This window comes from Myotis daubentonii, chromosome 3, assembly GCF_963259705.1.
Source record: "Myotis daubentonii chromosome 3, mMyoDau2.1, whole genome shotgun sequence".
Taxonomy (NCBI): domain Eukaryota; kingdom Metazoa; phylum Chordata; class Mammalia; order Chiroptera; family Vespertilionidae; genus Myotis; species Myotis daubentonii.
In genome coordinates this window covers 85,025,090-85,313,447 of record NC_081842.1, presented here as the reverse complement: position 1 = coordinate 85,313,447, position 288,358 = coordinate 85,025,090, and the positions used below count along the sequence as shown (strand labels likewise).

At 38.5% G+C, this 288,358-nt stretch overlaps 1 protein-coding gene across 1 annotated transcript; it reads right to left on the bottom strand.

The window, feature by feature from the left end:
• Positions 1-256,367: 256,367 nt before the first annotated feature.
• LOC132229648 (protein FAM170A-like) lies at positions 256,368-268,702 on the bottom strand. Its single transcript, XM_059686192.1, has 5 exons — positions 268,633-268,702; positions 262,222-262,365; positions 261,168-261,269; positions 258,445-258,594; positions 256,368-256,975 (listed from the first exon to the last, which is right to left on the bottom strand). Exons 1-5 carry the CDS (start codon positions 268,700-268,702, stop codon positions 256,368-256,370), a joined length of 1,074 nt encoding a protein of 357 aa, XP_059542175.1.
• Between the last annotated feature and the right edge of the window lie 19,656 nt (positions 268,703-288,358).

The following is a 288,358-nucleotide window of genomic DNA, read 5'->3' as shown; positions in this document are numbered from 1 at the left end:
CTAAAAGGGACGATAAGTCAGGACAGTATACACATGGAGGTTACATGTGTGTGGCAGGATAGATACATTTATCTAATATAGCTTTGGTAATGGCATTCAGTAGCTCTACTCTTACATGTTCACTGTCAGTCAGGATGATGGCCCAGCATCCAATTAGTGGAGTCATGCACTCCTTGAGCATGAGACAAAATTATATGGAATAGCTATACCTAGTGTGGATTCTCCTCAGACTGACAGAGTGGTAAAAGATAAAGAAAGAGGAAACTTTTCCTCTTCTCTGTAATAGTATTGTGACTTTGGAAATTATATTTGGGGTTTTGTGTTCTATATCTTTAAAATGTGAAAAACACTCAATGGGGCTGTGAAGGAGGCAGAGGATCAATGATTCTCTCTCATCATTGATGTTTCCATATCTTTCTTTCTCTCTTTTCCTCTCTGAAATCAATAAAAATATTTTTTAAAGAATAAACTCTTTCCATTTGTGACAACATGGATGGACCTAGGGGGTTGTGGGAACCATGCCATAGTCCCCGGATAGTCAAGGCTAATTACAGTGTGGAGGCCTTATTGGTAGTATGCTGAATGGCCAAGGCCACTCTCAGTCAGGCTAAGATACCATGAGCAGGTGCAAGGGCACACGGTACACGGGGCCCTTCTGTAGCAAAAAATAGGATGTGACTATTGGCATGAGACCTTTTTTGTTTAAGGAGTATAATACATGTATTGACCATCCAGTGAGCTAGAGAGGAGAGGAAAAGATGGAGCTGAGAGCTCACTGCTACGATGTAAAGCTGAGAGCTCATGGAGAGCTCAGATATAGCTGCCATATTAACCAGCCAGTGTGCTGGGAGAGAAGCCTGAGGGTGGTTACTATGTGAGGCTACAGAGGCCAGCCAGTGTGCTGGGCAGGAGAGACAGGAGAAGCTGCAGAGCTGGAGAGCTCAGGTGCCTCTACTGTGTGAGGAGGTGTGTCTAGGGGGCAGGTGGCTGCTCAGATAATAACTGTGGGTACAGAGACAGCTACTACTGTCTGGGAAAGGTATGTATTTACCAGCCAGTGTACGGCTGCCTGTTGTGTGGACTTTGTTGTGAAGGACTGTTTTGTCTGTTGGCTATATGGCCACTGGCTTCTGCAATAAAGACTCATTCTTATACACCCACAACCTCTCATGGCTTCTCCGTCTAAGACCGCCATCCTAGGAGGTTCAGCCCCAGGCAGAGGGCTCGGATCCAACACCTGTTACTAGTGATCAAAAGATAAAGGAGGAACTTGGACTAAGTTCTCAACAGTTAGTGTTTGAGAAGGAACCTACTCTGGTGCAGTCGGAAAGAATTTAGAAGAATTCATGGACTCAGAACAACTCAGAGCAGCTGGCAACTTCTCTTCTCTGACAGGGGTATTATGCTAAGTGAAATAAGTCAGACAGAAAAAGACAAATGCTATAAAATTTTACTTATATGTGAAGTCTAAAGAACTAAATAAAGAACAAACAAAATAGAAACTGATTCATAGATGCAGACAACAACCCGATGGTTGTCAAATGGGAGGGGGTTCGGGAGCTGGGTGGAAAAGGTGGTGGGAATAAGAGATCGGTAGTTACAAAACAGTCACGGGGATGTAAGGTACAGCACAGGGAATATAGTCAGTGATATGGTAATGACTGTGTAGGCTGCTGCCGGGGTCCAGCCCCAGCAGGTCCAGGGGTCCCCAAAGGTGTGGACGGAGTCGGTGAAGAAGGAAGGACACGGAGACAGTGTTCAGTTGATCAGCAGCCTAGCCAGGATCTCCAGCCAAGTTCTGGTCTTGATCTCCAGAGAGGCTCTGCTTCGGATCTCCAGCGAGGTTCGGTAGCCATGTTCCCTCGCTAGGTTCTCCAGCCAGGTTCTGTCCAGGCTCTCCAGTCAAGTTCAGTGTCCAGGTTCCAGTCAGGTTCTCCTGCCAATCTCTGTAGTCAGGTTCAGTCCAGGATCCCTTGCCATGTTCTCCCGCTAGGCTCTGTCTCTAGGCTCCAAGGCCAGTCCCTCTCCAGGATCCTCCGGCATGCTCTCTCCAGCGAAGTTCTTCTGTCTCTAGGCTCCGTGTAGGCTCTGTCTTCTTGATTCTGTTCTAAGTTCTGAGTGTTTCTGTCTTGTTACAACTGTATTTATACCAGTTGATTCAATCCTATCAATCTCTATTACAAAGGTTAGGGCGTTTCTTATCTCCATTCTAGGGAGAAAAGATTATGTAGTTTAAGCATGATTGTTCGTAGTTAAAGGGATTAATTACCCGCCTGGCACTTAGTTGAGGGGTTTTATTCCCTCCCTAACTTCAGGGGAAAATCCCTACCTGGGGATTATTTGCTGGGAGCCGGTCCATCCTTGCTGTTTCAAGGGACCTGGCATATATGGCATACGGTTCTTAATATGTTTGCTCACCTTCTTGGCGCTGTGTTTTAACCAAGGTCACCTCTCCGAGAAAGGTTGAATCCCCAGGTAGGGATTTTCCCCTGAAGTTAGGGAGGGAATAAAACCCCTCAACTAAGTGCCAGGCGGGTAATTAATCCCTTTAACTACGAACAATCATGCTTAAACTACATAATCTTTTCTCCCTGGAATGGAGATAAGAAACGCCCTAACCTTTGTAATAGAAATTGACAGGATTAAAATCAACTGGTATAAATACGGATGTAACAAGACAATAAACAGCAGAACCTCTCTGGAGAGCCTGGACAGAACCTGGCTGGAGAACCTAGCGAGGGAACATGGCTACAGAACCTCGCTGGAGATCCGAAGCAGAACCTCTCTGGAGATCCGGGCTGGAGATCCTGGCTAGGCTGCTGATCAACTGAACGCTGTCTCCATGACATTCCTTCTTCGCCGACTCCGTCCACACCTTTGGGGACCCCTGGACCCGCTGGGGTTGGACCCCGGCAGGCTGCCAGGTGGGAACTTGAATTATCAGAGGGAATCACTTCATACCTGAAACTGATATAAACTAATACTGAATATAAACTATAATTCAAAAATAAAAAAGTTTCTTTAAATTTCTACTATAATTTTATAAGAGAAGAAAATGTTTTATTATAAGCCCAACACTTAACAGAAGGAAATGACATTAAAATAAATAACGATAAAGCAGTAGTTGAGCCCATGGCTCTGATTTCAGTACGACCAGTATTCCCTTTTATTTGCCCCAGCATATCTTTTTCACACTGGATATTATTTGTGGCTTCCTCAGTAATGAAGCCTTGTGAGAACAAATATACAGTTTATTTGCACAGATCAAATAGTTCAGCAAGATGTTTTCAGCAGAAAGGTTTTGGAAAATAGCTACTTAGGTCACTATCTTTAAAGTAAAACACAAGGAATCTAAAATCCGCAGAGATTTTAAAAAGATCCCCCCCCCCCAAATAGCCATCAGACTCTTAATCACAATGGTGATGCTTCTTTATCCTTACCCACCCTTTTGATTTGTTCACCTTAGTCTTTGCCTGTGGATCATTTCATATTCAATCTCTGTTTTGAATTTTCTTCTTGACCTAAATCAGTGATGGCGAACCTATGACACGCGTGTCAGAGGTGACACGCGAACTCATTTTTTTGGTTGATTTTTCTTTGTTAAATGGCATTTAAATATATAAAATAAATATCAAAAATATAAATCTTTGTTTTACTATGGTTGCAAATATCAAAAAATTTCTATATGTGACATGGCACCAGAGTTAAATTAGGGTTTTTCAAAATGCTGACACGCGGAGCTCAAAAGGTTCACCATCACTGACCTAAATTCTTTGCTAATTGAATATATCAGGGTTGACTAGAAATACTCAAAGGCAAATAGCCACTTTTTCTTGACTCAGAAATTACCAATTTTTCTGTTCTATTTACCAACAGCAACACGGGAAGTTTATTTCACCTGAGGGCAGATTTAGTAACAAAAGGAATCGGGAAACTTACCCCAAGGAAGTGTTTGAACCCCCAGCTTTTTTATGCCTTTTTGTCCCCTCCAGTGACAATATTTTGTAGCTCACCTGTTAGCTCTGAGGTGACCTCACAGTCTTTGAAAGTCAACTCTGAAATTTCAGTGAAAATGTAAATCATTCAATGTTCTAACACTTAGTTCGTTATGAGACTCAGCCTAGGTACACAGAGTTCTGAGGCTGCATAAGGAGGATTTGTGAGGATCTCAATGTTTTTGCTCACCTTGGAGTATTCTTCTGGAAATAAGTAGAATCACTGTCAGGAGTTCAAAGCACTATTAAAATCTAGCAAATTTCTTGAATTCCATGCCTCTCTTGATGTGTGTCTTTGCTAGAATGAGGACTTAAAGAGCTTTTTTCATCTCACCTCCCCACCAAAAAATGTTGCATTGCTCACAGAAACAGCTGTGACAGCAGGAAATTGAACACAGTACCCAGAAGTTCTAGGTAATTTTAAAGCAAAAGCTGTGTTAGACAAAATTAAACAGGCAAGGAAGACCTTATTCAAGGCTACTGGAATGGGGAGGCTGGACTGAATCTGAATTCAGTCAGCTCTGCTGAGTTAAAGGGCAGGTGAGGTTTTAAGTGCTGGTGAGAATACTGGAGGACTTTTGGGAGGATGTTAAGTTGATCAAAGGGATATTTCCAGCTCCTTGAGTATTCCTGATTTTGGACATTTTCTGTAATTAGACCATTTGTATTTGCTAATTGAAGTTAGGCTCCTACCCTCCCACAGAAACAGAGATACAGCATTATTTCCCTTCATGATTACATTTACCGTATGTTTATAAATATGTAATTTGATATGTATGCTCTTTTGTTGTATTGACAGCAAGCTTCAAAACTTCATATGTCAAATTTGCTGAAGGTGTTAACATCATAGATATTTTATACTTAAAAATGTCGAATTTCATGCCAAAAAAAGAGCATTTGCCAGAAGTTTTCATTCATTACATTTTTGAAGAAAAAGTTATCATATACTTCAGGAAGCTTATGGTGAACATGCTCCATCTCAAGATACTTGTGAACGCTGGTTTAAATGCTTTAAAAGTGATGATTTCTATGTGAAAGACAAAGAACGTCCAGGTCAACTGTAAAAGTTGAAGACCAACAATTACAAACATTATTGGATGAAGATATGTGCCAAACTCAAAAACAACTTGCAGAAAGATTAAACGTTTCTCAGCAAACAATTTCCAATCGTTTACAAGCAATGGGAAAGATTTTAAAGGAAGGAAAATGGGTGCCACATCAACTGAACCAAAGACAAATGGAAAACCAAAAAGTCATCAGTAAAATGTTACTTCAATGGCACAAAAGTCTTTTTTGCATTGAATTGTGACTGGCGATGAAAAGTGGATTTATTTTGAGAATCCCAAATGCACAAAATCATGGGTTGATCCAGGTCAACCATCAACAGCAACTGCAAGGACAACTCTCTTCGGAAAGGAAAGAAGACAATGCTCTGTGTTTGGTGGGATCAGGAAGGTGTGGTGTATTATGAGCTTCTAAAACCAGGTGAAACCGTTAATACTGATTGCTACTGATAACAAATAATCAATTTGAATCATGCTTTTATCTTGAAATGACCAGAATGTGCCAGAAGACACGGCAAAGTAATTTTGCTTCATGATAATGCACCAACTCCAAAACCAGTTAAAGACAGATTAAAAGATCTTGCCTGGGAAGTATTAACCAACCTGCCATATTCACCAGACCTTGCTCCTTCAGATTACCACTTGTTCTGATCGATGGCACATGCACTTTCTGAGCAGCACTTCAAAACCTACAAAGAAGTGGAAAATTGGGCCTCTGAATGGTTTGCCTCAAAACAAGAAAAGTTCTATTGGGACGGTATCCACAAATTACCTGAAAGATGGGGGAAATGTGTAGCTAGCGATGGACATTACTTTGAATAAAGCACTTTTGATGTTTCTCTTGAAATTATCATGTTTTCTTTGAGTACAAAATCCTCCATTATTAACCGATACACCTAGTAAAAAGATAGTCCCTAAGTCCGTGAGAAATGCATCCTGGGTTGTGACACTAGCAAGAAACTTAAAAAAAATATTTACATCTTTAAGGGATGGAGAAATAATTGACAATTTCAAATATTTTAAGTACATGCTCAAAGAAATGGAAGGTCAGGGACCTGGAGTCAAAAGAAAGCTTATCTAAAGTTTAGTCAAGCTGAGGGGAACATGAAACCATTTGGTAAATACATTGAAATGCAAAGGATCATGAAAAACCATTAAACAGGCTGTCCAATCTCAGCTGGAAGGAGAAGGTGGGTGGGTGGGAAGAGATTAACCAAATAATTTATATGCATATATGCATAACCCATGGACACAGGCAACAGCTTGGTGAAGGCCCGGGGTGTGGGACAGGTTCGGGCTAGAAGACGAATGGGAGAAAATAAGGGGGCATCTGTAATACTTTCAACAACAAAGATTGAAAATAAGAAACCATTAAGGTTTGATGACAATATTGCTCCCTTAGAGAACATGTGAAAAGGTAATGTCTTTTCATAAATTATTCTTTTTGACAATCATTGTAATAAAAACCTGGCTAGATCTGGCTCATTTGGACCAGCAATTCCTTTGTTAAACTGAAACTTTGTGGCTTTACATAGGACATATCTCAGCATTTCATTTTAGAATAGAGACCAGAGACACTTAGTTGTCAAAATATAGAAGTTATATGATTACAAGAGCAATCTCCTTGGATAAAATGTTATAAAATCTGGCAGGACAGTTAATTTCAACTGGAGGCAAGATAACCAGTGGCTTTTAAATCAACTAAAAATCACTTACATTTTTTGTTATTCTACTGTACATGTATACTATCTAATAAAAGAGAGACATGGTAATTAGCCATACATCCACTACCCTTCCCATTGGCTAATCAGGGTGATATGCAAATTAACTGCCAGCCAAGATGGCGGCTGGCAGCCAGGCTACTGACACGAACAGGAGGCTTGCTTCCTTCAGTGACGGAGGACTCCAACGTTCCCCGCCTGCCGCTGCTGGTCTCTGAGCTGCTAAAAAACATTGTTACAAATATAGAAGCTAAACAAAACCCAAGAAACCCGTTTTCAGTCAGCCGGGATCTCAGAGCTGGAGTCGCAACAAAGTTTCAAATACAGAAAGTAAACAAAGCCAGAAACCTGCTTTCAGCAGCGAGGTCTCACAGCTAAAGCCGGCTCTCAGCTCCCGTGACAGCCATAAATCCAAGAATAAAAAAAAAAAGGAAAAAAGGAGCGGTTGGGAGCTTCAGTCACCTGCCAGCCTGAAAACGGCCCTCAGCCCCTCACCCAGACTGGCCAGGCACCCCAGTGGGGACCCCCACCCAGAAGGGTGTGTGACCAGCTGCAAACAGCCATCATCCCCTCATCCAGGCTGGCCAGGCACCCAAGAGGGACCCCCACCCTGATCCAGGACACCCTTCATGGCAAACCAGCCAGCCCCCACCTGTGCACCAGGCCTCTATCCTATAAAGTAAAAGGGTAATATGCCTCCCAGCACCGGGATCAGCGGAACCGTGAGGCCTCCTGGCACCGGGATCAGCGTGACAGGGGGCAGCGCCCAAACCCCCTGATCGCCCTGTGGCTCTGTGTGTGACAGGGGGCGGGGCCACAACTTCCCTATCGGCCCTGCTCTGTTCGTGACAGGGGAAGGCGCCCCAACCCCCTGATAGGCCGGCTCTGTATGTGACAGGGGTCGCACCACAACCCCCTGATCCGCCCTGCTCTGTGCGTGACAGGGGGTGGCGCCGCAACCTCCCCATTGACCCTGCCTTGGGTGTGACAGGGAGCGGCGCCCCAACCCCCCAATCTGCCCTACCCTGAGTGTGACTGAGGGTGGCATCGCAACCTCCTGATCCGCCCTGCTCTGTGCATGACAGGGAGCGGCGTCCCAACTCCCCAATCGGCCCTGCTCTGAGCCCAACCAGGGACTGCAGGGCAGGCACCTAGGGATTGGGCTTGCCCTCTGCCACCTGGGAGTGGGCCTAAGCCAGCAGGTTGTTATCTCCGGAGGCGTCCCAGACTGTGAGAGAGCACAGGCCGGGCTGAGGGACACTCCCCACCCCAAGCCAGTGCACAAATTTTTGTGCACCAGGCCTGTAGTTTAAGTATAAAAAGCCATCTTATATTATCTTTTAAACAAAAGGAACTTTAATACATTTAAACATTTAAAAATTTTTTCACTATCAAGGGATTGCTAAAAGTTTCTCTTTAATGGAATTGGGAGGCAAATTTTATTTACTCTTCAGAAGTCTTATACATATTTAATTAGTTTCTAGGGGGGGGGGAAGCAAATTTTATGTTACTTTTGCTTAACTGATGAGGCTGTTGCCCCATTGGTTAAGTTATTGTCCTCATGTATGTAGACATAGCTTTAGAGGCAGTTTGGAGCAAGGATGGAGACATATTAATTACTAATTATTATTTTGATTTGAAATCTCTTAGAGCCAAATGAAATAGAATAATGCAATCACTTATTTACATTTCAACTGGAATATATTTATGTGCCCTGGCCAGGAATCAAACTGTGACCTCCTGGCTCATAAGTCCATGCTCAACCACTAGCCACACCAGCTGGGCAATATAATAAATTTAAATAAAAATTTCAAATCTCAGAGGGAAAGTAGATATATGAATTATGATATGATTTTTTAAACTTGTTCTTTAGGTTCTTTCCATTTAGCCATCTGGGAACATTCTAATCTCATAGTACTGCAAAACAGAATTTATATGATTACCAGAGTAAACTTCTTGGGTAAAATATTGTTAAAATTTGGTAGCTTTATGTCTTTCTAATTCTAAAATAGAGAAAACTCTCTTCTTAATCGTCTTTATAACTCACACAAATTTATTACAATATAGGCAAGGTTACTTATAGAAAAAGCCAGTAGTCTAATTAGAATTAAAAATGTAAACTCTAGTTTAGCTACAGGTAAAGGTCTTGGCCCATAGGTTTGTTCTCATGGCTATAATGTGAGCTAGGTGTCCAATTAGGGAAAGGCTGGTCCAATCGGTGTCGGTGTAAATCAATAGTTCAGCAATTTGTCTGACTGGCATGGAAAACTTTAGCTTCAGTACAGTTAGCTTTTGCTCAAGAAACACATAGGAAAAACAGTTGTTTCCATGAAACAATAGTACAACATAAATAGGCTTTTTTTTTTTTCTAGAGGCTTTAAGGCCTCTAGAAAGTTTATTTTTATTAATTTCCTATTCATGTTGCAAATAGAGTAGAACAAATGTAGGGGTTCAAAAGAACATACATTTATTATTTGACCATTTGGAGGTCAGAAGGTGTCAATAAGGCTGCATTCCTTTCTGGATAGCAATAGTCAGTTTATTCTTCCTCACCTCCCACACTCTGACACTCTTTCATATTTAAAGAATCCTTGAGATTATGGTACATTGGGCCTAGCTGGATAATCCAGGATAATCTATTTGAAGGTCATCTTATTAGCAACCATCTGAAGCCTAATTAATTCCCAATTCTTTATTTCCATGTATCCTAACATATGCACAGGTTCTGGGGCTTTAGGATAATGACATCTTTTTCTGTGGGGGTTTGAGGTGGTGGGTATTTTTCTTCCTTTGCTTCACAGCTCTTTTGCTAGTCATTTCCTTAGGTGGACACTTCTTATTTTTTAAAGGAATTTAAGAAGAACATAACAGTTCCACTTTTCCTCAGGAAACTAATCTTTTTCAACCAGAGGTTGGAGGTTCTTAGTGTTGTCCAAATTAGGAATACTCTTCCTCTTACAAGAAAGATCCTTTAGCCCTAACTGGTTTGGCTCAGTGGAAAGAGCGTTGGCCTGCAGACTGAAAGGTCCCAGGTTCAATTCCGGTCAAGGGCATGTACCTCCAATAGGAGGTGTGCAGGAGGCAGGTGATGGATGTTTCTCTCGCATTGATGTTTCTAACTCTCTATCCCTCTCCCTTCCTCTCTGTAAAAAATCAATAAAATATATTTAAAAAAGGGAAAGATCCTTTAGTTAGGTTATCTCCATTTTATACAGGTAAAGAATTGCCAGGACTGACCAGCAGACCCTGAGCGATGGATGAATGGATTACTTTGACACACATTTCTGTGAAAGAGAGGCTAAGGGACTGTTTGGCTATAGGAACCAAGCAGCCCCATTTGCCTACCTCCTTAGGCTTTTATTATAACAACAGCTTAAACTAAAATTAACATTTAGATACATTCAGCAGGGTAAGTATCCTTGAGAAAGCACATGTTTCTACAAGGTTGGGTTTAAAGACTAAATATAGATATTTCAGCAAAACACCTGGGGGCTCAGACTTGTTTGGAAAAGTCAAGGTAGTAGCTGCCGCCTTCGGTGAGGTTTTCCTAGAGGCCCCTGACCTTTCTAAGAATCCTCCTTACAGACCTTCCAACCAAGTACTGTGTTTTCCCACATCTCCCACACTTTTTGTTTTGCTGACTGCAGAATACAGAGGGAGGCAGTGAACTTTCTGCTTTGGAATGTTGGGGTCCACGAAGCTGTTCACTGCTTGAGTTCTGATTTTGTAGACTATAAGAAAAACAAAGAGAATTACAATGACATCAATGGTTAGTCCAATCAGGTACCAATTGATTCTAGGAAAGCATGTGGTGGGATCTATCCACTCCAACTGCTCCTTTACCATATTCCAAGCAGCAGTCTATTTTTCATGTTTACTGATAGCAAGTAAGAACTCTTATATATATACGAGAGGCCCAGTGCACGACATTCATGCATGAGGGGGTTCCTCAGACCGGCCTGTGCCTTCTCGCAGTCTGGGACCCCTCAGGGGATGTCTGCCTGCTGGCTTCGGTCCCGCAGTGCACAAATGTCGGGGAGCGGGCCTAAGCCGGCAGGCACATATCCCCTGATGGGTCTATAGCACTGCCGTGGAGACAGGAGAGGCTCCCGCCACTGCCGCTACACTCGCTACACTCGCCAGGTGTGAGTTGGCTTCTGGTTGCTCCTTAGCGCTGCCTCGAAGGCAGGACAGGCTCCTGCCACTGCCACTGCACTCACCAGCCGTGAGCCCAGCTTCTGGCTGAGAGGCACTCCACCTGTGGGAGCGCACTGTCCACCAGGGGTCAGCTCCTGTGTTAAGTGTCTGCCCCCTGGTGGTCAATGCGCATCATAGAGACTGGTCGTTCTGTTATTGGGTCTATTTGCATATTAGGGTTTTATTATATAGGATATTATTGATTTTTTTACAGAGAGGAAGGGAGAGGGATAGAGTTATAAACATCAATGAGAGAGAAACTCGATCAGCTGCCTCCTGCACACCTCCTACTGGGGATGTGCCTGCAACCAAGGTACATGCCCTTGACTGGAATTGAACCTGGGACCTTTCAGTCCTCAGGCTGATGCTCTATCCACTGAGCCAAACCGGTTCGGGCAAGTAAGGGCTCTTTAATTTGCCTTTGCAACATGTTTACTTCTTTAGTAAGGTTATCATGAAAGACTCCTCATAGATGCTTTTAAACATCGATCACTAATGGTGACTACTGTTCCATTTTAAAGGGGTGAGACATATGTACTTATGCTCCCAATTGCAATTAAGCTTGCCTGTATGCTATAGCGTCCTGTCTTTCCCTCAGATAGTCAATGGCTGTCTCTATTGCCTGTAGTCTAGCTATATATATATATATATATTTATCTATATGATGTTGTATAGTAAATTCCCTAGTTACATTATAGGCCATATTGTCTACAAAGGTGGCAGTCTGCATAGACTTAGAAAGGGCCACCACAGCAATGCTGGTAGTAGTAATAATAACAACAGCCAAGATAATGGCTACAATGAGCATTCCCAAAAATCTTTTAGGCCCTAATTGGCTCAACGCTCTTTCTAAGACTTCAATAGCTGATAAGCCTTGCCATTTCCTGGTGAGATAACAGGTATTAGGATTTCTTCTTGTCTCCTAAGTACCATAAAAATGCTGATGTTCAATGAAGTAATATTCTGGGTGGTAATATAGGATGCAAAATAAGCTCCTTCTCCAACATGTACTAGAAAAGATGAACTTATGGTTTATTAGTAGATTGGGGCCTATAACAAAGACATAGGGGTGAGTGGTGCAAATCAGGCTATTGTCAGTAAGATTCTCAGTAAAAGTTATACTATGGTGGCCAGAGGAGTTCTGGTAGTCACCGTGCCATGCCATGATAGGGTTTAACCCGGAGAGCTGGAATCCACACCAGCCCTGTGGGGGTAGAATTACACACATATCCTCTCCCCTATGTTAATAATTCATTTGGTCCTTGAGTCCCATATTCCCCCTATTTTGATTTACTAGCATGCTCTTTAATGTCAAAAGGGCATGCTCAACAATGGCCTGCCCCCTGTAAATTGTAAGGGATTCCTGTGGAATGCTGGATGGACCAAGTTCTGCAAAAGGTGTCAAAGGCATGGCTGCTATAAAAAGGCCTATTAGTTTTTATCTTGGTAAGATAGCTATAATTAAAAATAGGTCTTACTGAATTAATGCAAAGAAAGGTATTGCTACTTATTAAAAATTGCTAAATTTTGGAGGGACAGGTAGGGAGAGAAATATATAACTTACCAAATTGCTTTAAAATGCTTCATTATATCTGGAAAACAAAAAGTTTAAGAGTTAGAAATAGTTTTAACAAGAGTTATAAAAAATATATAATTATTTTTTATTTATTTAGCTCTATAATAAAATTGTTTCTTCTGATTTTTCCTGCTAGTATTTCTACAAATTCAGATACTTCAGAGAGTAATGCAAATGACATGGAATATTGTCCTTTCTGTAAAACATAATATTCCAGAATAACAATTAGAGCTATAAATGAAAGCAGAATATAGTTATTATTTGACAAAGCTTCCCATGTACCTTAAGTAGAAAATTTTTCTTTATGAGAGAGAAAGCAAACATTTGAGGTATTTCAGAGACTATTGGAATGAATTAAAGCCAATTCTAGGTCAAGGGAAAGTTTCTTAAAATTTAAACACTGAGAAGGTAGTCAAATACATTAGACTAAAAGATTATGTATTATTACTATTACTAGAGGCCCAGTGCACAGATTCATGAACACTGGAAGGAAATTCATTAGAAGGTGGTTGGTGGGGCAGGACTGTGTGAGACGGGCCAGACATGCCCTGGAGCCAACCTCCACGGTCCCTCCCCAGCTGGCTGTACCTGGGGCGGTGCCAGGGCTTGAAGGGTGTCTGTGGAGTGAGAGGAGTCATTCCGGCAGGTGGGGTTCATCAGCCTGGCCTGTGGCTATTGGACCAAAATCGGCAGTCCAATATCTCCTGAGGGTTCCCAGAGTATGAGAGGGCACTCTGGAAAGCTGCTGTCTCTCAGCAGTTCCTGTGTTGAGCATCTGGCCCCTAGTAGTCGGTGTGCATCACAGCTACCAGCCGGTCAGCTGGTTTCCCAGTTTCTTAGCCTTTTATACATATAGATTAAACAGTATTAAGTAATTTATTCATTTAAAGTAATAAAGTTTCTATATAATATAACACAATTATTTTAATAATATATATAAAACTTTTGCTTCTTAGGCAAATATAGAAAAACCCCTTTTTTCCCTTTACTTTTAGAAATAGGCTTATTTTTCTAGTGGAAAATATACTCATACTAGAGGTCCCTTGCACGAAGATTAGTGCAATAGGCCTTCCTTCTCCTGGCTGCCAGCACCAGTTTTCCTCCGGCACCCGGGACCCAGGCCTTTGCTCTGGCCATCAACTTCCATCCTCGCTCTGGCCGGAACCTTCAGTCTTCGCTCCTGTAGATCCCTCCACCTCCCCCTCATATCAGGTGTCTCACTCCACCGGGCCACTCCGTGCCTGTATGTGTGCTGCCCAGAGGCCCAGAGCATCTGGGGGGCATGGCCACCACCATCTTTGTTGGGTTAATTTGCATATTCACTCCTGATTGGCTGATGTGTGTCCTGGAAGTACTGTCAATTTACATCTTTCTCTTTTATTAGTGTAGATTCTTAAAAAGCATAATAGAGAGAATATGACCTTGACAACTCAGGAGGTTTGAGAAAGGGTAGTTGTGTATGTGGGGAGATAGCAGGTCCTGGAGTTTGTTCCCAGGACTGTAGTGATTCCTGGGCTTCTAACAGCTTTAGTGTAAAAGTATCATTTTTTTTTTCTGTACAAGGAGAATGCCTCCCTAACCCCACTGCTGCTGCTTTTGCATCCTATTCAACTGTACTTCTGTAGCTCTAACCCTCTAGGATAATTACTTGGGGGGTTTAAATAATTATTTCCTATGTTTCTTTTTTCTTCTTGAGCAGACTAATGATATGAAATCTTATATATAAGAGGAGATCTTAAAAACAGAAACAAACAAACAAAAATAATACCCTACAGTAAATGAATGAGTACTCACAAAAGGGTGGACTGGGACATTAGTCTTAGAATTTTATTTCATAATAACCTAGTACAGTAAATGGGTTCTGAGTGGCACAAAGTCCAAACAGCAGACACTGAGGATTCCCTATATTCATAAAATGGTGAATTGCAAACTAGGTACCCCAAAGATAAGAAAGCAATCAAAGAATATCAATCAGTAACTAAATTACATTACAGACAGATAAGAACTTCCACTAGCTAAGAGTTTCTAGTGGCTGACGTCTTGAGAGTGGGAGCAGGAAGGGTCCCCAAGATTAAGAATTCTTGGCAGCTGCTAGGAAGTTCCTGCAATCCCTGCCACATGTTTAGCCTGCTACAAGTAGCTGGGGCACCTAGTAACATAAAATATGCCCCATTTTTAAACAAATTAAACCAAACAACAAAGTCACAAAACAACAATTAACAGAGACACTCTACCTACAATATTTATAGGTGTGCACAACCTACAGACAAGAGTTAATGCACCAGAGTCTTTTCCATGGATCTCTCAGAATATGTCTTATAGTGTCTGGGAATTACAGCCAGAAGGTGGCATAGAAGGGTTCTAGGTGAGGTGACCAATGAACACCCACAAATAGCCTGTTGTTCACAGATCTCATCATATTCTGATCTCCATAATAGATATTAACTGGCATCTAGAGTTGTTTTGGCCAAAATCTACCAGCCCCAAGGAGTCATGTTATAATTTTCAGACAAAGCATTAAGGAGTCCCTTTGTAAATGGACTGTTAGCCCCATTTTCTCTAATACTTTTCCTTATTTCTGTAAAGGTATGAAAGGAGAGTGGCTCATGAATTCTATTATCTTGTTGATCTTGCACAATTGGGAAATCCAAAAGTTCTCCTTCTAACATGGCTTGCCTGACACAGGATCTCATAATCAAAGATATAATTGGTGGACTCTCCCACACCAGAGGTAGAGGATCAGGAAATATTTCCTCCAGCGGGGCTTTAGATATTACAGGCTCTACAGCAGCGGTTCTCAACCTGTGGGTCGCGACCCTTTGGGGTCGAATGACCCTTTCACAGGGGTCTCCTAAGACCATCGGAAAACACATATATAATTACATATTGTTTTTGTAATTAATCACTATGCTTGAATTATGTTCAATTTGTAACAATGAAATTGTGGGTTACCACAACATGAGGAACTGTATTAAAGGGTCACAGCATTAGGAAGGTTGAGAACCACTGCTCTACAGGCTCTGCTTCAGGAGGAGGAGTGGTAGTAAATCCTTTTGTTTCTCTGTAGGCTATTGATCTTCAATATGAAGTGGGCATGATGCAGCTCGAACAAGAGCCCACATAGTTAAGGATTATAAGGGCAGTCGTTTTCCCTGGACCTGATTTCTCTTTAAATTCCTGCCCACTTGTTCCCAGAGATAAAGTTCTAGTATTCCAGGATCAGGGAACCAAGGATTATCTATGCTTATAATAGGGTAATATGCAAACTGGTCAGGATGCCATCACATAATGACTAAACAGCAGGAGAGTGGGGCAGCTAACTACAAGCAGCACAGAGCTACAGGAGGGCAGGGCAGTGAGCTACGTGCGGTGACATGTTATGAGCCGTGATTGACAGGGTGGCCAGCTGAGGCAAGTGGCAGCAAGCTACTTGTACACAGATTTGTGCACAGGGCCAGTAGTAAATTGATAAGCTTGTAATACACTTTTTAGTTGTTCTTTTGTATTAGAGGCACCACCTGCTTTTAGTAACTGTTTCAGCACTGAGATATATTGCTGCTGTTCTGTGGACAACTGTTGTCCCATTATGAAACCTTAGCTGAGAAACAATACCCTTGAACTTGGAAATCCCAAGCAGGCTCCAATGACTTACTGCCCAGTTACTTTCGTTTTCTTCCTCTTTGTTTTTGAGGGTTCCATCTCATTCCATTGCATTCCTAGATCCTCACATGGGGAACCACTTGCAGGGACTGAGCAGCAGACATTGAGCCATAGAATAATGGATTACTCTGACACATGTTTCTGTGAAAGACAGGCTAAGGGACTTTTGGGCTATAGAAACCAAGCAGCCCTGTTTGCCTGCCTCCTTAGGCTTTTATTGTAGCAACAGCTTGAACTAAAATTAACCTCTAGATACAATCAGCAGGATAAGTATCCTTAAGAAAGCACACACTTCTACAAGGTTGGGTCTACAGCAGTGATGGCGAAACTATGACACGTGTGTCAGAGGTGACACGTGAACTCATTTTTTTGGTTGATTTTTCTTTGTTAAATGGCATTTAAATATATATAAAATAAATATCAAAAATATAAGTCTTTGTTTTACTATGGTTGCAAATATCAAAAAATTTCTATATGTGACACGGCACCAGAGTTAAGTTAGGGTTTTTCAAAATGCTGACACACTGAGCTCAAAAGGTTCGCCATCACTGGTCTAAAGACTAAACATAGAGATTCCAGCAAAACACCTGGGGGCTCAAACTTGTTGGGAAAAGTCCAGGCAGAGTCTGCTGCCTTTGGCAAGGTCCTCCTAGAGGCCCCCAATTTTTCAGAAAATCCTCCTCACAAACTTTCTAACCAAGTCCTGTGCTTCCCCACAAAGAATGACTATCTCCAGTGTAGGTGGTCTGGAATCATTACATAGGTTGGACAATGGTGGTGGTTATTGTGTGTAATGGGCAATTATTCACTTTCCAAGATAATAAGCTTCTATTCCTATGATTCTGTTCTGTGTTGATTTCCCTAGGAACTTCATTTCTGATAGTGTAAAAATTCAAACATCCTGATTGTTTTATTACTTATTTGTAGCCCTCCTATGTTTCATCTTACTTCACCTTAAAGATTTCATGCTATTTATATTGCATACATGCATATTTCTGATAGTTCTCCCATTTACTGTTTCTATTTTTGAAATAGTTGCTAAACAGAGTGAAAACAAACATGAATGTATAGTCTCAAACAATAACAACAATAGCAACAAAAAGGTCAGTGAAATGCTACAAGACATGAAAAACAAAAGATAACCTACCTAGTTAGAACATTATCTATTAAAGGATGCTATAAATATCTTTTTTCAATATCTATGTTTTCTAGATAAGAGAATTAAAGTCTTGATAAGGTAAATGTCATGCCCAAGTTCATATGACAAAGTAGGAGCCAAGTCAGAATTAAAACTCAATGTTCTTTATTATATTCAGAACTCATCTTGACAAAATATTTTTTTAAAAGTATAAAACAAAAAAAGGGCTTGAAGATAGAAGCAGCAAAAGCCTTTGTGGTTCATATGTTTCACAGCAGTCAGTGAAATTCCAGCACTACTGTTCCAAATCCAATGAACACCATCTAAATCTGTCTGCACTTGATAAATATTACCATTTTGAAATGATTCCTTTAATGGAATTTTCACAAGCTGTTAATGGTTGTGGTTGATAGAGCCTACCTCACATAGTCTGATGTGTCATAATTCATACCATAGTTGCTGTTTATTCTTCTGGGTTGATGGCCTCTTGTTGACTTTAAGTATAGCCTGCCTGCTTTTTCTAACCTTACTTTTAATAGATCACACTCCATGAAATGATTATACAATACTGAAAGCCTGCATTCGTAAATGCCACATCTGTAATTATATAACCTTCCAGCCTTCATAAATAGAAAAGTTGCAGAAACTCAGTCAAGCATTTATAAGACACATAGTACATGTTCCTTTTTAGCATTATTTATATGACATAAAAATTGGAATTTATGAAGCCAGAGTTGCAAAATCCAAATGGAAGGTGGAAGTATACTAAACTTGTAACTTTTATGAAAATGATGATTTACCTCGTAATAAGAAAGATAGTGGATTAAAGTAATTGCATTCTGGCCTGACAAGAACTTAACTTCAAAGTAAATCAATAAATGCATATTTGCTATTTGGCAGATAGGTTGAGTTAGTTATATAATAAAACATGATAACAATAATTTTAATTTTCACCCCTTACAATAGCACTACAATTTTATCAATTTTCATTGTCAAACCATATACTAATAATAGCACATATATTTTTTTTGTGTGCAGAATATTAGGACTATACCACCCTAGCAGGTTTAGCTCAGTGGATAAGAGCATCAGCCTGTGGACTGAAGAGTCCTGGGTTCAATTCTGGTCAAGGGCACATGCCTGGGTTGGAGGCTTGATCTCTATTATGGGGCAGCCAATCAATGATTCTCTCTCATCATTGATGTTTCTATCTCTCTTTCCCTCCCCCTTCATCTCTGAAATAAAAAAAAGCACTATTATTTTACCACCCTTACAAAATTACCCTTTTCATATACTAATTAGCATTTTCTCCCATGCACATATTGTCCCAGTTATCCTATATAATAAAAGAGAAACATACAAATTAACTGACCCTCTACTACACTTAAGCCACGCCCACAAGCCAATAAGGAGCAAGTATGCAAATTAACCCAACTAAGATGGCGGCGGCCACAGAGCTGGAGCAAGCAGGAGGCTTGGGTTGCCCCCGGCAATGGAGGAAGCCAAGCTTCTCGCCTTTTCTGACCAACCCTGGGCTACGCTCAAGGCTACAAAGTTTCAATTATAAAAGATAAATAAATCCCAGAAAAAAAAGAAAGAAAGAAAAAAAGGAGAGGCTGGGAGCTTGGGTTGCTGGGGTGCCTGGCCAGCCTGAAAACGGCCCTCAGTCCCTCACCCAGGCTGGCCACACCCCCATGGAGTGTGGGTTCCCCCTGGGAAGCTTGGCCAACCTGCAAACAGCCATCAGCCCCTCACCCAGGCTGGCCAGGCACCCCAGTGGGACCCCAACCCTGATCTGGGACACACTTCAGGCAAACCAGCTGGCCCCAACCCATGCACCAGGCCTCTATCCTATATAATAAAAGGGTAATATGCAAATTGACCATAACAGCAGAAACGACTGGGAATGACTGGTCACTATGCCACACCCTGACTACCAGGGGGCAGACTCTTAATGCAGGAGCTGCCCCCTGGTGGTCAGTGAGCTCCCACAGGGGGAGTTCTGCGGAGACACAAGCCAGGCTGATGGCTGCCAGCACACCGGTGGTGGCGGGAGCCTCTCCTGTCTCCTCAGCAGCACTAAGGATGTCTGACTGCACCTTAGGCCTGCTCTCCACTGGCAAATGGACATCCGCCAAGGGCTCCTGGGCTTCCAGAGGGATGTCTGACTGCCCGCTTAGGCCCAATCTCCTGGGAAATGGGCCCAAGCCAGCAGGTGGACATCCCCCGAGGGGTCCCAGACTGCGAGAGGGCACAGGCTGGGCTGAGGGACCCCCCTGAGTGCACAAATTTTTGTGCACCAGGCCTCTAGTTTAATAATATTAAACATAATGTATACTGTTTCCAAAAAGACTTTATATGCTCAAATTTCTCTCTGGTGTCTATTTCCTAATTTACTAAATCATTGAGTGCATATATAGTTAATCACTATTTGCTCTTATACATAATTCCATATTGAATTTTTACATTATTTATGACTTTAAAATAAATTATAGTGAATATTATTTAAAACATTTACATTTTTAATTATTTACATTATTAAAACTGTCCTTTTATGTAAATGAGCAAATTCCTATGGTGCCTTTCCAGAAAGTGGATTGCTAAATAAAAGAGCATGATATAGTCAGTGCCTTTTCTGTTAAGTGTTTGGGATACAAAATTTTAACCCACAACCTGTTTTTCATGATTAAACTTAGGGTAATATTAAATTTTATAAAAAATAAATATTTGCATTTTCTGTTCATCCTGTAAATTTGGAAAATATAATATTTATGAATTATAGGATTAGTTTTTAGACTAGGACATGGATAGAAATATTATGTATTCTGTATGTAATCAGGGTCAATTTACTTTTGATTTAGAGTATTTATGAGAAATATATTTTATATTACAGAAATCCCAATTGTAGGATATAATGAAAATATTATTATAAATATTATACAAAGAATATGTAGAATAAAATGACTTTGAGGCATGACAGAGACTTGTTAAATAGTATAAAATTATCAAGATCTTGAAAGCAAATGTTAATTTTTTTGAATTTATGAAATAAAAGCAGTGTGGTACCACTGTTAGAAAAAAAAAATGACAGAATAAGTCATCTTCTGCATGTCCTGGGGAAACTATGATATTTTATCATAGTGTCTTGCATGATTCTGGGATTAAAATGTGGAAACATTTTTTCATAGGGGTTAAAGATTGCTAAGGTGTCTTTTTTTTTTTTTTCTCCTTCTTATTCTTCTTTCTGATTTTAAGTCTTGATTATCACAGTGGGTCAATAGATACACATAAAAATCTCCATGGGAACTCTTAATACTGTGTGAATACATTTGTCTCTAATTTTATTTAGCTTTCCCACCCCCCCCCCACCCAACACCTACTTCCATATATTGAATAAATTACAAGTTTGCTTTGAAGACATGAGACAAGCCTTTGAAACAAATGATGGATTTTTACTTCTGCCCTTAGGAAGTTAGCCTGTGTAGATTTTTTTCTTTAAATAGATAACTGCTGAGCTAATTATCTATTTATGTGTCTGTATTCTGCCCATTTGAAAGAGGATTTGAATTGTCTGATATTTATTGACAATGCCAAGAAAAGTTTTCTAGCTTACTTTAATATTCATATTCTTCCAGGGGAAATAAAAATAACAAGTAATAAGATCCCCATGGTGAAAATGTGAGAATACCTTTCAAGTTCAACTCATTTCCTTTCCTTGTCCATCCCTTTTTCTCAGGCATTTATCAGTAGGAGGTTTTTGTATCAATTACACATCAATATTTTAGCCTAATTATTTAGGCTTCATCTAAATTATATCAATGTGAAAATATATCAGTTTTCCATAATAAAGGGAATGAGTGTTTTGAGTACCTTTTTTAATGGTTTTGTGTATGTACTGGGTTGGATTGTCTACTCCTTTGGCCAAACCTCTAAGTTCCTATGGCTTATAACTTTCAGCCTCTACCTTGTATCTTTCAGCTTTTCTCTATCCGTCTGTCATTCTCATAGCTTCCTCTACTCTTCCCTTCCCTCTGGAAAACTATTTTAAAGAATTTGAGCCTGAGAAGGATTTAAAGTTTGTATTCCAGAATTTTGGAGATTAAGGGAAAAGCTCATGTATGATTGACAATTTGGAATGGAAGACAGGGAATTGTTCTCAATATTTACTCCTGGAAAATTATATTCATTTAAAAAGAGCCTCTTTTCCCTTTTGGCAGGCGCTATTTATCATACATCTTGTTTTTCTATCTTCATGCATTTATGAATGTTATGCATGGCATTTACTGACCCATGTGCTTCGCTTTGTCTCTCTGCTATGATAAAAAAGCCAAAGCTCTGCTAAATGAATTTTACTAAAAACCCAAAGGATGCTTTAAGAAAGAATTGTGAGAAATCTTTGTATTTTCCATTTTAAATGATTGCGTATTTATTTGCTGTAAAAATTAAGTAACAATCAGAAAAATGAAAGAATGGTGTTAGAATCAGGATCAAAATAGTTTACATGTAATTCTCTTTCTAGGTATAAAGACAAAAGTGATTTTTTTAATTGTAAGTTATTTTGAACATATGTTTTACAAACTATATTTTGGCCGAAGCCAGTTTGGCTCAGTGGATAGAGCGTCGGCCTGCGGACTGAAAGGTCCCAGGTTCGATTCCGGTCAAGGGCATGTACCTGGGTTGCGGGCATATCCCCAGTAGGAGATGTGCAGGAGGCAGCTGATCGATGTTTCTCGCTCATTGATGTTTCTAACTCTCTATCTCTCTCCCTTCCTCTCTGTAAAAAATCAATAAAATATATTTAAAAAAACCAAAAACTATATTTTGAATAAGAATGTTTGCATTATCATGAATTAATTTATGTGTTAATAGTATTATTTCATGTATTACATAATTATACTTAATATTATTTCCAAAATATTAGTAGTAATACAGTGTAAAATATTCTTCAAATATTAATCTTTCTATTGAACTTATCACCATTAATATCATTATGTTCTTTGCTTTCTTTTAAAAAAATGTATCTTTATTGTTGAAAGTATTACAAATGTTCCCATTGTTTTTTTCCCCCATAGACTCCCTTCACTCTGGACTTCCACTTCCAGGCCTTCACCACACTATTGTATGTGTCCATGAGCTATGCCTATCTTATATGATAAAACCCTAATATGCAAATTGACCGAACGGCAAAACGACCAATCACTATGGCGCGAACTAACCACCAGGGGGCAGATGCTCAACACAGGAGCTTCCCCCTGGTGGTCAGTGTGCAGAGCGATGCTCCCAGAAGCCAGGCTCACAGCTGGTGAGCACAGCGGTGGTGACAGGAGCAGGCTTAAGCTGGCAGGTGGACATCCCCCAAGGCATCCCAGACTGCGAGAGGGTGCAGGCCGGGCTGAGGGATGCCTCCCCCTCAGTGCATGAATGTCGTGCACCAGGCCTCTAGTATATAAGTTCTCAGGTTAATCTCTCCCCTTTCTGAGACTTGACAATCTATTCCATGCTTCTATGTCTCTGGATCTATTTTGTTCATCAGTTTATTTTGTTTATTAGATTCCACATATGAGTGAGATCATGTGATACTTATCTTTCTCTGATTGGCTTATTCGCTTAGCAAAATACTCTTCAGGTCCATGCACTCCATGTTTTCTTATGTCCAGGTGCATCATGGGTGTAAATTGTATTCCTATGCTTCTTTTAGAGTTCAATGAAATTGTTGAGTATATAGTTCACAAATTCAATTGATTGGTTAATGGGTTTTCATATAAGCGTATTTGGTAAGAGTTCAAACAAAGAATGTGGATATTATTTGTGCTCTTGATCTATTTACCAAGGCCTGTGCATTATAGATTCAAACCTTTTTTAGTAATGTTCAGTATCTCTCCAGGTATTTATTTGCAATTACACACTGAAGAAAGTTTGTTATCAAGTATTCTGTTTAATTATATGAGGATATCACATTGACATAGAAGGGAAAAAATTTATTCTGAGACCAGGTAAATATGGATTAAAATCTCAGCTCCACCCAACTCATTGTGTGACTTCATATAAATTGTGTTATATCTTTTTAGTCTTCTATTCCTTAATTATGTAATAGTAATACATGAAGCAGGGGGTCCCTCGGGGGTGAGGACGACGGAGCCCTAACGCGCTAGGGCGTCTGCATGCACGACTCTGGGGACCAGGTTCATTGATGCAGATCCGTTTAATTGAGGAACTACAGGGGTATATATAGCATGAGGGGACCAATCAGAGGGAGACACGCTATAGGCGACCAATCAGAGGGAGACACGTTGCTATAGGCGACCAATCAGAGGGAGACACATTGCTATAGGCGACCAATGGCTGAAAGGCTGGGGTACTGTGCACATGGCTCTAGGAGTTAGTTCAGGCGGGCGTTGCTACTTCCTGGTGTGCCGAGGAAGCATGTCATGGTGGAGTGTGCTCACACCATTGCAACAGCCACAGCGCTGAGACATACTTCCTGAGCTCTACTACAAATACAAATAAACAGTTTGTGGTCTATTTAAAGGATTAAACAAGGTTATTCTGAATGATTATTTTTCCCCATGTTTAAATATAATGGTTATTATGTCATATACAATATACAATAAACCAGATTAAGTCAGATAGTATTTTTTAAATGGAGATTTTCTTTTTAAAGATAATTTTATTGATTTCAGAAAGGAAGGGAGAGGGAAAGAGAGATAGAAACATCAGTGATGAGAGAGAATCATTGATTGGCTGCCTCCTACACATCCCCTGCTGGGGATTGAGCCCACAACCCAGGCATGTATCCTGACCAGGAACTGAACCATGATCTCCTGGTTCATATGTCAATGCTCAGCCACTGAGCCACACTGGCTGGTGTAAGTGGAGATTTTCTAATCTGGAAGTATTGTGTAGACCTGGGTAGCATCTGGCTTTTATTGCCCATGAGTTTTATCCTGTTCTTTAATAAGGAGACTATGTTTCTCCAGTGAGTGAAAAAGTGCCTGCACATAATACACTTTGCTCAAGGTTTGTGTTTTCTAGAAATGCTACCATCAATTGATCCATCATCATTAGCTCTCCAATGACCTGCATTGATTACTTCACTTGATTTAGTTCTGCAAGAATTCAGGTGATGTCGGGCTTCCTTCTTAGTGAAAGGATTTGAGTTTCCCATATCCTTTACAAACAAAAAATAAAATACTTTCTATAACCCTTCATAAAATAATTCCAAGTGCTTTCACACAACTAATTAAAAATATGGTTGAAATACAAGGAGTTGGTTCTGTCTGTGGACTGTTTACTGTGTTACCAAATTTGAGTTAATTGATTCACCAAAAGAAAGGGACATAAATTATATATTTAAAATGGTGGTGGAAGTGCCAGTGAAGGATTTTGTTGAGCACAAGCAATGGACCGATTCTCATGGAAGATGCAGGTTTCTGACATTTCTAACTGAGTTTGAAGGCAGGTCCTGAAAGCCTATTCTATCTAATAAAGATGTAATATGCAAATTGAGCATCACTCCAACACACATTATGGCTGCCCCCACGTGGACACAGAATTGCCGACACAAGGTGGCCAGCAAGGGAAGGCAGTTGTGAGCAATCAGGCCAGCAGGGGAGGGCAGTTGAGAGGGACCAAGCCTGAAAGGGATGGCAGTTGGGGGTGATCAGGCCTGCAGGCTAGGTCAGTTAGGGGAGTCCCAGGCCAGCAGGGGAGGGCAGTTAGGGGTGACCAGGCTGGCAAAGGAGGGCAATTAGGGGTGATCAGGCCTTCAGGGGAAGGCAGTTAGGGGCAATAGGGCTGGCAGGGGAGCAGTTAGGCATCAATCAGGCTGACAGGGTAGTGGTTGGGGGTGATCGGGCTGGCAGACAGAAGCAGTTAGAGGCAATCAGGCAGGCAGGCAGGCGAGCATTTGGGATCCAGAAGTTCTGGAGTGTGAGAGGGATGTCCAACTGCCCATTTAGGCCCGATCCTGCTGGCAGTGGGACATCCCTTGAGGGGCCCCAGATTGGCGAGGGTGCGGGCTGGGTTGAGGGACAACACCTGCCATCCACGAATTTTGTATACCAGGCATCTAGTTTCAAATAAAGACTGTCCTAGAGGGCACCTTGATAGAAATTGTATGTGAAGCTTAGGATCACAATTGGAAAGCTTTGTATTTTTACAGGTAATATGATCCAACTAACACAAAGTCTTGACTCAGAGAGCATAGAGTATGCTTTTTAGTGTGTGTGCTGTCTGTTACAAATGAGTCTCATAAGAGAATTTGGGGAGACTGCATTGAAAACACATTTCAGTTTTGTTTTTTTTTTGTTTTTTTAAATATATTTTATTGATTTTTTACAGAGAGGAAGGGAGAGAGATAGAGAGTTAGAAACATCGATGATGAGAGAAACATCGATCAGCTGCCTCCTGCACATCTCCTACTGGGGATGTGCCCGCAACCCAGGTACATGCCCTTGACCGGAATCGAACCTGGGACCCTTCAGTCCGCAGGCCGACGCTCTATCCACTGAGCCAAACCGGTTTCGGCCACATTTCAGTTTTTTTAAACAATCTTTTCTCATATAATCTTTTGGAGATATAGTGTCTCAAAAATTTTTGCTTGCTGTCAGTTTTCCATACTGACACTCAACTATAACTCATATTATTTTTTCTTTCCTGCTACACATATTTAGGAAAACCTATAGCTCTAAATTAGCATGTATATATAATTCTTGAACTAAGGTAATTTTGAACTCCTACTAAATTATTAAAATTGTAATGAAGTGCACTGTTTTCCAAAACCTATTACTTAAGAGCTTTCAGAGTCAGAATTTAAGGGTTGTAGAGGAACTGTTTCATGTGGATTAAAAAGAACTAAAAGTTTCTTTGCTATGAAATTCCTCTCCTGCAAAGTTTAAAAAAGATAAAAGTTTTTGATTTTTACATACATGAATTTGTTAATCAGAATTATTTTCTTCAGACATCTACCTGAGATGAGTAACTCAGATGGGATATTTGCTGTGATTGGTGATGTGTGGTATGTGTGTAGAGCTCTGATGTAGTGGAAGAAATGAAGATGTTTAGTACCAGGTGTTGCAGATCTACCTGATAATAGAAGGCAGAGCCTTGTATGGTTCAGGAACTCTGAGACCATGATGATAGCCCACATTTCCCCTCCCTTAAAGCAACACCCATAGCATGTAGGAAATGTAAGAGAGAAGAGAACATTAGACGAAAAGTAACCAAATACTTTTGGGGAAAAATGTGAAACTATGTTCTAACTTTCAACTTTGATGGGGAAATTAATACAATTACTCTAAGAGTGATGTCACTAGTACCATCATTTACCTGATTAAATTCATTAAGAAACTGGGTCTCTATAAATTCGGAGGAAGCAGATGGTGTGATATTGTTAAATTGGATGAAAAATTAAAGATAGATTTTAAATATTTACATATAAATGCACTCTCTTGAACACAAAAATGTGCTCATCTGTTACTTTGATTCTTTTCTGCCTTATTTAAAATAAAATATTTACCTTGCCTTTCTCAAATTGTTCTCACTAGTATTACAAATCATCTTCTCTGAATTCAGTCTGAGAATTTATCTTCATTATATATTAGCAGTTTTCCTCTTCTTAAAGATAGCTGTATTTTCCAATACTGTAAGTATTCACTTTTTTGGTAATCTGTTGAATTTGTAAAGATAATTTATGCTGAAAAATAATCTCATAAAGAATTCTAATATTAATTTCTGACTCAAAGCATGTTTTTTTGCTTCAAATAATATTGATATTTTCTCTTTATTTATTTAGTGACTAATTCTACATGACTCCAAAATAAAATTTGTTTTGTTTTCTAATAAATTCATAAAATTTAAAAAGCATTTTTACTTTTATTATGGACATACTTTTTCATAACAAAAATCTGTTTTTCAAAACCTCTTTTATAGTATCTAATTATTAAATAGGTCAGATAAAACTGCAAAATGAATTTTGAACATAAAACTTCCTTTCAATGAGTCATATATTGGGACTTATCAAAAATGAAAACAACTCTTGGTGCCTCTGTGACATTAGACAAGCCATTTAACCTTCCCGAAGCTTGGATTAATATTGCATCCTATCTAATAAAGAAGGAATATGTAAATTGACTGCCACACCATCACAAAGGTGGCAGTGTCCACAGTGGAGGCAAGGTTTCCATAACACAAGATGGCTACACCCACAGTGGAGGCCGAGTTCCCATAACGAGCCTTAACAAGCAATCAGTACGGACCTGAGGCTGTGCGGTGCTGGACAGGGGCAGGGGACCTGAGGCTGTGCCCCCCACCTGGTGGGGCTTGACAGGGGACCAGAAGCTGCACCCTGCCCCAGTGCCAGGTTGGGGGACCTCAGTCCGGGCCTCCTGCCCCGGCACCAAGCTGGAGTAACCCAGGCCATGCCCCCCACCTGGCAGAGCTTGATGGGGGCCCTCACTGCACCCCCTGCCCCCGTGCTTGGCTGGGGGACCTCAGGCTGCTCCGCCTGCCCCAGGCTGGGGGACCTCAGGCTGTACCTCCACCCAGGGGGCTTTGATGGGGACCCTGAGGCTGTGCCCCCATCTGGCAGGGCTTGGTCGGGGACCTGAGCATGCTCTCCCGCTCCTGGCACTGGGCCAGAGGAACTGAGGCTGTGCCCCCTTTGCCCAGCAGGGCTTGACGGGGGATGTCAGGTTGCATACCCCACCTGGTGGGGCTCAATGGGGTACCTCAAGGCATACCCTCCTGCCCTGGCCTGGGCTGGGGGACCTCAGGCCATGCCCCCCACCCTGGTGCTAGGCCAAGGGATCTCAGGCTTCCCCCCTACCCCCACGCCAGGGTGTGCTGAGGGACCTGAAGCTGTGCCCCCCACATGGGGGGGTTTGATGGGGGCACTGAGGCTGAATGCCCCACCTGGTGGGGCTTGACAGGGGACCTGAGGCTGTGCCCCCCACCTGGCAGGGATTGACAATGGTGGGGCTGACAGAGTCTGGATCTCACCCAATGGGGGTGGGGTTGGCTGGGTCTGGGTCTCATGCTATTCTGAGGCACTGCAGCTGGGTGGGGACTTGACTCTGGGTCCCACAGAACACCCCAGACTCTGACAGGAGAAATATTTTCATATACAATTTACTAATTTTCTTTCATCTCTGACACTTCTATTATAGTGAAAGGGCAAATAGCAATATTAAAATGCTAGAGGCCCGGTGCATGAAAATTCATGCACTGGTGGGGGGGGGGTCCCTCAGCCTGGCTTGCCCCCTCTCATAGTCCAGGAGCCCTCAGGGGCGGGAGGTGACCCGGTGATCAGGGGAAGGTGACGCCCTCATCACAGCTCTGCTGCTGCCACTGCCAGCAGCACAAGCCTCGGTCGGCTCTGTTTACCTGAGCCTCGGGTGGTCCTGGGAAGCTGAGAAGCTGAGGGGACTGGAGTTCTCCAGAGGCAGGCATGCGGGGTGGCCAGGCCCACCTGGGCATCCACCATACGGTGGGGCTGAGGGGACTGGGAGCTGTGGGTGCTGCCATCTTTGAGGGCGGGGCAGTCAATTAGCATATTCTCTCCTTATTGGCTGTGGGTACCACCACTTTTGTGATGGGCATGTGGGTTAATTAGCATATTCCCTCTTTATTGGATAGGATTTCCTCTAATTAATCCCCTTTTTTTAAAAAATTAAATCTTTATTGTTCAGATTATTACATTTGTTCCTCTTTTTTTCCCCCCAATAACTCCCCTCCTCCCAGTTCCCGCCCCACCCTCCGCCCTCACTCCCCACCCACTGTCCTCATCCATAGGTGCACGATTTTTGTCCAGTCTCTTCCCACATCTCCCACACCCCTTTCCCCCCCAAGAATAGTCAGTCCATTCCCTTTCTATCTCCCTGATTCTATTATGATCACCAGATTAGTTATTCATTTGATTCTTAGATTCACTTGTTGATAGATGCATGTTTGTTGTTCATAATTTGTATCTTTACCTTTTTCTTCTTCTTCCTCTTCTTAAAGGATACCTTTCAGCATTTCATATAATACTGGTTTGGTGGTGATGAACTTCTTTAGCTTTTCCTTATCTGTGAAGCTCTTTATCTGACCTTCAGTTCTGAATGATAGCTTTGCTGGATAAAGTAATCTTGGTTGTAGGTTCTTGGTATTCATCACTTTGAATATTTATTGCCATTCCCTTCTGGCCTGCAAAGTTTCTGTTGAGAAATCAGCTGACAGTCGTATGGGTATTCCCTTGTAGGTAACTGAGTTTCTTTCTCTTGCTGCTTTTAGGATTTTCTCTTTGTCTTTTGCTCTTGGCATTTTAATTATGATGTGTCTTGGTGTGGTCCTCTTTGGATTCCTTTTGTTTGGGGTTCTCTGCGCTTCCTGGACCTGTAAGTCTATTTCTCTCACCAGGTGGGGGAAGTTTTCTGTCATTATTTCTTCCAATAGGTTTTCAATATCTTGCTCTCTCTCATCTTCTGGCACCCCTATAATTCTGATGTTGGTCCGCTTGAAGCTGTCCCAGAGGCTCCTTACACTATCTTCGTATTTTCAAATTCTTTTTTCATTTTGCTTTTCCAGTTGGGTGTTTTTTGCTTCTTCGCATTTCAAATCTTTGACTTGATTCTTGCGCTCCTCTGGTCTGCTGTTGGGTGTCTGTATAGTATTCGTTATTTCAGTCCGTGTATGCTTAATTTCTAGTTGGTTCTTTATCATATGCAGCCATCTTGATTTCTCTCGAATTCAATCCCCTTTTAATGTGCACGAATTTTGTGTACCGGACCAATAGTAAAATAATAAAGCAAAACCAAATAATGTCTAAGATCCCATTTAACTATAAGGCCTTGTTTTCTTTGTTTGAATTATATGTTTTAAAAAAAAGAGAATCTCATCTTTCCTCATGACTTCTCCTATTTCTCTTTTACAGTATGTGGTCATAAAATTTTCTCTCCATCTACATGTAATTGTTGCTAATTACCAAACATTAGTATAGATTACCCCAGTTTAGTAGGAAAGAGAGAGAGATAAGGTAGATGGGGAACAGTGGAGGGGGTAGAGGAAGGGAGAGGGAGAGATATTTTTACTTTTCCCCAAAGTTGAGCTGACCTTGGAATTAATTCTGAACAAGAGGTCAACGCAGGGTTTACTCTAATCCATGCTCTGCTTCCAAGAAAAATGAAAGTGAGTGTGAAATGTATTCAGAATGATTTGGCAGTAACAGCATGTTTGAAGCGACCCTATGGAAAGCTGCTGCCAGATAGCATGCAAGTCGTGCATTTTGAATAAAGCTGTGCTCTTGCTTCTAACATTTAGTGATCAGTGACACTCAGGGTACACCTCCAGTCCTGGGATATCCTGAGAGTTAATCAGCATAAAGAATTAGGGCCCCTGTTTCTCATAGCATCTCATTATTTGTGGATTCTCTTGTCACTCAAACTAAATTCACCTCTACCTAATAATAGTCTGGTGCTCTCTGTCAGTGCCGCAGTCTTCACTGTGCTTAAGTGACAAATTTTAAATGCCTTAGGTTTTGAACTATTATAATCTAAAAAGTTGGAACATAAAATTTAATTTACATGATTGAACAAACTAGTCATAGAACTCAAAACATTTTTAAAACTTGATGGAAACAAAGGGTTACATTTTAGAACAGATATTTAAACCATTACAACTTAAATAGGGAAGGAAAAAAAGGGAATATTAAGAAAGAAGATTAGGGGAAGTGAATATTGTCACAGGTAAAACCATATTCTGTTACAGTTATTGCTAAATATTCAATTTAAACATATGTATTTTTTAAAATTAAATTTATTGGGATGAAGTTGGTTAATAAAATGTACACTTCTATAATACATGATCTGTATATTGCATTGTGTGCCCACCACCCAAAGTCATAGCTCCTTTAGCCACCACATATTTGCCCCCCCCCCTTTACTCTTTATTATCCCAGTCCCCCTTCCCTCTGATAGCCATCATATTTTTGGCTGTGTCTATGAGTTTTTGTTTGATTTTTTTGTTTGTTCATTTGTTGCTTTCAATTTTACAATCCACATATAAGTGAAATCATATGGTTCTTTACATTTCCAGTCTGACTTATTTTACTTAGCATGATACTTTCAAGATCCATCCACATGGTAGCAAATGGCAGTATTTTATCTCTTCTTATGTCTGAATAGTATTCCATTGCATTCACGTATCACATCTTCTTTACCCAACCGTCTATCTATCAAAGGACACGGGTTGTTTTTATGTCTTGAATATCATGAACAATGATATAATGGTACAGCCACTATGGAAAACAGTACAAAACCTACTCAAAAACAAATAAGAAAAAAGAAGAGAATACCATATGAGCCAGCAACCCCTCTTCTGGGTATCTACCCAGAAAATTTATATATATATATATATATATATATATATATATATATATATATATTCATGCACCCTCTTGAAATATGGAACTCATTGGGGGCTGTCGGACTGCCAGTTTCAGCCTGATCCCCGCAAGCCAGGCCAAAGGACGCCACTGGTGCAACAATCCATGCACTTGGTCTCTAGTATGCATAGAAGATCTTTAGTTAATCTCTTCCTGCCCTCCTCCCTCCCCCACATTCCTCTGAGATTCATCAGACTGTTCCATGTTTCCATGCCTGTGCATTGAGAGTCTGCTCCCTGGTGGTCATTGTGCATAATAGCTACCAGTTGAACGGTCAGACAGTCAGATGGTCACTTAGGTTTTTATATATATAGATACTGTGAAGCATAAGAAAATATGGTTGCCCTACTTCCCAGGCATTTGTGACAGAAAACTTCTGCCACAAGCTGAGGGCGGGAAATTAAGCAATCCAGATATGTGGTTCTATTTCATTATCTTTCTAAGAATTTTCTATAGCAGTGAACTATGATGCTATGCTTAGGTACCAATCATTACTAACAATTTCATTCAAAATTGCTTTTTATATTATTGGATTGTAATAAATATTTGATAAACCATATATTTGGTTATTGTATTATTTATTTTATGAATTATGAATAGAATTTTTGTTTTCATTTATAATTATTCTAACATTGTATTTTTTATTTTAATAACATACATTTTCCTTCAGTAAAGAGTATTGAAAATGAACCTAAAATTAAATGTAAATCCTGTACTTCAGCAATAGAATTTATGGAACCTTTTTCCTTTGAATCCTCTCTTTTTACAAAAATATTTCAAATAATTATATGGTTTGAATGCTTGGCAAAAAAATGGATGCTTTATCATCATTATTACTCCTGCCCTGAATAATTTTGATTTATAGGTACTTTTAAACTTAAAGCCAATTAAATCATCTTAGAAACAACTGTATTTGCACATAGAACATTTGCTTTTGGACACCTGTAATTGGGAGAATGTCTTGCAGCATATTGATGCTATTACTGAACACATATTTTCATACGTTACATCCTCAATGCAGCCATAGTGCTATGGGTTTTAAATAACACCAGAATTCATTCACTTTCCATCTTATTTTTAGTTGGTTATCTTATTTCTTGACTTTTATAGACTTTTTTTGCATTGCAGTGTGTTCCAATTAGTTCCATTTATATTGTAATTTTTTTCCTTCTCTTCTGGCCTCATCACTCCTCACCAGGTGCTCTTCCGATAAAACATAAACTATTCTCATAACACTGAGTACTTCTGGGCAAGTTAAAGTAAGCAAAATTGGGGGAATTAATTCAAGCTGAAACTATTTTTGCCTGAAATGTCTGAAATATTTGTGCTTGAGCCTTTTCATTCAAGGGAGTCATATTTATACAGTATGACACATTGAGAAAATGTCAGCATCCCAAAGCATTTGTTGCTTATTAGATTCTGAAGCAGAAGGAATGAATGGCAAACAAATAAATTTAAAAAGATATGATGACCACAGCGGAAGTATAGGACATATACAAACCCATTTACATATGAATCGATCCAAAATTTAGGAAATTAGTGATACTCATTGTGAGGTTGATGAGAAGATCTGGAAAGGGAGATATTTGGACTGAATTTCTGACCCCATCAAAATCCATAATTTTGAAGCCCTAACTCTCAATTTGATGGTATTAGAAGGTAGCAACTTTGAGAGACAATTTATTTAGGTCAGGTCATAACAATGGAGCCCCCTGATAAGAAGAGTTAGGACCGGAAGATTATTCTTTTCATCTTGTGATGATACAGTAACAAGATAGTTTCTCTGCAAGCCAAGAAGATGGTCCTACCAAGACCGAATTCAGGCCACACAGCCTCCAACTGTGAGAAATACGTCTCTGTTGTTTAAGTGTTCTCATCTATGGTATTTGGTTATCACAGACAAAACTATCTAAAACAATAATGGTCATCTTTAATTTTCTGGAGGAGGTAATCTGAAAATGCAGTGAATCTTAAGGTATATTATACCTTAATATTAATTTTTTTAATAATATTTTTTTCTGTTACTAAGTTATGCTTTAAAAATATAATAAAGTATCTCTGAAATCCAGACACTTCAGTATCTGCAAGAAATTGCTTATGAAACAAAAAATCTGAGAAATTATAGTCATTTTTAAATTTAGAAGACACTCTAAAAAGTGGTGATCAAATTATTTAATTATTAAACTATAAATATTTTTAAATCCATGATTGTATTTTTTAGTTTGTTATATGAAAATGTTATACTGAGGTTGAGTTCCAACATATTTTTCCTTGTAAAATTCTTATTTTCAAGTTTAAAATATAATGCAAAGAGCTTTTGTCATTTATTCTTTCTATCTCCCTACTGTGTTGTCCCTAATACCCTGAAATCTACTCTGAATTTAATAGTACAGTTCATTGACATGAAAACTCTCATGCTAAAATAGATGTACCATAATCCTGTAGATTTGAAGAACACTATTCACTTATTACAAAATACATCATTCTCTCTTTCATTTTCTCTCTATTTTGGCTTTAAATTACTCCATAGGTGTTTTTGAAAAAAAAATAAATAAATATAGGCAGAAAGAAGAGAAAAATTTGAGAAAATATTTTATAATATATACTAGAGGCCTGATGCATGGAATTTGTGCAAGAGGCTTGGCCCTCGCGGCCCCCATGGTTTTTCTCGGCCCTGGCAGCCCTGGCTTCATCTGGAAGGTCATCCAGAAGAACATCTGGAATGATATCTAGATGGTCATTCAGCTGTCCAGACTAATTAGCATGTTACTATTTTATTAATAACATTTTATTATTATAAACTAGGGGCCCAGTGCATGAATTGATGCACCTTGAACATTACTGTGGGCCGCAAGGCTGCAGTAGGTACAGGGGTGGATCTCGATCCATCCTCCATGCTCCCGCCTGGCCCCTCCCACCATGGCCCTTGATCCCATCTGCCAGCAGCCCTGCTCCTGCTGCCACCGCTCCTATGTGCTGATGGTGCTAAACGATTAGGGCTGGTGTCAGCAGTGGGTGTGAGCGGGGCTGTCACTGTCAGCAGGTGCAAGTGGCAGCTACTACCGAGATCGCCCCTCAGGAGGAAGTAGAGGTGGAGAAGCCCTCAGGGGTGATCAGGGCCAGCAACCACCACTCGCATACATGATGGCACTGAGTGATCGGGACCAGCGCCAGGCACCGACTGCAGGTGCAAGCAGGGCCAGCACTGGCAGTGGGTGCGAGTGGCAACTCCAGTGCTGGCAGCGGGTGTGAGCACCAGGTGGGACTGCGGTGCATGGGAGCAAAGAATTTTCAGTAACCACCAGATACTTGCCCCGAGGACAGCAAGCGGAACCCCACCTTGGTCTGGCACCTCTGCTCACCTGCTCCACCATGGCCAACACCCGCCATGTTCTGCCCACACCACCTGGTGGTCAGCGCACACCATAGCGGCCTGTTGTTCAATTGTTCAGTTGTTATGGTTGTTCCACAGTTTGGTCTATTTGCATATTAGCCTTTTATTATATAGGATGGCTGTATTCAAATCTAAAATGTCTAGAAGCTAGAGGTTGTGTTTTTAATATTATTTTTGCAAATTTAAGATTAAGATTAATCCATTCTTTAAGAGCATATCTGGTTTTTTCGGAAGATTTATAATTACCTAATGCCAAATGTACCAAGAAGAATATTGTATATGCATCATATATTTGATCTCACATACTTAATATAAGTACAAAATACACAAATATTTTTTCCTGAGGGTCATTATCCAGTATATTCTACTTTCAAAAGAAGTTGAGGATCAACAATTTTTGGTTAATTTGAGCAAATAAAAGTAACTAATCTCCATTTTTCAATACTTGATGTGAAAAATGTTTCTTGGTTTTTAGTCATCCATTATTATTGCTTTCTGTCATTATTTTCTAAGGAGATGTGCATTTTGGATCAATATTTGTTAAATATCATACATTAAACTGGCCAAGTTTTGTTGACTTGAAGACAATTTGCTAAGAGAAAATAATGTATTATTTTATATGTGAATTTCAGCCAGGAGGCTGTTGTTGGCAACTATGTTTAACCATCATTGCTGTGAGCCTAATTTAAACTGTTCTAATAAGTAAACCTCACAAGTCAGCATGAACACAACAGTTCTCTAGCATACATTTTTTTTTTATTTTTACTGTCTTATTCTTCTGAAAATTAAAAGTGCAAAGCTCTCCCTTCCCTCACTCCTTTGCTTTCTCTCCCTCCCCCCCATCAACTTTTCTATCACAGCATATAACACAGATGTAAATATTTTGTATATGCCTTAATAGAATAATTTTAATACCCTATATAATAAAAAGCTAATATGTAAATTGGCCCCTCGGGAGTTCCACTCACTGGGAGTTTGACTGCTTGCTATGACATGTGTTGACCACCAGGGGGCAGCGCAGAATGAAGGAGGGCCTCAGCCAGCAGCGGGCAGTTGGAGGAAGGAGGGCCCCAATTGGCCGCGATTGCCGGCCAGGGCTAAGGACCCTACCCATGCATGAATTTTGTACACCAGGACTCTAGTATTTTTATAAAAAAATAGCATGCCAATATACAAATGTATATATAAATATAAAATTAGTTGTTTATTTACCTAGACTAATTAAACTTAGTATAAATTTTATAGGATGCTTTAAGTTAAGGTTTACCTTAGAGAAGAGATAGTCATTAAACAAAAAAATTACAGGTGTAATAGGTGCTACAGAGTAAATGTGAAGAATATCAAATTCAAAGGATTTATAGTCTGGGGAGAGAGGATGGAGAAAGCTGAGACCTGAAGCACAAATACTAGCTCATTGGCTTAAACAGAAGTGAGGTAGAAGTCAAGAAAATACATTTCTTGCACACAGAACACATGAATGATAGCCTTGAGGTGGGGAAATCATATAACAAAATAATTGAAAGAAATTTATGATAGTTGGAGTGTAGGGAGCTTTCATAGGAGTGATATCAAATAAGGTTGAAGAGAGGGAGGCAGTAACAAATAAGAGAGAGTTTTATTTTTTTATTTTTTATTTTTTTAAAAATATATTTTATTGATTTTTTACAGAGAGGAAGGGAGAGAGATAGAGAGTTAGAAACATGGATGAGAGAGAAACATCGATCAGCTGCCTCCTGCACATCTCCCACTGGGGATATGCCCGCAACCCAGGTACATGCCCTTGACTGGAATCGAACCCGGGACCCTTCAGTCCGTAGGCCGACGCTCTATCCACTGAACCAAACCAGCTTCAGCAAGAGAGAGTTTCAAGTCCAAGGAAGGAATGTGATCTTTGAGTGCAGGGAAGAACCCTCACAAGGAGTTTACTTGGTGATTGACATGGCCTAGAGATACACTATAAATTATCACAGAATCAAAAGTGGATGGGGAAATAAAATGAGGAGGTGAAATGATATTTAGCCAGCTATTTTATAAGAGTCTGTGATTGATATGATAAATAAGAATATTTATACAAACTAGTATATGCTCTTCAAGTATCTTAAATATAAATTTCTGATTTTCAAAATAAGTAGCATTTAAAGATATTATATGTAAATGTATAATGTAATGTAGAACCATATACATTATTAGCATAACTATGACTTTTATGTATGTATTACATGTATTGTTGTTGATTTTTTAAAGTAACAAATAGAGAGATACATGAATCTTTTGTGAATGCCAGTTCTCCTTAAACTGCTCAAACATTACCTCTCCGTATAACACCCCCTGTAGCCATCCTCTTGATGGAATAAATCACTCTGCCCTCATACCCACTGTAGCTTGGGCAAAGTGAGTATAAATTTTTACATTTCAGATTATCATGCCTATTGCTAGGTCCTATGCCTCAGGTTTTATTCCTCTGTGTAACCAGTGCCTAGTCTACAGATTGGTACATAGTAACAGATCAAATAATGTTTATAACCTCCTGAAACAATTTTCTTGGAGAATGTAGATTACAGAAGTAGGGGTGATTTTAGGTACTTTTAGTTTAATTTCTTCATTTTCTTGTTGACAATACTGATAGCCTAAGGTATTAAATATATTGCTCAGAAAATCATCTCTTATCAAAGAATGGCTTTAATCATCACATTTTACCTGGAAATACATTCACAAAAATATAAACACCAGTAAAATTGCTGTATTTTATTTCAGAAGGCAAAAATTGGCCAACAGCATTTTCAAATGATAGGGTAAGAGAGAATGCCAGCATAGGGAAAGAAATGCATCCCAGATCAGGAGGCCCATCTCCTCCCAACTTTGATTTTAGTCAGGAATGGGGAATTTGACATCATAGAAATCACTGAACACGACAAATAAGTATTTTGATTTTTTGTTTATTTGTTTTACTTGACTTTTTTTTTTTTTTTACTTTGGAGAGCTGATTGTTAAAAATATATAGGCAAACCAATGTTTTGTGTTGTTTTTTGTTTTGTTTTTTTAGTTTTTTTTAATTGGAGTTTCTCCTTCCCCCATTTGTGGAATCCAGACCCTAAGTTTTTGCTAAAAGATTTTGCCCTATGACCATACTTGATTAGGCTAATGGAAAACATAAAGAGGGACATTAAAGATAAATGAAAATAATGTTTATTCTATGTTATTAAATTATAACATTTATTTATTTATTTATTTATTTATTCATTTATTATTGTTTAAGGTATAACAAATAGAAGAACATATGTACCTTTTTTCCCCCCCACTTATCTCCACCAGCCTTCCCCACCCACCAGCACATGTCCTCACCCCCTAGGATCTGTGTCCGTTGGTTATGCTTATATGCATGCATGCAAGTCCTTTGATCTTTTACCACCCCGCCCTCCCAAACCTCCCCTGAATTCCTGCTGAATTTTGACAGTCTGTTCGAAGCTTCTTTGTCTCTATATCTATTTTGGTTCATCAGTTTATGTTGTTCTTTATATTCCAAAAATGAGTGAGACCATGTGCTATTTATATTTCTCTGACTGGCTTATTTCACTTAGCATAATGCTCTCCAGTTCCACCCATGCTTTGCAAATGGTAAGAATTCCTCTTTTTCACAGCAGCATAGTATTCCATTGTGTAGATGTACCACAGTTTTCTAATCCACTCATCTGCTGATGGACACTTAGACTGTTTCCAAATCTTAGCTATTGTCAATTGTGCTACTATGAACATAGGGGTGCATATATCCTTTCTGATTGGTGTTTCTGTTTTCTTAGGATAAATTCCTAGAAGTGGGATTACTGGGTCAAATGGGAGTTCCATTTTTAATTTTTTGAGGAAATGCCATACTGTTTTCCACAGTGGCTGCACCAGTCTGCATTCCCGCCAACAATGCAAGAGGGTTCTTTTTTTTTCCACATCCTCTCCAGCACTTGTCGTTTGTTGATTTGTTGATGATAGCCATTCTGACAGGTATGAGATGGTACCTTATTCTTTTAATTTGCATCTCTCAGATGATTATGGACTTTGAACATGTTTTCCTACATCTCTCAGCCTTCTGTATGTCCACTTTTGAAAGTGTCCATTTAGGTTCTTTGACCATTTTTTTATTGAATTGTTTATCTTCATTTGTTAAGTTATATGAGTTCCCTATAAATTTTGGAGATTAAACCCTTATCAGTATAACATTGGCAAATATGTTCTCCCATGCAGTGGGCTTTCTTATTGGTTTGTTGATGGTTTCTTTTACTGTGAAGAAGCTTTTTATTTTGATGTAGTCCCATTTGTTTATTTCCTCCTTGGTTTACATTGCCCTCGGAGCTGTATCAGCAAAGATATTGCTATGACAAATGTCTGATATTTTGCTGCCTATGGCTTCTTCTAAGATTTTTATGGTTCCCCATCTTATGTTTAAGTCTTTTATCCATTTTGAGTTTATTTTTGTGTATGGTGTAAATTGTGGGCCTAGTTTCACTTTTTTTCTTTTTGCAAGTATCTATCCAATTTTAACAACACCATTTATTGAACAGACTGTCTTGACTCCATTGTATGCTTTTGCCTCCTTTGTCAAATATCAATTGAGCATAATGCCTTGGGTCGATTTCTGGGTTCTCTGTTCTGTTCCACTGCTCTATATGTCTGTTCATGTGCCCGTACCAGTCAGTTTTGAGAACAGTGGCTTTATAGTATACCTTGATATCTGGTACTGTGATCCCTCCAAAATTGTTTTTCTTTCTCATGATTGCTTCAGCTATTCGGGGTCTTTTTTTATTCCAAACTAGAGGCCTGGTGCTCAAACTTCATGCATGGGTAAGGTTTGTAGGCCTGGAAGGCGAACAGGGCCAATAGGTACCTTCTTGCTGCTGGCCAGAGACTTCCTAACCCTAGCTTCCAGCTGCTGGCTGGGGCCATCCTTCATTCCATGCTGCCCACTGGTGGTCATAGGGAGCGGTTGAAGTCCTGGTCTGTCGAACTCCCTGTCAGTTGAACTGAGAAAACAGTTTGCATATTAGCCTTTTATTATATAGGATTAATTTTTGCAGAGTTTGTTCTAGGTTTTTGAAGTATGCTGTTGGTATTTTAATGGGGATTGCATTGAATTTATAGATTGCTTTGGGTAGTATGAACATTTTATGATGTTGATTCTACCATCATATGTTCTTCCACTTGTTTATGTCTTCCTCTATCTCTTTTTTCAGCATCCTGTAATTATCTGAGTACTGGTCCTTTACCTTCTTGGTTAAATTTATTCCTAGGTATCTTAATTTTTTTGGTGCAATGGTACATGGGATTTTTTATTTTTTTTTACTTTCTCTTTCTGTGAATTAATTGTGGGTATATAAAAAAGCCGTAGATTACTGGGTATTAATTTTGTATCCTGCTACATTGCCTAATTCATTTATTAATTCCAGTAGTGGTTTTTTTTACAGAGTCTTTAGGGTTTTCTATGTACAATATCAGATCATCTTCAAATAATGACAATTTACTTCTTCTTTTCCAATTTGGATGCCTTTTATTTCTTCTTGTCTGTTCACCATGGTTAGTATTTCCCATACTATGTCAAATAAGAAAGTGATCACCCCTTTCTTGTTCCTGTTCTTAGAGGAAGTGATTTTAGTTTTTGCTCATTGAGTATGATGTTGGCTGTAGGTTTGTCATATAGGGCTTTAATTATGTTTAGGTATGATCCTTATATTCCCACCTTGCTGAGAGTTTTTATCAAGAAAGGGTGTTGGAGTTTGTCAAATGCTTTTTCTTCATTGATTGATATGATTATGTGATTTTTGTCTCTCAATTTGTTTATATGTTGTATCATGTTTATTGATTTGTGAATATTCTACCATTCCTGCATCCCCGAAATAAATGCTACTTGCTCATGGTTTATGATCTTTCCAATGTAATGCTGGATCTGATTTGCTATAATTTTGTTGAAGATCTTAGCATCTATGTTTATGAGTGATATTGACCTGTAATTCTATTTTTTTGTATTGTATTTATCTGGTTTTTGGATTAGGGTAATGCTGTCTTTGTATAAAGAGCTTGGAAGTGTTTCTTCCTCTTGAGATTTTTGGAATAGGCTGAGGAGAATAGGTTTTAGTTCTTATTTGAATGTTTGATAACACTACCCTGTGAAGCCTTCTGGTCCAGGGCTTTTGTTTGTTGGAAAATTTTTTGAGTACTGCTTCAATTTCCTCCATAGTTAACAGACTATTTAGCGTTTTAGATTCTTCTTGATTGAGTTTTGGAATGTCATATTTTTCTTAAAATATGTTTATTTCTTCTAGGATGACCAATTTGTTGGCGTAGACTTGCTCATATTATTTTTTTATGTTTCTTCATATTTCTGTGGAGTCTTGTTATTTTACCTCTTTCATTTCTGATTTTGTTTACATGGGTCCTCTCTCTTTGCTTCTTGATGAGCCTGGCTAGAGGTTCATCTATCTTGTTTATTTTTTCAAAGAACCAGCTCTTGGTTTCATTGATCTTTTGTATTTTTTTTTTTTTGGTCTCTATGTCATTTATTTCTGCTCTGATATTTATTATTTCCTTCCTTCTGCTCACTCTTGGCTTTTCTTCTTGCCCTCTTTCTAATTCTTCAAGTTTCAGAGTTAGATGCTTTATTAAAAGTTTTTCTTGTTTTTTGAGGTAGGCCTGTAATGCTGTGAACTTCCCTCTCAGGACTGCTTTCACTGTGTCCAATAGATTTTTGGATTGCTGTGTTTTCATTGTCATTTGTTACCAGGATGCTTTTTATTTATTCTTTGATCTTTTTGGTAACCCAATCATTGTTTAATAGCATGCTATTTGGCCTCCAAGCATTTGAATTTTTGTGATTGTTTTTACTGTAGTTTATTTCTAATATTAGGCTATTGGGACCTGAGTAGATGCTTGGTATGATTTCAATCTTCTTGAATTTGGAAAGACTTTGCCTATGTCTCGATATATGGTGTATCTTTGAAAGTGTTTCATGTGCACTTGAGAAATATTCTGTAGCTTTTGGGTGGAAAGTTCTGAAGATGTCAATAAGTCCATCTGATCTAGTGAGTTCTTTAGGATTACTGTTTGTTTTACTGATTTTTTGTCTAGAGGATTTAACAAGTGTTGTCATTAGGGTACTAAAATCTCCTACTATTATCATATTACTGTCAATCTCTCCTTTGATATCATCCAGAATTTTTTGTTTTTTTTTTTATGTATTTGGGTGCTCCTGCATTGGGCACATAAATGTTTACCAGAGTTATATCCTATTGTTGTATAGATACCTTTAGCATTATGAAGTGGCCTTCCTTGTCTCTTGTTATGGCCTTCACTTTGAGGTCTAATTGGTCAGATATAAGTATTGCTACCCCAGCTTTTTTTTTTTTTTTATTTCCATTTGCCTGAATTATATTTTTCCATCCCTTAACTTTTAGTCTGTGTGAGTCCCTTGCTTTGAGGTAGGTCTCTTGTAGACAGCATATATATGGGTCATGTTTTCTTATCCATTCAGTCACTCAATGTCTTTTGATTAGAGCATTTAGTCCATTTAAGTTTAATGTTATTATTGATAGGCACTTGTTTGTAGCCATTTCTATACTTTATGCCTGTGTTTCTTCATCCCTTTCTATTTCTACTTTTTACAACAGTCCCTTTGGTGTTTCATTTATTGCTGGCTTGGTAGTGATGAACACACTTAGCCTTTTTTTTTCTGCAAAGCTCCTGATTTTCCCTTCAATTTTGATTGATAGCCTTGCTGGATAGAGTATTCTTGGATTCAGTCCTTTGTTTTGCATCACTTTGTATACTTCATTCCATTCCCTTTTGGTCTCATGTGTTTCTGTCGAGAAATCATTTGATAATCTGAAGGGAGATCCCTTGTAGGCAACTTTCTGTCTCTATGTTGCAACCTTTAAGAGCCTCTCTTTGTCATTAACGTTTGCCATTGTAATTACAATGTTTCTTGGTGTGGGTCTTTTGATTCATCTTGTTTGGGACTCTCTGTGCTTGTGTTACCTTTTTCTTCCCCATACCATGGAAATTTTCTGGCATTATTTCTTCAAATAAGTTTTCTATCCTTGCTGCTCTAATTGTCCTTCTGACACCGCTATTATTCATATGTTGCTTCATTTCACGTTGTCCCAAAGTTCCCTTAGGCTCTCCTCCTGCTTTTTGATTTTTGTCTCCAATTGCTGTTCAGATTGGGCTTGTTTCTCTACATTATCTTCTAACTCACTAATTTAGTCTTCTGCTTCTTCTACTGTACTGTTGAAACCTTCCATAGTGCTTTTTACTGTAACTATATCACTTTTGATTTCCTCCCAATTCTTGCATAGGTTGTTGATTTTCTCATCCATCCAGTTTACGAACTACATGACCATTACTCTGACTTCTCTTACTCACATATTGCATGGCTCTGTTTCATTTAGTTCCTTTCTTGGAAAGTCCTTTTCTTTCCTTTGGGGATTGTTTTATTGTCTTCCCATTTTTTGCTATCACCAAAAAGTCCAAGTGCTGAGTTACAGGGACTTTGCTGTGTGCGGCAGGAGCGTCAAGCAAACTGAGCATCACTGAAGAGCTCAGGCACCAAGTTGCGTGGCTTCTGTGGGATGGCAGGAGCCACGTATGCTGAGAGTCAGAGTACCTGTGCACGTGTGCTGAGAATCTGAGTCCCCGCATGCATGCACTGTGAATCTGAGGAATAGGCCTGCTAGAGGACTGGGTTGCACAGCTTCCCGGTGTCAGCAGGAGGCCAGCTCATGCATCAAAGGTTGCACAGGCCCTATACTGCTGTAGCAGACCAGTGGGAGGGGCATGTGCTCTGTGACTCACAGGAATCTGCCACTGGATGGCTGGAGTCTCACTGTCTGTGGGTCTGCTGCTGTGGTAGCAGATCTTTGTCCAGAGTGGCTTCAGGGTCTAGGTTTATGTCTGAGGCCAGTCTGGGTGGTGTTGAAGGTGGGTTCCCAGTCACAGAAGTTCTTCCCTTCTAGATGGCACAGTTTCTGTGCCAGCTACAGTCACCCGGGAGTGTTTGTAGTGGCAGAGGGGTATTGCAGTCTAAGGCCACCTAGTCCATCAGCCCCCGAAAGTCCTGTGGGATCTAATCTCTCTCTCTCTCTCTCTCTCTCTCTCTCTCTCTCTCTCTCTCTCACACACACACACACACACACACACACACACACACACATGTCCACACACTCGTCTTTTGTTCCCTCACTCTTCACACTCTCTCTCTCTCACTGCCATCCTGCCGGTCGCATCTTCCAAGATCTATAACATTTCTTTAAATCTTTTTAACTATATCATGTGGACTCTCTATACATTTATTTATTTATTGATCATTTTAAGTTCAGTTCTTTCACCTAATAACAATGACACCAATGTATGAGTCTGTATAAGTCAGACTGTAGGTGCTTCATTGCCTTCTTCAAACATAAGCTCCTGAATGGGTTGACTACTTCTCATATGGGGGATACTTGCCACTCTTCTTTTAAATGCTGCTTTCAATTTATACGATCTTTATTTTAGTTACCATATACAGTCTAAAGCCAACATTATTACTATAACCCCTAACAGTAAAATCATGCAAATATCTTCAAGAGAACTCTCTTGCCTGGTTGAGGATGGCATTGCTTTAATATATACTGTATATTATGTAGACAACTGTGATTACAGGAATTCAGTGAAAGAGTCACTGCTCTGTAAGAAGACATTCAAAATTTTAATTGAGATTATTTAACTTTAACTATAGTAGATTGAAGACATCAACATTCTTATGCCTTCAACAAATATTCCAGTAATTTAGAAAATACCACAAAATAGGAAAAAAGTAGTCCACTGAAAATCCTGATACTAAAATTGGATCTCAGCAAATCTAAAGACCACTAGCCAGATGCTCCATAAAAAATATGTTATGAAGAATATCAGCAGAGCTTACTGAACTAATGCAAGTGACACCCAATTATATCTGCAAACAAAATAAAGGAGAAAAATAGCTGAGTAAATGCAAAGCATTTTCCATAAACACTGAGATACAGAAAATGCATCTAAAATTGCTCTGGAGATGGTGTTGCCTGCTTTTGCTCTGTTTTACTTCCTAAAAATTTTTAAGACAAATTATGATCCACCTGTATTGTCTGGTAGACCAGACCTTGAACTGAATTTATTATGGTAGCTAATCATTATTTGCAAAAATTGCCAAGAAAAGGGAATGTATTGAAAGTGACCTTATGATTTTATGAACTACAAGCTTTGCTATTTCAGAAAGTGTACAGAGAATGTATAAAGATAGAGATATAGAATTTAAAAATCTCTTGTGGAATGACCTGTGGATTTTTTGGGAAGAAAGGTCCACATTGGAATGAAGGTAAAAAGCAAAAAACAAAAATTCATGAGCCACATAGTCAAAATTTTCTCCAATGCCCAACCCTTGAATAGAAAAATGCACAATCAATGAGGCAGTTTGGGAGCTTTAAAAAAATAGGTGTGCTCCATTATTTTCATTATTAGCACCAAAGCAGATTGGTACTTATGTATTTAACATATAGTCATGTTATCTGAGGCTATGGTTCACTATCCCAGAGCTGGAGTCTTTGATTTCCTAAAAGTCTGCCAAGGTTTTACCACATCTTGCCCCTATATATTTTTTCAGGGTCAAGTGACTCTATTGTAAACTAATGTAAATGTGCAGAATTTCTTCTCTTTCATTTATTAGTAGAATGAGACTTCTTTAAGTTTAGATATATAATCTATTTTCCCTTAGAGGCTATTTATGGCTTTCTCCTTACTACTAATGCTGGATGATTGACTTAAGTGATGTAATGCCTCAGAATCTACTCTACAAATAATCACAAAACATCATATGTTTTTTTCCTCTGTTGTCCACTTTTGTTCTCCACATCTCATAAATTTATATTTATTCAAAATATCAATCCAGTTAAGATAATGTTAAATTATACTAAGTACCACTCAAATTTTTTATAGCATTTCCACATAGTAACATGGAAAATATGCATCTCATTAAAGAAATATGCATTTGTACCAGACATTGTGATCAACTCACTTTCTTTTCCCATTGAAACTACTCACTTATATGTTTTTATGAAATCCATGTCCACTAAAGAGTAGCATGATATATTACCTTATTTTCTATATAAATCAATCAACCTTTGTGGTCCATTTCAATGTTTTTGTTTTATTGATATCAATTTCCCCAGAGAAATGCATGGGTTGCCTTTATCCACTAGTGGGAGTGGAGTTCTTGGGGTACTTCTGGAATAAGTATTTCTGGAGGCCTCCACAGGAGGATGAAATGTGGTAGAAAATTTTATTTGCATGGAATTATATCCCTGGGTTTGCAAAGTCCCATTTCCCTCAATCCAGTCCTGGAAATTGTGCAGGCTGGGGTTCAGTAGAACTAGAAGCAAAGCCAGTGTCCAGAGTTTCAGTTTCATGATGGAGCTGGGTCCGGTTTAGCATTAGGCTACTCACAGTCCATTAGTCTATTGTGTGTGGGTCCACATGGCTGAAAGCCACGGGCAAATGCAGAGGAACCAAGACAGCATGCCCCCTGCAACAAGAGTCCCCAAAACACAAGAGCACATGACAGCGAGGGGCAACAAAGAGAACTCCTTTGTTTAGATTAAATATCTCAAATATGCCTGTGCTTGCAGTGGCCATGCCTACTCTAGGCAGTGATCTGTTCCTAGGTGTGACTGACAGACAGGTACCTTTCCTATGTCATCCAGACTTTACTGGACATGCATCTATTCTTTTCCTTTCCCAGCCACCTTTGGGAAATAGACAAGTGGCTTCCTGGGGAGTGTGGAACTATAGCTCTCTGGCAAAGCTGCACAAATGGCATGTATTTGCTCCGTTTCTGTTATTCATAATGAGGTTAAATTATGATGGTATCAGTATCTTAGATTAGAATTCCTTAAGGTGATTCATATAATGTTCTGAGAATTGAGAAAATAGTTTCCTGGAGATTACATCTTTTTTTTTTTTTTTTTTTTTTTTAGCATATTAGGGACTTTATACTAACCTCCTCATCAATATTTGCATTAAAAGGGAATATATAATTTTTTTTTCATTTTTAGCCCACAGGGACCACAGTCTTCTAAAGAGTTACAACCATTATGCCTGTCTTCTTTCACAGTGAGATTTATCCTCAAAATCACCAGATTAAGTACAATTTCATGAATTCTGACCTTCTTGGGCATGATTGGCTATTGTCAACAATAGATAGTGAGAAAGGCATCAAATGTTACTCTCCTATTACACTTAATTCAGGTTTACATCCAAATCCTTAGCCACAAATAGCAGTAGAAGCACCTTTACCCTTAAATAAGTCATTTTCAGAGTTATAGGATTTTGAGCCCTTGATTAAAATACATTTTTACCAGAAATTTTCTTGGAGAAGTTGCTTTAGGAATATGCATGTAAATTAATGAGGACACCACTATTCAGTTGCCCATTTAAATTCACTTTACATTAAAAGGCAAAGCGTTTGCCCATTTTTTTTATATTTAACTAGGGGCCCAGAGCATTAATTTCTGCACCTTGAAAGGAACTGTGGGCTGTGAGGCTGTGGTGGACACAGTGGCAAGTCTTGGCCCATGCTCCACACCCCGGCCCGGCCCCTCCTGCCATGGCCCCCAGTCCCCTGTCTGCCAGCAGCCTCCATCCCACCACCACAGCTCCCACATACTTATGGAACCAGCCCTGCTAGCACCCCCTGATGGTGCAGAGTGATTGGGGACAGTGCCAGCAGTGGGTGCGAGCAGAGCCAGCACCATCAGTGGTTGTGAGCAGCAGCTACTGCCCTGATTGCCCCTCAGGAGCAGAGCGGTGTGGAGAAGCCCTGAGGGGCGATCAGGGCCAGCAGCCACCGCTCACACCTGCTGATGGTGCCAACTGATTGGGGCTAACACTGGGAGCCAGCTGTGGTTGCGAGTGGGGCTAGTGCCAGTACTGGCAGAAGGTGCAAGTGCCAGGCGGGACCACAACATTCAGGAGCAAAGAATTTTCAGTAAGCACCAGAGGCTCTCCCCGATCAGGCACCCCCACTCACGTGCTCCACCATCCCGTCACAGCCAATGCCTACTGTGTTCCATGCTCAGCCGCCTTCTGCTGATATCCACCGTGTTCCACACATGCCCCCTGGTGGTCACTGCATATTAAAGCAACCAGTTGTTCAGTTGTTCGATTATTCCACTGTTTGATCTATTTGCATTTTAAGGTTTTATATATATAGACTTGAGGCCCGGTGCACAAAAATTTGTGCACTTGGTGGGGAGGGTGGGTCCCGCAGCCCGGCCTGTGCCCTCTCACAGTCTGGGACCCCTTGGGAGATAACGACCTGCTGGCTTAGGCCTGCTCCGGGCGGCAGAGGGCATGCCCAATCCCTAGGTGCAGCCCTTGGTTGGGCTCAGAGCAGGGACAATTGGGAGGTTGCGATGCCACCCTCAGTCACATTCAGGGTAGGGCCGATTGGGGGGTTGGGGCACCGCCCCCCGTCACACTCAAGGCAGGGTCGATGGGGAGGTTGTGGCGCCACTCCCTGTCACGCACAGAGCAAGGCCAATCAGGGGTTTGGGGCGCTGTCCACTGTCATGCACAGAGCAGGGCCTATCAGGGGTTTGGGCTCCGTACCCTGTCACGCACAGAGCAGGGCCAATCAGGGGGTTGGGGCACCCCCCATCATACACAGAGCAGGGCCCATCAGGGGGTTGGGGTGCCGCCACTGTCACACTCAAGGCAGGGCCGATGGGGAGGTTATGGCTCTACCCCATCACACACAGAGCAGGGCTAATCAGGGGGTTGGGGCGCTGCCACTCTCACACTAAGGGCAGGGCTGATGGGGAGGTTATGGCTCTACCCTGTCACACACAGAGCAGGACCCGGGGCGGGGGGTTAGGGCGCCGCACCCTGTCACACACAGAGCAGGACCGATCAGGGGGTTGGGGTGCCGCACCCTGTCACACACAGAGCCTCAGGGCAATCAAGGGGTTGGGGAGCTCCCTCCTATCAGGAACAGAGCAGGGCAGATAGAGAGGTCGTGGCCCTGCCCCCTGTCACACACAGAGCCGCAGGGCGATCAGGGGTTTTGGGCACTGCCCCCTGTCATGCTGATCCGGTGCCAGGAGGCCTCGCGGTTCTGCTGATCCCGGGGCTGGGAGGCATATTACCCTTTTACTATATAGGATAGAGGCCTGGTGCATGGGTGGGGGCCGGCTGGTTTGCCCTGAAGGGTGTCCTGGATCAGGGTGGGGGTCTCGCTTGGGTGCTTGGCCAGCCTGGGTGAGGGGATGATTGCTGTTTGCAGCTGGTCACACACCCTTCAGGGTGGAGGTCCTCACTGGGGTGCCTGGCCAGTCTGGGTGAGGGGCTGAGGGCTGTTTTCAGGCTGGCGGGTGACTAAAGCTCCCAACTGCTCCTTTTTTTCTTTTTGGTTTTATTCTGGGCCAGCTTTAGCTCTGGCTCCAGCTCTGAGGCCTCGGCTGCTGAAAGCAGGTATCTGGTTTGTTTGGGTTCTATAATCGAAACACTGTATCAACTCCAGCTCTGAGATCCAGGCTGGCTGAAAGCAGGTTTCTGGGGTTTTATTTAGCTTCTATATTTATAACAATGTTTCAAACCGCAAGCTCAGAGGCTGGCAAGGCAGGCGGGAAACGTTGGTTTCCTCCGTCACTGAAGCAAGCAACCTCATGTTAGCTTCAAGCTGCCTGGCTGCCGGCCGCCATCCTGGCTGGCAGTTAATTTGCATATCTGCCTGATTAGCCAATGGGAAGGGTAGCAGACGTACGGCTAATGACCACGTTTCTCTTTTATTAGATAGGATGTCCAACTGTGTGATGGTAGAGGTTTCCTTCTCTTTGTTCTTAGAGTCATCTCTCTGGGGCTGTATCTCTCTCCCCATACTGCATGATACATCTCTTAAAGTTCAAAACACATTCCCTCTTTATGGCACAGATAGCAACATTATAGAGTGAATATTGCTTTTTTTGTTGGCCATGTTCCGCAAACTTGTCTCATATTGAATTCTGACTAAATACTTTCAAACCATACACACAGAAAACACCTCCTGATTTTTTCTATTTATTGCCTCTGACAAAATTTCAACCAAATGAATATTTCTGATTTTCAATTTTTTCTCTTTCATAATTGGGTCCTGTCATCAATTTTTTTTCTTTTCTCTTTCTTTTTTTTTTTTTTCTAGAAAGCTTTCCTCACAACCTATTGTTGTTTTTACCAATATAGGAAATAAGAAATATTCCTTTACCTCCTAGCTGAACTTATGGCCCTCCTTAGGGCTTCATATCCTTGCCGTTTTAAAAACCTGTCTATATTTATATTCATATTTGCTGTACATTTGTTATATTTTGGTCAAAGAAAACTGGAAACAATAAATTTCTCATCTACAAAGGTCCTCAAATGGCTCTCAAATGGTCCTTATAGTCCAATTCTTTCAGATGTCTTGTAACTACCTCCTGCTATGAAAGATGCTATGATGATGTTACACATGGAAATGATCTTGGTGATTCAAGAAGAAGTCATTTCATTTATGAGTCCATTCTCTTGTTTAAGCAATGCCCTCTAATAACTCATTATGTTGCCAAGTATTTCACTTACCCAGAGCCTTGATAATGTGACCGTAGCTCCTCTCCTCAAAATATGAAGTCTATATGTCCTTTTTTTGAATCTGGTCTTTCCTTGTGACTTGATTTATCAATAAAAATATCACAGAAATAACAGTATGCTAAATCTGAACATAGGCCTTGTGAACTTCCACTCGGTCTCTTGAAGGCCTGTCTCCTTATAAGCCAGCCACAGTTATCCTGCTGCAAGATGAGATATCATAGGAAACAAAGTAGAGTCAACCCTGCTGTCCAACTCCAGGTTCCACAGATGTGAAAGAGTTCAACCAAAATTAGAAAAGCCACATAAGGAACCCACAGATGACAACCAGCACATGAGAAAGCCCAGCCAAGGCCAGAATATTTTTCCCTGCTGGGGCCAGCATAAATTGCCAATTCTAAATTGCTGTTATATAGAAATATAGGTACCTAATTTTTATCCTAACCTTGAGTCCAGCAATATGCTAAATTCCATTTTTAATTCTAACAGTTTGAAAACTACTTTGGATTTTTTACATGATGCATACATGATAATGTCAACTACAGACAGTAAGTTCTTATCCTTTTAAATCATTTGTTTGCCAGAAATTATTTGGTAGTGATGGGGAATATAAGACATCTTTGGGGGGCTAGCAATCTGAATCTGTGCCAGTAACCTAATGTACATTTTTGATAACCTATAACTAAGTCACTGCCCCTATCTACACAATCTGGTCTAGCAAGACATGTTTTCCTAATTACTCCCAATTTACAAAGGGGCCGCAAACAAAGAATGTAACAGCTTAGGTACAGGGGAGGTCACTGACACCACCCAGAACAGGCATTAAGATACACTATAACTTCCCCATTCTAACTGACTCATAAAAGCCTGGTAGTTAGGAAACAGATAGAAAACAAAGAAACCAACAAGATTCCTCCATATTCACTCAGGATTTGGAGAACTGACCCCCTGAGTTACTGTACCAGGACATCTGAAACATCTGAAAATAAACGGGTTTATCCTGGATCTCTGAGTACTCCCTATGTATTTTTCAGTCGCCTGGTAAATTCTGTAACAGTAGGACCACCACTATAATGTTGAATATAGGTAATAAAATCAGATGTCCTTGTTATATTTACTTCTGATCTCAAAAATAAAACTTTAAATAATTAAAAAATTTATCATGGAATAAATCAATAGAAAATATAGAACATCAAAATTTTGCATCATGCTCCTGGAAATTTCCATCTAAGTGGGCATCTTACCTAAAAATAGACAAACATGTAAGTTGACCATACCTTCGCTACACTAACCAGCCAATCAGGAGATTATGCAAATTAACCCAACAAAGATGGCGGTTAATTTGCATAGTAGGTAGGTTCTAAGCGGCGGAGCGAAGCCTGACAGCCCTGGGGCCAGAGCAGCGAAGCCTGATGGCTCCGGGGCTGGCTCCGACTGGAGCCCGGCCAGAGCAAAGGCCTGGGTCCCGGGTGCCAGAGGCAAACCGGTGCCGGCAGCCAAGGGAAGGGAAGGCCTATTGCACGAATCTCTTCGTACAACAGGCCTCTACTTGTTCTATAATGACCCTCCTTGAGGGGTTTAGCTAGTTATGATTCTGCAATATATCTGTCTATAGTTATTGGTCTTATTTAAAAGATTATCATCAATTTTTTTGTCAAAAACTTTACCAAAGTACCAATATTCAGTGTCCACCACATATTCCTGATATACCCATTTAGCTACTCTTTGGAGAAAACAATATAGTTAGTTTGATATTTTTTGTTATCGATATTTTTTATTATTAGCAAATGTATGTCAATCTTCACAATAAAGACCTTTTAAAAAATGTAAACAAAATATATTCTTCTATTAATGTCATTGATATAATTACAAAACAGGATATTTATATGATTGCAAATTATAAAATTGCCACAGAAAAGTATTAAATAAAATGTGATAATTTTTCCCATCTTCACAACCAAGTCACATTATCTAGATGGAAATACTATTAATTCATCTTAATGTTCTTCATAATAATTTCTATATATATTGGAGGTTTTCCTAAATAAAGATTTAATGACATATCTCATTTATCTCATAGAATCTTTATCAAATTATCTCACAATTAGTGAAATATAACTCAAACCTAGTATAATTTTTTACTTATTAGACCATTTAAAAAATTAATGTTGGGTAAAAACAGACCAGCACACGCCTTGTTTAATTAGTACAACATTTTGGGGAATAAATCAACAACATCTATTAAAGTAACAAACCTCATATCACTAAAATATAATATAAATATAATATAAAATAAAATATAAATATATTGTGAAATGATTACCACAATAAATTCAGTTAACATCTATCACCTCAGATAGTGATAATTTTTTTCTTGAAATGAGAGTTTTAGAATCTACTTTCTTAGCAACTTTCAAGCATACAATACAGTATTTTTAACTAGAGGCATTACATTGTGCCTTACATCCCAGAACTTATTTCTCTTAGAACTGAAAGTTTGTGCCTTTTGACCACCTTTACCCATTTTCCACACTGCCTATCTTCTATCTCTGACAACCACCAATCTGTTGTCTGCAATTTGGTTTTTAGATTCCACATACAAGTAAAATCATACAGTATTAAACTTTCTCTGCCTCACTTATCTCAGCACAATGCCCTGAAATTCCATCCACGCTTTGCAAATGGCAGTATTTTATTTTTTTTTATGGCTGAATACTATTCAATTGTATGCATATACCATATTTTCTTTATCCATTTATTTGTTGACACATTTTTCCCCATGTCTTAGCTATTATAAATAATGCTGCAATGAACATAAGGGTACAGGTATCTTTTCAAGATAATGATTTTGTTTTCTTTGGATAAATACCCAGAGGTAGAATTGCTGGATTATACAGTAGTTCTATGTTTTATGTTTTGGGGAAAGCCATATTGTTTTCTATAGTAACTGTATCAATTTACATTCTCACCAAAGTTCACAGGGTTCACTTTTCTCCACATCCTGTCCAGTACTTGTCATTTCTTGTCATTTTGATAATAGCCACTCAAAAATCTATGAAGTAATACCTCATTGTGGTTTTGCTTTGCATTTCCCTGATGAATAGTTATTTTGAACATCTCTATGTGTACCTTTTGGCCATCTTTGTATCTTCTTTGGAAAAAGGTTTATTCTGATACTCCATTAAAAAAAATTAGATTGGGTTTTCTTTGTTTTTGCTATTGAGTTCTATGAGTTATTTATATATTTTGGTTATTAGCCCCTTACTAGATGCATAATTTGCAAATATTTTTTTTCATATTCTATACATTGTCTTTTCATTTTGTTGACTATTTCGTTTGTTGTGCTGAAGCTTTTTAGTTTGATGTAGTTTCACTTGTATATTTCTGTTTTAGCTGCCTGTGCTTTTGGTGTCATATCCCCAAAAATGTTAAAGCCAAAATTGGAAGTACAGAGCCAATGGAAAGTCTATTTTATAGATGTTCTAATTAGTTAGAAGACATTTGACCAAATTGTAAAAAATTGAAGGAATGAGACATGAAATTATTGAGAAAAATATTCCAAGCAGAGGAAACCTCAGATGCTCAGACCGCAGCTGAAATGTGCATGACAAGTTTAAAACGGAGTTTACTATAAAGGAAAAGACGGAGCAAAGAGCAGAGGTATAGGAGCTAGCGTCAGATATACAACTGGGGGCTAGATCACAGGCTTCCGTAAGGAATTTACTTTTCACTCTGAGTGAAATTTTAATCCATAGAAGAATATCATAATTTGTTCTATATTTTAAAAGAATTTGCAGTGACTGCTCTATTGATAATAGTCTTTAGGTAAGCATTGGGAGAAGCAAAGATACCAGTAAGAAGACTATTTCAATAATATGGAAGGGTGATAGCAGTGGATTGTTTTTATTTTAAGAAGTTTTTTAAAAAATAATTTTTTATTTATTTCAGAGAAGAAAAGAGAGGGATAGAGAGATAGAAACACCAATGCTGAGAATCATGGATCAGCTGCCTCCTGAATGCCCCACATCAGGAATCCCACAATCCGGACATGAGCTCTGATTGGGACTTGAACCTTGACCTCCTGGTTCATAGGTCCACATGACACTCAACCACCTAGCCACACCCCTGGACAGAGTTTTTTTGTGTGTGTTTGTTTGTTTGTTTTTTTAAATAGAGAAAAAAAGGGGGGAGGGAGGGGATGAAAGAGAGGGAAGAGATTCATTTTCCTGGGCATTCAATTACTGTAATTGCTGTTTCAGTGCTTGATATGAGACTGATAGTTTGCTCTTCAACTTAGTATATTGTCTCCATGTTCCTCTTTTTGAAAATTGAAACTGCGCTTAACCATGAAAAACATTCTAGTAGTTTCACCTTTTTTTCTTAATAATGCTAATCTGTAACTAAAACTAGGAGAAAAGAGGAAAGTATAATTGTCTTAAGTTTCTCTCAGTATGGAAGTAATAATAACAAAAATTTAGATTCAATTATTTGAATTCTGGTTTCTTATCAGCTGTATGTCATCAAGAAGTTTATTTAATGTAGCTTCTGGATTTGTGTAGTAGTAGTTATAGTGTGATAACACTTGTCTCATTAGGTTGAATTTTTTAAAAAATGAAATTGCTTTGTTTACTGATAAGTTCTCATTACACAAATATTATAAATACTGGTGTGGGAGAAAGTAGAATATGCAAGACAGAGTTTATTCTCATATTATCAGAGAGTCAAATATCAGTTCTTGAAAGTTTCCCATATCTAACAATTTGGTTTGCGACCTAGTTGTTCACGGGAAAAATGTTTCAGTTGTCAAATGGAACTTAAGTTCTTAGTTCTCTATCAGACAACCTTTTCATGCTGATATCTACAATGTCAGTCATGCATCTCTCAGGCGGCAAAAGAGAGAATGCACGAGTATGAATCAGTTTACTGCTAAATCTCATGTTAACATCTCAGGAAAGTGCTGTGAATACTTTTGTGGGGTTTCTTTTGTTGTTGTTTTCACTTTTAAGGTAAGTTCTAGGTGTATGTAAATTTTCATTTTTTACTGTACATTTCATGCCCTTTTTGTTTTTAAATTGCTTATTTATAGATTAAACAGTATTAGACATGCACTGTATATAAGAAAGGTTAAAGGAGGGGTCTGGAATGGATTAATTCAATTTAAATTATTTCTAAGGGGAGAAAATAATTCAGTTTTTGAAAAAAAATCACTTTTGAACTGAGGTTCCATATTAATTATTATATAATGTATATTAATTATTATATTATGTATTTATATTACAGCTATAAACCTGTAACAGAGAATGAAAAACATATAATCTTTATACAATATTATACTAACCAGAATTAAATGTACTAACAAACTAGTAAGTCTGGTAGAACAAAAACATGAACCAGTTTTTTGCTAACAACCTCTATTTAGCCTCTATTTTAGTAAATTGCAGGGACCAGCAGTTCCATTCCAGTCCAGAAAGGAGCTGATGGACTGTAGGAATAAGGCTGGTGCAAAAGGATTCAACATTCTCACACCAGTATCTTTGTCGGAACCAGCAAGAACACCACCTGCAGGTCTACACTTTCCTTCCTTTTCTTGTAAATGCCACCAGATTGACCAGGGATGTTAAGATGATATTAAGGACAGGAGTCCATCATCTTCTCATGTCACTGGCATCTGAATAAACCTTTTGTATTTTCATCAGCATCTGTTTTTGGCTTTCACTGTGCAGGTAGCCAAACTGGCATTGGGTAACAAACCTACTTTTTCCCACCCTTGTATTTTAACTGTATATCGAAAACAGCTTTTTCAGAACACAGAAAATCTATATCTCTCTGGTGAGCTATTTTTATTATGTCTCTCCCTCTGTTGTTTCCAATTATGCACTATTAGCTACAATTTTCACAAGGACCCTAATCTCTCCTTTAAAAAAGTCTGGAAAAATTAAGAGCATAAAATGTTTTTGTTTCAAAATTGACAACCTTTCAACCAATATCCTTGTTAGGCAAAATGGTTTCTAGTGCTTGACATGACCTAAGCCATATTAAGAAACAAGTTGCTCTCAGTAATCCCCAGTTCACCAAGGAAGGTCGGGTCCATAACACCTGAAAAAAAATTTTCTTACATAGATAAGTAGGCCCACTAAGTCATTTACTATCTTGAAATACACATCACTGACAAGCACATGACACTAGGATACAAGCCACCTGTGTTCTTGGAGGCTGCATACTAGTATATAGAGTCCCCATCTCCTTCCTGGTGCAGGAATCCAGTGTCATGCTATAGCCAAAGACTCTGCTTCTGTCTCTAAGTTCCCCTAATAAACTATTTGTTTAATTCTGGTATTGTCAGCCTCTTTCTTAAATCTCTTAGCCATCATCCTTTGGATGATGGTTTCAGTAAACCTTGGGAAATTTTCCCAACAATCTTATTAATATAAATTTATTTACTCAAGGTTTTCTGTTAATATATTACTACTGAAATAAAGTGTGTTGAATGTTATCATCTATACCCAGAATCCCTTAGATAATTCAAGACACTGATTTTTTTCATATTGAAAGGTTATATAAAGAAATATAAACATATTTAAATTAGTTATTTTTTTAATCTCAAAATTTACTTATATGTATGTATAAAGGCAGGGATTGATTAAATCATTTTTATTCATTCATAATGTGAATATATCAAATTTGGTTTTGTAAAATTAATGACAGAAAGATAATTTAGATTACAGTAATATTTTTAGATTATAAAAATTGTATGTATCCAGAGACAAAGAAACTCTGAACAGATCATCCAACCTCAGAGGGAAGACAGGGGAGGGTGAGGTGGGGGGGTAAGAGATCAACCAAAGGATTTGTATGCATACATATGAGCATAACCAATGGACAGGGACATTGGGGTGGTGGGGGCTTGCCCTGGGGAGTGGGAGTGGCCAGGGAGGGGTTGATGGGGAAAAGGAGACATATGCAATACTTTAAACAATAAAAAAGAAAAAAAACAGTATGTAGATTCTAACATGTATAAGTGAGAAAAAAATCTTGGAAGTGCACATATTAAATTGTTAACCGTGAGTGTAAAATCACAGATGATTCTGATTTTTGTCATTTTTATTTTTGGTATATCTTAAAATATATGTATATTGCTTTTGCTGTAAGAAAAATACAACAAAGACATTTTAAATTACGGAAAGAATCTTGTTGATTGAATAACAGAATGTGCACATTAATAACTCTGAGTTAGGACACATTGTTAGTTTAGTCAGAATTCCCTGATGTTTGGTTCATTTAAATTGATCAGCAATTTGGCTGGTATCAGGATGCACTCTGAGAAGTGCTTTTGGAAAAAAACTCTGTATTACTGAGCATAGTTTAGTTTATTTTACAAAGTAAATTATCAGAATTCTTTAATTACTATAGTTGCAGCCTTATAGATTTCACATGTCCTTTGGATATTCAAGTGGTTAATAGACTAAATATCTCTAATATACAGATGATATTTACAGGAAATATACAGGAAATCAAGATGTGTTCACACTGTTATTTTGGGGGAGTGACAGCCCTGGGTGCCTCCTGCATTCTGACATTCTAAGTACACATTAATATAAAAATTCTCTGTAAAAATAATTACTCTGTAAATGACTGACAGCAGAAAAGTGTTGCATATATATTTTGTCAGATTTGTTTAATTGGCTGTGACATTCATTCCCACACCCTCATCCCTCCAGATTTAAAGCCCAAAGAGTTAGCAACAGAATAATGCGTTAAATCTGACTAAGATCCTCTCCTCTCAAAATTAGTATGAAGCTGCAAAAAGGCATAAAGCTGGGAACCAGGGGCCTGTGTTCTGGCTTTGGTTCTGATATGTGACCTTGTCAGTGTAACTTTGAATAAAATAAAATTCACTTCCTAATCAGACAACTAAATTTTCTCCAAGGTTCATTTGAATCTCAATTCTCTCTCTCTCTCTCTCTCTCTCTCTCTCTCTCTCTCTCTCTCTCTCTCTCTCTCTTTCTCTCTCTCTCTCTCTCTCAGAATTTGTTTTTGGATTTAGAAGGGACTTAATTTACTAAACTTGCAGGACATTTCCATTTCTTTTAATCAGCAACTGTGGTCATTTTCAAGGTTAGTTTTGATGACAGATTTTCTTTCTTAATTACCAAGTTTTATTTTAGCCATCATCAGCAGAAACAGTTTTTATCACAAAAGACTTTGAACATTTTATAAGTATTAGTTTAGAAACATTTTGCCATAATTTAATAAGCTTGGCTACTTAGGTTTGTATATGTACCGTATATTTATAATACCTTATATTTGTAATACCTGACTATCAACACACACACACACCTGTATGAACCTGAATTTACAAAGCTCTGTTGACTCATGTTTCCACAACTTATGTCTGATGTGTTAAAAACTGCATTTTCTTACTAGTGATTACATTTCTTGCTTTATCAATCAAATTTAGGATATTTTAGGAAATGTATTTCTATGTACTTCTCAGATTACCAATTCATTCAATGTAATTTTAAGGAATTAAGAACATTACCACTAATTTATCTAAAATAAAGTGTGCTGAAATACTTATGTAGAGCTTTGTTTTTTAATGACACACATATGGTCTACTTACTGTAAATAAAATAAATTTCTTGGAAATTTGTGAAAATCCTGTAATATAATTTGTATGTAAGGTAGCATTTCATGATTTTTTATCAACAATATTTGTTTAAGCCTAAAGTAAGTGGTTGATTTCCATAACACTTTTAAAACTGGAAAATATAATATTTACTATTTTATTTTCTAAGAAATCATGAATAAGTGCAATGTATTTGAATTTATTAAATTAATAATCCATAAAAATTAGAACTCATTCAGTACATCTATAAGCATCCAAGTAAAACCCACTTAATGACTTCAATTAAATCGTGGCTAAAGTAATTTCTTAAAAGGTTTTCTCATGGTAATCACTGTTTATCAAAGTTAAAATATGAAAATTTGAGAAATGTGTTTTAGTCAGTTACTTTAAGTATAAAATTAGCCAAATTCAAGTCACTTGTCTAAAGTATAATTAAATTCCCTTGTCCTAAATTTATATATTATGGCTTCTAACTCATATTTTTCAAGTAAAAAAATAATCTCATTTATTTTCCTCTATGGTATAAATATATTTTTACTAGTTAGTTTTTACTTTTCTTGTTACACTTTAGCTTATGTTGCTTGAGCTATTTTATTCTTTTCCTTTATCTTGTTTTTTGTATGCCATCATACTTTTACTCACCATAAACAAGAGGCACATCTATTACTAACTAGAGGCCTGGTGCACAAAATTAGTGCACAGGTAGGGTCTCTAGGCCTGGCCGGTGATCAGGGCCGAACGGGGCCTTCTGGCTGCCGGCTAGGGCCTTCCTTCCCTGGGTGCCAGCCAGGGCTTCCCTCCCCCGGCTGCTGGCTGCTCGCCGGGGCCTTCCTTCCTTCATTCTGCATGGCCCCCTGATGGTCAACACACATTATAGCAAGCGATAGAACTCCCAGTCTCCAAGTCAAACTGCCACAACACTTTGCATATTAGCCTTGTATTTATATATATGAGAGAGGCCTGGTGCACAAAATTCATGCACTCAAGGGTGGGGGTGGTCCCTCAGCCTGGCATGTGCCCTCTCACAGTCTGGGAGCCCTGTGATCAATCGCCCCAAAGAGGTAGGCTGAGCCCACCTGGCTGGGTCTCTGAGATGGATTGCCCTGCAGAAGGAAGCCCAGGCTACGCACCATAGCACCGCCAGCCAGGTAGCCTGGGCATCCCTCTGCAGGGTGATCATTGGGCGATGGCTAGGCCACCGACCAATTGCACTGCACTTTCTTGCCTGGCCTGGCAACAGTGGGTGTCATAGTGTGGTCGTCAGGAAGGTAGTCTGGATGGTCATTCTGTTGTTTGGTCAATTTGCATATTACACGTTTATTATTATAGAGTGTCAGAATTACAGCCACAATGACAGTGATACCACCAGCTACCATAACTTGTGTAGAAAGCTGTATTTTTTCATGAACATAATACATGTTTGAATTGTTTGTGAACCCCTTAATGTTGTAATGTTTGTTTATTTGTTTTTCAAAATGGAACCCTCCCCTTAAATATGTAGTAGATTTCAGCATTGGACCCAAGTCTCCACTAAGTCCTCTATCCTTGAATTTTGCTTTGTTATTTTGTCTAGCTCTTCTTTTGTGGGTGTACATAATTTCTTGTTTCCTAGTTCAGCCATGCAATGGACAATAGGGTGTGAACAGATCTGATGCAAGAAGAGTGTGCAAGGGTTTGTGTGATTGTTTTTTTTTCTGTCATGTTCTTTTACCATCATAGTGAAAAACACATGCTCAAGTTGCTGTTGATCTCAGAAAAAAGATGAAAGTCACATAAAGTAGAAATGTCCTAGGGAGAGTGAGTCAGTTGGTCCACTTCCTAGGAATAAGCCTGGCTGAGATCAGCCAATTTTCAGCTGATAACCCACACTTTGAAAGAGATAAACATTGTATTATGCCATTAAGGTTTTGTTGTTGTTTGTTATACACTAGTTTTGTGATGATTGTAAAATCATATAAGATCTTTTCAAAATCATCAGCCATCTCAGTAATAGTTATAGAAAGACTAGTGACCCAGTGCACAGATTCGTGCACATTGAAAGGAAATTAATTAGAAGGTGGCCAGTGGGGCAGGACTGGGTGAGACGGGCTGGACACACCCTGGAGCCAACCTCCCATGGTCCCTCCCTGGCTGGCCACACCTGGGATGTCTGTGAAGTGAGCAGGGTCTCTCTGGAAGGTGGGGTCCCTTGGCCTGGCCTGCGGGGATCAGACCAAAACTGGCTCTCTGACATCCCTGTGAGGGGTCCCAGAGTGCAAGAGGACACTCTGCAAAGTTTGGGCATTGAGCATCTGCTCCCTGGTGGTCAGTGTGCATCATACCTATGGGCTGGTCGCTTAGCCTTTTATATATATAGATTGATTGTCTCAAATATGTTTTTATTAGATAAATCAATATTAGTTGGAAAGTATTATTCACATATATAAATCTTGTGATGGACTTCTGATTTAGTCCATAGTACTAGATTTTAGATCTATGCTGTACAACGTGTTAATGTTGTTATTTTTATTATCTTTTGTTTCCTACTTCTGTTGCTGCTTTAAAATATATTTCAAAATTAAATAAGAAATTTTGAAAACCTTATTTTTTATTATTACTGTTTGAATTAAATCACTTTTAATTTTTATTAACAGGTATTTGGAATATATTTTTAATAATTGAGTAAGAAAATGCTGTAATCAAATGTACATTTAATGAAGACTTTCTCAACATTCCACAGAAATGCCTCCCCCTTTCCCCGTGTTTGAATTCCACATTCCTCTAGCAGATTGCTTAACATATAATTTTAGATAGATAGGTACATAGATAGATTTTTTAAATGTGCCAATCTTCTTTGAGGGTGTCAATTATATCTTTCTCCTTCACAGAGACTAGCAAAGGTGTCAACAAATGTTTAGTTTTGAAATTCATCAAATAAGTCTGAGGAGTGTGATGCTTAATTTTATGTCTCAATTTGACTGAGTAACGCAGTACTCAAATATTAGGCCAAACACTATTTGGATGAGTCTATGAGTGGTTTTAGATGAGATTAACATTTAAATAGGTAGATTGAATGACGCAGATTGTCCTTTCCTATATTTATATCAGTATCCTCAGATCTTACAAAGGTCATGCCAACCTTCAAACAAATTATATATTCATTTTATTATCAATCATATGTGTCATTTAAAATATATTATTATAAAATATTTCATCCTTCCCTCTCTTTTCTTTGCACTTATAATATCTCAACTCTTTTGTTTGAAGATTTATTTTCATAATCTCAAGGTGGATAAAGTTTGCATTGTGTTCTATAACTGTGTTTATTTCTCATCATTGAGCAATAACCTCAGTTAAGTTCTGGTGGATTCTCTTTTTACTCAGAACTTGCTTATCATTACAATATTTTAATTTTCTTCACATATACTACCATATTATATATAAACTTTTGATTTTTTTTCCTCCAAAGAATTCTGTCCAACCTTCTTTTGAAGACTCTGTCATCTTGCTTTACTTTTGTATAATTGTTTTATAGATCTACTGATCTTTGATACTGGAATTTTTGAAAATTGCTGTCCTTAGTTAGATCTACACTTTCTTTGATATTATAACTTTTCCTTCAATTATTTTGACAAAATAACTCTTCAAATAATTTCTAAGAAAATGTGCAGCAGAAATCATATTTCTTGATTCTTAAAACTTGTTTGTTCCTGATATGTTTTTATCCTTCACTTGCAATTGAATAATATTTTAGCTGGATATAAAATTCTACATTAAAAAATGTATTTTTGGAGAAATCAGGAGATACTGTTTCTTTTTATTTTTCCCATAGAATTTTATTGATGTAAATCAAGATGCTAGAAAGATTGTGAATACGCATCTCTGCTAATCCTTTTTTTACACTCACACTAAAAGTTTTAGAATTTAATGTAATTTATGGTGACAGAGCAAGGTGCTTATATGATAGACAGTGGACAATTTTATTGTCATTATGCACCTAAAATGTGGCTAGTGTACCTAAGAAAAATATTTTTAATTTTAGGTAACTTAAATAACTGATACTCTATCCAGTTATTGAAAAATTTTAAGTATGTTTAGAAAAACTTGGTTATTTCTGTTTTTTTTTTCTGCCACAGAACAAATATATGTCTCTTATGTTCTTTTCTTCTCATACATATCATCTCGATCTATTTTGTTGTATATTTTAGAAAATATTCTTATTTTTCCTTTCAACTCTTTTATTTAATATTTTAATTCTTATTTTTAATATATTTTTATTGATTTTTTACAGAGAAGAAAGGAGACAGAGAGTTAGAAACATGGATAAGAGAGAAACATCAATCAGCTGCCTTCTGCACACTTCCTACTGGAGATGTACCCGCAACCAAGGTACATGCCCTTGACGGGAATTGAACCTGGGACCTTTCAGTCCGCAGGCCAACGCTCTATTCACTGAACCAAACTGGTCAGGGCATTAGTTCTTATTCTTGTAATTTTTTCTTTTAGTGTTTTTGATAATGCTCTTTAGAACTCATACTTTATTTATCTGTTAAAGTTCTTTACTCTTTATTTTATTTCAATTTATGAGTTTGTATTAGTGATTTTGATTTTTCTCCTTGATACTGCAATCTCATAAAATATTTGGGGCCATTTGGTGCACTTTTCTTTAATTAATTAGACAACACTGAATCTGAGATTAATTATTGTGTATGGAGGAATGCTTTGTGAACTGGCAAGATTGCTTTAAGAATGAAGTAATATAGATACTGATAAAATGTTCAGGAAACACCTAAATTACAGATTAAATTATTGCTCTATGACATTAACATCAGCATTACTGTTCTAGTTCACTTTCTGCAGTTTATGCAATTTTTTTAGAGAACACTCTAAATTGATTGATTGATTATTGCTTGATAATATAATGCAAGCTATATGGCTGGAGTGGTGGTGGAGAAAGAAGCATGCAATTACTCAACATACAGACTTTCTTTTCTTTTTAATAAATTTTATTTTTGATATATAATTTTCATGTAACATTGAGTAAGTTTAAGGTGTAAAATATAATGATTCGATATGTTTATATGTTGTAATATGAGTATCACTATAGCATTACTAGCATTTGTCACCTCAATTATTATTTCTTTTCCTTTTATATCTTTTTAAAATTGAGGTAACATTGGTTATTAGCATCTTATAAATTTCAAGTGTATAACATTACAATTTGATGTCTGTATACTCTATTGAATGCTCACCAACAAAAGTCGAGTTTATATATTTCACATCTTTTACCAATTTTGCCCCATCTCCATTCCCCTTCCCTTGTGATAATCACCAATCTGTTGTCTATATCTCTGAGTTTGTTTTTGGATATATTTTTTTTATTGATTTCAGAGAGGAAGGGAAGAGGGAGAGAGAGATAGAAACATCAATGATGAGAGAGAGTCATTGATCGGCTGCCTCCCGCATGACCCCTAGTGGGAATCGAACCCACAACCCAGGCATGTGCCCTGACTGGGAATCAAACCATAATCTCTTGGTCCATAGGTCGGCACTCATCCACTGAGCCACACCAGCTGGGCTCTGAGTTTGTTTTTATTGTTGTTGTTGTTTTATTTGTTTTTTTTAATTATATATTCCACAACTGTGAAATCATATGGTTTATGTTCTCTCCATCTGACTTATTTTATTTAGCATAATATCCTAAAAAAACCATGTTTCCACAAATGGCAACTTTCATCTTTTTTTATGGCTGAGTAGTATTTCATTATATATATATATATATATATATATATATATATATATATATATATATATATAATTTTCTTTATCCATTTATCTATTGATGGACACTTAGATTGTTTTCATATGTTGCTATTGATTTCAGAGAGGAAGGGAGAGGGAGGGATGGAGAAATAGTAACATCAATGATGAGAGAGAATCATTGACCAGCTGCCTCCTGCACCCCCCTACTAGGTATTGAGCCCACAACTCAGGCATGTGCCCTTGACTGGAATTGAACCTGGACCCTTCAGTCCACAGGTGGACGCTCTATCCACTGAGCCAAACCAGATGGGTCTGGGCTCTCAATTTTGTTCCATTTTTCAGTGTCTTTTTTTCCTGCTAAAACCATGCTGTTTTGCTTACTATAGCTTTGAAATATACTTTGAAATTGGGGATTGTGATATCTCCAGCTATGTTCTTTTTCTCTTAATTGCTTTGAATTTGGGGGGTATTTTGTAGTTCTCTATAAATTTTCAGGATTTTTTGTTTTATATCTGTGAAAAAAAATGCCATTGGGATTTTGATAAGGATTTCACTGAATCTGTGAGTGCTTTAGGTAATATGAACATTTTAACAATGTTAACTCTTTCAATTTATAAACAAAAAATATATTTCCATGTTTTTGTGTCTTCTTTCATTTCTTTCAATAATGTCTTATAGTTTCACTGTGCAGGTCTTTACCTCCTCTATTAACTTTATTCCTGTGTATTTTATTCTTTTTGTTGTGATTGTAAATGGGATTGTTTTCTTCATTTCTATTTTTAATATTTTGTTGTCAGGATATAAAAGCACAACATATTTTTTGTGTAGGGAGCTGGATTCTTATGAGCCAACATTGCTGCTGTCCCTCTTACCCTGCTTTGAGTTATGGTATGGGTGCCACATTCTGAATCCTTCATCTCCACCAAGTTCACTGGGGTTGTGGGCTCAGGTGTAGCATACAGGAAACCAGATCTATGGGGACCCTCCTTGTCCTTCTCCCTGTTTTGCCTCCCCATTCCAAGATTCCAAGTTCAGACATGTGAATAAATGGATCTTTCAAGCAACTGAGTGTGTTGAGTTGAGGAACCTTTGTTGGGTTATAGGTGACCCATTCGTTATAGATTTAAGAGGAAATACAAAGGTGTTGTCTCACTTTGCCATGACATTGATGTCACTACCATTTCTTTTTTGTTTTTTCCTTGTTGGAACAATTAAGTTCTAGTGTCTTAGCAAATTTGAAGTTTATGGTAGAGTATTGCTGTCTATAATTATTACGTTGTTCTTTAGATCTCCATGAATTATTGATATATTAGTTCTAAGATTATACCCTTAAACAACATATACCAAATTTTCTATTCCCCAGCCTCTGGTAATCCCCATTCTACTCCCTGTTTTTATGAGCGTGGCTTTTTTAGATTCCATATGTAAGTAATTTCATACATTATTTTTTTTTTCTCTGCAGACATGCCGGAGCTGACCAGCAGACCCTGAAAGACATAGGAATGATTACTCTGACCCATGTTTCTGTGAAAGAGAGGCTAAGGGACTACTTGGCTATAGCCACTAAGTAGCCTCATTCGCCTTCCTCCTTAGGCTTTTTTTGTAACAACAGCCTGAACTAAAATTAACCTCTAGATACAATCAACAGGGTAAGTATCCTTGAGAAAGCACGTGCTTCTACAAAGTCAGGTTTGAAGACTAAACATAGAGATTCCAGTAAAACACCCAGGGGCTTGGACTTGCTCAGAAAAGTCAAGGCAGGGGCTGCCACCTTCAGCAAGGTCCCCCTAAAAGGCCCCCAACCTTTTAGAGAATCCTCCTTACAGGCTTTCCAACCAAGTCCTGTGCTTCCCCACACACAGACAGACTTTCAATTGATTTTGTATTTAAACCACACTTAGGACTTGAACTTGCCTTCTTTGGGTATCTTGCCTTCTCCAGGGTTCTTCAAGTCAAAATAACTTTCTTAATGTTTTATTTGATTTTACCACTTCCTTTTCTCAGATTCATCAGGATCCACTCCTCCTCTTGATTTATAGATCATTTAAAAAAATTTCCTTTTTATTGTAAGTTATCTTTTTACTTAACTTCTATCATTTTATTATAATATCAAAGGAGAAGAGATACATAAATGTGCTCAACTCACAAAACTGAAATTGGTTTTCATTAGAAAATGGATGGTCTCTACTTTATTATCATCTCATTAAAAAAACGAGTTTTGTCCAGTGCACTTTAGTACAGAATAAACTAGGCATGAAGTTCATTTGTTCTAGTTCTGATGGCCGGGCAAATTATACTGAAATGCAATAATTCACTCTTATTACATTTCAGTTGTTTTCTGATTGTTCTTTGTGTATTCAAATTTTCAATGTGATGCTATTTTTTATTATGTCTTAGATAATATAGCCAAATTGCCCACTTGAATATATCTTTACTTAATGACATGTTTTCCATTCTATCAAGCAATAGCATAACATAACACTATGCATGACACAAACTATGGTAAAACACTTCTAAATATATTCCTTGTGATTAAAATATCCATTCATCTATTAGTTTTAATGTAGTATTTTATAAAAGTATTAACTGTGTCACTGAAAAATTAGATCAAATTAGAAGATTTACAATAATAATGAAAAGATAAGTTATCAGGAATAATGAAATTCTTATCCTTTGTATCTTGATGGAGCCACTTAAAAAATGAAATCTGAAATCTGTTTAACTTTAATTATTTTAAGATATCAAAGTGTTAGTACCCAGAAAATGTGATCATATTTCTATTGAGAACTTTGGATTATGCAAAGTAAAGCATTTGTTATTTATGGAGTGTAGCAGCGGTTATAAAACTACAATTCTATCAAAGGCAGGAGGGACGGGGGTCAATAACCTTCCTGAAGAGTGAAGTTTTTTTCTCTCTTTGCTATTCATTAGTCAAAGCAAAGTAAAATAAAATTTAAATGCATGTTATCCTTTGCTGAAACAATAAAATTACCTGATCATGCAGTCCTTAGCAGCTTTGAGTAGTTTGCTCTGAATTAATTCTGCTCTGTTTTGGAGATAATTACAAAAGTTTCGCATGTTGAAGGTATGCTGAGAAAGAAAATTTTATAAGCAATACTAGTTTAAATTGGACTGTGGTCAGCACAAACTAATGGAACACAGAGGTTATACTTTCTTTCAAGTATTAGTCCACTTTGTCTTGAATTATAAACAGTTGGTTTATATTTAATACCAAAACCCAGCCCTAATGCATTGGGAACCCGGGTTGTTTCACTTCAAAAATTTATTTTGGTGGAGCTAATGAGTTCATTAATAAAGAATTTTGAGGGTGAAGTACTGTGATTCCAACCTCAGGTTCATTTGTTCTTTTTATCAATAAATTTTGTAATACTTTTTGATTAAAATATTACTCTAATGTATTTATTTACATTTTTTAATATGTAGACATTTTTGCTATCAGGAGAAATGAAGTTGCATAAGATTTGCACATTTTTATTTATGACATGGATTCTCTTCTGACTTTATTTTTGTGAATAAGAGTTTACTTTTATATTATTTTGCCTTTACTACTTTATTGTTGCTTTATATATATTTGCTTAAAATATATTTTTATTGATTTCAGAGAGGAAGGGAGAGGGAAGAGAGATAGAAACTTCAAATAATAAGAGAAAATCATTGATTGGCTGCCTCCTTCACCCACCACACTGAGGATCAAGCCCATAACCTGGGCATGTGCCTCGACCAGGAATCAAACCTTGACCTCCTGGTTCATAGGTTGACCACTGAGCAACTCCGGCCTCAATCACTGAGCCGCACTGGCCAGGTGTTGCTTTATATTTTAAGTATAAGTTCAGAACAGTTTAGCGATAGTTTACTACAGGCGTAGTGAACTGATAACATATAAACTTTCATACTTATTAACAGAATGTAACTTTTGCTAGAGGTGGCATTGTATCTGCTGAATGACTGGACACAATTATAAAAGTTGATATCTGAGCCTTTTTGAAAGTTTCAGAAGACAAATTCAGATGGCTGGTGCTTTTGGTTTTTAACATTAAAACTTCTTCCTGACTAAAATATGAACATCATAACTGAAGTTATAGCTACCATCTTAAAACAGACCATGAGGGAAAGGACATAGATTCACAGTGACCATCAGCCCAGAGATCCTTGTGCTACTACTTTAGATTGAGACTATTTTCATTCTTCTAGTTACTTGAGAAGTAAATAAGCCTTAATCTTAAGTCACTATCATTTGAATTTCTCTTGCATGCAGCTGGATTTAATCCTTAACTGTAATGCCTCATTTTAACAAGATTGGGATCCCTTGGGAAGTATTTAAATAGACCAGTGCCCAGAGTCCACCCACACCCAGGTAAATTTAACAAATAATTTCTGGGTGAGACAAATGTGCATTGCTATTTTTGAAAAGTTCCCCAGGAAGCCTAAAGCCCAGCTCAGGTTGGGAAATGATTCTTCCAAGTGTTCCACTATTGGGATGGTATGTTGACTGAAAAAAAAAAAAAATCAGTTCTGATTCAGACATTAACTTTGAAAGTATTTTGATTTTCTTTTATTTCTCAGATTTTGAAAATGAGCTACCACTTTTTAGAGTTTTCCGTATGATGTTTTCAATAGTTAGACATTATTATAATTTCAAAAGACAAATAATGAGCAATGGTTTTATAAAACAACAACACAACTTTATATTAAACATGATCTGATTTTATGTTGCTTGCTTCTTCTATTGATAGAAGATTTCTGATTTTTAGGTCGTCAATGTTATCAATTTTCATGATATGGAGTTGTAGGTAATATATTTTAATGCTTCTGCACAGTTCTGATAAAAATCTTACTGATGCTTGGGACCTAATTACCATTTGCAACAGCATGGATGGAACTGGAGAGCATTATGCTAAGTGAAATAAGCCAGTCAGAGAAAGATAAATATCACATGATCTCACTCATTTATGGAATAAAATGAACAACATAAACTGATGAACAAAAACAGATCCACAGGCAGAGAAGCATCGATCAGACCATCAAACCTCAGAGGGAAGGCAGGGGAGGGTGGGAGTAAGGGGGAGGGACCAACCAAAGGACTTGTATGCATGCATATAAGCCTAACCAATGGACACAGACACCAGGGGGTGAGGGCATGAGTGGGGAGGGGGGTGGAGGGTAATAGGGAGATAAGGACACAAATGTAATACCTTAATCAATAAAGAAAATAAATAAATAAATAAAATAAAATAAAATAGCAAGTCTTAGAAGTTAATTTACAATTCCGAGAAGCCAGGAGAAATTTACCTAATTTTTGAAGATGTATTTACTTTGCAAAGAGTGCTGAGACCTGGGGACAGGGAGATATCCCTGGTTTGCAAAGCTGAAGACAGTATCTCCCCAGGAAAGGCGTATTTACATTCCAAAAGATAATGATAAGAAATGAGAATCTTCCCAAGGAACTAAGTCTTTTCTCCCTCTCTAAAGGAGGGTGGGGGATTGTGTGCATAAATACCAAGATTCATTTATTTGGTCTTTCTCACTTACAGTATAGAACCATTACAGATAGGTGACATCTGATTCTCATCACATTGTCCCAGGGGCAAGAATTAGGGAAAAAGAGAATCAGTACAACTATGATGTGAATAATAATAATAATAATAATAATAATAATAATAATCTGTTTCTGCTCCAGAAACCTCCTGTGTGTGTCTAGATTATTGATTATTATGAAAATTGCAAATATAACTCATGCCTTTTGATTTAAAAATGGCTTTCCTTCTTCAAACTTACTATATTTGCCCATGTTTTCATAGGTTTTAAAACTTGAAATTTAGTATGTACTTTTATATATGGCTAGCCCAACACAATTTGTAAGTATCTATCTATATTGCTCTGTTTTGTTTGTTTTGTTTTTTACTGTTTTACATGGATGAGGAGGTATCTGGCACTGAGGAATCGAAACACATCTGTGACTACCCATTGCTTATACCAAATTTTAAGTTTGTAGAGCTAGAATCCCCAAGCCAAGTCAGCCTCCCCATTCTTTACTTCCTTTCTTGTTGCCTCTCATTCTTGCCAACTCACTCTTTTTATCTCCTTTTCTTCTTTTCACCCTTCATTTTTCTGCATTTTCCTTTTTATTTCTTTTCTTTTACAATTTTATTGCATTCCACAAATTTTGATATATTTTCAGTGCCATTAGCTTCCAAATATTTGAATTTCATTTATGATTTTGTCTTTGACCCATTGACTATTTAACGTATGTTGCATGATACTAAAATATTTTGAGTTTTCTTATATATATATTGCTATTGGTTTTTCTTTAATTGCATTATTGTCAGAGGAGATACTATGCATAATTTTAGCCCTTTTAAATTTATTAATAGTGTTTTATGGCCAAGAATATGAGCTTTCTTCATAAAGGTACACTTGAAAGTAATTTGGATATAGAGATGTTGGGTATAGTGTTCTATATAAATGTCCGCCCATTAGACCAAGATTTTTTATAATATTTTATGTCTTCTGTATCTGCACTAATTTATCAACTATATGCTGTTAACAAAAAAGATATTAAAATCTATGATTTTGGAATTGTTTTTTTATATTTTCCTGATGAATTATTCTTATTATCATTTGAAATGCCACCTTTTTTTTTTTTTTTTTTTTTTTTTTTAACCTCTGGGAGTACTCTTTGTCTTAAAGTTTATTATATTTGATGCTAAAAAAGCAACTTCAGCTTTTTCAGTCAACAACTTGCAAAATCTATCATTTTCTGTTCATTGACTTTCAACCTATCTGTGTTTGTCTTTAAAATGTGTGTTTCATAGGTAGCACTGCTTATTTATTTTAATTTCTGTCTTTTAATTAGAGTGTTTAGAGCACTAGCATGCAATGCTAGCTACTGATATTATTGAGTTTATATCTACCATTTTATCATTTTTTTCTTTTTTTTAATATTTTTACCAGAGGCCCGGTGCATGAAATTCATGCATGGGGGGAGGTGGGGAATCCATCAGCCCGACCTGCACCCTCTCCAATCTGGGACCCCTCGGGGGATGTCCAACTGCCCCTCACAATCCAGGACCGCTGGCTCCTAACCACTTGCCTGCCTGCCTGCCTGATCACCCCTAACCACCTCTGCCTCTCCCAGCACCGGGCACCTGCGCTTCCCTTCCTCTGGCTGGCCCCAAGCACCCAGGACCTGGGATGGCTTTGCGGGGCCAGCCGCAGCTGCAGGGGACTATGGGCAGGTGGCTTTGCTCAGGCTGCAGCCACAGGCACCCGGGATCATGGGGTGGACAGCTTGTCCCTCTCTTGGGCCGCAGCCACAGGTGCAGCTGCTGGTGCCCAGGACCATGAGGAAGGAGGCTTGCCCTTCTCCCAGCATGCAGACTCAGCCGCTGGTGCCTGGGGCCAGGGGGCATGTGGCTTGTTCCTCTCTCGGGCCACAGCCTGGCTGGTCCCCATTCCTCTCTCACAAGCTCATTTGTGCCTGGCTGGTCCCCATTCCTCTCTCCCCAGTGTTGAGTGTCTGAGCCCTTACAGTGTGATGGTGTGATGGTGTAACAATCATTTGCATATTAGCTGTTTATTATATAGGATTGATTTTAGAGGGGAAGGGTGAGGGAGAGAGAGATAGAAGCATAAATGATGAGAGAGAATCATTGATTGGCTGCCTTCTGCATGCCCTCTAATGGGGATTGAGCCCGCAACCTGGTCATGTGCCCTTGACCAGAATCGAACCTGGGATTCTTTAGTCCACAGGCCGACACTCTATCTACTGAGCCAAACTGACAAGGGCCATTTTTTCTATTTTTTATTTCTCTGTTCTTTCATGCCCTCTTATATAATTTGTTGTTTATTAATATTCCATTTTAAAGTATCTGTTAACATTTTAGCTATACCTATTGGTATTATTGTTTGTATCCTTAAATTTTAAGTCAGCTTAGAGGCATTACTTAAGCATTTCAAGTTACAGCTAAGAACCATGAAATTATATAGCCTCTTTCCTTTCTACATTTATGTTAATTCATCATATGTATTTCACTACAAACATTTTTAAAAGTCATAGGTATTTTAACTGACTTAAATAAAAATAATGTTGTTTTTTTCCCCTGTAATTTCTTATTCCTGATGTATTTCCTTCATTCCTCAAGATGCAGGCTTTCATCTCACACTCTTTTCTTTAACCTAAATATTTTGCACATATATATGTACATACATATGCTAGAGACCAGATGCACAAAATTCGTGCAAGAGTAGGCCTTCCTTTCCCCTGCTGCCAACAGGCACCTGGGACCCGGGCTTCCTTCATAGCCCCTGCTTTGTCCAGAAGTTCATCCAGAAGGACGTCCAGTTTAATTAGCATATTAAGCTTTTATTATTATAGATATATAGATATATAATTTAAAAATATCTTAATTTGCCTTAATTCTTAAACTATATTTTCATTAATTATAGAATTACAGATGGACAGATTTTTCCCTTAACAGATAGTTAAGGTTTTTGATTTCCTACACAGTTTCTGCTGAAGCTCTTTTCTCATTGTTACTTCTTTAAAAGTAATGCATGTTTTCTTTCTGACTCAATTAAGATTTCTCTTTTTCCTTTGTTTATAAAAGTCTTTTTTATAATATGTTTATATATGGCTTGGAAATATTTAGACATTAGTTTCCCTGCATTTCATAGAGCTTTCTGAATATTTGACTTGGTGAATTTTATCTATTATCTCTCTTTTCTGTTTATGAAAATTTAATTTCCATATTATATCTGTATGTCTTTTACATTCTTTTTTAATTTCCTTTTGCTATCTGTGCTTCAATTGGGATATTTTTTCTAAACTAATGTCCAGCTTATTGCTCCTTCTTTATTGTGATGGCTACTGTATTACTAGAGCATTTTAATCATATTTCAGGTCTTTTTCTCAATTCTAGAATTTCTACTTAACTATTTTATAAATTGCAGTTGATTGTGATATTATCATTTACTTTTGAATTAATTATGATTACATAAATTCCCTGTAATATCTCCAGTACCTAGATCACTGAGGGAGCTTCTTAGCAATATATATGTGTGTGTGTGTGTGTGAGTGTGTGAGTGTATATATCCTATCTAATAATGGAGAAACAGAGAAACATGGTAATTGGCCATACCTCCGCTACCCTTCCCATTGGTTAATCAGGGCGATATGCAAATTAACTGCCAACCAAGATGGCGGTTAACCGCCAACAAAGATGGCAGTTAATTTGCATACTTAGGCCCAATACTGGGAGGCAAACAGGGAAGGACAGAAGAAGTTGCCTGCTGCTGACTGTGATTGAAACCCAGGTGGCAGGCAAGAACGGAGAAGCGGGGGCCTTTGCCAGGCCCCCAGGTGTGACTGGAGAAGCGGGTCCTCAGCCCCCCAGGCATGATCAAAGTGGGGGCCTTTGCCCGGCCCCCCAGCTAGTGATCGGAGAAGCCGGGCGGAGCAGGGAAGAGGCAGCACAGACACCTAAGTAGATCGCAAGCACCTTTCAAACTGCGGGGGTAAAACCCCATGAGACCAGGTCCTGGCCGCCAGGAAGATCGCAAGCACCTTTCAAACTGCAAACCCCCTGAGACCGGATCCTGGCCGCCACATAGATCGCGAGCACCTTTCAAATGCAAACCCCATGAGACTGGGTCCTGACTTCCAGGTAGATCGCCTGCACCTTTCAAACTGCAAACCCCCTGAGACAGGGTCCTGGCTGCCACATAGATTGTGAGCACCTTTCAAATGCAAACCCCATGAGACTGGGTCCTGGCCACGATGTAGATCGCGAGCACCTTGAATACTTCGCGGGTAAAACCCCATGAGACCAGGTCCTGACCACCCACGTAGATTGAACTGCAAACCCCCTGAGACCGAGTCCTAGCCACTATGGAGATCGTGAGCACCTTTCAAACTGCAAACCCCATGAGACCCGATTCTGGCCGCCTCTTTCCTGCCCCCCCCCCACCCGCTGGTGATCAGAGAAGTACCTGTATTTTTATTCAAAGTACCTGTATTTTTAATAATTTCTTGACAATGTAAAAGAATTTTACATTATGATCCAAAGGTGATGGGGTGAGGAGAAGGAGCAACAGAAAAATCCAACAAACAAAAAGGGAAACAGAAATGCATGGTGGAAGGGATTTGAAGGGTGGGTAGGGGCATTGCCCAACTAAAATGCAATTGGTTTGTTACTGAGTACTATTCATGGGAAGACAGCATCCTGATTCCTTCTCTATACAGCATATTGGGAGTAAATATGATGCATCCAGGTAGAAATATGATTAGGGGTTGGAAGACAGACAGGGAAAGAAGAAGTCAGAAATAGACACTGAGAGAGTTACTGGCTTGCTGGCTGCAAATACTGAGTCTCCAATAGTGATAGAATAAAAAAGTGGGGGATATCTCTGGAAGATTCAAGAGATAGGGGGCAACTCTTCTATGGTTTTGACTTGCCCAGCAGATTTCCACATACACACGTGTACACGCCTATGTTTGCATGCACACCCATATACACATAACTGACTGCCCTCCCTGGAAGCACAGAAGAAGAAGAAGCTGCCAGAAGAAGAAGCCGCCCACCTTTGATCCTGGAGCCAGCACCTGCAGCTGGCTGCAGCCCAGGAGACGGACAAGCCACCTGCCTGAGGTCCCAGGCTGCAGCACCCGGAGAAGCTGCCAGCCCTGTGGTCCAGAGCGCTAGCGTCTGTGGCCAGGGAAATAGGTTCCCTCTTCTCCTACTGTAGTCATTACTTCAAAAATTCAGAAATTCCCCTTCTGAATTTCTCTCCTGTGCTGCAACCCAACTCCACTTTTCATCGGAAGGATACGGAACAGAGAGAGCAGTGTTAAAAGCTTACATTTATAAGCCGGTAAGGTTGGTACTTAAACATAAATGGAAAACTAGAGTCCTTAAGGTAACAAAGGCTACAAAGGACAGGAACAGCGCATGACCTATTATATCCAGCAATCCATATGGGGACTGAAAACTTTGCAATGATGACAATTACTGAAGATATGAATCAACTAAAATAGTTGACAGGGACAATTCTTCCATCTTTGAAAATATCTACATCAAATCTGTTTAAATAGATTTTCATCTGCATAATATAACACATTCTGACAAGACCGCCACCACCACCAATGTGGTCAGTGTTGTGCCGATAAATGTTTAATAACTGAGAGACACCCCCCCTCCCCGAGTGCACAAATTTTTGTGCACCAGGCTACTAGTATATATATAAAATTTTAAATAGAAAATTTGTTTATAAGCACTTTTATTTTATTTTTCAAAGTTTTATTGATTTTAGAGAGAGAGAGGAAAGAAGAGGGAGAGAGAGAAACATCAATTGGTTGCTTTCCCTACATGTCCCAAGTAGGGACTGAACCCTCATCCCAGGTATGTGCCCTGATTAGGAATAAAACCTACAACCTTTCCATGCACAAAATGACACTCCACCAACTGAGCCACTCTGGCCAAGCAAAACACTTTTAAATTTACAGAAAAAAAATTGTAAAGATAGTACAGAGAGTTCTCATATACCCTGCACACCCAATTTCTATAATTAACATTTTACATGAATATGATTGAATGTATTAAACTTAGTGAATCAATATTGATGCATCATTATTAACTAAAATCTATGCTTTATTCAGACTTCCTTAGTTCTTACCTAACGTCGCTTTTATGCTACCCTGTAATTATATTCTAGCCCTGTTGGTGCTGTGATGAGGTGTAAGGGAGGAGAAGCACTCTATAATCTTATGAATAAATCTTAGTCTCTTACTGGGCCTGTGTCTCTGGAATCTAACTTTCATAATTATCTCTCCAGTGGTATAATGTTTCCTCTCAGATCCAAAGCTGAGGTGGCTAGAATTTGGCACTCTCACCACCTTGGCTCAGTTTCGAATCCCGGTCAGGGAGCCATCATGTTGCCTGCTGCCGGTGGAAATATGATTCTTCCATGGAGTCACACGGAAAGCATTTTGGGGGCTCATGCATGGGAGGATGTGAGCAATAGTGACAAGGTTGATTGGGGCGAAAACAAAGGACTGCCCCCAGGTGCTGGGTGTCTTACCCACGACCAGGCGGCTCGCTGTGGAGGAGGTTCAGCCTCTGGGTCCGCACTTGTCCTCTCGCACCCAGGGAGCAGGACCCAGAGAAGCAGAACTCCTGCGCCTCAGTTCCCCATCTGCATATGCTGCCCAGGCTGCTCTGGGATCCCTGCAGCTGCTAAGGGGAGAGCACGCCAGCAAACCTCGGGTTTGGGAGGAGTGAGCCCTCTTTCAAACCAATCTTTTTTCTCGTCCTTCGGGGCTTGTTCTAGGGCCCTCCCGCTATCCAGCCCCTTTGCTGGATCACCCAGGATTCTGTGCCCTTCTCCTTCCAGTATTTTTCCCATATTTTCCCAGGCTACATTCCTCCTCTTTATGGTCGTCACCTGGCTTTTACTGTGCATGCCCCAGCAGGGGAACTTCCCCCTCACAGTTTACTCCTCCCCACAGTAAACTCTGGGAAGGAGTTGGCTGTTCCCTGGGGAGATTGGAAAGGGGGTCTTTCCTGCCCACTCTGTGATTAGTGCTCCTTTGGCGGAGGATGTGGCTTTCCCTGGAGTGTCTGGAAGTTGTAGCTTCCAGACTTATTCAGGCTTAACCAGCTTTTGTGAATACCTAACTAGCTACCTACACTAAGAAGGAGAAACAGTAAGACTAGAAGAGGCTTGACTATGAGGAATACCCTTCCTCCTCTGGTTAGAATAAGACTGATAAAGGTTTTTTTGTCTGTTTGCTTGTTGTTGTTTTTTTTTTTGTTGTTGTTGTTTTTCCCCTTCAGGGTAGGCTTTTTTTATAAAGTATGCTTCCTGTGTATTCCACAAGGACTAATCCAACCTTCCTACAGCCAGTCATGAAGGGCTCTTTCCTGGATCTTGACCTTGAGAACCTGATGTTTTTCCTTGAGGTAAAACCCATTGAAGTGTGAGTGGCCCCCTAAGACTGCAGTCCCACGAATTTCTCCATTCTCAAGCTAATTTGTACTTAGTTAAAATTATCATTTAAGTATTTCTACCAATGTTTATGGCCCCAGTGGCTTCTGCTCCAGGTAAACACTCCGGTTAAGGAGTGTTTATAAAGATTAACACTCTCACCAAGAACAATGATAACGTTTAGAAAAATACACAGGACAGACAACATTCAAGGAATGAAAATTCTTGGAAATGTGGAGTATACCAAGCAAACAAATAGCATCTTTATGGACATACATGAAACAGAATTTTAGTCTCATTATGTGATTCTCTCTTCCCCCTTATGTCTCAGTCTATTTGACAGTTTCAAGGTATAACTTCATTATTGTTAACTCAGTGAAACTGCACCAAGAGCTGTGATGTAAGTTTCCCTAACCCTCTACTTTTCTTGCTATGATTTGGAAAGTCATTCAAGGGAAAAAGCTGAAATGACGAGGGGGCTCAGCTTGGTATGACTCCACATTTCCAAGAATTTTCATTCTTTGAATGTTGTCTGTCCTGTGTATTTTTCTAGATTTTGATCATTGTTCTTGGTGAGACTGCTAATCTTTATAAACACTCCTTTTGAAGGAGTTGAAATCTCCTTTCAGTTGTCTCAGGATTGAATTTTATAGTGAAAGTTTATAAAATCAAGGCATCAGAGACGATCAGGCATGATGTGCTTTGTACAGAGTGAAAGTGGAGTTTTGGGTGCTCAGAGTTTTTCTCCTGCAAAAGTACTCGTTTTTCCCGTTCTCATCGAATGTGCACATACCCACTTCTGAGTTGCCACTGAATTTTCCAAGTTAAAATTTTATTTATTCCATCTGCTTCAGAATCTTTTATTGCATAAATAAGTTCAGACTGATCCCAAGAGTGCTGAAGATTTGTCTCTATCTCTATCACAAGATATAGATCTGTAATGAGAGGTGTACACTAGTCTATTTGGTTCACTGATTTAAATATTTACTTCAGTTAAAAGAACATTTAAGCAAGATAACCTTTTACAGTATCTTTAAAAAGTCCACTATTTCATGGTAAATACCAATACATTGTTAGCTTTTATTCTCTTATTTGATTTATGTTATACACTCACCTGAGAATTGTAAACTACACTTATACAAGATATAACCATATGTTTTCATCATATCCTTCTTACCATCAACAACTTTAAATATGATGAATATTATTTAAAATCAGAACATTATTGATACTTTGTTGAACTTACTATTTATGTTTTGCTTACCCAAACACAATTTACAGCTGATAGAAGAAAAAATGAAAGTGTATTATTGAGAACTTGAAATTTCAAATTTTACTTTTCTTTAAAGTTCAGGCTATCTAGATAGTTTCTATATTTGGGGCCACATTCTAACAGACCTGAGTTTTAAATCTACACAACTGACCCAGAATAATTATATTCATAACAACAACTTCATGCTCTATGGAGCTTGTGTGCGTGTGTGTGTGTGTGTGTGTGTGTGTGTGTGTGTGTGGCGGGGGGCGGGTGGGCGAAGCACAATCAATTCTCTTTCATGAGATGTTGAGATCTGCCGGCTCCCTTCAAAGGAGTGCTTTGTGCTCCCATGGAAAGTGTTAAGGAAAGAAAGAAGGGGGGCAAGTCCATTCGCTTCCAATACAGGGTCTGTGAGCGTGGCTCAGTGAGGCAGAACGTCTCATAGCCAGTCTTGATACAGGTCCTGTGATAGGCAATAAAGAGAAAGTAAACTTCAAAGGTCTTTTCAAAAGAGTAGCTTTAAAAAATAACAACAACTGTGAAGGGCCAGGTCAAACCAAGGGTTGTACCCATAAAAAAATAACAAATATGGATATGTGAAAAAACCTCCTGTATTAATAAATAAGTTTTATTAAATAGACTATCTACCATTGCTGACTTCCTTTTGTAGTAACACTATCCAAAATATTATATATATATAATATATACAAATTTACAAATATTATATTTACAAATATTATATTCTAAAGCATGAAAGGCTAATGTTCCGCTTTGACAAAAGTAATCATTTTTTGTTTTAAACTAGAGTCCCATGGTCCAAATATACCCCACAGTTTTGTGTATATGTGTGCAGGTATGTGTACATGTATGTGTGTATAAATGTTTGTGTATATATATTCATGCTTTTGTGTGTTTCATTATGTGTCTACATATCAGGCACATTATATATACATGCACACATATATATTTGGCCTGCAGTATTTGAGCCTGTATTAACTTTAACAACATTAAAATCAACTTATAAAATTCATGGGAACTCACATTTAAAAATAAATATTTTCAGATTCTCTAGGAAGACAAAACATGAAAATGCCATAATATGAAAATAATTTGTTGAAACTAAGCTCTTTTTAGACTGAGTATGAATTCTCTTCTGCCATATTTCTTACTTCTCTTATTATCTCCCAAATGTGAGATGTCAGCTACCTTTTGTGACGGAGTTTGGATTACTTAACTGTAAAATTAAGAAGAAGTTTTTAACTCATGTCTCTATTAAAAGTAAAAGAAAAAATTAAAAGATCAGTGGTTCATGTGTTTCAGATAAACAATGTCAGTAATCATTGTTCTAGTAAAGGTTAAGAATATTTATACATTTAATGTGCAAGGAACGTTATTATATGAAAAGTAAAAACACTGTTAAAAAAATAAACGACACTAAGATACATGCCAGAATTCAGAAATATCAAATGACTAAACACAACAGCAACAAAATAACTTTAAAAAAATGGCATTGCCACGTTTTGTTTCTGATGCTTTGGTGTGCATTAGCCTGGGTGAGAGAAACAATATCTAAACAATCTTTTCAGTTTTGAAATTTGAAATATGATAACTATCACATAGATTTTATTACTGTAAATAGTTTCATATCATTTGGGTTGAAATTTATGGAAGTGAATATTTTAGAAAAACTTACTGACTAAAAAGAAAAGGAGATTTTACTTAGAGAATGGAAATTTTAATTTGCAGTATTGATAAATCTCAAATTCTCACCTTCTGATCTTTGTTCTATTGATGTCAAACATTTTAATTGTACATATGTTATAATCCCATATGAAATTATTATTATTTTTATTTAAAGTCTTTTAACATTTATTTAAACAATATTTGAAAAATATTTAAGTATTAAAACGAACAGTCATGCATTTACTACTGCAGTTACTTCTGCCCCATTTTATTCCTTTGTGGGGATCCATTTATCTAGCTGGCATAAATTTTCATCTTCCTGAAGGATTTTGATAATTTTGGTAATGTGAGTCAACTGCATTGCTTCAGCTTTTTCAACTCGAAATTCAAATGAGTTGTTTCAGCTTTTGCATGTCTGAAATTAATTTTGCTTTTGCATTTGAAAGATAGTTTATTTTTTTCAGTTGTGTCGTATGAGCAACGTGCTGTCATCTTTATCTGTATACAGTGTGTCTTTTTTCCCCTTGGGCTACTTTTAAGCCCTTTTCTTTAAGGTTGGTTTTAAGCAATTTAATTAAGATTTTTTAATGTTTCTGTGCTTGACTTTGAGTATTTTGGATCTGTGACGTTATTTGTTTGACGTTAATTGTTTCTCTCTTAAAATTGTTAAGGTATTGCTATCATTGCTTATCAACATAACCAAGTAATTTTAAAGTGTTCTTAAATTATTGTTTTTCAAATTTATTATAAGATAGGACTTTCTTCTGTTTTTCAAAAGCAATCATTTCCTTAACTTATACTTTTGAATTTTTCATATTTCCATGTCTGTCTGTTTAATTTAATTTAAATTTTTTACTTTTTTTCACATTTTATGCAGGCTTTCATGCTGGAATCATCCTGGGTCCTCCCCCTATCCACAAGGTAAACATTAGCTTTTTACTTTTTAACATCAGTATAATCCTCAGTTCATAGCCAACTTATCTTGTTTGGCAGTTATTTATGCAAACTGGCTCTGCTTTATTAAAAAGTTATTTTATTGTATTCTTAGGTCAGGCTAAATGGAAGATTATTTACTTTTGGAGAACTGGAAGTTCCACATAGACAGACAAAATGTATAAGACAATACCGCACCCACAGTTTATTGTTCCTGTGGTCCTTTCTAATGTTCTCTACTTGTGCTCTCAAAATGTAGTAACACCATTCTTGTCTGATACTATTTTTATAACATTATAAGGATTGTAGCTTTAAAACAGATATGAAAAAAGAAGTCCTAATGAGAATGCTGGCAGTAGGAATATGATTCAGAAACTGATCTTTAGTAAGAGCTCCTTTCTTTCTCTGTAATCAGTTAAGAACCTATGCCCCTAAAGATAATCTATAGATGTGACAAAGGATTATAGTCATCTCCTATACATTCTCAGCCTCCACTAACATTCCACCAGATCTCTTCTCTGCTTAAATTAATAAAACAAATTCTTCTGAAGGCTTTTATATCTTTGAGTAAGATGTCTAGTTTTCAATGTTAATGAAAATGTACATTTCTTTGTTGGCATATTTTTAGTGTGAAAGCAGGCACTATGGTAAACCAAAACCTAACAGAATAAAACTTTCGTCCTTCAGGAATATTTCATATCCTACCTAATTTAATTGAATGGTGAGACTGAAATTTTCTTGAATAATTTGCAGCAAAAAATATTGCTGTTGCCTTAAAAAAAAATCTGGTGATGAAAATCAACTCCTAGGGGGGAAAAATCTGTATCTTGAAAGCCAGAAATATGTTTGAATTCCACCCATAAAATTTTAAAATATTATTCCTTTAGACTGTTAAATAATAATGAAAAATATGAGTGTTGGTTTCTTTATGGTAATATCAGCAGCTTTGATAAAATATAAAATGACTAGCTCCACCCCAAAAGACAGGCAAGAGAAATACCTGCTGTTTCTCCTGGCACAGTTAATGTGAAGTACCTGCCAGTAAAAGCTTCACAGAATCTTTAAATTCTGAGAATTTTACCAAATGCCTTTCTCATATACTTTTGTTATGCTTTGGCTTAAACAAATTTATAGGAAATATTATTTTTTTTGGTGATAAAGAACTTTTTTTTTAAATAAATGAATTTGGTTAATAAAAGATTTGTCTGAAGTATCCCAGTGTAATTGATAAAAATGTGATCTGCATGAAGTCGGGGCAAACGCAAATGTATGCTCCTCTCCTCCTGCTCAGACAGGACTGGTTTCCCTTTTCTGATGCTCAGATCTACCCGCAAAACCAACACATATGTATTTCCTTAGGAAGATGCGGTTATGCTGTAACGGCAATCGCATTTTGTTGAATTATACATCATATCGTCAGTTCATCTCATCAGTCATGGACAACGGTGCCATGTGTGGGTTGTTCCTAAGGATTTTAATGGGCTTGTTCCGTTTGCTTATATCATTCCTGCATTACTGACCAGCTTGCATTAAGCCACTTAGTCTATTCTATGTTCTGTTTTGAGGGGAGATATACACAAGGGAAAATGAAACGGTTCAGGGAGGCTCCCTTTCTAAACAATTTGTGAAATGTACTAAAAAGCACTTATTCATTTTTAAGTCAAAGTAGAGATATTGGCTACTAAGAATTTATTCTCAGTCTTTCATTGAAATAGAAAGACTCTATAAAGTCTTTTTTCTATATATGAGCCCTACAATTACCTGGAATGCTGTCTCTGCCTCTCAGACCCCACTGGGAACCTCAAGTCTCTCTCTCTCTCTCTCTCTCTCTCTCTCTCTCTCTCTCTCTCTCTCTCTCTCTCTCTTCTTTTAATTCTTGGTAAAGTTCTTCTGCTTTGATGAAGACTTCTTCAACTTAAAAAAATGATAATAATAGTTCCAAACTCTTCAGGACCTATTAATAGAATGTAAACGCTGTGATATTGAAAGGTTGAAGTTGGTGATGCAAGGGCAGGCTAAATAGCCATCTCAGACAGCGAATAAAGAAAAATTGAATTTATTTAAGGAAAAGGTCAGGGGAGATGGGGATAATTGAAGGGAAGGGCTACACAGCACTAAACCAAAGGGTATTGATGGAAGCAAAGATATACTTAGGACATGAAACAAGGAAGGACATAGAAGAAGCAATAAGAACGCCTAGGCTGGGCTGCTTTGGCTCACTGAGAAGTCAGAGAAAAGGGGGCCTTTGAGACAGGTGCAGAGAGTTAGCCCTGAGCCAGCTGCCATTGCCTATGGCTCCCCTGGCTGCAAGTCCCTTAGAGGTGACGGGAAGAAGAGGGGGGAGAGAATGGCACAGGCGTGCTCCTTGGAGGGAGAGCACACTGAGCCCTTTGTCCTGAGCATATTTCTCTCTCTCTTGCTGGTGGAAATCGTAGGAGAAGTCTCAGTGGAGTGTCTCAATAGTTTTCCAGGTGTGCTCTTTCAGGGCAGTGGTCTCCACTGACTGGTTGGTGCCAGGGCAGGGGGTCATTAGTCAGTGTTGCTGGTCCTGAGGCAGCACGACATCACTTGTCTGGTTTTGCTGCTTTTCAGGGCCTGGAGCTGAAACGCAACTGAGGCCTAGAAGTTATCTTTAGGGAGGAAAAGGTCTATGGGTCTAAACCACCTGAGCAGTGGTATGCTAGGGGAGGACAGGTTATCCTGGGGATAAGGTCCTTGTTTTCCCAGTTTTGTCCCTTGCTAGGCAACTGGGGCTTTCTGTCCTGGTAAATTTCTGTACCTGGCCCATCGCCTTTGCTCTGTTCACGTCTAACAGATATATTGTCTGTAATCTCATAAACAATTCTCCTATTTTAGTATTTTTATTTCCACTTTTCAAATGAGAAAAAGTTTTTTAAAAATATGTCTTTATTGATTTTAGAGAGAGAAGAAGGGAAATGATAGAGATATAGAAACATAGATATGCTGCTTCCTGCAGGCCCCTTAGTGGGGAACAAGCCCGCAACCAGGGCGAGTACCCTAACCAGGAATCGAACCAGCTCCCTCTTGGTTTATGGATCAATGCTCAACCACTGAGCCACACCAGCTGGGGTGGGTAAGAAAATTAAGTTTTAAAGTAATTAAATATTTTACCAAAATTAATATACCATAATTTATATTAATTTCTCTTCTGTCTCCTAGAACACTTTGATTAGATGTTCTAATTCACTTAATAAGCTCTGCACTCCCTTGAATATGTAAAATATGCTTATTCATAGTTCTATCATTATCATGCCTTGTTTAGAGCCTGAAAATCATTAAATGTTTAACATGTTGACTATAAATACATACTATAAAATAGTTTAATAAATATGAGATTATTTAAAGTCTTTGTTACTGTAAATATTAGAGTACATGGTTAGTTATTAACAAGGGAAGGGAGTGCCCTAGCTGATTTGGCTCAGTGGATAGCTCCTTGGCCTGTGGACTGAAGGGTCCTTGTTTCAATTCTGGTCAAGGGCATGTACCTGGGTTGCAGGCTCCTCCCCAGCGCTGGTGGAGTGTGTGCCTGAGGCAATCAATTGATGGGTCTCCCTCACATTGAAGTTTTTCTCTCTCTGTCTCTTCCCCTCCTTTCCACTCTTTCTAAAAATCAACGGTAAAATATCCCCCACTGAGGATTAACAACAAACACACACACAACAAAAACAACAACAACAAACAAAGACAGGAAGCAAATGGAGTCTGACATTAAGCCTGTTGAACTAAGAAGCTGTAGCTTCACACACTCCCCAGGAGACAGCCTCATCATCCCATCCTCAGACATGGAGCTTAATCCCTAGGCAGGCAGGAAGGACAGGATTTCCAATCTCTCTGGGGACAATGGGCTCATTCACAGGCACCAGTGGAAGGAGAGATAAAATAGTAAGGCAGGATTCCTTTGCTGAGCCATGCACAGTAGAAGCCAAGATGGTGCAGGGGGAGGTAAGTGCATGTGCAGTAAGAGCCAAAGTGGGGATGGTACGGGGAGGAGTCCAGCTGGGAAAATCTGGGGAAAGGATTGGATAGGATAAGGGGAGGGAACCTCTGGAAGATCCAGATAAGGGATTCGTTAAGGGGAGGGCCTAGCACAGCCCTGGGAAGACCCAGGGAAGGGCTTGGATAGTTTGAAAGACATCCTGCTTGTTCCCCAAACCAAGAAAATATATGGAGGATTAACAAGGAACACTCAGGATATTATTATTATTATTTTTTTACCCCAGTAAATCTTGCCACTGTGCTTAAACTTCTCCTATGCTTAAATTTCTTGTTGAAATATTTTTCTCTAGACTACCCAAGGACCCATTTTCTCCAGCAACATAAAGATAAGCTAAAATATTTCATACACATAGTGTTAATAGATATTACTTTATTAATTATAAATATAGTTCCTATTTAGCAGAGTGAATATTAGCTTTCTGAATTTTTGCGTCAGCTAGAAGAAACAAACACTCACTGTTATATCAGATTGAATTAAACCTCAAAGCATCAAGGTCCATGCATCCAGCTGGAAGGTCAGTTCAAAATTGACTCTTTGGAGGAACTTGAGACAAACTTATTGCACAACTCAGTGAGTATATTTTAGTTGCTGTAAAAACTGTTTGAAGAATAAAAATGTTAAAGCTTTTTGAAAAACAAACAATACTGAGTTGGGTAATCCATATTTCTTATGTTCTACTGAAAAAATAAAACTATACCTTAGGGAAAATTTTAGATTAACACACTCTTACTCTTTCAGATAACTAGGGTCTTACTTTTCTGTTATCTCTGGGTCCATGTTCAGTTCTGCTTGAATATAACTCCAATGTCCTCAAGCCACTGCAAATGTACTTTTCCAATTTTCAAATAATGGTGTAAGAAAATATTAGAATATGAAATGACGCCTGATGTAAATCAGTTTATTTCTAAACACACTATCCTAAGCCAATTAAATGAACAAATTCTAACTGAACATTTCATGACCTGTATATTATATTTTGCTATTTAAGAGTAAAAATTATTTTGCCCTTGAATTATTTTGCTACTGGCTGGGGTATTTTCTAATTCCCTCATTTCACTATAGGTAATGGGAATTATAAAATATATTCAATCCCTGGTTGTAAGAAATAGGCACATTTGAGAAGAAAAGCACACATATGAAATAATTAATACCAATGTCAGTTGGTATATATTGTAATGATTATTATAGTGTGTCATACTGTTAACAATATGAAACAAACAAAAGAAAAAAAACATTCAGAAGTATTCAGGATCTTTTTGCTTTGTTTTGTAAGTAATTGGGGTTTATCAAGTGCTGAGAAATATTTATAATTTTGAACGTTTGTGTGGGGAAGCATGGGATTTGGCTGGAAAGTCTGTAAGGAGGATTCTCCGAAAGGTCAGGGGCCTCAAGGGGGACCTTCCCAAAGGCAGAAGCCCCTGCCTTGATTTTTCCAAACAAGTCTGAGACCCTGGGTGTTTTACTGGAATCTCTATTTTTAGTCTTTAGATCTGACCTTGTAGAATCATTTGTTTTCCCAAGGATACTTAACCTGCTGATTGTATCTAGAGGTTAATTTTAGTTCAAGCTGTTGTTACAATAAAAGCTCAAGGGGGCAGGCAAAGGGGGCTGTTGGGTACCTCCTGCCAAGCAGCCCCTTAGCCCTCTCTTTCACAGAAACGGGTGTCAAACTAATCTATCCATCTGTTGCTCAGGATCTGCAGGTCAGTCCTGGCATATTTGTGCTGCTTGTAAGAAGATATGTTTCTTTTTATAGCACAGATTATTTGAATGTGATTCTCATGGAATCTTGTAATTGCTGAAATGGTGAATCATACATTCTATAGCCTAGTTGCTATGGCACAGTGAAACTCAATTTGAAATTTCTCTCTGGTTGACTTAATTACATTTGGACTCTAATCTCTGATAAACCAGAGATTCTCAGACTTCTTGTGTGTATGATAACCAGTCTAGGAAATTCTTAGAAACGTACAGATACCTAGGTTTTATCCCTATAGAGTCTATATTTTTGGCTTTGAGTTTGCCTAGAAATCTGCATTTCAATTAGTTTTCTGTCCACCCAAGGGATCTAGATATAGGTGGCTACAAGAGAATTTCTTGAGAAGCACTACCCTGTGCTGCCGGGTGAAAGCAGGGTTCTGGTTATCTTATTTGCTGCTGAATCCTTCAGTACCTACCACTTTTTTTTTTTTTTTTTTGGTGGTTGTTTTTCTTTTTCTGTTTTGATTTTTTAATGAAAAAAAAATGTGATTGTCTTAGGTAGCTTGCTTTTTTGATTAAACAGGTGTTTATTTCATAATTTAGAACTTTCTATTGTTTATGTTTATTTTGGCAATAGGGATGAGATCTTAGGAGTGCAGCAGTAAATAAGACAAGAAAGTGCTTCATGAGAAAAATGTTACTAGAGTTGGGTAAATGTATCATTAAAGATAGATATGGGGTGAGGGAGCAGGGGAAAGGTAATCATTTTTCCTACTGGGGTCAGAGAGAAAGCTTCCTGAATTTGGTGATGCTTTTATTAAATATTCCAGGGGGAAGTTGGAATCATTGTGTCAGGGAAAACTGGTTGAAGGTGCTTCTATCAGAGAAAGGATCAAAGACAAAGGTAAGGAGACAGGTAACATTGCTGGTGGGGAAGAACCTCAAGTAGGCAGAAGCTAGGGGGTTTGGTATGAAGAAGGATGCAGTATAAAGAGGAATGTGACAGGGAATACAACCGGTATTTGTGGCATTGATACCTTTGTAATAATCTGGTTATTATTAACAGGAAAGGAGTAAAGGGGAGACTAGATAATATAGGCATGACATTTATACAGTTTTGCTAGAATGCTGCAATTTAACATTATCCAAGTCTGTTCCCTGCAGATACCTAGAGGAAGGGACTGATCAGTAGACAGATGCCCAATAAGGTCTGGGTGATATGGGAAGTTCCTTACCTGTCAGTCACACCTGGGAACAAGTCAGTGGCCACTGCAAGGACTCTAAATCTGAATGTTTAAATTCCTGGACAAAGGAATTTCTCTCTCTCTCTCTCTCTCTCTCTCTCTCTCTCTCTCTCTCTCTCTCTCACACACACACACACACACACATAAACCTGGCTTGCAGGATTCAAAGGCCTTGCCCTGCATTTGCCCACATAGCTCACAGCCACGTGGACTCCACAAAATGGACGAATGGACTGAATCTAGCCTGATGCTGCACCAGACTCAATTTCACCATGGAACGAAAACTCCGGGCACTGGTTTTGTTTTCAATTCTACGAAAGCCCCAGCTGTACATTTTTCAGGGTTGGGTTAAGAGGCCTGGGACTTTACAACCTGAGAAATCTAATGCCAGGAAAATGAAGCCTTTACTACATCTCATCCTCTTGTGCAGGGCTCTGGAAGGGCTCATTCCAGCGGAGCCTTAAGAAATATCACAAGATCTCACTCATTTGTGGAATATAATGAACAACATGAACTGATGAACAAAAATAGAGCCAGAGGAAAAACATTTTAGAATATAATAGAAGTAATCATGTTATTTGCAGATTTTTAACAATTCCTCCAACTTTTGTGATATTATACTATGCTAGTACAATTTTGGTAATATTATTACATTTAAAATATTTTTTCTTGAAATATTAATGTTTATTGCATGTAACATATTTAAAATCATTTTTCTCTAAATATTAATGTTTACTGCATGTAAATAGGTAATTAATTTGTATCTACAATGTGGTAATAGATTTATTTTATATATTGTAAAAATATAAAAATATATTTGGACAGAAAAACATATATATTTTAAAATACATAAAAATAAAAAGAAGAGGTGAGAAGTTAAAGAAAGATGTTATACAATAGGTAGTTAAAATAAGGGGGGAAAAAAGAACCTCATTCCCACTGGCAATGGGGGATCCCGCTTACGTAATCTTCCAACAACAGTATCTCCTATAAAAGTGGTCAGATATCCTATATAATAAAGAGCTAATATGCAAATGGTCATCACATCCTCATGCCCTCACAACCTCACATCCTCATGCTGGGGCTGGGGGACCTGAGGCCTTGCTCCCTGCCTCAACCCCGGGGCTAGGGGACCTGAAGCCAGGCCGGGGAACCTGAAGCTGCACCCCTCTGCCCCAGCCCTGGGGCTGGAGGCTCTGAGGCTGGGCCGGGGGACCTGAGGCCATGCTCCCCGCCTGGTGCCAGGCCGGGGGACCTAAGGCTGCACCCCTGCCTGGCAGGGCTTAACGGTGACCTGAGGCTGTGCCCCCCACCCGACGGCGCTTGACAGGAGTGAGGCCAGCCAGGTCTGGGTCTTGCACAATTTCGAGGCTTACGTGGGTGGGCAGGGACTTCACTCTGGATCCCATGGCGTGCCCCAGACTCTGATAGGAGGGAGATTTTCATATACATTTTACTAATTTTACTAATTTTCTTTCATCTTTATTATAGAGAAAGGGCAAATAGCAATATTAAAACATATTTCCTCTAATTAATTCCCTTGTAATGTGCATGAATTTTGTGCACTGGGCCACTAGTTGTAAATAAACTACATGGTTTATCCATCATGCTCAACCTGTTCAATGTGATGGTGATTGTTTCATAGGAAGAATCACAGAACTGGGATGAAATTGAGTCCATTCTGCTGGTAGTAACTTCTGGGAACTCCCTTGTATGCCTGGTAATTGTGGTAGCCTGCTTCACCGGTTGCTTTCCTTGAACCTTACTGTTTCTAAAGGGGATAGGGTGTGTCTAAAGCAAGTAAACAAAATATGGATTGTTTGGCTTATTTTAAAAATGTAATTAAAGAAGAAAATGTAATACCATTTGTGTCTGTGGTTTGAGGTCTTGTCCTGCCAAAGGAAATACAGCATAAAGTAAATAAAAACTTTTCAGGGGTAAATTGTGAAATTGTTCTGATTAGAAAGAAAAAAAAAGTAAAAAAATAAAAAATAGGACTGAGTGGTGGTGTGTAAATCTGGAGAATTAACATCAAAATCTTAAAAATCAATTATCTGCTTTATTGGGACCTAGTGAAATACCCCAAATGCAGAGGTATGTGGTGGAAAGTCCCTCTTTTAGCAATTCTGCTGTGCGTACAAATAGATCCTAGGAAAAGGAAAACTGTGGGTCAGTAAATAAAATGAAATAAAAAAAATATAGGGCTAAGGGGAAAACCTAATTTCCCAATCACTTCAGGCTTTTCCTCTAGACACATGACAACAAAAGTATAACATATAGTCTAAAGATATGGTGCAATAAAATCAAATAAAAGGTAAGACCATTAAAGTTCACCACCAATACTTTGTACTGATAGAGGCAGGTAATGGGGCTCCTTTTGTACAAAATATGTCAATGTCTACACTGACATTTTGTGTTATGTGTATTCTATACTGAGACATCAATTTATGAAATAAATGAATCAAGCAAAGAGCTTTCCAATATTACATGCAGCTGGGTGACAATTTGATTTAAAAACTCTTCTCATTTTATCTATTTGCCACAGAATTTATTTCTCTAAGGAGACAGAATTTTCTTTTTGTAAGATGAACCTAGATTTTAAACAAAGTGAAAGTTTTTGTCTAATCATTGGTTTTATTTTATTTTCTAATTTTTTAAAAAAGTTACCTTTATTGTTGAAAGTATAACAGATGTTCCCCTTTTTTCCCATTGAACCCGTTCACCCTGCACCTGCCCCTCCCTGGCCTTCCCTATACTATTGTCTGTGACCAAAGGCTATGCATTTATGCATATAAGTTCCCCACCTCCACCCCCATTCCTGCCTTCCCTCTGAGATTCCTCTGTCAATTCCATGCTTCTATGTTTCTGGATCTATTTTGTTCATCAGTTTATTTTGTTCACTAGATTCCACATTTGAGTGAGATCATGTGATGCTTGTCTTTCTCTATATATAAATGGACAAATACTATCATATTGCATTTTTAAAAGAAATGAATATGCTGGTATCCTATCTAATAAAAGAGAAACATGGTAATTGGCATATGACCGCTACCTTTCCCATTGACTAATCAGGGCGATATGCAAATTAACTGCCAGCGAAGACGGTGGCCGGCAGCCAGGCAGCTTGAAACTAACATGAGGCTTGCTTGCTTCAGTGACGGAGGACTCCAACGTTCCCCGCCTGCCTGGCCGGCCTCTGAGCCTGCAGTTTAAGAAACATTGTAACAACTATAGAAGCTAAACAAAACCCCAGAAACCAGCTTTCAGCAAGCCGGGATCTCAGAGCTGGAGTTGATACAGAGTTTCAATTATAGAACCAAAACAAACCAGATACCTGCTTTCAGGAGCGGAGGCCTAAGAGCTGGAGCCTCAGAGCTAAAGCTGGCCCAGAATAAAAGAAAAAAGAAAAAAAGGAGTGGTTGGGAGCTTCCGTCAGCCGCCAGCCTGAAAACAGCCCTGAGCCCCTCACCCAGACTGGCCAGGCACCACAGTGGGGACCCCCACCCTGAAAGGGGTGTGACCAGCTGCAAAAAGCCATCATCCCCTCACCCAGGCTGGCCAGGCACCCCAGTGGGGACCCACACCCTGATCCAGGACACCCTTCAGGGCAAACCAGCCGGCCCCCACACATGCACCAGGCCTCTATCCTATATAGTAAAAGGGTAATATGCCTCCCAGCACCGGGATCAGTGGAGCCGCGAGGCCTCCCGGCACCAGGATCAGCGTGACAGGGGGCAGCGCCCAAACCCCCTGATCGCCCTGTGGCTCTGTGTGTGACAGGGTGTGGGGCCACAACCTCCCTATCGGCCCTGCTCTATTCATGACAGGGGAAGGTGCCCCAACCTCCTAAGCAGCCCTGCTCTGTGCCTGATACGGGGGAGCTCCCCAACACCCTGATTGCCCTGCGTCTCTGTGTGTGACAGGGTAGAGCCATAACCTCCCCATCAGCCCTGCCTTGAGTGTGACAGTGGCAGTGCCCCAACCCCCTGATCCGCCCTCCTCTGTGTGTGACAAGGGGCAGTGCCCCAACTCCCCTATCACCCCTACTCTATGAGTGACAGGGGGGAGCTTCCCAACCCCCTTATGGGCCTTGCTCTGTCCATAACGGGGGGTGGCGCCACAACCTCCCTATGGACCCTGCCTTGAGTGTGACAGGGGGCGGTGCTCCAACCCTCCAATCGGCCCTACCCTGAGCATGACTGAGGGTGGCATCGCACCACCCAATCCGCCCTGCTCTGTGCATGACAGGGGGCGGCACCCCAACTCCCCAATCGGCCCTGCTCTGAGCCCGACCAGGGGCTGCACCTAGGGATTGGGTCTGCCCTCTGCCACCCGGGTGCAGGCCTAATCCATCAGGTCGTTATCTCCCGAGGGGTCCCAGACTGTGAGAGGGCACAGGCCGGGCTGAGGGACCCCCCTTCCCCCCCCCGAGTGCACAAATTTTTGTGCACTGGGCCTCTAGTCTATATATATAAAAGGCTAATATGGTAAATGTCCGACTGACCAGTCGCTATGACGCGCACTGACCCCCAGGGCGTAGATGCTCAATGCAGGAGCTGCCAAGCTTCAGTGACTTGGCAGTATTGGTTCTTGGGTGACACACCCGATTCCTGACGGGGCCATGCGATTCCACCTTTGGCTGTGGGTTATGTTGTTGCCGGGGCACTGTCTGCCTTGATTCTGGTTTACTGAACACTTGCATTTGTGGTCCACACTCTGTATGACAGAAATTTTGCAGAGTGCCCTTTCATACTCCAGGACCCTCGAGGGATGTCAGAGAGCCATGTGGAGTCCACATGGCTTTGAATCCTGCAGGCTAGGCCGAGGGACCCCACCTGTCATAGGGACCCTTCTCACTCCACAGACTCCAGGGAGGGACTGAGGAAGGTTGGCTCCAGGGCCTGTCTGGCCCATCTTACCCAGTCCCACCCCACTGGCCACCTGCTAATTAATTTCCTTTCAATGTGCAGGAATCCATGCAGCGGTCACTAGTTAGTTTAGAAAATTAATTATAAAAAATACTTTTTTTTCTAGGTATTCCTGTTTTGTTTTGTTATTGTTGTTGTTGTGTTGTTGTTTTTTTTTCACCTTAAGGTAATATGACTCCTATTTTCTCCCTCCTTTTCTTCCTTCTTATTCCTTCCTTCCTACCCCTTCTTCTCTTTCTCTCCCCTCTTTCCCTCTTTTTATTTCTTAAACAACAACATCATCACCAGTCTTGATTACTATGAAACATCGATATTTAGTTCAGTATTATTTACTGCTGATTGTAAGATCTGATCAAATAATGTGACTGGACAGCCCTTCTCCTGGGTACTGACCTTTAGGCCACTTCAAAGAAACATTCCCTTTAGCTTAGACCACATTCCACTTGCTAAGACCATTATCTTTCTCCTCCGAACCACCCAGAGAATTCTCCACCCAGAAAAAGCCCGCCTAGAGTCCTTTAAAATCTCTGACTCCCAGTCCCTGGGTGCTGGCTGGTTTTCCAGATGACCTAATAAGTTCATAATTCTTTACCCCTTTTGGCCTCATGCATTCCTCCTTCAGCAACCCTAACACTGATAAAATAAGATTTAAAGATATAAAATAATGTTTTTTTAATGTTAGCACAGTAAAGAAATATTGGGGTCAAGTATAACTGATTTTTTTATAGAAACTAGAAGGGTTATTATTTATATATTTTTCTGGAAAGGCATTTCTTTTCATTACAGTCTTCAAGGGGGGTGGGGGGAGGGAAGTGAGCCAATGCTTCATAATTATAGTCACATCTGTGAACTCTGAGAAAGAAGACACCTAGTAAGAAGGGCTCCTGGTGGCTAACTGGGCTCTGATTTTAAATAACAGCCTACCAAGCATTCCTCCATAGGGCCCCTCATGCCAACTGCACTTCGGGAGGAAGCCTACACTGAAGAGCCTGCCTATGCATTGAGCTGCCTGCCTGCGCTGTTTCTGACAGCTGAGCAAGACCTTATAAAGGAGTTCCTAGAATCCTATTTCTTTTTTTTTTTAATCTTTATTGTTGAAAGTATTACATATGTCCCCCTTTTTCCCCCCACATGACCCCTTCTGGCCCACCTCCATCCTCCTCCCTAGGTCTTTACTACCCTATTGTCTGGGCCAATGGTTTATCCATATATGCATACAGGTTCTTTGGTTGATCTCTTTCTCACCCACCTACCCAAACCCATCTTCCCTCTGAGATTCTGGAATCCTATTTTAAGCAATAGGACTGAGGCTTTCCCATCCAATTGGAGCTGTGAAGCGTGGACCAACCAGAGCAGCTTTATTCTGACCAATCAGGACAGTGCCTTTTGGACCAATCAAACTGTGAGATTTTGGAGTCCTCATTTGCATGAGGAAGGACCAATTAAGCACCATAGGTGGGCCTTCTGTCTATACAAGCCAACTCCCCTCTGAGTCTTAGAGTACACTTGCCCTTTCCATTGAAGACTGAAGGCTGAAGTTTCCTGGCTCAGCTTAACACAGGTGTTGTCTTTCTGGAGCAGAGCAGACAAGTGCAGGCCATAGCAGACTGCTGCAGAGTAGACAAGCACAGTGCAAAGCAGACTGGCATGGAGCAGGAAAGAGTCGGCCATCAAGGAGCAGAGCAAAGCTGTCTAGATGGAGACAGAGATGGGAAAGAGATGGACCTGTCCCAGGGTTGCCTCTCAGCATGCAGCTTTCAGTCTTGTTTTATCACAATTGAGCTGTTTTGCACTGAATTAAGGTCTTTGTTTTGTTTCACCAAATTGGGGATTTTTGTTGGTGTTGAATTGGCATCAACAGCCATTTATTGACTCATCTCATTTCAGCCCCCATATAATATTACTCATGGTTTTACCCTGTTGATTATTGTTTTCCACTCCTTATTTCTTTCATTGGAAAGTATTAATATGATATTTATTACTTAGGGAATTTATTTGGAAGACACCTTAATATTACATACTTACTAAATAAAGAAAACAGCTTGAAATATATTGAAGATGTGTATATCTTAACGTTACTAAATGTGTGGTCAATTTAAAAATAAAAGCTCTATAGAATACTACCAATGACATATGGGTTCTCCATTTGACCAAATTAAATGTTTCTAGAGGGTATTTTTAGTAGTATGTTTGTCTAACAAATATTTTAAGATACAGTTTTCTGCAATTTGATCAATGGACTTTTCTGAATTACATAAACTAAATATTAGTGAGGGTACAAACTGAGTCTAGCTGTAACTGAGTGAAAGCTCATACTGCTCACCACACAAGAGTCAATAAGTTGAGGGACAAGGATTTGGGGCAACAAAAGCAACTTTATTCAGAAGGTCAACAAATGAGAAGATGGCAGACTAGTGTTTTAAAGAACCATCTAGAGAAAGTACAGAATTCAGGCTTCTTTTATGTCAGGGGAAGGGAAAATTGGGAGGGGTTTGAGGTCAGGAGGGAACTGATGACCACAAACATCTGGACACCAGCACAGGTCCAAGGGGCATGGTGAAACTTCTTTGCCTTTAGTCAACAAACTCTGGTTGCAGTAGTCTCAGTCACGACGATCCTTAAATCTTGTGATAAACAATAATTATTTCTGTCTTATCTCCTTGGGGAAATGGTTTCAAGCAGTGAGGTTGTGTCAGTAATTCCTAGGCTGCAGGTTAGATCCCTTTAATGACTACCATATCTACCTGCAAGACTAAGCAGAAGTTGCTAACTGACGTATTACTGGAACTGAGCAGGCTGGAGCAAGATGGAGACAGAAAGACTGGTTATTTTATTCTATTACACTCTCACTATTTCAGTATATCAATACCCTCTGCTTTTTAATACCATTTATTTTGTAAAAATAATTTTTATTTTTATACATAATAATTTTATTATTTTGATTATATTTGGGTAACTTCAATTCTTCAACTCTATTTTATTCTTCTAAAAACTGTCACTGAAAACTTAACTTTCAATTCTATATATCTTAATTTATCAAATGCAATCAATATTCTTGCTCTGGTATAATAGTTTCTAAAATGTGGAAAATTAAAAAAAAATAAGCAGCCCCATGAAATTGTGACTCTAGAGCTGAAATCATAAGGTAAAGTAGCAAGTTTTAATTGTTTTTATGTACAATTAGTTCTTATTAACCCATTAAAATGTCAAAAGAATGAATCACATGATTTTATATATCCTTACCATGAAATTAATTGATTCATTCTCTTTTGTATCTATCTCTCTATATCTATCTCTATCTCTATCTCTATCTTTATCTATCATCTCTATCTCTATCTATCTATCTATCAGCTATCTATCTATCATCTCTCTATCTCTATCTCTATCTCTATCTCTATCTATATCTCTACCATTGGCTGGAGACTTAGATATTAGCTTTTAAGAATTCAAATCTGAGGAGATTGGTCTTTACTGTTAACAACATGGATAAAACCCTCTCTACCACAGTTGATGTATCTTCCACAATTAGAGCTCCTGCATATAGCATGTATCTAACAAAATGGAGAGAAGGTTAGGACTTGTGGAGAATGCTTAAGCCAAGCTCTTAAGAAGTAGCTTTTGAACCGTGCCATCATGAAGGGGAGAGCAGCTGTGACTGGGAGCTCAGCCTCACCTCCCCCCGGGGAGACCTCGGACACCACCCAGGATCCTACAGCTACACCATTCAGGGAACTACTGCCTTGGCTGCGAACCCATGAACACTGAGACTCCAGCCTCCCCAAACACAGGCTCCTAAAAAATTTGTCCAGGGGGAGACAAAATGACAGCTGAATAGGCGGACGTGTCCTGCACCTTCTCACAGAGCAGATAGAAAAACCAGCTGAATTGAATAACATCCACCCGGAATTGGTGGATTAAATACAGCTGGTGAGACAATCCATGGCCAGAAATGACAGGGGACACCTGGAGAACAGTAGGAGAGGGGATCTAGGCTGGAGAGAGACACATGCGCAACTGGGACTAGAGGGTCAGAAGGAAACTGAGCTGCACCAAGTCCCTTGGGGACCCCCGTAAGACATGTCTGTGTAAGGGGGTCCTCAGGGCTGCTGGCAGCTGGGGAATCTAGATTTAAGTGCACAACCATGGGAGGCTGATCCCAGAAAGGCAGCCTGAAGTTCTGCACCAGCCACGAAGTGCCAGGGGGAGAGAGATGCACAGCGGCACAGTTGCTCTGTCTTTATAATGTCCTTGCTTTTACTCGCTAAACCCAGTACATAGGATCTTTCAATTACAAATACTCACCAAGGCTGTGGTGCAGGGGAGAGTGGTTTTGTGGAAGCTGGGGAACAAAATAGGTAGAGGCGACCAGGAAGCCAGCTCTGGGACACTCCGATCCCTCCAACTCTGAACAGCCATTTTTCTCCTGAAAAGCTAGCTAGCCCCTCCTAGCAGCGCAGGTGCACCCAGTGGTGAGCTTGGTAGGGAAACAAGGATTCTGTATACCCGCAGGGAGACCTCAGGGAGTGGCTTGAGGGGCCATTTGGTACCAGAAACTAATACAGCAACACCACCACCTAGAACCATTTCAGAAATAGATGCTTGTGTAAACACAACTGAAAGCAGTCAGAAAAACAAAGCAGGCAGATTGACCCCACCTACCTGAAACCAAGGCTGTGGAGTCTGACACAGAGGAGCAGGGGTTCGCTGGGAACTTTAACGTGGTGCTGACTACCTAACAGGAAACTGAGACATGGCAGACTAAACAGTAGAGAGCAGTCTTACACCAGCCCCCGATGGGATATTAAAACTTAGCTGAAGTGAACGACACTTCACTACTTCACTGTTTTATTTTTTATCTTTTACTTAATAAATCAATTTTTTTCTTTTTTCTTGATTTTATTATTTTTATTTATTATTATTTTTAACCTTTTATTTTTTGGATTAGTGTTCTAAATTCTATTTTTATATCATTGCTTTACTTTATCTCATTTTTTTCCTTTTTGCCAACCTTTTCTTCCTCACTTCTCCCCTTTCATCCTGTTTCTCTTCTCATGTTCCTGCTATAGTTTTTCTCTCTCCTTTCTTTTTACTTCTTGTTAAAAATTGATCATATTTATCTGCTGTATTGACACATTACTATTATAGTAGTCTCTGTTGGCATACTCATATATCTAATTTCCTCTCCCCTGCTCCAAGTCCATGCACCCTTATTATTCCTCTTTCTTTGCTAGCCAATTTTTTTCTTGTTGTTTGTCTGATTATTTATTTGTTTTTTTTTTATTTTATGCTTTTGTTTTTCCTCTCCTCACTTGCTCTATTCTTCTATTAATAGAAAATTAGTTACAGTCACCAAACTCAGGCCTATGTGCTCTCTATTCTCCTTTTCCAAAAATAGATGCATAGATAGATAGATAGATTAAAGAAAGGGAATATATATATATATATATATATATATATATAATTTTTAATTATTTTTTGTTTTATTGAGTATTTTGTTTTTTACTTTTCTTCTTATGCACTTATTCTTTTTCTACCTCCTCTATACAGATTCATGGCCATTCCCCCATTCATTCAATTCCTTTACCTTACTTTCTGGAAATATGCTCTGCCTCTTCAAATTTAGTCTCCACCCCGCCCCCACCCCTGCGCCCCTTATTTCTGGGTGTTTGTTTGCATTTTTTTGGTTTATTTGTTGGTTTTGTAGGGTTTTTCCTCCCCATATATGTATATTTTCCCCTTCTTTTTGTTTTCTTTCTTAACTTTTTTTTCCTTTTCTCAATATCATTTTCATGCTCTTTTCTCTCACCTAATTCTCTTTTCTCTGGTGGCCACCTTTATTTGGGGTTATTGGTGTCATGAATACATTTGTGTTTCGTTCCCACTGTGTTGTGTCTTGTTGATTATATTTTGTGCCTTTTGGTCAATGTGGTAGAGAGTGAGCTACATAACCAGACAGCCTGAGAAAAGTAAAAATGGGGATACAAAGAAAGAGCCCCATATGAAAGTAAAGGAAGTAAACAAAATGGAGGCAAGCAATTGGTCAGAGAAAGATTTCAGAGCAATGGTCATAAGGACACTGAAAAGGATGGAAGACAAACTCAACAACATGTGTAAGAATCAAAAGCAAATGAAGAAGAACCAAGAAGAAATAAAGAATGACATGGCTCCAATAAAGAACACAATAGAAAGCATCAACAGTAGACTAGAAGAAGCTGAGGACTGCATCAGCAAGCTAGAACAAGATAGGAAAAACAACCAAGCAGAGCAGCAATTGGAAAAAAATAAAAATAAAAAAACTTAAAAAGCAGGAGGAGATGCAAAGGGAGTTTGGGACAACATGAAATGAAACAGCATCCACATAATAGGGGTGCCAGAGAGAGAGAAAACTGAGCAATGAAAAGAAACCTATTTGAAGAAATAAGGACAGAAAACTTCCCTGATATTGAAAAGAAAAAACTCACACAAGTCCAAGAAGCTCACAGAGTCCCAACAAGATAAACCCCCAAAGACCAACACCAAGACACATCATAATTAAATTGGCAAACACCAATGACAAAGTAAGACCTTAAAGGCTGCCAGAGAGAGCCAGAAAGTTACCTATAACAAATTAGATCTCAAAGTGAAGGCCATAACAAGAGATTTCCCATTACACTATCAATTGATTTCTCAACAGAAACACATCAGGCTAGATTGGAATGGAATGAAATATACAAAGCTATGCAAAGCAAGGGACTTATTCCAAGAATAATATACCCAGCAAGGCTATTATGCAAAATTGATGATGAAATTAGGAGCTTCACAGACAAAAAAAAGAGCTAAGGAAGTTTATTATCACCAAGCCAGCAACACAAGAAATGCTAAAGGGAGTGCTATACAAAGAAGAAATAGAAAGGGAAGAAGGAACACAGGCATAAAGAATAAAAATGGCTACAAACAAGTACCTATTCACAATAATATTAAACGAAAATAGATTAAATGCTCCAATCAAAAGACATAGGGTAGCTGAATGGATAAGAAGTCATGCTGTCTATGAGAGAACCACCTCAAAACAAAGGACTCACACAGATTGATAGTGAAGGTATGGGAAAAAAAAATTCAGGCTAATGGAAATGAAAAAAAAAATGCGGGGGTAGCAATACTTATATCTGATAAATTAGACCTCAAGGTGAAGGCGATAACAAGAGATAAAGAAGGCCACTTTATAATGCTAAAGAGAGCAATTCAACAAGAAGATGTAACTCTGGTAAACATATGCACCCAATACAGGAACACCCATATATATATATATATATATATATATATATATATATATACACATATATATATATATATATATATATATATTTCTGGAAGATATCAAGGGAGAGATTGACAGCAATACAGTCATAGAAGGGGACTTTAATACCCCACTAAAACCACTGGATAAATCCTCTAAACAAAAAATAAGCAAAGAAACAGCAATTCTAAATGACTCACTGGATCAGATGGAATTAATTGACATCTTCAGAACATTTCACCCTAAAGCCACAGAATATACATTCTTCTCAAGTGCACATTGGGCATTTTCAAAGATAGACCACATATTGGAACACAGGCAAAGTCTCTTCAAATTCAAGAAGTTAGAAATCATACTAAGCATCTTCTCAGATCACAATGGAATATAATTAGAAAGCAGCTATAATGAAAACAATGAAAAAAATCAAACACTTGGAGGCTAAATATCATTCTATTAAATAATGATTTGATTACTAAAGTTATCAAAGAAAAAATGAAAAGCATCCTGGTAACAAATGACAATGCAAACACAACAATCCAAAATCTATGGGACAGAGTGAAAGCAGTCCTGAGAGGGAAGTTCATAGCTCTACAGGCCTAACTCAAAAAAAAAAAAAACCCATAAGAAAAAATGGTAATAAATTATCTAAATCTACAACTCAAAGAATTAGAAAGAGGGAAACAAGAAAAACCCAGACTGAGTGAAGGAGAAATAATAAAGATCAGAGTGGAAATGAATGACATAGAGACCCCCCAAAAACAACACAATATAAAATATCATTAAAACCAAGAACTAGTTCTTTGAAAAGATAAACATGATTGATGAACCTCTAGCCAGACTCATCAAGAAGCAAAGAGAGAGAACCCTAATAAACAAAATCAGAAATGAGAGAGGTGAAATAACAACCAATCCCACAGAAACACAAAGGATTATGAAAAAATATTATGAACAACTCTATTCCAACAACCTGGACAAGCTGGATGAAATGGACATGTCCTTAGAAAAATACAAGCTTCTAAAACTCAATCAGGAAGAATAAAAAAAACCTGAATAGGCCAATAATTATCTATGAAATTAAAGCAGTAACCAAAAATCTTCCAGCAAACAAAAGCCCTTCTCTGGATGGCTTTGTAGGGGAGTTATACAAAACATTCAATAACTAAAACCTTTCCTCCTCAGACTATTTCAAGAAATTCAAGAGGTAGGGCCACTTCTAAGCTCTTCCTATGAAGCCAGCATTACCTTAATTCCAAAACCAGATAAAGTCACCACAAAGAAAGAGAATTACAGACCAGTATCCTTGATGACCATAGATGCTAAAATCCTCAACAAAATCCTAGCAAATCAAAATCAGCATTAGATTAGAAACATCGTACATCATGACTAAGTGGAATTTATTCTAGGGATGCAAGGATGACACAATATCCACAAATCAATAAATGTGATACATCACATAAATAAATTGAGAGACAAAAATCACATAATCATAACAATCGATACAGAAAGAGCATTTGACAAAATCCAACACCCATTCTTGATAAAAACTCTCAGAAAAGTGGGAATAGAGGGATCATTCCTCAACATAATAAAAGCCTTATATGACAGACATACAGACAACATCATACTCAATGGGCAAAACCTAAAACCATTTCCGCTAAGAACAGGAACAAGACAGGGATGCCCACTTTCACCACTCCTGTTCAACATAGTACTGGAAGTGCTATCCAAAGTGATCAGACAAGAAGAAACAAAAGGCATCCAAATTGGAAAAGAAGAAGTAAAACTGTCCTTATTGTACATGATATTGTACATAGAAAACCCCAAAGACTCCATCAAAAATTTTCTGGACTTGATAAATTAATTTGGCAATGTAGCAGGATACAAAATTAACACCCAGAAATCTATGGCTTTTCTATACATCAATAATGAACTCACAGAAAGAGAAAGTAAAAATCAATCAATTTACCAATGATCCAAAAAAAGTAAGATACCTAGGAATAAATTTAACTAAGGAGGTCAAAGATCTGAACTCAGAAAACAATAGGACATTGAAAAAAGTGATAGAGGAGGACATAAACAAATGGAAGAACATACCATGTTCATGGATTGGTAGAATCAACATCATTAAAGTGTCCTGACTACCGAAAGCAATTTATAGATTCAGTGCAATCCCCATTAAAAACCAAGGGCATATTTCAGAGACCTAGAACAAACTCTCTAAAAATTCATCTGGAATTAAAAAAAAAAAGACCCTGAATAGCCACAGCAATCCTGAGAAAGAAGAACAAATTTGGAGGGATCACAATACCAGATCTCAAGCTATATTATAAAGTCACTGTTCTCAAAACTGCCTGGTACTGGCAGAAGAACAGACATATAGACCAATGGAACAGAACAGAGAACCCAGAAATTGAGCCAAGCCATTATGCTCAATTAATATTTGACAAAGGAGGCAACAGCATACAATGGAGTCAAGACAGTCTCTTCAGTAAATGGTGCTGGGAAAAGGGAAAATTGGTCAGATACATGCAAAAAATGAAACTAGACCACCACCTTACACCATACACAAAAACAAACTCAAAATTTTAAAGGACTTAAATGTAAGATAGGAAACCATATAAATCTTAGAAGACTCCATAGGCAACAAAATATCAGATATATATTGTAGCAATATCTTTACTGATATAGCTCCTAGAACAGTGGAAACTAAGGAGAAAATAAACAAATGGGACTACATCAAAATAAAAAGCTCCTGCACAGCAAAAGAAACCATCAACAAAATCATAAGAAAGCCCAAGGCATGGGAGAACATATTTGCCAATGCTACCTCAGATAAGGGTTTACTGGTAATCTCCAAAATTTATAGAGGACTCATACAACATAACAATGTAAACAATCCAATTAAGAAATGGGCAATGGACCTAAATAGACACTTTTTGAAAGAAGACATACAGAAGATCAAGAGACATATGAAAACGTGTTCAAAGTCACTAATCATCTGAGAGATGCAAATCAAAACAACAATACAGTGCCATCTCACACCTGTCAGAATGGCTATCATCAACAAATCAACAAATGAGAACTTCTGGCAAGTATGTGGAAAAAAGGAACTCTCATGCACTGCTGTTGGGAATGCAGACTGATGCAGCCACTGTGGAGAACAGTATGGAGTTTCCTGAAAAAGTTAAAAATGGAACTCGCATTTGACCCAGTGATCCCACTTTTAGGACTATATCCCAAGAAACTAGAAACACCAATCAGAAAGGATATGTGCACCCCTATGTTCCTAGCTGCACAATTTATAATAGCTGAGATTTGGAAACAGCCTACGTGCCCATCAGTAGATGAGTGGATTAAGAAACTGTGGTACATCTACACAATGGAATACTGCGCCGCTATAAAAAAGAAGGAACTCTTACCATTTGCAACAGCATGGATGGACCTGAAGAGCATTATGCTAAGCAAAATAAGCCAGTCAGGGAAAGATAAATATCACATGATCTCATATGTGGGATATAATGAACAACATAAACTGATGAACAAACATAGATACAGAGACAAGGTAATACTGAACAGACTGTCCAACCTCAGAGAGAAGACAGGGGAGGGGGGTTTTAGAGACCAACCAAAGGACTTTTATGCATGCATATTATCATAACCAATGTACACAGACACTGGGATAGTGGGGTCTTGTCCTGGGGGGTGGGAGTGGCCGACAGGGTCAATCAGGAAAAAAGGAGACATACGTAATATTTAACAATAAAAAAAGAAGTAGCTTTTGATGTTAATATCTGGTGTTGAAAGAATTGATTCTATTATGTCAACCCATAAATTACATGTAAATATAGATATTTAATATTTTATAGTTTCAGAATGCTTAGATATTCATTGACTTTGCCACAAATAGTTGGTAGTAGTCTTGCTATAATTATTATTATATAATAATTATGAATAAGTTCCTTTTAAAAGAACTAACTAGAACATTTAATTTAATACACACAGAACAATAAAAATATTTCCTATTGATTCTTGAGTTTATGGCTCAAAATTTTATACTGTGACTCTTTTATCTGAATAACTGCATTCACAAAAGAAATCACCTAAGCATTTCTGCTGTGATTTCTAAAATTACATTTTTAAAAATGCAAATGTGATCTTGAAGTGAAGACATATGCACTGACATGGACATTCTATGCAAATGTTATACATTTGATTGATTGCACAAAGTTGAGGGAGTAGCAACAAACTTAACTCCATAAAATTACAGAATTCTACTAATATTTTTCTTCTAGATTTTGTTCCCACAGTGCTTCAATTATTTTGTTGTCCATAGTTTGTTTGTTTTGGATTATATAGAACATCATGATTGTTCAATCTTTTCAGTGAAAAATTACTTTTTATTGATTTGTTTAAATATGACCTTTTATCTTTCTGAACAACATGAGAAAATAATTCTTATATCTCCTCCTTTTGCAGTAGCCCAAAGCAGAATTCAGGATCAAATAGTTTGCTAACTCTGTTTATCTGAAATCTAATTACAATACCAGGAAGATTTTTAATCCCTTAAAGGTTGTTTTATCTTAGGCAGTAGTTAACATATAGAACATTTGGTACTCTCAGACATGGAAAGGAAAGAGTCTCTGGCTTGAGGATGTCTTTTGTATGTATAGCAAAGTGAGTTATCAATTAAGATTATAAGATGGGACCATTCAAAATAGCAATCTGGAAATTCTAATATTTATGAGAAAATCATGCATTTTCATATGACCTATGGATAAGGCAGCATTTTCATGTCAAAGATAATTTAGCAATATCTCATGTAATTTAAGAAGAAAATGCAGATGTGTTCGGCACCTAGTTGTAGAAGGACTCAATATTTGGAGGGAAACACAATTAGTAATCACTAAGAATTATTTCCCTAGCCAGTGGTCGGCAAACTCATTAGTCAACAGAGCCAAATATCAACTGTACTTCTTCAAAATAGACTCGCCCAGGCTGAAAACCGACTTCTGTGCATGGGCCACGAAGTTTCAATCGCACTGTACGCGCGCCTACACATGGTATTTTATGGAAGAGCCACACTCAAAGGGTCAAAGATGTGGCTCGCGAGCCGCAGTTTGCCGACCACGGCCCTAGACTGAACCTACCTACATTCTATCTTTGCCTGTTATAATTTCAATCTTTCTATAATTAGCACTCAGATTCATACATTGAAACACACGCATAGTGCTTGGAATAATATATAACAATCTATACCATTTTAAAATGAGTTTAAACATAGGATAAAAGCTTATTTTATTTTATAGTTCCTACAATATGCTATCACATATTCATAAACTGATATTTATGTTTAGGGGTTAGGACCTGAAATAAATTTGGAGAAAGAAAGGAAATAAATACTGAACAGATTTTTAACTTGGAAAATGGTGATATGTTAGTAAATTCTATTGTTAAAGACACTTTTTGGAGTGTTCTTTTTTTTCCCCCCACAAATGTAAAATTGTGGATAATAAGCATGTAACACTATCACTATGATAAACATAAAATATTTTAGCATATGTATTATAACAATATTTTTCTAAAGTAGTTAATATGTTAGGCATCTTTATTTGCATTTTTCCGGTGTCTCCTTGTCAGAGCACAGCCAGAGGCCTGCAGGAGCTCTGGTGCTCTGAGTGGCTTTGAGTTCATATACTCTTCTCGGTTTCTCTCAAACTATGCCAGGGCAGGTCCCTCTCGAACCCTGCCCACTGTACTAACTGTTGGGTACTTAGTCCAAGTTCCTCCTTTACCCTCTGCTCACAAAGACACAGGTCAATTCTAGGTGGTGGGGCAGACGGAGAAGCCATGAGAGGTTGTGGGTGTATAAGAATGAGTCTGTATGGCAGAAGCCAGTGGCCACATAGCCATCAGACAAGAATAGTCCTCACAGCAAATTCCATACAGGCCGGCAGCCAGACACTGGCTGGTGAATGCGTATCTTTCTCATAAAGCAGCATCCATCTCTGTACCCACAGCTATTATCTGAGCAGCCACAAGCTGCCTCCTAGACTCACCACCTCACATAGTAGCGGTACCTGAGCTCTCCGGGCTCAGCAACTTCTCCTGTCTCCCCTGCCCAGCACACTGGCTGGTTAACATGGTAGCTATCTCTGAGCTCTCCATGAACTCTTAGGCTTTCATCGCGATGGTATCAGCTCTCAGCTCTGTCTGAGCTATCTTGCCTCTCTTGCACACATAGGACCTACATCATCTGTGCCTGCTGCCTCTGCTTCTCTGAACTCTCTCTGCTCTGCCACAGCTGCTGCTCTCTAGCAGACTTCTTCACACACTGCAGCCAACTAACTGGTCAGTAATGTACTTTTACACCATTTAGACAAAGAAGTAGTGCCAATAGTTACATCAATCACATTGGCTACTGTAGGGCACAGTGTACCGTGAGCGTGCTGTGGCCTTGCCGCTGTTCATGGTTTCTTGGCCTGATTAGGATTCCCAGGTTCAGAGTTCTTGAAGATGCCATTTAGGCACATGCCCAGAGCGGCCTTTGGCCATTCTGGTGTATTGATAACAAGGCCTCTGTGCTCCTATTGGCCTTGACTATCCAGGGACCTGGCGTGGTTCCCACACTCCTCTATAGAGAATTTCCCTCCCAGGTATCCCAAGCATAGTTCCTATGAGACTATCATCTTTTCACCTGTTCATACTCTGTCCCCATGTGTCACCTCTCCTCTCACCTTGATTCATCGAGCAGTCTGCAGTGTTGCTGAAGAATTGAATTTAGTGTAAGATAATTTTGGCGAACTACAATTATAAACAAAATCTTCCATCCCAGAAGTCCTCTGTACTATGGTAGTAGAGAAAGAGAGCACCTATATTGTTGAATAAGCATTAAACGAGAATACAATTCCCATTACAGGCAGTCTGTTAAGATTGAAAAAAGAGAAAAGCATTTACTCCTTATATAGCTAATCAGGTGCAATCCATTACACATCTGTTCTCAAAATAAACAATAGTCCTCAAGTAAGAGAACTTGTTAGCAGTGTTTGTCACCTGTTGTTCATACTAACTACCTGGTCATTGGGGTCATCATCTATGTTAACTGGCTTTATCTACCACAAAAGTGAACTTCTCATGTCTTTATGACAGCAAGAAGTTTTGCAACTTGAAGCAAGTAGAACCACTGGAATTAGGCTCTGACCCTCCCACAGAGACGGGAGACAGGGGCTCTAGCTCTCTTAGAGTTTGCACTTTGAAGAAATGTATGCAGGTCCGTAGGAAAGACATTCCTGGGTCATGAAGCTGACAAAACGCCAGTCTAGTCTTCACAGTTTAAATACATTTCAAACACTGGAGAAAGTACTTACAACTTTTCCAAAGTATATGCTCAAAGAAAAAGGAGGGCAGGGAAATATTTTTACTTATTTTCAGCAATGATGATTAAACCTCTATTTTAAATTTGTATTTGTTCTTACAATAGAAGCAAAGGATCATCATGTTGAGTTTTCTTAAGAACATTTTTGAGTGATGATTCACTATTATTTCCTTTAAAAAGTTTCTCCTGAATTGTTATGCTGTGCTTCCCTCTCACTTGCCTTTTTGCAAGGCAAAGAGAAATAAAGTACTTTAATATGTTAAAAGTAAATTGACATAAATATAATTCTGATTCAAAATTTACCCTTTGACTTACATTTTATTTCCATTTTAATCAGTTAATGTTTAATTTTAGGCATGCTGAGAAAGTAAACTAATTTAAAAATTCAAATGGAAATCTCAGTTTTACACAGTATTTGATCAGAGTCACATTAATCACAGTTCATGTTAAATCTCTAGATGCTGTAGTGTACCTTTTGAATAATGGCCGCCCTCCAGGGTTATCAATTATTAAAGCAGAAGCCTTTCTTAGAGAAACAATCTATAGCATTTCTAGGTTCATTGATTGCATAGTATGCATTTTTAGTAAGCAAGATGGAGATGTTAACATTTTTGGATACTTTTAAAAATATTCTCATTGAATATACATGTAGGTTGAAATTATCATTTCCACAAGATCTATGAGACTTGAGAAGTGTCTTCTATTCAGAGCTTGTTTTTTCTAACTATTATTAGAGTTACTGATGCTTGCAATATTCATATAGTGAATGAAGATTAGAACTAAGAGCTGTAGAAAATTTACAATTTCCTTACATAGAGATTAAAAGAAATGAACATAAAATATATCATATACATTAATACAAACTGTTATGCCACAGGACTAAAGTAGATAATCCTTATATGAAGCTCATTGCCAAAAGCATTTGATGAGACATTTTCAGTTAGATATAAATATTCAAAACGAAACCACAAAGTATTTTTTAGAATTATGCATAATGCCATAGTTTAAATATTCTGTCACTTGTTTTACTTTTAGATTATTTGAAAAAAATAAAATAGCTAATTTAACAATATAATAGAAACATTTTTTAATTTAGTCAATTATTTTATTTTAAATTGTGGAATTTTTTTTTCTCTATGTCAGTTGACTAAATCTATTTTTTTCAGTGGCAATCACTAATGAACAATTCCATTAATAATTATATTCAAAGCACACAGGCATCCAGTTCTTCAAAACAATAAACTGCTGAGTCTCCTTTTTAAAATTACATTTACCCTCATTTCACCAGAGGACCTTTCCTCCTTATTATTATTATATGCATTTTTATTCTTCCTAGGAATTCAGCGAATGAGGCTCTGATGATGGAATTTTAGTTACAATGTTGAATGGATTTGGAAAAGCAATTCTTCAATTAGTCTTTTAAGTTATACCACAATGGCTGTTTACTCCATTCATCTTTAGAGTTGACCCTGCTTAAAAGTCATATTCTAGCTCTGCTATTATATCACATAATGTGACTACTGTCTGTTCACTTAAGTTATGGAGAGGAAGGCAAAGGAGATATGGTAAGTGACTGTTAATATCTAAAATGTGTTTTAGTGATTTCCAACTTAAATAATGTGTTCAAGTAGAAAAAATTAATTTTCCTAAATTTCATGACAGTGTTACATTTATGTGTGTGTGTGTGTACATTAATTAGTGTGAACTTTTCTTTTTGAAAGTTCTATGAACTTGCTTTTATTTTTTTTTTTTGGAGGTTTCAGAAATTTATGATTCTGATTCCAATTACCAGCCTACTTATAACTATCATTTTGACAGATGAGAACAGTGTTGAATTTTTTTTTCTATTTAGCTTTGGAATTAATTCAATACCTATTGATCATTTCTATGCATACACTTGCTTGGTTATGATTCCTCTATAGTTCAGGTAGCTCTTGCCCTTGGAACACATGCTCTGTCAGGTGTTCTTAGATACAAACCAGAGGTCCTGGCCTTCCAATGAGGGTGGAGGAGGGATTATGGAGGAAAGAGCCTTTGCAGAACTTTCCTCTTGACTTTTCATTTCCTCAGACTTTGCTCACAAAGATTTTAATTGCTAAGAGTACATTTGCTTGTTTTCAACTCACTAGTTTAAATTTGTTTCTCAGCATTAATTCTCCATGATCAGAGCAAGATGTAGATTCCAGATATATTCTTTCACAGTTCCTCCTATTGAATCCTTTTTACCAACTTCAAGTCAGTCACAATGATAATATGTGTCTGTGGCAAGCAGTGGACAAGGACATATTTGCATTTCTCACAAAAGCATTAATTTTATATATTTTTGATATATGATCTGTATCTCTATTATCAAACATATTAAAGTAAAAGTGCTCTGACTGAAACAATAATGGGTTGGGTTGAAGTTCACACATTTTTCCCCTGCACTCATTCTAACTTCCAGTATCTTGAGACATCTACATGAAATTAGATAGGTTTCTGTAGAAAACACATTATTAAAACTTATATGTAAAAGATGTCAATACTAGGATTTTCATTGAGTATGAACACAAACTGGTTCTAAGGCACAGTATGAAGATAAAACTGAAGTTCTTTAGCATGATAAATCTAACTTTAATATATATTAAGTTAAAATGAGAGGGTCTAATTACAGCATATTTTTTTCATTTACTCTTAAGAACACTAGATGGACAGTATAAAATCAACTTTAAAGAGAATAAACTCTATGTTAAAGAAGCAGTCACATTTTTAATTGTGTCATATGATCTAAAAACAAAACAATAATAAAAATGTTATTATTTTTCTATTTGTACTTTTAATGAGCCACGTTCTAGCATATCTAGTCTATTATTTATTTATTTTAAATTTATCTGCAAATTAAATTGTTCAAGCTACCTACATTGCTCCTTGGATCCAGTGTTCTCCTATTTGCTCAACAAAAATATTACTGTTTTGCCCACATCCCTTGGACAGTAACAGAATTATCATTTATCCTTCAGTTTTCAGTTTTACAATTCAAGGTATCAAAATGTGGGGGCTTCCAAATAAATAAAAGCCTTTACAATTCTCCAATCAGTTTAAGTATACATTCCTGGCTCTAGAATTCACAGTGGCCCTTTTTGTTTAGGCTGCAGGAGTTCCAAGATAAACATTTCATGGATTTCATTTAGGGCTGTTATTGCATTCTCTTGCTATATAACAAAGCACCATATAATTTAATGATTTCAAATGGCAAGTCCTTATGATTACTCCAAGTCTACCAGTCAGTTAGTCAGTTCATTTCCCCTGGACTTGTTAATAATGGCATTTGTAGCTATATGGCAGAATACTGGTGTTGTGTGGCTTCCCTCATGTTAGGGACTAGCTGGCATTCAGATGGAGTGACAGGGACGACTGAGCCATGTGTATTCATCCAGCAGGCTCTTTCAAGCTTGTTCACATAGTAGCAACACTTTTCTGAGCAAGAAAATTGAACTTCATAGCACTTCTTGAGGCCTAAACTCAAGATTGGTACATCTTCATTTCTGCTGTATTCCAATGGGCAAAGCAAGTCCCAAGCCCAGTCCTCATGTCAGGCATGAAATAATATAAACTCCCACTCGATAAAAACTGTAAAGTCAAATTGCAAAAGAAAGGAATGATGGCAGGCAATGTCTAAGTAATATCTATGACAAGAACTGAGATATTTTCCAATAATTCTTATAGTTTTACAAATCAATAAACATCAATAGAAGATCCAAATTTAATAGAAAAATTGTGAGGAGAATGTTAACTTTGAATCAATGCCAAATTATCATAGTAAATAAAACTATTTTGAGCAAATATTTTGAGACCTCGGGGGTTTGAAAAATATAAATTCCTTTAAATAAACCTGTTTTGTTTCCATTTTAAAGCAGAAAATCAGAATAATGTTGATATTTTTTTCATATGTTCATTAAAAATATATCCTTTATTACTTGATCACAATTCACTTATGATCTTCAGAAATATAAGTGCTTTCTCACTTTCTAAGAAAGGAACTTAAATGTTATGTGGTCATGTAGAGAACAAATTATTGTTATTGTAAAAGGAAGCCATAACAATGAATTTTCTAATTTCTATACAAGTAAATAATATAAAAATGCACTTATTATCATGTGCCATTATTTGGATACTGCTCAAATAAAATACTAAATAATAATGTATATAATAGATAAGGAATACTTAACTAGTAAGACATTTATATATTGTTAGCCTGATTTAATATTTTCTTTATAATAGAGACTTTTCTTAAGGTTTTGTCACTGAACAAGAATCTTCTAAAATAATTTTTAACCATCATTTCTTACAAATTTCTGCAATACTAAAACATTTTATAAGTATACTAGGGGCCCGGTGCACGAAATTCGTGCACTGGGTGTGTGTGTGGGTGGGGGAGTGTCCCTCAGCCCAGCCTGCCCTCTCTCACATACTGGGAGCCCTCAGGCGTAGACCCCCATCACCCTCCAATCGCAGGATCGGCCCCTTGCCCAGGCCTGATGCCTCCGCCAGAGGTGTCAGGCTTGGACAGGGGACCCCCATCTCCCCCTGATCACTGGCTCTGGCCCCCGCCCAGGCCTGAGGCCTCTGGCCCAGGAATCATTCCTGGGCAGGGGACCCCCATCTCCCTCTGATCGCTTGCTCCACCCCCCGCCCAAGCCTGACGCCTCTGACCCAGGCTTCAGGCCTGGGCAAGGGGACCATCATATCCCCCCAATCCCCGGCTCCGCCCCCCGCCCAGGCCTGATGCCTCCGCCAGAGGAGTTGACCCTCATCACCCTCCGATCACCAATCACCGGATCGGCCCCTTGACCAGGCCTGAGGCCTCTGGCAGAGGCGTCAGGCCTGGGCAGGGGACCCCCAGCTGCAGCGGCCCCGCGATCGTGGGCTACGCTTTCGGCCCAGGCAAGGGACCCCTAGCTCCCAGGACTGCCAGCTTCGACCGTGCCCAGCTCCCATCGCTGGCTCCACCCCTACTTCCTGCTATCACTGGCCAGGGCGGCAAAGGCGCCTGATTCTCCGATCATGGCTGGGGGGCAGGGCAAAGGCGGCCCCAGGGCCGCCTTTGCCCTGCCCCGCAGCTCTTAGCTCCCCCCTGGGTTTCCGATCACTGTCAGTGACAGGGGGCTTCTTCCTGCTTTCCCTTTCGCCTCCCTGCATTGTGCCTACATATGCAAATTAACCGCCATCTTGTTGGCAGTTAACTGCCAATCTTAGTTGGCAGTTAACTGCCAATCATAGTTGGCAGTTAATTTGCATATAGCCCTGATTAGCCAATGAAAAGGGTATCGTTGTACGCCAATTACCATTTTTCTCTTTTATTAGATAGGATTAGAACCTTAGCACCATATATATCTGCTAATTATAATACAACTACTTTGAATTTCATGGTGAGAAAAAATATATACAGAACTTGTCTATGAAGTTATTTATCTATTTAGCAAATAGTTGGTTTTAAGATTCTTATTCATACTTTGAATAACAATTGGAACAATGGAAAATAGGTAAAAGGGACCTAATTAAAACAGTTTATCCTATAGGTGCTTCATGTATAAAATAGAAACATGATATAATTGTTTTGAATTTTACATTCAGTATTTATATGCAGCTTTTACCTCCTATAAATCACTTACTGTAGTGAGTAAACTCTGAATATTTATCCGTAGAGGAAGAGAAGTGCTTGATTAGAGCACAGATAACAGCTTCATGCTGCAGTCCTGCTGTTTCTATGAGTATTTTTAAGAGTCATCAGGCTCATCATTAAATGATGATAATAATAAGACATTATTAATATGATTGCTGCATTGTACTTTCCAGATCACTGGAAAAAAATATTCCAGGCATATGGGAGTAAGGTGAAGGAGCATGGGCACAGCAGAGGGAAATGCTAATAAGTAATCTTATCTAATAAAAGAGTAATATGCAAATTGACCATCACTCCAACATTCAAAATGGCTGCCCCAATGTGGATACAAGATGGCTGGTAGGGGAGGGCAGTTGGGGGGACCAGCCCTGCAGGGGAGGGCAGTTGGGGGTGACCAGGCCAGCAGGGGAGGGCAGTTGGGTGTTACCAGGCCAGCAGTGAAGGGAAGTTGGGCATCAATCAGGCTAGCAAGGGAGTGGTTAGGGGGTGATCAGGCTGGCAGGCAGAAGCAGTTAGGGGCTATCAGGTAGGCAGGCATGTGAGCGGTTAGGAGCCAGCAGTCCTGGATTATGAGAGGGATGTCCGACTCCCAACCAAGATTGGGCCTAACAGGCAGTTGGACATCCTTTGAGGGGTTCCAGATTGGAGAGGGTGCAGGCTGGGCTGAGGGACAACCCCCCTCCCCATGCACAAATTTCATGCACTGGGCCTCTAGTAGAAAATAATGATAATAACTTGCAAGACACAATATTTAAATTAAATATTGGATGGTTACTTATCTATTACTGATCCTGGTAAAGAGGAATAAAATATCAGCAGGTACTACCATTTATGAAATTCCCTTGTATAAAAGATATTTATGAAACTTATTCTATAAACATCTTTTAATTAAAACAAACAATAAACTCTATAAGTTTTGAAATAGTTTTTATTGGTGTCAACAATTGCCTTTTCATTTAGCTACTTTATTCACATAAGAAGGAAAATATACATACCTTTAGTTTTTAATACGTATGGAATGAATCATAAGTATTTAAATGCAACTTTAACTGTTATTCTTTATTGCCATGCAATAATGTAAAGGGTGTATACATGCACATATTGTCAGATTAATTTTCATGGATTAATCAAGGACTACATTTTCTATACATGGATTCTTTAGGTTCATATTTAGTGCTTATTACTGACTTTATTTGGAAATGGAAAATCATTTATTAAAGTTCAAAGTAACATACTTAACATAATAAAAATGAACAGCATTCCATTTTTAAAAGATGATTGAAATAGATATATATTATCCATAAATAGTATTAATTAGACATTAGAATTTAATTAGATATTGAAATGAAAGAGATTTATTTCTGTGTGCTTTGATAGAATTATTATCTAAAATATGTTATTAATTTTTAAAATCTAGGTGCAGAAAAGTTGGTAAACTAGACATAATATGTCACGTTACTATTGTAGGCACTGGAAATACAATGGTGAATGAAAGAGAAAAAAATCTTGCTCTCATGGAGTCTAAAGTCTAATCCATTTTGTGAAAATTAAGATTATAAATTGGAATGTTATATGACACTTATATGGGTGTATTTTTTAAGATTTTTAAAAATTTACTATATTTTTATTGATTTTAGAGAAGAAAAGAGAGATAGAAATATCAATGATGAGAGAGAATTATTGATCAGTTGCCTCCTGCACACCCCACATTTGGGAATTAAACCATAACCTCCTGGTTCATAAGTCAATGCTCAACCAGTGAATCACCCTGGCTGGAAAATATATGGGTGTATTTTGAAATTAATTTATTGTCATTATAATGCATGCACATTTTAAAAATGTGAATGTTACCTAAATACTACCTATAAAAAACCAAGACTTGTGTTTCAACCCAATTTCTACTTTCAAAGTCAACACTTTAAATTGCAAGTTGTCTCTAATGGTGTTTCTCTCCATATTTCTAAATAATAAATTTATATATTTCTTTGACATTTTATAGAAAAACTTGTTAAAATAGTTGCCTGTATATTTTTTTTCCACTTTCACCTCCCAGTCATTTTTTATTTCATTCATGTCAGGTTTTCCTTCTGGCAGTACACCAAAACAATGTTTGCTAACTCACTTATAATCTTCACTTTGTTACCCAGATGTTTAATTCTCAGTCTTTTACTACCTCATCTACCAATAGAATTTGTCAAAGTTCCTCCCTTCCTTCCCTTTCAAACACTTCAGCTCCTCTTTTTTAGTCCACCCCCTACATTATTGACTTTTGTTCCTCCAACTTCTTTGTTGGTCCTTTCTAATCTCCCTAACTACTTGCAGTACTCCAGGGTTCAACCCTCAAGCCACTTTTTTTTTCTATTTTCACTAACTTATTTACATAGCTTTAGATCTTTCTATATTCTTATGACTTCCAAGTTCATATATTTAGCCCTGATATTCCCCTAATCTTGCGTATAAAACTGCCTAGTTGACTTTCCAGTTGGGTAGCCAACAGCACCTAAGACTTAGTATATTCAAAAGTGAACCTGTAATTTCCAATGCTAATTTGGTCTTCTAACATCATCTCCATCTCAGTAAATGAAACTCCTACAATCTAATTACCTGGCCCTCCATAATACGGATTTATACTTGACTGGACTCTTTTTCTCCTACAGTAGTGTTCTCTTATCCACAGTTTTCTTTCGTACAATTATCTGCAATCATATTCAGGAAATAGTAAATGGAGATTAAGCAAAGAACTTACATGCATAACCCATGGACACAGACAATGTGGTGAAGGCCTGGGGCAGGGGGCAAATGTGGGTTAGAAGGAGTCAATAGAAAAGAAAAAGAGGATATCTGTAATACTTTCAATAATAAAGATTTTTTTAAAAAAATTACAGAAATTAACAATTGATTAATTTTTAAACTGTGACCCTTCCAAGTAGCATGGTAAAATATTTCACCATCCTACTCTGTTTCTCTTGGGATATGAATTCAAGTTTTGTCCAGTGTATCCACACTGTATAGATACTGGGCCATTAGTCACGTAGGAGCTATCTGTTATCAGATCAACTGTTTGGAATCAGAGTGCTTGTGTTCAACTAAATCCTATTATAGTGCTTCAATGTGGATATACCAAAGAAAAGCTATAAAGTGCTTCCTTTAAGTGAAAAGGTATGTGTACACAGAAAAAAAAATATGGTACACACACACACACACACATACATACATATAATTTTTGGTATAATCTATGGTTTTAGGAGTTCACTGGAACATCCTGGAACATATTCCCTGTGGATAATGGGAGAATACTGTATTACCTGTTATTGAGTTTGCTTTACTTTTAATATGTATATAAATCAGACTCATTCTTACCACCATTTCAAACCTGGCCTAAGATGCCACCATCTCCTATTTGGATATTTGCAATAGTTCTCTAATGTATTCCCCTCTTTCTGCCCTTGCTCTCCTATAAATATCCTTCATGAAGTAGTCAATCTGATTTAAATCTTATTGTATCACCCTCTGCCCAAAACTCTTTAGTAGATTCTCCATTTCACTCAGAGAAAATCAGATGTCTTATGAGGCTATATCACCCAATTCCCCAGTGAAAACAGATGTTGCCTTCAAACTGGGTAATTGACTGTTTCCAGAGTGTAGTTAGGGTTTATGGAAACCAACAATAGAGTGTGGATTATGCCGGGTTTTGTAGGTGGGATTTTCCTGGGAAGCAGATTTTGAGGCTGAGCTTAGCATGCAAAATGTTTACTAAGAAGAGCCCTGGAGACCAGAATTAATACATGTGAAAAAAAGAGGAAGAACACAGCATTGGATAGAGGTAAAAAGTCTAGCTGCACTGTAGGCTCAGGGACAACCTCAACTGATGACATGAGGAGGGAGCTTAGAAGCTAGGTTAGGCTTTCACAGTTATCCTCCATTTTAGTGCCCCTGCAGTGGGGGCAACGTGTTCTTTGTTGATGGGGATGTGGGTGTCCACCTGAGACTAGATATTTACCAACACCAGGCCTGCAAGAACAGGAAAGAATTAGTGGTACCTGGGATGCACACCTGTTTAGAAAGGTCTACTCTATAGAAGCTAAATCTTCGGGAAATAGATGCAGTCATCCAAAATCAACTGATGAGACTGAGCCAGGGAAATAAATTAACTTACTGCCCCTTCCTTCCATCTTCTGACTTCCAAGAGGTGCCCTTCCCCTGGCTCCTATTTGTCAGACTAGGAACCCAAACAACCTTCTGATGTAGTACACACACGGGTTTGATGCCTAGGTTGTAAGGCACGGGGTGAAGGTTATGAGTGAATTTTGAGGGTCAATATGAAGAAATGCAGCAAAATTGGGGTTTCAGCTGGCCCAAATAGAGTCCCCATCAATCTGTCAGATTTTAGCCCTGCATCTCCTGGTGCCACCAGGCTCAGAGCCTCTCAGGGGTTCTGAGAGGCAAATTGGGTACCTTCTGGATTCCCTCTCAGTTGTCACTATAGTAATTTTTTTCCAGTTTGCTTGGTTAAGTAAAGGTAGCACTCCAGCAATAACTTTCCAACCTCTAAAATTATTGAAATTTCTTTTTCTTAATAACATCTTCTCTCCTGTTGTGTATATATCACCTTGTATTCCTAACATAAAGTTAGTGCAGTCTGGGAGAGAGAGAGATTTATAAATTCTTGTGGTCTATCATCTGTTTTACCAGACATCTGTAATTTTATTAAACAAACAAACATAAACAAGAAAATATTAGTGGCTGTTAACTGAGATCTGAAGAGAAATTGCAGGACTCTGAGGAAGCAGGAGATTTTTATTTCTTATTTCATTTCTATACTATTGATGTTTATTAATTTATGCATCCATTAATTCCTATTTTAATGACAAAGCTTATTGGAGTAGATTAGTGGACAGTTGTTATAGGAGGATAACCTTTTATATTTTAAATAAAATAAAATATAAAGGAAGGTTTGTTATCATTTCTAGGTCAGTATTTTTTACTTTTTTATTTCATCAATTTTATTTTAATTTTTACTCCACTAGCTTGCCTTTTGTAGTCAATCTGTTTCTAGTCAGGAAAACAAAGCCCCCATTAGGTATTTCATTAGAGCAAATACAGGCAACTGGGTACAGCAGGAAAAAAAAAAAAAAGAACAAATTTGGAAAGTAAAGCAACGGAGGAATAGTAACCAGAGCAAGCCGAAACCTACGACAGGAACACACATATTTGAGAGACACTGCCGAAGGGCAAAGGGGTCATAAGTAAACACTGTCTTCCCTTCTAGTTCCCATTTGCTGAATGAACTCAGGTGGACAGGTTAGATTGTAAGCGATCACATGGACATTATTTCTATGGGGATCCAGGTAACAAATTTCCCTACTGTGATGGAACTGGTTTATGTTTTAATTTTGATGCTTCTTGTAAATTTGTCTCCCCTTTGGCTAATTTCACCCTTACTGGAGAAAACAAAAATAGCAATACTATATTTATGTTTTTATTAATATCCCAGGGAGGGATAAATCTGGCCAGCTAACTTCACAATATCTTGATAGGTTTTGTTGATGTTGTTTTTAATAGAACACTCTTGTTTAAAAAGCATACATTTTATGTGAAAACTCAAATAATGTTGATTCAGCAAAATATTGTAAAGAAAATAGATCTAACACATATGTCTGCTGAACTGGTGCAACTTTTTTTCTTCCTTGCATTTCCTCTTGTAGTTTGATATATATATCAAACTTAAACTTTAAAATTGTATTGTTAAAAATTAGTTTTTGTAGTTTATTAAAAACTGGAAAAGCTTATACTAAAAATGGGATATTTTAAAAAGTAAATATTTGTAATCTGAAGATGAAACTATTTTATGCTCAATCAAATACAGGTTTAAATATGAGTATGTGTTCCTCTCTGATGTATTAAAAGCAAAACAAGTATATTTACATTATTAGTAGTAATATTATCCCAATTTAAAGTTGAGAGAAAGAGCTTGCTTTTATAAGGCTAATAAGAACTTTTGCTATTTCTATTTAACTACCTGTCTTGATTTACATTTTAAAATTACTCAGACTAGGAAACATAAGATGTGACTTATTAAATAGTATCTTAAGGTGTTACCAAAAATGGTGTCACTATAACTTATTTAGATACTGCCACCACATCTACTTATTATTAATCTTTATTTTTATTTATTTTTATTACCATTCCTTCAAGTTTCCATGGTTCTATGGGAACTTTTAGTAGGAAAAAAGTAATGAGCCCTGGCCAGTGTTTCTCATTAAATAAACAAACATAAACAAGAACATATTAGTGGTTGTTAACTGAGATCTGAAGAGAAATGGCAGGACTCTAAGGAGGCAGGAGATTTGATTCCTGGTCAAGAGCACATACCTAGCTTTCAGGTTCATCCCACCCCAGTCGCAGTGTGGTCAGAGAAAATGAGGGAGGGAACCAATCAATGGGTGTCTCTCACATCGATGTTTCTCCCTCTCTCTCTTCCACTCTCTCTAAAAATCAATGAATAAATATCCTTGGGTGAAGATTAACAATGATGAAAAAAAAAGTAATGATAAATTTCCTAAGTGTACCAGCTTAAAACAATATTTTTTCCTCAGTGTATGTCTTCTTTTATAATTTTTTAAAATTTATCTTTTTTGTATTACAGATGTCCTCCATTTTCCTCCCCCATTATTCTCCTCTATTCCTCTTCCACCTCCCTTTCCAGGCCTTCACGTCATTACTGTTTGTCCATGGGTTAAGCATGTATGCATACAAGTTCTTTGGTTAATCTTTTCCAACTCCACCCCACCCCCAACCAATTTCCTCTGGAATTCATCAGTCTGTTACAAAATATGCCAGTCAGAGAAAAACAAATACCACATGATCTCACTTATCCTATATAATAAAAGGCTAATATGTAAATAGACCGAACAGCGGAACAACTGGAACAAACTGAACCACCAAAAACCAGTCGCTATGACGTGTGCAGGACACAAGGGGGCATGCGGGGAACATGGTGGGTGTTGGCCGCAGTGAGATGGTGGAGCAGGTGAGTAGGGATGCCAGACCAAGGCGGGCGCCAGTCACTGTCATCTGGATGAGCCTCTGGTGGTAACTGAAAATTCTTTGCTCCCACGCAACGCGGTCCCACCCAGCACTTGCACCTGCTGCTGGTGCCGGCCCCATTCATACCTGCTGCCAGTGCTGGAGCCATCGCTTGCACCCACTGCCAGTGCCGGAGCTGCTGCTCACACCCACTGCTGGTGCTCGGCGCCGGTCCTGATTGCTTGGCACCATCAGCGGTGTGAGCGGTGGCTGCCAGCCCTGATAGTCCCTGAGGGTTTCTCCACCTCCCCCTGCTCCTGAGGGGTGATTAGGGCAGCAGCCACCACTCACACCTGCTGCTGGCACCAGCCCCAGTTGCTCTGCGTTGTCAGCAGGTGTGAGTGGGGCCAGCACCTTCAGCATGTGGGAGCAGCGGCAGCGGCGGGAGCAGGGCTGCCAGCAGACAGAGGACCAGACGCCATGGCGGGAGGGGCTGCGTGGGGGCCCAGAGGATGGGCCGAGACCCGCCCTTGTGCCTACCGCAGCCTCGTGGCCCACAGTTCCTTTTAAGATGCATGAATTCATGTACTGGGCCACTAGTATGTGGAATAAATGAACAAAATAAACTGACAAACAAAATAGATCCAGATACTTTGAAACATGAAACAGACTAAATCGTATTTTTTCATGCTAGGAGAGTTTTTACCTCATCATAGAAATGGGTGTGTCTCCTTTAAAAGAAGTAGATAACATTTTTCATATGAGATTTTTAAATTCTTTTCTTTTTTATGCAACTGAATTATTTGATCTAGCTTTTACGCAAAACTATTTGAATGTAACCATTTATACTTTTTTGAAACATGATATATATCCTCATTGATCTCAAAAATTTTTAGATGTTGTTTAGATGTTTCTCTAATGTTAAGAATTAGAAAATCTTTGATTGAATGCAAAAAAAAAAAAGAATTGAGAAAAACCCTGGGAATTAATTTTCTTGTGATGAAGCAGTAGTTAGGTGGCAGGAACAGTCAGAAGCTACTAGTTTTAGGGGGGAAAGTCTTCTAACAGTTCCATTCTAATAAGCAAATATTCATAACTACAAAGAAAAACTACAGAAGAAATCAAAACAGTCTGGCAGTGTGCTCAGTGGTTGAGCATCGACCCATAAACCAGGAGGTCATGGTTTGATTCCTGGTCAGGCAACATGCCTGTAGGCTTGATCCCCAGTAGGGGCTGTGCAAGAGGCAGCTGCCAGCCCTGATAGTCCCTGAGGGTTGATTCTCTCTCGTTATTGATGTTTCCATCTCTCTCCCTCTCCCTTCCTCTCTCTGAAATCAATAAAAACATATTTAAAAAACAAAAAGGGAACCTACAGAATGGGAAAAATATAAAAAAGAAGAAATTAAAAGAATAATATTGGGGGGCAGGAGCGGGCTGGAAGAGGTTAATGGGGGAGAAAGGAGGACTTATGTAAAACTTTCAACAATAAAGTTTAAAATCCTATATAATAAAAGCCTAATATACAAATTGTCCCCTCCGGAGTTCGATCAGGAGTTCAACTGCTGACTATGATGTGCACTGACCACCAGGGGGCAGTGGAGAACATGGCGGGTGTTAGCGATACGGTACTGGCAGCGGGAGGCAGTGGAGGCGCTGCCAGCCTGATGGGCCCCGACAAGATCTGGACCGGGGCGGGATGATGGAGCAGATGAGCGGGCAGCTCTGGGCCAAGGCAAGTGCAAGTGGGGGGGTGATCAGTGGAGTGATCACTCTGCCAATCACCCCACAGATGGTAGCCAGTGGTGGCGGCAAGGGGCAGGGCTGCCACCTGGCTCCCAGGCACTGAGGAAGCCAGGCAGGGGGCCCAACCCCGATGGATTGCCCCACAGGTAGGATAGTGGAGCAAGTGAGGGGGCAGCACCAGGTCATGGAAGGGTGCTAGGCTTGGCTGCAGGGCTGATAGGCTGGGGGTGTGAACTAGGGCCATGAGCCTGGAGGTGTGAGCTGAGGCCTGATCTCCACAGGCCACCCCAAGGGACCCCACCTGTGCAAAAATTCATGCACCAGGCCTCTAGTAAATAAATAAGATAAAAAATTTTAAAAATAAGATTGCACTATGAGTCCATGGTATGATGCTCCTTTAAAAACAATAACAACAAATGATTGCTCCCATTTTCCCCCTCTACTTATACACCAAATGGAAAAACTGGCTATTATTCTTAATATGAAAGACATGTAAAATCATTTTCATAAGTTTAAGTTCCCATGAAAAACAAAAATAAAGAAAACAAAGCAGTATGAAAAAGGAATTAAAAAATCATCATTTAATTAAATATCTTAGAGAAATTAGCCAAACCGGTTTGGCTCGGTGGATAGAGCATTGGCCTGCGGACTGGGGGGTCCCGGGTTCGATTCCGGTCGGGGGCGTGTGCCTGGGTTGCGGGCACATCCCTACTGGGGGGTGTGCAGGAGGCAGCTGATCGATGTTTCTCTCTCATCGATGTTTCTAACTCTCTATCCCTCTCTTTCTTCTCTGTGAAAAATCAATAAGATATATTTTTAAAAAATCATCATTTAATTAAATATCTTAGAGAAATTAAAAAATACTTATTTTATGTTAATAATATCAGGACATCTATTTTTCCATGTCTTTACTTGTATGAAGTTTCCTTTTCACTTTTTTAAAATATATTTTATTGGTTTTTTACAGAGAGGAAGGGAGAGGGATAGAGAGTTAGAAACATCGATGAAAGAGACACATCGATCAGCTGCTTCCTGCACACCCCCTACTGGGGATGTGCCCAGAACCAAGGTACATGCCCTTGACTGGAATTGAACCTGGGACCCTTCAGTCCGCAGGCTGACGCTCTATCCACTGAGCCAAACCCATCACGGCTCCTTTTCATTTTTGACATTAAAAATCCATTTACATATTCCATTCCTTATTTTGTTTTAAAAAGCGAGCAAGTGTCTTATAAAACTTTGCAGAAACGGAGTCCATTTGAATCTTCAGTTAAACAACAGAAGAACCCAATTGCTTTTGAAGTGAGCCTGGCCATTTTCCAGTTGAAATATATCAAAGGAGATTTTACCTGTATCTGCCACCTCCAATTGAAGAACAGAAACAGTACAGGTTAATTAGTTTCTCTGCGGAGGTCCTCTCAAAGGAGGGTTAAAGTCTAGACAGCAATTTCCTAGAGTGTGTTCCATAAATCCCAATTTCTGAGACTTTAAAATGTGTTACAGCATTATAAAGTATTATGTGTTTAAGATTATAAAACATTGACTTACACACAACTAAATTATCATCTTTTTACTCCAAGATTTTGCTATGTTGGTGGTCATACAGAATAAAAAAATAATTTATTATATAGTAATTACTAAATTAATTTAATGAGTATTTTTTAATGGCTATTGCTACTACCCCCCCCCCCAATACACACACATTTCAGCACATTTTAAAAAAATAACTTTCAGCTAATATATGTTTTTCAGGTCTAATATGCATACTATTTATTTTATAGAGAAAAACTTACTTATCTTGGGTTTCCCTATCAATAGAATGACAAAGTATCTAAGAATGGTTAGCAGCTTCCAAGGGCATCTCAAGTAGAGATGCTGTTTAGGGCAGTTTAGAATCATGAACACCATTTGTGCCTATGGCATGAATTTGGGACCCATTCGCTTGTTAGTGGTTTGGTGGTTATTAAACTATACAGGAAATTACCAGCTACTGGGTCTGTGGGACAGGATTATAAAAAAAAGAAGCAAGATCTGAGTCTAGATTGCTGAAGAACATTGATGTTAAAGAAACATTAAAAGGAGTGTCAAAAGGAAATATGGAAAAGGCATGAGTCCCACTGTTAGAAGAGAATAATAAAAAGTTATGAGTCAGACAGTAAGAGGAGAATAATAAATATTAGGAAAATTATTTCTAATAATATTGTATTATAGGTAACAGCTTCATATATGTTGACACAGAAGAAGTTGATTAATAAAATGAAAACAGTAAATATTTTAAGTATCACTGAAGTATAAGAAGAAAATTTACATTTCTTATTTTTCTACTTTATTAATTTATCAGAGAAAATCAAAGTTAAACATGTTTTCTCTTCTAAACCACTTGTATAAATGTTTGTGTGTATAAATATGCTTGTGAATGCATTAAACTAGTTTTACTAATCAATTTATATAGAAGTCATATTCTATTATAATCAGAGTCAATTATTATTGTATGGTAATTAGCAATAGCAAAGAATGTACTTGAAAAATTTTAAAACAGCTTTCAAAAATTTACACTTTTTTCATTAATTTTTTAAACATAAGTTTGAAAAAGTTTCCATATTTCTAAAATATAGAGAATAGTGTAATAAACCACCATGGACTCATATCATTTCAGTAATTAGTGTCTATATATATTTATGATAAAATGATTCTATTTTTTAAATGAGCTGTCATAACATTATTGCTGATAAAAAATAGATGTTTTTAGAACAATTCAGTCCTAATTGGATATTTAAAATGCAATCTCAGACATTCCAGAATTTGTGACCTATAGTTCGAGTTAATATCATCAAACACCTAGTCAGTGCTCAAATTCACTAAATTGATTTTTTAAAAAAATGTGTGCATGTGTGCTTTTCATTTGACATTTGAATTTACTTAGTTATGGTTAATGATTATTTCATTCAGGATCTCATAAACTTTAAAAGTGGTGATTGGTTGAAATATCTCTGGAATTTCTTTTATCTATAGATTATTTCCTAATATTCTTTGTACCCCTTGGATACTATGTTGAGTAGTTGGGTAACATTTTCCATAGAGTCCTCACAATCTGAATTTTGTTTTTATTACATCCTCATGCTATAATTTGTCATATAATAGCTTCTATATTTTATATATATTTATGTTTTCATAAATATTTTACACAGAAAGATGTATTTCAAATGTTTTTTCTTAAAAATTGACTAGAGGCCCAATGCACAAAATTTGTGCAAGGGGCTCTGCCCTCACAGCCCTGGCTTCATCTGGAAGATTGTTCAGCCATCAGGTCTAGTTAGCATATTACACTTTTATTATTATAGACTAGAGGCCCAGTGCACGAAATTCATGCATAGGGGGGCGGTCCTCAGCCTGGCCTGCACCCTCTCCAATCCAGGACCCTTCAGGGGATGTCTGACTGCCTCTCAATTCGGGACCCCTGGCTCCTAACCACTCACCTGACTGCCTGCCTGATTGCCCCTATCCACCTCTACTTGCCTACCTGATCGCCCCTATCCATTTCTACTTGCCTGCCTGATTTCCCCTTACTGCTCCCCTACTGGCCTGATCACCCCTAACTGCTCCCCTGTTTGTCTGATGGCCTCTAACCGCCTCTGCCTCGCCCCACACCTGGGACCCAGGATTCTCTCCTCTGGCCGGTTGCAGGCACCCAGGACCCGGACTTCCCTCCCTCTGGCTGGCCGCAGGCACCTAGGACCTAGACTGGCTTTGCCTGGGCCAGCTGCAGCCGCAGGGTACCATGGGCAGGTAGCTTTGCCCAGGCCACAGTTACAGGCGCCCGGGACTGTGGTGTGGGTGGCTTGTCCCTCTCCCGGGCCACAGCCTGGCTGGTCCCCATTCCTCTCTTGTGAGCTCATTTGTGTCTGGCTGGTCCCCTCTCCTCTCTCCCCAGTGTTGAGTGTCTGAGCCATTATGGTGTGGCAGCGTGAGGGCGTGATGGCCCTTTGCATATTAGCTCTTTATTATATAGGATACTTAAATCTTCTATATTGCCTGTAAATTGCTACTGAGACATTGGATTTTTTTCCCAATAATTAGTCAAGAATAACCATGTGTTGGTGATTCCATCATGGGCTACATAGTAATTGATTTGGTCTCTTTTTGATACAGTAACAGACACTAATTATAATTAAATCTATTGCTTCATTAAGTGTTACAAAATGGTGACATTCTAATTTCATATTTCTTACTTAATTGAAAAAACTAGAATCATTCTTTAAGGAGAATTTTCTCCTTATCAAAAATGTGGTTACTCTAAAGCACATGTTATAGAGGAAGAGTGGGATAAAGACTGGATTTTCAGGTTTTTAACATAAACTTTTAAAGAAACAGTTTTAGATTTACAGAAAACTTGTGATGATAGCACAGAGACTTTCTACTAAATCCAGACCCAGTTTCCTGTTTTATTAACATCTAACATTAATATAGTACCTTAGTTAAAATCACCTACCTAATACTGATATATTATTACTACCTCGATTGTATACTTTCTTGAGATTGTTTTTAGTTTTTACTCTCTATCCGTTCTTCTGTTTCAAGACCCCATCTAGGATACCATATCGCATTTAATCATCATGTCACCTTACGTTTAACTTGGTTGTAACAATTTCTCAGTTTGAATTGACTGGGAGACTATGGAGGCAGGCATACGGCAAGGCCTTGCTTCACACCTGCCACCCCAGTGTGGCTGAGGGGACTGTGCGCCACCATCCTGTGGCTGTGGGAGCTGCCATCTTTGAGGGTGGGGCAGTCAATTAGCATATTCCCTCCTTATTGGCTGTGGGAGCTGCCATCTTTGAGGGCAGGGCAGTCAATTAGCATATTCCCTCCTTATTGGCTGTGGGTGCCGCCATCTTTGCAATGGCGTGGGGGTCAATTAGCATACTCCCTCTTTATTAGATAGGATTGATTCTTTTACAAACATGCTGTTTTGATTGTTGTAGCTTTTTAGTAAATCTTAAAATGCAGCCAAAACCGGTTTGGCTCAGTGGATAGAGCATCAGCCTGCGGACTGAAGGTTCCCGGGTTCGATTCCGGTCAAGAGCATGTACCTGGGTTGTGGGCACATCCCCAGTAGGAGATGTGCAAGAGGCAGCTGATCGATGTTTCTCTCTCATCGATGTTTCTAGCTCTCTATCTCTCTCCCTTCCTCTCTGTAAAAAATCAATAAAATATATTTAAAAATAAAATTAAATTAAATTAAAAAACAAATCTTAAAATGCAGAAGTGAGTCCTCCAATTCTTCTTCAGTATCTGGTTAGCTTTTCTAGGTCTTCTTAGAAAAGGTCCAGTGGCAGGCTGAGAGCGGCACTGGGGCTCCATAGAATCAGCAAAGAATGCGAAGTGACCTAAGTGAATAATCCACACGTGCTCTACACTTGCAGATAGGATTCTGAGAGTACTTAGGTCTCATGGTAATTGGATACATCGATTACATATACATGCAATTTAAGTAATTTGAACATTACTCTTATGGTCTCATTGCAATTAAGAAAAGAATACCCTTATACTTCTGATGGTAAATAAGAAAAGCTGGAAATCATGAAGCTATTACTTTAAACTTTAAATGCAAGAAAATCCTATATATTCTCATATAATAACAAGATAATATTCCACCTACTTTAATAACAAATACACTTTATTTGGAGTTTTCCCTAGGGAGTGGTAATATAAAATATATATATATTTTAAATTAGTCCAGCCCTGGCTGGTGTGGCTCAGTGGGTTCAGCATCATTCACGCACTGAAAGGTTGCCAGCACAATCCCTTATCAGGGCACATACCTAGTTTGCAGGACTGATCCCTGGTGGGGAGTGGGCAGGAGGCAGCCAAATGATGTTTCACTCTCAAATCAATGTTTCTCTCTCTTCCTCTCCCTTCCTCTCTCTCCAAAAATCAGTTAAAAGATAAACTTTAAAAAATTAGTCCAGCATAGACACTGACCTAAAACAAGATACAACTAAATACTTGGATTGTTCCTATCAGGTCGTATTTTCTGTAGCTCTCTCTTCTGTTACAAATCGTGAGACTGGAAATTCTAATCCCCTTTCAACTATTCAAAGAAGCGATGTTACTGAAAACTCAATTGCCTTTCAGTGCCAAACCAAACAGAGATTCTCTTGAAATCTGATCTTACATCCCTGATCTTTAAAAAGATTTTTCTAAGTACCTTAGGTTTAGTTTTTCAGAAGGCCAAACATAGATGTAGTTTGTGTTCACTGAGTTTCTTTTTTACTAGATAAGAACTTAAAAGGAATTTCTGTCAAAAATAAAAAACGATTAACTTCATTTGATGTGACTGATTCATCCATCATAAAATTAGCCCACAGTAATTTAGCTCCTGAAAGCGTCTTTTAAAATAATCCTGGGAAGTTGACAAGACTTACTGTTACAATTTTGTTTCTTTAAGAATTTCAATGACTTGTTAGTTTGTCTCTGCAAGCTCAGGCAGCTTTTAAAAAGCACTATATGGCCTGGCCAGTGTGGCTCAGTTGGTTGGAGTGTCATCCCACACACCGAAAGGTTGCAGGCGGTTTTGATTCCAGGTAGAGTACATACCTAAGTTTCAGGTTTGATCCAAGGTTGGGGCACATAAGGAAGATAACCTATTGACGTTTCTCTCTCACATCTCTCTCTTTCTCTCTCTCTCTCCCCCTTCCTCTCTCTAGAACAATTTTTTTTTTTAAAAAAGAGCAAATTTCATAATCTTAAATTCAACTTGTATGGGAATAAATAATACCCTAAACCCCAATGGATAAAAGTGCTCCCAGGGTTGTTAAATTTTTAGCTGATTCAACTATAAATCTAAATTAAATCTAAATTTATGATACTATTATCTCAGGGACAGTATGGCATTGTCAAAGGGGCATTTTTAGGCAGGTCAGAAATATACCCCATTAAATAAACAAATCAGAATTTATTAAAGATTTACAACATGCAAATTATTATGATGTATTTGATACATGCTATGGAGATAACACAACATATAATGACCACAGAAATCCCACAATCACAATCAAATCTATATAGTCATGAAAACTTATCTTCTAATAAATGACTATGTAACTTATTTAAAAATTAAAAACAAATTTTGAAGTTTTGCTACCATTACAAACAAACCTAAATTAAGAAAATCTAAACCTATAAAAACAATACATGTCTGTAAGTCTGAGTTTGCCACTTTCTATAGATGTTTTGAGGTACTGCATAATATATTTAACAGTAACAGAGAGAAACCAAGATGAAATTATCCATTTAAATATTTCAAACAATGAAAAACAACTATGTGGGGGGAAAAAGAAACTTTTTCTTGAGGCACAAAGTTGACTGCAAGATGGCTAGAGGATGCCTCCTTAGAATGGAGTTCTTTAGTTTAACTGTATAAACTTTCTATTTATCTATTAAAACCTCAAAATAAATCTAACATTAGTTTTGTCACTGAAAAGGAAAAAAAAGCTATGAAAAGACTACCTATCCAACAAAGACACCCACGTAGAAATTTGAATCGTTTCACAATCAATTCCCCAAATATGTCAAGTCAGTCAATTTAGTGCAATATTTTTACAGTTCAATGAATTAAGGAATTTATCTGATTATTTGTTTTCATGTAGAATTTCCCTGGTGGTCCTTGCTTCAAAAAAATCAATTTAGCTATTTGTTTTTTTTTTTGTTTTTTGTTTTTTGGTTTTTTTTTACCTGATTAATGTGGCATCTCATACATGGGAATGACATACCCTTTTTCCTTCTTGGAATGCCTCTTTGCGGTGAACCCGATGGGAGAAAAACAGAAAATAGAATATGAGTTAATTAGTTCTTTATGGAATTAAAGTAAAACAATATAGAGGCTGAATATAAGGAAAGACACTACTATTTTTACTGATTACAGTAAACGACCTTTTTTCTTTTGAGTAGAACTTTATAATTCACATATGGAAATTGTAAGTAACCATAGATTCTATTATGGTAACGTTCATTGCTTACTGAATACATTTCATCACTGACATTTTATGTAAGAGCATTAAACATACTTAAATTTGCCAGAATAAGAAAACATATTTATTCCATTGTATTTTTATATACCTTAAGGAATATAACATATTATCCCATTTTTTAATATAATGGTGTTTGATATTTGACATTTTTTTATGCTTAACAGTTATGTAGTGAATAGGGGACAATTTTTAATAATTACTAGGATCAAGATATTGAGCATAAAATTTCAATAGGTACTAAAATTTCTGATGACGTAGGTGGAATAGGTTTGTGATTTTTATGCCTGTTTTATTATCTTTCTAAATCTACTGTATTATATTATTCTCTAATATTTGAAACATATGTATTTCCTTGGTGATTGTTATGACAACTAACATTTATTGGAAACTTATTCTATTCAAGAAATTTACAAGTTTATGTAACACTCACCAGTATTCCATATACTATACATACATGCTCCAGAAAAGAAGTCACTGGACCTTGGACTTTATAATTGAATTTTAGAAAATAGGAAGTTTGAGCTCCCTAAAGTCAATCACAATCAATGGATATTACTTGGATTAATACAGTGGGAAACAGAAGAATAGATATCTTGCCCTCAACAAACTTAAGAGTTAAATAGTACAGTTAGGCAATGTTGGGTTATATGCTATAGAATGAGGAGTTCAGCTCCAGTAAAAATGTCATGTGTGATATTTCAAGCTTGAACACAGGCGATTGGCAATCCTTTATCTGGCAGCCTCATGGGGGGAAAGCTGGCCTCTCCACACCAGACTTGGTGCATAGTCAGTGCCTTGCAGTCTCTGAAGGGAGTTGCAGGCAAGGGCCCAGGTCTTCCTGGTAGTCATGCTCTTATGTGCCGCTGCATTCTTAGCCTAGGTGTCTTTATCTGGAGATGTCTTTATGGGACATTTCTCAGATGCTTCTGCGAAGGCCTCCTTATGTTTGGGGGTGGGGAGGGTTGTTATGACTAGTAACACTTATTGGAAATATATTCCATTCAAGGTATTTGTAAGTTTGTTTATGTAACACTGGAGGAAACTTAAGAATACTTTTTTCTCCACTTTCATGCTCAGTTCTTTTCCTCTTCTAGCCCTTTATGCTCTCCCTACCCTAAGTTCCCTGGGTACATAAAACTGCAGTATCTATTTGTTTTTGAGCTCCCTCTACAGCAGTGGTTCTCAACCTTCCTAATGCCACGACCCTTTAATACAATTCCTCATGTTGTGGTGACCCCCAACCATAAAATTATTTTCGTTGCTACTTCATAACTGTAATTTTGTTACTGTTATGAATTGTAATGTAAATATCTGATATGCAGGATGTATTTTCATTGTTACAAATTGAACATAATTAAAGCATAGTGGTTAATCACAAAACAATATGTAATTATATATGTGTTTTCTGATGGTTTTAGGCGACCGCTGTGACAGGGTCGTTCGACCCCGAAACGGGTTGCAACCCACAGGTTGAGAACCACTGCTCTACAGTGAGACCATAACCACTGCCATCGCATAGAGAAAAAAGGATCAGGGGAATCAGCACTTTCTCTGGTTTAGCCTGTAACAGTACGTGCTGAAAGGCTTGACTGTTACTTTCATTTTGAATTATTGTCTTAATCAGCTACTCTGACACTTGGCAGCTCTGCTTTCTTGAACTCAGCTGAGCTCCTGAGACAGGGAAGAGTATACATGAAAAAATATCTCAGTGTAGACTCTATAAGAGTAGGGAGAAATTCAGGAAGTGGAAAGGTAAGTGACCTATTAAGGATGCCTATATGTAGGTCATGAGAAAAAGTTATAAACTAAAGCTTGGAGATCCTGAAAGACATTAAGAAGGCAGCAAGGATATAAATCTGGTTCAACTGAAGGCTTTCACTTGGTTATAGCAATAAGTTTGGCAAGAAAAACCTAGTGGCAGCATTTTATATTTAAACTAGAGGCCTGGTGCACAAAATCATGCACCGGTGGGGTCCCTCGGCCTGGCCTGTGGGAATTGGGCCAAAACTGGCTCTCCAATATCCCCTGAGGGGTCCTGGATTACGAGAGGGCAGTTCTTAGGTGACTCACTCCAGAATCGGGCTCCCTCTTCTCTAGTTCCCGGTGCGTCACCTGAGAACCACAGCTGTCAAGTCACTGCAGCTTGGCAGCTCCTGCATTGAGCATCTGCCCCCTGGTGTCAGAACGCATCATAGCTACTGGTTGGAATATCTGCCCTCTGGTGGTCATTGTGTGTCATAGCCACCAGCCAGTCAGCCAGTCAGCTGGTTGGCTCATTGCTTAAAGGCCCAATGCACAAAATTCATGCGAGGGTGGGGTTCCTCAGCCCGGCCTGCTCCCTCTCATAATCCTGGACCCCTCGCTCCTAACCACCCTCCTGCTTGCTTCTTACAACTTGGCTCGTCACTCCTTTGCACTGCCACAGAGGAAGGAGAGGCTCCCACCACCACCACTGCACTTGCCAGCCATGAGCCCAGCTTCTGGCTAAGTGGTGCTGCTGCTGTGGGAATGCACTGACCACCAGGGGTCAGCTCCTGCATTGAGATTCTGCCCCCTGGTGGTCAGTGCACATCATAGCGATTGGTTGTTCTGGTCGTTCCGGTCGTTCTGCCATAACAGTCACTGAGCTTTTATATATATAGAGAGAGATAGACTATAATTCAAGAAATTGTAATTGTGTTTGTTTTGTTTTGTTTTTTATCCTGTATGGATAGTAATAAAGTTATTATGTGTTTGAGCAGAAGTGTAATGTAATAAAAACTTGTATTTTAGAAATAGATTTAAAAGTGTTTTATCTAACACTTGAACCAGCCTAGCCAAACATTTATTGTCAATATGCTCTTGGAACATATTGTACATGATAAGAATGCCTTTGAATAGTTCATGACCTATGGGGTGATCTGGGTTTCAACAAAGACTAAGAAGTTATCCTATCATGCAATTTAAGAGACCCTTTGGCAATATTATGGGAGATATAGAGGTATAATTGACTAACTCAGAAGTCATTGGAGAAGATCTCAGACAGTGGGTGCTTCATCAGTTAAAATTTAAAAGTGTGTAGGATCACAGAAGCAGAGTGAGTACTTATGAAAAGATCCCATAATCCAAAATCTTATGTTTTACTTCAGCCATTCTCTGAACTTTATTTCATCTTCCAGAAAATGGGAATGATTTATATTTGTCCCGCAAAACTACATATATAGATAGGCTTTTTTGACAACCTATGAAAGTGTCTGCAAATTTACAAAAAATACTTTATAAATTTGTATTTATAAAGTATTTTCAGAAAAGCATGAACAATACTCATAATTTGACATAGTTTATATCCCAGATTAATTTTCCATCAATTTTCAATAGGCACATATCAATTTGACCAAACTAGGTTGCAATTAAAGTTATCCCATCCTAAACAATTTAGAATAGTAGTGTTTAATTAAAAATATCTACTAAAGCAAGAACTAATTTTAAAATTATATATAGCCATTGTAAACATTGCATTTTAACATAAACCATATGCATAGAGATTCATTTGCCAAATGTTTGCTATAGGATTGTCTTTTCATTTGTTTGTGAAATTGCTAATTGCAGTTTGAAATTGCCTTACTTAGAAATTTTCATCATAATTGAGATATTTCAGTTTTGGTTTCTCTAAAGAATAACAAAATCTTTGAAGACAGCTTTCCAATTTTATTTTAGATGTTTATAATTAACTTTCCAACATGTGACTATTATTTTTTCACACCCAATTTGACAGTAAATTTTTAAATGAGACACCTTTGTCAAGTATGTACAAATTATTCAATTTAGCATAAGAATGAACCATTTTTTGAACTCATTTGGTTGATTTCAGTATATTTTAAATTAATCACATAATTACCATAATAATTGCAAGTGGCATAAACAGAATTAGAAAACCAACACCTTTCAATGATACACTTAAAATGCATAACAAGTATGTGTATATACTAGAGTGTGGTTTTCCTAGGTCGGAGCATTTATAGTGCTAGGAACACTGCTCAGTATTTTTCCATAAAGAGATGGTTATCAGTTAATTTGGGTAAATGGCTTAGATGGCTTTCCTTATAATATTTTTTTTTTACTATCATTCCTATCATTTTTCCAAACTCTCATTTATTTACCTTTGAACATGTTGCCTCCTCTGCTGAAATACCTGCCCATAGATCATCTTAGGAAATTATGACTTATTTTTTAAGACTCCACAAGAAGCAACAATTTCTGTGGATATTATTTTCAAATTATTTCTCACTAAGGAAATTTAGGTAGCCCTAAATATGTGCCAAATATTTCCATCTATAAATCCCTATTGTTAATATTTTTGCATATACATCAAAAATAGCTATTAATTATTTAGCAACTTACATGCTAGGCCTTGCTTTCAGGAATATTAATTTATTTAATCCCTTAACACACTATGAATAGGTACTATTATTCTCCTCCACTTTATAAATGCAACGGAAGCATATAGAGTTTGAGTTACTAGTATTTGTATAAAGCAACATAGTAGGTAAAAGTGTCAGGATTCATAGAGGTTATGTTTTAAGGGTCACGCTTATTGTCTCTCAAAGGCAGAATATTATATTTTAGTTGTTGGTACTCACAATAACTGATTAGTTTTTACTGTCAGAATTATATTTTCCTATTTTTTCTTAATATAGATATTATGTTATAGTATGTTATATAATATATAATATAGTATCTGGCACACAGTATTATTTATCACACTGTTTTGAATAAATAAATGATATTTCAAATGGAAATACTTTTTAGTTATTTGAAATTTAAAGGGTTGTCAAAATATATAAAACATCTTTTCAAAGTAGGTACATAGAGTGAAAAGTAGAGGAAATGCTGCATGTTTGTCATATTCTAGGTCATCTGCTGCTTTGAAGATCCACAGAGCTCAGTTTTTAAAATATGTTTTTATTTATTTTAGAGAGAGAGGAAGGGAGAGAGATAAAGTGTGTGAGAGAGAAACAGCATCTGAGAGAGGAACCTTGAGGGGCTACCTTCCGCATGCTCCCTGAGCAGGAAATGAGACTGCAACCTGGGCATGAGCTCTGACTGGGAATTGAACCTGTGACCTTTCAGTGCATGGGACAACATTCAACCAACTGAGCCACACCGGTCAGGGCCAGAGCAATTTTTTTTCACCTCAGAATGCTATCAATAGTATTTGGTTTTGATTGACCATGCTTTTTATGTAAATAAATCATGGAAACCAAAAATTGATATATCACTGAATGAATCCAAAAATATTATTATTTTCTTTTCTGCCATTCTCTCCATAAAGCTCAAAACATTGGTTGTCTGAGTTCATAAAATTTCCACTAGATAGATAGTTTAGAGCCACTCCATAGAATCAATGTCACACAAACCATGTTGGTTGATGGATTTTTTCATATCAAACTGTCATCTTGTCTCTACTGTTACATTATATTTGTTACCTCAACAGTGACTCAATTTTTTATTTTATTTTTTATGGATGGTGTCCTACCACAAACTAACCCAGTATATTTTTGACCACCCATTTAACTGTTCATTGATATCTAAAGGCTTTGGTTTTATAGCCTAAATTTGAGTTAAAAAAATGTCTAAATTTTTTTTTTTTTATCGTAACACACATTTAAAAACAGCTGTCTATATACATATGAATCTCACTGTGTCTGGGAATTATTTTAGAAGTCAGGGTGGAATTATGGATGTAACATTTTGCTTTTCTTCCATTTACTTCTTTCTTCTTTATACCAGTTACCACTCAGCTTAACTTGATGACATTTTATGATGACTGACCAGTTTCCATAGGTAATTTCTGAGGACTGTTTTTGTAAGAAAAACAGTTTTCGGTAAGAAAAACATGGTCTCTCAAGGATTAAGGCATTTACCTGGAAAGAGAGTGTATAGCACATTTTAGACAGTGGTAACTACAATGTAAATTACAGAGAGAAAACAAAGAAAAATATGACCTGGAAATTGATTAGGTGTTGCATGTATGCATATGTTGTATGCTTGTGTATGTGAGTCATATGCACGTGTGTATATGTGTGTCTATGTCTGTGTTCACATTTGTATTTTGGGAATGATGTTGAGAAATGTGAAAAAAAAAAGACAAGAAGATTAAATTAACAAAGATGTAAAAAATTAGGAAAGTGGAGTTTATATTTTATATCAAATCTACTAAAGAATTTTAAATGGGACACTGAATGAATCAGACGTGTATTTTAAACTTTGTAGCTGTTTATAGAAAGTATCAAAGCAGGAAAGAACAGAGGCAGAAGGACCAATTATGCTATTTTTATAACAATTGAGATGGAAGATAACTGAATTCTGTACTGAGGTGGTAACTGTGAGGGTACGGAAAAGGGATGGATTTGAAAGGATTTAGAGAGAATTAATACTATTTGGTAAATTACTGAACTGGGCTGGGGAAAGAGTCCAGGATGGTTCTTCAGCATTTGGCCTGTTCTTAGGGATTGATGAAGACAAGTGTTTAACTGCATGGGTAAGATAAAGGAGCCAGAGACTGGGGTAGAGTATTGTTTGGGGGATGAAGAATTTAGTGTGCTTATGAGAGACTCAGGTGCAGAGGTCAGAGACAGCTGGAGCTCCTGGGGAGAGCTGGACGGACAGTGTACACTTGTAAATCATCACTGTTTTAGTCAGTGAAGTCACAGGTGCCAGGCTGATCATAAAGAAAAGTCTCAGAGTTGTAAATGACCAACCAAGTAGGTAAAAAACACACCAGAATAAAACCCACACTCTGTGCACTCTGGACTTCACTGCTCTTTTAACACTTTCACTCTTTCATGCCTCCTCACTTTTGAGGATGCTATTCCTCATATCCAGGACACTGTACTTCCTCTCTTTCTCTCTGACATAATCCCCACCAGCTTTCACCAATTGAACCTGGGAGGTAAGTTAGGCACAAGGAATATGAAAGTAGGAGAAACGGAGGTGGCATGATATTCTTTGCTTGTCCTTTTTAAAACAAATGCATATATTGAAAGATGAATAGTGATGGAGAGGTAACTTTATTTTAGAAGGACCTTGGTTTTACTAGCATTACATACTCACTAATTGAGTTTACTTGTCAGATTAATTATATAATTGGAATTTATATCCCAACTAGAGGCCCAGTGCATGAAAATTCATGCACTGGAGGGGGGTTCCCTCAGCCTGGCCTGCCCCCTCTCACAGTCCAGGAGCCCTCAGGGGCAGGAGGTGACTCAGTGATCGGGGAAGGCAACACCCCATCACACCTCTGATGCTGCCACTGCCGGCAGCGGAAGCCTTGGCCGGCCCTGGTTACCTGAGCCTCAGGTGGCCCTGGGCGGCTGGGCAACCACCATCTGAGGCTTGCCTGTGCCACGGGGTGGCCCTTGGCAGCTGGGGGGCTGAGGGGACCGGGGGACTCTGGAGGCAGGCTTACGACAAGGCCTTCCTGTATGCCTGCCGCTCCAGCATGGCTGAGGGAGCCGCCATATTTGAGTGTGGGCTACTCAATTAGCATATTCCCTCCTTATTGGTTGTGGGTGTTGCTATCTTTGAAAGTGGAGCAGTGAATTAGCATATTCTCTCCTTTTGGCTGTGCGACAGTGTGAGGGTCAATTAGCATATTCCCCCTTTATTAGATAGGATAACCAGTAAGTGTATGTTAGTATGACCACATGTTGATTCCTCATACAGGTTTAATTAAGAGGCTATGGTTACTCTCTGCTATGTCAGGTCAAATAATGAAACCTGTCTTTTGTTGGTGTAATTTATTTCTATGCTATGTGTGTGGCAGAAATATTAACCAGAATATAACACTATTATCATAACATTAATGCCAAATGCATTGCTTTCATAAGAATTAATATTTGAAGCAACAAGAAAAAACACCTTAATTGTTTTAAAGAACTTTTCTAATTGATGGATTTTTAAATATTCTGTTGTTGCTCATTGAAATGATGGAATACATTTAAAATGTCAAAGTAAGTTAAACTTGACTAAATTTTAAAAAATGTGAAATTTATTTTCACTCAATGATTTAAATTTTATTTAAGTATTGCCCTTAATTATTAAATAGATCAATTACATATTTTATATGTATAAATCTTATAAAACACTATTCTTCCTAATAACTTCAGCTATAGTTAGGCTTTTTTGTGTGTGTATATAAGAAATGTGATTTGGATTTTAATTTTCTATATTCCTAAATGTGAGATGATTTGAACACATATAAATATGAGGTATTTTATCAGAATGAAATTGTGACTATTATATATTAGAAACTGTATTTTTCCCTTGCATATTGACCAAACACTGTATATTTGATACATTATGCTTAAACTAATATTTAACCTGAAGTTCAAACTTAGATTCCTTTAAATGAGCTTTTTTAAAGAAGCAGGTGTGGCAACAATTTATATTAAATAGGCATATTCATTTACTAGGCTGCCATAACAATTACAACAAACTGGGTAACTTAAGCAACAGAAATGTATTATTTTATAGTTTTGAAGAATAGAAATTCATAGTCAAGTTATCGGCAGGGCCAACCCCTCCCTGAAGGCTCTAGGGCCGAAGTCTATTTCTAGCTTCTGGGGGTTGCTGGCCATTCACTACCTAGTAGATGTATGACACCAATTTCTGCCTCTGTCTTCACATTGCTTTTTTCTAGTGTCTATCTCTGTGTCTCTTCTCTTATTATAGAGACACCAGTCATACTGGATTTAGGGCCCAACCTACTCCAGTATGAATTTACCTTAACCTAACTAAATACACCTACAAAAATGCTATTTTCAAATAAGATCACATTCTGAGGTTACACTAAAGCCTTGATTTTCTTTGGTGGTGGTGGGGGAATGGGGGGAGAGGGAACAGATACTATGAAACTCAATATAGAATACTAAATAAGTAATTTTAACATATATTTTGTATTTTTTATGCCAGGCTCAAAGTGTTTAGACGGTTTATCTAATGCTTTTGGAGAAAATTATATTTTTAGTCTAAAGAAAACTAACAAAATTAATCCTTATTGGCCATAACTGAAAATAATATGCACATACCCACTTGTCTAACTGAACCATCAATACAGAGAGATCAACCAACTTAAGTCTTTGGGGTTTGGGATAGCTCCCCCAAACTGTATCTTTTTTTAAATGAGTTGTGCTAATATTTATAATTTTGAAAGAATGTTAAAAGGTAAAATAATGTAGCTAAAATATATTGGTTGAAATAATATAATATGGCACACTTGTTTGAAATTCTTCAGTTTATTCTAACTTATATGGGAGGTAAGATTTACCTAAAATATGTGTCAAAGCCTAAGTGGCCACGTAGGGCTTGTACTACAGAGCACGAGCCACCAAGAGCGTCAGTCTCACACCTGGGGGGAAACAGAAAGGAAGCTACAAGTGAGTCAACTGCAGAGAGTTCTAAAAAGGAATTACTGACAAAGATATACGCAGGCAGAGGGTACTGGGAAGGTACAGTGCAGTGCCCCAGAGCAGTAACAGTAGTGGCGAGGTTCTCCTCCCTCCCTAGGCCCAGAGAGGGAGAGGAGGGAGTTACCAGAACCAGGGACAGAGGCTAAGGGAAGAGGGCCACCTTATCGAAGCTGGGGTGCTAGGTCATGCATTCAATCAAGTGAAGCCAGCCTTGCAGGGAGAAAGCTAAGGTGGTGATTAACCTGGCTACTCTCTATTTCCTCCTTTCACATTCCTGCCAAGTCTTCCCATTGTCCCTCCCCCAGCCAGAAGCCAGAAGTAAGAAAGCTTATTTATATATGTCGCTACAGATAAGCCTCTCAAGAGCATGGATCCGGGAAGACAAGGATGTAGTGGATTTGAAAGTCCATCTCAGTTTTATGTATACCCATCCCAGATCATCGTTTACACTGTCTGTTAAAAGACGAGAGTAATACTATTTAAACTTTCATTTTTAATGTGATTCCGTGCTAATGTCAAGCTCTCTTTTTATTTTCCAACTGAAAGCAGAGTTTATCTGGACCCAACAACCAAAAGGGTGATAGCAGGTAGAGAATCACAGCGTCACTGGTTTTCTGTTGCTTGGAGAAGCAAGCACACTGCACTTGACAGTGACATTCCACGGCGTTTGTGAAGCGGGAAGTAGATTCATTCTAGCATGCTTCGCAGAAATTTGCTGCCATTTGATAAGTAACTCCATTTGAACTGGGCCTGAAGCTCTAAATCATTGTGTCTCCTTCATGCCAAGCACTGATTCATTACAGTGTCTTACCTTACAACTACTAGATTTTAGAAAATATACTTGTTTTCTCCAAACACAGTGATATCTTCAATTTATTCTTTCTCTGGCTGAATTTGACCATGTTGACATTTTAGTATCACCATGTGTATGCTAAATTATTTTCTATCAGACATCTTACTTACTTATAACATGGTTTGAAGCGACCTTAAGGTCACATAATCTCACTTCTTAACACATACACACCATTCCTAAATGATAGTCATATATCTGGCTTCTGCTCGAATAATTCCAATGACAGAGAACTGACTACTTGAGATGCAGCCTTTGCTATGCTTGGGTACCTTTCATTGCTAAGACTTCCTTATGTTGAGTGGAAATTTATTAACTCTATTTTTCCAGTCTTGAATGTATTGTTCTGTTCTCTAGAACAATAAATTTAACTTATGTCTTTTGTTAACCCTTAAATATACACTACTGCAAGACTTTTAGCAAAGTACACACTATTTAATTAAGGTATATATCCCATAATAACCATACAGAGCAAATTTATTCTAACCCTTGTTGGCAGAAGCAGTGAGTCCTATTACATTCTAATTCTAAATAGACATTCAAGTTAAATTTCAAATTAGACTCTATAAAGTGTAGATCTCAAAGGGCTATTCAAACCTCTACACTGATGTCCTGATTCTACTTCAGAGTTCATAGCAGAAGCAGGTAACAGGTAGGAATTTCAGGAAAAAAAAATCTTAATTTGCATATAAATGACATTGCTCAGGCAGAGTTCTGAATCTCAAAGTCCAAACTTAAACTTAATATAAAGAAATAACTGAATTTTGAATGAAATTTCTAATAGTTTTGTTTATGTTCCAGGTAAATTTAAAGAGAGAAAAGAAAAAGTGACTACACTCATAAGGATGCCAACAAAACATAATCATTTACTAAAGTTTGACCATTAACTAAACTTTACTGAACAAATGTACAAGAAGTGATCTCTCTAGCTCCAGCCCAGCACTTTCTTACAACTGGATTCTCCCGTGCTCTCTCGCCCTTTAGGATAAGGAGTCTTACTCCACGTATTCCCCTGCATCTTGTTTATTTTACCTTCCAAGCTGTCCTCAGCTGTAACCACAGTGAACTAAATACCTGCTGAATTGGTCTTACCCTGGTTTTACTTATTGAGAATTGAACCTTCACTCTGTCAGGCACAGAAGAAAACAGCAACAGGAGTCAGTCTAAACTATGGACATAATACCAACTTTTTTTCCCAAGGTTTAGTTCTGCACATCACTATATGCCTACATTCCTTTCCTAAGCAGTGATATATTGTGAATATACTTTTTTATTTTTTTAATATATTTTATTGATTTTTTACAGAGAGGAAAGGAGAGGGATAGAGAGTTAGAAACATTGATGAGAGAGAAACATCATTCAGCTGCCTCCTGCACACTCCCCACTGGGTATGTGCCCACAACTAAGGTACATGCCCTTGACTGGAATCGAACCTGGGACCTTTCAGTCCACAGGCCGATGCTCTATCCACTGAGCCAAACCGGTCAGGGCGTGAATATACTTTTTGATCCTCTTGTAATATTATCGATCTTATTAGAAACTAGAGGGCCAGTGCACAAAATTTGTGCATGGGTGGGGAGAGTCCCCTCAGCCCAGCCTGCACCCTCTCCAATTTGGGACTCCTCGGGGGATGTAACCGGAAGTCGGACATCCCTCGCAAAATCCTAATCACTGCCTGCCTGCCTGATCACCCCCAACTGCCCTCCCTGCCAGCCTGGTTGCCCCCAACTGCACCCCACCCCGCCAGCTTGATCGCCCCCAACTGGCCCACCTGCCAACCTGGTCATCTCTCATGGCTCTCTCTACAGGCCTGGTCGCCCCATGCAGCCTGCTGTTCAGTCGTTTGTTCGTTCCTCACTAACCCCCCAGCCAACCTAGTCATAGGCAGCCATATTGTGAGGGCATGAGGGTTAATTTGCATATTACCTCTTTATTATATAGGATTCATACCATTAGAACTGGCTGCAGGTATGCAGATTTTGCAAATGGCTCTGAGGTTTGCACTTCAATACAACTGTGGACCTAATTTTGCTCTTAAGATAGCTGACCCTCCCATAACAAAAATTATGTGCAAGTTTCTTTTTCATTTTCTCAGTAAGGCAGAATCTTAAAAAAATAAATGCACTGATAAAAAATTAGATGACTCTTTTTATTCATGTAGATAGTACAATAGATAAGGATATTAATAATCTGACACTTAATTAAATGTAAACAATAAAATTCTCAACTCATCTAGAATATTTAATATTTCCTTTCATATATCATGTGTGCTCTATTCCTCAAGACACCCTGAGATACTTTATTTTTTAATGAATATTTCCAAAAAAAATCAATCAAAATAACAAACCAATTCATGTACAGCCATAAGAAAAACATTGAGTATTTATTATTACAAAGTTGCTTACATTTAAATGGACTTACAATCCAGGAAAATTCATATACTATTAAATGAATAATTAGATAAAATATAATGAGTTTGAAAATAATAAAATTTATTATATCACCATTACTTATATTCATAACAACTCTTTTATGCCATTTTCACTAATTGCCTCTGTAATGAGGTGTTGTTAATAAAGTATAACACCATCAGAAAGCACAGGGCAAACATTTGCAAAGGTAAAATAATGTAATTGCTTTCTTGGGATAAGATCTTAATATATGTATAGTATTTAGAAATTAATTTAAATGAAGACTGTTGTTTAAGTCAAATCTTTGTTACCTATACTTAATTATAAAATGTCAAAAGCAAAACAATTTCTCACAAAGCCCTTGCGCAATTAGTTTTCAATAAAGCTTTGAATAATGGGTGAGTATTTTTTCCTTTGAACAGAACAGCTGTGCACTTTAGGCGATGTCAACATATTTATGGAACTGCTACGTTATTTGTTTAATGCCTTGGAAAGCTGCATTACACAAATGAGGTGAGAACAGCGGGATCTTATTTATGTTGCACTGTGGCGTTGAAGGTGACTCCACATCTTTCCAAAGGTTATTTATTTAGCAACACAAATGCAGATCTCTTCCTACTTTTTTGATAATAACAATATCTAATTTCTTTATAAAAAAGGAAAAAATGCACTTGGCATGTCTTAAATTTTATTTTCATTATTATTATTATTATTATTATTATTATTTTACATTTTAGTAGCAGGTAAACATAATGAAGAAGGAAGAGCATAAGAAAACCCTCAACTAGTCTTCAAAGTGCAGGTTATTTGATCAACATGTTTTGAATCATTTTAAAGACACGTGTGAACTCAAAATCATTTCTACCCCAAACCGAATTGCACTGGAATATTGGTGGGGTTGGAAATTGAGCAAGGTTTCCTGAGCTTGGTTAGTGATTTATTAATAACTGATAACCTTTGGGAATCATTCATAAAAGAAAGGCTTCCTTTGTGAGCGCTGCTACTTAAATTTTAATATAGTGAAATGTTTTTATTTTTCCCATGTTTACAAACCGTGGGCTTCAGCTTCCAACTTCCTGGTTTGACAGCACTGCCCCGGAGCCCAAATGAGCAGCCCAAATGCGATTACCCAGCATCTGATGTCAGGTGCTTCCTCCCTCACACATGAGAAGCAATGATGTAGCTGCCTCCTGTCCCAATGGATTCTCCCTCGGATTGAGGTTCTTGGGAGTTGCAGAGTGATGATGAAGATGAGTAAGTCAGGGAGGGAAGTTAGTCATATTTATTGCACAGCTAATTAGGCATAGTGCTACTTCTTATTCAATTTCCTTTCTGCTTTAATGACTCTTTACATCTCTCTACCAATGTATTCAGTTTCCTGATGAGACCTTCCAGTGAACTGTGCAATCTTGATCCCTGATTCCTGGCTAGTCTTTTCCCCACAGTCTATATTTGCTTTCTTATTCTGCAGAGCAAAGAAACTGTACTTTATTTTATTTTTAACTCATCTTCCTGAAAGTCTAAAAGGCCAGTTCAAATTAATGCCCCTTTTCCTGGGTCTTACCCCACTATTCTTTCAAAACAGAAGGTACCTCTCAAGCAATTTAGCACATTACTTAAGTCTTTTGTTTTTTATTTTCTTTCTTTTTTTTTTAATTTTGCAGAAACAAATACATAAGAGGACTTTGAGCATGACTCCTCTCTTTTTTTCTAAGTCACAAATGAAGGAGACTTGACTTATGTGTCCTACATACACGGTTGTTTATATGGAAACTAATACAATAATTCATAAATAATACCACAAAAATAAACTCTATTTTACATACTCACAACTGTAAACCTACGTTTGCCCCATCCTGTCTAATCATTTAATCTATATTCTATCTCAAAAAAATAAGTGAGCACTGGCCGGTGTGCTCAATGGCAGAGTCAGCCTACACATGGAAGAGTCAATGGTTTGCTTCCCTGTCAATGGCATGGACCTGAGTTTAACTTTCGATTCCAGGCTGGTTGGGGTGCATGCAGGAGGCAACGATAGAGGTGTCTCTCTCACCATCGATGTCTCTCTCTCCCCCTTCCTCTCTTCTTTCCTCTCTCTCCAAAAATCAATGGAAATTAATATCCTCAAGTGTGGATTAATAATAATAATATTGAATTTTAAAGGTTGACATTTTTCACAAGTTCAGGTCATTGGAAGAGAAAGGGTAGTTTTGTTCTGATGGGTCCTGATTTATGGACTTGATTTCCTGCAATGTGAACTGATAAAGTCCAGGACTCGCCAATCTCAGAAATCTGCAGTGAACAGATAAGAGTAAGAGATAACCTTCATACTCAAAACAACCGTGCAGGGTGAGCTGTATTATTCAAATTCCATGCTTGAAAAACTAAGACTCCTGCCATTTTAGTTTGTTTGTTCAGTCAGAAACAGGGCAAGATCTGAAACTGGGACTCATTTAACCCAAAGATAAGGACTTTATATACTAAATGTCTCCATAGCAGAATAGCTCCATAGAAGAAGCCTGTTACAAACTGGCATTAAATAAGGGTTACAACCAAGGAACTTTATATTTTGTACTTCTCTAACATTATAGGTGATATATGATAATTAGTTAACATAAATTTGATTCACCTTTTTTGAAAAATATTTATTTTTATAATTTTTAAGTTTGATTTTTTTAAATTTTAATGTTGAAAGTATTACATATGTCTCATTTTTCCTCCCATTGACCTCTTCTAGTCTGCCACCACTACCCACCCCAGGCTTTCGCCACCCTATTGTCTGTGTCCATGGGTTATGCATATATGCATACAAGTTACTTGGTTGATCTCTTCCCCCCACCCACTCTCCCCTGCCTTCCCTCTGAGATTTTTCAGTCTATTCCATGCTTCTATGTCTCTAGATCTATTTTGTTCATTGGTTTATTTTGTTCATTAGATTCCACATATGAGTGAGATCCTGTGATACTTATCTATCTCTGACTGGCTTATATCACTTAGAGTAATACACTCCAGGTTCATTCATGCCGTTGCAAATGGTAAGAGATACTTCTTTTTTACAGCTGCATAGTATTCCATGGTGTAAATGTACCACAGCTTTTTTATCCACTCATCTACTGATGGGCACTTGGGCTGTTTCCAGATCTTAGCTATTGTAAATAACACTGCTATGAACATAGGGGTGCATACATTGTTTCTGATTGGTAAGATGTTTCTTTTGTTCAATAAAAACATTTAACTGCTACTAACATACAAGAAAATATAGCATCACATGAGCATATCATATTTTTTGACTCACTGAGCTGTGTTCTCATTGAAATTAAAATGGGAAATTAAACCATTTCATAATAAAAGAGGTCATAGAGGGGGTTTCTAAACGTACAGCCAACATCATACTTAATGGGGAAAAACTAAGACCATTTCCCCTAAGAACAGAACAAGACAGGGTTGTCCCCTTCCATCACTCTTATTCAACACTAGAGGCCTGATGCACACATTCACGCACCTGGTGGGGTCCCTAAGCCTGGCCTGCATCCTCTCTCAATCTGGGACCCCTCAGGGGATGTCGGACTGCTGGTTTTGGCCTGATCCCTGCAGGCCCCGAGGGATGTAACAGTGTGCAAAGCAACAGGTGGCCAGGGAGAAGCCCAAGCTAGGGCCAGGTGCCGGTGCTGCTCATCCCAGCCCCACTGCGCCTGCCACCGCTGCTGCTCAGCTTCTGGCTGAGCTACGCTCCAGCTCTGGGTGCCCTGACCACCAGGGGGCAGATCCTGGGTTGAGCATCTTCCCCCTGGTGGTCAGTGCTTGTCATAGTGATCAGTCGACCAGTCAACCGGTCGTAATGGTCTCTTAGGTTTTTATATATATAGACTAGAGGCCCGGTGCACGAAATTCATGCATGGGGGGGTCCCCTCAGCCCAGCCTGCACTCTCTCCAATCCAGGACTCCCCAGGGGGTTGTCGACTGCCAGTTTAGGCCTGATCCTGGTTCAGGCCTAAACCAGCAGTTGGAATCACTCTCACAACCTGGGATCACTGGCTCCTAACTGCTCACCTGCCTGTCTGCCTGATCACCCCTAACTGCCCCCCCTGCTGGACTGGTCACACCAATTGCCCCCTCTGCTGGCCTAGTTTCCCCCAACTGCCCCTCCCCCCCACCAGCCTGGTTGCCCCACACAGCCTGTTTGGTCGTCCGTTCAGTTGCAATGGTCACTTAGGCTTTTATATAGATAGATAGATAGATAGATAGATAGATAGTACTGGAAGTCCCAGCCACAGGGATCAGACAAGAAGAAAACATAAAAGGTAAATCTGCCCTTTAAACAGTATTCTTTAGAAATGCTAGATGGGAACCAGTGAGATTGCCTGAGCCCACACAATATAGATTAAAAACTGGAGTGTTGATAGAGACCAGTCCTGTCTACATTAGCCTATGTGGAGCCTAGATTGTGTTTATGACAAGAGCCTGTGTAAACCATATAACAATGACTACTGGGACTTTGGATTAAAGAATTTCCATTTGAGGAGCATTTTGTACCCTGCCATCTGACATTATTAATTAAAGCTATTCCTATGACTGAAGGACATAACATGATCTTGAAACCTCAACTACCCATGACTTGGGTATTGTCAGAAGAATGCTCTATGGGAATGGCAGTACACAGAAGAGTTCTGTAATAAAATGAAAATGGGTTGTATAGGGTCATGCTGTAAGGAAGAAATAATAGGAGATAAGGAACTTCTTCCCTAGGACTGACTCTGAAACTGCATGAGGAGATTCTGGATTCTACTGTCTCTTGGACAATGTCCTGTAAACAACTCCCAACCAACTGACAAAGAGCTCTTTGGTTTGTGGATGTCAGATCCAAGATAGATGGAAAGATTGACTAAAGAAAGTAAAAACAGATCAGCCCTTTTAGGCTGAATTGCATGCACTTTTCCTAGCAGTTTGTGTTTTTACTGACTCATGGGCAGTGGCCAATGGCCTGGCTATAGAGTGTCACGGGAGTTCAATAGAAACCTGGCCTGCTAAAGAGATAACCCATATGGGCATGACCCTATTAAAAATTGAGGAATGCATTAAAATGGGACATATTGATGCCCATCAGAATGACTTCATTCCAGGTTTTTGCAAGGTGATTGGAATAGACAAGCAGATATTCCCATATACTCCCTTAAGATGGCAACCTCAGTCCATGAGATGATTGGACATGGGCGTCTGCAGAAATGTAAAGATGATCTAAAATCTAGATATATTCCTCTTGCACCCTCTGAAGCAAAAATGCCAATAAAAAGTGTTCTATCTGACAACCAAAGAGTCGGAGACTGCAGATGGCTACATGGCAGATTCCCTGGCGTGAAGGCCCTGAGCATAGCAGGCAAGCCAGACTTGATGCCGGTAGCTCTGGGGGACTAGACATGGTCTTGACAAAAACAGACACTGACTCTGGGCTGGGCTTTACTTTCCTGATGTAGATACAAATATCAGAATATTCGGAATGAACCTTAACAGAAGATAATTGCATCAATTGGATGGCTGAGTATAATTTTTTTCAGACCAAGCAACCCACATACAGCCCAAAATGTCCAAAAATGGGGAGAGAGTTATCCTCAAAATAATCGTTTTAAGGGAGAACTAAAATGGGCAATTGAAACAGTTACTATAAAAAATGGGGGGAAATAAAGGCATGAAGGGCTGGCTTATATGACTTCATGACTGTGTGCTCAAACTCAGCATGAATACGAAGCGGGGGGAGTCTCCCCACAGGATAGAATTCTCAGTTGTTTTTTCTGGTAGATCTGGTGAAGAGGGATGGGGAAGCATGTTGGTGTTTTTTCTTTCCCACAACATCACCTCAATTCCTTTTCCCCTACTTGGTGCGTTTGTCACAGTACCAGGGCTGCAACTGCAGGGGCTGCAAACGGATGATTCCTAAGCAAGAAACCGTAACTATGTTTTTAACCATTTTTATCAGAAGTCCTAAGGACCTCATGGGTCCAGAGGTACATTCATCTCATCCGGCTAAATTGGGGCTAAGAGTGAAGGCTGGTGTATTCTTAGCGGTAAGGTTAACACCCCAATGTTGTTCCTGTGTGAATGGGAATGAACTGGTGGTGTTGAAGCTCGGGGGGCACTTGTTGAACTACTATTGTTGCCAATAATCTAGATCAGCACAGTGGTAAAACCTAATGTTCTTCCAAAAAGAGAGAAAAAAAAAGGCGGGGGGAGGTATAAAGCAAAAGTAGTAATATGGTTAAAGGAATGAATAAATGGGTTATTTAATGAGAAAATTCTGACATTGCAATAACATCTTGAAAGAGGCTCAGAGCAAAAGATGATATTGTCTCAGCATGATTCTACGAGCTGTCTTGAAAGGGGGAAGCCTTGTATTACTGAGGCCACTCCTGCCTCTGGGCCCTGACAAGCTCCAATGGAAGCCTGCACCTCTTCCTATGAGAACTTTTCCTATGCTACGATGATGGACTGGATGATCACTGAATGGTATTCTAGTGAATGAGGCATTGCCTTTTGGCTTTTTTATGAATTTTGTTTTTTCTAGAATGTGTCTGCGTTTGAAGACCAGGAAATGGACTGTGATATTGTGACTTATAAGAAGCATATATATGGTTGTTCAAATGACCAAAATATATTTCCCGTGTATACTTGGTCTTCATCCACAATTCCTGACTCATAGCTGCTTTTAAGGCCATATTTAGTAATTACATTGTGTCCATCATTCCTGTTCTCTCCTATTTGCTGACTTTTGTGTGTGAGCATAGATGATCTTCCCCTACCTCATAACATTTTCTTAAATGCTGGGCAATGTAAATTTTATGATTGAATATTTGAATCTTGTTGTTTTCTTTTAAGAGTGTTTAGTTTTGTTCTAGTCAGCAGTAAATGTGGCTCAGCTTGATTTTTTTCAAATATTATTTATAAATTTTAGTAGTGTAAATCTAGACTACATTTCAGGGCCAGTTTAATTATACACCTGAAACATCACGACATGGATCTCCACTGAAAGCTGAGGCTTGATGTGGTCTAGTATTTCTTTCTTTTTTTTCTTAAGATTTTTTTTTTTTCTAGAGAGAGGGAGTGAAACATCCACGAGAGAGAAACATCAATGTGCTGCCTCCTGCATACCCCCTACTGGGGCTCCAGCCCACAACTCAGGCATGTGCCCTCACCTGGAATTGAAACAGTGACCTCTGGGTGCATCTACAGTGCCCAGCCAACAGAGGCATACCACACCAAGGCATGGCCTATTATTTCTGACTAGAGGCCTGGTACACGAAAATTCATGCACTTGGGGGGGGGTCCCTCATCCTTGCCTGCCCCCTCTCGCAGACAGGAAGCCCTCAGGGGATGTCCAACTGACAGCTTAAGTCTGCTGCCCATGGCCTCCTTCTGCAGGAGGCGAGAAGTGGGCTGATTGGGGGATGGCATCGCCCCACTGCCACTGCCGATAGCCTCCGGTTGCAGGTCAATCAGGAGATGGCGCAGACTGGCAAGCGGCTGGCCCCACCCCTCCATCGCCCCTCCACCACCGCCAGCCACCGCCCCCAGATCACTGTCTCCTCCCTCTGCCTGCTGGCCCCCACCTTGGCTGGCCTGGCACTGCCCACTTGCTGGCCCTGCCCCCCACCACCAGGTTGTTCCACTGTTTGGTCTATTTGCATATTAGGCTTTTATTATGTAGGATTCTTTCAAACTTGACCATTTCCCAACTTCTACAAGTTCCAGGAGCTTTTCAGCTTATAGCTCTTTGGTATTTACTCTTTCTTAAAAATCTTACTTGAGCTTTACCATGTGACAGACACCTTATTATTAAGCCCAAATCAGTGTTACACATAAATGGATTTTTAGATCTCTTTCTCTGTATAGCTTCCTACTATGATATTCTGTAATGACAAATTCCAGCTGCCTCATACTGAATTTTGATCCCTGTCTTCCAAACTCAGCAAAGTCACTTCTCTTTATTTCAATTTCTGATAAATGTCTCAGGACAGAAAGCTGCTGTGAGCCAAGGGTTCACTTGATTAGTTTCCCTAATGTAATTAAAGTAATACCAATAATATTCCCAATAAAAGGAAAAGTAGCAGTAATAATAATAATAATAAAGATAGGTTCATGTTTTCACTGTCTCTGTTTAGGTAACTTTGTGAGTGAATAAAATTGCATACCTGTTCACATCAGCTTTTATACCTTGCTATCTACAGACCTAACTTAGTAGCATATAAGTAGGCACATCTGCTCTTTCCATATGGCTCTTTCCAGATCACTCTAAATTAGCATATGTAACTGCATAATGGCAACAGAAAACCTTTTCCAAAATGAAAATTTGTAAATAAAAGTTCCCAAAATGAACTTTTATGAAAGAAATGATACAGTTATTCTATTCATTTTATAAATAAAAACGTACAGAAAAATCACTGTATATTTGTTCCTAACAGTTGTAAGCATTCACCCTCAGGCACAGTTTGAGAATCAAAATGAGTTTTTATAGAATTTAATGAAAGAGTTATCTGGAAACCTTTTAAAAAATTAACAAATATTTACTTGCTTTTCTTCTTCTTCTTTTTCTTTTTTAATTTTAGAATTAGGAAACGGATATGTATTCACTGATGACAAACAATGTACCAGGCAATGTTCTGGTGACTTTATATACTTCATTTAAATCTTCACAACAACCCTGTGAGTTATATATTATTATTCCTTTTTTCCCCACATGAGTAAAAATAAGATAGATGTTAATGATTTTCCAAGATATAACAGCTACCAGAGGCCGTTCTGGAATTTCAACCTAATTATTTAAAACAACACCTATTTTCTTTCCTCTGAAAATGATGTTCTTTTTATTTTTACCTAATTCTGTTTTATAACTTTACACCACATGTTGTAATTATACATCCACTGTTTGTACAAGGGCAGAGGTTCATATGTATCAGCAAATGTTAGCTGTTTTTCTCCTTTGCTCTAAGTTCCTTCTCACACTTGCGTACTAGTGAGAAATATAACATTTTCTACAGGTGAAATAAAGGCAACAAGAAAGGCCTTAAATCCCACACATAACAGAAAAACAAACAAAAACCTCAAAAACACACCCCCCAAAAACAAAAAAACCCACACATTTTGATATTTCTGTTCTCTAATCTACCTGTTTTTCACACTGCCTTCTCAGAACATCGTTGTCTTTAACTTTTACTCCACCATTTTCTCCTCTCAAAGCCCTACCTCTTTTCTTGCTATCCTGTTACCTCCATCCCTGCTACTATGTTCCTCTCTTCGTTCAATGTTTACTAAGGGTTTTCTCATTTTTCCTTCCCTTTAGTAGTTACCTTTATTTATATTTAACATAAGAACATGTCCTAAAAGGTTTATCAAAAGTAATATCCCAATTAATTCAAGTAAAAATGATAGAAACTGTTAAGAGGACATACACTTCTCTATGTAATATATATACTTCTCTATGTAATTTATATATATATATACATATATATATATATTCACTAATTTATATATATATATATTCACTAAAATTTAAAATTTCACAGTGCAAATTATTATAAATAAGAAAAAAAAATATAACTCGAATGCTTTTCAAGGCATTATTGCAAATAAATATTCAAAATATACCTAAAAATTTGCACTTCATAGGTGCTATTACAAGTAGTTGTTAACAATGAAAAGTTTATACTAGAGAAAATAAGTTCTAAATAACCAGTTTTTAATATTTATATGATATCATAAATTATCAATTATATTCATTAATAACTTTTATATATACATTTACACTGAGTCACCTGCTATAATATAATTGAGTGTAAAATAGAGATAATTTAAAATGATAGGTGTACTAGAGGCCTGGTGCACAAAATTTATGAACTCAGGGGGGTGGTCCCTCATCCCAGCCTGCTCCCTCTCATAGTCTTGGAGCCCTCGGGGGATGTCTGACATCCTTAGTGCTGCCATGGAGGCAGGAGATGCTCCCACCACCGCTGCTGCTCTCACCAGCCATAAGCCTGGCTTCTGGCTGAGTAGCACTCCCCCTGTGGGAGTGTACTGACCACCAGGGGGAAGCTTCTGCATTGGGCGCCTGCCCCCTAGTGGTCAGTGAGCATCATAGTGACCGGTCGTTCCTTTATTGGGCTGAAACCAGCTTTTTGACATCCCCCAAGGGGTCCCGGATTGTGAGAAGGCACAGGCCAGGCCAGGCCAAGGGACCCCATGGGTGCACAATAGGGGCCAGGGAGAGACATGGAAGGTTGGCCAGCCAGGGAGGAACCGTGGGAGGGCTCCAGGGCATGTCCGGCCCATCTTGCTCAGTCTCGATCGGCCGAACCCCAGCAGTAAGCTAACCTACCAGTCAGAGCATCTGCCCCCTGGTGATCAGTGCACGTCATATTGAATGGTTGAGTGGCCTTAGTATATCATTAGCATATTACTCTTTGATTGGTTGAATGGATGACTGGACGACCAGACACTTAATATATAAGGCTTTTATTATATAGGATAATATGAAAGAATGATAAAAATAAATGATCAATTTTTTAAAGGATTTTCTTAAAACACTTGACTGTTGTACATTCACACAAATAACAATGACAAATTTGAAGGAAGGATATCAAAGTGCCAGGTAGCAGTTTTGCTAATCATCACAGTATTTTATTTTATACTTAACTTAATTTTGTGCATAGAGGCCCAATGCACAAAATTCATGCAAGAGTAGGCCTTCGCAGCCACAGTGGCTGCCTCAATCCTTTGGCTGCAGCCCTGGCTTCATCTAGAAGGTCATCTGGAAGGACATCAGGATGGCCAGTTGGTCGATTTGCATATTATGCTTTTATTATTATAGACCAGAGGCCCTGTACACAAATTTTGTGCACAGAGAGGGGGTTCCCTCAGCCTGGCCTGCACCCTCTCTCATACAAGGACCCTTCGGGATCCCTCTCACAATCTGGGACCGCCGGCTCCTTACCGCTTGCCTGCCTGCCTGCCTGATTGCCCCAACCCCTCTGCCTGCCTGTCTGATCGCTCCTAACCACTTTGCCTGCCTGCCTAATCTCCCCTAACCACTCTACTCGACTGCCTGATTGCCCCTAATGGCCTCTGCCTCAGCCCCCACCACTGGAGCTTCGTCCGGAAGGACATCCAGAATGATGTCCGGAAGGTCCTTTGGCTGTCCGGTCTAATTAGCATATTATACTTTTAGTATTATAGATGATAATGAGAAAGTAGAGCGATATTGTATTTCACAATTGCAAGTGCTTTGCAATTATGCTAGAGTATTGCTCTCCACAGCTGTGTATTTGCCTGTGTGCATGTGTGTGTGTTTGTGTGTGTGTGTGTAAATGGACTTATGGGAGCATACCTTTATTATTTTAAAAATACATAAATTTGATTTTAAGAAAATATAAAAGCAAATTTCCCAAGCAATTTGACCCCAAGAATTTGAAAACTGACTTATTTAAAACTAGGGGCCCGGTGCACGAAATTCGTGCACTGGGTGTGGGGAGGGGGGGAGTGTCCCTCAGCCCAGCCTGCCCCCTCTCACATACTGGAAGCCCTCAGGCGTTGACCCCCATCACCCTCCAATCGCAGGATCAGCCCCTTGCCCAGGCCTGATGCCTCGGCCAGAGGAGTTGACCCTCATCACCCTCCAATCACCAATCACCGGATCGGCCCCTTGACCAGGCCTGAGGCCTCCGGCAGAGGTGTCAGGCATGGGCAGGGGACCCCCAGCTCCCTGCGGTTGCAGGCTCCACCCCTGCCCAGGCCTAACGCCTCTGGCTGAGGCATCCGGCCCGGGCAGCGGGGACCTGCAGTGGCAGCGGGGGGCGCCGCGATCCTGGGCTCCGCTTTAGGCCCAGGCAAGGGACCCCTAGCTCCCGGGACTGCCAGCTTCGACCTTGCCCAGCTCCCATCGCTGGCTCCACCCCTACTTCCTGCTATCACTGGCCAGGGTGGCAAAGGCGCCTGATTCTCTGATCATGGCTGGGGGGCAGGGCAAAGGCGGCCCTGGGGCCGCCTTTGCCCTGCCCCCCAGCTCTTAGCTCCCCCCTGGGTTTCCGATCACTGTCAGTGGCAGGGGGCTTCTTTCTGCTTTCCCTTTCGCCTCCCTGCATTGTGCCTACATATGCAAATTAACCGCCATCTTGTTGGCAGTTAACTGCCAATCTTAGTTGGCAGTTAACTGCCAATCATAGTTGGCAGTTAATTTGCATATAGCCCTGATTAGCCAATGAAAAGGGTATCGTCGTACGCCAATTACTATTTTTCTCTTTTATTAGATAGGATATATACATAACATTTTCCTTGGGTTATGAAGTGACAGATGGAGCATTTTAGAATTATTCCCTGAATTATGATAACTTTTTAAGTGAATGAAGATATGTAACATCCAGACAGTTGTGTCCAAATAATTTTTTGGGGGGAATTGAGAAATCTAAAACTTATTTTAAGGAGAGTATAATAATAATTTTAAAAAAACAAACAAACAAGAAAAGCAGGTATTGTAATCTGGAAAAATACTTGGGAGACCTTTGAATTTGTTATGGTAACTTAGAAAAAAGCACAGTTATAAGAAAAGCCCTTATAAAATACATTGTTAAGAAGTTATTGAAGAAATTAAAGTGGTTAGCATTTGGAATCATTGAATTAGCTCACTATATTCCAAAATTTCTGGGACAGTAAGCTTAATACAGCCCAAGGGCCAACTCTAATATTTTATGAAAAATACTGCACTTATAATAATTAGTAATGTTTTACCTAAAAATATTGTTTAAAACTAAAACAGACATAATTCAGCAAAAATTAGGCCATTTAGCTTGTATGGCATTGTATACCTTTTGATCTTAGGGAATATAGTTATATAATAATTCTCTTAGTTAAGACTAAAATGCCATTAACCAAGATTAATAATAAAGATAAAAGCATTATGTTCTAATATACAGGAGACCTATGAGACCTTCAATATACAGATAGCTAATGCCAGTTTGCCTTAATAACTTTTTAATTGTGTGTTAATTATTTATTCATTAAATTGTTTACTCTGCTACTTCATCTAGAGTCTCTAGTGGCTCTGGATGAAGGAATTCAAACCCCCAGTTGCTTGTAAACAACCAAGCAGATATTTTTATTGCCTTAAAATTTGTTGTGATGGGAAAACATGCGAGAATAGGCATTCAGACTCCATGAGCATGCACTTACCTCCTGAATCAGAAATCTCAACACTTAGACATTAGTTCTAAAGTAATTAAATTATTTTTACTACTTTTTGACTCAAAACTGAAATATATGAATTTATGGTAAATGAATATCAGGGAAGAGTGGGGAATATTTATATTCAGCATTTTCTATGAATTGGGTCATAAGTCAACAACAATACACAACTTTTTATTACAATTTCTAATTATGGACAATGATATGGAATAACATGATATTGTCTCTGTTCTTGATGAGAGCATGATCTAGTAGAAGACACAGTTATGAAAACAAAGTATAAAATATTATGGGATAAGTACAAAACACTGTGGAGTTACAAAGGAGGAGGCATAGATTTGAGGTTAATGTTTAAACTGGTCTTTTAAGGATGACTAGGACTTAGCCTGGCTGAGCAAGGTACTCCCAGGGAGCTGTGCAGAGGCATTAGAAGATGTCTGAGGAACAGCAAGAGGAAAGACAAGACAGTAGAGAAATGCATAGACATGGAAGAAGGTGACACTGACTGTGTGTATGAAGGTGACTAGTAAGTAAAATTGTATATTATATTTTGAACATAGCAAAGTGAGAGTCAACATATATGTTTTTGCAGAAAGTATATATATATATATACTTTCTAATACCAGGAAAATAACTCTGGTATTAGAGTAAAATGTGGATGGAGTATTCATTTCCTGTGAGTAGGGGAACAAAGTGAAAGTAAGTAAACACTATAGATGAAGAAAATAGTAAAAGGTCTAAAGCAAATAAATTGCAGAGGGTTTGCAAAAGGTTAGGGCAATTTTAAGAAACTCTGCTAAGGTAAAATAAATCTTAATTGATTGGAGGGGGTGAAATGGAAATAAATAGTTAAATGTAAGTCTAAAGTTTTTAGTTTGATGTTATGATGAAGCTATTAACTAACAGAAGAGATGGAAGAGAAGTGGAACAAATTTGAATCATGATGGTAGTTTTAAATTATATATGTCCTTACATACCCGGGGATCAGATGTAACTTGTTCTTTTTTTTATTAAATTAAATCTTTATTGTTCAGATTATTACAGTTGTTCCTCTTTTTTCCCCTCATAGCTCCCCTCTACCCAGTTCCCACCCCACCTCTTCCCTTACCCTGGCCACTGTCCTCATCCATAGGTGTATGATTTTTGTCCAGTCTCTTCCCGCACTCCCCAAACCACTTTCCGCCTGAGAACTGTCAGTCCACTCCCTTTCTGTGTCCCTGATTCTATTATATTCACCAGTTTATTCTGTTCATCAAATTATTTATCTTCTTAAAGGACACCTTTCAGCATTTCATATAATACTGGTTTGGTGGTGATGAACTTCTTTAGCTTTTTCTTATCTGTGAAGCTCTTTATCTGACCTTCAATTATGAATGATAGCTTTGCTAGATAAAGTAATCTTGGTTGTAGGTTCTTGCTATTTTTCATTTTGAATATTTCTTGCCACTCCCTTCTGGCCTGCATAGTTTCTGTTGAGAAATCAGCTGACAGTCTTATGGGTACTCCCTTGTAGGTAACTAACTGTTTTTCTCTTGCTGCTTTTAAGATTCTCTCTTTGTCTTTTGCTCTTGGCATTTTAATTATGATGTGTCTTGGTGTGGTCCTCTTTGGATTCCTTTTGTTTGGGGTTCTCTGCACATCCTGGACTTTTTGTGTATGGTGTGAGGTGGTGATCTAGTTTCATTATTTTGCATGTATCTGACTGACTTTCCCAGCACCATTTATTGAAGAGACTCTCTTGACTTCATTGTATGCTCTTGCCTCCTTTGTCAAATATTAATTGAGCATAATGGCTTTAGTCTATTTCTGGGTTCTCTGTTCTGTTCCATTGGTCTATATGTCTGTTATTTTGCCAGTACCAGGCAGTTTTGAGAACCATGGCTGGGTAACATAGCTTGATATCTGGTATTGTGATCCCTCCAACTTTGTTCTTCTTTCTCAAGATTTCTGTGGCTATTCGGGATCTTTTTTTATTCCAGATGAATTTTTGGACAGTTTGTTCTAGATCTTTGAAAGATGCTGCTAGTATTTTAATATGGATTGCATTGAATTTGTAGATTGCTTTGGGTAGTACGTACATTTTAATGATGTTGATCCTATCAATCCATGAACATGGTATATTCTTCCTTTTTTATGTCTTTCTCTATCTCATTTTTCAATGTCCTGTAGTTTTCTGGGTACAGGTCTTTTATCTCCTAAGTTAAATTTATTCCTAGGTACCTTATTTTTTTTTGGTGCAGTGGTAAATGGGATTTTTTTTAGTTTTTCTTTTTGTGAGTTCATTATCAGTGTATAAAAGGCCATAGATTTCTGGGTGTTAATTTTGTATCCTGCTCCATTGCCAAATTCATTTATTAGGTCTAGTAGTTTTTTGACAGAGTCTTTGGGGTTTTCTACGTACAATATCATGTCATCTGCAAATAAGGACAGTTTTACTTTTTCTTTACTATTTGGATGTTTTTTAATCACTTCTTCTTTTTAATGGATCCTGCTACACTGGATCCCTGGTTGGGCAGAACTGGAATTGTAACAGGACATTCATGAATTTTCTCAGTGGGGTAAGTCCATTAGGACATATGCAATCTAAAGAAAGGGTAGTGGCAGTACAAAAATATTTGAGGTTCAGTTCTTAACAAACTTGTGATAATACTTGATATCAAGTTTCATGGGAAAGTTAATATTTCAATATCTCAGTGAACATATAAGTAGGTAGAAAGTTGATTTCAAAGAACTTAGTCATAAAGAAATATCAGGAACCATTCAGTGTAAGTCTATACATAATAAAGGGTCCAGAGACAACGAGATCAAAAGAGGCAAGAAGAAAAAGTCTCTATCTTTAAGGTGAATTCAATTATATAGTCTGTCTGAGCTTCGTCTTGTTTGGTGCTGTATTTGGCACCTTGCAGAGGTTATTATGCACTTTACAGTGTTTTTATCCTTATCTATATCCACTGTCTAGTAATTAAAATAGCTAGAAAATGTGAAAGAACCTTTTTGGAGAAAAAAGTGTTTTTTCAATCATCAGAGAATAGAATACAATTATTTATAATATCCTAAACTTTAGAGAAAGTATTACAAATTTACACCAACTAGATGAGATTAATCTACATAGCTGGTGAATTGTTGGATGAAGTGACTTTTGAGAACATACTATGTGGAATAATTATTTTAAATAATTGCTGCTGAAACTTAATTACATTTCAAAATAATTCTCATTAAAATACTTTCTGTTTTTATTTTTTGTATTGTCAATTATTTTATATTATCCAAGAGAGAGTGAAACTTGTATTTTAAAAAGGACTCTGACAAAAAATGTTACTAGATATTGTAAAAATAGATTAGATGTTAACCATAAGCTTTTGTAGGTCCAAGGCACAAAATTATGAATTACCTAGGTTATTATTTAGAATATATATTTTTTAAATTTACTGCATCCTCCCTTTTTCCCACTGTATTATAAGTTAAACACACATACATATACACACTTGCAGGTATATAAACACAGTCCAAATTAAAATATATAAAATTTTAAGGAGCCAGCTAATATTAGTTCTGGAAGATCCCTAAATCTATGAACTGAGGCTTCATGCAAATTATTTGACATAAGAGAATTAATATTTCAAAGCAAGACAAATTATTTGGCAAAAGTAGCTATTTTGGATTATTAAGAAAATGATAATGTAGTTAACTACATTGTGTGTGTGTGTGTGTGTGTGTGTGTGTGTGTGTGTGTGTGTTTTGAAGCACATTTATAGGCTAATCTCTTGGGGATTAATGATTACGTCTTCCTTTAAGCTGAAGAATAAAGATAAAAAAGAAAATTCCAATTTGAATGCTAAGAAATATTCACACTGAAGAACTCTAGGAAAAGAATATGTTCTTAATAAAATCTTGATTATGAATTTGATAACTTTTCTTGCAAACAAAGTTTGAACTTATGGAATAATATCACTGTGACAAAATCCTATATAATAAAAGCCCTAGGGGCATAACGACCATAACGACCACCAGGGTCCAGATGCTCATCCCAGGAGGAGGGGGAAGGAGGCGCAGTGAGGCCTGGAGGAGCATGCTATGTATAGCTCAGGGATCCCAGGAACCACAAGCCCAGAGCTTGTTTTCCAATAAAAAAAAAAAAGTAAATTAAAACAACAACAAAAACAGCCAATGCTGCACCCTGGGAAGAACAGCTCCAGGAGGGAAAGGGCTCCCTAGGCCCCACCTGGCCTGGATGACATGCTGCGGGCTCGTAGGGACTCAGGCAAGTGGTGGATGGCGGCCGCTGCTGCTACTGTGAGGGCTGGGCCGAGGCTCAGGCAGTCGTGGTGGTTGTGAGGACTGAGGCTCAGGCAGACGTAGCTGCTGGCAGTAGCAGCAGCAGTGGCGTGATGGGACTGTTACCTTCCCCTGATCGGCCAGTTGCCTCCTACAGAGGGAGGCCATGGGGAGCGGGCCTAAGCCGTCAGTAGGACATCCCCTGAGGGCTCCCAGACTGTGAGAGGGGGCAGGCTGGGCTGAAGGAACCCCCCCCATGCACAAATTTTCATGCACCAGGCCTCTAGTTGATCATAAGGATCTAAGATTCCCGTCTTAAACAATTTAAACATAGGAAAACTGATTCTGTAGCTTTTTACTTATGTATTCTATTTGGCCTATATGGAAGGAAACTAACATCTACAAGTAAAATATACATTTAAATTTTGATCACAGACAGTGAGATTTTTTTAATAACTTCTAGTCATCTTTTATTAAAAGATTCATATTTTTTATTTGTCATATTATTTTAAGCTACATTGAGCTAAATGGTTTTCTAGATCTTCATATGCACATAAAATACCCTAGATAAATGGTTAGAAATATATTATCCCATGAGTCATTTATGTATTCACTAGAGGCCCGGTGCACGAATTCATGCACCAGTGGGGTCCCTTGGCATGGCCTGCGGGATGGGTCCGAAACAGGCTTCCCAACATCCCCTGAGGAGTCCCAGATTGCTAGAGGGTGCAGGCCAGACTGAAGGACCCCACCAGTGCACAATCGGGGCCGGGGTGGGACTGCAGGAGGGCTCCAGGGCATGTCTGGCCTATTTCGCTCAATCCCAATCCACTGGACCGCAGCAGCAAGCTAACCTACTAGTCAGAGCATCTGCCCCCTGGTGGTCAGTGCACATCATAATGAGTGGTTGAGCAGACTCAGCATATTATGCTTTGATTGGTTGAATGGCTGACATGTCGACCAGACACTTAGCATATTAGGCTTTTATTATATAGGATTTTAAGTGTTATTTTAATCAATATATACATTTAGTAAATAAAACATAAATAATATGTACTTACTAATATATACATTATAAATAAAGATAATATATTCTAACAATGAGCACAATGTATTTATTATCTTTGTGGTTGCACCATCATCAACTGGTATTGCTATTATTACAATTGCTATAACTAATATTAGGTAATATATATTGTGAACTTGGCTTAGATATTAAGCATTTTATATGCACTGTGTCCTTGATGTTCATGCTAGGTCTATGCATCAGTTCTAATACAATACTACACTTAATTATTTTCCAAGAAGAAATTAAGACTCAAAGAGTTTTTTCACATGTTCCAGATCACTCAGTGAAAGTGTGAAAGTAAATTCTTATCGATGTGGTACAACATTGCTTACAATCATTACATTGTGCTGCTTTCCCTAACTACAGAAATAGAATTTTCTGAAAACTGAGGCAGATTGAGAAGTAATCATTTTTAGTACATTTTATCAGAAAAATTAGTAAATGGAGTATATAAGACAACATTTTTTCTACCCCACAGCCTCCTTGTCTCTGGTAACCATCATACTCTTGCCTATAAGACAATATTTTTTATTGATGCTATCAAAATCCATCTGTTATATACTTCCTGAGTAATGGAAGCTGATGGGGATTCTTATTAGATTATCTGTGATCTAGAATGCATACAGTAAGCTGAAATTATCAACTTGGACTACAGCATATAATTATTTCCACATTTCATTAAATTTTCCATCCTGTTTACCATTAGCATTTTGAAAGGGCTTAACCTGAAGAGTGAAAATTGTTTTCAGAAGTATTTTGATAAATGATCATGGCTTAATGCATCTCATGTAAATATATATATCAATTTTTCTTTGAGAAATTTATCTGAGAACACACACACAAACACACACACACACACACACCTGGAACCTTAGAGGAAATACACTTGTTAATGTGCTTTCTTAATTTACTAAAACAAAATCTTTCTTGAAAAATATTGATATGTATATTTGCAAATATACATGCTTTCAATTCTCTTTCTTTTGTTTCACAAAATAATCAACAAATAACATCAGTGAGTATATGACCATTAAATATGAAATATGTAATCATTTGTAGGACATCCTATCAGAACTTGTATTTGAGCATATTAATGAACTTATATGAGATTGTATTTGTGCATATTAATAATACTAATCCTTTTTTTCTATCTTACTCTGCTTCATGGTGACCACCATCACTTCAGATGCCAGGAAAATATTTTCCACATCATTTCCCTTATATTTTTTTGAAGAAAAGTTTAATTGTATCTAAAAGTCTTTAAATGTTGCAGGCGGTAGTGCCATTAATGTGAGAGAGAGAGACAATGTCAGAGACAGGCAGAAGAAATATTCCGCCCCCTCCTCCCCCCCCCCCCCGAAAGGAGTATGAGCTGTTACATTTTATCTTTTTCTAACTTTATTCAGGAGTGATTGACAAATAAAAATTCTTTATATTTAGCACAATTTTAAAGTTACAAAATAATAAATTTATTGATTTTTTTTTTCTTTCAGAGAGCTGAAAGCCCTCTATAACCCAGCAGCATTTCTCCATTGTGTGAGGTGTTCATTTTCTTATTTATTGTATGTTCCAAGTAGTGGTTATGGAGGTAATATCCATTAAAATACACCAACATTTTACCTGTCAACTGCAGAGTACATTGCAATATTACTTCATGTTACTCCTAAATTTGTCTATTTATAGGGTCAGTGTAACTAACCTAAAATATATTAATAATTCTTTACAGTAACAATCAAATGGACTTTAAATGCTAAAATTTTTCTTTTGTTTGTATAAAATTATTAAAAATATTTAGCTATATTTTTAAAAACTTAAAATGTCAGTTTCATTTACATAAACTTTTAAAAATAGAAATATATGTCAACTAAAATTATATATTCTAAATTTGTATAATTTCAAGTGTGCAACAAGGAAAATAATTCTTTCAATATACACATAGAAATTATTTTAGTTGATATAATTGAATTTATTTTTAATTGAAATGAATTATAAATTTGTCTACTCAAATACAAATATAATTTATTTTAAAATATTTAAATTTTAATTAAATGAACTCAATATAAAAAACGATAACTACATATCATTACACATTTCATTCTCTTATAATGTATTTTTCTGTTCTTGAAAAACTTTCATTCTTTCAGTACCTTTGGACTGAGCTTTTGGATAGCAAATTTTCTTTTTTTAAAAAAATTTCTTCATTGATTAATGTATTACATATGTGTCCTTATACCCCCATTGCCCACCACCCCTCCCCACTCATGCCCTCACTCCCTTGTTGTCTGTGTCCATTGGTTAGGCTTATATGCGTGCATACGAGTCCTTTGGTTGATCTCTCCCCCTTGCCCCCACCCTCCCCTTCCTTCCCTCTGGATTTCACCATCTGATAGATGCTTCTCTGCCTCTGGATCTGTTTTCATTTTATTCCATAAATGAGTGAGATCATGTGATATTTATCTTTCTCTGACTGGCTTATTTCGCTTAGCATAATGGTCTCCAGTTCCATCCATGCTGTTGCAAATGATAAGAATTCCTTCTTTTCTACAGCAGCATAATATTCCATTGTGTAGATGTACCACAATTTTTTAATCCACTCATCTGCTGATGGGCACTTAGGCTGTTTCCAAATCTTAGCTATTGTAAATTGTGCTGCCATGAACATAGGGGTGCATATATTCTTTCTGATTGGTGTTTCTAGTTTCTTGAGATATATTCCTAGAAGTGGGATAACTGGGTCAAATGGAAGTTCCATTTTTAGTTTTTTTGAGGAAACTCCATACTGTTCTCCACTGCACCAGTCTGCATTCCCACCAGTAGTGCACGAGGGTTCCTTTATCTCCGCATCCTCACCAGCACTTGTTGTTTATTGATTTGTTGATGATAGCCATTCTGACAGGTGTGAGATGGTACATCATTGTTGTTTTGATTTGCATCTCTCAGATAATTAGTGACTTTGAGCATGTTTTCATATGTCTCTTGGCCTACCTTCTGTCTTGTTTAGAAAAATACCTATTTAGGTTCATTGCCCATTTTTTGATTGGGTTATTTATCTTTCGTTTGTTAAGTTGTATGAGTTCGCTGTTAATGTTGGAGATTAAACCCTTATCAGTGATAACATTGCCAAGTATGTCCTCCCAAGCAGTAGGTTTTCTTGTTGCTTTTTTGATGGTATCTTTTGCTGTGCAAAAGATTTTTATTTTGATACTAGGGGCCCGGTGCACAAAATCCGTGCACTGAGGGGGTAGTCCCTCAGCCCAGCCTGCCATCTCTCACATACTGGGAGCCCTCAGGGGATGTCCTAGTGATGACTTAGGCCCGCTCCCTGCTCCCCTTGGGGAGTGGGCCTAAGCCGCAGTCTGGCCTCCCTTTGTGGGAGGCGACCGGGCTGATCAGGAGAAGGCACCAGCTCCATCACCCCACTGCTGCAGCCACTGCCAGTCACCGCAACCAGCAAGGTTTTTTCATCAACACAGACTCCAGTCCCTTCACCATGAAAAAATGCCAACTTTCTTTAGGCATTTTCAAGATGTATCTTTCATAGGATATGACATTTCTTTATTATTTTTTTATCCTCACCTGAGGATATGTTTCCATTGATTTTCAGTGAATGTGGAAGAGAAAGGGAAAGAGAGAAACATCAAAGTGAGAGGAACACTTTGATTGGTTGCCTCCTGCATGAGCCCTGACCTAGAGCCCGGCCAGGGAAGAGCCTGCAACCTAGGTAAATGCTCTTGGTCAGAATTGAACCCAGACACTGTGGTAGGCAGGCCAAGGCATTATCCACTGAGCCAAACTTGCTAGGGCAGGATATGACATTTCTTAGCCCTCCAGCAGCGGACCTTTGTTTTTTTCTCCAGGACTGAGGTGGAAAAACCCTACATCACCTTCTTGGATTCTTATTACCCAAGGTACTAAGAATATTACCAGTGGCATACAGGGAGCTTAGCCAATGAGCGGTCAGAAAAGGTGTTTCCTCTGTAGTTCACACTGATCCCTGGCTCGGCCTCTGCTCATGCCTAAGGTCTCTGGCCTGGTGGTAGGCCTGGGCAGGGGACCCCCAGCCCTGAGTGATCACAGGGTCCGCCCCTGCCCAGGCCTCAGGCCTCTGGCTGGGCGTTAGGCCAGGGCAGGGGCCCCCTCAGCTCTGATTGCAGGCTCAGGCCCTGCCCAGGAGTCCCCTGGCGAAGGCCCTTCCTAGGCTGCTCAGGGCCCACACTGGGGCCTACCTCGGAGTAATCTGGGTGCCCTATGATGTTTCCCAGACTCAGGCCACTTGTGCCTAGTATGCAAATTAACCACCATCTTAGTTGGGTTAATTTGAATATTTGCTCCTGATTGGCTGGTGGGTGTGGCTGGTGGGTGTGGCTGGTGGGCGTGGCTGGTGGATGTAGCAGAGGTATGGTCAATTTGCATGATTCGCTTTTATTAGATTAGAGTCCCGGTGCACGAAATTCATGCACTGGGGTGGGGTTCCCTCAGCCCAGCCTGCCCTTCTCACAGTCTGGGAGCCCTCAGGGGATGTCCTACTGATGGCCACAGTCTGGCAGCAGAGGCTCGGAGCAGGCATCTCGTGTATGTGTGTGTGTCTGTGTCCACTGGGGGCCTGCCACCAGCCACACCATGGAGGCTTGGAGCAGGTGTCCCTCTGTGTTGATCTCTCAGGCTCCTGGCCTCCACTGGGTGTTTCTCTCTCCCTTGACCTGTGGCCAGGGTGGGTGCTGCCTGCAAGCTGCGTTTTCCTGCTCATGGATCACCGGATCACTTCAGAGACCAGGACCAGGCCCTGCTGGGTGCTGCCTGTGGTGAACTTTCCTGCTCTGGGATCGCCATGGCATCCCAGGAGCAGGCCCACCTTGGGGCTTGCTGACCTCCGCACTTGCCTGCTCTGTGATCACCATGGCATCCCAGCAGCAGGCCAACCTGGGGGCCCATGACCCTGTGTACTTGCCTGCTCTGGGATTGCAATAGGGTCCCAGCTGGCAGTGGGGCTTAGGCGGCACATGGTGCCCTGGCTGGGGTGGGGCTTAGGTGATGCAATCGTGCTGCCTAAGCCTGGGTTCCCAGGGCCGCACCCAGCCCAGATGGCATCTGGCATCAGCCAGCCCTGCCTGAGGTATGCATATGGTGCTGATTAGCCAATGGGAAGCTTAGCGGAGGTATGGTTAATTACCCTTTTTGTCTTTTATTAGATAGGACTAGAGGCCCGGTGCACAAAAATTTGTGCACTGGCGGGGGGGGGGGTGTCCCTCAGCCCCACTTGTGCCCTCTCACAGTCTGGGACCCCTCGGGAGATAACGACCTGCTGGCTTAGGCCCGCTCCCGGGTGGCAGAGGGCAGGCCCAAGCCCTAAGTGCAGCCCCTGGTCGGGCTTAGAGCAGGGCCAATTGGGGAGTTGGGACGCCGCCCCATTTCATGCACAGAGCAGGGCGGATCGGGAGGTTGCGATGCCACCCCCAGTCACGCTCAGGGTAGGGCCGATTGAGGGTTTGGGGCACCACCCCGTCACACTCAAGGCAGGGTCGATGGGGAGGTTGCAGCACCACCCCCTGTCACGCACAGAGCAGGGCCCATCAGGGGGTTCGGTCTCCTTACCTTGTCATACACAGAGCAGGGCCGATCAGGGGGTTGGGGAGCTCCCCCCTGTCACGCACAGAGCAGGGCTGATCAGGGTGTTGGTGAGCTCCCCCATGTCATGCACAGAGTAGGTCCGATATGGGAGTTGGGGTACCGCCCCCTGTCACGCACAGAGGAGGGCCTATCAGGGGGTTGGGGCACTCCCTCCTTTCACACTCAGGGCAGGGCCGATGGGGAGTTTGAGGCTCCATCCCGTCACACACATAGCAGGGCCCACTGGGGGGTTGGGGCTCCGCACCCTGTCACACACAGAGCAGAGCCAATCAAGGGGTTGGGGTGCTTTACCCTTACAGGAACAGAGCAGGGTGGATAGGGAGGTTGTGGCCCTGCCCCCTGTCACACGCAGAGCCGTACGGGCCAGGGGGCCTCGCGTCTCTGCTGATCCCAGTGCTGGGAGGCCTCGCGGCTCTGCTTGACACCAGGGCAGTGAGGCCTCGCTGCTCAGCTGATCCCGGTGCTAGGAGGCCTCACTGCTCTGCTGATCCCGGTGCTGGGAGGCCTAGCTGCTCCACTGATCCTGGTGCTGGGGGGCCTCACGGCTCCGCTTGACACCGGGGCAGTGAGGCCTCGCTGCTGCACTGATCCCGGTGCTGGGAGGCCTCACTACTCCGCTGATCCCGGTGCTGGGAGGCATATTACCCTTTTACTATATAGGATAGAGGCCTGGTGCACAGGTGGGGGCCGGCTGGTTTGTCCTGAAGGGTGTCCCTGATCAGGGTGGGGGTCCCGCTTGGGTGCCTGGCCAGCCTGGAAGACTGGCTGAAGGCTGTTTGCAGCTGGTCACACCCCCTTCAGGGTGGAGGTCCCCACTGGGGTGCCTGGCCAGTCTGGGTGAGGGGCTGAGGGCCGTTTTCAGGCTGGCAGGTGACTGAAGCTCCCAACCTCTCCTTTTTTTCTTTTTCTTTTTTTATTCTGGGATTTATTTACCTTCTATGGCTGTCACTGGAGCTGAGAGCCAGCTTAAGCTCTGAGGCTCGGCTCCAGCTCTGAGGCCTCAGCTGCTGAAAGCAGGAATCTGGGCTTTGTTTAGCTTCTATAATTGAAACACTGTTGCAACTCCAGCTCAGCTGGCTGGCTGAAAGCATTTGTTTTGTTTAGCTTCTTTAATTGCAACATAGTTGCTTAGAGTGCAAGCTCAGAGGCCAGCAGCGACAGGCGGGGAACGTTGGCTTCCTCCTTCACTGGAGCAAGCAAGCCTCCTGTTCACTTCAGCTGCCTGGCTGCCGGCCGCCATCTTGGTTGGCAGTTAATTTGCATATCACCCTGATTAGCCAATGGGAAGGGTGACAGAGGTATGGTTAATTACCATGTTTGTCTTATTAGATAGGATAGTCTAATTCAGCTGTTCTCAACCTGTGGGTCATGACCCCTTTGGGGGTCAAATGACCCTTTCACAGGGGTCGCCTAAATACATCCTGCATATCAGATATTTATATTATGATTCATAACAGTTGCAAAATTACAGTTATGAAGTAGCAATGAAAATAATTTTATGGTTGGGGGTCACCACAATATGAGGAACTGTATTAAATGGTCGCGGCATTAGGAAGGTTGAGACCCAATGGTCTAATTGGTATATTTTCTCTTTAGTTTTCATTGCCCTAGGAGTGGTATCTGTCTGTGAAGAAATTGCTTCGGCATATGTCTGAGATTTTTCTGCCTATGGATTCCTCTAGTATTTTTATGGTTTCCCGTTTTATGTTTAATTCTTTTACCCATTTTAAGTTTGTTTTTGTGTTTGGTGTAAGTTGGTAGTCTTGTTTCATTTTTTTTTTTTTTTGCATGTATCTGTCCAATTTTCCCAACACCATTTATTGAAGAGGTTGTCTTGACTCCATTGTACGTTCTTGCCTCTTTTGTCAAATATTAATTGAGCATATTGGTTTGGGTCGATTTCTGGGTTCTCTATTCTATTCCATTTATCACGTTCACCATCTAGAGCAGGGGTCCTCAAACTTTTTAAACATGGGGCCAGTTCACTGTCCCTCAGACCGTTGGAGGGCCGGACTAGAGTTTAAAAAAAAAAAAACAACTATGAACAAATTCCTATGCACACTGCACATATCTTATTTTGAAGTAAAAAAACAAAACTGGAAAAAATGCAATATTGGTATTTGCATGTGGCCTGCGGGCTGTAGTTTGAGGACCCTTGATCTAGAGGGAGGGTTAGGTTAAGTGCAACCCACTGCCTGTTTTGCTAATGACTGCACTCTAAAAATTAACTACTAAATCGTTGATTAATCAAAGATATAACTATCCTCCCAAGAAGAAATTAGGTCACCGGGACATGAGATTCCCTAAGATATATTCTTTTTAAATTTTCTTTGAATCAATCAGAGGGAATATTACCTTATCAGTCATAGAATAAAAAATTTGGAATATATTTAGTTTCTTTTACTCATTTGGTTTACAACGTAATTGCAAATAATGTGTGTTTCTTCTCTCATTTTAGGTCTTAGTGCATTTACACTCAATTGGAACCAATATAAATATTCTGTTGACTAACATAATATATTTCATTATATATATTTTTTTTTCTCGAAAAAACAGTTGTTTCTTAAATTTATTTATTTTTTTAATTAAATCTTTATTGTTCAGATTATTACATTTGTTCCTCTTTTTTCCCCCCATAACTCCCCTCCACCCAGTTCCCGCCCCACCCTCGACCCTCACTCCCCACCCACTGTCCTCATCCATAGGTGCACGATTTTTGTCCAGTCTCTTCCCACATCTCCCACACCCCTTTCCCCCCAAGAATAGTCCATTCCCTTTCTATGTCCCTGATTCTATTATAATCACCAGTTCATTCTGTTCATCAGATTATTTATTCACTTGCTTCTTAGATTCACTTGTTGATAGATGCATGTTTGTTGTTATAATTTGTATCTTTACCTTTTTCTTCTTCTTCCTCTTCTTAAAGGATACCTTACAGCATTTCATATAACACTGGTTTGGTGGTGATGAACTCCTTTAGCTTTTCCTTATCTGTGAAGCTCTTTATCTGACCTTCAGTTCTGAATGATAGCTTTGCTGGATAAAGTATCTTGGTTGTAGGTTCTTGGTATTCATCACTTTGAATATTTCTTGCCATTCCCTTCTGGCCTGCAAAGTTTCTGTTGAGAAATCAGCTGACACTCCTATAGGTACTCCCTGGTAGATAACTGAGTTTCTTTCTCTTCCTGCTTTTAAGATTCTCTCTTTGTCTTTTGCTCTTGGCATTTTAATTATGATGTGTCTTGGTGAGGTCCTCTTTGGATTCCTTTTGTTTGGGGTTCTCTGCGCTTCCTGGACCTGTGAGTCTATTTCTTTCACCAGGTGGGGGAAGTTTTCTGTCATTATTTCTTCAAATAGGTTTTCAATATCTTGCTCTCTCTCTTCTTCTGGCACCCCTATAATTCTGATGTTGGTGCTCTTGAAGCTGTCCCAGAGGCTCCTTACACTATCTTCGTATTTTTGGATTCTTTTTTCATTTTGCTTTTCAGGTTGGGTGTTTTTTGCTTCTTCGCATTTCAAATCTTTGCCTTGACTCTTGCGCTCCTCTGGTCTGCTGTTGGGAGTCTGTATAGTATTCATTATTTCAGTCCGTGTATGCTTAATTTCTAGTTGGTTCTTTATCACAACATCGAGGGTCTCATTAGATTTCTTGTAGATCTCATTAAGTTTATCGGCATCTTCTAGACAGTTCTTGAGAGACCTTAAAAGTGTGGTTCTGAACTCTACATCTTCCATTGACAATTTTGTCCTTTTTCTTTGTCTCTGCATTTTTTTTTATGCTTTCTTGGTGCACCCCCTAGTGGTCTTTGTGCGCAGTCTTGTTGTAGTTAAGCCTTGATTGTTGTAGTTGATACTGGGGGGATTTGACTTCCAGGCCAACTGGCTATGAGAGTCAGCTGTGTCTGCAGTGGGAAAACTTCTGTCCTCTGGGGAGGTGCTAATCTAGCCTTTGCCTGAGGCTATCTGTGCAGGGCTTGGGAGGGGCGGGTTACACTGGATCAAACAGGGCGGGCAGGAGCGAGCAGTTACGGCTGCTCTCAGTTCCTTCCCTAGGTGCTCTGCCTCACAGAGTCCCAGCAACTGCTGCAAACCTCGGAGAGAAAGCTGCCTTCGAGTTCCGACCAAAACCAGACAATCCCGTGTCTCCCGTTTGAGTCTGGGTCCCTAGAGACTCACCCGGATCTGGAGCTCAGAGTCTGAAACTCCCTCCTGATTGAAAACAACAACCGCGCCCTCCGCTGTCAGCCTGCTCTGCGAGCGCACTCCGCACCTGAGTATTTCACTTCAGCACTGCGCCTCCTCTGAGTCTGGGTGTGATATTCTCTTTCCTCCTAGTTGTAGAATTTCCACTCAGCCAGCCTTCCTGAGGTTCTGGATGATGTTTGTTCTGTCTTTTAGGTGTACCCTTGAATTGGTTGTTCGAGGCAGCAATCTCCGGTGTTAACTTATGCCGCCCTATTTTTGTTTTGTTTTAAAGCATTTATAGAACTCTTAATGTAGTCTAGAAATTGTTCTATGTATTGATATGAACACTACCAGCTTTTTATTTTCAGGTCAATATTTTCTTACAATAAATTTACCATGTTTCTTTATTCACCCTTTTACTAACAAAGTATTGCTTTAGTTGATGTGACATATAAGACAGATATGGGAGAACCAATAAGGTCCTAAAAGTAAGAAGTTCCTCTCAATTTAGCTACCATCACAACATGAAACCCATCTTTACAGCATAAGATTAAAAAGATCATGAAGCTAATCAGTCTTTTTTTTTTCTTTATTGATTAAGGTATTACATATGTGTTCTTATCCTCCCATTGCCCTCTCTCACCCTCCCCACTCATGCCTTCACCCCCTGGTGTCTGTGTCCATTGGTTAGGCTTATATGCATGCATACAAGTCAGTCTTAAATATACTTTAGTTTCCCTCAGACACAAAGAAAATAAATCAACACAAATGAAAAGTCGTGGTTACTTTCTCTATGTCACTACCTCCTAACTTAGTTTTTTTTTTTTGCCTGATAGTATAAATAAAGTAATTATATTTACTATAGTTTTAAATTTTAATTTTGATAAAAATATTCCCTAGGGTATTATATGGCTATGAAGAGGTAAGCCAGTATTTTTAAAAATAGTCAATAATATTGTGATAATCTTAGACAATGATAGCTGATTACTAGAATTAGTAGGGTAATCACATTGTAAGGTAAAAAATGTTGACTTACTATATTGTACACCTGAAATTAATATAACCAATATAAGGTTGTATACAAGCTATGCATTAAAATAAATAAATAATACATTAACAATGAATAATTACTGTTGCACTCTATTTAATGCTTTACATGTTAAACATGTAGCATATTAAATTTTCAGAATTCTATCTCATGAATACTATTTAAAATTTTTACTGAGACATCATCACAGTTAATACAACAACATATGTGTATTAATAGAATTTTAATAAATCAATCTATTTAGGAGATATGTTAACTTTCCCATGGTAAACAAACTGTATTCACAACAAAGGACCAATAGCAATTCTCTCTTAAAGTTTTGAATAGATTTTAAAGAAATTACTTTAGTTTTTAACAGAATCCAGAGTTTCTCTAAGTTTTTGAGCCAATATTTGGGTTCCAAACTCTTACATTTTGATTTAATTGGTCTATCCCTGGAATCTGAACATTTAATGAACATCATAGTCAGTCACGATTCTGTTCCAGGTGTTTTTTGGATCAAACTTGATCGTTGTTTCCTTCCCACACAAATATTTTGATAGAAAATCATTGATCTAGACATGGGGAAGAGAAGGATTTGCTTTTAAATAATGGTTTATGAAGAGTTGCTTTTCAAGGGTTCTTTACCCTTCTCAACATTTACCTAATTTTTAAAAAATATATTTTTATTAGTTTCAGAGAGGAAGGTAGAGGGAGAGAGAGTTAGAAACATCAATAATGAGAGAGAATCATTGATGGGCTGCCTCCTGCACCCTCCACACTGGGTATGGAGCCTGTAACCCAGGCATGTGCCCTGACTGGGAATCAAATTGTGACCTCCTGGTTCATAGTTTGATGCTAAGCCAACCACTGAGCCACGCCAGCCAGGCAACTTTCACCTAAATTTACAAAGAACTTTTGTAAGCTTGTCAAAAATTGTTTGCTTGCAGATTACAAATCATTTAACTGATAATGAACCTACCCGAGATTAACTCTTCAGAAAGACCTATGTTACTCTTTTAAAGCCTTACCACCTGAGAAAATAATGTATTCTTGGAATAAATGCTGATTTATGTTACATAATATGTATATTGAAAGGAAGTAGGTACAGATGAAAGGAAAAATATGGGATGATCTGTCTGAGATAAAACAAAATATTATTCAAATATTTACCCTTCAATAAAAGCCCTTAAGCCTATTAGGGAAAATATGTTTTAGTTGTGTTCACATTTATGAAATCTAGTAACAGGATAGTTATTACTGATCACTTATCCTGATTCACATTTATATGTGTCAATGTGGAAGTTCAAATTCTCAGCATTCACTATAAATTCATTAAATGTTATTCTCATGAAGCCCTGTAACATTACAGTTCCACTTTTGTTTATATTGACAAATGCTCCCACCTGAATCTATAAATATACTAAATGATCTATATAATTACAATAAATCCCAGACTCTTACAGAAACTAAATAATAGTTTTAAAAGGTGCTCACCTATAAAGGGTTCTATTTATAAATATATTAACTATTGATTTGAAAATCAATATATGAAAGCTCAAATAGATATAAATTATAAATATACATAAATTATGGTTATTTAATTTACCAAAAATTAAGAGTAGGATTATGTAAAATAATACATTCTCCTAACATAGTAGTTCCCACATGTAGCTTGTATCTGAATCACCTGTAGCACTTGTTAAAACACAGATCTTGTGTTCCATTTTCAGAGTTTCTGATTCCTTAGCTCTTGTGTGGGAGCCAAGAACTTGCACTTCTCAAAATCTCTCAGAAAATGCTGATGCTAATAATTCAGTAACTTTATTTTGAGAAACACTGTTTTAAAATATTTAAATTGTGATTCCCTTGTCTATACTTGCATTACATACTTTACACAGAATATTAGCAATAAAGGAACTTCACAGATAACCTAGCCTGGTATTCAATACTTTACCCTCTACTTTAGAAATAAGAAAGCCTAGGGTATTAAGTTACCCTTTGAGTGCATAACTTAAGGCACTTCACACTGAAAATGAGTTTAAGATGTATGAGAAAATTCATGGCTTTATGTGTTTGGGAAAGGGGCAAGATTTGGTGGAAAAGATAAGAGATATTTTGTGAGAATCAAAAAAAATAAGATGCAATGGACTTAAAGTGACCTCAGAATATAAAGAAGTGCATTGCATATTAACAACTAAAAGAAATATCATTTGAAGCAGACTTCAATTCCAGCTTCTATATGTCAGGAGATTAGAAGCAGTCGCTTAGTCGCTTTTATCCTTTTAACAAGATAAAAGCTGAACACACTGAAAATTAATGACCTGTCTTGATCCATTAGAGATCTGAAGTCACAGTGAAAACCACTCAGGAATCTGGAGAGACAGGCTAATACATAAAATCACAGCCAAGGTCAGCTGTGATTGGACCAAAAGCCACAGGAGTCATGTACTCATAGGAACACTTCAGTGATGAAGATTGTGGACTAGCATGAATGTAAGAAACTTCTCAAAGCCTGAGTCTTAGGAGGCCCCTACACTTTCATGGGTTTATTTACAGGAACCCCACCAGGTTCTCAGGTAAACAGCCAAGAAAAAACAGAGGCAGAAGTATGAAAATAGTTAATATCAGGAAATAGTCTAGATATGTTTTCTATAACAAAGACCTCGTTTCCACTGTAAAAAATTTTCTAAGAGCTTTATCTCACATAAACTAAAGGGCACTTATTCTATCATAATGACAATGCAATCCTTGGGAAACATGCAGAGCTAGAGAAGCTTTCAGAGCTGGTGGGTATGCAAATAGCCCAGCCACTTTGGAAAACAGTTTGGTGATTTCTTACAAAAACAAACAAAGTCTAACCGAACAGTCTTATAATCATGTTCCTTGGTATTCACTAAATCATTTGAAAATGTATGTCCAAACAAAACTTGCACAAGAATGTTTGTAGAAGCTTTAGTTTTTAAGCACCAATGATTAAAAGCAACCAGGATTCCTTGGATAAGAGAATTAAAAAACAGTGCAGTACATCAATCAGTGATGTAAAATATGGCCTGTCAAGCCATGAAAAGGCATAGAAGTACCTAAATACAAATTTTAAAGTTTAAAAGCCAGTCTAAAATGTCTACATGTTACAGGCACCTCACACAGACAATAGAGAGGTGTTACTGGATGGTCTCCTGAGTCAGGGGGAGAGGGCTGTCACCACTTCCATTTTTGTCATCCTCCTATGAATGAATTCAAATGAGTGACACCAGATGATTGTGTTGTGATAAAGCCAATTTATTAAGATAGTAATTTGTTAAAAAAGTAAACCATACAAATGTATAAAAGGAGCAGGTCAAGCAAATCTACACATCTGGCTTAGGAAGCACAGATGGGCTCTCAGCAAATCTGAAGAGCAAGCGGGGTTGGGAGTTCTGCCTTATATACTTTGCTGTCTATAGATTTTCCAAATTCATTTGCCAAATATTTTGGTATCGATTCATGTTCAATGTTCTCCTTTTACTTTCTTGTGGCTTCTCCAGAATTTGTGAGAAGCACCTGATCAGATTATCTTGCCAACCCCCGAGACTGCTAGGTTTTCTGTTTAGAGCAGTGGTTCTCAACCTTCTGGCCCTTTAAATATAGTTCCTCATGTTGTGACCCAACCATAAAATTATTTTCATTGCTACTTCATAACTATAATGTTGCTACTGTTATGAATTGTAATGTAAATATATGATATGCAGGATGGTCTTAGGCGACCCCTGTGAAAGGGTCGTTCGACCACCAAAGGGGTCGCGACCCACAGTTTGAGAACCACTGGTTTAGAGGGTGGGATGAGATAAGACTGCACTCTTCCTTCCCCTTCCTTTCTCCTCTCTCTCTCTGCCGACTTTGAAGAAACATTAACCATTTGCTCTCAAGTATCATTGGTTTGGGGAGGATAATGGCTATAAGCTGTTCAAACTGCTTGATTTTGTTTAATTTTCTTGTCTCAGTTTCCCTATTCCACCTGCCTTGAAATTTTTCTAGCTTCCCACTATCCTGAACATACATATTATATGATTCCATTTAAATGACATGTCAAAAAGGCAAACTATCCTATATAATAAAGAGGTAATAAGCAAATTGACCTACATGCCCTCACATCATAAGATGGCTGCCCCCATGTTGTCACAACATGGCTGCCCCCACATTGTCATAAGATGGCTGGCAGGGGAGGACAGTAGGGGGGGCCAGGCCTACAATCAGAGCAATTATATGCAGGGGAGGGAAGTTGGGAGCAATTGGGCTGGCAGGGGTGCAGTCAGGTGTTAATCAGGCCAGCAGGGGAGTGGTAGTGGGAAATCAGGGAGGAAGGCAGGTGAGTGGTTAGTAGTCAGAAGTCCCAGATTGTAGGAGGGATGTCCGACAGCCAGTTTAGGTCCAATTGCTGTGGGATCGGGTCTAAACTGGTTGTCGGACATCCCCCGAGGGGTCCCAGATTGGAGAGGGTGCAGGCTAGGCTGAGGGACACCGCCTCCAGTGCACAAATTTCATGCACTGGGCTTCTAGTCTAATCTAATAAAAGAGAAACATGCAAATTGACCTCACCTCACCTATGCCCCAAGCCACACCCACCAGCCAATCAGAGCAATTATATGTAAATTAGCTCAACCAAGATGGCGGCCAGCAGCCATGGAGCTGGAGCAAGCAGGAGGCTTGATAGCCCCGGTGATAGAGGAAACCAAGCTTCCCGCCTGCCCTGGCTGGCTGTGGACGCCTCTCAAGGCAACAAAGTTTCAATTATAGAAGATAAATAAATCCCAGATACCTGCTTCCAGCCAGCCTCCACTGGGAGCTTGGGTGGCTGGGGCCATGGCCAGCCTGAAAACAGCCATCAGCCCCTCACCCAGGCTGGCCACACCTTCATGGAGTGATGGTCCCCGCTGTGAGCCTTGGCCAGCTCATAAACAGCCATCAGCCTCTCATCCAAACTGGCCAGGTACCCCAGCAGGGCCCCCTCCCTAAAGTGGGTGTGGCCAGCCTGAAAATGGCCCTCAGGCCCTCACCCAGGCTGGCCAGGCACTCCAGCGGGAACCCCACCCTGATCCAGGACACCCTTCAGGGCAAACCAGCCTGCCCCCACCTATACACCAGGCCTCTATCCTATATAATAAAAGGGTAATATGCAAATTGACCCCACCAGAAGAATGACTGGGAATGACTGGTTACTACGACACACACTGACCACCAGGGGGCAGACGCTCAATGCAGGAGCTGCCCTCTGGTGGTCAGTGCGCTCTCAGTGGGGGGACCTCTGCTCAGCCACAAGCCAGGCTGATGGCTGCCAGTATAGCGGTGGTGGTGGGAGCCTCTCCTGCCTCCTCAGCAGCACTATGGATGTCTGCCTTCAGTTTAGGCTTGCTCCCCGCTGGCAAGTGGACATCCCCTGAGGGCTCCCAGGCTGCCAGAGGGATGTCTGAATGCCATCTTAGGCCCAATCCTCCGGGGAGCGGGCCTAAGTCAGCAGGTGGTCATCCCCCGAGGTATCCCAGACTGCGAGAGGGCACAGGCCGGGCTGAGGGACCCCCCCAAGTGCACAAATTTTTGTGCACTGGGCCTCTAGTCTATAATAATAAAAGGATAATATGCTAATTAAACCAGACATCCTTCCAGATGTCCCTCCAGACCACCTTCCTGGACGAAACGGGCTGTGAGGGAAGCCTGGGTCCTGGGTGATTGCTGGTGGCTGTACGGAAGTCCAGGTCCTGGGTGCCAGAGTGAAGCCGGTGCCGGCAGCCAGGGTAAGGAAGGCCTACTCTTGCATGAATTTTGAGCATTAGGCATCTAGTAAAGTCAATAAAAATTTATGATTATTGGAGGCTCTGGAGAAGGTCGGTTGGATGAATAGGTGAAGCACAGAGGATTTTTAGGTGGTGAAGCTCTTCTGTATACTATATAATAGATAATGACAATACACATTTACCCAAATCCACAAAATATTACATGATATGCCTTAAGGTATGAAAATTTAAAAAAAAAATCTTTTAGGAGGTAAGAGGTCACAGGATGAAATGCAAATGTGACAAAACTGTCTAACTGTATTAGAATTCATGAAGCAATCTCACCAAAGAGATTGAGAGAAAAGATACAGCCCTAGAGTAACTCTGAAAATGAATGTAATCTGTAGCACTAAAAGCAAAGGATCTTCAGGTAAGCATTATCCAGTAGTTTGAAAAGGCTGTTTTGAAAAGAAAAAACATAGAGAGAACTCATGGTCATGAACAACAATGTAGTGATTGTGGGAGTGAGTGATTGGAAGAGGGCATAGATGGAATAAATGGTGATGGAAAAAAGAAGAAAAGAAAAGGCTGTCCTGTGGGGTATATAGGTGAGCAATCCTGACATTGCTATAATATAGATTGGAAATAAACAGCTAAGTAAAGCGATGGCAGATGGCGGGAGCCAGGTTTCTCACAGTTTGATTGAGGGTTTGCAGATAAGCAAGAGAGGAGCCTGGAAGGGATTAGAGTTGAAAACAGTATGATTTAACAGTTAGCTTAATATAGCTATAGATATTTACATATAAAATATTTATAGACACATGCACAGTATGTTCTCACTTAATGTTGGTAGGTTCTGTGACTTTATGTGAAATGATGTATAACAAATCCAATTTTACCATAGGCTAATTGGTATAACAAGAGTTTAAGTTTCTGGCATCTCATCATCATTATAATAAAAGTACATGAACAAAAGAATGTTACTCAAGTACTTTCTACATATATATGCAGATTAGTATAAGTAGGTACATTTCCTTGCTGCGGCAGCTACTGGAAATAAGAATATTCCAGGAGCAGTGTGCACACCAATGCACATCTCTTGGTTTCTAATGCTACTGTCCAATAAAAGGAACCAGAGCTTCTTGGAGAAATGCCTAGAACTGAGGCATGAACAACTAAAGATGAGCCTGGAGATCTTGAATTGCCAGAAATGAAGGAAATGCTCAAGAGAAAAGAAATAGTTATACTTGTGGAAAGGAAAATAAAAGCCAATTGGAGCTCCCAGTGGCCAAAACTAGAATGGCTTAATCAATAAAATAAAGTAATATTGGATTATAACCCAAAGTATTAGATAAGTGCCTATAAATTTATAATGATATAAATTAAAACTTTTATGAATAAATAACTGGATGAGAAGAGACAGAATGATTCCATAGAATTTATGTAGATAGTTCATTCTCAATAAGGGGGTGGACATATCCCCACTCTTTAAGTGTGAGCTATGCATGGTGACTTCCTTTCAAAGAGTACAGTATAAAAAACATAAATGGGAGGGGTGGATAATTTTGCAGTGAAGAAACCTGAAAAACAGTATCTCAACCACATGATCAAGGGCAATATCATCACTAATAAATCATGTTGATAGAATATACTCTTGATGTGATGTGATAAAAATGACACCTTACCACTGTGGTCTTCCTCTCAGTAAGTGAAAATATCAGACAAACTCCAATCGAAGGCATCCTGCAAAATCCTATAAAATCACATGAAGAAATGGGAAAGTCTGCAAAACTGTCACAGCCAAGAAAGGTCTAAGAAGACATGACAAGTAAATATAATGTGGTAGTTTGGAACAAAAAAAGACCTTACATGAAAACTAAGGAAATCGAAATATGTAGTAGGAGCATATAAATGTCGGTGCATTAATTATAACATACCAGACAAATTTAAAGTGTTAATATGGGCAACTCAGCGAGGGTGTATATATGAGAGTTCTTCTGGCTGTCTTCTCATTTTTTCCCCTGTCATTTTGAAAATCTTATAAAAACAAAAGTCATTTAAGATTTTTAAAGGCTTTATTAAATTGTTACACTTCATATATATGTGTGTGTGTGATATATATATATACACACATATATATAATATTTTTATTTGTAAAGTCTTAGCATTCATGCCAAGGTAAAATCAAAATCAAAATCTTGCTATTTCGCTGAAACCGGTTTGGCTCAGTGGATAGAGCGTCGGCCTGCAGACTGAAAGGTCCCAGGTTTGATTCCAGTCAAGGGCATGTACCTGGGTTGCGGGCACATCCCCGGTGGGAGATGTGCAGGAGGCAGCTGATCGATGTTTCTCTCTCATCGATGTTTCTGGCTCTCTGTCTCTCTCCCTTCCTCTCTGTAAAAGATCAATAAAAATATATTTAAAAAAAAACCAAAAAACAAAAACCCCCCAAAATCTTGCTATTTCCCTAAATACCTGCCATAAATGTTAGCAAAACCTATACTCATATTCTTTAATGCATCTTTACATTCTCCTGTGCTCAGGAATGAATGGTTAATAGCTTTGCATTGTGTGTCTGTGTTTTGAATTTTTTTTCTTTCATACCCAAGTCCTCTATACCTTTTAGAAACTAAATTTTTCCATTTTAATATGATAGATATTTTTATATGCTGCTCTACTCAATATCCAACAGTATTGCCTTGGGGAAAGAAAGTGATAAGTGTCCTATTCAGTTTAAATAGATTTGTTTTGCAGATCATCCAAATTACATTATATTTTTAAAATATACTGTAAAATGAATCTGAATCTGTTTCAATTGTTTCATTTTACTGATAGCGAGACTTTTGAATAAGATTATTTTTTGTCCTACATGAAAAATCTGAGAAAAAACAACAACACCTCTTAGTGTCAACTATACAGATGTTGTCTCTGATGTTACTAGAAATTTTTTTTTTTCACGAGGCAGCTCTGCAATTATTTCCTAGGAACAAAGTGTGGTACCCACAAGAAAAACTATTGTATAAAGACCTGTAGTCCATCCTTTTATAAAGAAGTAAAACTACACCTTTTAAGAGTAAGTATATGTGCTGCAGCCATTTAAATGATTGGATGATTGTATAATGTAGTATCTTAATTATACCAATAGTATAGATATATTTTATCAGACCTAGTAGTTAAAAATTGTATGAACAGAGACAAGAAATAAATAGAATATCTTCATTTTCTTTTAAGTTGGTTAAGATTTTTTGGGGAAAAAATCCTAATCCAAAGGCTTTCAAATTTAATTCAAGGACATATTCATCTAATAAAATTGTTAAAATGCCTAAATAGAGGGACTGTTCCAATTGAAAAGGAGTAGAGGAGATGAAGAAAGAATGTCCTTTGTCGGTGTAGCTACACCCTCTATCTCTCCCATCATGGCATCTTTGGGAATCTCAGATCATGAACTGAAAATTAACAACACAGATCCAGTGACTTTATCTATATGCTTTAAAGTGATCTTTTGAAGAAAAGGGAAAGTCTGGAGGGAAGGAGAAATTATAAGATGTTGGGTGACTTATTGAAGGTCTTAACATGAATGATAAATACTAAGGAATATTCAGAGAGAATAGAGACCTTGGTTTCATAATTGCTTCTTTATTCCACTACACCACACATCTTCAATCATAATCATGATTAAGAGAGGAAAAACTGAAATTGTATCTAAAATATATGACTCAAGCCCTAGCTGATTTTGCTCAGTGGATAGAGCGTCAGCCTGGGGACTGAAGAGTCCCAGGTTTGATTCCAGTCAAGGGCACATGCCTGTGTTGCAGGCTCGGTCCCCAGTGGGGGGAGTGCAGGGGGCAGCCAATTGGTGATTCTTTCTCATCATCGATGTTTCGGTCTCTCTCTTCCTGTCCCTTCTCTGAAATCGATAAAAATAGATTTAAAAATAATAAAAAAATAAAATCTATATATATAAAAGCCTAAGTGACCGTCCGACCATTCAACTGTCCAGCTAGTAGCTATGACATGCAATGGCCACCAGGGGGCAGACACTCAGACCTGTAGCTATGATGCACACTGACCACCAGGGGGTAGATGCTCAATACAAGAGCTGCAGAGTTGTGGTGACAAGGCAGCTGTGGTTCTCGGGTGATGCACCCCGGAACCAGAGAGGAGGGAGCCTGATTTCAGGGTTCATCACCAAGAACTGCCCTCTCACAATCCGGGACCCCTCAGGGGATGTGGAAGAGCTGGTTTCGGCCCGATACCCACAGGCTAGGCCGAGGGACCCCACCTGCCAGAGGGGCCCTGCTCACTCTGCAGATGCCTTTTGAGCACAGGCTCTGCCCCAGGTGTGGCACAGGGGAGAGACCACGGGATGTTGGCTCCAGGGTGTGTCCAGCCTGTCTCGCCTAGTCCCACCCCATTGGCCACCTTCTAATTAATTTCCTTTTAATGTGCACAAATCCGTGCACCAGGCCTCTAGTAAAATATACGACTCAATTTAAAGAAATTGAATTGTATACATAAATTTGGTAAAACAGTTTTCTAATCAAAACCTGAAATTGTTCAATTACATATTTTTAAACTTTCTAAACCTCGGCTAATATCACACACAATTCCTTTGCTATTTTGGCAAAACTCATTGCTCTAAGTTAACATTGTTCTTAAATCAACGACTTTTACATTTCAGTAAATTTATTTTAAAAGAAATGTACTCAATACCAATTACCATTAACAGAATTGTTAAAATAAAATTATTGGAATCAAGAAAATTCTCTAGAAACTGTTATATGCTAAAAGCTCTTGCTTTGTTAAATATATTTTTAGAAATAGATATATTTTTAATATGTTTTTATTGACTTCAGAGAGAGAGGAAGGGGGAGGGAGAGAGAGAAACATCTATATGAGAGAAAAACATTGATTGGTTTCCTCAACCTAGATATGTGCCTTGACCTGGAATCAAGCCTCTGACCTTTCAGTGCACCAGATGACACTCAAAAAACAGAGCCCCAGTGTCTAGACCTGAATTAAAAGTATTTTAATGTACCTTAGAACCAAACTCAGATTTCTTTTTGGAAGATGGGGGCGGAGGCAGGGGGGAGGGATTAGAGAGTGATCTTTCTAAAGCCTACTCATTAATTTCTTTCCCAAACTTCCATTTCTCCACTTCATCCAACACATATATCACTCCAGTCACATTCCATTCCCTGCAAACATGTAACTTCACTTTGACTTCTTCCAGGAAGAATGACAATATTTCCTTCTGTCTGAAGCTTTTTCTCCACTCCTGACAGAGGGTCACCTACTTCTAAGAATGCTTTTTGTATGCTCTATTTGGCTGCATTAAAAAGGTGTCATCTTGTATGATTTTCTATTCTCTCTCTCTCTAGTTAAAATATATTAGATACAATGGTATCACTGTATCTTACTTTTTAAAAATATTAAAAGAACAAAGTAGTATCAGATTATGGCATCAACTTAGTTTTATAAAATTTATTTATCCTCAATTTTTAAAGAAATCTAATAGTATGATTTTCAAAATTATCTCTATCCTATGTAAATATTGTTTTTAGTTTTGAAAACAGCATCTTAATATATGTATAAAAATCCGCATACATCATTTATATAATGTGACTATATGTATATCAGCATTTACCTCAAAAAATGCAGTAAACATTTTTCTTTATCATTAATTTTGTATTTATTTATATTTTGACGAATGAATCCTTGGAGATAGGATGGGGGTAAGCCTGGGTTGAGCTGCCGCTGCCCACTGCTCCCCTGGTTGCAAGTATCGCGGGGACACTTAGAGTTTAGGAAGCAATTAAAAGCTCATGCCTGAGAAGGGACATGGGCATGATCTAGAGCAGGGGTGGAGAATATCCAGCCTGTGAGATGTATGAGGCCTTGGAATCATTCACTCTGAACTTCCAAGGCATTAGGGTGAGTTAATTAAATTTTTGACCAAACATAGCGGGCTAATTTTTAAGTTGATGATATTGTATGGCCCACAAGCGATGTTATCAATACCCAAATGGCCCTGGCAGAAAAGGTTCCCCGCCGCTGCTCTAGAGTGAGCCACACTCTTTGTCCTGAGGACATTTTATCGTTTGTTTTCTCTGCAGGCAGAAATCTTAGGGGAGTGTTGCAATAGAATATTCAGCAGCTTTACCGGAGTTTTTAATGTGCTGATGCATCAAACTGAACATATAGGGGAGTTTTGGGTTATTCTTTGTGTGCCTTACTGTTTTACTTTTGTCTTAGGTCTGTCTGGCTTTAATGGGGTATTTGTTATTTGTTCCCCTGACTTCATCTGTCCATGGGTTTAGCTGAAACAAAGGGCATTAACTGGGCCTTTGTTCTCTATTTCCCAGCCCAGGGTGATTTAAGCTATGCTTTCTCTGGTCAGCGAGGGGAGGTATAAACCATTTGCTTTCAAAAGTCCTGATTTGGGAAAGATAAGATCCTGTTTGGCTTTGTTTCATTTTCTCATCTCAGTTTCCCTATTCCACTTGCCCAAGAATTTTCCTAGGTTTTTACTATCCTGCCACACTGCCACTGTGCATTATCTTTATTTTGACAGTATCTGTATCTTCGCTCAACAGAATTTTATGTCCTGAGAGAGAACATGTGATTGGCCAAGCTTGAGAAACAAAGGGTAGTATATTCATCTACTGGAATACAATGCAGCCATAATAATGATACTAAAAATAATAGTAAAGTGTGAAAAAAATGAATAAATACTAATATACAAGAAGCATAGATGAAACTCAAAAATATTATTTAGGTAAAAAAAAAGTCAGACAGAGGATTATACATACCATATAATTTCTTTTCTATGAAATTTAAAAACAGGTAAAATATTCTCATAGTATGAGGATTCAAAGCAATGGTTGCCTATGAGAGGTGGATATTGACTGGAAGGTCATGAAGAAACCTTGGCATAATGATCTATTCTATATTTAATTGTGGTGGTGGTAGTTATACATACTAGTAGTTTCTAGGAACAACAATAATAATGAGAAAAAACTGAGGTGTGTTCAGTTTTTATCTTTTTTTACTCTTTATTATTATACTAGTGGCCTGGTGCACAAAATTCGTGCACTGGGGGGCGGGTGTCCTTCAACCCGGCCTGCACCCTCTCCAATCTGGAACCCCTGAGGGGATGTCCGACTGCTGGTTTAGGCCAGATCAGGCCTAAACCAGCAGTCAGACATCCCTCTCGCAATGCGGGACTGCTGACTCCTAACTGCTCACCTGCCTGCCTGATTGCCCCTAACCACTCTGCCTGCCAGCCTGATTGCCCCCCCTCCCCCTTTGCTGGCCGACTTGCCTCCAACTGGCCCCCACTGCTGGCCTGATCGCCCCCAACTGCCCTCCCCTCCTGGCCCGATCACCCCTAACCACCTCTGCCTTGGCCCTGCCACCATGACTTTGTCCAGAAAGACATCCGGAAGGTCTCCTGGTCTAATTAGCTTATTACCCTTTTATTAGTATAGATCTTGAGAGGGTATATTTGTAATACCAAGTGTTGAACCAGAGACTTATTGTAAAACATTGCTTAATTTCTTTAATTTTCAAAACCTTGACACCGTTCTGTTGCTCTCATTTTTTTAAAATGAATTTATTGGGCTGACATTGGTTAATAAAATTATACAGGTTTCAGATATATAATCCTACAATACATCATCTGTATATTGTATTGTGCTTACCACACCAAGTCAAGTGTCCTTCCATCACCATTAAGCATAGAAAAAAAGAAGAATGAAAACAACATGGCGATAGCCAGAGGGAAGGGGATGGGGGGGAGATACAAGAAGGGAAAAGAAGGATAAATGTCAATGGACCATTGCCATTTAAATTATCATTCACAATTATTCATCTCTATGATAAAGGAGAATTTAGGGATGTAGGCTTGGCTTCTGGTTATCTAAGATTGAACCCCAGCTCTGCTACTGACCAACTGTGTAACCTTCACAGAATAACTTAACATCTCTTTAGCTCAGTTTTGTAAAATGGCAATAGTAATAATACCTATTGATGCCTTTGTAATAACCTGGTTATTAAATAATAGGAAAGGAATAACAGGAAGGCCAGATAATATTCTATTTATGCCAGGAAGCTGTAGTTTAACATTATGCCCTAGCTGGTTTGGCTCAGTGGATAGAGTATCAGCTCCTTAAATCTAGATGCTACCCATTAAATCTTCTTTGATATCCTCCTATGAAATATAAACATTTGTAGGAGTTTTTAATAATAATATTTATTACTGCATGTACAAATAATGCTGATTATAATGACAATGGCTAGACACTTTTATAGTATTTACCTTGTGCTGGGCACTGTTCTTAGCACTTTACAGGTATGACTTCATTGATTTTTATATAGAGAGTGAAAGGGCCTGGGAGAGATAGAGAGAGAGAGAAACATCAATGAGAAAGAAACACATCAATTTGTTGCCTCCCACATGCATCCTGACTAGGGCCAGGGATCAAGCCTGCAACCGAGGTACATGCCCTTGACCTGAATCAAACCCAATGATGCTGGCACCCTGGTCTCAGGCTTACAGCCTCCTAACTGTGGGAAATATATTTCTATGTTTTATAAACAATTCAAACTGTCGTATTTTGTATTAGCAGCCTGAACAATCTAAGAATATGATAACTTTTTAATCTCAGCTGTGTACATTATTTTTACATTCAAGCAGGTTACAGGTAGAGTTATAAGCATAGACAGTAAAAAAAAGTATATATGTAAATATTTGGTAATTCTTTCCAAAAGCTTAGGGCCTCCATATAATTAAAGGGCCATAACATGAAGGGGGGATTGTCATAGAGTCTAAGACAATACAATTTTCCCCAATAAAAGGGGAGAATAATACTGCCCTGTCTAGAGTGGCAAAAAATGCCTTGCCATACTTACCAGAGCAGAACATTATGAGTCTAGCAATATGGAATCACAGGCCTCCTAAAATCTTACTAGGAACTCACCAAGAAAAAGAAATACAGAAAAATTTTGAGCCATGAGCAGAGTGGATTTAGTAACATCGAGTTTTAGCTTGGGATGGGGAGTAATACTCTGTCTACAGTAGTATTCAAAGTAATGTAAACTATCTTATTCGATAAAAAACAATAACTTCTCACCCAAGGATATGTTTAAAGTGAGGAAGGGGAGAGAGAGAGAGAGAGAGAGAGAGAGAGAGAGAGAGAGAGAGAGAGAGAGAGAGAGAGAGAGAGACATCATTGTGAGGGAGACATGAATTGGTTGCCTACCATAGGCACCCTGACCGGGGATCAAACCTGCTACCTTTTGGTGCATAGGACAATGCTTCAAGCAACTGAGCCACCAGCCAGGGCCTAGATTATATGTTTTTATTTTTAAACATTAGTTTTTCTCTTTATCAGTTGCTTCTTTCCTTTTCTCTCTCTCTTTCTGCTTTCTCCCCTCCTCCACTTCCCTCTCTTTCTGTAAAGATTTCTGCAATTGCTTTGAAATAAGTACCTTTAAGGACATTATTTTGGGAAATTCTTATGTAAAATAAAAGCCTTTCTTATTCATTTGTTATAACTATAGTTATTTTATGCATATTAAATTTCTATTAAATAATATTTTGTATTAACTTATCACAGTGAAAATTTCATTTGAATACAATTGGTGTTTGAAAATAGTGTTTGATATAATTTCTGAGTCATAGTTTCTTGCCACTAGCATTGAATCCTTCTTTTTCTGCTTTATAAATCAATAATCTCATTTTCACTTCTGACAAAATTGAAAGCCAGTTTTTACTTTCTGTTCTTAATAAAACCGCCCTTGCTTGTTCAGAAATCTGAAAGAATGCTTAGTGCCAAATACTGAAAGCTGTATTTCAGCCTAGATAATGATCTTTTTTGCAGCCTTCAGAAGTGAAACTACACAAAAACACAGTGGGCTAGCCCTTCTTTGCATACACAGTGTGCTACAGTCTTAGTGGACTTCTATTTACAGCCACTGATGGAGGACTGGAAAGAGGTTCCTGCGGAGATCAACTCTTTCTGTGCTTATCTGATTGATTAACAAAGTATGTGTTTGGCTTAATTGCCCCAAAGTAAAGCAAAATAGATGTCATTGTACAGATCATATTTTCCAATTAGTAATTTTCACTAAAAATCAGAAAATAAAGTTTTCTTTTTCTAAGACTTTGTCAATATGCTCCAAGTAAATGAAATCTCAACAATAAGAAGCATTTAATCTGAAGTCAGATCAAATTTACTTTTTATATGTATCATATTATAATATATACTAGAGGCCCAGTGCACAAAATTTGTGCACAGGTGGGGACCCTAGGCCTGTCCAGTGATCAGGGCCAATCAGGTTCCCCACCTCCCTGCCTCCTCCTTCCCTCACCACATCTGTCACCACCCACCCCCAGTTCCCCATCTCAGCCTGGGGGGAGGGATCCAGGAGGTGGGCTGTCAGACCCAAGGAGGGAACCGGCCCTAGCTCCCCTGGAAAAGGGGCCGTGTCCACCACCACCCATTTCTGGTTCCCCATCCCAGGCGATCCAGGCCTGCCGCCCTGGGGGGGGGGGGGGAGGGCCAGGAGGTTGGCGAGCAGGCCTCATCGGTGATTGGGGCCTGTGGGCTGAGGCAGCTCCTGCATTTAACATCTGCCCCCTGGTGGTCAGTGTGCATCCTAGTGACTGGTCATTCTGGTCACTTAGGTTTTTATATATATAGACTAGTGGCCCAGTGCATGAAATTCATGCATGGGAGCGGCCCTCAGCCCAGCCTGCACCCTCTCCAATCCACGATCCCTCTTGCAATCCAGAACCACTGGCTTCTAACTACCCACCTGCCTGCCTGCCTGATGCCCCTAACTGCTCCCTTGCCTGACTGATGGCCCAAACTGTTCTTCCCTCCTGGCCTGATCACCCTAACTGCCTAACTGCTCTCTGCTGCCAGCCTGATCCCCCTAACTGCCTATCTGCAATCCCTTCCTCTCCACGCCCTTCTTGAACTCTGCTGTGGCCCCACCCCCGTCTTCATTGGTCGTTATGTGAAGGCGTCCTGGCCAATTTGCATATTCCTCTATTATTACTATAGATATATCTTTCTTCTACTGACCATTTTGGGTCTTGAATACTTGTTTCATGCTGGTTTATCTTTTCTCTTGAATGTAAGGTTCATAATGGCAGAGACTAAAATTTGCTCTTTTAATGTGTTTGTAAATGGAATTAGCATAATAGACCTGGATCAGTCACTATTTCCACAAATAATTTCTGTCTCCCTGCCTCCACCCCTCCAGATCCCAAGTTCACTGTGACATTTTCCTCCATCCAAGAAAAGACTATAAAGAGTCCTTTTGCCTTTGGTCTAATAACACAAGGGACACTGATTCCCTTCTCTAGGGGACTGGAAGGACCATGTGACCAAGTGAGAGTTGATACCTCTCCTTCTATCAGAGAGCTGCCTGGAGGAATTCTGTGGGGAGGCAGAGCCTGAAATGGCACTTACATGTAGTTTTCAAACTCAGAACACTTCTCTGGAATTCTATTCAGGACTGCCACAGCATCTGGGGTTTTCTACAACCCGAATTTAAACCACTTTTGTCTGAACAGGTAAAAGTTTATGACTTCTTATTTATATGCAATTCCATTATTACTCTTTTCAAATCCAATGACAGATTATTTCCTTAGTGAAGGAGATAGAAATTTATTTGGAGGAAACCAGTTCTAGTGATATAAAATCAATCATGCTTTCTGTTACTGTTACTGGCATTTTTTTTTTTTTAAAAATATGATGCTTTTTATTTTATTTTTTCCACCACTATTTATCCCTCTATGCTTGTTTCCACCTCCACTGCTGTGCCCACCATCAGCACACGTTGTCCATATCCATCAGTTCCCACTTTTTTTTTTCTCAATGATAAATTATCTTCTAAATATCTTTTCTTTTCTTTACCTTTTTGTTTTCCTTTGTTACACATTTCTATAAAACTATTAGCTTTTTTAAAAAAGAACATTATAGTTTTAAATGTATTCTTCCATCTTTTCATACATTTGTACGTAATCCTCTATTTTATTAAAAAAATATATCACAGGGAGGATCCACAATGGCGGCCCATGGGTCAGCAGTCAGCAAGACAGTGTGTGAGTGGGAGAGTGAAAGGGGGTGCATGGAAATGCGATGTGTGTGTATTTTTGAGTGAGGGACAGTTATATTCCACAGGATGGTCGGGGACTGGCAGACCAGGCTCCCCTAGCTGGGAAGCCTCTACTACAACTGAAATCTCTCCCAGTGTGGCCAGTTCTGCCATAGAGACCATGCCATCTTGAAGGGGAGAGCGGCTGTGATTGGAAGCCCAGGCTTACCTTCACCCAGAGAGACCTCGGATACCTCCCAGGACCCTACAGCCACATTGCCCAGGGACCAGCTGCCTCAGCTGCAAACACACAAAAACCAAGACTCCAGCTTCCCCGGCCACGGGCGCCTAAAAAGGGGGAGCCAAGGTGGGGGCCGAATACGTGGAAGGGTCCTGCACCTTCTCACAGAGTATATAGAAGGAACAGCTGAATTGAATAACAACAATCCAGAATTGGTGAATTAAACACAGCTGGTGAGGCAATCCATGGATGGAAAGGTCAGAGATCACCTGGACAGAGGTGAGATCTGGGATCCAGGCTGGAGGGAGAAACACGTGTAGCAGAAACTGGAGTGTCAGAGGAAGACTGCGGTCCACCAAATCCTCAGCTATTGGGTTCAGTGTAGCCCTCTGAATATGGAAGGGGGTCCACAGGGCTCCTGGCAAAGGGGGACTCTAGATCTAAACCCACAGCTATTGGAGATTGTGCCAAAAAGGCAGCCTGAAGTTCTATACCAGCTGTGCAGTGCCAGGGGGAGAAAGACAACGCAAGGCATTGAGGTTGCTTTGTCTTTTTGATTTCCTTGCTTTTCCTTGATAAGCCTAGTACATAGAATCTTCCAATTTAAAACACTCACCGAGATTGCAGGGGAAGGTAGCTTTTTGTGGAAAATGGGGAGAGAATAGGGAGCAACAAGCAGAAAACTAACTCTGGGACAGTGCGTCCCTCCAGCCCAGTCTTGAGCTCAGCAGGGAGAGGAAGAGTCTAAACACCCTCAGGGAGTCCTGGGGGACTGGGTGGAGGGGCCATTTGGTCCCAGAAACGAATACAGAAACACCGACACCCAGGGGCTGTGTCAGAAATAGATGCTTGTGTAAATACAAGTGAAGGCAGGCAGAGAAACAGTGAGCAGAGTGACCCTGCTGGCTTGAAACCAAGGTTGTGGCTTCTGACACAGGAGTGGTGGATCTCTGGGAACATCAACACTGTGATGACTAGATGACAGGAAACAGAGTGCCAGGCAGAACAGTAGAGAGGGGTCTTAAACCAGCTCCCTCCCATGGGTCATTGAAGCTCCGCTGTAGGAAACGGACTTCACTACTTCACTTTTTAATTTTTTATCTCTCACTTAAGAAAATAAAATGTTTTCCTCACTTTATTTTACTTTTTTATTATTATATTTTAATTTTTATTATTATTACTACTAGGGGCCCGGTGCACAAAATTCATGCACTGCGTGTGTGTGTGTGTGGGGGGGAGTGCCCCTCAGCCCAGCCTGCCCCCTCTCACATACTGGGAGCCCTCAGGCGTTGACCCCCATCACCCTCCAATCACAGGATCGGCCCCTTGCACAGGCCTGATGCCTCTGACAGAGGCGTAGACCCCCATCGCTGGCTCCACCCCTACTTCCTGCTATCACTGTTCAGGGCGGAAAAGGCACCTGATCCTCCGATCATGGCTGGGGAGTGGGGCAAAGGCGGCCCCAGGGCCGCCTTTGCCCTGCCCCCCAGCTCTTAGCTCCCCCCTGGGTTTCCGATCACTGTCAGTGGCAGGGGGCTTCTTCCTGCTTTCCCTTTCGCCTCCCTGCATTGTGCCTACATATGCAAATTAACCGCCATCTTGTTGGTAGTTAACTGCCAATCTTAGTTGGCAGTTAATTTGCATATAGCCCTGATTAGCCAATGAAAAGGGTAGCGTCGTACGCCAATTACCATTTTTCTCTTTTATTAGTGTAGATTGTTTTACTATTTTTTAAAGTTTTATTTTATTTTGGGGGGGGATTAGTGCTCTACATTCTATTTTTATTTTTTTATCATTATTTTACTCTATTTCAATTTTTCCTTTATGCCAAAACTTTCTTCATTTTTCATCCTGTTTCTCTTACCCTGTTCCTACTTTAGTTTTTCTCTATCCTTTCTTTTTACTCCCTGTTAAAAATTGATCTTACTGAAATATCTAATTTCCTCTCCCCTACTCCAGGTTTATGCACACTTCTCTTTTCTCTTTCTTCACTAGCCAAAGTTTATTTCCCTTTTTTCCTCTTCTGTCTTGGGGTTGTTGTTTGATTGATTGTTTGTTTGTTTTTTAATTAAAAAAATTATGCTTCTGTTTTTCCTCTTTTTGCTTGTTCTCTTCTTCTATTAATAGCTTAAATAGTTTCAGTCACCAACTCAGGCCTTTTTACTCTCTATTCTCCATTACAAAAATAGATGAATACATAGATAGAGAGATTATATATATAAATTTTCTTTAATATATATTTTAATATATATATTTTCAATTTTTTTGTCTTTTTTTACTTTTCTTCTTATAGATTCATTTTCTTTCTACCTCCTCTATACTGAATCATGGCCATTTTCCCATTAATTCAATTCCTTAACATTACCTTCTGGAAATAAGCTTTGCCTCTTCAGATTCAGCATCTCTCCTTTTCTGGGTGTTTGTTGTTTGCATTTTTTGGATTAGTTGTTGTTATTTTTTTGAAATTTTCTTACCATATACATATATTTTCCCCCTTCTTTTTTCTTTTCTTTCCTTTTTCTCTTACCTTTTTCCTTTTATCAATATCATGTTAGTACTCTTTTCCTCCCCTAATTCTCTTTTCTCTGATGGTCACTTTTACTTGGGGTTATTGGTATTGTGAATACATTTGTGTTTGGTGCCCTCTGTGTTGTGTCTTGCTGTGTTGTATTTTGTGCCTTTAAGACAATGTGGTAGAGAGAGCTACATAACCAGACACACTGAGAGGAGAAAAATGGAGAGACAAAGAAAGAGCCCTGATACGAAAGAAAAGCAAGAATCACTGGGAAAGGAAGTAAATGAAATGGAGGCAAGAAATTTGGCAGAGAAAGAATTCAGAGCAATGGACATAAGGATACTGAAAGATTGGAAGACTAATTCAACAACATGTATAAGATCAAGAGGAAATGAAGAAAAACCAAAAAGAAATGAAGAATGACATTGCTGTAATAAAGAACACAATAGAAAGCATCACCAATAGGCTAGAAGAAACAGAGGAATGCATCAGTGAACTAGAAGATGAGGTAGAAAAAATACCCAAGCGGAGCAGAAACTGGAAAAAAAAAAAACAACCTTAAAAAACAGAAGGAAAACCTAGGAGAACTTTGGGACAACATGAAACAAAACAATATCCACATAATAGGGGTACCAAGTGTAGAGGAAACTTAGCAATGATTAGAAAACCTGTTTGAAGAAATAATGACAGAAAACTTTCCTGATATTGGGAAGAAGAAACTCACACAAGTCAAAGAAGCTCACAGAGTCCCAAAAAAGATGAACCCCAAAAGACTGAAACCAAGACATATTATAATTAAATTTCTAAACACCAACAACAAAGTAAGAATCTTAAAGGCTGCCAGAGGAATATAGAAAGTTACCTACAAGGGATTTCCCATCAGACTATCAACTGATTTCTTAACAGAAACACATCAGGCCAGAAGGGAATGGAATGAAATATACAAAATCATGCAAAGCAAGGGTCTGAATCCAAGAATACTATACCCAGCAAGGCTGTCAATCAAAATTAAAGGTGAAATCAAAAGCTTCACAGATAAAAAAAGGACTAAGGGAGTTTATTACCACCAAACCAGCAATGCAAGAAATGCTAACAGGTCTGTTGTAAAAAGAAGAAACAGGAAGGGAAGATGGAACACAGGCATAAAGAATAAAAATGGCTACAAACAAGGACCTATACATAATAACTTTAAATGTAAATGGATTAAATGCCCCAATAGAAAGACATAGGGTTGCTTAATGGGTAAGATAACACGACCCATATCTGCTATCTACAGGAGACCCACCTCAGAACAAAGGACTCACACAGACTGATAGTGAAGGTATGGAAAAAAAAAATGTTTAGGCAAATGGAAATGAAAAAAAAAAAAAAGCTGGGATTATAATACTTATACCTGACAAATTAGACTTCAAAGTGAAGGCCATAACAAGATATAAGGAAGGCCACTTCATAATACTAAAGGGAGAAATCCAACAAGAAGATATAACTCTAGTAAACATACATGCACCCAATACAGGAGCACCAAATACATAAAAAAAAAAAAAACCTCTGGAGGATATTAAGAGAGAGATTGACAGAAATACAGTCATAGTAGGGGACTTTAATACCCCACTATCACCATTGTACAAATCTTCAAAACAAAAAACCAGCAAAGAAACATCAGGCCTAAATGACTCACTAGATCAGATGGAGTTAATTGACATCTTGAGATCATTTCACCACAAAGCCACAGAATATACTTTCTTCTCAAGTGCACATCGTCATGTTCAAAGATAGACCACATATTGGCACATGGGCAAAGTCTCTTTAAATTCAAGAAGATAGAAATCATATCATGCATCTTCTCAGATCACAATGGCATAAAATTACAAATCATCTACACTAATAAAAGAGAAACATGGTAATTGGCATACGACCGCTACCCTTTTCATTGGCTAATCAGTGAGATATGCAAATTAACTGTCAGCCAAGATGGCGGCCGGCAGCCAGGCAGCTTGAAACTAACATGAGGCTTGCTTGCCTCAGTGTCGGAGGAAACCAACGTTCCCCGCCTGCGGCTGCAGGCCTCTGAACCTGTAGTTTCAAACATTGTAACAAATACCACCCAACTTCAGCCAGCAGGATCGCAACATTGTATGCAAAGGCCAGAAACCTACTTTTAGCAGCAGAGGTGGCCTAAGAGCTGGAGCCAAGCCTCAAGCTAAAGCTGGCTCAGAATAAAAAAAAAAAAAGGAAAAATGGAGCGTTGGGGAGTTCAGTCACCCCCAGCCTGAAAACAGCCCTCATCCCCTCACCCAGGCTGGCCAGGCACCCCAGTGGGGACCCCCACCCTGATCCAGGACACCCTTCAGGGCAAACGAGCTGGCACCCACCCATGCACCAGGCCTCTATCCTATATAGTAAAAGGGTAATATGCCTCCCAGCACCGGGATCAGCGGAGCCGAGAGGCCTCCCGGCACTGGGATCAGCATGACAGGGGGCAGCGCCCCAACCCACTGATCCGCCCTGCTCTGTGTGTGACAGGGGGGAGCTCCTCAACCCCCTGATGGGCCCTGCTCTGTGCATGACAGGGTACGGAGCCCCAACCCCCCTGATGGGCCCTGCTTTGTGTGTGACAGTGGGTGGCGCCGCCACCTCCCCATTGACCCTGCCTTGAGTGTGACAGGGGGTGGTGCGCCAACCCCCCAATCGGCCCTGCTCTGAGCCCGACCAGGGGCTGCACCTAGGGATTGGGCCTGCTCTCTGCAACCCGGGAGCAGGCCTAAGCCAGCAGGTCGTTATCTCCCAAGGGGTCCCAGACTGCGAGAGGGCACAGGCCGGGCTGAGAGATCCCCCCCTCCCCCCCGAGTGCACAAATTTTTGTGCACCGGGCCTCTAGTCTACAATAAAAAACAATGAAAAAAATCAAACACTTGGAGGCTAAATAGCATGCTATTATACAATGATTGGGTTACCAAGAGATCAAAGAAGAAATAAAAAGTATCCTGGCAACAAATGACAATGAAATCACAACAATCCAAAATGTATGGGACACAGTGAAAGCAGTCTTGAGAGGGAAGTTCATAGCTTTACAAGCCTACCTCAAAAAAAAAAAAAACAAAAAAACAAACAAAAAAAACCATGAAAAAGTGGTAATAAATTATCTAACCCTACAATTCAAATAGTAGAAAGAGAGCAACAAGAAAAGCTCAACATAAGTAAAAGGAAGGAAATAATAAAGATCAGAGTGGAAATAAACAATATAGAGACCAAAAAAACAATACAAAAGATCAATAAAACCAAGAGCAGGCTCTTTGAAAGGATAAACAAGATTGATGAACCTCTAGCCAGGCTCACCAAGAAGCAAAGTGAGAGGACCCAAATAAATAAAATCAGAAAAAAAAGAGGTGACATAACAACCAATCCCACAGAAATACAAAGGATTATAAAAAAATACTATGAACAACTCTATTCCAACAAAATGGACAACCTAGACAAGATGGAAATGTTTATAAAAAATACACGCACCCAAAACTCAATCAGGAAGAATAAAACAAACCCGAATAGCAGCCTATTTCTAACTACTGAAGAAATTGAAGCAGTAATCAAATATCTTTCAGAAAAAAAAAAAAAAAAGCCTGATCCAGACAGCTTTACAGGGGAGTTCTACCAAGCATTCAAAGAAAAAAAAACAAACATGTCAGCCTCAAACTACTCCAAAAAATTCAAGAAGAAGGCACACTTCCAAGCTCTTTCTATGAAGCCAGCATTACCCTAATTCTAAAACCAGACAAAGACACCACAGAAAAAGAGAACTTCAGGCCAATATCCTTGATGAATATAGATGCTAAAATTTTTATCAAAATTCTAGCAAATCAGATCCAGAATTACATTAGAAAGATCATACACTATGACCAAGTGGGATTTATTCCGGGGATGCAAGAATGGTACAATATCCCCAAATCAATAAATGTGATACATCACATAAACAAATTGAGAGACAAAAATCGCATAATCATATCAATCAATGCAGAAAGAGCACTTGACAAAATCCAACACCCTTTCTTGATAAAAACTCTCAGCAAAGTGGGTATACAGGGGTCATACCCCAAAATAATAAAAGCCTTATATTGACAAACCTAAAGCCAACATCATACTCAATGAGCAAAAATGAAATCCATTTCCCCTAAGAGCAGGAACAAGACAGGAATGCTCACTTTCACCACTCCTGTTAAATGTAGTACTGGAAGTGCTAGCCATAGTGATCAGACAAGAAGAAATAAAAGGAATTCAAATTGGAAAAGAAGAAATAAAACTGTTCTCATTCGCAGATGACATGATACTGTACATAGAAAATCCCAAAGACTCCCTCAAAAAAATTACTAGACCTAATAAATGAATTTGGCTATGTAGCAAGATACAAAATTAACACCCAGAAATCTATGGCTTTTTTATATGCCAATAATGAACTCACAGAAAGAGAAACTGAAAAATCAATCCCATTTACCATTGAACCGAAAAAACTAAGATACTGAGGAATAAACTTAACTAAGGGCTTAAAAGAACTATACTCCAAAAACTAAAGGACATTGAAAACTACAAGACATGAACAAATGGAAGAATATACCATGTTCATGGATTGGTAGAATCAACAGCATTAAAATAACCATACTTCTCAAAGCAATCTACAAATTCAATGCAATTCCCATTAAAATACTAGTAGCATATTTCAAAGATCTAGAACAAACTCTGCAGAAGTTCATCTGAAATAAAATAGATCCCAAATAGCCACAGCAATACCAAGAAAGAACAAAGTTTGAGGGCTCACAATACCAGATATGAAGCTATATTACCAGGCCATGGTTCTCAAAACTGCCTGGTACTGGCACAAGCACAGACACATAGACCAATGGAAGAGAACAGAGAACCCAGAAATCGACCCAAGCCATTATGCTCAAAATTTGACAAAGGAGGCAAGAGCATACAATGGAGTCAAGAGAGTCTCTTCAATAAATGGTGCTGGGAAAGTCAGTCAGATACATGCAAAATAATGAAACTAGATCACCACCTTACACCATACACAAAAAAACTCAAAATAGCTAAAAGGCTAAAATGTAAAAAGGGAAGCCATAAAAATTCTACAAGTCTCCATAGGCAGCAAAATATGAGACATATGTGGTAGCAATATCTTTACTGATCTGGCTCCTAGGGCAGTGGAAATTAAGGAGAAAATAAACAAATGGGACTACATCAAAATAAAACACTTCTGCTCAGCAAAAGAAACCATCAACAATACAACAAGAAAGCCCACTGCATGGGAGAACATATTTGCCGATGCTCTTTCAGGTAAGGGTTTAGTCTCCAACATTTACAGAGCACTCATACAACTTAACAAAAGGAAGATAAACAATCAATCAAAAAATGGGCAAAGGCCCTAATAGACACTTTTTGAAAGAAGACATACAGAAGTCTGAGAGACACATGAAAACATGTCTAATCATCTGAGAGATGCAAATCAAAATGGCAATGAGGTACCATCTCACACCTTTCAGAATGGCTATCATCAACAAATCAACAAATGACAAGTGTTGGTGAGTATGTGTTGTAAAATGAACCCCTGTGCTTTGCTGTTGGGAATGCAGACTGGTGCAGCCACTGTGGAAAAAAGTATGGAGTTTCTTCAAAAAGTAAAAAATGGAACTCCCATTTTACCCAGTAATCCCACTTCTAAGAATATATCCCAAGAAGCCAGAAACACCAATCAAAAAGGTTATATGCACCCCTATGTTCATAGCAGCACAATTTACAATAGCTAAGATTTGGAAACAGCCTAAGTGACCACCAGCAGATGAGTGGATTAAAAAATTGTGGTACATCTACACAATGGAATACTACGCCGCTATAAAAAAGAAGGAATTTTTACCATTTGCAACAGCATGGATGGAACTGGAGAACATTATGCTAAATGAAATAAGTCAGTCAGAAAAAGATAAATATCACATGATCTCACTCATATGTCAGATATAATGAACAACATAAACTGATGAACAAAAATAGATCCAGAGACAAAAGGCAGGGAGCTGGGGTTGGGGGCATGTAGAGATCAACCAAAGGACTGTATGCATGCATATTAGCATAACCAATGGACACTGACACTGGTGTGGTGGGGGCTTGCTCTTGGGGGTGAAAATGCCTGGGAGATGACAATCGGGGGAAAAGGAGACATATGTATCACTTTAGACAATATATTGTCTAAAGTGATACAATGTGATACAAGCACAAAAGCTCTCTTTTTTTAAAAAAGTAGTATGTTTAGAGATAATTCAGATGTATTTTCATTTAAGCAAACTTTTGGTGATATATACTTTAGCAGGGTTTTGTGCACGTAGTAAATACTTATACTTTAAATCATAACAAAATGAACCCATTAACTGTTGAAAGTATAATATCAAATTATAATATAAATCATAACAAAATAAATCCATTAACTATTGAGAATTATAATATAATAAAATTAAAATATAATATAATATAATCTATATATATATATATATAAGCCTAAGTGACTGGCTGACCAGCTGACAGGCTGACTGGCCGGTAGTTATGATGTGCACTGACCACCAAGAGGCAGACGCTTAATGCAGGAACAGAATCCACAGGCATGGAAACATGAAACAGACTGATGTATCTCAGAGGGAAGGAAGGAGAGGGAGGGTGGGGAGAGATTTACAAAATATTTTATATGCATACTAGAGGCCTGGTGCATGGATTTGTGCACCGGTGGTGTCCCTCAGCCTGGCCTGTGCCCTCTCACAATCCATAACCCTTTGGGGGATGTTGGAGAGCTAATTTTGGCCTGATCTTTGCAGGCCAGGCCAAGGGACCCCACTGGTGTACAAATTCCTGCATCGCACCTCTAGTAATAATTATAATATAGTATAAATTTTCTTGCTAGTAATTGTAAAATATTTTAAAATAGTATTATTGAAAACAAGTCTATTATCAAAGTAATTTTAGAAATCTCAGTTTGCTAACAGCATCTTTTATGAAAACACTAGAGGCCTGGTGCACAACATTTTGCACTGATGGGTGTCCCTCAGCCCGGCTTGTGCCCTCTCACAGCCGGGACCCCTCAGGGGAAGTCTGTCTGCCAGCTTAGGCATGCTCCCCCTCAGCTTCTGGCTGAATGGCACTCCCCTTGTGGGAGAGCACTGACCACCAGGGGGCAGCTCCTCAGTTAAGCATCTGCCCCCTGGTGGTCAGTGCATATCATAGCAACCAGTCGCTCCACTGTTCCGTCGATTTTCATATTAGGCTTTTATTATATAGGATACTGAGGAGTGCAGACAGATTTCCTGGTGCAAAGAATTAACCTAGGTGTGCAGATTAAATTAAACTACAGGTGGTCAAGAGGAGCAAGAACACAATGAATAAGCCCCTGGCACAAAAGGAGAGTTGTTATCACTGACTCATACACAGAGTTATCTCCAGAAAAATAAAGGTTAATATTTCCTTTTAGGTAGCCAAAAGCTTACTGGAGCATCAGCAAATCAGGACCCATTTGCCAGGAGAAAGATTATTCTTAATTACTCTTACTAATTAGAAGATGTGTGTAATATACTACATTTCATATATAACTAGCTTGAATCCTTGGTACCAGCGTTCTTGGATACACCATTGCTATCTGTCACATCTACATGGATAAAGAACACATGTTTGTGTGGGTAAAAGGAGTCAGGAAACAGATTCTCCATAGTGAGTACCTTTTCTTGAGACTAATTAAGAAACATAGATTTTTGTATGTAATTAAAAACTAGTAGAAGTATATCTAATCCTTGTTCTTAAGAACATATTCCTTGAGTGCCAGAAGAGGAAGATAGTGAGTGAGGTCTAGACAACCTGTTTGGAAAAATAATGGCAGAAAATATCCCTATCCTAGGGAAGGAAAATCACACAAGTCCAAGAGGCACATAGAGTCCCAAACAAGAAGAACCCAAACAGGCCCACACTGAGACACATCATAATTAAAATGCCAAAAATTAAAAACAGGCCAGAAGGGAATGGAATGAAGGATTCAAGGTAATAAAAATCAAGGATCTGAAACAAAGATTAGTTTTTCCAGCAAGGCAACACCAAACCAGCACTGCAAGAAATGCTAAAGGGTCTGGTATAATGAGAAGAATAAATATATAGAGACATAGGCATAAATAACTAAATGGCAATAAATAAGTACCTATCAATAGTAACCTTAAATGTAAATGGATTAAATGTTCCAATCAGAAGACATAGGGTAGCTGACTGGATATGGAAACATGACTCAATTATATGCTGCCTATAAGAGATCCACCTCAGAACAAAAGACTCACACAGGATGAGAGTGAATGGATGGAAAAATATTGTCCACGCAAATGGAAAGGAAAAATAAAACCAGGATAGCAATATTCATATCTGACAAAATAGACATCAAAAAGAAGTTCATCACAAAAATCACTAAAGGTCACTATATAATACTAAAGGAATTGATCCAAAAAGAGAATATAACCAGGGTAAACATAAATGCACCCAATGTAGGAGCACTTAAATATATTTTTTAAAAAGCAAAACTCCTGGAGGACTTTAAAGGAGAGATTGACAGCAATTCAGTCACAGTAGGGGATTTTTAACACAATGCTGACTTCACTGGATAGATCTTCCAGGCAAAAAATTAACAAGGAAGCAGTGATTCTAAATGACATATTGGATAAGATTGATTTAATTGATATTTACAGACCCTTTCACCCCAAAGCCACAAAATATACATTCTTCTTAAGTGCACATAGGTCATTCTCAAAGACAGACAACATGTTAGGACATAAAACAAGTATCTACAAGTTCAAGAAGACTGAAATAATATCAAGCATCTTTTCATTTCACAATGGAATGAAATTAGAAATCAACTAGGGTAAAAACATGGTGGCTAACTAGCATATTAATAAACAATGAATGGGTTACCAATTAGATAAATAAGTAAAATCAGAAAGGAAAGCAGTGAAGTAACAACTCACCTCACAGAAATACAAAGCATTGTTAAAAAATACTATGAGCAACTATATGCCAATAAGGTGGACAATGTGGATGAAATGGACACATTCCTGGAAAAATGCAATCTGCAAACCTTTCTGAATCAGAAAGAATCAGAAAACCCAAATAGGCTTATAATAACTAATGAAATTGCAGCAGTAATAAAAAACAAACAAACAAAAAACTCTCCACAAACAAAAGCCCTAGTTTGGACAGCTTCACAGGGGAATTTTATCAAACATTTAAAGAAGAACTAATACCTATCCTCCTCAAATTCTTCCAAGAAATCCAAGAGGAACACTTCCAAGCTCTTTTTATGAGGTCAGCATTATCCTAATTCTAAAACCAGATAAAGATACTGCAAAGAAAGAGAATTACAGACCAGCAATTCTGATGAACATAGATGCTAAACTCCTCAACAAAGTATTGGTAAATTGGATCCAGCAATATATCAAAACTCTCAGAGAGTGGGAATAGAATAGAAGGTTCATACCTAAACATAATAAAGGCCATATATTACAAATCTACAGCAAACATCATACTCAATGGGCAAAAATTAAAACAATTTCCCCTAGGAATAGGAACAAGACAGGGATGTTTGCTTTCACCACTCTTATTCAACACTAGAGGCCCAGTGCACAAAAATTTGTGCACTCAGGGGGATCGCTCAGCCTGGTCTATGCCCCCTTGCAGTGTGGGACCCCTTGGAGGATGTCCACCTGCTGGCTTAGGCCGCTCCCTGGGGGATCGGGCCAAAGCTGGCAGTCAGACATCCTTCTGGAAGCCTGGCAGCCCTCAGGGGATGCCCACTTACCAGCAGGGAGAAGACCTAAGCTGCAGTCAGACATCCTTAGTGCTGCTGAGGAGGCAGGAGAGACTCCTGCCACCACTGCTGTGCTGGCAGCCATCAGCCTGGTTTGTGGCTGAGCAGAGCTCCCACTGTGGGAGTGCACAGACCACCAGGGGACAGCTCCTGCATTGAGCATCTGGCCCCTGGTGGTCATAGTGACTAGTGATTCCCAGTCATTATGCTGTTAGGGTCAATTTGCATATTACTCTTTTATTGTATAGGATAGAGGCCTGGTGCAAGGGTGGGGGCTGGCTGGTTTGCCCTGAAGGGAGTCCGGATCAGGGTGGGAGTCCCCACTGGGATGCCTGGCGAGCCTGGGTTAAGGGCTGATGGCTATTTGCAGGCTGGTTAAGCCACCCCCCCCAGTGGGGACCCTCACCCCATGGAGGTTTGGCCAGCCTGGGTGAGGGGCTGATGGCTATTTTCAGGCTGGCCACACCCCCTTTAGGGTGGGGAGTCCCCACTGGGGTGCCTGGCCAGTCTGGGTGAGGGGCTGAGGGCCCTTTTCAGGATGCCTAAGCCCCCTGGCAACGTAAGCTCCCAGCCTCTCCTTTTTTCTTTTTCTTTTTTTTATTCTGGGATTTATTTACCTTCTATAATTGAAACTTTGTAGCCTTGAGTGGAGCTCAAAGCCGGCCAGGGTGGGCAGAAAGCTTGGCTTCCTCCATCGCCAGGGGCAACCCAAGTCTCCTGCTCACTCCAGCTCCGTGGCCACGGCCGGCTGAAAGCAGGTATCTGGGGTTTATTTATCTTCTAGAATTGAAACGTTGTTGCCTTGAGTGGAGCTCAGAGCTGGCGGGAAGCTTGTCTTCCTCCATTCCTGGAGCAACCAAGCCTCCTGCTTGCTCCAGCTCTGTGGCTTCCGGCCATTATCTAGTTGGGTTAATTTGCATATATTTTCTCAGATTGGCTGGTGGGCGTGGCTTAAGGCATAGCAAAGGTATGGCCAATTTGCATGTTTGTCTTTTATTAGTGTAGATAATATTAGAAGTGCTAGCTACAGCAATCAGACAAGAAGAAAACTTAGAAGGAAGTAAAACTCTCATGCAGATGACATGATATTATAAATAGAAAACCCAAAAGACTTCACCAAAAACTACTGGATCTAATAAATGAATTAGGCAATGTAGCAGGATACAAAATTAACAACTGGATAACAATGGCATTTTTATACACCAATAATGAATTCTCAGAAAGAGAATATAAACAAATAATACCATTTACCATTGCAACAACAATAACAACAAAATAGACACCTAGGAATAAACTTAACCAAGGAGGTAAAAGACTTGTACTCAGAAAACTACAGGACACTAAAAAAAGAGATAGAGGAAGGTATAAAAAAGTGGGAAGATATACTATGTTCATGGATTTGTAGAATTAACATCTTGAAAAAGTCCACACAACTCAAAGTAATCTATAGGTTCAATACAATCTCTATTAATATACCAATGGCATAGTTCACAGATCTAGAACATATACTCCAAAAATTTATATGGAACCAAAAAAGACCTGGAATAGTCACAGTAATCTTGACTAAGAAGAACAAAGTTGGAGGGATCATAATACCAGATATCAAATTATACTACAAAGCCACTGTACTCCTAACAGTCTGGTACTAGCATAAGAACAGGCATGTAGATCAATGGAATAGAACAGAAACCCCAGAAATCCACCCAAGCCATTACACTCAATTAATACTTGATAAAGGAGGCAAGAGCATACAATGGAGTCAAGACAGTCTCTTCAATAAATGGTGTTGAGAAAATTGGACAGATACATGCACAAAAGAGAAACTAGACCACCAACTCACACCATACTCAAGAATAAACTCAAAATGGTTAAAGGACTTAAACATAAGTCTTGAAAACATAAAAATTCTAGAAGAAACCATAGGCTCTAAAATCTCAGACATTTCTTATAGCAACATGTTTGTGGATACATCTAGAGTAAAGGAAACTAAGGAGAAAATAAACAAATGGAACTAAATCAAAAGAAACCATCAACAAAATGAAAAGGGAGCCCACTGTATGGGAGAACATATTTGGCAATGATACAGCTGATAAAGGGTTAATATCAAAAATTTATAAGGAACTCATACAACTTCACAAAAGGAGGACAAACAATTCAATAAAAAAAAAATGGTCGAATTTCTAAATAGACAGTTTTCCAAAGAGGACATACAGATGGTCAAGAGACATATGAAAAAATGATCAAAGTCACTGATCATCAGAGAGATGTAAATTAAAATGAAAATGAGGTATCACCTTACACCTGTTAGAATGGCTATGATCAACAAATCAACAAATGACAAGTGCTGGCAAGGATGTGGAGAAAAGGGAAACCTAGTGCACTGCTGGTGGGAATGCAGACTGGTACAGTCACTATGGAAGACAGTATAAAGTTTCCTCAAAAAATTAAATACTGAACTTCAATTTTTAAAATGATCCCACTTCTAGGAATATATACTAAGAAACCCAAAACACCAATCAGAAAGAATGTATGCACCCCAATGTTCATAGCAGCGCAATTTGCAAAAGCTAAGATCTGGAAACAGACTAAGTGTTCATCAGTAAATGAGTGGATTAAAAAACTGTGGTATATTTACACCAGTAAAAAGAAGATTTCATACTTTTGAGACAGCATGGAAGGACCTGGAGAGTATTGTGCAAAGTGAAATAAACCAGTCAAAGAAAGACAAGTATCACATGATCTCACTCATATGTGGAATCGAACAAAATAAACTGATGAATGAAATTGATTCAGTAGACTGTAGAATCTCAGAGAGAAGGCAGGGGTGGGTGGGAAGAAATCAACCTGTATGCATATATCCATAACCCAGGAATACAGACCATAATGTGGTGAAGGCCTTGAAAGGGGAGTGGGGATGGGCTAGAAGGGTCAATGGGGGCGAAAAGGGGACATATGTAATACTTTCAAAGATAAAGATTAAAAAATAAAGTTGATGCTATGGGGGAAAAAAGAATATTCTTCTCTTTGGAATCTTTATGATTCTTTTGCAAATCAATTATCTAAAATAATATTAGGGAGTTATACCAGCATGATTTGATCTCATTTCATAATACTTTACTTAATCAAGTTTTTGGAAAAAAAAAAGTAGGAATGATCAGTTTGTAAAAATATTATCATTTAATATTTGTGCTATTTCAAGATATTAATTTTTATAGGGCCATAATGAAATATTAAAAGGTCATAAATTTAAAACCAATTCAGGTACTAAAAAATAATTGAAAAAATACATCTACTTGGCTTAAAATATGAACCCCAAGAGTTTAATATTTAACTCTATCCTTTTAGATACTGACATAATCTATATCTATTTGATTAAAATGTCCAACTGATCCTGTCTTTTTAAGATACATTTAACAACAGAATTGACTGGCTATTTAACTAAGTCCACTAATTGATTATTTCTAAGTAGTCTATCCTATTTTTAACCCATGTAAGTACCATCTTAGTTTATTAATACTAGTAACACCAAACTTTTGAGTGATGTCTACTTTTTTAGAACATACACTTTCCAGAAGTTTTTTATAGTTCTTAGAATACTCTTACAAGATAATACGTATTATCACCCACATTTAAAGAACAAAATAAAGTGGTAAATATAGTATGCACATGAAGATAGTTCAGTTAACTTTCTCCATGTTACATAGTTCCTAAGTGATATAGACAAGAGAGAAGCTCACCTATGTCAGATTTCAAAACTCATATTTATTTTCTTTAGACTGCCTCAATTTTTATACTTTTTGTGTCTTAACCAAACAAGATGACAATGACGTTTCTCCTCTTTAATAATTTTTTAAGTTGAAAGGAATGCTATTGGTTTAATTTTGTATCTTGACATCATTTTTTATTCAGAAATATCTGAATAACATTTTAATAGAACATTAAGGAAGTCTGCAATATAGCCCAGAGCTAGCAAAATGTATTATTGTTGTAAATATGTGAGTGATAAGCATTATATCTTTATGGTCTTGATTCAAGATATTCGAAATCACCAGAAGAGTCTTGATCTGGTATTGTAGGTACTTGACCTGAGACTCATTAAGTATAAGTGAGTGCACTGCATTGTTAACTCCTCATGCAGATAACTGTGTGACGAGTTATGGATTGGAGTCATCCATGTGACAAAAAAAGCCTGGCTGGAGGATACAGCTAAACATAAATGTTAAACCCAATTTGTGAAATTTTGAGTAAATATGTGTGCTAATGCAACCATGGTTATCCCTAAAAATATAAGAAAAAATATTGTTTCCCAACTACCACTTACTGGTAAAAATATTACAAGTGTCCAGTGAGAATATTTGGAGTCTAATTAACTCCAAATCCTCCTTAGAAATTTTTCTGACTTCAGTATATAAGGTCTCTAAAATAAGACCTAAATCAGAATTGGGTTCTGAGCAGGAATATTTAAAAAGTTAACAAAAGGCAGATATTTAGGAACTCTCACCGGTATGTTATAACTCAATAGCTCATAAGATTTTAAACGTGTGGTGTTTGTAATCAGAACTCATGCAGACTGAATTGTTTGGCATAAATTAATTCATCCAAAACTTCCTATGTCTTGAGCTCTATAATGGTTTGACATAGACACTTTTATAGCTTATTTAAAAGACAATTTCTAATTTGTTACTGGATGTTGCAAGAGACAGCTGCTGCCACTGAAGGATATCAGATAATTCTGACACCAGAAATATCTATCATGTCTCAGGTGATGTTAGAGAAAGTCCAATAGGGAAGAGCAGCACAGCAATACTCATACATAAAATGAAGATAATATATTCAGAACCCTGACAGGAGAATATCAGTATTAGTTCTCACGGTTTCTTCACTGCCTGCAGAGTCTTGTAATAGAGCCATGAGGGATCTCCCTGTCCCCATCCCACTGTGGTCGGCACCTTGCGTTCCATTCCAGCAACCCAACCATTCTGTTTCATAAACAATTAGTGTCCTAGAGATGAAGTTTGAATGGCTATTTTGGAAATTGGTTGCAATATTCCTGGTAGACCATTTAAAATCCTAATGGGGAACGTAGAGGTCACACTCGGTGAAGCTCCAAGCAATTTATTCACCACGTGCAGGTGGGATTTGTCTCCCACTCTGAGAACAGTGTTTGGACCTCTGCAGATTCTAGTGCTATAGCCACTGGCCTTAAAGTATAACTAGTGGCCCGGTGCACAGATTCATGCACATTGAAAGGAAATTAATTAGAATTCCTGGGGCAGCGTCGCTGCTTGAAGGGCATCTGCAGAGTGAGGGGTGGGGTAGAAAAAGAAAGAAAACTCATGCTCAGGTCTTCCAGTTTATGGAGCTGGCTCTGGTGCAGGGACTAACTAATGCAGTGGCTCCTGGGTGGTGGCCGGCAGGGCAGGACTGGGCAAGATGGGCCTGATACGCCCTGGAGCCAACCTCCTGGGGTCCCTCCAGGGCTGGCTGCACCTGGGGCAGCATTGTGGCTCAAAGGGTATCTGTGGAGTGAGCAGGGTCCCTCTGGGATGTGGGGTCCCTCAGCCTGGCCTGTGGGGATCGGGCCGAAACCTGTTCTCTGACATCCTCTGAGGGGTCCCGGAGTAGGAGAGGGTACACTGCAAAGTTGCTGTCCTTCAGGGTGTAGAACGCAAATGCAAGTGTGCAGTAAACCAGATTCAGGGCGGCAGTGCCCCAGGATCAGCACAGAAGGTGGGATCATGCGCCCCACGAGGAATCGGGCTCCCTCCTCTCTGGTTCCAGGGTGCATCACCTGAGAACCACTGCTGCCAAGTCACCACAGCTCGGCAGCTTCTGTGTTGAGCATCTGCCCCCTGGTGGTCAGTGGGTGTCATAGGTACTGGCCGGTCAGACGTCCGGATGGTGGGATGGTCACTTAGCAGGAGACCAGGAGGTCTCAGCGAACCAGAGGACAAACTCCAGCCCTGTTTAAGTTACTCAGTTATGGAAACCACAGTGGGAACTCGAAGAAAAAAATCAAGCTAATTCATATAGATGTCTTCCAAAAGACCAAGTTGCTAGCTAAGAGGAGATTGGAAGTCTATGAAGGGATACCTTAGTCAGATCCCTAGAATTAGTTATGCGAGTTTATGAAATAAATAGGGATGGACACACTCAGGCTGTGCACAGTTGAAACTAAATCAAGTGAAACCACTACTATGAGAAGACACTCCACTCTCTGCTCCTGCCAATAGGAAAGAAATCTTAAGATTGTTCAAGGTGGAATTCTTTTTTTTTTTTAATTCGTCTCTGCACTTTATTTATTTATTTTTTTAAATATATTCTGTTGACTTTTTACAGAGAGAAAGGGAGAGGGATAGAGAGTTGGAAACATCGATGACATCGATCAGCTGCCTCCTGCACACTCCCCACTGGGTTGTGCCTGCAACCAAGGTACATGCCCTTGACTGAAATCGAACCTGGGACCCTTCAGTCCATAGGCCGACGCTCTATCCACTGAGCCAAACCAGTCAGGGCAAGGTGGAATTCTTATTGCTCAGGGGCCATCATTTTACTGTGCATGAACTCCTATACGTCGCCACAGGGTGTTAACAACATATAGGTGTTGTTTAAAATTTATAGTCTTTAAATTATGCTCTATTTATATAGTTTCAGAAGCAAATGTGGAAAATACAACTAAAGATTGGCATAGGAAATAGGTTATCAATTTGGTATACCAGACTATAGTTTTCCTGGTAAACATACACACTTTACTGTTAACAATGTATAGCCACAGCAAGAAAATATATTTAACAGTACATCACCTTTTTTTTAAATATATATATTTTATTGATTTTTTTTACAGAGAGGAAGGGAGAGAGATAGAGAGTTAGAAACATCGATGAGAGAGACATCAATCAGCCACCTCCTGCACATTTCCCACTGGGGATGTGCCAGCAACCCAGCTACATGCCCTTGACGGGAATCAAACCTGGGACCTTTCAGTCCGCAGGCCGACGCTCTGTCCACTGAGCCAAACCGGTTTCGGCAGTACATCACCTTTTTAAATAGCATTTGAATAGTGGGTTTTATTCCATATATAATATTATATATTGTGTTACTTAAAAGCTGTGGTGAGAAAGGTTTGGGAGTCTTGCTGAGTTAATTAAATGAATATGTCTTGACAATTTTTTAAATATATTTTATTGATTTTTTACAGAGAGGAAGGGAGAGAGATAGAGAGTTAGAAACATCGATGAGAGAGAAACATCGATCAGCTACCTCCTGCACATCTCCTACTGGGGATATGCCCGCAACCCAGGTACATGCCCTTGACCAGAATTGAACCTGGGACCTTTCAGTCCGCAGGCCGACGCTCTATCCACTGAGCCAAACCGGTTCCAGCAATTTAAAAGGAATAAAGGAAGGATTCCACAGGAACAGTAGTTATGATCAGATGATAGGATTGATGTGTGGACTGATAATGCACCTATAAAACTTTATATCTCTCCAATCTTACAACAGTTTTTTCACCTACTTGATTTTTTTGTCCTGATGTAACAGCCATATCTACATATGCCAGGACAGAGAACAATATCAGTGCACAAGATATAATATCTATTTGCTAAATTTGTCAGTTAATGTTCTTTTTTTTGCATTAGTTTTACTGTATTTTAAAATTGAATATAGTACTTAAACACACAAGTAACAAAACCAACTTGACAAATACAGTTTAACAAATAAAGTCAATATGATTTTAACTAATACCCAGATCAAAAAATTGAGCATTAAAAGCAGCACAAAAGTTAATTCTGTAAAAAATCACGTCCACATATGTTTAGCTTTTTTCAAGACCTTTTTATTTTAATCTTTTAGACTGTTTTCTTATTTCATTACCATAAGATGCTAATCACTAGAGCTGAAGATTAACTTAATATCTGGTAAAAGCCCTCCCATTTTGTTGTACTGTAATGACTGTATTTACTAACTTGGATTCTATCAGTCCCAACTGTTTCCTGGCTCCTGAGATGCGTGATCCAACCTGACACCAAGACAATCGACTGGTATCACCACTGAACTCAACACTTGCAGTCCTTGGCTTCTCCTGCTATTCTAGATTCTATTTCAAATACTAGGGGGCAGGACATGGGACAATACTTTCTCATTGCTGCAAAGGGATTCTCATGACCCTAAAATGGAGATAAGAGATGGGAGGAACCCAATAAATTCCTCCTTCATTCCTCTCCTTCTTGGTTTTCTGAGGATGGTGTTGTTGGACGACCTGTTCAGAGAGATCTTGTGTGGTCAAGAGACTGGCTGTGTTTCCTTGTGAAGCAGTGGCCAGCTTCAGGATGCATCATGTTTGTTTCCCATTGTGGGTGAATATTTTTAAATGAGTTTTAGGGTGGGACAAAATTTCTGCACTTATAGCTAATTTTGGTGTAACTGTGACTGTTACAACTGGCAAGAACAGTTTGTTTGTTTGTTTATTTATTTATTATTTTACCTATCACATCCTATGATTTCTTTCTGGAAATGGCATAAAGATAGGACCTGGTGGGCCAACTGCTATGGCTTATTCTCTCTGTCTGTCTATCTGTAAGCATTATGTCTAAACCAGAGTAACCCATAAGGAAAGAATAATATGGGTTAAAACAGGTAATACACGGGAAAAGGAGTTTATGGCAAATAGGAAGGACAGACACATGTGGGTTGTAATCCCACAGAAAAATGCAATAATTTTGTTCTCTTAAGAGCATCTCAGAGCAAAATAATACTAATCTTAGTGTTCTCTCATATCTGGTTTAATTAATGGCAAATGTAAGAAAACCCCTCAAACCTGTTTTGTACAAAGAATAGAAATTGTCCTATGTTGATTTATGGGTTTTACCTAAAAATTTGACCTGAAGAAAAAAATATACCACAGTGGTCCCTGATGACTCAACCATTTATAATTCACATTAGGTTTATGATTTGTGGACTGTATTTACTATTTCAGTTTTTTAAAAAATGTATTATGAGATAAATATTACACCTGAATCATGCTGCTTCGCTTCTGCACATTATATGGATTTGAAATGAGATGACAAATAAAGATAACTGCCTAGATATAAGGGGAAGCCAATTGAATGCACCTTCCCAGAAGGTCAGCACCTGACTTCCTCCTTTGAATATATTAATATGAATGTAGATTAAATGCCTTTAAGGAAAAATGTCATGGAAACTGTGTAGTTTCAAGAATAGGGGATTATAGGTTAATATGGTGGTCACTTATCACAAATAACTTTCCTTTTGAAATTCAGATATTATTTTTATGGCAACCCATACTGAACTGTATTTAGGGTTTGCCTCTGCTCGGTGGAAAGTTGAATGGGCCACACAGTTCTTCTGCAGGTATACCCAACCTGTTCTATGCCCAAAACACCCCATGCTAAAAACCTATGTGGTGACTTGATTATAATCGAACATGTAAGGCAAGAGGTGATGTTGGAATTCTGTTTATTTTTTTAATCCTTATCTGAGAATATGTGTGTGTTTGTTTTTAAATTGGCTTCTAGAGAGAAAACAGCATTGATGTGAGTGAAACATCTATTGTATAGCTTTTTAATCTCTCTGGCATGACTATGTGATATAATAAAGAATCTGTATGTTCATTAATAGAATTAAATGGAAAAAAATATATATATATATATATATTGCCACTTATAACACCAAAATGAGAAAATATTTAGAGAGATTGATTTGAAACCCACAAATGATGCACAAATTATTGGTCAGAAAAAAAAGGAAGTTAAATTTTTCTTAAATTACACAAGAAGTTGATAAGAGCAGTACTTCCTTTCTGAGTCCCAGAGTGTAAATACTGATATAGGACTCACTTCCTTGTAAACATGCTACAAGGTAAAGGAGATATTCACTACTTAGAGATAATTGCTTTTATAAGGCTCTGCCAGTATGTCTATATTTCTTAGTGCGTGTACACTTGGGAGTTAATGGTTTTTTGTTTTTGTTTTTCTTTTTTGAGAAAGCCGACTGGAACACAGGAGGTAGACATGAATATTTTTATATATGAAATAGAGGAGCACCAAAAGCAAATGACTTCCTTTAGGAATGTTTTCACACAAGTTGTTTAGACCTTTTCATTAATCCAAAACCACATGCATAATAAAGTGGGAGTAATAATATTTTTTCCTAAAGTCTTGTTTGAAAGATTTGGGTTATTTCAAAATAGAATGTATATATCTTTGTCAACAGAGTCAATATTTATGTCTGGTGTTGGCAAAAATCTATAATATTTATGAGTCTATGACATTCAACCTTCTGTGTTATGACATCATAAATTTAAATTTCATCGAATACTGAATAATCTAATTTTTTTCCAGTTGAGTTCTATATTCTGAGCTATAGATTCATAAATTTTGTTTGCTTGATGTATCTATTTAAATTTATTACTGAACCTAAAATTTTATCTCTTGATTTGCATCTCCCCAATTCCCATCAACTTTAATGTTTTTTCTTTTTTTCTCATTTAATGATGATGCTCCTACTTAGAGATTGGTTTTGATGTTTTATCTGAGATGTTTTTGCTTAATTGAGGTCATAACGCTTTCTCCTGTTTCCTTCTAGAAGTTTTATAAATTTTGATTTTTTGAGAGTGGATGGGAAGGAGAGAGAGAGAGAGAGAGAGAGAGAGAGAGAGAGAGAGAGAGAGAGAGAGAGGTGTGAGAGAGAAGTATCTACTGGCTGGCTCTCTCCCATAGGCACCCCAACCAGAAATTGAACCTGCAACCTTTCTGGTGTAGGGATGATGCTCCAACCAACTGAACTACCCAGCCACTTTAGTATGTATTCTATTTTCTCTCTCCCTTCCTCTTTCTAAAATCAACTTACAAAATAAAGAAATAATCAAGTTAAAAAAGAATGGTGGTAACCCAAAATACAGGTTGTCCCCAAAAATGTATACACACTTTAACAGCTGATAGCCCAATTTTGGAAATGAAATGTATTTAACAAACACTGCCTTTATAATTATTCAGAGTGAGTGTATACATTTTGCGGGACCCCCTGTAGTTAAACTTCTGTCCATGGTGCCTACCTGAAAGTAATTCCACACCCTCAGCATCCCCTTGAACTGTCTCAAGGTATGGCAAGGCTTAATTATCAAAATGTTGAAATTATGATTCTTATATAAGGACTTAGTTAGTATATAACTAAAATTTACTTAACTTGTTGAGGATTAAATCAGAAATAAAAAATCTGGTATAAATTAGGACATAAATGAAAAACAAAAGTGATAGAATAAGATTGCTCATTGTGATAAAACTGACCAGTGAGAAAAAGCCATAAACTTTAGAAATATCTTCTCTACCTCACGAGGAATCATTTTTATTTTACAGGTTTTTAATAAATTAACTAAATATAGAGTTTACTTACAAGCAAGTAGCAAATACAAGTTAAAAAATAAGATTTTTTTCTAATCAATTAATCCTTATGTGATTTCATAGGCAGTGTTCTAGTATGACATTGATAATCATATTTATCATTTATTTCTAAGCTTTGAATATTTTTTATTAATGCATGGTATTGAATGTGAGATAAGGTGATAACCTAGAACAATGATGAATTATGGGTGTGACTATTAAGGTGATTTAAGGCATACTATAGGCTGAGAGAAGTCCAAAACAATTTAGACTGTAATAATCAACCAGAGCATTCACTATATCAAAAATTATTTATGATAACAAATTGTATAGAATAAAAATTCTTCATAGGTCTGACAATTAATCACTCACTACATTTAAGATTTTATCCTTAATTAAGGAATTTTTATTCTGTTTCATTGATTTATATATCTGTTTTTATGGCAGTACCATGCTGTTTTGATTACTATAGCCTTGTAATATACTTTGGTGTCTGGTGGTGTGATACCTTCAACATTGTTCCTCTATCTCTAGATTACTGTGGCTATGTAGGGTCTTTGGTGGTTCCATATTATTTTTTGGATCATTTGTTCTAGTTCTGGGAAAAACGCCTTTGGTATTTTGGTAGGAGTTGCATTGAATCTATAAGTTGCTTTGGGTTGTATGGATATTTGAATTATATTAATTCTTCCTATCCATGAGCACTGTAGGTGCTTCCATTTATTTGTATCTTCTTCCATTCTTTCTTCAGTGTCTTATAATTTTTCAAGTGCAGGTCTTTTACCTACTTGGTTAAATTTATTCCTAGATATTTTGTTTATTAATTAATTGATTGATAAAATTATAAATAGTATTGTTTTCCTAGTTTCCTTTAATGGTACCAAACATTTCTATTTTTAATTCTTAACTAGTTAAGTGAAAATTTGTAGAAAAGTGGTTTTGCAAATGATGTGCCTCAGAATTGTACTGAAGACTCTAGGTGCTTTTAGTATTTTAATATTCCTGCCAATTAACTCATCATTCTCTCTTGAATTGTCTCACTTTCTTTCTGATTCTTTTGAATGTCTTGGTTACCTCAATCCTCATCCACTTGTTAAAATGCCCCAATCTAAGTCCTGGGCCAGAAACTCAGTAAAATTTCTCTGGACAAGTTGCCATCAATCAATTAATTGCTAAACCCCACCAAAAATATATATGTATATGTTCTTAACCTACCTTTCTTCTTTTCTCCCATAATATGTTGTATTTATTTCCATGAGGATATTAGAACACTTGCCTTTTGCTGTTTTGTAGTTGTTTTATAGAGTTTATTTTCTAATCGATGCATATTTTATAATTATAGTTTAAATATTATACATGAACAATATATACCTGCATGTTCTAACAGAAATCTCAAACTTGATACAAACTAGTCACTTGCTCAGTGATGACAAGTTACTTACAACACAGAGTGTAGTGTAGACATTGTGATGTTTTGTGTTTGTTTACATATAAATTAATATAAACATTTTGTTCCTCGAGGACTTTGAGCCGGTGTCACTTTTTGAAGCTCTTTTCACCTTGTGCTAAATGAAAACATCATCTGTAATGTTGCTTTCCCCTTCCCTATTTCCTGTTGGATGAATAAGCCAACCCTTTTCCAAATATGATTACCCTCTTCCTCAGTGTGACTATTCCGTGGAATTAGCTCACCGTATCAAGCACAGGAGTTCAATAATAGCCTTCCTTAAAGAAGTCCATGAAGGTCAACTTGAGACTTCCTTCTCCACAGGCTCACAGGAGATATGAAATGCCATGACAGCCTAAATTCTGATTGTTTCTAACCAAGCAGAAGGTGTTTTTATAAATAAATCTAAGTTTATAACAGATGGCTTAGCACAGACAGAAAGGGAATCAATAAGGAATCTGAAAACAACTATAAGCTAATGAATATTAATAGCTTAATATTAAAAGGACCATATGAATTCATAGCAACTGTACATATATTATTTCAGACCTCTTGCTTTTAATAAAAAAAGAACATATTAGTTATATGTGATGCAGTTTGTTCTTTCTATAGACGCTTATCTTTAACAGCTGTTTTCATACCATTGTAAACTATAGCGAATTACAGATATGACTATAAATAAACAGCATGCTCATATTTCTGCATATTACCAAAGCTCTGTGAATATGCCACTTATTCCTCTTATAACTATCAGAATGCCAAGAGTTTTCAGCTCTACCACCTGCAATGAAATTTGTGCAAAATGTTCTTTATAATTTCCCAGCTGGTAGGACAGAGAAGTCTTTTGCACATGTTTATGAATTTTTATGTCCTTTGATGTTTTTCTTTAAAAGCGAATTGAATTTTTCTCTTTTCATTCAAAATATTATTGCCAGTGAAGTGCTTAATGATAGAAAATCTCCCCTGAAAGTAAAGTAGAATTCAATTATTTTCAATCTCATTTTAACTTATTGGTTAGGCTAAGCTTTAGGTAAAAATATGATTTTTTAGGTAGTCATATATTCCCATTGAACTGAATTTCATTTGGGATTGATTTTTTTGTCAAATCTTTGAATATATTTGCAGACACAGTTTAACTTTTCCATATTCTCTTATGGGTCTAGAAGTCTGTCTGACTCATATAATAAATTACCTTAGTGAAATTTCCCTCTGTCTCTGAAATATCTGTGACATAGTTATTTCACAATAAAATATATGTAAGTCCAGCTACAGAACAGTTAAATGATTGGTCAGATCCTCAACAATGCAGCAAGAGTACCGCATTCAAAGATAATGTCACCCTATCTTTCTATTCAGAACCCACAATGGTTTCTCAGATTGCTCAAGCATAAGTACTCAATGAGATGCTCTATGATTGAATATTCATTACCTCTCCAGACTGTATTCTATTTTTCCCCACCTTGATCATTTTGTTCCAGACACACTGGCATCCATACTCTTCCTTCATTGCACAAGGCATGCTCTGCCTAGAGTTTTTGCGCTTGCTGTTGTCTAGGAGTGCCTTGGACCTTAGCTATAGTTAGGAAGCAAACTAAAACTGGCTCTCCAACATCCCCCGAGGGGTCCCGGATTATGAGAGGATGCAGGTCAGGCCAAGGGACCCCACTGGTACACAAATTTGTGCACCGGGCCTAGGGTAAAGAAATAAAGAAGTTAGAGAAAAATGTTAAAGTTGTTGAAAGGCAAAAAGTCACATGGATGGGATATGAAAACACTCAAAAGTGAATATAGCAGGTCAGACAGAAGAAAACTGAGTAAAGCTGACATTAACACAAGAGTCTTAAAGTTCATTCAAGAAACTTTGAGGCATGATGATTGACATCAGGACATACAGTATATTCAAGAATGTAGAAATTAGAGAATAGAAGGAATGATGTGTTATAAGTTTTAATCAGGAACTTTTGAAGATAGGAAGCTCATGCATTTTATAAAAAGAATGATTTATCTTTATGCAGCAAAATTCAAATGCTAAGTTTTCCTAATAACAAATGTCTATCCTAGTGTTTTTGTTTTGTCTTAAAGTCATGATTGAAAATCTGTAATTGTGTTTGCTCCATTTCTGTATGTTTAAAGCAATAATCTTTTATGTAAATTTATTTCCCGAATAGAACTAACAGAAAGAGTGCTCTAAATTCCTAAAAGATTCTTGACTCGGGTTCATAAATAAATTTGCTATAAAACATAATTAAATTTCATGTGATAGTTAGAAGCAGGAACACATTCTCTAAAACCTGACTACCATTAGATGAAGGGATTAGTAAGATTCCCTGAGCTGTGGTTGAAAGTGTGTCCGAGGCTACAATTAGGTCACTGAGATTTGACTGCCTTTAAAACTGTGCATCACAAATATCAATGCATTTTCATACTCACTTTGCTTTAAACATATCAAATGTATGCCAGGATTAGGTCATGTCTGCTTGTATATTATTGTAACTTTTAAAATAGGAATAACCAGTAAGTCCCGGGAAAAACTTAAGTTGGATCGCTATTGTTCATGGTTTAGGAACACAAAGCCTTGTCACTAACTCAGTAGAAGTAAATAAGTGGAGGCCATGGACTGAAATGATGTAACATTGTAACTTTCCTAAATTAGATTACTATAATGAGATAATGGAAAAAATACTAAAATATGTTTCAGGCAATTTGCTTTTGGGAAACAAAATGACTCCATGATTTTTGTACAACGTGCATGGGTTCAGGTTCTCCAGGTTTCAGGGGGCACCATTTGAATAATATTGAACTGACATCTAAACCCTCAAACTGAGTGAATGCAGAATTTTCAGCTTTTATCTTACCCTGCTTTAGCATTGCTGATCCTAGGGAATTGTTCACAAGTTGCAGGAATGTGTGTCATGGTTTCCCCCTAGTCACACCCTGCTAAGCACCACTGCTACATATTTTTCACTTGACCTCTTTCCTTCTTATAACTAGAGTCCTTGCTGTATTTTGCTCCAACTTAATTTCCTAATACCCAAATAAATCCAAGCTGAAGGCCTGTACAAAAATGCATAGAAAGTTTAGGAATACCATAAGAAAATTAAAACGTTACCTGGAATATTCACATATACACACACTGATGCACAATTGATATGATATTATCTATAAGTTTTGTTGTCTTTACCTCTTTAACAGTGTACTGTTGACATTCTATACCATTAAATATGATTCAAAAACATTATTTTAATGCCTACTAATTATTTCATGATATAGATATAACAATATTTTAAACCATTCTCTAGTAGGAAAACTATTTTTGTTACTATAAATAATACTGAGGTGTGTATTATATATTTTAACCATTTATTTAATCTCTGATGATCTCAAAAAATCTACTTTAAGAAGAGGTAAGATAACAGGTACATGCTGGAAAAGATGTTTTTAGTTGGCTACGGCACCATATTTAATATACCGCATTTGATAGCACCCGTTTCAATCCTAAAAATAACTAGAATTAGAAGTCAATATTAGTGTAAATTTTTCAAAGTCTATAATTGCCCCACTGGTTCCTGTTCAGTTTTGTGTACAAAGAACAGTAAGTGATAGGAGTTGGTTCTATACTGATAAGTATCCGTACACAGAAACCATAACTCAACACAGCAAATGTACATTTAGAATCCATGTTCATTCTTCTGGCTTTACTTATGTAAATAATATGTAAATACAGAATTTAACAGAAGCTTAGAAGTGACATATTTTTAACAAGCAGTAGAAATTGAGCCCCATACATTGTCATATTAACATCAGTTGATGGTCCCATCCAGCCTTTTCAGAGCCCGGTTTAGACTTTTTGTCATCATACTACCATGTGGTACCAAAATTTTGATTAAATATAGACATGTTTTACAAACATCTAATAATTCAAAATATCTGGAGATTTGTCTCAATATTTTAAGGAGATGCTTTTCTGAAATCTGTAAATTAATCTAGTTTGTCTTGCTCAGAAGGTTTTTTTTGAATTGCAATCTGTTCAAAGAGCTGCAACATCTGGGCAGGGAAGATTCAATGACTGATGCGATTCTGAACAGGTTTTTCTGAGGAGAGTTCACATATTCTCTAGATTTTTTTAAATATATTTTTTCACATGTGCATTTATTTTAATAATGAGCCTTTGTTCTGAAGATCCATATTGGCAGATCAGCATTATTTTGAAGTCATTATACTGGAGCTTTTTTTTGGTAAAAATATCTTATTGCTTATTGCTATCATGGAAATTGTGAAAAGAAAGGATAAAATTGAGTGATCAAATTAAAACTGTCATATTTTAACTTTACTTATGAGATGAGACTTAATGTGAATATCATTTAAAAAAAGTAAAATAGCAATAAAACTCCAGCTCTTTGGTTACAAAATTTCTATCAGAACTGCTTCCAAGTTGAACAAACTGCCACCGTTCATGGAGTTCACTATGGCTGATATTACTGAAAGCCTGTTTCCAATGTATATTGCCCATTTCAAGAGTATATGTGAAACCAACCCTAATATTTCTTTCCTGTAGGTCACAGTTAATGAACAATAAAGACTTGCAAAATCCTTAAAGTTTAAACATAGTGTATTTTTATCTTCCCCTTTACAGAATTGTATTAAACCATGCCAATACTTTGCTTAAACAGTTCAAAGTATCAGATCAACCAATTTTCATCTTGCTCTTGGAATTTGGAGAGAAATGCTATAGTTCCAAGAAGTGAAAGATGTGGCTGGCATAACAAAGGCCAAACGGGTGCTAGTGTACCTCTTGACACTATGCAAAATACAGATTTTTAATAATATTTGTTGTTCTGGTTACAAAAAATACATACTCATTATCAGTCAACATTTTCAAAAATAAAATATTTTAGAGAAGAAATTATGTCCACTTTGCTCAGACATTCCCCATAGTCCCTGAAATGGAAAGATGGAATATTCCTTACAGTATCAAATCTTTTGAATAGAGAAAGAGAAAGTAAGAGCTGAAAAGGATAAACAGTTTGTGGAGGAAATTATTTGGTATACGTCTGCTTACTTTCTTATGTTTACAAGTAATTAAGGAGGTATAATTACACTGATATTTTCACTAATTAAAAACTGCACTTGAAGAGTGTTAAACTGAAATATACATGAACTACTTAAGTAATGACAAACAATCTGTAAAGTATCACTACATCATCTACCCTTGTTCCACAATGGCACAAAGCCAAATTAGCACGATTGGGTCAGTCAGTGACCAGAAGAGAAAAACGGATAACAATATTAAAATAACACAAAAAATAAAATAGAGCTTTTTGTTGTGGTTGGTGTTATTGTTAGATACAAAAAAATAAAGAAGGAAGGAAGGAAAGAAAGAAAGAAAGAAAGAAAGAAAGAAAGAAAGAAAGAAAGAAAGAAAGAAAGAAAGAAAGAAAGAAAGAAAGAGAGAAAGAAAGGAAGGAAGGAAGGAAGGAAGGAAGGAAGGAAGGAAGGAAGGAAGGAAGGAAGGAAGGAAGAAAGGAAGGAAGGAAGGAAGGAAGGAAGGAAGGAAGGAAGGAAGGAAGGAAGAAAGAAAGAAAGAAAGAAAGAAAGAAAGAAAGAAAGAAAGAAAGAAAGAAAGAAAGAAAGAAAGAAAGAAAGAAAGAAAGAAAGGAAGGAAGGAAGGAAGGAAGGAAGAAAGAAAGAAAGAAAGAAAGAAAGAAAGAAAGAAAGGAACTTCATTTAGAGGTTTGAATATCAATTTGCTTTAGTAAATGCATTCATTTGCATTCATTTCCAGGACCCAAACAGGACAACATCTGTCATAGAGCTGGGATTATTGAGAATCTCTGAATTCAATGTTTTATTTGCATATTAAGTTTGAGCTTCAAAGAACTGTCATTTATATGAACCAGTATGTGTGCGTGATTTTAATATCATTACTTGATATTAAACAGGAACAGGAATCTTCACAGTAAATCTATTTTGTAGTTTTGTAACATTCCGTTTTATTATACTTTGCAAAAAAAATAAAGCATTACTTATAATACATTCCGATGTATTCTGAACTATAAACGATGAGCTAACATACAGAGGTTAGCATTATGGGAGATGAACAGCACTATGTGCTCACCCTCTTTTGTGGTTGGTCAAAGGTGGACATTCAGAAGCATGCATATCTAAGCCCGGCCAGTGATTGACCTAATTTTTATAGAAAAATAAATCATTTCTGGTGTGCAAGTAGGTGAATTGTAATGTCTGATTGTTACACAGGAAAGTCCATAACAATACATTTTCCATGAGAGGGAATCAAGCATAGGTTTTTATTTAAAATACCAATGGGAGACATTAAGAGCAAAAAGGACTGTGGGGTCGTTTGTTAATGAACCATGTATTATGGTTGACATCTCGATAAAATGGGAGTAGCTTTGTTATCAATTCAAGAAACACCTTAAAAGTGAAACACTGTGCACTTAACCTTTACAAAAAGTATATAATGGAGAGGATGTCTATTTTTTTAAGAGTGTGCAAAATATGAGCTTTAAAGTTACAGCTGTGCAAAATGCCAACCTGAAATGTGGTAAGTGACTTAGCCAAACAGTGTAACTCATCAGCATCTCCCTTTGCAACACCAGATATACAAACAAGCATTAAAGTTAAACAGGATCAAAGAAGTAATGATGGATGTGAACTCCTTTCTTGAGGTAATTTACTTCTGGAAAAGTAACATCAATGTTACATTAAAAAAATGAATAGATTTATTGGAATATAGTACATGTTAGTGGTTTCAAAAAGTTAAGAGCAGAAAACTTTCTTGCAACAAACCTTATGAAATACCTCAATACATAGTTAAGTGAGATGGAATTCCAAAAGACTTCCCCCCTCCACCTTCCTATCCCCAGTTATCTTTCTTGGCCAAACATCAATGGCACATACTGGAAAGCTCCAGAGACTCCACTAACACAAATGAGAGCTATGATTTTAAAAACGCCTTCAGGCCCTAACCGGTTTGGCTCAGTGGATAGAGCATCAGCCTGCGGACTCAAGGGTCCCAAGTTCAATTCCGGTCAAGGGCATGTACCTTGGTTGCGGGCACATCCCCAGTGGGGAGTGTGCAGGAGGCAGCTGATCGATGTTTCCCTCTCATTGATATTTCTAACTCTCTATCCCTCTCCCTTCCTCTCTGTAAAAAAAATCAATAAGATATATTTTAAAAAATAAAATAAAATAAAAACGCCTTCAGTATTTCTAGCTCCAACATAATTTCCTATATTTCTATCAAGAAAAATATACTAGCATATGCATAACCCGTAGACACAGACAACAATGTGGCGATGGCCAGAAGGAAAAGGGGCTGGGGGCTGGGTGGAGGTGCACAAAGGGGGCAGGGTGAAATGGGGACATCTGTAATAGTGTCAACAATAAAAATGAAGTTAAAACATACACATCAATTTATTTGCTGTTAGATCCATGACAGCTATTTAAGACACTTGAGGGAAAAATTTCCAGGGAGGCTGGAGGAAGACAAGGATTCTGGTGTATGCCTCTGGCAAGATGTCCTCAACGGGATGATTGGAAGGTGGTTTTGGATTTGCAAAAGAGGGTGATACTTAGGTCTGAGCCCGTCACTGACAAGATGTCTGAGGTATGCTGCTGAAGCAGAAAGGATTGACTTCCACATGTCCCCTCCAGTTGACATAGGATGAAAGCAGATAGTTTGTATTACTAAGTGTAAGACTGAAGTTGGGGCAACACAATATGAAGTGACCTCCATGAATCCAGTTTGAAAGTGCAAACAACCACTAGGAGCCCTGGGAGAAGCTTTACCTGGAGGAACTCAGCTACGATAGAGGAAGATGGACTCTCTTAGGATCTTCAGGTTGAAGAGGCCACCTATAGGCACTCTGACCAATAGCCTGGTCCTAGTGGCCAGTGGGGAGTCATCTAGAATGCCCAAACGAGGCAAACCTTCAGTCTATAGCCCCATACACATCTGGCTATAATTCTGTAAGAGATCTTAAGTGAGAACATCCCTGACCAACTTTCCTCATTCTGATCTGCAAAACTTTGAACTAAATAAAGTGGTTGTTATAAACCACTGAGTTTTGAAGCAATTTGTCTATTTAAGTTGTCTAATTTGTTGGCTTACCTTTGTTCATAGTATTCTTCATCCTCCCCCCTCCGGCCACTTTTTCCCTTCTTTTTTTTTCTTTTTATTTTTTTAATTCCTTTTTTTTCTTTTTTGTTCATAGTATTCTTTTTAAAAAATTTTAAAATTTCTGTAAGGTAAGTAGTAGTATACCATCTTTCATTTCTGATTCTAGTAATTAGAGTGTCCTCTCTTATTTTTTGGTCATGCTAGGTAAAGCTGTGTTACTTTTCTTGATCTTTTCAATGAAACTACTTTGGGTCACAGTGATTTTCTCTATTTTCTGTTCTCCACTTCATTCATTTTCATTATAATATCTATTGTTTCCTTTCTTCTGATTGCTTTAGGTTTATTGTACTCTTGCTTTTCTAGTATCATAGTTGAAAGGTTAGATTATTAATTTGAGGTTTTTCTTCTTTTACTGTGTTTTATTGATGAGGGAGAGAGAGAGAGAGGGAGAGAGAGAGAGAAAGAGAGAGAGAGAGAGAGAGAGAGAGAGAGAGAGAGAGAGAGAAACATCAGTGTGAGAAAGAAACATCAATTGGTTCCCTCCTGCACACATCCTGACCGGGGATCAAACCTGAAACCTAGGTATGTGCCCTGACTGGGAATCAAACTAGTGACCCTTCAGTTTGTTGGACAATGCTCAATCAACCGAGCCACACCAGCCAGGGTGAGGTGTGTTGTTGGATTTTTTTTAATACATTCATTTACATCTATAAATTCCCATTAAAGCACTGTTTTACCTGCATCTGATAAGTTTTATAATGCCATGTCTTCATTCTCATTAAAATCAAAGTATTTTTATTTCTCTTAGTTACTTTTTGATCCACAGGTTATCTGAGAATAAGTTGCTTAATTTATATATATTTGTGGGTTTTTCAATTTTTTTCTACTATTGATTTTAATTTACTTCCATGGTGGTCTGATAACATACTTTGCATTTTTCTATTCTTCTACATTTATTCAGATTTGTTTTGTGATTTCACCCAGAAATGAACTGTAGAACCCATCTGGAAGCTGGATGAGAAATACTGACATCTATTTCTCTCAGGAAAAATATTCCCTCTAAGATCTGGGAAGAAAGCGAACTCTGTTTTTTTGTTTTTTTGTTTGTTTTGTATTTTTATTTTATTTTGAGTGTCTGGAGTTGAGTTCACACATTATTAAAATTGGGGGGGGATGAGGGAGTGATTTTGATTCAAATATCACAAACTCTCACCTTTATTAAAAAGCAATTTTGAAGATATTCTTGAATAGATGTTTATTTGCATTTTATTCTTGGGACCATTTTCAGAGGTTTTAAATGGCCAATTTTTATAGTTTTTCTTAGTTTCAATGGGAAGTTGGTCAGTGGAGGATTCATACTATTGTGTCAGAATATATATATATATATCCAATATAATAAAGAGATAATATGCAAATTGACCATCCCTCCAACACACAAGATGGCTGCCCCCATGTTGTCAAAGATTGCCACCCCCATGTGGACATAAGATTGCTGGCAGAGGAGGGCAGTTGTGGACAATCAGGCCAGCAGGGGAGAGCAGTTGGGGGCGGGGACCAGTCAGCAGTCCTGGATTGTGAGAGGGATGTCTGACTGTCTGTTTAGGCCGATCCTGGACATCCCTTGAGCGTTCACAGATTGGAGAGGGTGCAGGCTGGGCTGAGGGACACACCCAGCCCCCCATGAACAAATTTCATAAACCAGGCCTCTAATATATATAATATTAATTTTGTGTATGTATATCTTAAATTTATTTATATACATTTATCTATTTCTTGAATTTATATATACTATAAAGAGTTAATATGCAAATTGACCATCACACCCACGCACAAGATGGCCACCCTCATGTGGTCAAAGATGGCTGTCCACATGTTGTCACAAGATGGCCACCACCAGATGGCTGGCAGGGGAGGGCATTTGTGTACAACCAGGCCTGCAGGTGAGGGCAGTTGGGGCAACCAGGCCTGCAGGAGAGGGCAGTTAGGGGCAACCAGATAGGCAGAAGAAGGCAGTTAGGGGTGACCGAGCCAGTAGGGGAGGGCAGTTGGGGGCAATTGGGCCGGCAGGAGAGTGGTTAGGTGGTGATCAGGCTGGCAGGCAGAAGTGGTTAAGGGCAATCAGGCAGGCAGGCAGACAAGTGGTTGGTAGCCAGCAGTCCCAGATTGTGAGAGGGATGTCCTACTGCCGGTTTAGGCTCGATCTCCTCAGGATGGAGCCTAAACTGGCAGTTGGACATCCCCTGAGGGGTCCCAGATTGGAGAGGGTGCAGGTTGGTCTAAGGGACATCCCCCTCATGCACGAATATCGTGCACCGGATAGATATAGATATAGATAGATAGATATAGATATAGATATAGATATAGAGATAGAGATAGAGATAGAGATAGAGATAGAGATAGAGATAGAGATAGATATGGATAGATATAGATAGATATAGATAAATAGATATATATTAGAAGCCTGATGCACAAAGATTCATGCAAGAATAGGCCTTCCTTCCCCTTGCTGCTGGCATGCAGAGGGCTTGCTCTGGCAGCCTGTGCAGCGGTGGTGGAGTTGGGGAGAACTGGAGAGGTTGGGTGTGCTAGTGCATTTCACTTTCCCATTGTGAAAGTGGGATGCAACTGGCACCCTTCCTCATCCTTTTCTTCCTCCACCCTCCTCCTCCTGCTCACCCGCCCTTCCTCCATGACCATTGCCCCTCCCCTCTTGACTTGGCGAGATAGTGAGGAGGGAGTGCCAGGAGCCAGTCCATGCTTGCTGTTTCAAGGGACCTGGCATATATGACATACTGTTCTTAATATGTTTGCTCACATTCTTGGCACTATGTGTTTTAACCAAGGTCTCTGAAAAAGGTTGTTTCCCCAGGTAGGGATTTTCCCCTGAAGTTAGGGAGGCAATAAAACCTCTTAACTAAGTGCCAGGCGGGTAATTAATCACTTTAACTACGAACAATCATGCTTAAGCTACATAATCTTTACTCCCTGGAATGGAGATAAGAAACGCCCTAACCTTTGTAATAGAGATTGATAGGATTGAATCAACTGGTATAAATACAGTTGTAACAAGACAGAAAGAGACAGAACTTAGAACACAGAACTTAGAAGACAGAACCAAGAGAGACAGAACCTAGACAAAGAACCTAGAGACAGAACCTGGCTACAGAACCTGGATAGAACATGGCAAGAGAACCTGACTAGAACCTGGTGACTGAAACTGGCTGGAGAACCTAGTGAGGGAACATGGCTACAGAACCTGGCTGGAGAACCTGGAGAACCTGGCTGAAGAACCCCGCTACAGAACCTGGCGACCGAACCTGGCTGGAGAACCTAGCAAAAGAACATGGACACAGAATCTCGCTGGAGATCCTAACCAGAACTTGGCTGGAGATTGTGGCTAGAGATCCTGGCAAGGCTGCTGATCAACTGAACGCTGCCTCTGTGTCATTCCTTCTTCGCCGACTCCGTCCACACCTTTGGGGACCCCTGGACCTGCTGGGGTTGAACCCCAGCAAGGGAGATCTGATCATTTGGGTTACTATGTAGGTGTCCTCTTTCATCTATTCAAAACAAAGCTGAGCCACCTGCCACTGCCGTCACATCCACCACCATTGCCCCTTAGCTAGCCCGGGGCTCCTGCGGGTGTGCTAACTGTTCCCTGAGCGAGCTCCCACACCCATCTGTGCTTGAGAGGCTGCTCCAATGCTAGGGTTTTATTTACCAGAGCAGCAGGGCAGGGATAGGGTAGAGGGAGATGCCAGACACTGGGAGCTATGACCTCAGGCACCAGAGGCTTGCCTGTGAGGCTGGGGGCTTGGCCACAGGGAGGCTGCAAGGATGGTTGACAGGTGTGGAGTACTGGAAGGAGGCCCTGAGGAGGCGTGCTGCCCAGAGGCCCAGAGCAGCCAGGGGACAGGGCCACCACCATCTTTGTTGGGTTAATTTGCATACACACTCCTGATTGGTGGTGCGGTGTTGAGAAGTGATGGCCAATTTACATATTTCTCTTTTATTTTATACTAGAGGCCTGGTGTACAAAAATTTGTTTACTCAGAGTGGGGGGGGGGTCCCTCAGCCCAACCTGTGCCCTCTTGCAGTCTGGGACCCCTCAGGGGATGACCACTTGCTGGCTTAGGCCCACTCCCTGGGGTATTTGGCCCAAGCTGGCAGTCAGACATCCCTCTAGCAGCCTGGCTGCCCTCGGGGAATGTCTACTTACCAGCAGGGAGCAGACCTAAGCTGTAGTCGGACATCCTTAGTGCTGCTGAGGAGGCGGGAAAGGCTCCCACCACCACTGCTGTGCTGGCAGCCATCAGCCTGCTTGTGGCTGAGCAGAGCTCACCCTGTGGGAGTGCACTGACCACCAGGGGACAGCTCCTGCATTGAGCATCTTCCCCCTGGTGGTCAGTGTGTGTCATAGTGACCAGTCATTCCCATTCAATCTGCTGTTAGGGTCAATTTGAATATTACCCTTTTATTATATAGGTTAGAGGCTTGTTGCACTGGTGGGGGCCAGCTGGTTTGCCCTGAAGGGTGTCCTGGATCAGGGTGGGGGTCCTGCTGGGGTTCCTGGCCAGCTTGGGTGAGGGGCTGATGGCTGTTTGCAGCTGTTCACACCCCTTCAGGGTAGGGGTCCCCACTGGGGTGCCTGACCAGTCTGGGTGAGGGGCTGAGGATCATTTTCAGGCTGGCCAAGCCCCCTGGCAATGGAAGCTCCCAGCCTCTCCTTTTTTTCTTTTCTTTTTTTTATTCTGGGATTTATTTACCTTCTATAATTGAAACTTTGTAGCCTTGAGTGAAGCTCAGAGCCAGCCAGGGCAGGCGGGAAGCTTGGCTTCCTCCATCACCAGGGGCAACCCAAGTCTCCTGCTCACTCCAGCTCCGTGGCCTCGGTCTGCTGAAAGCAGGTATCTGGGGTTTATTTATCTTCTATAATTGACACTTTGTTGCTTTGAGTGGAGCTCAGAGCCAGCCACAGCAGGCAGGAAGCTTGGCTTCCTCCATCACTGGGGCAACCAAGCCTCCTGCTTGCTCCAGCTCCGTGGCTGCCGGCCGCCATCTTGATTGGTTTAATTTGAATATAGTCGCTCTGATTGGCTGGTGGATGTGGCTTAAGATGTAGCAAAGGTGTGGTCAATTTGCATGTTTGTCTTTTATTAGTGTAGCTATGTATGAGTATATATATATATATATATATATATATATATATATATATATATATATTTGTCTTTATTGTTGAAAGTATTACAGATGTCCCCTTTTTCACCCCATTGACTATTTCTAACTCCCACCTGCCTGCACCCTAGGCTTTCACTAGATTATTGTCTGTGTCCAAGGGTATGCATATCTGCATACAAGTTCTTTCGTTAATTTCTTCCACCTACCCTCCACCCCTGCTGAGATATGAGAGTCTGTTCCATGTTGCTATGTCTCTGGCTCTTTTTTTGTTCATCAATTTATTTTTGTTCATCAATTTAATTTCCATTTATTAGTAAGACCATGTGATACTTGTATTTCTCTGACTGGCTTATTTTGCTTAGCATGATACTCTCCAGGTCCCTCCCTGCTGTCTCAAAGGATAAGATATTCTTCTTTTTTACTGCTGCAAAGTATATCGTGGTGTAAATGTACCAGATTTTTTATCCGGTCATCAACTTATGGGACTTGGGCTGTTTCCTGATCTTAGCTATTATAAATTGTGCTGCTATGAACATAGGGGTGCATAGATTCTTTCTGATTTGTGGTTTGGGTATCTTAAGATATATTCTAGAAGTGGGATTACTGGGTCAAATGGCAGTTTCATATTTAATTTTTATTCAGGGAACTCCATACTGTTTTCCATAGTGGCCATACCAGTCTGCATTCCTACCAGCAGTGCACTAGGGTTCTCATTCACCATATCTTCACCAGCACTTGTCATGTGTTGATGTGTTGATGGTAGCCTGACAAGTGTGAGGTGATACCTCATTGTTTTAATTTGCATCTCTCAGATGATTAGTTACTTAGAGCATTTTTCCTATGTCTCTTGGCCATCTCTATGTCCAGTTTGGAGAAGTGTTGATTTGGGTCGTTTTCCTATTTTTTAAATTGGATTGTCTTCCTTTTGTTAAGTTGTATGAATTCTTTATATGTTTTGGAAATTAACCTCTTACCAGATATATCATTGTCAAATAAAATATATTGTTAACTTAGAATCTACTAGAATTTTGTTTTGTTGCATGTGGTAACTAAGTGAAAAAATGGATAAAGTTTGATTTCCATGTTTCTAGTTTGACGAAATTAGTTACTAAAACAAGGAAGTTTAAAGGTGTATAAAATGTAGAGACATGTAACAATATTTGGTCCAGTGTTAGTAAAAACATTTTAGGGGGATTGATTTAAAAAGTTATGTTTCTATATAAATAGTATTATATCTATGAAGAAACATATGTATTATATTCTTTTTTTGTTTGATTTTCACTCTGGGATATATGAGACTAAGTTTGCCTTTGAAGGGATGAATTTGCCCTTCAAATATATTTTGTAGATAACAGAGTATTCAAAAATGCAATGCAATATCTTTGTATGTCATGTACTCTCAGGTTTGTGTTGAATTCCATCATGGCCTATCCTACACTTGGCTTCATCATAATTTAAGATTGTTTTTTTCCCTATCCCTTAAAGGCACTTTTTCTCTGGTTCTATACTGAAACTTTTTGAATAAATATACATATGATTCCGTTAAAAAGTGGAAAGTTTCTGAAAAGATTGCCATTAAAGGGATGAAGTCCCTAATATAGGATTTAATAGACCATAGTAGAAAAATAAAGGAAAAGAGATAAACTTATATATGCTTGCATCTATAGATCTGTTATAATTTTGATAAAAAAGATTCCTTCCTTTTTCTTCAGATATACCAGCTGAAAGTGAGATGTGAGCAAGAGATTTGAGGAGTGTTAGAATTTCTTCTTGTTGATATTAGAAAATGTGAGTTCCTGGGAAAATGTGAGTTGAGAATTGTAGGATATTTTAGTTGAATCAGAGGACCACGATACCTGATAGTTCATCTTTTAAGTTATGATTTGGTGACAGAACAACTGAAACTAATAAATATTAGAAATAGATTAATTAGATATTCAAAAACAACTAATATCTGCATCTGCAAGGCTACTTCCTTTTTCCTACCATATGTCTGGCTGCTTTTGGCCCATTCCACAGGCATTTCAGACATCTAATCTGAAACTGAGTTTGTTTTACTAATTACTGGATTGACAGCCAATAAATCATAAAGCAAATAATGCCAAAGAAAGTTTACTTATACTCTGTGTATGAGAGATCAAATGATTGTAAGTAAATTAATTACTGGCTAACACAGAATGTTGATTTTAGTAAAACCTTACACGTATGTCAGTATTATTATGACTACAGTAATTTTTTAAAAATGTCGATGGGAAAGAGTAAGAGTTTCAAGACTATTTGAGTGCTTATTCATCTTAAAATTTTTATTTTTAAACTTCCAAGCACAACGATGCAGTGAAGTTCACATGGTGAGAAGCACTTCTCACAATATGTACAAACTGTGAAAGTAACACATTTCATTAAAATAGGCATCTTTGAGCTAAGCGCAAGTCACACAAGCAAACAGGAGAGGGAGAAAGTGGATTCTTTGGAAGATCAGTTATTCCCCAGAGATCCCAAGTCAGCTTCTCTCAGCTACAAATACTTCCTCAGGTGGCATTATCCCCAGGTTCTCTCAGCTGCAGTTAAGTAATGGCAAAAACACTTGGAACTTTGAAAACAGACTTTTAAATTGGTGGTTACATATTTACTGGGTGGGGTGGGGGCCTTGGAGGAATAGAAGTAAGGAGCAATTTTCCTGTGGGATCCAATGATCAAAGAGCCCAGGAATGATGATGAAGGGATTAGATGTTCTTATACCAAGAACATTTCCATCAGGATCATAATAAGTAATCTCTGTCCCCCACAGAGTTAAGAAACCCAGTAGAAGGGAGTTGAACAAAAATTGAGGCAGCAGATGAAGAAAACAAATTTTTTATAAAATATTTATAAAAAAAAAGAGTCATTTTTTTGCTTGTTAAATTAAAACATGTTTCTTATTAAAATGTGTGCTGGAAGTGAAGAAAACTAAAATGACTAAAATGAAATGATCCATAATCTTATGTCAAAATATTTAGGTAGTAATATTGAGGTGGATTTATTTCAGGAATATGAGTATGTATTATCTATATAAGCTCATATTTTGTATACATATAAATAGCTACATATCATAATGAATAGCTGAGTATATCTATAGGTGGATATTTTAAATCTATAAGTGCATATTTTATATGCATTTGTAAACTTCCTTAAATTATTCAAATATAATTGAACTTTTACATATGTATATTGACGATGTCGCTGGCAAATTGCTTAATTTAGCAAATTTAATCTTCTTTTTCATTTTCTTGTCAAGTAATCTAATGGTGAATATGAAAACCTTCTATAAACATTTTTACATTGTTTTATAATCATGGATATTATTCTAAGTCTAATTGTTTCATTATTCATTATCTTCCATTGAATAACTTACATTCCCCCACAGTTTAGCTGCTTATTTTGATTAATATGTATTTCATCAGAATGGTATTTTCAACTATTTTAGACACTTTAAAGAGATGTTATATTTTCTAAACCACTAATAGATGTAAATTATTTTCTATTGTCATCACAACAAATAAATTATTTGGATTTTTAAATTTGTAGGTAAGACTTTTTTTTTACTCTAAAAATTCAAAAGTTGTTGCGCTATTTCTTCTAGCATTAGTATTATAAGAAAGTCTGAAAACAACTTGCTTTTTTCCTTTGTAGAAGAAATAACATTTACTTTCTATAAAAAAAAGTTGCATAAGTGTAAAAAAAAGTTTAACTGACAAGGTTCTTTTTCCTTCTCCCCTCTCTCACCCTCAAGTCTAAGTAATAGCTGGCTACTGTGACATATTAGTGTGGACTACTGGCCAAGAAAAAACACTGTTGACAACATAACAGGGGATCCTAAATTTGACTCTTCATCCTACCCTTGAGTTTCTCCTGTCCTGAAGGTAAAACCCAACATATGCAAAAATATAAGAAGCTTATTTTATCCACTTGTGGTGTAAACACTAAATTTGATGCCCATAACATGTGCTGACGTGCTATCTGTTAAAATTTGGAGGACCTCGAATGACCTAACCACAGATTCTCTTTTGTACTGTTAATGCAGAAAAGCTCCCCCAGCCAAAAAAGCCTCCTAATTAAAGGGACAAGTCAGAGGTCCTGCTTATCCTTAAGAAGGAAGTTTCCATGCCCTGGCAGCTTGTGGAATTATCCAAACAAGCCAATCACATCCTCCCCTGGAAAATAGGGAAAACCTCAGTTTCTTAGTAGGACTACAAAGCTTGCCTCCCACAGTCCCTAGTCCACTCTGTTACCAGTGTAACCCCCATGTTGCATGTGTGGCATTTGTGCTGTGAGTATATATGCTGTCAATCTTATCTTCCCAGAGTCAGGTGTTATGTTTTTGACAATCCCCATAACTCTACGGCATCCATGGGTTAAATAGGATGCCACTTAAACTTGGCCACTCTTAAAATTCAAAACCATTTTTGGGATGACTTGCAAATCTCTCTTTGGGGAATTTTAAATGAAACATCATAATTTCCCTTGAATTATTTTTGTATGTCTTGCAATCCCTCCTCTATTCTAAAATATTAAATCTGCTATATTTTTACTAAGCAACTATGCTATACTAGACACTTTTCAAGGTGCTGATAAGACAGTGATAAAAAACAAACATATTCATATAGAACTTTTATGCAAGTGACAGAAAATAATGTAATAAAAATAGATAAATATCTATGTGTGAGATAATGAGAGTTATAGAGAATGGAGATAACTGTGGAGGTGGTAGCCACAATTTTAGCAGAGTGATATTAAAGCTCTGGCCTGGAAACTATGACAAAAGAACCACATATAATAGTACACCTATTACACAAGGCCACTCTAGCAATTCTAGGAGACATAATAACTCTACCTAATACATAGAAACAAACACAGAGAAGCAGCCAAAATGTGGAGACAATGGAAACAAACAAGCTGCTGGATACAGAGTTCAAACCAATGGTTATAAGGTTACTTAAGGATCTTAATGAAAGTGTCAATGGAATTAATTAGAGCTTCAAAGGAATTAATGAGTGTGTCAAGAGATTTAGTGAAACTTTTTTTTATTGATTTCACAGAAGAAGGGAGAGGGAGAGAGAGATGGAAACATCAATGATGAGATAGAATCACTGATCAATTGCCTCCTACATGCCCTCCACTGGGGATTGAACCCACAACCCAAGCATGTGCCCTTGACTTGAATCAAACCCAGGACTTTCAGTCCATAGGCTGATGCTCTATCCGCTGAGCCTAACCAGCTCGGGTAAAAAACACCTAATCAGAAGAGAGAAAAAATTAAGATAGTATAAGGAGCCTCAGGGAAAACTTCAAGGGTACTAATATTTGCATTATGGGGTTCCAGAAGGAGAAGAAAGAAGGCAAGATATTGAAAACCTATTTGAAGAAATAATGACAGAAAGCCTCCCCTACCTGTTGAAAGAAATAGACTTACAAGTTAGGAAGCACAGAGAGTCACAAACAAGAGGAACCCAAAGAGGCCCACACCAAGACACATCATAATTACAATGCTAAGGGTTAAAGACAAAGAGAGAATCTTAAAAGCAGCAAGAGAAAAGCAGTTACCTAGGGAGTGCTCATATGACTGTCAGCTGATTTCTCAACAGAAACTTTGCAGGACAGAAGGAAGTCGCAAGAAATACTCAAACTGACTAAACACAAGGACCTACAATCAAGATTACTCTACCCAGTAAAGCTATCATTTAGAATTTAAGGTCAAATGAAGAGCTTCACAGACAAGATAAAGCGAAAGGAGTTCATCACTGCCAAACCAGTATTAAATAAAACATTGAATGGTATTCTTTAAGAAGAGAAAGAAGAAGAAGAAGAAGAAGAAGAAGAAGAAGAAGAAGAAGAAGAAGAAGAAGAAGAAGAAGAAGAAGAAGAAGAAGAAGAAGAAGAAGAAGAAGAAGGATAAAAAGAAAGAAAAAAAGAAGAAAGAAAGAAAGAAAGAAAGAAAGAAAGAAAGAAAGAAAGAAAGAAAGAAAGAAAGAAAGAAAGAAAGAAAGAGAGAAAGAAAGAAGGAGGAGGAAAGAAGAAAAATAGGAACAATAACATGGCAATGAATACATATTTATCAACAGTTGAATATAAAAATAAATGAACAAGAAATCTAATGAACAAAATAAACTGATGAATAAAATAAAATCAGAGGCATGGAAACATGAAACAGATTGACGAATCTCTGAGGGAAAGGGGGTGAGAGGGCCGGAAGAAATAACCAAAGATCGTATATGCATATATGCATTACCTATGGACACAGACAATAAAGTCGTGAAGGCCTGGGGTGGGAGGGGAACCGGGTGGAAGGGGGGAAGGGTACGGGAAGAGTACATCTGTATTATTCTGGATAATAAAGATTTTTTAAAAAATAAAACAAACAAACAAGCAAACAAAAAATAACCACCTATACCTGAGGAACAAGAATTCTAGGTAGAAGAAACAGCACGTACAAATTCCAGGAAATGAAAGAATTCAGCTTTTCACCTTGAGTACATTAAGTTACTTCTTTGATCTCTATTTACTGAGTATCAAAACTTCATTTATAGGTATAATCTTTTCTCAGTACTATTAATTGTAGACCTTTTTTTCCTCCTGGTGTATAGATAGGTTCTTGACATTAAAGGAAATTGTCAAGGCTAGAGAAGTATCTTTCAGAATAAATGCCTTAATCCTCTATTCTCTCAGTACCCCCTCAAGAGGTAAATATGTATTCTACTCAGGCATCTTATATATTTTACATGTTCCATCATGACTGTTGGATGTGTGAAGAAATTGATAATTGAATTAATGAATAACTCATTGTCTTTGCATAGTTGCTGAATAAAACAATATTAAAATTTATAAATTTAGAGATTTGTTCTACAATATTCTTTATACTCATTTTCATTCTTCCTTTCTAATGCAGCATTTATAAATATTTTTATTTCAATCTAGTTAAATTTAACATTTTGAGCATAGAACTTATACTCAGTGTGGTCAAGGATCTCTGAGTAAGCCTATGTATTTGCAAATATCCTAAATTCAAATTTAATTTTTTTCTGTGTGGCTTTGGGCAAGTCATTTAAACTGTGATACTTAGTTCCTGATCTGAATATAATAGCAAATTTTATACATTATTATTAGATTTGATAATGTATATAAAATTACATTGTAAAAAGTACCAAAAAATATTAGCCCTTATTATACCTTATACCTTATGACTTATATTTTATAACTTTCCCACTTTCATCTGTCCATGGAGGAAATAATGCAGAGCATAAAAGTGTAAAAGAGTGAAAATTATTTTATTACACTTATATTTTCAATTGGAGAGGAAGGAAGATGGGAATTTCAAGCCTATAGATTTTTCTTGGTAAGTTGGAAGGAACATTGATGGTTGATATGCATACTGGGATTTGGAACTACAGTAGTGAGGAAAACAATTAGAAAATTTGCCACAGGTAATTCAAAGTTCATAAAAATAAGTGAAAAAAATAACTATGAAGTAAGTAAAGTGTTTAAGAAATTATATTTTGAGAACATAGAAAAAAATCTTTGACAGTAGGCCAGCGAACAAAATTCACAATCAGAATGTTTCATGAATGTTGATTTTAAAGTCTTGCAAGCTATAGCACCATAAATAGAAACTAATTCTTATTGATTAACCTAAATTTGTCTCTAGCACAAAGTTGTTTGATGCAAAATGCCTTTATTTAATAGGCTAAAGGAAGCCACAGCCTTGTAACTGAGCATAGCTAATGTAAATCAAATCAGTTAACATGCTCATCAACTAAGTTAACTGTATTTCATGCTGATATTTCAGGTAATAAACACACTACAACCTTATGAAAATTGCTTTTACTTTTCTGCCTGTTTACACTCACCCGGTTTATGCTCTCATTTATTTGCATCTGAGTGTGAAATTAGATAGTGCTTGGAACTATATTTCTATTTTTACTAAAGTATATTTAAACAATCCTATAATGATGTCAGGCTTGGCATTAGATATCGATATAATGTTTCTGTGTTACTTAAGATATACTAAACTTCTCCCCCCCGCCCCAGGGGTTTCCTTATCAATCTTTAAAGTTTTTGAAGCCCACTGTATTCTGCATAATGGCATTTTTGTTCTTCTGGTTCTTCTCTATTGTTTAGGTTTATTAACTATCAGCTTTTTTTCTGGCGATTTATATTTTATACTAGAGGCCCAGTGCATGGAATTCATGCATGGGTAGGGTCCCTAGGCCTGGCTGGCAATCAGGGCCAATCTGTGGGGTGACCGGCGGGGTGATTGGGGTGCCCCCCACTGGCACCCACCTTGGCTGGCCTGAGGCATGCGGGTTGGGGGAAGCTCCTGCATTGACTGTCTGTCCCCAAGTGGTCGGTGCATGTCATAGCCACCAGTCGTTCCACCGGTCATTCCGCCATTCAGTTGATTTGCATATTAGGCTTTTATTATATAGGATAAGTTGACTTTAAATCACCCAGTATCTTCACAAAACTTACTTCCTCTGACCAATATATACTTCTGACCTTAAGGAGAGAGTAAGTTTGCCAGATAAAATATAAAACACTGGGCCAAATGTGGATTTTAGTTAAGCAAAATCCACTTTTTATTTATTTTTTATTTTTAAAAAAATATATTTTATTGATTTTTTACAGAGGAAGAGAGAGGGACAGAGAGAAACATCAATCAGCTGCCTCCTGCATACCTCCTACTGGGGATGTGCCCCCAACCAAGGTACATGCCCTTGACCAGAATCGAACCTGGGACCTTTTAGTCCACAGGCCAATGCTCTATCCACTGAGCCAAACCAGTTAGGGCCAAAGTCCACTTTTTAAATTTAAGTATATCCCAATTATTTCATGAACATACATATGCTATAAGAATTTTTTTTTCAGTTTAAAATTCAAATTTGACCGTATGTATTTATTTTTTTAATATGTTTTTATTGATTTCAGAGAGCGGGAAAAGAGAGGGAGAGAAGGTTAGAAACATCAATGATGAGAGAGAATCATTGATTAGCTTCCTCCTGAACGCCCCCTGGGGGATTGGCCAGGGCATGTGCCCTCACCAGAATCAAACTATGACCTCTTCTTTCATTGGTCGACACTCAACCACTGAGACACACTAGCTTGGCTGTATTTATTTATTTTATTGTCAACTCTGCCAACACTGAGAGAGAGAGGAAACAAATTGAGATATAACTATGTAAGTAATTTAAAATGTTTATAAAATCAAATAAGAGAACACTGCTTTTAATATTATGTTAGTAAGATAGGTAGTATATACTAACTCATTTCTATTTTATCCTGAATATCTATATTTCATAGAAACAATGTCAAGATTGAGTTTCCTTTTCCCCCAATCTCCCAAAAGATGCTTTTGTATCATATCATAAGTAAAGTTTAAAGTTTATCTTTTGATATATAATTTTTTATATATATGAAAGGCAGACTGTTGAAGACAGTTAATTTTTATCATAATTCATAAATTACTTTTGTATTGGAAATCTTAAGAAACCAAGTTTGTGTAGTGTGAAAATGAGGTAAAACTTTTAGAAGAAATTGGGACTTTCAATTTTAAGTTGTTTGAGTAATGAAAGGAAAACATCATTCCCACTAAAAGGAACTTAAAAAGTCAAACTTCTCCAGTAACATGATCTTTTTAGAGATCTCAGAGAGATACCAAAGAAACACTGGGCTAGAGTACTGGGCAGGGGAGACTTATGGAGAGAGGAGCTGAAGTTTTGCAGCTGGTGATCTATGGGTACAGTAACAATTACAACAAAGGCATAGTTTGAATTTATTTCAATAACAAAATTAGAGGTTATAAATTCAGATTTTGCTCAATTAGATGATTGCTGCTGTGGGAGAGAGAAAATAGCAGAGGATTTGGTGGTTACATGGGACTGGTGAGATGAAATTGGCAGGTTTTAAGTCTTAAAGTGTTGAGTTTTTCCCTTCAATACATTTACAGCATTTGCACAGAGTTAAAATGCTAGGCAAAAAGGCTTTCGAAATTAAATAAACTTGTTCATTTTGTTTCTGCAAAACTATCATAACATGTTAATCATGACAATAGTCTAATATTATTTATTGCCTTTTATAATAATGCAGTACCTATTTTTCTCTTCATTTCCTTGAAACATTTGAGATCAAGTTGCAAAATGGTGCCTAGTATCCTCAAATACTTTATTATATATTTAATTTAAATAAGAAAATTATTCTATATAATCACAATTTAATCTACATAATCAGGAAATTGATATTGATGCCATTATCATCTAATCAAGAAAAATATTAGATGGTGCCATGCAAGATAGTTTATCATGCTGAGCTGGAGGGGAACATGGTGTCCTAGATCCCTGTATCAGAACCTGAGAAAGCTTGGAAGGACATTTACAAATGGTGACAATGCTCAAAACAGAACAGCGAACAGCAAGCAGAGTGAAGAAGGGTGTGTCTACTTGGAGAGGCAGCTTAATATATGGAGGTCAGAGCTTTAGTAGAATAAAAACATCTTCTGCATGATAGGGTGATCAAGTGGGGTGGCAAAATCTGACAGAGCAAAGAATGCACCCACAGGGGCTAAGGGCAAGGGACAAGCTATCATAATTCTTAGAGGCTGTTAAGATGAAGAGGACGCTCACATGATGGAAGGTGGCCTGCTAGGAAAAGTCAAAGACAGAGCAGGGTTAGAAGAATATCCGATGAGATGAGATACCAAAGTTCAAGGGGAGTAAGGAAAGTATCCACAGAGCAGTATGCCAGGACAGGAGGTTGGCACCGTGGTTTATTTTACAACTTAACTCAAATCATGTGAAATCTGAGTGAGTCTGAGGCTCTTTTGTGTTTATAAGTTTAACGTTTTTGTTTTATTTTTTTATTTAGATTTATTTCCGTTGGTTTATGATATATATTTTGGTAAATTCATAATTAGGTTTTCTTTTTGTAGCTTATAATTTTTAATATACTTTATAATCAAAATATTTTTATTTAGCCATTTTTGAGGAAATTACTTTCATTTTATCATACTTTTTTGTGGTAAATGGCTAACATGATTGAAAATGTACAATACTTTGAAAATTTGTCTCATCAATAATCTAAGAATTTGAGAATGCAGACTGGCAATTATTTTAATCACATAGCACCCAAAATGGATTGCAGATTATATTTCTTGTAGAAGGTATATAAATAACATATATTCATATAGAAAATGGGTCATAATTATATTTTCTGAATTTTTATTTTGAAAGATCTTCAAATACAAGAGTTAAGCATTTGAAGTTATTGAATATTATAAACTAGGAGAAATCAAATTATGAAAGTCATATTTATACAATGCTATCTGTAAAATTGCTTCTTCACTTCTGTGCAGTTATACAATGGAAAGCTTAAAGTTTTTTAAAAAGACTAGTGTTTAGTAAACAATGTGTATTATCTCAGATACTCCTTTTGGATTATGTGAGTATTTCCGATGAGCATTCACAATTCTTAACTCACTTAGTAAATGTGCAACATGAATTTTCTAATTAAGAGTAGAGAATTAAAGATAATTTTATAAATATGTTTATATATAGACCCAGAGACATAGAGGCATGGACAGACTGTTAAACCTCAGAGGGAAGGCATTGGAGGGTGGGTGGGAAGAGATGAACCAATGAACTTGTTGCATATATGCATTACCCTTGGACACAGACAATGGGGTGGTGAGGGCCTGGGTAGGGAAGGACAGGAGCGGGCTGGAAGACTAACCTGTTTCATTGGCCTATTTAGTAATTTTAACAGTTGTACCACCTACTTTTAATTGATATAACTTTCTCAAAAATTGATGTCTGAGAGTACATGGGAGAGAAAAGAGGACCTATATAATACTTTCAACAATAAAGATTAAAAAATAATAATTAATAAATCTCCACCATCCTGAAAAATAAAAGAAACATGCTACTTTTCAGTTAGTTGAAAATAAGAATTTTTATGTATCTTTATACAAGAAGATTAATATTTTCTAAAATGATTAAGAGTAAAAGTAAAAATACAAAACATGTGGATATGTATATAAAGCACTATTCATAAGCATTCTAAATGCTAAGTTTATATTTATGCATAATTAATTATAATATATTAAGGAAACATAAAATCAAGGGAAATCAGTTCTACAGTGATTTATTTAAAAATAAATTATGTGAAAACATAAGAAAACAATTAACAGTAAATACACATTTTGGCAGGAAAGGAGCAACACGAGAAATGAACACAAAGAACCCCATGAGCCCATGAGTATTATTAACTATCCAACCTAAAAATGTGAACTTATAGCCCATGAAGACACTGGATTGGCTAATATGAAATAATAAGAATACAAGAAACTTACATTTATAGGTCTGTGGCATACATCAAATCACCAATTAAATAAAATTTTTAAACCCTAACTAAAACAAATTTAACGAAAACCACTTGTAACTGAATCATAATCAAGTGCTGATAAAGACAAAAGAAAAGTTTAAACCTTTTGTAGAAAAATCATCATTAGTTTCATAAGTGATGGGAAAAAAAAAATTGCTAGTGTAGAATCCTGTACTTAGCAACTATATTTTTCTTAAATAAAGGTAAAATAATAACATTTTCCAAACATAAAAATTAAGAGAACAGATGTGTATTAAGGGACTACTAAAGAGAGTTCTGACAGAAGATAAATGATCCCAAATGGGTCAATGGGAAATATATAAAAGAAGGACAAAGGAAGCTTGCAATACCATGACATTTTAAGTAAATGATAAAATCTTATGAAGTTTACGACATATGTGCACATAAAGTATATAGCAATTGTCTGGGTATCCCCAAGACCATCCACATGTAGAGTAATTCACTAGAAAGACTCACAGACTCAGCGTATAGTTGGCCCCTTGGCTCATATTTATTGCCGAAACACAGTAACACTAGATACACAGCTGGGTCAATAAGGGAAAAAAAAAGACATAGGCAGAGCCTGGAGCAATCCAGGAATAGGCTTCCTATACTCGCTTTCTCCAATGAGAGTACCACCCCTACAACAGAGAAAATACAACATAGTGCAGTATTTCTGCCCAGGGGGACCCATTTGAGACAAAGAGTTTAGATTTTTTATTGGGAGCTTTTCATGTGGGCATACTTAGCTCAACTACTGGACTCTCAGAGGAAAGCAGATGTTCACGATAAATCACACTGTAGGCACAGAGAAACAACATCAGTTAGGGAGCATTTCAGAATCAAAGTTTCCAGATGTCAGCTGAGCAGGCCCTTCTAAAGATAGCAGCCTCAGGCCTCCGTTATGAATTCCTTTCTTCACAGTAACAGCAGCACAAAAAGTAGGAAGGAAAAAAGTTAAATTGCCCTAACTGGTTTGGCTCAGTGGATAGAGCGTCAGCCTGCAGACTGAAAGGTCCCAGGTTCAATTCCGGTCAAGGGCATGTACCTTGATTGTGGGCACATCCTCAGTAGGAGGTGTGCAGGAGGCAGCTGATCGATGTTTCTCTCTCATCGATGTTTCTAGCTCTCTATCCCTCTCCTATCCTCTCTGTAAAAAATCAATAAAATATATTTTTAAACAAGTTAAATTGTTATAAAGTTTAGTCATTGCTCAGAAAGATTGAAATATGTAATCTCTAGAGCAGAGGTCCTCAAACAACGGCCCGCAGGCCACATGCGGCCCGCCAAAAACATTTATCCGGCCCGCCGGGTGTTTTTGCTGCCACTGCCTGCCCTGCTTAGCAGCCAGCTCGTCCCGGGCCACAGTGCACATGTGTGGAATATCTGAGGGACAGTGAACTGCCCCCCTGTTTAAAAAGTTTGAGGACCCCTGCTCTAGAGTAACAACTAAAGCAATAACTAAGGACAGAGAACTGACAAGATAATAGATGAGAAAAGTAAAACGATATGAAAATACCTGATTGATGCAAAAGAAAGCAAGAAATAAGAAATAAAGGGGGGGGATAGTGCAATAAATAGATAACAAAAGTGAGGTAGTGGCTATAAAACCCAACATATCATATGTTGATGTAATAGTCCACCATAAAGCAAAGATTGTCAGACTAGGATAATCTATACTAATAATAGTCTAGGGCCATCATGACCTAAAGGACCACAGGGACGACCGGTCACCAGGAAGTGCATGGAGCACCTCTCAGTCCCTCCCCGGATGGCCCACAGACTCCTATCACAGTAAGACTGGCAGCAGGCAGATGGGCCTACGGAATGAGGCAGGCACAGTGGCTGCAGATCAGGCTCAGAGAAAGGACTGTAGAGAGAGGCAGAGCCTGATCAGCAGCCACTGCAGCTGCTGGCAAGGCTGAGAGAGAGAGAGAGAGAGAGAGAGAGAGAGAGAGAGAGAAAGAGAGAGAGAGAGAGAGGCAAGGTCTGATCAGCAGCTGCTGCAGAGACTGCAGATCAAGCCCAGAGATAGTCCCTGAGAGAGAGACAGCTGTCAGCAGGGCCATTCTGGATTTCCCAGAAGAGCCAATGGCTGCCTAAGAGGCAGAGCTTTTGACACTGACTGGCATAGGAATTGACCAATCAGAACCAAATCCGGGTGAACTGCAAGGAGCCAATGGCTGCCTAGGAGGTGGAGCTTTTGAAGCTGACTGGCATAGAAACCGACCAATCAGAACCTAATCTGAGTGAAAAGCAAAGACAGAACCTAAGGTGGGGGCCGAGGAGGGGTTTTAAGGACAACAGTTATTTGGTGTAAGGTGTAAAAAGCAGTTCAGTTTTCTAATAACCAGTTTGGCAGTATAGTGCATATGGCTGGCTATCAGCCAAGATATAAGGATTATGTATTTCTGTCTGCCAAGAGCATCTCCTCCTGATGAAAAAAGCTTCTTCCCCCATTTAAGCAATTTTATCCTGTATAATCTATCTATACTAATAAAAGGGTAATATACTAATTAGACTGGATTGACTGTCCATCTTCCAGACATCCAACTTCCTTCTGGACAAAGCCATGGTGGTGGGGGCTGAGGCAGAGGCAGTTAGGGGTTATCAGGCTGGCAAGCAGAGGGGTTAGGGGCAATCAAGCCAGCAGGCAGGTGAGTGGTTAAGAGCCAGCGGTCCCAGATTCTGAGAGGGATGTCCGACTTCCAGTTCAGGACCGATCCCTGTGGGGTCAATCCTAAACTGGCAGTCGGACATCCCCCAAGGCATCCCTGATTGGAGAGGGAGCCCCCGTGTATAAATTTCTTGCACCAGGCCTCTAGTAAACAAATAAAAAGACAAAACACTAAAAACTCAACTGTGTGATGTTTATAAGAGATACACATTAAATACAAAGATACAAAGCTTTAAAGAAAAACAATGTAAAAGAGATACCATATAAGTGTGCCAACCATAATAAAACAAAATGAAACACAACAACAACAAAAAAAAACAACTGGTAATATTATCATATAACAGGATTCATGCAATGGGAATACATAACAACTCTAAAAGTGTAGGCATCAAATGCTGAGTGTATAGAAAACACTCAGAAGTATAATATTAAAATGATATCATTTTCAATTGCAAATCCCAAGGTGCACATTTAATGAAATATAGGGTGGGGGAAAGTAGGTTTATAGTTGTGAGTACACAAAACACAGAGTTTATTTTTGTTTTAATGAATTACTAGAGGCCCAGTGCAAAAAATTTGTGCACTCGGGGGCGGGGGGGGGGGGTTGTGTGTGTGTGGGCTCAGCCTGGCCTGTGCCTTTTCTCACTCTGGGACCCTTCAGGGGATAACCACCTGCTGGCTTAGGCCCGTTACCCAGGGGATTGGATCTAAGCTGGCAGTCAGACATCCCTCTGGCAGCCCAGGAGCCCTCGGAGGATGTCCACTTGCCAGCGGGGAGAAGGTGTAAGCTGCAGTCGGACATCCTTAGCGCTGCTGAGGAGGCAGGAGAGGCTCCCAGCACCACCGCTGTGCTGGCAGCCATCAGCCTGGCTTGTGACTGAGCAGAGCATTCCCTGTGGGAGAGCACTGACCACCAGGGGGCAGCTCCTGCATTGAGCATCTGCCCCCTGGTGGTCAGTGTGTGTCATAGTGACCAGTCATTCTCTGTGGTTCTGCTGTTAGGGACAGTTTGCATATTACCCTTTTATTATATAGGATAGAGGCCTGGTGCATGGGTGGGGGCCGGCTGGCTTGCCATGAAGGGTGTCCCAGATAAGGGTGGGGGTCCCACTGGGGTGCCTGGCCAGCCTAGGTGAGGGGCTGATGGCTGTTTTCAGGCTGTTCACACTCTCTTCAGGGTGGGGGTCCCCACTGGGGAGCCTGTCCAGCCTGGATGAGGGGCTGATGGCTGTTTTTAAGCTGGCCCAAACCCCTGATGACGGAAGCTCCCAGCCTCTCCTTTTTTTTTCTTTTTTTTTTATTCTGAGATTTATTTACCTTCTATAATTGAAACTTTGTAGCCTTGAGTGAAGCTCAGAGCTCAGAGCTTGGCTTCCTCCATTGCCAGGAGCAACCTAAGCCTCCTGCTCGCTCCAGCTCTGTGGCCACGCCTGGCTGAAAGCAGGTATCTGGGGTTTATTTATCTTCTATAATTGAAACTTTGTTGCCTTGAGTGGAACTCAGAGCCGGCATGGCAGGCGGGAAGCTTGGCTTCCTCCATCATTGGGGCAACCAAGCCTCCTGCTTGTACCAGCTCCTTGGCTGCCGGCCGCCATCTTGGTTGTGTTTATTTGCATATAGTCGCTCTGATTGGTTGGTGGGCATGGCTTAAGGCATAGCGAAGGTACTGTCAATTTTTGTGTTTGTCTTTTATTAGATTAGATTGTATTATTTTCCTTAGGGACAACTCTAAACCTACTGTTGACATACCCTGCATTTTCTCAATTTTAATATTGAAAACTAGAAAACATAATTGAGAAAATAATCATACAACCAATAAATTAAGGAAAATATCGTGCACATTGATAAGTTTTAATATTATAAAAATATCAATTTCCCCTAATTATTTCATAGATCACAGCAAGCTCAATAAAAATTTTCAAAAATAGCCCCCAAAAGTGAAGGCAATTGCTTACTAAAAGAACAAATCTGGAGAATTATACTATCAGACATCAATCTTTGAAAAAGTTATATCAATTAATACTAGGTGGTACAACTGTTAAAATTACTAAATAGGCCTATGAAACAGGTTAGTCATATAGAAAACTGCCTACACATGTATTATCTGATTTATGCAGTGAAGTGGAGAAAAGGAAAAGGAGGAAGTAACTGCAGATGTGGAAACAGCAAGAGAACTAGAATTAGAAGTGGACCCTAAAGATGTAACTGGATATCTACATTCTCATAAAAGAACTTGCAACAAATAAGGAGTTGCTAATCATGGATAAATAAATAAAATGGGTTTGAAATGAAATTTCCTGATTAAGATGCTGTGAAGATTGTTGAAATGACAATAAAGTCTTTAGAATATTACATAAATTTAGTTGATAAAGTAGCAACAGTGTTTGAGAAGATTACCTGCAGTTTTGAAAGGTGTTCTGCTATGGGTAAAATGCTATCAAGAGCATTACATTTCACAGAGAAATATTTCATGAAAGGGAGAGTCAATTGATGAGGGAAACTTCATTGTTGTTTTATTTTAAGAAATTGCTACACCACCACCTTGATCAGTCAGCAGCCAGCAACATAGAGGCGAGGCCCTCCACCAACAAAAATATTATGACTTGCTAAAGCAATAAAGTATTTTTTAAATTAAAGTATGCACATTGTTTTTGAAGACCTAATACTATTGCACACAATAGACATAGCATGGTATAAACGTAACTTTTATATACAATGAGACACAAAAAATGTTGTGACCCATTTTATTGCAATGTTTGTTTTATTGAGGTGATCTGAAACCAACTTTCAATACCTCTGAGGGATGGCTGCACATTACAAATAATACATCAGAAATAAAAGTATAAAATATATTGACTGCCTATTATGATTTTTAGATGCTTCACTATGATCATTTTGAGTATTTATTCATTTTAATTATTTGTCAAAGATAAAAATTCTAGGACCTTTACACTGCAAATTTGGTCTCCAGTTATCATCTGTGACTAATTTTCTGACAAAACAACTAAAATTAAAAAGTCAATATTTTGAGCTGCATTTTTATTAGTATCACTTTACTAAAAAATAAAAACAAAAACAAAAACAAAAAAACCTTCTAACAACTTAGTTTATTGCACTTTGTATTAACCAAATTTTTCATATAAACATATAGGGAATTCATTAGCGTTCAAGGGGAACTACCATCAGGATTAATGCTTTCTCATTATGATTAGTGATGGGGCTGAAAATTGATGTAAATAAAGTCTAAGAAATTCTTTGCTCTTTTTAAAAAAATTACAACAAGGATTTGTTAAAATTCAAAAATAAAGCTTTGTCATTTTCACATGAATTGTTTTCTAATGCTGGGTGCAGAGAGCAGGCATTTCACAATGATATTTAAAGAAATTTTGACTTCACAAAATAACCTCCCAAATGAGCATTTTTTCCATTTAAATATTTCTCCATCCTTAACAGACTCATTCTAATTTCTGTAGACTATCACCTTGTGAAAACCAGTTGACAGGATCATGGGATGATCCTTATGATGAATTCTTATTCTCACACTTTTCTATCATTTGTGTAATGTGAGATATTTTATCTATTTGAGTCTTACTGATATCTCTATCAACAGAGATGAAAATCTTCTAAATGAGGTGATGAAGATTAAATTAAGTAGTACATGAGAAACACTTAGAAATATGACTACCACACATAACTTGACCGCTAGGGTCCTCATTCAGATTTGCAATTTCCTAATATGCTTTAATGAATATAATGTTCATTCAAGAGACCAGAATTTGGGTCTTTCTATGTTTTTACTCTGTGAGATAGTAGACTATACCTTTTAAATACTTATAACTTTTGGGCAAATTTCCAGAAAAAAATACACAAATATACTGTTTATTTCAATGCCAGTTTTAAAATATTTTAAAAAATTTTAGATGTTTAAAATAGGGCAGAGTTTTAATTTAGCTTTCATAGGATCTTGCAGAAATTCTTATTTTTGATAGATTAAAATAATGAAATTCACATAATTTTGATTTTTTCTATTCGTTATTAAACAGCAGCTATTTCACTTCAGTATTTACATTTCTCTTATATAAATAAGAAATCAGTATTTATACTTATTAAAATAACCTATTTTTGCCCAGCTGGTGTAGCTCAAGGATTGAGCATTGACCTATGAACCAGGAGGTCACAGTTTGTTTCCTACTCATAGCACATGTCCGGTTGCTGAGTGCAGACTCAATCCCCGGTAGGGGGCATATAGGAGGGAGCTGATCAATGATCCTCTCTCATCATTGATGCTTCTATCCCTTTCCTTCTCACTTTCTCTCTCTGAAATCAATTAATAAAATAAAATAAAATAAAATAAAATAAAATAATAGCCTATTATAGAGATATAGCAATATCCACATATTCAAATAATCTTAAATATTTAACATTTTCAAATAATGATTTTCTAATTATATGTCCCATGAATTTACAAGGTAATGTCTGCACTGAAGTGCATTTTGCATTACTCTTTTTGATCACTTGGGTTTCCTCAGGTTAGTTAGCATATTGTTAAATGAGCAATTTTGCACATTTTAAAAGCTGAATCGACTCACCTAATTGTATTACTTTTGTTTTAGGAATACGAATGTATAATTTTTATTCTTCTCTGTGACTATTTTACATTAAAAAATTGGAAACAATTAGACAATCCATTACAATACCATCTGTTGTGCATCATAGTCATGTTTTATTGAGGCTCACTGACAAAAATTAACTGAAACTGACTGACAGGTTGTGCTTTGATAAAGTATCAAGTTAAAAATGGAAAATTACCTGAAATAAAGTTATATAAAGCAAATCATATCATTTACACACATCTATTTCTCTTCCCACCATGTTAGTATTTTTTTTTATCTAGTTAAATTTGATTGTGGTGATTATTATAACAGTTTGTGAAGATTTTTAAAAATATATAAATATTTATGAGTTAAGCAAAAGAAATATTCAGGATATTATTTTTTAAATTGTTTATTTTTTATATAATTTACTTGGAATAATTATGTCTGTTATATCTTACAAATAAGATGTAGAGAAAACAGCTGGGTTTTCTCTATCAATTAAATCAATTTATATTTACTAACCTTTTTTCTTTCAAGTTAGAGGACTTACCTCTGTAATCAAATATTCTAAACATGAATATATAATGTTATATATTGTATACTTCATAAATTCTTTAAATTCAAAAATAAAAATATGAAAATATACTTATAAGGAATCAGTAGCTAAATTTCTGTTTTTTCAGCAAGAGGACAAATTAGAGCAGGCTACTCAAATACAGAAATGAACAAAAGTCAGATGGAAATATAAGGATCTGAAAACAAAATACTATAAAAATGTTTGAGGAAGCTGTAAGGAGACAGAAGATTCTTTTTGTCTTCCCCTTTTCTCTCTTTTGTGTTTTAAATTAGGAATGTTATATAATTGTATGCCTCTTCTTCTTGATATTTTGGTTTATTTTTTTTAATTTTGTTTTTTATTGTAAAAATGGATAACAAAATTTATTATCTTAACCATTTCTAAGTGGTACAGCTCAGTAATATTAACTATATTCACATTGTTATACAATCACTCCCAGAACTTTTTCAACTTGTAAAACTGAAACTCTATGCCCATTAAACCCCAACTCCTAGTAATCACCATTCTACTTTCTATCTCTATGAATTTGATTACTCTTGATCCTTCATTTAAATGCAATTATACAGTGTTTGTCTTTTGTGACTGGTTTATTTCACTTAGCATAATGTCCTAAAGGTTCCCCATGTTGTAACATGTCAGAATTTCCTTCCTTTTAAGGTTGTTTTATATTCTGTGTGTGTGTGTGTGTGTGTGTGTGTGTCACATCTTATATAACCATTCATTTGTCAAAGAATACTTGGTTTGCTTTTACCTCTTAGATATTATAAATAGTGATGCTATGAACTTAAATGTGCAAATATCTCTTTGGGATTCTGCTTTCAATACTTGTGGATGTATCCCCAGAAATAGAATTGCTGGATTAGATTGTAATTCTATTTTTAACATTTGAGGAACTGACATAATATTTTCCATAGCAGCTGTACATTTTACATTCCAACCAACAACTCACAAGAGTTCCAATTTCTGAACAGCCTTGTCAGCACTTATTATTTTTTGTTTTTTTTGTGTGTGTTTATTTTATTTTTATAAAACGAAGTTATCATTTTCCAAGTGATTATAATGTTAAACATCTTTTCATAAGTTTTTTTTGGCCATTTGGATGTCATCTTTGACAATGAGGTACCATCTCACACCTGTCAGAATGGCTATCGACAACAAATGAACAAATGACAATTGCTGGAGAGGATGCGTAGAAAAAGGAACCCTTGTGCACTGCTGGTGGGAATGTAGACTCGTGCAACCACTGTGGAGAACAGTAATGAAACTGCCATTTGACCCCGTTATCCCACTTCTAGAACTATATCGGAAGAAATCTGAAACACCAATCATGAAGAATATCCTATGTTCATAGAAGCACAACTTACAATAGCTAAAATCTGGAAATAGCCAAAGTGCCCATGAATAGGTGAGTGCATAAAAAAGCTGTTGTACATTTATACCATGGAATATTAGACACCAGTAAAACTGAAGCATCTGTTAGCCTTTGAGAAAGCGTGGAGGGACCAGGAGAATATTTTGCTAAGCAAAATAAGCCAGTCAGAGAAAGAAAAGTATTGCATGATCTCATATGTGGAATCTAATGAACAAAATAAACTGATGAATAAAATTGATCCAGAGACACAGAAGCATGGAACAGACTTTGGAATTTTGAGGGAAGGTAAGGGTGGGTGTGTCTGTGGGAAGAAATCAACCAAAGAACTTGTATGCACATATGCATAACCCATGGACTCAGACAGTAGTGTGATGAAAGCCTCCAGTAGGGGGCACGGGCAAGCTAGAAGGGGTCAATGGGGAGAAAGGGGGACTTATTCAATAACTTTCAACAATAAAGATTTTTAAAAATAAAAAATATATTTTAAAATATCTTTTACATTTACATAATGAAATACCACTCAGTCATATAAACGAAGAAAATCTTTTGTGACAGTATGGATGGATCTAGACATTATGCTAAGTGAAAAAAGTCCATTAGAAAAAGACAGTGCTATATGATCTCCCTTATATGTGGAATCTAATCTACAAAATAATTTAACAAACCAAAAAGAACAGAAGAATACATAACATAGAACACACTGACAGCTGTCAGTGGGGAGGGCGGTAAGGGGATTGTGTAAAAAAGGAGGTGAACTGATTAAGCAAATATATACTAGGTGTACCAGTTAATAATGCAGATTTTTTTCAATAGATGTAGTTACACATATGTTGATATATATGCGATTTGATATGCATGCTATTTTGTTGTATTGACAGCAAGCTTCAAAACGTCATATGTCAAATTTGCTGAAGGTGTTAACATTATAGATATTTGTATGCTTAAAAATGTTGAAATTTGTGCCAAAAAAAGAGCATTTGCAGGAAGTTTTAATTCATTTATTTTGAAAAAAGTTATCATATACTTCAGGAAGCTTATGGTGAATGCTGGCTTAAATGCTTTAAAAGTGATGATTTCGATGTGAAAGACAAAGAACATCCAGGTCAACTGAAAAACTGTTAAGACCAACAATTACAAGTATTATTGGATAAAGATGAGTGTCAAATTCAAAAACAACTTGCAGAAAGATTAAACGTTGCTCAGCAAACAATTTCTGTTAATTTACAAGCAATGGGAAAGATTTTAAAGAAAGAAAAATGGGTGCCATGTCAACTGAAGGAAAGACAAATGAAAACCTGAAAAGTCATCAATAAAAATGTTGCTTCAATGGCACAAAAGTCTTTTTTGCATCGAATTGTGACTGGAGATGAAAAGTGGATTAATTTTGAGAATCCCAAATGCACAAAATCATGGGTTGATCGAGGTCAACCATCAACATCGACCACAAGGCCAAATCGCTTCGGAAAGGAAAGAAGACAATGCTCTGTGTTTGGTGGGATCAGGAAGGTGTGGTGTATTATGAGCTTCTAAAACCAGGTGAAACCATTGATACCGATTGCTACCAACAACAAATAATCAATTTGAACCATACTTTGATCATGAAATGACCAGAATGGGCCAGAAGACACAGCAAAGTAATTTTGCTTCATGATAATGCACTGTCACATACTTCAAAACCAGTTAAAGACACATTAAAAGATCTTGCCTGGGAAGTATTATCCCATCCCCTGTATTCACCAGACCTTGCTCCTTCAGATTACCACTTGTTCTGATCGATGTCACACACACTTTTTGAGCAGCACTTCAAAACATATGAAGAAGTGGAAATTCAGTCTCTGAATGGTTTGCCTCAAAACAAGAAAAGTTCTATTGGGATGGTATCTATAAATTATCTGAAATATGGGAGTGATGTGTAGCTAGCAATGGACATTACTTCCAATAAAGCACTTTTGATGTTTCACTTGAAATTATCATGTCTTCCTTGATTACAAAAACCGCCCTTATTAACCGGTATACCTAGTGCAGTGGTTGGCAAACTGCAGCTCAGCAAGCCGGGGCTCGTACCACATGCTGCTCTTTGGCCCCATGTGTGTGGTTCTTCCACAAAATACCAACTTCTGCGCATGGGCCACCAAGTTTCAATTGCAGTGTACATGCACGCCCGAATTGATGAATCGTTTGACTTTTAGGAATGAAAAATAGCAAACTCTAAGTCATTCTCTCTGTAAGAGAACACCTCCAAAACACTGCTATTCTAAGAATAAATAAAAATCATACAATATAAAAATTACTATGAATTTAAAAGAAAGGCACACCACAGTAATATGGGAGAATGATTTGAAGGGACTCAATTTTCTGCTTGTAGAAAATTAAAGCTACCATTACAACATGAAACATAATTTTAGATACTTTAATCACTCTCTGGTAGCTGCTGTAGAAAATACTAGACTTTAAAAAAAAGTATTTTGGAGTATAATTAATGATATATATATATATATATATATATATATACATTTTTACACAAATAAAAAACTTGACATATACAGATATTATAAATATTTGCTATCAGATAGATAATAAGAATAAATAGTAAATTCCAAAAAAAAATTGGTACCATGTAAGAAATTTTATTCCCTTTTCCCATTTAACAATATTCTTAGTGAAACAGATAAATACATATTACTTTGTAATTGCATGCTATGCTCTAATACATTCTATCTTAACAAAGACCACTTTCATAGAAATGTGAGGAGTGAATGCAAGGGAGGTGTGTTACAATCTGTATAACCAGAATTGTGTATGCAGAATTGTGTATGCAGAATTCTCAATGCAAAACTCTTTTCATTAAGCATGAATTTATGACTGGTCTATGTTCGAGGTGTAATAAAGTTGAAGAGTGTGTAAGGCAGTATCTGGGATGGTCTTGTCTGCTTTCTTCTCCTGCAGAAAAGTGGAAAATGGTATTAAAAGGAATTATCTGCTAATATTGCTGGTATGGTTTAGAGATGACGGTGGTAGAAATGCATGCAAGATTGGGCACAATGTCTACTTAATGTACTTTCTAATTAGTCAAGTATACATACTGACTATATGCATATCCCTTATTTATTCAATATAAATCAGTAAAATATAATATGTTACCCTTTCTCAGTTATATAATTTCAACTATTACAATGGAAGGATGATCATATTGAAGCTAATTTGCATCAATTAAGGAGCATTAGGCCACAAACAATAGTAAGGGGCTTAGGCTAATTGAGGAAAAAAGTCAAGAACTTATTGAAAAGTTAGTGGCAGGTTAAAACAGCCTGGTCTTTCAAAATAGAGGAATTGTTAAAACAGCCTGGTCTTTCAAAATAGAGGAATTGTTAAAACAGCCTGGTCTTTCAAAATAGAGGAATTGTTAAAACAGCCCGGTCTTTCAAAAGAGAGGAATTGAAGCAAGTCTAGCGGTGGAAAAACCTTAATTGGAGTTGCAGACAAAAGATAACTAACCACCACCATGACCATCACCCCACAATTTCTGTCTCCTCTGTTTTAATTTTCCAAGTTATCGGTACAGATTGGTCAAGCATGGATGGATGTTTACCCCTAGGTGCATTGATTCAAGGCAGGTAGACAAGTAATGACTTGACTGGTCTGACTGACATGCTAACATATTTGGCCAGAAAATAAAGCCTCTTTTCAAAGGAAGAAGAAAAAAATACTAGTAAGATGGAACCAAAAGCAACTATAATCTATATCTTAGCTTCTTTGAACTTGTAGACAGACAGGTGCGTATGCAGTTCTTATACATGCATTTGCAGAGAGAAAGATGGAGCACAAACTGAACAGTTTCAAGATAATACATGTATATACAGTTGTGCAAAATGCCACAGTGCAGTTTTAAGCTTTAATAATTTCAGAAGAATAGATGCTACAAATTATAAAGATCATCATGTAAAATGGGAACTATTTGAATTTCCCGTCTCCTGTATAGTTTTGTGAATGTTATATAACTCATTTAACTTTATTTTTTGTTTGTTTCTGAGCCTCTGTAGAAACACAAAAATTAAAAATGATCTTTGAAAATGTGTAAAGTTAAACAAGCATAAAAACCTACAAATAATTAAACATGCAAATTGTGTTTTTCACAAATTGGTAGCTTTTACCCCTCTAAAGTTATTAAGCATAAATACTCACTGTGACATTTTGGATATATATATATATATATATATATATATATATATATATATATATATATATTCATATCAGAATATTTTGAAAGTGCTCATTTTGTGCTCCATCCTTCCCCATAGATATGTATGCATAAGAAGTGTATATGCACCTGTGTGCCCACAGTACATAGAAAGTAAGGGGTGGGTTATAGTTGCTTTTGATTCCATTCCTGCAATACCTTATTTTCCCTCAATAATATCTATCTTCCAGGCAAATAATCATGCAAGTGAATATATGATAGGGAGATGTTGGAAAGAGGTATATCTTCATTTAAAGAAAGGAATTTAGAAAAATATGTAAAATGGTTTAAAAAGACCAATTTCATGGAAATGCAGGAGTCAGTGCAGGGAGGGGTACTAGAATCTGTACTATTAAATCCTGTAGTGTCGACACTCTTGCATCAAGCATGTTTATGGATGGTATGTGTGTGAGTATAATAAAAGAGCTAGGAGAGAGGGTAAGGCAGTAACTGGGATGGTGTGTTCTGCCTTCTGGTCCCTCGGTCTTAGCATTAAAAGGGCTGTCTGCCCAGGTGGGTGGTGTGGTCGCAGAGATGGTGGTGCTAGAAATGGAAAATAGGTTGGATACTGTGTCTGTTGAAGGGAATGAAGCCTCCTCGGTGGAGTCTAACCTGCTTCCCTTCCTCTCTTTTAGGGGCTGAAAAACAGTCTGTTTAGTTCTTCAAGTTGGTCTTCATGTCAAAATGCTTTTCCTCCTGGCACCTTCATGTTGCTTTCATAAGTTTCTTGTTCTTCCTCTTAAGCCTTTTGTATTTCATATGAGCCATGGCGCGATGAAACACATGGCAGCTGAAGCCCTCCCTGACGCCGTTCTCCACATGCTCCTGAAGGAGCTCCAAGGTAGGGAATACGTGGCAGCAAGCCATGCACCTGAACCCGCTCTCCAGGGCCTTCCGCAATGAGACCCTGCGATGCACCACCTGAGTTGGAGGTTTTGTGGGACAGTCAGCCTTCTCCCTCTTCTCTTGGGCTCGACTGTCTACGCTGGGCTCAGGGTCAATTAGGAGATTCTTCCCAGGCGTGTGAGAGAGGGGGACATTTTTATGGACCTCTTCAATATAGGTCATTTCTTCTATTTTGGTCTTTTTTGAGGGAGGCTCCCATCCTTCCTCTGTCTGGCACAAGACAGCCACACCCCTTTTCATTTGTACATGCGTATAGTAAATTTTCATGACCCTTAGATCTGTCCCATGTACTGAGGACATAAAGGGCTCCTTATTACTAGCTGAAGGTGAAGAACTATAGGTATATGAATAGTCAGAGGAACTCTTTGTTTCCACCAAGTCCTTGGGTACAGGTCTCTCCTTGATTCCTAGGAAAGAAAATTTAAAACATAAAAAAATTTAGAATGGTTTGTGTGACAGCTGTAGGAGGTATGATGGCCATGATTTACGGGAGCAGGTGAAGTAACATACATCTGTATGTGATATTTCAGAATTCTGTGTGTTAGTGTGTTTTATCCGAGGTATTTACATGGTTATATATATGTGGGAACGAGGATGTAGGATTATATCTATGTACTTGTGGAGTTGTATTATATTCTGGGACATATCTGGGAATGTTTTTTGATGTTGCTTAAAGGCAACGGCTAATGAGTGTGTGCATGTTTGTTATGTGTTATGACAGCACATGTGAGTAGTGCAGGAATGGTACCGGGTATCACTATGAGATTGTGAGACTGAGAATGTTAGTGAAGGTGTATTTGAGTTCTCAGAATGTTCAGCTCATGAAGGTCTGAAAGGCCGGTGGCTGAAGTGCTATATGGTTAGAGACACAGCAGATGAAAATTCAATTCCTTTAGGACATGAAAGTCTTCTAGAGTTTGATGTAAACATGTTATCTGTGTGATGGGGATGTGAATTATTTATGGAATTAGTGTGTACATGGGTGAGTTTGAAAATGATTGTATGAAGAAATGAAGGTAAGAGTATACCTAGGTAATGCTATTAGAGATGGTGGATAAAGACCTATGTATTTGAGAGAACAAATGAAAAGAATGAGAAATGGGGCAGTTCTATATAATAAAGAAGTCATATGCAAATGGTCATTACACCCTCGGACCCTCATGCCCTCACCCCCTCTAAGCCAGGCTGGGGTACCTGAGGACAGGCCAAGGGACATGAGACTACACCCCCCGCCTGAGTACCAGGTCGGGGGACCTGAGGCTGTACCTCCTGCCCTGCGGGGCTTGATGGGGTTGGGGCCAGCCAGCTCAGGGTCTCGCATTATTTCAAGACTCTCATGGGTAAGTGGGGACTTTACTCTGGGTCTCTCAGCATGCCCCAGGCTCTGACAGGAGGGAGATTTTCATATACATTTTACTAATTTTCTGTCATATCTGACACTTCCATTATAGAGAAAGAGCAAATAGCAATGTAAAAATATTTCCTCTAATTAATTCCCCTTTAATTTGCAGGAATTTCTTGCACTGCACAACTAGTAGCTTATATGAAGGAGTACAGATGTATGAGTGTGCAAGGATCTGAGTTTGTACTCATTGAGGGGAAGGTTCTGAGTTAACTCCCATAGACATGTCAGCACTGCCCACGACCACAACCACAGAAGTCCCACTGCTGCTATATTGGAAATTTGTGCTGAGGGGCCTTGCCCTGTTCTGGAAGGCACACTCCCTACTGGTCCCTCTGCAGAAGTTTTAGTACTAGTCATCTGCCTGAGCCCTTTCCAGGTTTTGAGGGGAAATTGAAATAAGTAGAGAGTAGGCAGAGCAGCTGAGCTGCATCTCTTGACCAAACACAAGTCCCACCTTTGTTTATTCCTTACCCTCTTCATTAAGACGGGGAAGCTTTGATGGTGAGGAAACACAGGTGAAATATTCAGAGGAGGATGCATTTTCTCCTGCTGCCTGATTATAGCCTGGGGCCTCGATGAATGACTGAGTCTGAGGCACATCCCCTTGAATGTTGCCAGGTCCTGGGCAATGGAATACAAAAGAACATTGAGATGAGGCATTTTTGTGGGGTCTGTGCCAATTAAAAGACTACATGTTGTGCAGGCATTATATGTCGAGCATCAGCACTTCACATGGCAATTACTCTCACAAAAATTAAGGAGACTTTCCCATTTAAATTTCATTTACTCCAAACTACTATAAGTAAACACATTAAATGGTGTGTTTGGTGGATGTCAGTGGGAGTGGGTGTCTTGTACGTGATTTTTCTGGTGATCTATATGGATCATCAAACACTCAAAACCATGTTTAAAGGACAGTATGTAGGAACTAGACATGGATATCAACTCTATTTTCTCATCAAAAATTGTACCAATAGGGGATATATAGTACAAGTTTTAAGAAGCATTCCGCATGCATAGGTATCTATATTGAGATATAAATAGAGAGATGTAAAGAGATAAATATTTATTTTTGAAGAAATTAACTGTTAATTGTTATTATGTCACTGTTCCTGTTTCATTGATAACGAAGACCAATGCTCATTATTTAACTGTTTAAAATTATCATCATGTCTCATAAATTTGTCTGGTAAATGTAGTATTCCCATTTTTAGCAGTATTATATAGTGAGTGTAACATGCTTGGTGTTTAAGTTCATAATTTGTTGGTTAAAGCTGGGTTAAATAAACGTATTAAAAAAAGAAGAAAAGTAAAAATAAACAAATAAAAATAAATAAAAAAGGGTTAAAATTTAATAATGTATGATTGATTTGTTGTTTGAAAATCTGGATATAGGATGGGTTCTTTCTGAATGAGCATGGTATGTATGCTTTGTGCCTGTGTGTTACTTCAACACATATTTATGTGTGTAGATTGCTTTCCTATTGCTACGCATCTGTCTGCATGTTTAATACATCAAGCAGTTTAGGTATGGTATGTTATTACTGAGAATATTCTCTGTAATATTGGTGGAATTAATGAATTTGCAAAGTATATGGAAATAACTAAAGAATGTGAGGATGTGAAAACCAAGTTGTATAAGAGAAAGAATCCTGGGCTTTGAGAAAGATGTCAGAGAGTGCAGAGAAGAGTGTGTAAGTGCACTGTGCAGTAACATGAGATTGCGTTAGAAAACAAATTGTGAAAAATTGAGTTTTGGAGGGATTAAGACTGAATATGCAAGCTAAAGCCTAGCAGTCTAACCCTTAAGCATTAAGCAAACAGAAATGTAATGTTCAGAACATCAACTTTTTAAGTAATCCCAAATTCAAAGCAACCCAAATACTCAGAAAAGTATAATCAATACAGAAATTATATTTATGCATGGTATACAGAATGAACAGACTAACATCACATGCAACGTGAATAAATCACACAAATATAAGGATGAGAAAAAGGAACCAGATACAAAGTATATATTGTGCCCTTCTATTTACATGAAATTTGAAAACAGAAATACTCATCTGATGTGTTAGAAGTCAGAGAAATTATAACTCCTTGTATGGTACAGGCAAAATCAGATCATAGAGAATGCAGATGCATGTGGAAGACTATAAGGAAATGAATGATGGGGAGAGTGACTGCAGATGCAACTGATAAGGGATGACTGCGAATGTAACACTTTGCCAATGAAAATATACGGATGTGGAGGGATCTTCAACTGGGTGTATCTGTGCTCTACATCAAGCTCAGTCTTGAGTATCCTACCACTTGTGTCTGTTTTAAGTTATTAGAGCTTCACATTTTCACTGTAATATAACATGCCCTTGTCTGACTCATAGGAACATACTCTTCCATTTTTCTCTGATAAAACTCTCATCCCTTTAGGTCCTCTCCTATTATTTCCTCAAATGCTGTTCTGCACTATCTCCTTGCACGCGCTCTAGTCCTTTTCAGTGTTTTCCCGTGGAATGCATTACTTCCACTGCTGATCACATTGAAGATGATGCAGAAGTGTTTGAGTTTTTGTTCTGAGAGGCCTTTTGTTGACTAATGGACAGAACCACTCAGCTCAACTCTGGGCTCTGTCTACATCCCCACCCCTTTTGTGTACTATTCAATAGTCCCTCCCTACCAGCACCAGTTAGCCCATCTTTACAAGAGATGGAGAATAAATTTTCTGAAGAAGAGGCCTTCCATGCTTTCTGGCCTTGAGTTAGGGCCACTGTCTTATGTCTGTGCTGCAAAGTATCTTCTTTTAAAATCAAAATTGCTGAGAAATTAAACAAAAATAATAGAGATGCTGCCCATGCTTGTTATCTGTGCATTTTTCTGTCTATTAAACAAACAATAAGAGTCTGCTATGTGAGATGTTCAGTGAACACACAGCCCCCTATTCATGGAATGTGTAAAATGGTTCCCATGAAAATATTAAATGCACAGAAATAGGCATTGTGTCAGTATGTGTCATGGGTGACTGGGTTTGCACAAAGGTTATTTTTAAATGGAACAGAGACTGCTGTCTCCTCTCTACCTGGACATACAACTATGTTGAGTTATCAGTTTTCCTTGCAGGTTCTCATTATGAAATGACATTCGTACAATGAAAATTGAATGGAAATTACATGTGCCACTAACAGGCATCGCATACTAACCTCCTACGTGCCCCTCCATGATCTTCCGTTTCCGCCCTGACTGGGACACAGGCATATTAAGGGCTGCAAGATAGGAAACATTTTGTTGTAATTGATGGAATCCTAGGAAAGAAAGTTGCAAACATAAGAAAACTAGAATGTGTGTGTATTGGGGGAGCGGGGGGCTGTGGGAAGTAAGATGGCCATGCCCTCTGTGAGCATGTAGAGTGAGAGTACCTCTGTGTGTGATATTTCAGAATTCTGTGTGTGGTATGCCTCACTTGAGGTATTTACATGGTGTAACTATGTGTCAGGTATGCTTTATTTGAAGTATTTACGTGGCATAATTATGAGGATATAGTATTGTATGTATGTTTGTGTGAGTTTATTGGACATTCTGAGATATATCCCATGAGTGATTTTGACGTTGATAAAAGGGAATGGTAAAAGTCTTGGTGGCTGAAGTGGCTTGTGGATTAGAAAGAGAGCGGATCAAAGTTCACTTCCTTTAAGACACATGAATTCTCAAGTGTTTGACCTAGAATGAGGTATTTAAAACAGATTATCTGTGTTATTGCATGTAAGTTATTTTTAGATTTAGTGTGGAATTGGGTGAAGGAATCAAGGTAAGAGTGTACCTAGGTAATGCCACTAGAGAATGGGAAGACAAGTGTGGAATGAAGTCCTGTGTATTTAAGAGAAGAAGTTAAAAGAAGAAATAGGGACTTACCTGGTATGTAGGAGTACAGATGTGTGAGTGTGTGAGGAGAATATCAGTTTGTGCTCACCTGAGGGGCAGGTTCTGAGTAAACTTTCAAACACATATCAGCACTGTCCACTACCTCAGCCACAGCGGTACCAGTGCTGTTATGCTGGAAATGTGTGCTGAGCGGCCTTGCCCTGTCCTTGTAGGCACACTGCCTACTTGTCCCTCTGCAGAAGCCATAGTACTAGTCTGTCTGCCCTCAATCCCTTTCCTGTTTTTGATGGGAAAGTGAAATTAGTAGAGACTGGGCTGAGTAGCTCAGCTGCATCTCTTGACCAAGCTCAGATCCCACCTTTGTGCATTCCTTACCATCCTCCTCATGATGGGCAAGCTTGTATGGTGAAGACACACAGGTGAAATATTCAGAGGAGGATGTATTTTCTCCTGCTGCCTGACTACAGCCTGGGGCCTCCACAAACGACTGAGGCGCATCCTGTTGGGCTTTGCAGGGGCCTGGAATAAAAAAGAACATTGAGATGTGGCGTTTTGTGGGGTCTGTGCCATTTCAAAAATTACCTGTTCGGGTGGACATTACATGTCAGGCATTATTACCACAGATGATAATTGTTTTCATAAAAATTAAGATGGCTTTCCCATATAAAATGTCATTTACTCTAAAGTCTAAATAAACACTTACTAAAACTGTGTTTGGTGGATGCCACTGGGATTGGGTATCTTGTATGTGATATTTCTGGTGATGTGTATGGATTATCATATACTCAGAAGTGTGCCTGGAAAACAGTATGCATGAACTAACATGTGGATATAAACTCAATTTTCTCATGAAAAATTGCACAATTAAGGAATATGCGGTGGGAGTTTTATGAAGCATTCTGCATGTATATCTATTTATATTGATATCTATATTGAACTACATATATAGAGAGATGTGAAAAGATAATTTTTGAATGAATTAACCATTCACTGTTCTCATGTCACTGTTTCTGTTTCATTGTTCACAAAGCTCAATGCTCATTATTTTACCGTTTAAGATTATCATCATCTCTCATGAATGTTTCCGGTAAATGCATTTTTCACATTTTTAGCAGCATGGTACAGTGAACATAATGTGATTGGTGTTTAGTTCATAATGTGTTGGTTAAAACTGGGTTAAGATTTTATACTGTGATTGATTTGTTGTTTGCAAATGTGAATATGGGATAAGTTTTGTGTGACGTGGATGGTATATGTGTTTTGTATCTGTATGTTAGTTAAGCACATATATGTGTGTACATTACTTTTCCTCTACTGATGGATTTTTGTGTGTGTTTTACATACCATGTTGTTTAGATATGGAGTGTTATTACTGAGAATATTATCTTTGAAGTTAGTTGAATTTTTGTACTTGCAAAAATGTGAGGAAATAATTAAAGAATTTGAGGATGCGAAAACCAAGTTGTATAAGAGAAAGAATCCTGGGCTTTGAAAAAATGGCAGAGAGTGCAGAGAAGAGTGTGTAAATTAGGTGTGCAGTAACATGAGATTGCATTAGAAAGCAAATGGTGAAAAACTGAGTTCTGAAAGGGCTAATATAGAATAAGCAAGCTAAGGCCTAGCAGTCTAAATGTTAAGTATCCACCAGAGAGAAATGTCTATATTGAAAAGTACGTGTAATATAATGCCCAAAACATCACCTTTTCAAGTAATTCAGATGGAAAGCACCCAACTGCTCAGAAAAGTATGATGAATAAAGAAATTACATTCCCGCAATGGTATACATTGAGTGAACAAACTGAAGTCACATGCAGCATGAATAAATTATACAAATACAATGATGAGAGAAAGATACCAGACACAAAGCATATATTGTGCCCTTCAGTTTCCATAAAATTTAAAAACAAGGATACTCATCTAGTGTGTTAGGAGTCAGAGACATTTCATCTTTTTGTGGTACAGACAAAATGGAGCATGGAGAATTTAGATGCCTTGTGGAAGACTATAAGGAAATGAATGATAGGCAAGTGAGTGCAAATGGGTCTGATAAGGGATGACTGTGAATGTAAAATATTGGTTATGAACATATATGAATATGATGGGGTCTTCAACTTGTGTATGTCTGTACTCTATCTCAAGTCAGTTCTTGAGTATCCTACCACTTTTGTTCTGTTTTGAATTATTAGTGCTTTCACACATTCCTGGTAATATAACATGCCATTTTCCAGGTCACAGGAACATCTTCTTTCATGTTTCTCTGGTAAACCTCTAATTCACTTAGTCCCTCTCCTATTATTTCCTCAAACAGAATACTGTTCTCCACTGATCTCTTTAGGTTTGCTCCAGTTCTTGTAAGTGCTTTTCCCTTAGAATGTTTCCATTGCTGATCACATTAAAGATGATGCAGATGCTTTTTAGTTTTTTATGTAATGGTAAGTTTTTTTTCAAAACAATTCTTTATTGTTGAAAGTATTACATATATCCCACTTTTCCCCCGTAGTCCTCCCCATCCCACTCCTTGTGTCAACTAATGGGCAGCAACACGCAGCTCAGCTCTGGGTTCTGTCTAGATCCCAACCTCACTTTGCATCCTATTCAACTGTCCATCCTTACCAGCACCAGTTACCTTGTCTTTATTGTTTTTATTTTTTAAAGTCTTTTTATTTTATTTTTAAATATATTTTATTAATTTTTTTTACAGAGATGAAGGGAGAGGGATAGAGTGTTAGAAACATCGATGAGAGAAACATTGATCAGCTACCTCCTGCACACCCCCTACTGGGGATATACCCACAACCAAGATACATGCCCTTGACCAGAATTGAACTTGTGACCCTTAAGTCCACAGGCCGAAGGTCTATCCACTGAGCCAAACTTGTTAGGACAGTTAGCTTGTCTGTAAAAGAGATGCAGGATAAGTCATCTGAAGAAGAAGCTGCCCATGCTTTCCAGGCTGGAGTTAGGGCCACTGCCTTGTGTCTGTGCTGCAAATTTGCTGAGAAATTAGACATATGGAGATGTGGTCCATGTTTGTGATTTGTGTATTTATCTGTCCTTTAATCAAACAAAAAGCTTCTGCACAGCAAAAAAAAAAAAAAAAATCAACAAAATGAAGAAAGAACCCATTGTATTGGAGAATATATTTACCAATGTTACATCACCTAAAGGGATAATTTCCAAAATATATAAATAAATTATAAAACTAAAAACAGGAAGAATAAACCCCAATTTAAAAATGGCAAAAACCTGAATAGACACATTTCCAAACAAGACATACAGGTGGCCCATAACATATGAAAAAATTCTCAACATCACTAATCATCAGATAAATGCACAGAGAAATCACAATGCGTCCTGGTTGGTGTGGCTCAGTTGGTTGGATTTTGTTGTGCCCAGATTTCAAAGTTCCCAAGATCCCCAGGGAGCCAGTCAGTCCGATGCAAAAGCAAAGAGTCATCTATTTCAAACCCGGGTTTGGCTCCCCTGCCACACTCACCGATGTAACGGTAAGCTCCAGTGGCCGAGAGAGAGAGAGGCCTGATGGGACAGGGGGTTTTAAAGGGGGGGTGGAGTGAGGGCAGGAGAGGGGACTGTGGGCCCCGCCGATTGGCCAGGCGCGAGTCGGGTCATCTCTATGGCACGCACGTCCCTTGATTGTCATTGGTTAGTTTAAAGAAATCCTGGGCGTGGCCAGCAGGGGCCTGGGCTTCCGGGAAGAAGGCACTCTCCTGAGCACATGGCGGCTGCCCCAAAAATGGAGGACCCAGGGCAAGATGGAGGGCGCAGTCCTAGCCCCCCCCAGGGCGAGCTGAGCCCGGGCTCCAGGGGCCAGTCCGGTTGCTGGGGGTCCAGTAGATCGACCAGTTCCAGCCCGGGCAGGAAGTCCACGTCCTCCATCTCGTTCCCGGGGGCATCGGCGATCGCCTCCTCCTCCATCTCCTCGGGCGAGGGCACGCGCCCGCCCCGCCGCCGCTGCTGCTGCCGCGTGGGTCCGGTCCGGGGGTGGCGGGCGGGTGGCAGCCTGCGCCGGGCTCCCACCGTGGGCTGGGGAGTCGGTGCCCGAGGCCACCAGCAGCATGGTCAGGCCCCGAGACGACTTGTCCTTTCAATTTGATTCCCAGTCAGGGCACATACCCAGGTTGGGGTGTTTGATACCAATTTGGGGAGTATGCTGGTGGCAGCCTATAGAAGTTTCTCACAACACTCCTCTCTCTCTCTCTCTCTCTCTCTCTCTCTCTCTCTCTCTCTCTTTAGCTCTCTCTCTCTTCCATTATCTAAAAAAATATTATTTTTTAAATCACAAAAAATAATGAGATATGACCTCATACCTGCAAGAATAACTACCATCAACAAATCAATAAACAACAAGTGTCAGTGAGGATTTGGAAAAAGGGCAGCCTAGTGCACTGCTGGTGGGAATGCAGACTGGTGCAGCCGCTGTGGAAAACAGTATGGAGTTTCATCAAAAAATTTAAAATGCAACTGCCTTTTGACCCAACAATTTCACTTCTGGGAATATATCCTAAGAAAATTGAACCCCAATTTGAAAGAATATATGCACCCTTATGTTCACTGCAGCACTATTTACAATAGCCAAGATATAGAAACATCCAAAGTGTACATCAGGAGATAAGTTTTAAAAAAATCTGTGGTACATTTAATCAATGAAATACTATGCAGTCATAAAAAAGAAGGAAATCATACCTTTTGCAAAAGCGTGGATGGACCTGGAGATTATTGTGCTAAGTGAAATAAACCAGTCAGAGAAAGACAAATAACATATGATCTCACAGGTGGCATCTATTGAATAAAATAAACTGACAAACAAAATAGAAATTGAGGCATGGATACACAGAACAGACTAAAATATATCAGAGGAGAGGAGGGTGGAGATGGGATGAAAGAAGGTCAAAAGATTAGCCAAAGAACATATATGCATGACCCATAGACGCAGACAGCAGTGTTGTGATGGCCAGAAGAAAGGACATCAGTGTAGGCGGAGGTGCTAAAGGTGAAGGGGGGAGGGAGAATGGGAACATCTGTAATAGTGTAAACAATAAATTAAAAATAATGACATAGAACTATAAAATTATATCACAATAATACTAATTAAAAGGGTCTACTATGTGAATAGTTCAGTGAACACACACATGGGCTCAACCTTCCTGGACAGGGTAACGTGGCTTCTATGAAAAGCATTGTATGTGCAGTCAAATTTACTGTGACAATAAATACATGGGTTTGCACAAAGGCGGCTTTTTAAATGGAACAGAGTCTTCTGTCTCCTTTCTATCTGGACATACAACTATATTCTACTTATCAGCTTTTCTTGCAGGTAGTTTTGACCATGTGATTATGTTTGTACAAAGGGAATGACATGTGCCCCTTCCACACACTGTCTCACACACCTCCTATGTGCACCTCCATGGTCCTCCCTTTCCTAGCTGATGGGATGTTGATATCCTGGGGTCTATTTGAAAGCTGCATGTTGTTAATGATAACAAAGTTTACCTCAGCTCAGGCCCATAAATTATCTCATGGAAGAGACTTGTCTTGAGGCCTGCACATATGTGCTGATTTGTCATATAAGCAAGAAAAGAGATCCATTTGTATATTAGTCACTAAAGCAGTGGTTCTCAACCTTCCTAATGCCACGACCCTTTAATACAGTTCCTTATGTTGTGGTGACCCCCAATTTCATTGTTACAAATTGAACATAATTAAAGCATAGTGATTAATCACAAAAACAATATGTAATTATATATGTTTTCCGATGGTCTTAGGCGACCCCTGTGAAAGGGTCAATCAACCCCCAAAGGGTCGCGACCCACAGGTTGAGAACCGCTGCACTACAGGCTGATCTACTCTAATGAAGTAGAGATATTATGTGTTTTTGAGAGAGAAAAAATTGGAACGGGCACATAACTTATGAGCAATTATGTGAGATTAATTTCTATTTTTCTCTGACTTATTTATGTCCTGCTAGTATGTGTGTGTATGTGTGAGTAAGTTTGAATGTCTCATAGTTTATGTGTAATAACCTCTCTGAACCTGCACTAACAGTTTTTGAAAGTGGAATGAAGACAGCCTTTTCTGAAGGTCCACTGAGGATGCCGAAATCCCAAACAAGTTAGAAATGCCAGTCCTCTCTAGTTGTGAGCGGCCATTGGAACTTTGGGGTTGGCTCCAAGCTGGCACCTCCCACCACTGAACAATGGTTCTTCTGCCCAGTGGTTACTTGTTTACTTTCATCTCCATAGCAACCAAATTATTTCAATTTTCCATTTTTCCCAGGAAGAGCCAAATTATTTCTTACTTTAACCATTATTGTTAAAGAGCGTTTTGTTTGTGTTTTTGTGTGTTTGTGCATCTCATTTTTTCTTACATTTCACATAGGAGTCCCACATTTACATCTTAATAGTCTACATTTCTGAAATTATTCTCTTGTTACACAACCAGTTTTAAGTGTTCAAAGTTATTTCCTGCTTCTCCCTTTCCCTCCTCTCTCTCTGTTTCCCCTTATCTTTTCTCATTTCCTCTCTTTCTGTCTCTCTCTCTCTCTCTCTCTCTCTCTCTCTCTCTCTCTCAAACTTTCTCTCCCACTCCCCCTCCCTGCCTTCCTCTCTCCTCTTTTCCCTTCCTTCATCTTCCTCTATAGCTCTCTCCCCATCTATCTATCTCTCCCTCTCCTTCCCTTCCTCATCACAACTAGGAATTCTCTCTCCCCCTTTCTTTAGAAAACATTACCTGATTACCGTATGCCTTGTGAATATGCTTAACACATACCTCTTGACATCCTTGCAGTTTTGATGAAATACTTACTTTCCAGATGTTTCTTTTTTTCTTTATGTTTCATGGTTCAACTCTGTAAAGATTCACTCAAATCAAGTACCTTTCTCCACAAACTCTACTCTCAGAGTGTAAGTTGATGATGACAAAGAATCAAATTAAAACAAGTACAATTAATATAAACAAATTACAATTAATAACAAGTCACTTGAGAGACTTCTCCCTCACCAATCACTATTCTGACGAGTGCCTAGGACACCACCAGGACAGTTATGATGCCAAATCATTGCTATGGTTTCAGCAGTGTTCTATGACCTGTGCATGACATCAGTGCACTCCAGGCTCCAGCTAGTATTCATAGGACTGCAGGACTGCCATATCCATAGACCACAGTGATCCCTTTTACCCAATGGAAACTCTGCCATGAACTTGAAAGTCTTTTAATCCTTTACTCCGTATCAAAACTAGAGGATAGATGACTTGAACTAAACAAAGGCAATTATTTTCTGTGTCTAGGGTAATCACATTACTAAATCTGCCCAATGGTGAGGCTAGGCCAGGGGTTGGGCAAACTTTTTGACTCAAGGCCCACAATGGGTTCTTAAACTGGACCGGAGGGCCAGAACAAAAGCATGGATGGAGTGTTTGTGTGAACTAATACATGTTAACACTGCTGCTGGTGAAGGAGCGGAGGGGAGAGCATGAGAATCCTCTGCTCTTTCGGCTCCGCGGGCCGGATAGAACTGCCGAACAGGCCGGATCCGGCCCGCGGGCCCTAGTTTGCCCATGGCTGGGCTAGGCAGTACCAGGGAAAACTAGGCTTAGAATCATGCTTGTCTCACAGAAAATAGTGTTGTTCTTTTAATCCTATTAACTATTTAACTATTGTACAAACATAAATATATGTGAGTTGTATATTGGTGTATATGTGTGGATTTGAAAACATCTCATAATTCCTTACAATCCTAATCCTAACATTTATTGAATATCCCCCACTATTATTAATAGTCTCATATATTTTTACAACAAGCCATTGTGCCTTTTGCTACTCTTTTCCTTATTATTTCCCCAGAGGCTTGGGAAAAGAGGAAGCCTCTGGCCCTTGTCAAGAATCCTGTTCCTGTCAAGCCCAAAGGTCTTATTTTTCAGGCTTCTGTTCTAGGCCCCAGGCTAGATCTTCTAGAAACAGGTGGGCTTTATACAGGGTTTGAACTCTACACAGTTGCTCCATTCTACATCCCACCCACCACATAACATGCCTCCTCCCTTACAAGCAATATGTGTTTATTCCGAAACCATATGTTACATTAGAGCCAGGCCATGACTTAGCCTTCTTCAGTCTTCTTTACCCCTAATAGGCCCTGCGTCTGGGTCTTACCCCACCTAACCTAGGGCAGTATTTTTCAGTGCTTGAAAACCCACCAACACACTATTAGACAAATGCATAAGGTCAATTGTGTGCTTACAAATGCTCATAATAATGGTGTCAATATTTCTGGATCCCTAATGCCACTGCTGTTCTTGACCAATAGGGAACTGTGCCTTACTACTTCCGACCATGAATCTTGGAGAATGAAAAATAGAAGGCCTTTGACCCTAAAATAGGATTCCATCTGTATTCTTGGTTTCACAACCCTGGCTAAAAGTGAATTTAAAGTAAAAAATTCACACAAGAAGAATCGCTTTGGTGGCAAGTATGTTATGTACACATTATTGAATAATCAATGCTATTGTCCTCAGCACCATTAATTTTTAATAGACTAAGATTAAGACTACATATTTCTCTATAGTAAGTAATCAATAAAATTACAATAATTTTCAAACTAGGGGTCAAATATAATAATGAAGAAATGAAAACTATGCTTTTGGCAAGTTGTGGAGTCTCAAGATTTACTGGAAGTGTGGGGAAATCATGAGATGTTTAATTTACATAAAAAATGCTAAAAGCCTTGTTTTCCTGTAAAACACAATGGAAGAGGATTTACCAATTTGACATCTAAGCCTGGACCAAATTCCAACCTCCCAAATGACACTGGTAGAGAATATTACACATATTCGAGATACACGTAAGCTCTTAGAACAATTTCATATCATAGAGGTTAATTTATTGTATTGTTTTTAAAAATATGTTTTATTGATTTAAGGGAGAGAGGAAGAGAGAGGGAGAGAGAAACCTCAATTAGCTGCCTCATGCATGCCCCACATTGGGGACCAAGCCTGCAATCTGATCACTTGCCTTGGTTAGGAATCGAACAAGAAACGTTTGGGTACATTGGATGATGCCCAACCAACTGAGCCACACTGGCCAGGGTATATATTGAGGTTTATATTTTAAAAGACTATTTAGCTTAATGGTACAACCAATGCATAAAATGACTTCTTTTCCAGCATTAAAAGAAATTATCAAGCCCTGGCAGATTTGGCTCAGTGGTTGGAATATCCGTCTTGGAACCAAAAGGTCATGGTTGGATTCCAGGTGTAGGGCATGTACCTCCGTTACAGGCTCGAATTTGGGCACTGGTAAGCATGTGTGTGGGAGGCAACTAATCAATCTTTCGCTCTACATCAATCTTTCTCTCTTTCTCTCTCCCACTCCACTCTCTCTCTAAAAATAAAATAAGTTGGATCACTGGGTCAAATGGGAGCTCCGTTTTTAGTTTTTTGAGGAAACTCCATACTGTTCTCCACAATGGCTGCACCAGTCTGCATTCCCACCAGCAGTGCAGAAAGGTTCCTTTTTCTCCACATCCTCTCCAGCACTTGTCGTTTGTTGATTTGTTGATGATAGCCATTCTGACAGGTGTGAGATGGTACCTCATTATTTTTGTGATTTGCATCTCTCAGATGATTAGTGACTTTGAACATGTTTTCATATGTTTCTTGGCCTTCCTTCCGTCTTCTTAAGAAAAGTACCTATTTAGGTCCATTGCCCATTTTTTTATTGGGCTGTTTATCTTCCTTTTGTTAAGTTGTATGAGTTCCCTGTAAATGTTGGAGATTAAACCCTTATTGGTGATAACATTGTCAAATATGTTCTCCCATGCAGTGGGGTTTCTTGTTGTTTTGTTGATGGTTTCTTTTGCTGTGCAAAAGCTTTTTATTTTGATATAGTCCCATTTGTTTATTTTCTCTTTAGTTTCCATTGGCTGCGGAGCAGTATCAGTGAAGAAATTGCTTCAGCATATGTCTGAGATTTTGCTGCCTGTGGATTCCTCCAGTATTTTTATGGTCTCCCATCTTTTTTTTAAGTTCTTTATCCATTTTGAGTTTATTTTTGTGTATGGTCTAAGTTGGTGTTCTAGTTTGAATTTTCTGCATGTATCTGTCCAATTTTCCTAACACTATTTTTGAAAAGACTGTCTTGACTCCATTGTATGTTCATACCTCCTTTGTCATTTGACCCAGTGATCCCACTTCTAGGAATATATCCCAAGAAACTAGAAACACCAGCTAGAAAGGATATATTCATTCCTATGTTCACAGCAGCACAATTCACCATAGCTAAGATTTGGAAACAGCCTAAGCGTCCATCAGCAGATTAGTGGTTTAAAAAACGGTGGTACATCTATTCAAGGGAATACTATGCTGCAGGAAAAAAAAAAAAAAGGAGTTCTTACCATTTGCAACAGCATGGATGGAACTGGAGAGCATTATGCTAGGTGAAATAAGCCAGTCAACGAAGGAAAAATACCACATGATCTCACTCATTTATGGGTAATAAAGACCATTGTAAACTAATGAACAAAAATAGATACAGAGGCAGAGCAGCCTCGAACAGACTGTCAAACTATAGCCGGAAGGTGGGGGAGGGTTGGGGGGTAGGAGGGGAGGGTAAGAGATCAACTGAAGGACTTGTATGCATGCATATAAGCATAACCAATGGACATAAGACACTGGGGGGTAGCGAGGGCAGGGGATTGTCAATAGCAGGAAAAAAAAGGAGATATATGTAATACTGTTTGTAATACTTTAAGCAATAAAAAAAATTTAAAAATAGAGAACATATTGGAAGAAATACACAGCAGATTTAGAGAAGCTTAGGATAGGATCAGTGTGGGTGCCAAATGGGAGCAAAGCCCAAAGATTACTTATCTTCCCCAACTTTCAGAAATATTAGAATAAGTACAATATATTAAAGGAAGGTAAAACGAAAAGCCTTGCATTGTATATAGGGAATATTGCTGGTAAATATGTGGAAGAAAAGGCAAGCTAATTGACATAGCATGGGATGAAGACACAAGTTACTATACTAGTACATAGTAACTGACTCACTGGATACCGATGAGATGAATGATGGCAAGAAATTAGAAGGTGTCCTTAGTACCTGCTGAGAAAAGAAAAGGGAGAAAACAAAGATGATTGTGACACCCTAAATCTATCTCTCTAAATTTATGAAAGTACTTATTAGGAAAAGGAAGGTCTTAATAAAAATCACATTTAGACTTGCTATAAAAAGATTGATTGGGATATTTCAGCTAGCCTTTTTATTTTCCATCTAAAATTTTAGAGAATGTTGATAGTAGAAAGAATTTCTCTGTATGCTCTTGTCCTGAAATAGTATGACCTTTCAGTCAGTTTCCTTGCCTGTTATTTTGTACATGCTGCATGTAATTGTCCTTTTTTTATATAAATTGATCTTTGGAATCTACTCATTATTTCTGTCATTTTTTGACCTCCTGTAAATATACTTGGTTACATTTATTTACCAACTACTATGTGTCAACCATTTTGTATTTATATAATTTACATAATCTTGGTACATATATCTCTCCAAAATTATTTTACTTATATTACTATTGGGTAAAAATAGACACATTATTTTATTTTACACTATACATCAGAATGAACTACCATCCTAGACTCATTGAAAAGAATCTAGGTGAGTATGTTTTGTAAGAGACCCAGCAGATAATATTAAGAAAAACTCTCTAGGTGGTCACTATGATGTGTGCATGCACTATAATGATTATTTCCAGTATGAGAGATCTAAATAAAATAAATGCTTTGATGGAATAATTGTCCAGAGTGTAATTTGAAAACTAATCAAAGCAGCACTTCTCATGTGAAAGTGAATGCAAAGATAATTGATTTTAAAGTAGACAGCACATTCTTTCTCTTGTGTATGTTAGAAAAATGTTTGCATCTCAAATCTTAAAATAGTAATAATATATTTGATTCTAAGAACAGAATAAATTATGTTAAGTTGATGTAATATTCTGTGGCCCTGTACCATAGTGCATGAAAAAGAGACTGTGATGTGACTTTGCTTTCAGAGAATCTTTGGAGTGTCATAACTGCCTCATTAAGCAAACTTCACCAGCTGATTGTCATTGCTCTAGGGCGATACAGAATAAGAACTTATTGTCTTTTTTGATTGCAATGTTTAATAAAATTATCCTGAAGAGAGAAACAAGGTTAAAAAATAAGCATCTCAAATGCCTTTTTCCTAAGTATAGCAGTAAGAATACATCTATGAATTATCTATATACCTTTGGCTTGTAAATGCAATACAACTGCAGAATCTAGGCAGGATATCAGGAAAAGCCATGTTTTTTGTTGTTGTTGTTTTGTTTTTACAAAATCAGTGGTTTGGATACAAATGACTTAAGTAGAGGACGAATTTATCTAGATGTATTTATAATGTCAATATTTTATTTTTTATTATAGTTATCAATTTGTCAAAATTTGGAGGAATTTTGTATAATTTTAAGTATTAGAACCCATTCCATATAACATCTTCAAGTCACATTTAATATATGTTAAAGCTGATACTTCTGAAAGAATTTAGTTCCAACATCTAAGAAATGTGACACTGTGGTTAGGTTCACAGACATTTAATATTTTTGTTTTCTTGGAGAATTGATTACTTAATGCCACTTTTATACCTTGTTCTGAAATCTTGTCTGAAATTACTGTAGTTGCTCCACTTGCTCTTAAGTACTGTTAAATATTCCATAGTCTTTACTCTGACTCTATTAAAGTCTTTATATTTAAAATGGGTTTCTATGGAAAAGAAAATTCCCATATGTTAGTATGTTTAAACCATTCACATTTACATACAATTTCTTGTTTTTCTGTTTCCCCAGAGAAGATAGACTTATAAAATCATCAATAACTAAGCACTGAGCTTGAGTGCTGCCAGGGGACTTTTATATTTTAAGCAGAACATTATAAACCATCACTCAGTTAGTTAACCCACTGTGAGGACGTGGTTGGAAAGTCTGTAAAGAGGATTCTCCAAAAGGTTGGGGGCCGAGGGCGACCTTGCCAAAGGAGGCAGCCCCTGCTTTGACTTTTCCAAACAAGTCTGAGCCCCACGTGTTTTACTTGAATCTCTGTTTAGTCTTTACACCCGACCTTGTAGAAGCATGTGCTTTCTCAAGGATACTCACCCTGCTGATTGTATCTAGAGGTTAATTTTAGTTCAAGCTGTTGCTACAGTAAAAGCCTAAGGATGCAGGCCAATGGGGCTATCCAGTTCCTTTATCTAGGCAGTCCCTTAGCCCTCTCTTTCACAGAAACGTGTGTCAGAGTAACCCATTCATCCGTCACTCAGGGTCTGTTGGCCAGTCCCAGCAACCACGCCCCTTTTTGGTGACCAAAAGTCAAAGACAGACTTTCAGGGGTTCCTGGAGATAAACATAGAGCTTACCCAATCCAGTTGCACTTCCCTGGCACATTCACTATGAGTCCGTGATCAATCTTGTTATCAATTAAACAATATATTATCTACATGTAACTCATGACTGATACACATGTGCGTGGGTCAAGTATAAAGAAAAGCATGCAAATGGTAAACACAGTATGCAGAGTTACTAGCTCTTAAAAGAAATGGAGAGGGTGGGATTTGGGGCAAGAACATGGGAGTTTTCTAGGATATTGGTTATGATCAATTTCTTAAGCTGTGTAGCAGACACAGGTGTGTTTCCTTTATTAGTAGTCATTATACTCTCATATATGTTATAAATATCCTAATCTTCTTGTATTTATTATTTTCTGTGAACTAATCTAAATGTTTTGTGTATATTAACTCCTTTTATTCGCATAATGATACTGTGATACTCATTTCACCAAAGTGCAAACTGAAGTTTAGTGAGGGCAAGTAACCTCCTGATACCACAGAGTTAGTAAGTGTGTCACCCAGTGTGACAATAAATTAGATAACGTCCCCCAAACAAGCTATCTTCAGTTTGAAATTTTAGGGGATTGGCACTGTATTATGAATTCTGCTTTTGGGTTACCAAATGAGATTCTGATTTTGGGTTACTTCATCTTTATAAAATGGGATAACTTTAGACTTTACTACTATTATAGGCATTTTGAAAGGTAGAGTTTATAACTAAACTGATTAGATCAAAAAATATAAAAGTCAAAATTTTAAAAAACAATGAAATACAATTGGGGTACTGGGATAAGTCTAAATAAAAAGCAATTTTTAATATATATTAGCCAAATGGAAAAATTAAAGTATGAAAATAGTTAAGAAAACAGTACATTTATTCACAGATATAATATGGGTGAGTGATACACAAACTTTGGAAAAGAAAAAATAGTTTAATTTATTTGGAAAAATGCCCTTGCCATTCAATTTGCTGATAGAGAGAAAGAAAAACTATGAAGGTGATGATTTTTTTAAAGCTTCACTTTTATATGAAAAACTGCTTGCAAGTACATTTTTGTAGAAGAATAACTGCTAAAAACAACTGTGCAAAGCCACCATGGGTTGTCATGTTTGGAGATAATTGTCACATCACCCAGGCTTACAAGCTGTTTTTCCTCATACTCTTAAGAGTGTTGGATAAGGGAAAGTTACCACATTACTTTACCTGTAATTTCACCCATTTCTGTGTAATATGAATCTATAATAATATAAAAGTATATTTAAATATGATTATACTATTTTGTTGAATAACAATCTCAGTACTAAGCTGGCTAGAACTTTGGAGCATATGGGGAAGGATGTTCATACCTTAAAATTTGTTTTAACTGGTAATGATTATTTTAATGCATCTCTGACTTATCTCAAACTAAAAGCATTTGTATTAATATGAGATTATTATTATTGTTACCTTCTGAAGGTAATATTTTGGAATGAATATCCTAATATATAAAAAGTCATGGGCCATCATGACCGAAACAACCAAATGGGCAACTGAATGCTGAATGGGGCAACCAGGTCAGCAGGGGGCGGTTAGTGAGGGACGACCAAATGACTGAGCATCAGGTTGCATGCGACAAGCAGGCTGGCATAGGGGGGCAGTTAGGGGTAACCAGGCTGATGGAGGGGGGGCAGTAAGGGCCAACCAGGCCAGTGGGGAGCACTTAGGGGTGACCAGGCCGGTGGAGGGGGGGCAGTTGGGGGCGATCAGGCAGGCAGGCAGGTAAGAAATTAGGAGCTAGTGGTTCCGAATTGTGAGAGGGATGTTAGCTGCCAGTTTAGGCCCAATCCTTGGGACCGGCAGTCAGACATCCCCCAAGGGGTCCCAGATTGGAGACGGTGCAGGATGGACTGAGGGTTTACCCCCCCCCATGCAAGAATTTCATACACTGGGCCTCTAGTATTGTATAATCAACACTAATAAAAGAGAAAAATGGTAATTGGCATACGAGCTACCCTTTTCATTGGCTAATCAGGGCTATATGCAAATTAACTGCCAACTAAGATTGGCAGTTAACTGCCAACAAGATGGCGGTTAATTTGCATATGTAGGCACAATGCAGGGAGGCGAAAGGGAAAGCAGGAAGAAGCCCCCTGCCACTGACAGTGATCGGAAACCCAGGGGGGAGCTAAGAGCTGGGGGGCAGGGCAAAGGCGGCCCTGGGGCCGCCTTTGCCCTGCCCCCCAGCCATGATCGGAGAATCAGGTGCCTTTTCCGCTCTGGCCAGTGATAGCAGGAAGTAGGGGTGGAGCCAGCGATGGGAGCTGGGCACGGTCGAAGCTGGCAGTCCCGGGAGCTAGGGGTCCGTTGCCTGGGCCTAAAGCGGAGCCCACAATCGCGGGGCCGCTGCAGCTGCGGGTCCCCACTGCCCGGGCCGGACGCCTCAGCCAGAGGCGTCAGGCCTGGGCAAGGGGCCGATCCTGCGATTGGAGGGTGATGGGGGTCAACGCCTGAGGGCTCCCAGTATGTGAGAGGGGGCAGGCTGGGCTGAGGGACACTCCCCACACACACACACACACACACACACACACACACCCAGTGCACGAATTTCGTGCACCGGGCCCCTAGTATATTATAATAGAGTAAATATGTGACATTTATTGCATAAATATTTTTAAAAATTGTTATCTCTAATAATTCCAGTAGCTATATCTAAACTATAGAAAAAGTACAATGGCAAGAACCTTGTGCTTTATGACAATCATATGAGTTAAACATGGTAAATCATAATTTATAGATAAAAAAATTGCAAAAAGAAGTGAAGTCTGGGCTGTTCAGGAAACCACTTACATCCCTGTAGACAGTAAGTATGCACACCGTATGCAGACCCGGCCTGTTGGATTACAAGAGCCTTGGCTGACACACATTGGCCGGCGCTTGGGTTGGAGCAGCAGGGAAAGCAGAGTTGGGAGGACACAGCAGAGGGGTTCCTGTGTCTGCACAAGAACAAGGAGCCGAGGCACACATGTGGGACTGAGCTCATACTGCGGACGGCCAGAAGCCAAAGATGCACTTTGCACTCCTGTTGTGAAATGGTCTGTCTTACCTAGTCTTCAAAATAGTCACTTTAAATTTGCACATAAACTTAATAGATTCTAAACCCCTTGAGTTCTATCAACCAGCGCCCCTCACTGTCCCAGGCTCCTAGTGCATAAATGAAGCCTAGGAATACAATTGCATGAGTTTCCTGTGAAATATGCAGACAACATGCAAACCCTTGTCCATGTAAAATACAGCAGGATTCATTGTCTCAGGCAACATGATACATTAAATAATAGGGCAGGCCATAACAGCACACCTTGGTAACTAAATTGGTTTTAGCTCTTAAATAATAATCTAAAATATACCTCTTACAAAAGTTCATAATTAGTCAAAATTATTAGCAATCTTATTAAAGTGCATTTTCTTTTCTTTTTTTGTGTGAATTCTCTCCCAAGGATATTTTTTCCATTGATTTTTAGAGAGAGAGTGGAAGGCGGGGGAGAGACAGAGAGAGAAACATCGATGTTAGACAAGAGAGAGACATGGATTGGTTGTGTCTCACACACGCTCCGCCAGGGGCCCAGGGATGGAGCCTGTAACCAAGGTACTTGCCCTTGACCAGGATCAACCCATGACCCTTCAGTCTGAGGCCAATGCTGTAACCACTGAGGTACCGTCCGGGCAAAGAACATTTTCTTTCTTGTCATAATAGTATACATACAAATCACTCATGAATTTTATCCCACTATGATAATCAGTCCATAACAGATTTGGTTAATGCTAGGGTGTCTCATGTAAAAGAAAATTGTACATAAATTTTAAAATTCTACCAACTTTAGGATCTTGTAATTCTGGATTAAAGACAACTAATTTAGAACCAATAAGTGATGAAATTGAGCAGTATAAACATACATTTAAGTAATTATTATTTTATTTTTGTAATTATTTCACCAAAATTAGCCTACCTTGTGACTTTATCTATGCAAGAAATAGTGTTTATATTAAATATGAAACATAATATATTGATTATTCCTTGGCATCATATATAACATACAAAAACTTGTACCATTTTGCAAGGAAATTTCTTTGATTGGATTAATAATAACATTAAAAATAAACAGACAAAAACAACCTTTGGGCAACACAGGTAATGTTTTTCATTTTATTTCCTAGTCATCTTTAAACTTCCTGCCCTCTCATGTGGTTGATTTAAAAGTCAAAACCACAAAAAAGCCAATAGAGTATTCACTGGAATTTTCACCTTCACAGCATCACTCAATTAATAATATGTTGACCACTATTTCAAAGTGAGTTGAAATGTGTCCTGGCAATTGATAGAACAAATGTTCCAAATGACTAACGCATTCATCTGTTCTGAATTAGACTATTTAACCCTCTTATACTGGGGTCCTTATCAAAGTCTTTGCCTCTAGAAGATCACACATGTTCTTATTCTAATGGCCTAAAATGAAATTTTTATAAAGGTAAGATTACAGATAATAAAGAGAAAAAGGCATGTTACGTTAGAATTAAAAAGACATTGCAAATGCACAGAAAGAACCTAAATGAACTCATTAGTTGTAAAGATTGATAGCCAGAACTGTTCCTCACAGCTGGTATACTGTAGGGTGATTGTAACTTTTGCATGGGTTTGCGTTAAAACAAGAAGTACAAGGGACAGTCATTTTCTTCCTCTTGACCTAATCTTATAACTGGAAGAGTTATGCAGCCAGTTCATTTTGTCTTAGTATTCGTTTATGAAAACAGTGTTTGGCAAGTGGTTTTAGTTCTCTACCATTTCCTTTCTTTCTAGCTTATTTTTACTGTTAATATAGAGGATTGTGTTGAGGAGATAGATCATTAATATAAGAGCACCTTTAAATCACTGCATAGTTGCTTTAATAAAGATAAATTCAAAATAAGTACTACAACTTATAATGCTTATGTCAAAACTTTCTAGAACAGTGATGGCGAACCTTTTGAGCTCGGCGTGTCAGCATTTTGAAAAACCCTAACTTAACTATGGTGCCGTGTCACATACAGAAATTTTTTGATATTTGCAACCATAGTAAAACAAAGACTTATATTTTTGATCTCTATTTTATATATTTAAATGCCATTTAACAAAGAAAAATCAACCAAAAAAATGAGTTTGCGTGTCACCTCTGACATGCGTGTCATCGGTTCGCCATCACTGTTCTAGAATATAGACCTGTTTGCACTCTAATTGAGTGCAATCCTAGACTTCTTTTCAGCTGAGGTAGAGAAAGAAAAAAAAAAACACAGAGAATAAAATGAGAGGAAAAGAGAGATAGGTCAGGGAATATGTATGTACCACCTTTCTTTTTGTGGAATAGAAATATAAGTGAAATATATTCTCCCACACAGTGGGTTCCCTTTTCATTTTTTGATGGCTTCTTGTGCTGTGCAGAAGCTTTTTATTTTGATGTAGTCCCATTTGTTTATTTTATCCTTAGTTTTCCTTGCCCGAGGAGATGCATCCACAAACATATTGCCACGAGCGATGTCTGAGATGTTGCCGCCCATGTTTTTTTCTAAGACTTTTATGGTTTCAGGACTTACATTTAAGTCTTTTATCCATTTTGAGTTTATTGTTGTGCATGGTGTAAGTTGGTAGTCTAGTTTCTTTTTTCTTTTCTTTATTTTTTTTTTGCATATAACTGTCCAATTTTCCCAACACCATTTATTGAAGATACCATCTTTACTACATTGCATACTCTTGCCTCCTTTGTCAAATATTAGTTGATTGTAATGGCTACAGTGAATTTCTGGGTTCTCTGTTTTGTTTCATTGGCCTATATGCCTGTTCTTGTGCCCGTAGCAGGCTGTTTTGAGTACAGTGGCTTTGTAGTATAACATGATATCTGGTATTGTGATTCCTCCAACTTTGTTCTTCTTTCTCAAGATTACTGCGGCTATTTGGGGTATTTTTTGTTTCCATATAAACTTTTGGAGTGTTTGTTCTCGACCTGTGAAATATGCTGTTGGTATTTTAATAGGGATTACTATGAATCTATAGATTGTTTTGGGTAGTATGGATATTTTAATGATACATCTGATAAGGAGTTAATTTTCAATATATATAAGGGACCCATACAGCTTACCAAAAGGAATCAAACAATCCAACTAAAAAATGGGCAAAGGACCTAAATAGATACTTCTTCAAAACAGGCATTCAGAAAGCCAAGAGACATATAAAAAAACGCTCAAAGTCACTAATCATCCAGGAGATGTAAATTAAAATGACAATGAGGTATCACCTCACACATGTCAGAATGGCTATCATCAACAAATCAGAAATGACAAGTGCTGGTGAGGATGTGGAGAAGAAGTTACCCTAGTACACTGCTGGTGGGAATGCAGACTGGTGCAACCACTGTGGAAACAGTATGGAGTTTCCTAAAAAATTAAAATTAGAACTCCTATTTGACCCAATGATCTCACTTCTAAGAATATATATATATCCTAAGAAACCAGAAACACCAATCAGAAAGGATATATTCTTCCCTATATTCATAGCAGTGCAATTTACAATAGCTAAGATTTGGAAATAGCCAAGTGTCCACCAGCAGACGAATTTATTTAAAAAAAAAAAAAGCTGTCATAAATTTATACAATGGAATGCTATGCAACTGTAAAAAAGGATGAACTCTTACCATTTGCAACAGCAAATGGAGGGGCCTGAAGAGTATTATGCTAAGTGAAAGAAACAGGTCAGAGAAAGGTAAGTATCACATGATCTCACTCATATGTGGAATCTAGTTAACAAAATAAACTGATGAACAAAATAAATGCAGAGACATAGAAGCATGGAACAGACTGAAGAATTTCAAAGGGAAGGTGGGGGTGAGGGGTAGGTATAGAGAGATTAACTTGGGAACTTATATCCCTAACCTATGAACAAGGCAATAGGCTGGTGAAGGCCTGGGAGGAGCGTGTGTAAGGTGGAGGTGGTCAGTGAGGAAAAAAAAAACAAAGGAGACATCTGTAATACTTTCAACAATAAAGATAAAGTTAAAAAGAAAAACAAAAACAATGTTATGAAAAAAAAAGAAATAGTGAAATTTAAGCATATTTTTGACGGTAGCATTTCTCATAAAATTCTGGAAGATGATCACAACATTTATTTCTTAAAATTTAAAATTAGCCAAACCGGTTTGGCTCAGTGGATAGAGCGTCGGCCTGCGGACTGAAGGGTCCCAGGTTCGATACTGGTCGGGGGCATGTACCTTGGTTGCGGGCACATCCCCAGTAGGAGGTGTAAAGGAGGCAGCTGATAGATGTTTCTCTCTCATCGATGTTTCTAACTCTCTATCCCTCTCCCTTCCTCTCTGTAAAAAATCAATAAAAAATACTGTAAAAAAGTTTAAAATTAATTTACAAATGGAAACAGTAATAAAGAGCAACAAGAAATAAAGCAAGAAAACATTTTGAAACTGGCTTTGTAATACCACATTCAACAATTAATTTTGAATATATATTTCCTTAGAACTATTCGGTGACATCTTTACATAAACAGTAACTATGCCAAAAATTTTAGTAGGCAAATATATTTAAAAAATGGTCATTTCAAATGTCTTCTCTTTTATTTCTCTTTAGTCACTAGTTAATACTTTTATGCCTTCTAACTAAAAATAATCTCTGATATATGACTTGTAACTTTTTAAAACTTTTTATTTCATTTATTGGGGTGACACTGATTAACAAAACTATACACAACACATCATCTGTACACTATATTCTGTATTCAGCTCCCCAAGTCAAGTCTCCGTGTATCACCATTTATACCTCCTACACCTGTTGTCCCTGTCCATGAGTTTTTTCTCATCTTTTTTTTTTTCTATTTTGCTTAATCCCTCTACTTAGACCCTTCCCAACAGCTGTCAGCCTGCTCTCTATGAGTCTGTCACTGTTTTGGTTGTTGTATCATTTTGTTCATTAGATCCCATGTATGAATGAAATTATATGGTTTTGTCTTTCTCTGACTTGCTTATTTCACTTCATATAATGCTCTTCAGATCTATCCATGCTGCCACAAAGGGTAAGATTTCGTTCACTTTCACAATTGAGTCATATTCCATTAAATGTGTCAGCTTTTTTTCTCCGCTCACTCACTGATGTATACTTGGCTGCTTCCAAATCTTGGCTATTGTAAATAACACTGCAATGAACATAGGGAGATATATATATATATATATATATATATATATATATATATATATATATATATATATATATATATATATATTCAAATTAGTGTTCTGTGTTTCTTCAGATAAATTCCCAGAAGTAGAACCACTGGGTCATGAGGAAGTTCCATTTTTAATTTTTTGAGATAACTCCACTTTCTCCAGTGGCTGCACCAGTCTGCATTCCCATCAACAGTACACCATGGTTCACTATTTTCCACATCCTCACCAGCACTTGTTTGTTCATTTATTGATGATAGGTATGAGGTGATATCTTATTGTGGTCTTAATTTTTATGATGATTAGTGATTTATCCATATGTCCTCTTTAGAGAATTGTCTATTCCTGTCATTTGTCTATTTTTATTTATTTTTTTATTTTTGGCAGTACTATTAATGTCCCCTATTTTCTCACTCTTTGCCCCTTCCACCTAGCCCCCACCCTACCCCAGGCCTTCTCAAAGTGGCTGAAAAAAAAAAAAGGAGCTTTTACCCTTTGCCCATTAACTAATTGGATTGGTTGAGGGTTTTTTGGTATTGAATTTTGTAAGTTCTTTAGAATTTTTGGATATTAACCCTATTTATCTTGATTTTTGTTAATATTCAGATATCTTTAGAGTGGTTTCTCTTTAGATTTTTTATAATTAATTTTTGCTTTAGCATAGTTTTAGAATGATTACCAAGATAATCAATCAAATTTCTATGCACATATAGCAAGTTTTTTTTGCTATTAACATTTTGCCTTAGTATATTTGTTCCATTATCACAATTAATAAAATTATATCAATATAGTATTAGCTGAAGTTCAAAATTTATTCAGATATCTTCAGTTATTCTCTAAAAGAAACCTGTCTATTTTGCACCATTACTCAATTATTTATTTATATTAGAAGGCACCCTATGGTAGATATTTATTTTATATTTCACATTATAAACCAATACTATTTTTTTTTTACTGCAACTGTTGCAGGTTTGGCCAACTGTAGCTCTTTAAATTGGCTCCTGTGTGGGTGTTTTTCATTAGTTAGTTTGTTTTAGCACTTTCTTACTTTCTGATATATAAGATGATTCAAGTTATCTTGTGTATTTTGGACCTTTGTATAAATTTTGTGACAGGTGATTAACTTGGGTATGAAATGTTAAACTTAGTCATATTATCTATACTAATAAAAGCATAATATGCTAATTAGACTGAATGACCTTCCAGGCATCATTCTGGACATCCTTTAGGACAAAGCTGTGGTGGCAGAAGCCGATGCAGAGGAGGTTAAGGGTGTTCAGGCAGGCAGCAGAGCAGTTAGGGGGAATCCAGGCCAGCAGGCAGAGGCAGTTAGAGGTGATCAAGCTAGCAGGCCGAGGGGTTAGGCGCAATCAGGCAGGCAGGGGAGCAGTTAGGGGCATCAGGCCATCGGGCAGGGGTGATCAGGCAGGCGAGTGGTTAGGAGCCAGTGGTCCTGGATTGGAGAGGGTGCAGGCCAGGCTGAGGGACACCTCCATGCATGAATTTTGTGCACTGGGCCTCTAGTATGTAGATAAGATCCTTGAAAAGCTTAATTTACCCCAATTAAAAAAGCATCAAAATATAGGATTAAAAATAAACCCTATATTTTTAGAAATAAAAAAAAATAACATATATTATATTATGGGTTAAATTTTATCCCCCTAAAAGATATGATAAATTCCTAACCCCCAGTAACTGTAAATGCGACCTCATTGGAAAAGACAATCTTTGTAGATGAAATAAGGTTAAAATGAGGAAATACTCATTAGGTTTGGCTCTAATACTTCCTGGTGTCCTTGTAGGAGGAGAAGAAACACAGACAGAAGACAGACAGAAGGAAGATAGTATTATGTGAATGAGGACACAGATAAGAGTTATGCTCTCATAAACCGAGGAACACCTGCACTGCCAAAAGCTGGGAAAGGCAAGGAGGGATCTGGCCCTGGAAACTTTCCCTGAGCATGGCTCTGCCGCTCTTAACCTCCGACTTCCGTCCTCCAGAACTGTGAGGATAAATGTCGCTGCACATTGGTTGTTCAGGGTACATTGTTATAGCGGGCTAGGAAACTGATAGAATTCTTAAATATCAAATTTCAAAATCAGTGTAAAACACAAAATATTGCATTTAGTGATATTACATTTAGTAATCTCGGTGATTCAAATATATAAGAAATGCATGACCATAAAAAATCAGAGTAAAATATATTATTAGAAAACTTTTGTTTAGTTTACATTCAGTGCTAGGCTCTGTTCTAGTCATTTTTATTGGATTTTGTTACAGTAACTCTGTGATATGAAAGAGTTAATATATTAATTTAATCTCCTTACAAAGTGAAACCTAAAAGAGTTAAATGGTGAGTATCACTAATAAGTATCAAAGTAAGAATTTGAATTTTAAACCTAGGCTGTTTGACATCATAATTAATAAACCTAAATCTCTCTCTCTCTCTCTCTCTCTCTCTCTCTCTCTCTATCTCTCTCTCTCCCCCTCTCTCTTTCTTACACACACACACAAACACACACACACACACACACACACACATACACATTACATCTCTGTCTACTTTTGAATTTATCTCATGGTCTTTTTTATCTCAATTTCTTATTTCTCTAAGACACCAGCATGCTTCAAAGGGAACTTATCCATCATTTTTAACTATCCATGGAGTATTTATATAAACTGATCATTTATGACCAAAATAAAACTTCAATAAAATTCCTCAAGGAACTTAATATGTTGCATTATTTGACCCCAATGAAAAAACAATTATACGCAACATAATTTTTATATTTTAAAGTTTCTTTTAAAAATTATGTTTTTGTTTATATGTTTGTTTTTACAAAACAGTCATTAGAGCTCTTATAAAGAGAAAGATGTGAAACTTAAAATTTCAGACTACTTAGCAAGTTGCCAAATACTAAATATTAAAACCTATGATAAATGCCTGGGGATGATCTTAGAGATAAACTGGAGCTTTAAATACTCTTAATATTTTAAAAAATCAGAAAAAAAAATAAGTTAACTATATGTTCAGCTCAATTACTTGTTGGGAGAGAGAAACAATCCTTTATTAGTGAAAGGGATCAAGAAACATATTACACATTTGAAACATGTTACTATAGTTAGGTGTATTATAAGGGGTATATTTAAAGTTGTGTGTGTAGTTGTATTACACGAAGGATGCTGCATTAACTTGGAGATTACAAACAGTCAAACTGTTACTATCCTTGGCACAAAGATAGGAGGGAAGGGGGTGGTAGAAAAATACTATCAGAAAAAGTTCTGAAAATAGGCCTTTAGGAATTAGTAATTCTCCAGGGAGGAAGCTGAGAAAATAGGAACCTCAACCTTACTCTTTCCTTACTCTGACCTTCTACTTGGAATGCTAATTGGACCAACCCAACCTAAACCAGAAAATGTAGAACCCTTTAATGTATTCAATACAAGTGAGCCTCTAGGAGAGAGAGATGAGCTGTTTAACAGATGGGCAGTGGGTTTGAAGGAAAAAGTTGACTAAATTGTTGTATATACTGGAGAATAGCCTCTCTGAATTCTTAAATGATTAAGCCTATTGGTCACATTGGCAGAGTTTAACAGGAATAAAACTGCTGGAGCCTCACTGCACTATCTACGCAAATAAAAGACAAAGATGCTAATTGACTGTACCCTCTCTATGCCCCAAGCCATGCCCACCAGCCAATCAGAGAGATTATATGCAAATTAACACAACCAAGATGGCGGCCAGCAGCCACAGAGCTATAGCAAGCAGGAGGCTTGGTTGCCTGGGCAATGGAAGAAGCCAAGCTTCCCGCCTGCCTTGAGCTGTCTGTGGCCTCCACTCATGGCAACAAAGTTTCAATTAGAGAAGATAAATAAATCCCAGATACCTGATTCCAGTCAGCCTCCACTGGGAGCTAGGGGGGCTGAGGACTGTGGCCAGCCTGCAAACAGCCATCAGCCCCTCACCCAGGTTGGCCACACCCTCATGGGGTGCGGGTCCCTGCTGGGGGGCTTGCATAGCCAGCAAACAGTTATCAACCCCTCACCCAGGCTTGCCAGGCACACCAGTAGGACCCCCCACCTTGAAGGGGCTGTGGCCAGTCTGAAAACAGCCCTCAGCCCCTCACTCAGGATGGCCAGGCACCCCAGTGGGGACCCCCACACAGAAGGGCTGTGGCTAGCCTTCAAACAGCAATCAGCCCCTCACTCAGGCTGGCCAGGCACCCCAGGGGGGACCCCCACCCTGAAGGGGTTGTAGCCAGCCTGCAAACAGCCATAAGCCACTCACCCTGGCTGGCCACAACCTCATGGGGTGAGGGTCCCTGCTGGGGGCTTGGCCAGCCTGCAAACTGCATTCAGCCACTCACCCAGACAGGCAGGCACCCCAGCAGAAACCCCCCACTATGAAGGGAGTGTGGCCAGCCTGAAAACGGCCCTTAGCCCCTCACCCAGACTGTCCAGACAACCCAGGGGGAACCCCCACCCTGAAGGGGCTGTGGCCAGCCTGCAAACAGCCATCAGCCACTCACCCAGGCTGGTCAGGCACTCCTATATAATAAAAGGGTAATGTGCAAATTGACCCTAACATCAGAGCAACTAGGAATGACTGGTCACTATGACACACACTGACCACCAGGGGGCAGATGCTCAATGCAGGAGCTGTCCCCTGGTGGTCAGTGTGCTCCCACAGGGGGAGCTCTGCTCAGCCACAAGCCAGGCTGATGGCTGCCAGTACAGCGGTGGTGGTGGGAGCCTCTCCGGCCTCCTCAGCAGCACTAAGGATGTCAGACTGCAGCTTAGGCCTGCTCAACACTGGCAAGTGGACATCCCCCGAGGGCTCACAGGCTGCCAGAGGATGTCTGACTGCCAGT

Coding starts and splice junctions, on each gene's coding strand:
- LOC132229648 (XM_059686192.1), bottom strand. CDS start 268,702: ATGAAACATAAAGAAAAAAAGAAACATCTGGAAAGTAAGTATTTCATC. Junction 258,595..261,167: donor CATGGAGGGGCACGTAGGAG/GTTAGTATGCGA, acceptor TCCATTGCCCAG/GACCTGGCAACATTCAAGGG. Junction 256,976..258,444: donor TCCCCGTCTTAATGAAGAGG/GTAAGGAATAAA, acceptor TTTCTTTCCTAG/GAATCAAGGAGAGACCTGTA.